This window comes from Phallusia mammillata, chromosome 7, assembly GCF_965637545.1.
Source record: "Phallusia mammillata chromosome 7, kaPhaMamm4.hap1.1, whole genome shotgun sequence".
Lineage (NCBI taxonomy): Eukaryota > Metazoa > Chordata > Ascidiacea > Phlebobranchia > Ascidiidae > Phallusia > Phallusia mammillata.
The window spans coordinates 15,369,219-15,596,503 of record NC_137258.1 but is presented as its reverse complement, the minus strand read 5'-3'; the positions used below and the strand labels follow the sequence as shown (position 1 = coordinate 15,596,503).

The 227,285-nt window shown below is 36.7% G+C and overlaps 16 protein-coding genes, 7 long non-coding RNA genes and 1 pseudogene across 36 annotated transcripts; 12 read left to right on the top strand and 12 right to left on the bottom strand.

Annotated features, from left to right (window-relative positions):
• Positions 1 to 3,015: 3,015 nt before the first annotated feature.
• Positions 3,016 to 4,797, top strand: LOC145239036 (uncharacterized). The gene is made up of 2 exons (XM_080102326.1): positions 3,016 to 3,022; positions 3,685 to 4,797. Exons 1-2 carry the CDS (start codon positions 3,016 to 3,018, stop codon positions 4,410 to 4,412), a joined length of 735 nt encoding a protein of 244 aa, XP_079958452.1. The 3' UTR covers positions 4,413 to 4,797.
• A 1,889-nt stretch (positions 4,798 to 6,686) lies between these two features.
• On the top strand, positions 6,687 to 7,966 carry LOC145237073 (uncharacterized). Its single transcript, XR_013861942.1, has 3 exons — positions 6,687 to 7,082; positions 7,144 to 7,253; positions 7,801 to 7,966. It is a non-coding gene; the product is annotated as an uncharacterized LOC145237073 (long non-coding RNA).
• A 1,015-nt stretch (positions 7,967 to 8,981) lies between these two features.
• Positions 8,982 to 17,213, top strand: LOC145237069 (mitochondrial import inner membrane translocase subunit TIM50-like). Of its 2 annotated transcripts, XM_080099789.1 has the most exons (10): positions 8,983 to 9,627; positions 10,017 to 10,048; positions 10,408 to 10,429; positions 10,497 to 10,555; positions 15,919 to 16,038; positions 16,111 to 16,218; positions 16,290 to 16,436; positions 16,559 to 16,715; positions 16,783 to 16,886; positions 16,987 to 17,213. In XM_080099789.1, the coding sequence occupies exons 1-10, from the start codon at positions 9,090 to 9,092 to the stop codon at positions 17,074 to 17,076; spliced, it is 1,377 nt and encodes a 458-aa protein (XP_079955915.1). In that variant the 5' UTR covers positions 8,983 to 9,089; the 3' UTR covers positions 17,077 to 17,213. The 2 variants fall into 2 exon arrangements, with proteins under 2 accessions (XP_079955914.1, XP_079955915.1); XM_080099788.1 differs by lacking the exon at positions 16,987 to 17,213 and having other exon boundaries at positions 8,982 to 9,627; positions 16,783 to 16,985.
• On the bottom strand, positions 16,951 to 18,863 carry LOC145237070 (mitochondrial chaperone BCS1-like). The gene has a single exon (XM_080099790.1). It carries the CDS (start codon positions 18,485 to 18,487, stop codon positions 17,234 to 17,236), a length of 1,254 nt encoding a protein of 417 aa, XP_079955916.1. The 5' UTR covers positions 18,488 to 18,863; the 3' UTR covers positions 16,951 to 17,233.
• A 1,189-nt stretch (positions 18,864 to 20,052) lies between these two features.
• Positions 20,053 to 27,791, top strand: LOC145237071 (uncharacterized). 4 transcript variants are annotated; one of them, XM_080099792.1, is made up of 10 exons: positions 20,053 to 20,201; positions 21,158 to 21,216; positions 21,437 to 21,567; positions 21,661 to 21,825; positions 22,057 to 22,200; positions 22,273 to 22,401; positions 22,484 to 22,672; positions 22,742 to 22,830; positions 22,910 to 23,029; positions 27,330 to 27,791. In XM_080099792.1, the coding sequence occupies exons 2-10, from the start codon at positions 21,190 to 21,192 to the stop codon at positions 27,404 to 27,406; spliced, it is 1,071 nt and encodes a 356-aa protein (XP_079955918.1). In that variant the 5' UTR covers positions 20,053 to 20,201; positions 21,158 to 21,189; the 3' UTR covers positions 27,407 to 27,791. The 4 variants fall into 4 exon arrangements, with proteins under 4 accessions (XP_079955918.1, XP_079955920.1, XP_079955917.1 ...); XM_080099791.1 differs by lacking the exon at positions 20,053 to 20,201 and adding an exon at positions 20,268 to 20,539; XM_080099794.1 differs by lacking the exon at positions 21,158 to 21,216 and having other exon boundaries at positions 20,055 to 20,201.
• Positions 27,792 to 40,980: 13,189 nt separating this feature from the next.
• Positions 40,981 to 43,684, bottom strand: LOC145239035 (sialate:O-sulfotransferase 1-like). Its single transcript, XM_080102325.1, has 4 exons — positions 43,510 to 43,684; positions 43,192 to 43,445; positions 42,737 to 42,937; positions 40,981 to 41,616 (listed from the first exon to the last, which is right to left on the bottom strand). The coding sequence occupies exons 2-4, from the start codon at positions 43,439 to 43,441 to the stop codon at positions 41,261 to 41,263; spliced, it is 807 nt and encodes a 268-aa protein (XP_079958451.1). The 5' UTR covers positions 43,442 to 43,445; positions 43,510 to 43,684; the 3' UTR covers positions 40,981 to 41,260.
• A 2,163-nt stretch (positions 43,685 to 45,847) lies between these two features.
• Positions 45,848 to 47,917, bottom strand: LOC145239545 (general transcription factor II-I repeat domain-containing protein 2-like; annotated as a pseudogene).
• An 89-nt stretch (positions 47,918 to 48,006) lies between these two features.
• LOC145239546 (uncharacterized) lies at positions 48,007 to 49,780 on the bottom strand. Of its 2 annotated transcripts, none has more exons than XM_080102892.1 (4): positions 49,634 to 49,780; positions 49,131 to 49,248; positions 48,971 to 49,061; positions 48,007 to 48,312 (listed from the first exon to the last, which is right to left on the bottom strand). In XM_080102892.1, the coding sequence occupies exons 1-4, from the start codon at positions 49,733 to 49,735 to the stop codon at positions 48,075 to 48,077; spliced, it is 549 nt and encodes a 182-aa protein (XP_079959018.1). In that variant the 5' UTR covers positions 49,736 to 49,780; the 3' UTR covers positions 48,007 to 48,074. The 2 variants fall into 2 exon arrangements, with proteins under 2 accessions (XP_079959018.1, XP_079959019.1); XM_080102893.1 differs by lacking the exon at positions 48,007 to 48,312 and adding an exon at positions 48,331 to 48,476.
• A 9,920-nt stretch (positions 49,781 to 59,700) lies between these two features.
• LOC145238292 (putative ATP-dependent RNA helicase DDX6) lies at positions 59,701 to 71,610 on the top strand. Its single transcript, XM_080101420.1, has 12 exons — positions 59,701 to 60,010; positions 60,548 to 60,611; positions 61,751 to 61,883; positions 67,086 to 67,187; positions 67,249 to 67,395; positions 67,460 to 67,554; positions 68,337 to 68,459; positions 68,517 to 68,645; positions 68,709 to 68,825; positions 68,905 to 69,070; positions 70,806 to 70,915; positions 70,976 to 71,610. The coding sequence occupies exons 1-12, from the start codon at positions 59,856 to 59,858 to the stop codon at positions 71,033 to 71,035; spliced, it is 1,401 nt and encodes a 466-aa protein (XP_079957546.1). The 5' UTR covers positions 59,701 to 59,855; the 3' UTR covers positions 71,036 to 71,610.
• An 8,869-nt stretch (positions 71,611 to 80,479) lies between these two features.
• LOC145237370 (TALPID3 protein-like) lies at positions 80,480 to 105,515 on the top strand. Of its 2 annotated transcripts, none has more exons than XM_080100205.1 (26): positions 80,480 to 80,591; positions 80,789 to 80,855; positions 81,856 to 81,943; positions 82,134 to 82,325; positions 82,445 to 82,502; positions 82,727 to 82,775; positions 82,858 to 82,919; positions 85,242 to 85,362; positions 90,913 to 90,973; positions 91,181 to 91,258; positions 91,611 to 91,816; positions 92,422 to 92,524; positions 92,598 to 92,751; positions 92,967 to 93,119; positions 93,375 to 93,532; positions 93,804 to 93,888; positions 93,955 to 94,037; positions 97,660 to 97,802; positions 98,016 to 98,104; positions 98,188 to 98,388; positions 99,650 to 99,825; positions 100,342 to 100,517; positions 100,716 to 100,900; positions 100,973 to 101,049; positions 105,001 to 105,212; positions 105,283 to 105,515. In XM_080100205.1, exons 1-26 carry the CDS (start codon positions 80,531 to 80,533, stop codon positions 105,413 to 105,415), a joined length of 3,171 nt encoding a protein of 1,056 aa, XP_079956331.1. In that variant the 5' UTR covers positions 80,480 to 80,530; the 3' UTR covers positions 105,416 to 105,515. The 2 variants fall into 2 exon arrangements, with proteins under 2 accessions (XP_079956331.1, XP_079956330.1); XM_080100204.1 differs by having other exon boundaries at positions 93,937 to 94,037.
• LOC145237371 (interferon regulatory factor 2-binding protein-like B) lies at positions 86,418 to 90,255 on the top strand. The gene has a single exon (XM_080100206.1). It carries the CDS (start codon positions 87,594 to 87,596, stop codon positions 89,808 to 89,810), a length of 2,217 nt encoding a protein of 738 aa, XP_079956332.1. The 5' UTR covers positions 86,418 to 87,593; the 3' UTR covers positions 89,811 to 90,255.
• A 3,332-nt stretch (positions 105,516 to 108,847) lies between the features above and the next one.
• On the top strand, positions 108,848 to 110,033 carry LOC145239626 (uncharacterized). The gene is made up of 3 exons (XM_080102994.1): positions 108,848 to 109,029; positions 109,098 to 109,233; positions 109,335 to 110,033. Exons 1-3 carry the CDS (start codon positions 108,973 to 108,975, stop codon positions 109,796 to 109,798), a joined length of 657 nt encoding a protein of 218 aa, XP_079959120.1. The 5' UTR covers positions 108,848 to 108,972; the 3' UTR covers positions 109,799 to 110,033.
• Positions 110,034 to 114,678: 4,645 nt separating this feature from the next.
• LOC145239034 (uncharacterized) lies at positions 114,679 to 117,318 on the bottom strand. Its single transcript, XM_080102324.1, has 9 exons — positions 117,309 to 117,318; positions 116,702 to 116,818; positions 116,502 to 116,624; positions 116,244 to 116,421; positions 115,507 to 115,609; positions 115,309 to 115,433; positions 115,038 to 115,136; positions 114,881 to 114,980; positions 114,679 to 114,824 (listed from the first exon to the last, which is right to left on the bottom strand). The coding sequence occupies exons 1-9, from the start codon at positions 117,316 to 117,318 to the stop codon at positions 114,696 to 114,698; spliced, it is 984 nt and encodes a 327-aa protein (XP_079958450.1). The 3' UTR covers positions 114,679 to 114,695.
• A 4,405-nt stretch (positions 117,319 to 121,723) lies between these two features.
• On the top strand, positions 121,724 to 122,710 carry LOC145239553 (uncharacterized). The gene is made up of 2 exons (XR_013862333.1): positions 121,724 to 121,992; positions 122,104 to 122,710. It is a non-coding gene; the product is annotated as an uncharacterized LOC145239553 (long non-coding RNA).
• A 2,541-nt stretch (positions 122,711 to 125,251) lies between these two features.
• Positions 125,252 to 125,720, bottom strand: LOC145238655 (uncharacterized). The gene is made up of 3 exons (XR_013862159.1): positions 125,633 to 125,720; positions 125,452 to 125,567; positions 125,252 to 125,379 (listed from the first exon to the last, which is right to left on the bottom strand). It is a non-coding gene; the product is annotated as an uncharacterized LOC145238655 (long non-coding RNA).
• Positions 125,721 to 126,329: 609 nt separating this feature from the next.
• On the bottom strand, positions 126,330 to 128,282 carry LOC145239552 (uncharacterized). 2 transcript variants are annotated; one of them, XR_013862332.1, is made up of 3 exons: positions 128,266 to 128,282; positions 128,117 to 128,202; positions 126,330 to 128,014 (listed from the first exon to the last, which is right to left on the bottom strand). It is a non-coding gene; the product is annotated as an uncharacterized LOC145239552 (long non-coding RNA). The 2 variants fall into 2 exon arrangements; XR_013862331.1 differs by lacking the exon at positions 128,266 to 128,282 and having other exon boundaries at positions 128,117 to 128,253.
• An 8,009-nt stretch (positions 128,283 to 136,291) lies between these two features.
• LOC145238358 (UPF0728 protein-like) lies at positions 136,292 to 137,066 on the top strand. Its single transcript, XM_080101500.1, has 2 exons — positions 136,292 to 136,535; positions 136,645 to 137,066. Exons 1-2 carry the CDS (start codon positions 136,442 to 136,444, stop codon positions 136,827 to 136,829), a joined length of 279 nt encoding a protein of 92 aa, XP_079957626.1. The 5' UTR covers positions 136,292 to 136,441; the 3' UTR covers positions 136,830 to 137,066.
• A 37-nt stretch (positions 137,067 to 137,103) lies between these two features.
• Positions 137,104 to 147,196, bottom strand: LOC145238357 (small ribosomal subunit protein eS10-like). Its single transcript, XM_080101499.1, has 5 exons — positions 147,111 to 147,196; positions 146,818 to 146,962; positions 145,781 to 145,958; positions 137,674 to 137,786; positions 137,104 to 137,171 (listed from the first exon to the last, which is right to left on the bottom strand). Exons 2-5 carry the CDS (start codon positions 146,959 to 146,961, stop codon positions 137,130 to 137,132), a joined length of 477 nt encoding a protein of 158 aa, XP_079957625.1. The 5' UTR covers position 146,962; positions 147,111 to 147,196; the 3' UTR covers positions 137,104 to 137,129.
• A 7,507-nt stretch (positions 147,197 to 154,703) lies between these two features.
• Positions 154,704 to 155,228, bottom strand: LOC145239371 (uncharacterized). Its single transcript, XR_013862293.1, has 2 exons — positions 155,044 to 155,228; positions 154,704 to 154,848 (listed from the first exon to the last, which is right to left on the bottom strand). It is a non-coding gene; the product is annotated as an uncharacterized LOC145239371 (long non-coding RNA).
• A 9,268-nt stretch (positions 155,229 to 164,496) lies between these two features.
• LOC145239608 (uncharacterized) lies at positions 164,497 to 166,828 on the bottom strand. Its single transcript, XR_013862344.1, has 2 exons — positions 165,535 to 166,828; positions 164,497 to 165,311 (listed from the first exon to the last, which is right to left on the bottom strand). It is a non-coding gene; the product is annotated as an uncharacterized LOC145239608 (long non-coding RNA).
• Positions 166,829 to 171,524: 4,696 nt separating this feature from the next.
• Positions 171,525 to 175,698, bottom strand: LOC145239127 (uncharacterized). Its single transcript, XR_013862231.1, has 2 exons — positions 171,951 to 175,698; positions 171,525 to 171,788 (listed from the first exon to the last, which is right to left on the bottom strand). It is a non-coding gene; the product is annotated as an uncharacterized LOC145239127 (long non-coding RNA).
• Positions 171,782 to 187,472, top strand: LOC145239123 (ubiquitin recognition factor in ER-associated degradation protein 1-like). 3 transcript variants are annotated; one of them, XM_080102409.1, is made up of 10 exons: positions 171,782 to 171,887; positions 177,960 to 178,089; positions 178,153 to 178,185; positions 178,259 to 178,383; positions 178,512 to 178,642; positions 178,753 to 178,827; positions 181,558 to 181,684; positions 183,151 to 183,219; positions 183,455 to 183,616; positions 185,285 to 187,472. In XM_080102409.1, exons 1-10 carry the CDS (start codon positions 171,828 to 171,830, stop codon positions 185,354 to 185,356), a joined length of 984 nt encoding a protein of 327 aa, XP_079958535.1. In that variant the 5' UTR covers positions 171,782 to 171,827; the 3' UTR covers positions 185,357 to 187,472. The 3 variants fall into 3 exon arrangements, with proteins under 3 accessions (XP_079958535.1, XP_079958536.1, XP_079958537.1); XM_080102410.1 differs by lacking the exon at positions 171,782 to 171,887 and adding an exon at positions 177,037 to 177,230; XM_080102411.1 differs by lacking the exon at positions 171,782 to 171,887 and adding an exon at positions 177,337 to 177,458.
• A 598-nt stretch (positions 187,473 to 188,070) lies between these two features.
• Positions 188,071 to 192,589, bottom strand: LOC145239121 (uncharacterized). 4 transcript variants are annotated; one of them, XM_080102406.1, is made up of 5 exons: positions 191,226 to 192,589; positions 190,794 to 190,954; positions 190,107 to 190,471; positions 189,300 to 189,957; positions 188,071 to 189,046 (listed from the first exon to the last, which is right to left on the bottom strand). In XM_080102406.1, exons 1-2 carry the CDS (start codon positions 192,170 to 192,172, stop codon positions 190,837 to 190,839), a joined length of 1,065 nt encoding a protein of 354 aa, XP_079958532.1. In that variant the 5' UTR covers positions 192,173 to 192,589; the 3' UTR covers positions 188,071 to 189,046; positions 189,300 to 189,957; positions 190,107 to 190,471; positions 190,794 to 190,836. The 4 variants fall into 4 exon arrangements, with proteins under 4 accessions (XP_079958532.1, XP_079958530.1, XP_079958531.1 ...); XM_080102404.1 differs by having other exon boundaries at positions 190,107 to 190,954; XM_080102405.1 differs by having other exon boundaries at positions 189,300 to 189,501; positions 190,107 to 190,954.
• A 12,911-nt stretch (positions 192,590 to 205,500) lies between these two features.
• Positions 205,501 to 214,710, top strand: LOC145237589 (trafficking protein particle complex subunit 11-like). 2 transcript variants are annotated; one of them, XM_080100518.1, is made up of 10 exons: positions 205,501 to 205,909; positions 206,153 to 206,409; positions 208,563 to 208,734; positions 208,825 to 209,011; positions 211,066 to 212,166; positions 212,229 to 212,426; positions 212,493 to 213,375; positions 213,433 to 213,532; positions 213,705 to 213,939; positions 214,163 to 214,710. In XM_080100518.1, the coding sequence occupies exons 1-10, from the start codon at positions 205,782 to 205,784 to the stop codon at positions 214,304 to 214,306; spliced, it is 3,405 nt and encodes a 1,134-aa protein (XP_079956644.1). In that variant the 5' UTR covers positions 205,501 to 205,781; the 3' UTR covers positions 214,307 to 214,710. The 2 variants fall into 2 exon arrangements, with proteins under 2 accessions (XP_079956644.1, XP_079956643.1); XM_080100517.1 differs by having other exon boundaries at positions 205,518 to 205,909; positions 208,551 to 208,734.
• Positions 214,711 to 227,285: the final 12,575 nt, after the last annotated feature.

Here is a 227,285-nt window from a genome sequence, read left to right as displayed (position 1 = left end):
TTTGCTATTTGTACAGCCTTGTCGCTATTGACGGCCGCATCACAGATAAATGTTTCAACTATGCATACAGTGTTATTTTTCTTGGACATTTTACTGACGTAAGAACTCAAAATTCTCAAATCACAAAAATTTTGCTGATTCCCGATAGAGGGCGTAAACAGCACATTTATTTAATTTAACAGTGAGACTAGGATATAGAGTTAGGAACTATAAATTTAACGTTAGGAACGAAGTTTATAAGTTCGTTTTATTGTTATTGTTACTACAAAACCTCACTCCAACCGTAATAGCCGTCAGCAGTTTCACACAATTTGCATTTAATTTTTCGCAAATGCTAAACTTTATGTGATGTGATTTTCTTACGTTAGTAAAATTTCCAAGAAAAACAGCACTGCAAGCATTGATCTGCTCAAATAAATGAAATCGCTCGCTAACACTGCAATAAAGTAGGTCAGAGGGTCACATTTTATTTTAAATTCAAAGGTACATTTTTTTATTGGGTGCTTTGGCAATTTTTTCGCGGCTTTAGCTAAATGTATATTTCTAAATCTAAAGGTTTATTTAAACTTTAGACCTATTATATTTTCATCACCAAACAGGATGACATAAAAAATCAAAAGAATTAAAATCAAACCTTAGTTTGACTTATTCATATACTGGCCATTTCAGCAATCAACAAATTTCGTTTATGGTGCTGTTACAGCAATTTGGGTTTATGGTAAGAATAATTGCCGAGTCAGCACCACAAACGCCTATGCTCCGTTGCGCCACCTACCAGAAGTTCTCAGACCGGCCCAAAGCCTATGCTCAGTGTTAGTAGCTCTACCGGTTTCGAGATAGGGCATCTGCAATTGGGATGTTTTGTTTCTTCTAAAAGGGCTTCGGTAAATAAAAACGATGGTCCAACTTGTTTTAAATTTAAGGGTCTTTCCTAGTGTGTGCATTCATATAAATTGACAAGAAAAAACAATAAATGATGTCGTATGGAGTTTCTCAAATGTATTCAATTTGACGTCACAATAACTGCTGTGACGAAGTTTACGTCGTCTTACACTACGTAACAATAAATACGTCACAATGTTAATCACCTCAACTTTGGATGAAAAAATACGACAAAAAAGTGTTTCAAAAGTTATGAAAGTTTTGCAGAAGACCGAGATTTGGTCACAGGTCATTTCTTACTTAGTTGTGAGTTTGACCATAGATACTATACTTTATAATATCTATGGTTTGACCAAACTTAAGCGGGAGGAATCGTTATCGGGGCGGATTATTTTCTAGGCCGATTTAAATAGTGGCATATTATATTTTGTCTCTTAGAATAGTTTTATCCGAAGAATCATGCAGCACATAATTATTTTAGGTTTTGCACTAGACGAGTTATTTAACTTACGCAGCTTCCCACCAAGGATGGCAGTACGGTACGTATTGCATTGACCGTACCACGTCCCTCGTTACATAGAGCGTACCGTACCATCGTACCGTACCAAATGTCAAAAATCAAAACGATACCGTACCACCGTACCGTACTTGAGGTACGGTACGAAAATTTGCGTACCGTACCTTCAAATAAACCAATCGGGATTAGATTAGATACATTTTATGACATGCACTTTAAGGAGAGGTGTCTAAACTCTAAACAGGTTGCCATCGACTTGAAACCAAAAATAAGGACAATCGAAAAATCCAATTTTCATACGAAACGAACGTTTTTGAACAAATCTTTGCATTTATATGAACCACGACATATCACATGTCATATTTTTTTGCCCTGGAACAATCTGTTCCAGCAACTCCTTGTTCGTAGAAAATACTTCGTGCATCTCACAACGGCTCAGGTCTAGGTTTACTTTTGCTTGTAGCAGGGATTTAGTATTTGTTAAAAAGTAATTGTTAAAAATGAGACAAAATGAGGACTCGAGTCAAAAATAAGGACATTTCCTAGAAATAAGGACAATGAACTTTTTTAAGACATTGCCCTTTAAAATAAGGACAAATCTTAGAAATAAGGACGGTATGGCAACCTTGAATCAAGCTGCCCCACTACAACCAGCTTATTCGAAATATAGGTTGATGTGTTTTCTACGATAGCTCGTGCAGCGACAATGCATAATTTTTAACAGCATGTTTCTTAAAATCATTGCTGCGAAAGAAACAACAATACTAGCTAGCTTTTTTAACTAACTTGTCAATTTACAGTGCCGAGTTAATCTCTGTTCTTGTCATGTGCCCGTTTTAATAATAGACCTACAGTGCGTGTAACCCCCCTATTGCATAACGGTCGGCCCGTAAGCACAAAATATTTAGCAGTGACGTCATAAACTTTTTTGAGCACTATTTTGGTACAGGGAGATTGTGGTAAAATCATATAATAAACAACTTAAATTCCAGTTTTGAACAATTTTGATATTTTCTGCCAATGGTAACGATGCAAAAATGACCGTTTGATCAACATTTACTATGCGTACCAGCATAGGCGTCGATTTAGGGGTGACCGGGGTGACATGTCTCCCCTTCCAAAAAAACAAGGGTGACAATGTATGTATCGTCTCCCCTGTGTCAAAAAGACCACATACACGCCTATGCCGTAAACTAGTTAAACCGGCTGTTGTAAGATTGGAGGTCACAATCAATGACAAACGCAAGTGTCTCGTGGTTTGTTAGGCAACGTAACAGTGTTTGCAGTAAAAATCGGCATGTTATATGATTGTTACTTGTCAAACAAACACACAGGCATTTATTCCGCCAAAAACCAAGCGTGTCAAAGAAGGCGTTTTTGTTGAAAGTCAAGTTATTTAAAAATCGTCTCACACAATGTAAATCAACATTTTAAACAACATATACTTGAATCCTCCCGCAACTTCCCGACCTGACTGTTTGGAAGTTTGCTATGTCTGCACGCTTTGTTACGTTTATCCGAATAAGGGTCATAACTTAGATCGTGTGGTTGTGTTCTCAGTTGAGGGGCTCTTACATGAAAAACTGTCTTTTCGCACAAACATCTTGTTTGACAACATGTTCAGTAGGTAACAGCTGAAGCATTGCCGCCGAGTAGGCGTTTGAGGGGTGGCGCCTCCACCTTGGGTTTGTAAAGCACGGTGGCGATATTTTGGTTTGTTTGTAGCGTTATCGTACGAAATATCGTCAAATCTAAAAAAATTAGAAACATTTTTGCTTTTAAACAAGCGTACTGGCGAAATACCCACAAAACGTGGCTTAAAACTGCAACACGCTTAAGCTAGTGCTTTGTTTATGACGCCAAACACTAAATTGTTTGTCTGTGAATGTTTAGCCATTATTGTGTACAATGCGAATGTGTTGTAATAATTGGTTATCTCAGGATATAATGCAGCAACAACTTGACGAAGCATTTTTTAAACCTTGCTAAACCAATGACAAACGTTACAGCAACGTGTTGCAATTGCCAACTAAATGTTGTTTCAAACATATCGTTTTCTTCTGAAATATGACGAACCTTGCATTCTGTGGGAAGTTTGTTGAGCTTTGAGTCTTTGTGGTTGTACGCATTAGTGACGTCACACAAAGTGACGTCATATTTTACGTTCGCCACCTTGCATTTTTGTAAAAATCGGCGCATATGAGCTGAATGATGTTTCTAAAACCCGGAAAGGTCTCCCCAAAAATTTTGCAAATAACTAAAAAATCGACGCCCATGCGTACCAGTACGGTGGTACGGTACAAACCTAACCGAGCAACAAACCAATCAATTTCAAACCGCAGTAACGCAATCGTCTGACTCAACAACTCCTTATACGACATTAAAACAACTCATGATTGAGCAAATTAATAGCACCAAAAGTTCTTGGATAACAGCACTCAATGACGTCACATTCTCGCCTAACGAATCAGCGTTTCAACTCCTACAAAAGCTTTTATCCATGTGCCCAAGAAAGGCAGAAGCCGACCCCACTATGCGAGAGGTAGTAGAAAACAAATTTCTTTCCTTGCTACCCTATACTGTTCGCCCACTTATACGAGCCACGCAATTTAAAACTTTAGAGGAAATGGCAAAATTTTATGACCGCTACGCAAAAGATGTAACACAAGCGCCCTCACAAACAGGAAAATCCTTAGAAATTGCACAACTTCAGGCAAAAATGGACGAACTTCTTATGTTTATGTCACGTCAGAAACAACCATCCTACCCGAATAACCCAAACAATCAACAACGCGGTTTTTCTTATGGTCAATCACAGCGTTATAACTATCCACAACGCAACTCTTACCAACGGCAACCACAGAATTATAGACCCCCTTACAAGCCAAATAATCAACAATTCGCATATAACAAACAACGATGTGACAATCCCAGACAGAATAATGAATCCGACAGCGTTCCCACTGATACAAGGCCAGTATATGAACGCAACCCCCAATTTATAGAACAATAATAATCAAACCAACAACATACGAATCCCACCATCCGCCCTTACCATCGAAGATTTAAAGACAACGCCTTGACGTGTTTTGGGCCTCCATGCCCCCGCTATACATCAAATTTACAAGTTGCCCGCCCAAATTTCAGCAGTGCTTACAACTAAGCTTCTTTCCCGCTGAACCTGTATATATCATTACATGTCTTATTTCCTGCACCCTGTAGTTGCAGCACCAAGTTTTTTCCACAATATGAATTCTATGTCTACGTGTATACCGTGTTTTACTGCAACCTAGGCAGCCAAGAGCGCCCCTACGCGCAATTTTTTTTTGCAACACCACCAACTAATTAACTTCCTGATCTCGCAACACCACGTCATGCATCCTATGGCATGTTTTCTGCATAATATATAAACACTTTGAGCAAATAGCTCTACAAACGATATTCCGAGCAACGAGCTCCATTCACAAATCTACCCAAAATATTTCGAGCAACAAGCTACACACGTTACTACAATATCTACTATCAAAATATATCGAGCAATGAGCTCAGCAAACGATACTCCTTTTTTTTAGCATGCTAAACAATGCAATTTGCGAATTCCAATGAATCGTAATCCAATCACTGTCTGAATGTAAGACTTCAACCTATTAGACGCATTCGAATATTACTATTGACGTCACTTCTATTTACTCATTTTTAACAACATTGTCGACACTTTTAATGACGAACTACGTCATCAACTATCTAACTTATTATTTCTCGAATACAAACATCCATAAGCCATGATTTTGCTCTTGCGTGCCAACAAGGAATTGACGCCGAGCTTAACACTAACATACGCATTAGGAAAACAGAGATCAGCAGTTACTCCAGGCAATGTCCTCATAGAAACAGCTTGCACCACTACACAAATGTGCTGAAAAAGATCTCTGGCCATGAAGAATACTAACCCTTAAGCGACACGTCCTCTATTTGTCAAATGTAACGCTGGCCAGGTTACCGACATAGAAGCGTATCAACTTTATGGCCAACATAATGTTTTCAATACTATCTATTATTCTATTATTACTATCTATTTATCAACTATACTTCGACACCATTGTGCAACATTTCGCACCAATTTTACTACTTTTGCAAATCTTTAGCCTATGTTCTTTTTGCAGTGCCACTCAGCACATTTTGCCGGACACGTCATCCCACAAGTGACGGTAGTGAGGCAGATGCATTGACGAAGATTAACAGGAAGCAATCCGCCGACAATCAGCTAGCCTTTCATACGGCTTTTACGCAGTTAGTCGGTGCTTTATTTAGAAAAGAAATAACGCCTACATATACCTTGCTCCCATACGTACTAATACTTAACATAGTCATACACCACCCCTATTAAGTTTAGCTTCCAAATTATTTAGGAAGAAACAATATATCATTAATGCATGTTACTAACCTTTCTGCATAAAAATTGCAAGAATTTTTGTTTTTGTTTGAATGTACTGTAATGAATTTCTGCCCTTGCCATGCCAAGCGTTTAATCTAAACATGCCTACAAAACAAAATCAAAGATATTAATCCAGAATTCGGAATATTGAGGCATTAGTACATTTAACATTTGTATATGTTTTTTTTTGCCCATTGTAAAGTTTATTGCATGTAACCATCAAACATAACACGTACCATTTCGTCATTCTGTTCACAGATGTCGTGTTCCCTGCTCGTCAATGTACATCATTACCGCCAACACTATCTTCATCCTATAATCCAGAACCGCAGAGCTGATACACTAATTCGGAAAGAATTACTCATCTTTATCTGCGCAATTATCGCCATTCGTCTCTCGCTTTACCGCGTGACCCTTTTACCGCCTAACCGTGCATTCTATCATTTATATTTTACGCGTAATTATTAATCAACTACAGATGTGTTTTTCATCCAAACACATCAAAGTCCCTTCCGGTCGGGGGTATCTGTAGCAGACCAATTACATAAAATGCTATATTTCACACGAATTGCACGTTATACTTTTGCACGCTGCATTAGAGCAGTGTTTGCAGCCATTATAAAGAACAAACGCAAATAGTCCACAAAACGCACATTTCACACGGTTTTCATGTATACGTTTTGCTTGTATCGGTGAGGTCATATTCTATTTTTGGAACATTTTGTCCTATATTTCGCAGTTATACATGTCCGGTCCCACTGACGTTTATGTGCCTGTTTTCGAGAAGATTCTGGCAACTAAACTAAAAAAGGCTGATTTGAACCTTGCCCAGTTAAAAGTAACATTAACAAACGGAATAATGTGCGAGAGAAAAAGTGTACTGTTGCATTGTGGGAGTATAAAAGCGCTGTTTTCCGCCTTGAAATCAGAAAGGTTTTGGAATTGTGAAACGATAAATATTGTGTAACTACTTAGAATATAATTGGGAAGAGATAATCTTGCATTATGTTTCAGCTGATTTAAATATAGGATTTCTCAAATTAATGTTGCTGCAGTTCGAGTCAAGAAGGATCCATCAATAACCGAGGCAATAACATTGTTGTTTCTTGTAGCGTTTGGAGTAAATATAGACGCCATCGAGGTAAACGCTACAATGGGAAGACAGCTAGCACTTGCTTCGTTATTTAAAAAACGCAATTAATACCTTAGCAGACGTTTCTTATAGCCTTTGCTCGGAAATAACTGCAGGTGATTTATAATGATAAAAATTCGTTACCACATAAATTTTGCAAAATCTGTGTTTATTTAGGTTTGCACTTTAAATGGCGAATAAAAAAACAACAATACGCTTTCTAGAGGAAGTCAAGAGGACACTGACAAAAAGCACAGATTTGTAGAAATACATTGCAAATGAGTCAGGTAAAACAATTTTAAATGTTCATTGCAATAGACTTTTAAAATGCCAAAAATGCATTGAATGGCATATGACAGGCATCCCCACTGCTACAAGATAATCTTTAATGTACTGTTATAGACTATGGGAGTCTAGCATGACAACTACCATCTATTTAAGTAACACAACAATACCAGGTTTTCAAGTACAACTTGATAATGCTAAAAAATGATAAGTAGAAATTTTTGGTCATCTGCCTAAAGGGAATACATATTGATTTCACTCCTTACAGTCATTTTTTTGTATTTTCCATCCCAGGTTTGGTCATATGTATTGTTAATGTTCTGTCAAGTGATATAAAATAATCACCACTTGAAGATGTGGTTATGGTGGTGTACCATCAGTGGTTACCCCTGAATACCTTATAATATGTGAATTTATGAAACCATGTATTAACTAGAAAAAATGTCATTCTGAATGTCAGCTTGGTCTTCATAGGTACTTGTTATGTGTTCACAACTTCAGTAGCATTTCATTACACATATGTCACTCCTTTAAAAAATATATTTACAGGTTGGATCTGACACATGCTTTTGGGGGTACTATACAAATTGCAAGGGGGTCTCAACTGCAATTTTGTCACAATATATTGTGTCTTTTTCATGACTGCATTCAAGTGCTACATTTTGTGTGTTTACTTTCATTTTCTTTACTTTCAAATAAACTCAAATCAAGTGCAGATTTTTTTTAAATAGGTTAATAAGAGGTAGTTTAAAAAGCAATATAACTAGTGTCAATATCACAGAGAGCAACAAGAGGCCAAATAATCAATATCAAGGTATTAAAACATGTTTTCCTCCTGTGATTGATGTTTCATGGTCTTTAGGCTCAAACAAATTTATTGTTTATTATATTATTATATTAACACATCTGCAATACAAAGATAAACATAAAGTTCTTATAGTAACAAGAAAATTTATGTATATTTTAAATTATCAGCAGGCTCCAATATCCAGTTCTGTTGTAAACCTGTTCAAATAGTCAAGTTTTGTGGCAAACACCATTAGTTTTTGTGGAAAATACTATTACAAACAGTTAAATCTGATTATTCAGACAGACAAGTCGCAGATTAAAGGTTGTACATTTCAATGTGTTAATTTAAAATATTTGCAAAGTCGTTTCATGCTTCCCCTGAAACTAATACCGATTTTACACAAACTACAGTTCTTTTTGGCAGAGGCAAATACCTAAAAATGCCAGAAAAGTTTATGTTCAATTTAAAAATGTTCCGCAGACAACCTATGCGCAAATGTGGCACAATTATCGGATTTAAAACATTACGGGATGTGTTTTCTCTTCACTTAGCCTACAGTTAAGTTGTCTAAACTCCACATTTAAACCCGCGCCAAACTGGCAACAACCCTCTTGTGACGTAACAATCACAGGCTGTGGTTACCGTTGTTAATGCCCTACTGACTGTAAAAAAGTGCTTACCTGCCATTCCATGTTGTATCTCTATGGTTCAACGTGCGTTTTCTGCGAAGTCAGGATTTTTTCGATTGTTTGTATTTTAAGTTTATGGAACGATATGTGGTTGAATATTAAATCACTGGAGAACAGAAGGTTCAAAAAACATTCGAGAACCCAGTTTGCAGTTTGCTGTTACTGAACTTTACTTCTGATTTGTGCGACAGCATATTTAAAACTAAAGGAGTTGCAGAATTGGATGTAACCTAATCAATTATCATTGAAACTAACATCCAATTTGGTGTTCAGAATTATTTGCTTATTTTTCCTGAAAACTGTAAGTTATACTGATTAGTGGTTAACATTTAATGCTATCAAGCAGGGTATAGCGTAAAATGGCTACTCGATTATGGACCAAAGGGGTTTTGTGGAAAAACTGTTTAAAGACGAACCTCGGAAGAGAATGTTCGCAAAAAGACAATCATTGTTCCAGTTTTTCATCAACACCAGTTCAAAAAAGTACTGTGTCTTTTACAAAACAAACATGCAGAAAAGGACGTACAGAACAATTTGAATTCAGCACATTGCTCGATCAGATAAAACCATGGTTTGGTTCATCAGCTCTTACTTTCATGCCTACAAGAAATTTATTGAGTGGCATAAGCTCAGAGAATAGACTTATTTTTGACAATACTATCAGAAGTTATTCTACGGAAAACACTAGGGAGGAGGAAAAACCTACCATTCTGAAAGAAATGTTTGATGCCAACAAGGAACAGTCTGAAGAAGCCAGGATACCTACTTCAGAAAATGCAGAAAAAGCTGATGAAAAAAAGGAAGAGGAATCAGCTTTTCTTAAAAATCAGCGTTATGCAAAATGGTTTCTTCTTGGAAGTGTAGTGATTGTTACACCATTTTTTGTTCTGCGAAATGGTGAGTTTATAGTTTATTTTTATAATTAAAGTAAAACATTTACTCTTTTTTTTATTAGGCCTGTTGGTTGTGCTGGTGATTTTTTTATAAAGCTTTTAACAATATAAATAAACACACAATTATAATGTCAAAAGTATAGTGTTCGTGACCAGAAAGATATTTTCACATTTGCACCAGTCATCAAAAGATCAGGTTTGGCAATTAAATTCAGTGAATAAATTGGTAATTAAATAGTTACATACAACTAATATTAATGAATAAAGGCCTAAACGTTTTTCAAACTAAAAGTTGGACAATTCTAACTCATACAGTTATTTTCATATTTATAATTAGTGATTATTACCAATCTTGCTGAGCTTTATAGTTACCTAACTGTTTTTGTATTTAAGGGCAACCAAAACATGATGAACTTGGAATTGAGGTTGGTATTTTACAATGTAATTTCCAAATTTTCCATTGGCCAAATGGTTACTTTACAGCCCCTAATATGTGTTTAAGTGCTTCTGCAGCCCTACATACACACATTGCATCTGTGCCAATTTGTCAGTGCTTCAATACTATCAGGATTTCATGATTGAATTAACAAATTATTTTGTATTTTTTTTTCTGAGTTTAGAAATAATCGCATTATATTACTGAGTTGAGAATATATTTCGCTTTCAAAACCTGGTATCGTCCCATCACTATGATAGAGTAAATTTTAAATGGGACATAGAATACATATAAATTAGCATTATATAGGAAAGCCATCTTTCTACTTTTATTTTGTTTTTATTGCAGATTAAGGATGAGTATTCCTCAAGTAAGTATAAGCAATCTATTCTTGGTTTAAGCATATGGAATCAGAATTATATTTTATTTTTGAACAGTGCCGGTGGTACTTGCATACTTAAGACGGGCCTGGAGTGAAATGAAGATGGTTAAAAAAGTGAGTTAATTTTTTGTAGTTCTGGTGAAGACGTGTGTATACAAGTGAATAATAATTATGGGTCCAATTCCCTGAAGGGGACACATATTGTTTTTGTCTATATTTTTTTTTCTTTCTAACGCGGATTTGTTCCCATGTTTTGGTCAAAAAAGAATGGTTCAAACTTTTTCAAATTTACACACATTATAGATATTGGTCTAAAGATGGTCCATGTGAATTTTGACCCCGTTTGATCCCTCGGTTCACCCACAGCCCCCCAAAACGTGAAATTTTTAAAACAGCTGTACTGACCAAAGTACTTAATGTAGAAGTTTCATGCTTTGTTGTTTGGTACAATGTAAGGTATTTTCAATAATTTTGTGTCTTAAAAAATAATTTACCCATTTTGACCCCTAAACCCCACAATATTCGTTTCTGTCTTATGCTGGTTTATTAAACGTGCTTGGTCCAGAAAGAGTGCTTTAATTTTTTTCAAATTTCACAAGCCCCCAAAGTGTAAAACGTATTTGTATGTTACTGGGCACCACAAACGAAAGATTTCTGTTGCTCAATAGTGTTACAAGGGCAAGCAGTTGTATGTTACTCGTTTGTGACTTTGTGGATTGCTTGGTGAACATTTTTGTGCCATGGCAGTTAGGGGGTTGTTATGAACAGCCCTATGACATAAGAAACATTAACGGTTGTTGCTCAAAACACCGCTAGTGGTCGAAATTTTAAACATTGGCGGATTGGGCTGAAATTGTGCAATACTATTGATTGAGTCATTGAGGTTTCTTTTTTTTTTTGTCTGCCGGACCCCATTAGTTACCCTACTAGCCCCCTAAAATGGGTCAGTTTTTTAAACAGTGTCAGGATTAGATAAAATTTGGGTAGTATGTGGACTATGCTATTTGTAGGTTTCAATTGATGTGTTTTACCTTGTAGCCCCAACATTTATATACTTAACTAGGCCTAAAAAATAAATGAACTTTTGAAAAACGTCGTAATTATATGAAATTTGCAAAGGTTATTAAACATACTAAGTCCTCAAATGTTATGTTTTGCCCTGTAGCACCACAACTTAACCAACTAATCTCTAAAATGTGTAACCCTCTTCACAATGTTCAAATTGAATGAAAATTGGACAGCTTGTAGAATTTGCTATTCATTTTTTGTTTTACCCCATTATGCCACTCCTTCGTTTCTTTGAAAAAGAACGTTAAATAGGACATACTTCAAACAATACCGGGGGTGAATCTAAATTTATATAGTTGGTTCTCTACATAGTATTAATATTTAAGCCCAGTCCCGATCACTGTGTTTGACGTTACAATGCCAAACTTTCTCATTGTTATCTCTTGAAATGCATTATTTACAACTTTGCATGTGTGGGGACCCATGAGTTTCTGCTTACAGAAACAACTAAGGTTATAAAAGATGGTGGATGATATGGGACCCAATATAAAATAAGTGTCGGATGTAAATACTGTTAAGAAATAGTTCACAGTGTATGTGCAATGACAATATGTGCTAAGCCACCCTTCTAGTTATTGATCCAAATTTGACCCTCCTAAAGTTTGGCCCCCGGCGACCCAGTGGTTCACCCACAGGCCCCCAAAACGAGTTTTTTAAAACGACTGTACTGACTATAACACATAATCTGAGAGTTTCATGCTTTGTTGGTTGGTGCAATGTAAGGTATTTTAAAGAATTTTGTAACTTTTTGTTGGATTCACCCATTTTTTCACCCTTTAAATCCCGAAATATTCGGTTTTAGTTTAAGGCCAGAAATGCAAGCCCTCTGGTGCTGAAATTTTCGAAAATTTTAACAATTGTTTGAGCAGGGTATTCGTTTAGTCTTTAAAGTGTTGCCAGTTACCTTTACAGCCCATAATATGTGTACACTATCAGTCAGATATAAGTCCCAAGGGAGGAATTCACGGGTTTACGATTAAGGCGGCAGAGCGGGAGTGGTCAGCTTGACGTCCGGACAGACGTTTTACGCGACCGTCATATGGGCGATTTAAAATCAGCTGTTTTTTGTGCAGCAGTGAGGTGTCGTTTTATTAAGTTATCGTGCGCATTTTCAGCTTTGTTGAAGGTTTCACACCTGCGATGTAAATTCGATAAACTTGTTTCAGATTCGTATATGTCAAGCAACATAAAGGTGTAAACTTAACTTTTTCGAAAGCCGCGATATATGGTCTTTAAATTCTCGTTGTCAGCTTGGCCGCCGCATAACCACGGGTCACTAAAGGTCAACTTGTGGGCATTACAACATAGAATTTTTCGTCATAACGTAGCTTCTTTATTTTTGACAAATCAATGCAAGAATTAATACTTAAGTCAGGTACAAATTAGGCAAAGCGGTTTTGTTGAACACTAAGGACTGCATGGTGTTAAAAACGGTGCCAAAAGGTGATTAAACGATTGTTTTTGCGAAACAAAGGTAAGTGAAAAACAAGTTGTTATGTATACCTTCGTAGCAAACGACTTTTTAATTTATAGTGTCTAAAACAGTGGTTCTCAAACTGTGGTACGCGTACCACTAGTGGTACGTCAGAACTTTTCAGGTGGTACGAGAGTAGATTTCTGTGATATACCGATTACAGAATTAAAACCTAATACCTAATTTAAGTCCGATATAAAATTGCAACTCAACTGACTAAACTGATCAGCCCTGGTTTGGGCGAAACTCGTGTCTTGGACATTCTTTTGAAATTGCTAAATATGCTAACCAGGTTAAGAAAATGGGCCTATTTCTTGGTTTATCCATTCAAACAGGGTTTAGGTGGTACACAACAATAGAAAAAGTTGTCAGGTGGTACGCGATTCCTAAAAGATTGAGAACCACTGGTCTAAAACAACAGTTAAGGCTTTCTAGGAAAATTTGTGTTTAATTGTTTGTTTGTTCACATGTTAATGAGGTCAGAAATACAAGACTTAACCTGCTGAAATTTTAAACAGCTGTGGATAGAGTGCTCCTTTTTGGCTGTTAAAAATTTCAGTGCAATCGGCTCAGTAATTACTCTTACAGCCCGAAATATGTTTTTACATGCTGTCTTTTGTCAAATTTGTGCTCGCTCAGTGCACAATGGAAGTGATTGACGATAGTGACGCATGGAAATGGAAAAATGCCTCTGCTTCACGCATGACTTGACCATTTTCTCGTTGGTTGAAATTAAGATGTTACCATGTTAGTTATATTGCGCTCTAAACGTTACTGTAGGTCAGTAGTTCTCAAACTGTGCGTCGCGACGCCCTGGTGCGTCGTTTCAGTTTTCCAAGGGCGTCGCAGAATAGTTGCGTTTCGTGGCTTTTTGTTGTTGTATCAATAAACATAACTTTAATAATAAGTTTCCTCATTAACTTTTATTTGCTGGTGCGTCGCAAGTCCAGAAAACTTTTCCAGGGGCGTCACAACAAAAAAAGTTTAAGAACCACTGCTGTAGGTCAACTTATTCGCGTTTCGAAACGCAGAGCGACAACGCAGCACGATTTGTTACACCTGTGTAACGTGACTTCTCAAACTGAAAGCATTAATAAAACTGTGTCAGAACAGGTTTTGGACATAAAATGCGCAGCTAAGCAATCGTGTTGTTGGTATGTAGAAACTTACCGGTGCCAGGGAACGCCATGTGCGGATTAAAAATCATAATTTAACAAAGGGCTATTAAGAAAAAAAAATGTTGAAACTTTGTTAAAAGTTTAAATAGTTGGATCCATTTTTCACCTCGTAAAAACAACGCGCAACTCCATGTCGAAAAAAGCCCAATTGGGCGCGGAAAGCACAAACCTGCACTGAAAAGCGAATATCTCGGCCTCGCGCATAACTGGACGTGCTATCAGGCAGTCTTTTTGCACTGTACAATTAAGATATGTTTGTAGATCATTTAAAAACGTTAGTTATGCAATTGTTGTATCACGGTTAACGACAGGCTAACATTCGCACGATGAAAACCGTGAAAAATCGACTCTAACCTCTGTTGTCTGGAGCTTTGCATTGACCCCAGCAACGAAAAAAAATGTTGCCCCTATAAAACATTTGGTGAAATTAGTTGTCGTTGATTTATAAAAATCTCCTACACAACTTTTTTAATACAACAAATGTCCTCTATGCAATTCAAATTCTTACCTAGCATGTGCACGCGCCATTCATCCTGTTCGAATTCAAATTATATGTGTGTGTGGGGACCCATTGGTTTTTGCTTGCAAAAACAATTATGTTATAACAGGCCACAAAAATATTGGTACCATACTGAATGTATCGATCAAATATGTATCCCTTACAATTATAATGAATGGTTCGTAAATATGGCACAGTTTCTGTGAAATGGAATATATAGGAAAACCACTATTCCAGTTTGACAATGATTGTGCCCTATTTTAACTGTTCCAAATCGCACATGCACATGTGTGGGGACCCATTAGATTAGATTATGCTTGCAGAAACAATTATGTTATAAAGCAGGGGTGCTCAACCTTTTTTGACTCAAGATCGACTTTTGAGGTATTCAAACTCTCGGGATCTACCGTTTCAATAAAAAATTGCAAAATAAAACAAGACTATGTATTGATTAGCAAGGATAATTACCGGTAACTGGCATTTTTCCCAACCCAGTTTTGCGCTTTATCATAGTTTGGGTATGATTTGCTTTCCAGTGCAATGAGAGCTATTTATAAACTTGATCTAATACTTACCTTTAAAATACAATATTGAGAAAAAAGTTTAGACCAAAACACCCATTTTGAAATAAGCGGAAACTACCAGTACAAAGTAACAATTACTGTTGCAACTAATACTTTTGTGACATAACAATGAGCCTTCTGAGTATTTGTAGTGTGAACAAATAACATAATCTGATGAATAATTCTAATAATAAGGTCATCCATGTACAGGGACACTCCTCAATAGCGTGTTACAAAACAACTATATATTTTATATGATTTTCTGCATCCCTCGCGATCGACTTGAAATCAGTTCGAGATCGACCAGTCGATCGTGATCGACGGGTTGGGCACCCCTGTTATAAAGTTTTAGGAAAAAGATAGGGACCCAATGAAATGTAGGTGCCAAATATGTATCCATTATAAATATAGTAAATGGTATATGTGATACATCGTTAAATATAATGTAGTATATATAAACTGGCAGTATATAGGAAAACCACTATTCTAGTTTAAAAACTATTAACATTAAGCATTATATTATATAAAAACTACATTGGTGGCGAAATCATTGTCTTATTGTGCAATTTATTTTTACTTTTAAAAGCGTGGCGAATAAACTATAAAATTGAAATACCAGAGGTGCATACATTGTAAGTTTTGGTGTACAGATTATTATAAAATGCTGTCACTGAAACTATTTTATACCATTTCAGGACATTGTTGAACCATCTTCGAAAAAGTTACTCCCAGACCCACTGGCCGAACCCTATTACCAACCACCTTACACGTTAGTTGTGGAACTGATGGATGTATTTTTGCGGCCAGTTTATGATGTAAGGCTTTTTCTTATCATAAATCTATAGTTGATCCAATTACCCAATTATTGTTACTTTTTGCATTTTTAGTCGGTTACTGGATGGAGGTTCAAGAAAAGGCCTGGAATAGATTACTTTTTAAGTCAAGTTGGCATGCCAATGTTTGAAATTGTTATATTTACAAGGGAAACTGGAATGGTACATTGCATTTTCTTCTTCATTGTTAATCATAGCATTGTTTATTAAAACAATCCTTGACAATTGTGCAGACTGCTTATCCTCTTATTGATGCTATGGATTCCAAAGGGTACATCATGTATCGGTTATTTCGAGATGCTGCTAGATACAAGTCAGGATTTTCTGTTGGAAACATACTTCAGGGTGAAATCCCCAAACTGGATCCATATTATCAAAAGGTATATAAAAAAAGGATAAGCAACAAAGTTGAATAGTTATTTATGGAGTACCTCACTTCCACTGAAAATAAATCTGAAGATTTGCAAGTTTTTTGTGTAAATTTTTATTGTTTGTTTGGCAGGATCTTAGATACTTAAATCGAGATTTAAGTAAGGTGATTATTGTTGACTGTGACAAGCGTGCATTTGAGAAACAACCAGAAAATGGTCTGTGTCTGGAAAAGTGGGATGGATCAACAAATGACAGCACCTTGTTTGATCTTGCTTCATTTCTAACAAGTATACAATTATTTTAAACTATTTTTGCTTTTTGGGACTTTCTTGCCAAAAATTCCTGTTTTGTCAGCAATTGCAACAAATGAGGTTGATGATGTAAGACCTGTTTTAAAACACTACTCAACCTTCAGTCGCCCACTAGAGGCCTTTAAACAGGCCCAAGTTCGAATGCAGGTAAAAAAGTTTTCATCACATTTTTGCAGTATCTCATATATATGCAACCATTTTACATGCACAATAGATCTCAAGACTTGTATATTTAATTATTTTTAAGGAGGATTTGCGACTAAATGAAACAAGTAAGAAAGCACAAGTTTTTGCTGGGACAGGAAGTGCAATCTCATCATTTTTTCGAAAAAGGTGAAGAGTTTACCTCTACTGTGTCGCAAACTACATTGTCAGAAAACAATATGCTTCATGGGCAAATGCTAGTCGAAATAATGTTATTACTTTTGTGTATCAGTGTGAATTTTATGTTACGCCAATAAAGGCATTACAGTATTTGTCAGCACTTTATTTGTTCAGCTTATGTGTGTAGCATTTTTCACTGCACTTTCTGGATCAAATCTGTACAGCATTAGGTGTGCTTGGATCTGAGCCATTGATATTTCACTATTGGACAATTTAATATTTTCTGCAAAGTTTTGAGCGTACTCTTCACTGGTTTCTGGGTAGAAGTGCTTGAAGGCTTCGTATGCCTGGCATGAGCTTGCATATGTTATGTACTCCTTTACATCAACCCTGCCAGGCCGTAATAAAGCTTTGTCCAATCTTTCAATATAGTTGGTAGTCATAAAAACGATTCTTCCATCTGATGATACCACACCATCCAATGCATTCAAAAGGCCACTAAAAGATACAGTGCTCATACCTTGGAATCGACTGTCATTTTTCATGCTACTTCGGTCAACAAAAGCAGCATCGATGTCTTCAAGCAAAATAATACTTTGTGGAGGAGCAGATACTATGAGATGAAGCAGTCTGTCATCGGATAATGTCCAGTCACCAACATTTAGTACAGATATACTATATTCCAGTTCACCAGCCAAAGCTGTTATAAAACTAGTTTTGCCACATCCTGGTGGACCATACAACAAATAACCACGCCTGTGAGGAATCCCTCGGTCAATATACCACTTTGCAGAGACTAGAAATTCTTGAACATCTTTTAGGATCCGTTCACTTTGCCCAGAACCTAAGAGAACAGAATTTATAGGTCGTCGTCTTTGAGGATTTCCAAATTGGCGCCATTCTGCACCAACTGGCTTTAGAATGAGTGTCATGTTTTCCTGGGATTTTAACGCATTCTCTCTGGCCTCCAATAGAATTTTTTCAAAGACATGTTTATTTCTTCCCAGCGTAGTTAGAGTTACAGTTTCATAAGGAACATGGCGGGTTTGATCTATCATCTGTTTTTCTCTCACTCTTTCAACTTTAATTGGTAATTTACCAAACCAAAGGAAATGTGCTCCAGGGCTTGGTGAAAAATTAAAGCCAGTGGCAATTTTGCCACTGTGCAGTTTTTGAAACTGTGTTTGCACACTTAAATGACAACTCATGTCAGGTCGCCTTGCCACCCATTGTAGTACCCATTGGTAACTGTGGTCAGAAACAGGAATTTCTAATGTTGTCATCATGTACCGTCGCAACACTTGGCTAGATACAGCTGTCCCTTTTTTTAATGCAGCTGCCGCAAACCCCAGAGTAAACAATCCAAAACCTGCCCCAAAGTATGGATTATCACCAAGATTTGCCAAAATATCTGGCAAATGCATTCCAGTTTTTACTTCGTTTAAATATGGTGTGTGATTAAAATTCTGAGCAAAGATTCATGTTCATTTAGTTTCCAATTCAATTGTTTTACATTCCAATAGTTAATACATAAGCTAAGAATTCATACTGCATTGTCAAACAATGGCAACAAATTGAACCGGTAATTCAGTAACATTTCATAACAAGACAACGTTGCAATTGCAGCAACAGTCAACACCAATGTCATTCTATCAGAATACTTTCCCCCAAAACAAAATCTGTGTCACAATATACAAGGTACCAGAACAAATGACAAACAAATATATTTCGGTGCTTATGGACAAACAATTCAAACCAATGTGTATACCGCGCTTAACGAGAGACTACTAGCATAGAATACTAAACTAGTCTCTGGTTTCACTGAACAATACCGCTACAAAAAAGAGGTGAAAACAAAATAAGTTTTCGTTTCCGTCATTGGTATGTATGGTTTGACTATTATAAGGCAACTTTCAACATGTTCAAATTAAACCTCAAGGTAACTTCATAAATCTTTTATTTCATAGTATATAAGTAGGCCACTGTAATTGATGTGTCTTTATGTAATGTGTGTGTTTTAAATTTATAGCCTATCACCCGTTTAGAACCCGCCACAATCGACATTTTACTTTATTTGCTCGCGATGTTTCGCAGTGCAGTGTTGCAGACATAGGATAATTGTAATTCCATAAAGAATGTTCAGTTTATGAACACAAAACATAATTACACGATTTTGTATCTGGTATTTTTTCTGAAACTTTCAAGGCTACAGTCTACCCTGGTTATCGGTGTAGTTTCGAGCATGCCTGTGAAAACCTTGTTTAGCCCTATTTTCTGACTTCAAACAGTGCGGTGGTGGGCTGGTGGCTTCGATCTATATTCTATAAAGATCGTGTCTCTCTCATTATTTTTGATTGGCTGACAGAAACAAACTGAAACGTTGTGCCCTGGCACTGGACGTAATTTTGATTGGCCGGTGAAACCCGTTTTGCTTTATTTTAAATCAGTGGTTCCCAACCTTTTTTGTTACATTCCTCCCTTTGCTCATTTTCGAACTATTCATTCTTCCCCATAAGACGAAAAACGAATATACCATAAAATTATAGCAATTTGAAATAGACCTTATAATTGGGGATGTCCATTTTAGAATCCTTTACAACCAGTTCCAAATGTGAACCGGCCCAAATTATAATGGACATAATAATGTATATATAAAAATATTCTGTAACATTTCCAATAAAAATTTCATTTTACAGTTTTTATGAAATTCCTCCCCGGTTGGGAACCACTGTTTTAAATTGTTTTTGGATGATAAAGCACAGTTGGTTCTTTTGTGTTTGTGTGTTATTTATTACAATATTGTTTTTTTTTACTGTTAGTTAATGGCACTAATGAAGATTTTACTTTAGTGGTTCGTGACGGTTTTCAAATTTTTGTCTGTTTAGAAGTTACAAATATATTTTATCATTTGTTGTGTTACCTTGACTATTATGGTCAGATTTTATTCATATCTCACATGTTCCGGGTAACTTTAATCCGTTGCGCCAGAGTTATCTGAACCGTAAGAAAATTATTCTTGAAAGCAAAAAAGCAAAAACTCTTTTTTAACCGAATTTGCAATCTATTTTTGCCATATGCCCATATCTTTAAAAGATTGGCATTGGAAGCACTCATTCATCATAAGTCATACACCATAAAGTAAGTTTTGAATGAAAATGATCGGTTTTATTCAATACGTAATTACTAAACAGTTTTATCCATTGATCTGAAAACAATAATTACAGTTTTCTAACATTATTGCAATAAACATTGCACTTTGCCGTACTTGCGGAGTTGCGGTTGATTAATTGTACGTACGATATTTTTTTTGTTTCCGTGTATCAATGACTACTTTGCTTGGTACATGATTGTATGGTAATTTTACCCTATCACAGTGACTCAGCAGTTCTAAATTTAACCCTTGGGTTGAACCAGAGACTGCTTACTGCTTAGTAGTCTCTGATTCAACCATCTTAGATCTTACGTAAGCCAAACAGGTAAGCGATTCGAAAACAGAGTAGCATCCAAGTTGTGTGGCAACTCTATGTAAGTTTTTGTTAGGATTCATGAGAGACCCATAATAGTTGATTTTTGTGCATAGATTGTTAAAATGCTTTTTTTGTTTTCTTACTTGAACAATGTGTATCTATATCTACAGTTTAATATATACACTAACACTATAGTGTGGTTTTTTCCATGGTTTATTTATAACAGGGGTGGCAACCTGCGGCCCACAGGCCAAATGCGGCCCTTGATTAAAGGTTGTGCGGCCCGCAGAGACGCTTGGATTTCAAATATACTGACAAACGAGTCCAAATATTATATATTTTTGAGAAGATTAATGCGTCCGATGCAATTTATCTGCGACCAGGCAACACATGACAAGAATCAAAAGCGAATTTTACTTGTAGTTAAGCATATTTGGTAAGCAACAAAGTAAAATTACCTTGTGTTATACACAGGTGCGGCCCATGATCGGATTTTGGCTATCGTATTTGGCCCCACAGTAACAATTGTTGCCCACCCCTGATTTATAAGAATGGTTCATTTTAATGCCACTGCTTTCAATGTTTTAGAGAAAACAAACTTTTTTGTGTGTGTAATATAATCCACAGATAATATATTGACATTTTTAAGTGAGAACAAAATGAAATTTTTGGATTTAACATGGAAGGTAAGTGCTAAAACAAAGATTTTTAGCAACAAATATTTTAAACCTACACAAACATAGGATTTATAGTACACAGAAAAAATTTACAAAAATGTTTTGTTGAAAAAATATATGGTTAGGGTTGTTAGTTGAACTGCAAGAAACAGGTAATTTTAGCACCTCAGCTAAAATCTAAGTCTTAGTTTAAGAAACTGTTTTGTATGGATTGCTTTATTGCTTGTAGGGTTTGAATGAACTAAATGATGAACATCAAAGCTTACCAACAAAAAATTCCATGGCATATCGAGATAAAAGTGATGCTGAAACTACTGCTGTTGCTGTGGAAGAAATTGATGCCTCTCATAATCTTATTAGGTATAGGAATGTTACATATATTTAGCTTGTGTTTTATTTCTGATATGCTGTCTAAATTAGAAAAAAATTGCATTATTTTGTTTGCTTTTACAGTAAATTTCATCCAAAGTTCATCTGCTCATTCAAGCATTTGATAAAACTTAAAGTTTGTAGCAACTGCTTAAGTGAAATACCTGCTCAATTGTCCAACCTGACAATGCTGAAGGAGCTTTATGTAACAAACAACCGCCTAACATTTCTTCCTCCAGAATTATGCAGGTACAGTATTCCATTGATTTAAATTTTTGTGGAATTGGTAAGAATGCCAATAAATCAAACAAAGTGTTGTGTTATGCCCCGTCTTAGTGAGCTTGGTTGTTGTAATTTTGTAGACTTCCGGTAGGGTTCAACAAACATTTATTAAATGTGTTTTATTTTTGTATTATAATGTTGTTAATTTTAATGTTTTATATTCCACAGTTTATCCATGCTTATTATTTTGTAATTCAGATTGCAGTTGGAGGTATTGAATTTAAGTGGAAATATGTTCAAAGTTTTTCCACCAGTTCTGTGCCAAATGGTTCGGTTGAAAACGTTGCTAATGGGAGGAAATGGTTTAAGAGAAATTCCAAAACACATCACAAATTTGATACAGTATGGTTGCAAAGTTACAGTACAAAAATGTCTTGTGTGAAAACAAAGTTGAGGTTCTCATATTTTTGTTAGATTGGAGGTTTTATATCTTGGTGGAAATGCAATCCGCTTTATCCCCAATGAAATTGGTGACATGTTAAGTTTAAATGCACTCTCTTTGTGTGACAATCAACTGACAGCTATACCAACCTCATTTTCCAAGTATGTTATTAAATTTAACTGGTGCCCAATGACTGTTGGTTTCTTACTTCTTATTTTTGCTGACAAATGTCTTTTTTTTCAGACTAACAAATTTGAAGTCATTAAGCTTGCATAATAATGTTTTGCATTATTTGCCAAGAGAAGTCTTGTCATTGGTTTCTCTTGCTGAGTTAAGTTTGAGAGGAAATCCACTAGTAGCTAGATTTGCACATGATTTAGCATATGACCCACCAACTCTATTTGAAATTGCAAGTCGTAGTATAGCATTAAGGTTTGTAATTTATACTTATTCCTTTGGCATTGTTTTCTGAATTGTAAATGAATTAACAATTTTTGGCAGTGGTACCAATTACACAACAAGTTGCCTGCCACCCCAGCTGATTCAGCATTTAAATTCTGCAAGCAAATGTCCAAATCCCAAATGTGCAGGTTGGTATTTATAACATACTTATCATTGTGCCAGTTTTGCAAAAAAAACTTACTTTAATAACAGTTTATGTTTGTGTAGGTGTTTACTTTGAACACAAGTACAAGCAAATCAAATTTGTTGATTTTTGTGGTAAATATCGACTGCCATTAATGCAATATCTGTGCTCACCAGAATGTATTTCATCTGGAACTTCTTCAGGTAATTTTTGTGCAACATATTGTTTTCTGACATTTTTTTCTGTTCAGACTAGTGGTTACTCATACAGCCCCAAATATGTGTTTAAACATTAACTAAAATTCACTATTATCCCAACTACATGCCACTATAATTTAATCATAAACATTATTGCCAAGGTACTGGTGTATATAGAATACATGAGAGATTATCAAAATGTCTGAACGATGTATTCTATATACACCAGTACCTTGGCAGTAATGTTTATGATTAAATTACTTTTCAAGTCTGTGTAAAGTGTTCCTATGTCACTATAATTATGGGTCCCCTTCCCTGAAGGGGACATATATTGATTTTACTCAAATTGTTTTGTTTTTCTTTTTTTTCTTCTTTTTTTTCTTCTCAAAGTTTGTCCGACTCGTTTTTTCATCAAATGTTTGATGGATTTGGCTAAAATTTACACAGATGGTAGATATAGTTATGTAGATGTGCATGGTACGCGATCCGCATAAGTTTGAGAACCACTGCTGTAGGCAGAAGTCCCAAGAGAGTAACTCATTGGTTTACGATAGCAGGAGGGCTCAGCTTGACGTCGGACAGACGTTTTACGAGACATCGTTTTGGTGATCAGAAATCAGCTGTTTTGCACAGCAATGCTATTTCGTTTTATTAGGTTATCACTCATATTTTCAGTTTTGGCAAAGGTTTCACACCTATGACATGATTTAAACCTAATAAGCGTGCTTCAGTTTCGTATATGTCAAGCAAAACTTGTTAATCAAAATAAAGATGAACAAAAAAACTTGACATTTTTGCAAGATAAATGTTTTTTTAAATGCTCGTTGTCAGGTCGGCCGCCGCGTGACCACGGGTTACTTAAGATCAACTAGTAGGTATTACTAACACAGTTCAGAACTTTCTTTCGTCATAACGTAGCGTTTTTTTGCAATCAATTTAGGAATCAATACTCAAGGCATGTATAAATTAGGTTAAACGGTGTTGTTGAACAGTAAGGGCGGCGTGCTATTGAAAACGGTGTCAATAGGTCAAACAGTCGTTTGGCGTGTGCACCCTGAGAGGTTACTACAGGTCAATGGTTTTGCGAAACAAAGTTAAATGAAAAACAATTTGTTATGTGTACACTTGTAGCAAAAAAAAAATTGTGTTTAAAACCCGTCCTTGGCCGACAGTATCTGGGTCAAAGCAAGAGATTAAATTAAAGTATTTGTTTCGTTCTTTTTTAATGTTTTTGTAATTATATGATAATAATAGTGCAATAAGAATACGAACAATTTTTTTTATTGTTGGGTTAATGCTTTCTAATAATGTGTCCTTAAGAATCTAAAAATCACCGCAACATTTGTTTACCGTAAATCCGCACAAACACGTGTGGGGACCCATTAGTTTTTGTTTACAAAAACAATGCATCCCACTTTGTTTTTGTTGATAACCCTAGTATTTACCCCGCTAGCCCCCTAAAATGGGTTATTATGGGTCCCCTTCCCTGAAGGGGACACATATTGATTTTACTCAAATTGTTTGTTTTATTTTATTTTTTTTTATTTTTTCTTCTCCCCAAAGTTTGTCCGACTCGTTTTTCCATCAAATGTTTGATGGATTTGCATGAAATTTACACAGATGGTAGATGTAGTTATGTAGATGTGCATCCCACTTTGTTTTTTTTTGATAACCCCAGTATTTACCCTGCTAGCCCCCTAAAATGGGTATTTTTTCCCCAAAGTTTGTCCGACTCGTTTTTCCATCAAATGTTTGATGGATTTGGCTGAAATTTACACAGATGGTAGATATAGTTATGTAGATGTGCATCCCACTTTGTTTTTGTTGATAACCCCAGTATTTACCCCGCTAGCCCCCTAAAATGGGTATTTTCCCCCGAAGTTTGTCAGACTCGTTTTTCTATCAAATCCTTGATGGATTTGGATGAAATTTACACAGATGGTAGATGTGCTTCCCACTTCGTTTTTGTTGATAACCCCAGTATTTACCCCGCTAGCCCCCTAAAATGGGTGAGTTTTTAAACAGTGTCAGAATTGGCTGAAATTTGGATAGCTTGTAGAGTATGCCATTTATAGTTGTCGATTGGTGTGTTCAACCATGTAGCCCCATCATTTACCCCACAAGCCCCTAAAGTCTAAAACGTATTTGTATGTTACTGGGCACCACAAACGAAAGATTTCTGTTGCTCAATAGTGTTACAAGGGCAAGCAGTTGTATGTTACTCTTTTATGACTTTGTGGATTGCTTGGTGAACGTTAGTTAGGGGGTTGTTAACAGCCCTATGACATCTGAAACATTAACGGTTGTTGCTCAAAACACCTCTAGTGGTCGAATTTTAAACATTGGCGGATTGGGCTGAAATTTTGCAGTACTATTGATTGAGTCATTGAGATTTCATATTTTTTTAGTTTGAGTTTCTGACCCCATTAGTTACCCCACTAGTCCCCTACAATGGGTCAGTTTTTTAAACAGTGTCGGGATTGGATAAAATTTGGGGTAGTATGTGGACTATGCTATTTGTAGGTTTCAGTTGATGTGTTTTACCTTTAGCCCCAACATTTACTCAACTAGCCCCCTAAAATAAATGAACTTTTAAAAAACATTCTAATTATATGAAATTTTGCAAAGTTTATTAAACATACTCAAATGTTATGTTTTTACATAGTATTATTATTTAAGCCCAGTGCCGATCACTGCGTTTACCTTACAACACCAAACTTTCACATAGTTATCTCTTGAAATGCATTATCTACAACTTTGCATGTGTGGGGACCCATGAGCTTCTGCTTGCAGAAACAACTAAGGTTATAAAAGATAGTGGATGGTATGGGACCCAATATAAAATAAGCATAGGAAATATATCAATGTTTTAAAATAGGTTATAGTGTATATGCAAGGGCAATATGTGCTAAGCCACCCTTCTAGTTTTCTTCCCAAAGTTTGTCCGACTCGTTTTTCCATCAAATGTTTGATGGATTTGGGTGAAAATTACACAGATGGTAGATATAGTTATGTAGATGTGCATCCCACTTTGTTTTTGTTGATAACCCAAGTATTTACCCCGCTAGCCCCCTAAAATGGGTATTTTTCTTCCCAAAGTTTGTCCGACTCGTTTTTCTATCAAAATGTTTGATGGATGTGGCTGAAACTTATACAGATGGTAGATAAAGTTATGTAAATGTGCATCCCACTTTGTTTGTCCAAATAACCCTAGTATTTACCCCGCTAGCCCCCTAAAATGGGTGAGTTTGTAAACAGTGTCAGAATTGGCTGAAATTTGGATAGCTTGTAGAGTAGGCCATTTATAGTTGTCGATTGTTGTGTTCAACCCTGTAGCCCTAACATTTACCCCACAAGCCCCTGGATTGAGTCATTGAGGTTTCCTATTTTTTTAGTTTATGTGTCAGACCCCATTAGTTACCCTGCTAGCCCCATAAAATGGGTCAGTTTTTTAAACAGTGTCGAGATTGGATAAAATTTGGGTAGTATGTGGACTATGCTATTTTTAGGTTTCAATAGATGTGTTTTACCTTGTAGCCCCAACATTTACTCAACTAGCCCACTAAAATAAATGAACTTTTGAAAAACGTCCTAATTATATGAAATTTTGCAAAGTTTTTTAAACATACTAAGTCCTCAAATGTTATGTTTTGCCCTGTAGCACCACAACTTAACCAACTAATTCCTAAAATGGGTGACCCTTTTCACAATGTTCGAATTGAATGAAAACCGGACAGCTTGTAGAATTTGCTATTTATTTTTTGTTTTACCCCGTTATGCCACTACTTACTCCTTCGTTTCTTTGAAAAGGAATGTAAAATAGGACATACTTCAAACAATATCTGGGGTGAATCTAAATTTATATAGTTTGTACTCTACATAGTATTATTATTTAACCCCAGTGCCACTGTGTTTTACCTTACAACACTAAACGTTCACATGGTTATCTCTTAAAATGCATTATCTACAACTTTGCATGTGTGGGGACCCATGAGTTTCTGCTTGCAGAAACAACTAAGGTTATAAAAGACAGTAGATGGTATGGGACCCAATATAAAATAAGCATAGGAAATATATCAATGTATTAAAATAGGTTATAGTGTATATGCAAGGGCAATATGTGCTAAGCCACCCTTCTAGTTTTTTGAAGTTTTGAAATGATATTTATAAATTGCCAAAAATTTTTGCCTGACATTCAAATGTCATCAGTTCGGTGATTAAAAAAGTCATTCATTTGTACAAAACTCAACACTAAGTTTTGTTTCCTTCAGAACAATCGTAAATTGTTTTTGTTTGTGTCTTACAGCTGCCAGTTCAGAATACGAAACTGAAGATGAAGAGGAAAGATCCAATGACATCATACGAAGAGTTTTGCTCGGATAATATGGCTCACATTCTTCCAAAACATAGCACTGTGATTTGGGGCCACCTACCCTTAACAATTTGGTTATAACTGCATTAGTTCATTGAAACTTGTTGCATGATGCAGATTTGTGTTTTTGGGTGCTCTGTTCCTTTTGATATATATTAGGTAAAGGTAACTAGGGTGTTTTGTTTGTAAACTACGAACTCTTGTTAGCTTTTCCCCAACCCAAATGTTGCTACCTTTACATCGTTACATTAATCATTTCAACCTCACAGATATCTTCCGCCACAAAAACCCAATGCTGAAAAAGTTCTCGAGGGTTCAGAAAAATCCCCCAGCGGCATCTCGAATTGATTTTTATTTACTTGGCAATGATCTAATACAAAATGTAAAACACGTCGACATTGTTCCTGGGACCATGTCCGACCACTAAGTTATATGCTCGCCCTAGAGGTCGCCGTTAATCCCTTACCACGTGGAAAGGGTTACTGGAAACTAAACGCGAGTTTCCTGACCGATTTGAAATATATAGAAAAGATTAAATCCCTCATTGACATGTATAAAACGGACAATCAAGATTCCGCCATCAATCCGCATGTCATGTGGGACGCTTTAAAAGCTGTGATCCGAGGGGAAACAATCCGGTATGCATCCGAAAAAAAACGGAATAACAGCGCCAAACTAACGAAAATAGAAAAGGATATCGTCACAATTCAAAATGCTGTTTGTAACACGACGGGTACGGAACGTGACCAACTACACGACAATTTATGTGCCCTTCAAAATGAACTAGATAAACTTCTAAAGCGCCAAACAATCAGCGCCATTACCCGTAGTCGGACTCGCTGGGCTGAAGACGGAGAAAAAAATACGAAATACTTTTTAAACCTGGAAAAACGACGGCGAAAAGAAAAGTATAAATCGCCTAATTTCTGGATCGGAAATCCTTACAGATCAAGAAAATTCTGAAAAGCTTAGCGAAATTTTATGAACAATTGTATAGAAGGGATGACAAAGTCCAACATAAAAACATCAATGCATCTCAGAGTTGCAAGTCGGGCCGGGCTTTTCGGGTTCGGGTTCGGGCCGGGTTCGGGCCGGGTTCGGGCTTAGGTATTTGTGAGGAAACGGGCTTAAAACGGGCCTGACTTTGCGTTCCGTGTCCGCCATTTTTTAAATAAAATCACTCAGCTAAGTAACAAGTCTCTGGCTTAGACTTAATGCCCACCCTACTCTAAAACACATTGTTTACGCCATTTTCTACTATTGTTCATTGTGTTTGTTGTCTTTCTCTTTTTTATTTCTCATCCTTTGTTGCAAGGCTTTCGTGGATAGGCCTGTCAATCAAAATTTCGGGCCTAAACGGGCTTCTCAAAAACGTTTCGGGTTCGGGCCGGGCTTCGGGCTTATACTTTCGGGTTCGGGCCGGGTTCGGGCTCAGATTTTGGGCCCGCTTGCAACTCTGATGCATCTAAACTAGCATCGTTGGGACTTCCCCAAATTCCGCTAGAAGCCATGGAAAAAATAGAAACTGAAATTCTGGAGACCGAGTTTTTAAACGCACTAAAAGACATGGGCAAAAATAAGTCACCGGGACTCGATGGCTTCCCCACCGAGTTCTACCTAACATTTTGGGAAAACCTAAAAGGTCTTTTTACGGCGGCGTGGAGTTATTCGAAAAAAAATGGAAATTTGACCCCTTCGCAGTCCACAGCTGTTATAACTCTTCTTCCCAAAATGGATAAGGACCCGCTTCACCCAGGTAGTTATAGGGCAATTACGCTACTAAATGCTGATTATAAAATTGCCTCTAAAGCAGTTAACAACAGATTACGGTCAGTTTTGAACCATGTAATCTCTCCTGACCAAAATGGTTTCATACCAAATCGATACATTGGTACTAACATTCGACTTCTATTTGATATTATAGACAGTGCCGACCACCAAAATATTCCAGGGGCAATTTTGTCATTGGACATATTCAAAGCTTTTGATACGTTAAGTTGGGATTTTATGTTTTCTGCATTAGAAGCTTTTGGTTTTGCCCCAACAATTATTAGATATGTTAAATGTTTTTACCAAAACCCGACTTCGGCAATAATTAATAACAGTTTTGTATCTGCGCCATTTAAAGTCGATCCTCTGTCTCCTACGCTTTTTGTTTTAAGTATTGAATGTATCGGAATAATGTTAAGACAGGGGAACTTTTTGGGTATAAAAGTACATGACAAAGAATTTAAAGTTTCCATGTTTGCGGATGACACCGTTTTGTTTCTCTCCGGCAGCGATAATGATTTTCGCGAAGCATTAAGTATAATCACAGAGTTTGGTGATATGTCGGGATGCAAAATAAATATGAACAAATCAAACGCATTTTTTGTTGGTTCCAAACGATCTTGTTGCCACAAACCGATGCAACAAGCCGGGCTCTTGTGGCCTTCTGAAAAAACTAGGTATTTGGGGGTTGTAATTCCGACCACGACGTGCAGCGATGAAAAATTGCTAGAATACAATTTTTTACCTATACTGCAAAAGATCAAAGTTATTGCAAACCTATGGTCGACAAGGGGTCTTTCCTTACTGGGGAAAGTAACAATAATTAAAAGCCTACTGGTGCCAATGTTGACGTTCAAACTTTGCGTTGTGCCCGTAACAGTTTCAGCAAAATATTTGAAACAACTAATCCGTATACTTTTCCGTTTTTTATGGGGATCAAAATGGGAAAGGGTCAAACGAACAACACTGTGCGCAAGTATCGAAGAGGGAGGGGCGGGAATGATTAATGTAGAAAATTATATTCTGGCACTAAACCTTAAATGGTTTCAAAAACTTTTTGATGAAAGCGTAGTTGCGGATTGGAAACAAATCGAGGCACCGTACTTAAGGGGACAAAGAGTTAACGCTTTTCTAAATGCAACTATATCGCTCAATCGAGCCGAGGTTAAACGTGTTTTACCCTTGAGAACCCTGCGCCACACCCTTGTCAGTTGCATACACACTTTAAATCTGCTAAAACCAAAATCGACAGAAAGGACACTTTGGCTGAACAAAAAAATTAAGTACCAATCTAAAACTTTCTGTATGAAACCCCTGATCGACTCTGGCGTAATGTTACATGAACACCTATTGACTAATGAAGGAGAGTATGAAACTTACGACAACTTGGCGTTAAAATTTAATTTTCAGGCTAATAACGCAGAGTTCATTCAATTTATAAAACTTGTTTCAAGTCTGCCTGAGCAATGGGACTCAGAAAACTATATCGACCCACAAATAACTCAGTCAGAACATATATTGAATCTTATTAAAGACACAAACAGCGTCAAAACAATTTACACAAAGCTACAAGACAGCGTGGCTCGCGTGCCAGTTAAGTCCCAAGAATTTTGGAAAAACAAGCTTTTCATAAATTTTGAGATACCGTGGCGAGAAGTATATATTAACAACTTTAATTCCACTATTGAAAATAGGTTGAGAAGTTTTCAAATTAAATTAAATCTGAATGCCATCGTGTGCAACCAAATATTGCACTCCTTTGGGAAAATTGACTCCGACTTGTGCACATTCTGTAAAAATGCTACAGAAAACGTTTACCATGTTTTTTATTCTTGTCATGTAACTAGACTGTATTGGGAAAACGTTTGTGCATGGATTAGTGCTAGAACCCGAGTCCCACTGACGTTACCTCCCGTGAACTTACTTTTTGGTGTCCACAATGGTGGATCCGGCGATAAATTGGTGAACTGTATGTTGTTATGTGCCAGATATGTCATTTACCAATGCAAATGTAGTGAAAATAAACCGACGGTATCTAGATTTGTACGCTTCCTTAATTTAGTGCGTGTATCAGAATGTCATGTATCAAAAAAACGTGGAAACTTTCTTGCTTACCGCAAAAAGTGGTGTCGCCTGTTATGTACTGAAGTGTGATGTAATTTGTTACCGTTTTTCGCTCTTTATTATTATTTATCATTAAAAAAAAAAAAAAAAAAATCAATCAAGTAGAGTAGTAGTACCAGGTGCTTAGACCACTAGGCCAACATGCTCCACGTCTCTGAGATGTTCAACTAGGCTATTTAACTATGAGAGTGACCTGTAGCGGCTTTATGACCTCAAAGTTAGTGCCTTTGTCAGCTAAAAAAATTATTCAAATGTTCGAAGTGCGCCAAATAATTTTTGTTTTTTCTAAAATGCGCCTTAAAAGAAAAAAATTTTGGGAACCACTGGGTTAAACCGCTGTTAGTTGAGCCGAGAAAATTTTTGTCTACTTTTTGTCTACTAGTTTTGGTTGTTCCATTGTTTTAACACCATGATCACATTCATGCTCGTGCAATTTTACAATTCCTAACGAAGTGGTGAGGCTATTCGTGGGGGACCGCCAGATAAAATGTATTCTATATGACGTTGTACCAATATATGCACGAGCTATATTCTGGGGGGGCACAATCGCTAAAAGCCAATTGATTTTTTAATGCACATAATTAACTGTGTGCTGCAAATACCTCTATTCCGTAATTTAATTGACTATTTCCCACACTATTTGTCTATATTGAGTTTTTTTTACGATTACGGATTCTTGTTTACTCTCTTCGATCTGTTTAAAGCAGAAGTTAGTACCGAATTCCAACACGGGTTGTCGTTTTAATTTTCTAAGGGGGGCACAGGCCTCACAAGGTTACTTTTAGGGGGGCACGGTCCACAAAAGGTTGAGAACCACTTGACTAAACCCATGTCGGTCCCGTCAAAACTGCCTTACGAGCTCCGATTTGAGAAAGGCTGCGATAGGCTTGCAACCTTTGCGGCCTCGCGCATGATTGTTAAAATTATCCTCCCGCTGTGAAAAAAGTTTGGTGAACCTTGGCTTAACACGTTGACTGCCAAGGGATATTCCTATGTTGTGCTTAAATTTGCCAAATATGTTTCAGTGTCTTTCTGAAAAAAGCCAGTCGAAATATTTTGTGCCATGCTACGAGTTAACTCGTAGGTAACATGCTGGTGTGAGGGTGTCTCGGTGTTGCCACAACGCATCCACGACGTTAGTTCGAGACGCCAGCTCGTTAATAAGTCTACTACGAGTATACTCGTATCTGGCAAGCCTGGCTAGATCGGCAACTACGAGATAACTCGTAGTTGGCAGTCAACGTGTTAAACAATCGATTTTACGATAGCTATGATATTTATCTGGTGTTTTGCTGTATTTCGAACAGACAAAATGGTCCACGTAAAAATTCTAATGAACAAAAGCGAAATTGCGGCACAAATGTAAAAGAATTTTCCCCAACGTTTCTTGCACAAATCGAAACTGGTTTTAACTAGTGATGCACCGAAGTTTCGATGGGCCGAAACATTTCGGCCGAACCCGTTGTTTTCCAATGTTTCGGTTTCGACCCAAACTTTTTTGAAAATTCGGCCGAAACCGAACTTTTTTATTGCATGGAATTAAGGCCTTAAATTTCCTTTTCGCCCATATAAAACATCAAAAATGAACTATTTGTTGTATCTATAAAATACGAGCCAGTACATAGTCTGCAAAAAATATATGTTTAGTAAAGCTTACACATTGTGAAAGTGATTTTAGTTTGTCAAAATTGAGTTCACTCGCATCAACAACACAAGGTTCAATTGAAAACATCCATAAGAAAGGGAATTTGAGGTTCGGCCTGATTCGGCCGAAATAATTCGGCCCCATGGCCGAATATTCGGTTTCGGCCCGAACCTTTTTACGCGGGTTCGGTGCATCACTAGTTTTAACAGCCTTCTAAAAGCCACCCGTTGTTTAACCTGTATTTGCGTATTTGTGACGTCATCAGAAAATACTTTTGCAAACCCAGACGATTTGAATTTGACATGTTGAGTCGTGTTTGTGATAGAACAAACTGTTAACATTATTTCTATACATTTAAGGTGTGAATTGTCTAGACTCTATAGGAAGACTTTCGCTAGGAGTATATTAATTTGTTAACGTAATTACGGTTTAGTTTTTAAAAAAGTACAAATTTTTAGTAAACTTTTCTACTGTGAGTTTTATGTTATCAGCTCTACTAAAAAATAACATCAGTCAAACAACGTAAATTGCAAACATAAAACTATCATAAAACGTTATCAGTCTGCGAAAAACAATATAAAATTGTTTATGTACTATTGTTTGTGCGTTGGGGATAAGCCGTCGCAATTTGCCTTTGTTACGGAGTCAGGAAGCTTGTGTTTCCAGCCGTGTGCCTGCAAAAGTGATTTAGTGTTCCCTGCTGAATTTTGTTCTGCGTGTTTTACGCTATATAAGGTTTTGCGATTCGTTTAATAAAACACTTTACGCACTGGAGTAAACTCTACTCTAGGCTCCGGAGTCAGGACTGGGAACACACTGGACCGGGGGTTGGGAACCTTTTGATTCATAAAGGTCACCCAACGTTTTGTCGACACTCTTGTAGGCCGCATTGTCTATTTCTCAGGTTTAAAACAGTGGTTTCCAAACAGTTTTGTTTACATAATGGTCTTTTGTATTTTTTTCCAAATAGCACGGTCAAAGCTGAATGCAATGTTAAACCTAAATAAATTTCCCTCTACAACATTCAGGATTTATTTTACCTGCAGATTCTTTTTTATGCCTATCTATGATCTAGTCCAGGGGTTCTTAACCAGGGGTACATGTACCCCTTGGGGGTACGAAGCACCAAAGCAGGGGGTACGACAGTCGGTGTGAAATTATACATTATTTAGGCATATTTGTGAAGAATGCGTAACAAGTTACTTTGTTACGTGTAGTTGATTTTAATTGACTGATTGTTGGTGTTCTGTAAATTTTGTTGAACTTACAAGACTGTTTTAATGCATGCATTCAACACGTAAGTTATAAATACACTGAGATTAATTCGCATTATTGTTTGCTTCTGTCGGCCATTGTAGAGAGGGGGTACGAGAAAATATCAAGAAAGCTCAAGGGGTACAAGCGCTAAAAAGGTTAAGAAACACTGATCTAGTCTAAGAGACGTTTGTTACATCACAGACCAATCCAAAACATTGCATCATGCGAAAGCAATTGGTTAATTGTCACATAAATAAGATAGTTGCGCAATAAGCTCTTAGTGGTCTCATGAAAAAAACTAGTGCGGAAACATCTGGTCTGGAACCAATTAAATAGTAATCTAAGAAAGGAAATAAAGGTGAATAAAAATAGTATTTTCACATATTTCTTTTTTTCGATGTAGCGTGCAATGTCAAGGTCTTTAAAGAGAATTTGACATCGAAGGCCGCACTTACTACCCCAAAAGGCCGCATGCGGGGTTACCAACTCCTGCACTGGACAGTGGGAACACACTGACCTTCAGTCCACAATAGCGACGGGCCATGTGTGCAAGTGCAGCAAACCAACGGCCGCCCCCACACTCTTAACTACAATTTTATTTTTAGCAATCAGTCGTTTCAAACTGAAGCTGTAAAAATGTAGCATTAATAACGGCGTTAATTTTTCTTTTGTACGTTTTACTTGCCAGTTGTTACGCAAAATTGGGGCCTAAAATTCAAACTACTTTGAGGGCCAAACAAATCTAAAAAGTAAGTCGAGGGTCAGGCTATTGAAAACCGTAATTTAAAAATACCAACAGATATAGTGTGGCAAAGTGAAAGAACAGGCTGTGCCGTACGTTGGAAAACAACGACATACAATGTCACAACTATGAAATAATATGACATAACAATTACAATTGCGAATTCTTAAGGTTATAGGCCACTACGACTAAAGAAACTTTTAAAGTTCTAACAATTTGGCCAATCAAATTTGAGTTAACTCTCCAGTTTGTAAAATTCACACAATAATATCAGACAAAAATTTGCTGAATACAAATGAGTTGCACAAAGAGCACTGAGGGTTATTGAAACAATATTTCTGTAAAAATGCTGATGCTATTTAGGTTGGCCAAGATTAGTAATAAAAATACCATTTGTTACAGAGAGAATTCGCATGTATGTGCTTTCTTTCTCTGTTTCTAGTTCACGCCAGTGATCTGACTTCATTGAACAAAGCACCTACCTTGATTGGTTAGTAATCTCCAAACGTAACAATGCGTATGATGTCATTAGTGGTGCGATCTTGACCTGACCACGTTTTACAGTTTCTTTCTGTGCCGTGAACAGACTTTTTAGTAGTCGCAGTTAGTGGTTGATCTAATTTAGTTTTTTGTAGGTATCATTTCTAACATTACCGTGTATTCATGCAGCTAAGGCAGGGGTGAACAACCTGCGGCCGCAGAGACGAGTTTGTGCGGCCGTGAACATGTTCATTAAAATACATGTAACTAAACGTAAGCCGTGACGTAACTAAAACTATTTTGCCAAATACTTTGATTTTCAAACTGCTCTAAACAGATTTCGTGAGACTGGAAAAAAGATTACCAGCCTGTAGTAACCATATGCGCCAGGGTTTTACCCGCTTATTGTGTGCAAACAATGCGAAAAAATAGGCACCACAATCGTCACAATACACATTATGACGTCATAAACAGTTAGCTCCGTTCAGATAACCTATGCAGAAAGTTAGAAATTATTAATCTGAGCATTTCAGGCGGCTTTAAATGGTATATATATGATATAAACCTAATTTTTTAAACCAGTCATTTTCACACAATCAAGCAAGCAATTGGCGGCCGTTGGTGAAATAAGGACCTGCGAAGCGGCCGTCATAGAAAAAAGGTTGTGCACCCCTGAGCTAAGTGATAACAACTTTCTTAGCGTGACATATTTCTTGCTTAAGTTTTTCGGCCATTTGTCTGTGTATGCCGATTGCGACACCTTTTCTGTTCGCTTTAACAGAGAACCAATGCTGTTCGGGGAAACGGCTGAAAAAGCAGTTCGGGGAACGGCTGCGTATAGTGCGGAGAGCTAGGCTCTGTGACAATTGTTTTGCTAAGCTAAAGGTCACATCGCAAGGCATTGTACATTGCAGAGTTCTTGTTCAGTAGAAGGATGTCGGTGTCGACATCATATGCTATTACCTTATGATTTACCTGAAACCGAGTCGGTCAATCTTTTACAGCGAAGAGAGCAAAGGCCAGATCCAGAAAATAATGGAAGTGCCTCAAAGACTTGACCAAAACGTGTATATGAATATCGTCCCAGTAAGACTCAGTGGTAAAAACGGAAAGGAGGTTGAGAATTGCGCTTTTCTGGATTTGGGTTCAAACACGACGATGTGTTCGAGACGGCTGCTATAGAATTACTTAACCTAACAGGTGACAAGATTGAATTTACGCTTTCAACGATTAATGGGAAAACCCAGAACAACAAAGGTTCTGTCGTTAGTCTATCTGCGAGGCCGCTAGATGGCGCAGGAGTTGTTGACCTGCCACATGTGATTACGGTAGACAATTTACCCGTTGTTCCAAATAGATGCGAGAAAAAAATGGTCACATCTCCGTGACATAAAATTCACAACGCCATTAAACGATGTTGTTGCTCATCGGACTGGATGTGCCTGAAGCATTTTGGATCGAAGATGAGAGAAGAGGACGACGCGGAGAGCCGAGGGCGGTCAAGACAATTCTCGGTTGGTCTCTATTCGGTACTGCTTCATCTCGTGTTGGCAGATGCAGTGTACAAGGTGAATCACGTTAACTTGTCTAATGAGTTGTTGCATCAACAAGTTAAGAAGATGTGGGAAACTGAGTTTAAAGATTCCAGTCTAGGTTCCAGTGTCGGAATGTCAAAGGAAGACAAATACGTGATGAAGCTAATGAACGACTCTGTGAAATTAAAAGATAACAATTACTGCTTGCGATTGCCGTGGCGTGCAGGATAGCCCAATCTGCCAAACAACCGCACACATGCTGTGCAAAAGCTGAGCTACCTAAAGCGTCGTTTGAATAACGACAGTCACTTGCGCCAGAAGTACTAGGAGAAGATTGACGGCTACCTGAAGAATGGATACGCGCAGCGTCTTAAATCAGATAATCAACAGGAAGAGAATAGGTCAATTTAGTATTTGCCACATCACCCGGTCCTACACCCACAGAAGCCAGGGAAGGTCAGAGTAGTGTTTGACTAGACCTGAAGATTGAAAAATCACATTTCTGGACAGATTGTACGTCTGTGCTGCGATGCATCAACAACACGGCCAAGAGCTTTCCTGTTTTTGTGGCAAATCTCCATAGATGAAGGGTCTGATGCTTCGCAGTGAAACGACGTCCTATACGGCGCTCAATCCGACTGACGACGCGTCACGGGGTTTGAGAGTTGCTGCATTGGTAAAATGCGAGAGAGAGGTTTGCTGGACCATCGTTTTTGTGCAAGTCAGAGGATCAATGGCCTACGGGTCCTTTGATTCCAGACGTTCTACCCGAGGAGTTTGTGCTGAAAGAGCGAAAGGAAGTCGCAGTTAATCTTGTTTCTCCGACATTGGACTGCATCAATCAGTTGATCAATCGATACTCGTCCTGGAAAAGACTGAAGAAGGCTGTGGCATGGTTGCTACGGTTTGTTGAATTCATCCGAACGAAAAGGAAGCTACAAGTTGCCGATCCGTTAAGCGTTGCGGAACTGCAAAAGGCAAAGCTTGCAGTGATTAAATACGTTCAGCAGCAGTAGTTTGCTGAAGAGATTCGTGCACTTTCATAACACGATCCTACGTATGCTGTGAACAAGCGTGTTACAAGTTCGGCAAAAATGGACAGCTGGTGCATGATGATTTTGTTCTTCTCGCGGACAACTCCGTCACGCGAGGCAGACGGCTGACGGGAAGAGTCGTGGATAACTACCCAAGATGGATCGGTGCGCGCCGTACTGGTTAAAACCAAAAACGGGACTTTGAAAAAGCCGATTGCTAAATTGTGCATGATTCGCAAAGCAGGCGAAAACTAGCGTCGCGTTGTTTACGATTGTACATAGTGTATGTGTTTTTAGTGCAGGGGTGGGCAAACTTTTCAGTGCAAGGGCCGCATTCAAAAGTTCTTAAATTTATTGGGCCGTTTAGTATATTTAACCCAAAAAGTATTAACATAGTATGTTTCCATCTAAATACGAATACGTTTGTTGTCACTTCATTGGTCGCACAAACGTTGGTTGAAACGCAATTGTTTCAAAATAAACAGCATTTGTTGCAACATAGGCAACAGTGCAAAGTAGGCTGTATTTGAAAACGTGAATCGCTTTTACTTTTATTCCCCGCCGTAACAAATTACCCCAAAACTAAACGGTAATTAAAATCGCTGATTCAAAAATCGTAATTCAGTACGTAAACGCGTTCTTAAAGACCTACAGCAAACGTCCCAAAGCGAACAAAGAAATTGTGTCAAGGGACTATTTGCAAAATAACGTGGAAGGAACAACAGGCTAAAGCACGTGAAAAGTATTTGTGTTTAGTCCCAAAATTGGTACGAGTACAAATACTGCGTATGGTATAGGTATCGGCAATCTTAAAACGACTATATGCTCTTAATACTATTAAGCGTTGCCTGGTAACTTTATCTTTCAAATTTACCAACATTTGGCGGGCCGGATCAACTCCTTTGCCGGGCCGCATGCGGCCCGCTGGCCGTAGTTTGCCCACCCTGAGTTAGGGGTTTATAAACTTTCTCAATGTGACATATTTGTTGCTTAAGTTTATCGCCCATTTGTGTGTATATGTTACTAGCCGATTGCGACACCTTTTCTGTTCGCTTTAACTGAGAACCAATGCTGTTGTGCAACCGCAAGAAGAAATTTGTGCCATTAGGCAGGCAGGGTTGCATTTGAAACAAATTAGGAAACTCCTAGTGGGGTGGTCGGTGCAGATCCAGGCCGCACAGATTTTTAAATAAATTCCGGCCGCTACACCATTCTAAGTAACTTTAGTTCTAATCCTAAATTCAGTCCCGAATACCTTATCCCTGTCGAACTGCAAATTTATTGCCTATCGCACGGTGTAACAAGCTCTACCAAAACAAATTTGTCTCCTTAAGGCTTAAGGCAGTGGTTCTCAAACTTACACGGACAGAGTACCACCGGACAACTTTTTCTACCGCTGCGTACCACCTAAACCAGTGGTTCCCAACCTATATCTGGTCACGGACCCCTTTTATAGATTCAAAGTCTGTGGACCCCCAACTTAATTTACCGCAGGTCTTTTTATGTTTCATGTATTTTTGCATTATACGTTATTACGCTTTTAAAGCATGTTAATTCACCTTTACAGTCCTTTCATTTCAATGAAGTTTCTGTATTGTAGCGGTCAACACAATAAATCGATACATTGTCTGGCTGTGTGTAGGCCTACATTGACACAACGCTTGTCTTATAAAGTCTTGGTCCAATTAAGGTGTGATGCACTTTTTTGCAGGATTAAAACAACGGTTGAGAAACTCGAAAATATTTTTTGTTGGGTAATGATGCTAAACCTTTTTTGCCTCCATGTACCCGCTGAAACTATCTTCGGGGCCGCTTGGGGTCCGCGAACCCCAGGTTGGGAAGCGCTGACCTAAACCCTGTTGGAATGGATAGAGCAAGAAATAGGCCTATTTTCTTGACCTGGCTAGCATATTTAGCAATTTGAAAAGAATGTCCAACACAAGAGTTTCGTCCGAACCGGGGCTGATCACTTGGGTCAGTTGAGGTGCAATTTCAAATCGGACTTAAATTAGGTATCACAGAAAGCTACTCGCGTACCACCTAAAAAGTTCCGGCGTACCACTAGTGGTACGCGTACCACAGTTTGAGAACCAATGCCTTAAGGAGACTGCTGTCATCAATTCTCGTTATTTGTCATTGTTTAGTTTGTGATTGTTGATAAAAATACGATCAAGTTGCTGGTGTTTTTTTGTTGCGACTTTTGAACCAGAATCAGTTTCGAGGAGAACTGAACATATTGACATATTTTTTTGAGTTTTTTATTTTATTATTATTTATTTATTACGGTAACAACTGGAACAATGGAGAATACAAAAAAGACAAGAGATACACTAAGTCAAGTAAGCAACAATCAAATGCCACGTAACTAACATATATATATATATACTAACGTAAGAACTCACAACAGACAAGTTTGCTAAATACCGATGGATGGCGCAAAGAGCATTCAAAAATATTCAAATTTAAAATTGCGTGAAATTGCTGGCGCAGAGTTGCAAGTCGGGCCGGGCTTTTCGGGCCGGGTTCGGGTTCGGGTCGGGTTCGGGCCGGGTTCGGGCTTAGGTATTTGTGAGAAAACGGGCTTAAAACGGGCCTGACTTTACGTTCCGTGTCCGCCATTTAAAAAAACAAAATAAAATCACTCGGCTAAGAAACTCTGGCTTTGACCTAATGCCCACTCTACTCTAAAACGTATTGTTTACCCCATGGTCTACTATTGATCATTGTATTTGTTGTCTATCTCTTTTTTCTTTCTCATCCTGTCAATCAAAATTTCGGGCCTAAACGGGCTTCGCAAAAACGTTTCGGGTTCGGGCCGGGCTTCGGGCTCATACTTTCGGGTTCGGGCCGGGTTCGGGCTCAGATTTCGGGCCCGCTTGCAACTCTGTGCTGGCGGTTAAGGCTATTAGGGTTTGGGTGTTGTTTTATATTAACTTAATAATAAACAATAAAACCAGCTTATAAACTTGGTTCCTTAACCTAAATTTTGTTCCTATAACGACATCTCAGCCCTCTGTTAGTTGAAAATAACTGCGCTCTTAAGGCATTTATCGGTATTTAGCAAACGTTGTCGGTTTTGTGAGTTCTTATGTTAGTAGCACGGCCGTTACTGTGCTAAAAATGATTGCTTAAATTGCCTGGTATGGTGTTGTAAATTTTACTGGCAAAGTTAGGCTTTTATGCTTGAAACAAATAACGCCGACTAGGTTTTGTCACCCACAACAAACTGCAACTCAAAACGTAATTGTTTTTTTGATAAAATAAAAACACTTATTGCGTCAACTGTTTCGTTCGTACGGTAGTAAATTGTCAAAACGTCGTTGTTCCATAACGTATCTTACTTGTTTAATGTGACGATTAACCAAAGCAGTCAGTGTTTTGTCGTAGGGTTTCAATTTAAGTGGACGTTTCTTTCGCCTAAATGGTCCGGAAATTTTGTTTAGGGTACAAGGGAGTCGTTGATCCAAATCCGCCACTGTAATGTTGATCCATGTCAACATTCTTTGTATTTCGAATCTCGGCGATTTAGCCAAATTTTCGTAGTACACGATTAAAAGTGGAACACTTTGTTCAGTGTATGTGATGTAGGTTGTTGACCACTTCACAATTTTATAATGGACAAACAGTTTCCATTCTGCAAACAAACACGTTTTCAAATGTTTTTTTTGCTTTTGTTTTCCAAGATGAACGCCTTTTTAAACCTTAAATCAAACATAAAACGACTTTTTATTTTAAAACGTGAAATCGAACATAAAACGCAGGATTTGCCCCTCTAGATCAGGTCCGCACAACTCAAAACATATCAGGGACCAGAACAGCAAAAATGATATGTTGCAATCCTTTAATAAGAGGTATCGTCAAGACCAGGGGTCACCAAACTTTTTCACTGTGGTAACAATGATCAATTCGCGCGGGCCGCATGGTTTACATGCCGCGCCGTCTTTCCAAACTTTTTTATTTGGGCGACAAGATATGGTCTTTCTACAATTCAATTTAAAATCTGGTGATGTGACTCTTAAAACTATATAGTTAGTCTCATCTTATACGAGCAATGCTTGTATATTACGTCACAAGTAACAAACGAAGGCATTTGTTTGCGCACAATTAACACTTGTAGTATTGTTTGTGACGTAACAAACCAATTTTAGATCAATCCTGGGCGTTGTAAACTAGGCAATATAAATTCAACATATCGCGAAAGGAAACCTTTTATAAAGAGTAGATCAATTTTTGAATGTTCCAAAGTTATCAATACGATTTGGCAAACCCCAAAATGTGGGGTCGTAGTTTGGTGACCCCTGGTCAAGACAGTAAAAAAACTGCTGTAAGACACTTCCGTCAGAGGAGCAAATTCTCCTAATATTCGAAACTCTAGTAGCATTACACTTTCATAGCCCGAAAGTTTAAAAAGTTTTTGTTCGGAGCGGAGATTGGCACTTAAACTCTTTGCTTTATAAGGCTCTTTTCATTCGCATCTAATTGATCAAGATTTGGACGATCAGTTTCAAAATGCCGTCTCAAATTATATATTTTCGGAACTGCTCTGGATGCTCTCTAAGAACTTATACCATGTTACCCCATTCATATTCCAATAAAATCTAAGAAATTTGAAATGCCTTTCCTTCCGAATGTGGACCATGATTAGCTGATGTTGCAGTAAAATTCGAATTATACTAGAATTAAAAAAAAAACTGATCTAACTTTTGATCTAAAATGTAAAATATAACCGTCAAGAAAACTACAAAATTACTCACCCTTTTCAGTAAATTTCTTTTCATTGGCGAAACCTGTTTGACCTCCGTAAAGTCTATTAAATTCTGCTAATATAGCATCAAACGGATTTCGGACCAACAATATAATTTTTGCATATTGATCATCCGTCTCGATGTTTGGTTTGTGTGATTTGATCACAATTGTTTTTCCTGAGTTCCAAGGCAGATATTCTCCTAGAAAGCCTAAAAAATAAAAGAAAATATAAACTTATTCCCCGCAAAATGTTACGTAAAGTTGCTGAAAGGCAAAAAAACTATCGTTGTCTAGTCCTTATTCTTTATAAAAGCTTGATTGTGTTTTAACCAGTAGTTTCAAACAAAACAATCGCACTTTTCCTTCGCCGAAGTTTTGAAAAAATTATGGATCAATTAAAAAAAACGTTTCCTATTGTGTTTAAGACCATACATACAGAATCGACTATCGACCGTCAAGATACCTTTTCTGTATATTTCTTTGTTGTTGTAAATGCTGCCAGTGTAAATGCCAGTTGCTAGTTCGATAAGATGTCGAGACCAACTGTTACCAGAACCAGGAAAACTTATCAACCCTATTGGAGGAATCATATTGGCAGGCAAGAACTTCTTTTTTGAACATCTTAAATCTTCGACCGAAGTATCCACCAACAAAATCTTCTCTTTATAGTGTCGACAGCATGGTGGTTTTACTTCAGTACTGACAAGTTCCATATTCCTATTCAAAGCATTTTACGTAAACGTTGATTCTTCTACAAAACGTGTATTTGCAAAAACCTCACCGCAGTGATGGAAAGGTGCAAACGCATTTATTTTTGGCGTAGACGCCTGCCAGCACGAAATTTAATTTCTGGCATATTGGACGACATGTTGACTCCACATTTCCAAATAATGTGATTTTTATAGTAGGCACATCAAAAAACGAGACGCAGGCTTTAATGTCCTTTTCCTCCACAGACTCACCTGAATGAAATCATAAGGGTTCATTTGCCTTCAAGACTCCTAGAGGTTTTCTTGCCGGCAATTTTTTGGGGCAAAATATTTTTTCTTAAAGGGGGTACTCCAATGCATTTGTCCTCTCCCGAATATTTTTAATACGCTTGTTTGTTTTTAAAAAAATGGTTGTTTCATTTTTGGTTTGTTTTATTTTCGTGGCCTGCGAAAATGTCGCCCTTTTTACACAATAACAGATGCAATTCCTGTAGTTTACAGATTAATGTCGTCACAATAGGTTGAGCTTACTTTAACATCCGCCACTGTGTATTTTGTAGAACTCAGAACCCATATATGTCGTGTATACCAGTCATTTCTACCGAGCAAAGCTCTTGTATTTAATCACAGGTTACTAACAGGGTAGAGCTCTTAGGCCAGCGGTGGCCAAACTACGGCCCGCGGGCCGCATCCGCCCCCCAGTCCTGTTTCATCCGGCCCGCCAAACACCTTGCCTGGTTTTTCTCCAAGCAGCATATTTACCACAGTGAACAAGCAGTGCAACAGCGCTGGCTGCTACTAGCAGTAGCTTGTGGCAAGCGTTGTTATTTTTAGAATATATGCCCTTGCAGCGTTATTTTTGGAACAGTCTGCCAACCATGACGTAAGTAGCTAACATCAAAGTCTATATAAAACACAAGTTGTCCAACCTATTGTTACGCAATAAAGCCTATGGAGCCATTTTGTGTCCAAAATGATAGTGTGGGTAGCCTAAACCTTTTATTAAATACAAGCGTAAACAAGATGGTGTTATTTATTGTTATTCTACTACAATAATATATATTTTAATAAAGATGGCAACCAATTACGACAAATTTTACGTAAACCTCATTTAATCCGGCCCTCCAGTGGCAAGACAGTTGCAAATTTGGTCCTCTGGTAAAAAAGTTTGGCCACCCCTGTCTTAGGCGAAGGAGACAAAATCAGTGAATGTCTGAACCCGTAATCACCAAACTACGGCCTGTTGGTCGGATCCGGCCCTCGGAGTCATTTTTGTCCGGCCCCGCGAAGGTATTATTGGTTTCACAAAACATATGGAACTAAAGATTTGTGATACGTTAAAGATTGCTTAAACCTGAAGAATAGATTTTAGTAACATTTTTACCTGGTCTTGGTAGAGACACTTACATTCTTTATAATTTTACAACTTAACAGCGGCATCATCTAAGTACAAATTAGAATGTGAAACGACTAAACCCTTGTCCAGTGGTTCTCAACCATGGCCCATGGCCCCCTAGGGGGGGGCACGTGCTGTGTTCTGGGGGGGGGGGGGGGGGCACATTTTTAAACGGGCCACAGGTCCTATAGGGTTACTGGAAGGGGGTCACGAGGTCCAAAAGTTACTTTATATAAAGTATATATAAGGGGGCCACGGTCCACGAAAGGTTGAGAACCACTGCTTAAACAATCGATTTTACGATAGCTGTGATATTTATCTGGTGTTTTGCTGTTTCGAATAGACAAAATGGACCACGTAAAAATTGTAATGAACGAAAGCGAAATTGCGACACAAATGTAAAAGAATTTTCCCCAACGTTTCTTGCACAAATCGAAACTGATTTTAACAGCCTTTTGAAAGCCACCCGTTGTTTATCCTGTAACGTCCAGGGTTTTTTTAAGGTTTGGTTTGGGTGACCGCAAGTGTTTCATTTAAATACCAAAAAATAGCCATATTTGCTTAAACGAATTATTTATTAGGCTACTGGCAAATTTTGGGAAACCGCCGGAGAAATTTGACACCTTAAAAAACACCTTAAAAAAACACTGGTTACGTCAGGCCTGCACAACTCAAAATAACGCAAGGGCCACAACGGAACATATAAATGTTTCGCGGGCCGCATGCTAACGTATTTTAAATGTTTGTAAAGTAAAATCGGCGAGCACTTGGCCGGAAACCGTACGTCTCTGTATAAGTCTTTGATAACTCTATTGGAGTGTACCACAATACTGTTTTAAAAGCTTATCGGTCATGCTGAATATAACTGTTATAACCAAGGCAAAATTTGAAATTTGTTCTGTCTATCTCTTATAGTTATAACTTTCTTTCGTCGCTGACAAACAATATCACATGAACGAATAAATTTTCTTAAGCATCAACAACAACCCAAAGAACACAATTGGTAACTAAAATTCAATGAGAGATGTTGCATCTTTTGTTGGCAACAAGCGCGTCGTAATCAGGCACGAGGCTGGAACTTGAAATTTTTAAGATATCCTCCAAATGTCCATCAGCAAGTGAAGATCGCTGTTTGTTTTTATTAAAGTTTAATACAGAGAAAGTTTGTTCACATATGTAAGTGCTGCCGAATAAACTGAACATTTGTTTTGCGAGAGTTACCAAATTTTTAAACTTTTCTTGGTGCAAACACTTGTAAAAGTCTTGCAAATTGCTTTCTTCGTGTTTTCTTTTAAGTAAAGATGAAGCCTGCAAATCAATAACCTCCATTTGCAAATGTGAAGGTGCCTCTTCCGGATCTATGGAAGACGGGTTTTCGACGATTTTAAGCTGCAGTTTTTCTTCACAGGAAAGAGAAAGCCGGTCGTTGAATTCTTTAATAAGGAGTTCGATTTGTTGGGCGTATTTAGTTCCTGTGGCCAAATGCCTTATCTTGCGAAATATGCTGCGAACAGGTCGGAAAATGTACCAATATTCCTTGCAAAAGTTGACTTTTGAAAAGTCTCAACTTATCTTTGAATCCATTTATTGCGACAAGAAATTCGAAAATAAGTGCTCCTTTTCCTTGAAGCCTAATGTTGAGCTCATTCAAATGTGCAGCAATGTCGCAAAGAAAACACAAATCTTCGTTCCAAGAAGAATCATTGAGCTCGGAAAATCGCTTTTGCGGATCTGTTTTAAGAAAACTTGTTATTTCCTCTTTCAAACCTACGAACCTTTTCAACACTTTTGCTCGGCTTAGCCACCTCACATCTGTATGGTACACCACGTCACCATATTCTGCACCAGCTTCTTCAAGAAACGATTTAAATAGTCGATGCTTCAGTTTCCTGGTTCGGATGTAATTTACAATGGAAACAACAACAGACATCACATGGTCAAATTGCAATACCTTGCTACATAGCACCTGTTGGTGTATGATGCAGTGGTGACAAATTATTTTTCTACCGATAAATGATTCCAGACAAGCCATTGCTCCATTTTTACACCCACACATAGCAGGAGCACTGTCAGTGCACATTCCAACCAAATTTTTAAAATCACTGGATAATTTGGTAGTAATGCAATCAACGATTTCGTTGCAGATTTCTTTTCCAGTCGTCCGACCTTGCATAGACTGCATACCAGCAAGCTCCTCAGATATGTTGAAATTGTCATCAATACCTCTTATAAACACCAAAAGCTGTGTTGTATCAGTACAATCTGTGCTTTCATCCACAGCCAACGAATAGAATGCGAATCCTTTAATTTTTTCATGCAACTGGTCGGTCCAGTTTTGTGCAATATCTTCAACTCTTCTTTGTACAGTTGATCGAGATAGGCTAATTTTTCGAAATTTTCAAGATTTTTTGGGCAAATCGATGAAACAGCACTCAACATGCATTTTTTAACAAACTCGCCCTCTGTGAAACTTTTTCCTGCTGCAGCAATTTCCCTGGCTATCTCAAAACTCACTTTGGTAACAGATACACTTTCATTGCCCGGAAGCTTGAACAAGTTTTGTTCTGAGCAAAGTTTCTTACGTAAACTCTCTGCTTTAAGACTCTTTTTACTGGCATCTAATTTTGTGAGGTCCGGGTGATTACCTTCGAAATGGCGTCTGAGGTTATACTCTTTCGGAACGGAAATTACATTTCGACAGACAAGACACATTATTTTTGTCTTCACCACCGCAAATAAGTATTTGCTTGTCCATTCCGGATTAAACACTCTGCCCTCACTTTCAATCTTTCTTTTCTTGTTTTCAGCCATTTTGGACAATCCCAAAATAGCCTACTTGCCCGCGCACATAAGATTAGACCAGGCTCTTCTATAGATACTAAACGCTATAACCAAGCTTTGTGTGTGAAACAAATATGGGATTGTTTCGTAATTAATAAAACAATGAATAGAAGTAAGATTACTCATTTAGAAGTCAAATAAGGGAAAATGTTATTATTATACAACATCGAATGCATGGCGGCATAACGTTTTTTAGGTTCAATGTCAAGTATTTTAAAATCTTCTTGCGGGCCGCACTAAAAGCCTTCGCGGGCCGTATGTTGTGCAGGTCTGGGTTACGTCATCAATAGAAAAAAAAAATTGCAAGTTAAAAAACGCCGCAATATTTGCAATAGACTTGCGACCCTGCTCAGACGTCGCAAGTGCCATTAACGAATGATGAAAGTAATCTCGGTCTCACTACCATTTCACCACACGTGGTACCGACAATAACATCAAATAAGTATAAGTCGTTATAAAAAATAACTTACCTATTTTGTGCAAACTTTGTTGAATAAAAACTGAATACGCTTCAATCTTTGCGCACTTTTCTTCGTCGGCATCAGGTAGCAACTTATTTTTTAAAATGTATTGCTTTTCTATTTCTGAGCCACAAATGAATGAGTTTCTTTCCAGAGAAACAAAATACTGCAAGTCTCTAAAAATAACCACAAAGTTTTGTAAACCAATGTTTTATGTCTATAGGACAAACTGAATAGGGTCCGCAAATTAAGCGATTTCGGCGGGACAAGATTATTTCCACAAACAGATGATGTCAGGGGCTGGTGCAGTAGTTCTCAAACTGTGCGTCGCGACGTCGTGCTGGTGTATGTAGAAAAGTAAACATGTAAAATACACATTTTTTAGCAATCCTTGTTGATTATAGTTGTTGCGATATGGATTTCAAATGAAGTTAAAATTAACTATCGATTTTTAACTGAAGCTTTGTTGCGCTGAGATACACATTCACCATTAGGAATTTATTTGGCTTTGAAAGCAAGTACCTTTTGATTCGCCAGGGGACTGTCATAAAACCGTAAGATTGAAAAGTTGGGAAAGCACTGATCTATAGAACGTGGTAGAGCTACTAACACAGAAACTCACCCAATATGTTTGCTAATTCCAGGTAGGCGGCGTAACGGAGCATAGGCCTTTGAGATGGCAATAATAGGCAATTGGTGACTCAGCAAAATTGTCAATGTAAACGCCAATGCTCTGTTGCGCCACTTCCTAGAAATTAGCAAACCTATGGTGTGAGTTCCTGTATTAGTAGCTCTTTTAAATATTTATCCAGATGTAGGGACTTAACGACTTACCCACGTAAGCATTTCTTCACGTCAGTCGTTTTCCAAACGTTTTTCAAAACTTGAGTTTTGTTGAGGGGCAGAAAACAACCAACGTACGCTCCTAGAAAAAAGAAATGCAATAAACGTTTTGTTTCGATTTGACGGTTGCAACAAATAACTGAAAACGTACCTTTAAACTGATTTGTCGTGTCTTTTAAACGTGTGAGATATGAATTGATTTTGATCTTCATATCTTTTATTTCATCTGTTGTTAGACCATAACCCTCGATATGTATGCTTTCTACGTTCTTCAACAAAAACAAAACAGAAATCTCAATTTTCTTCGAACTGAATCAGAGGTGGTCGCATAACCTGTTAAAGTTTTGTGGGAAGCATTCTGCATTCGAAATGCTCCTTAATATATTAAAATACCTTCCAGAGACCACGGCGAAATAGCTGGTCTGACACTTCTTTGTTTGTTGTTGTGACAACGTGCTATTAAGCGGCGCATAAAAACATTACACTGTAACATAGGCCAGGGGTCCGCGTAAATACTTTTCGATGCGATGACCCGAGAAATTTAAATCAAACGATTCGATCGCGACGCAAACCACTCTACACAAATTTTATGCAACTTAAAGTGCAGTCTTTGACACACTATTTGCGCAGTCCAGTCATAAACAACTGCGTTACCTTGACGTGGAAAATCATTTTCTGAGTTTGTGCAACATAACTCCACACTAACCCGACTGCAATGAAAACCAGCAGCCCGATACACTTTTTGATCAACAACATACTAACTGAAACGACACCTGGTTAGAGCTACTAAAATATTTTGTATCGTTTGAAACACCAGACTTAAATTTTAACGTTGTGTCCGAACATCAACATTATTACAGCACTTAAGCAATGCCAAAATTAGCCCTAAGGCTACACATTAGTAAGAATTTAATTATGCCTTTATGTTTGTAGTTTTGGTCAACTTCCCACTTTAGCTTTGCGGCCTGGTCAGAAATTATTTTGAGGCCACATTAGTAGTGATGGAACGATACCAGATTTTGAAGCAAGTACCGATACCGAGTACGAGTACCACGTGTATATACCTTCGATACCGGTTACCGAGTACTTAAATATACTGTGGTACTTAGTTGGATATCATTAGCTAATTTATCCGCCATGGGTACATACGCAGACACACATACACACAAACATGCAGAAGCATGTAGAAAAATGTGATATCCACACGTTAGCGAAAAAAACATAGCCTACATAACCTGGTAGAACTTTTTCCCGATTTGTGCTGTCCGAAGCATATATTGGCAAAAAGTTGCCTGTATTCTTATAGTGTAACCGGCCTTTGGCATCGAACGTTGGTATCGAAAAATGAGGCGATACCGAGTAGGCCTACGAGTATCAACACCACTGAAATCATTCGATACCATAGATACCGAGTACCGGGTACTAGTCCCATCACTACACATTAGGTATGTTTTTTATGGGTCCCCTTCCCTGAAGAACACGCATCTTGATTTCACTCTGTTTCGTTTTTTTGTGTTTTTTTCCGGTGAAGTTTGTCCATGCACTTTTGCCCTGAAATCTTTGGTGGATTTGGATGAAATTTTCACAGATGGTAATGGTAAATATGGTTATGTAGATGTGCCATTTGTTTTGCTTGACTCGATTGCCCAAGTATTTACCCCGTTAATCCCCTAAAGTGGGTAGATTTGAAACAATGTCAGAATTGGATGAAAGTTGGACAGTTTGTTCATTTTTTCATAGTAAGCTGTGGATAGTTGTGTTTCACCCTGTAGCCCCAATATTTACCCCACTAGCCCCCTAAAATGGGTGAATTTTTTAAACAATATCGGAATTGGACGAAATTTAGACTGTGTGTTCATTTTGCCATAATTAGCTGTTGATGGTTGTGTTTCGCCCTGTAGCCCCAATATTTACCCCGCTAGCCCCCTAAAATGGGTAAATTTTTAAAACAATGTCGGAATTGGACGAAATTTGGACAGTTTGTTTATTTTGCCATAATAAGCTGTCTAGGTCTAGGCTATAGTTGTGTTTTACCCTGTAGATCCAATATTTATCCCACTGACCTCTAAGATGGGTCAGTTTTTCAAACAATACCCGAATTTGATTAAATTAAGACAGTTTGTTCATTTTGCCATTTATACGTGTTGATTATTGTGTTTCACCCTCTAGCCCCTGTATTTACCCCACTATATAGCCCCCTAAAATGGGTGATTTTTTTAAACAATGTCGGAATTGGATGAATCTTGTAAGTGTGTTCATTTTGCCATAATTAGCTGCTGATAGTTGTGTTTCGCCCTGTAGCCCCAATATTTACCTCGCTAGCCCCCTAAAATTAGTCAACTTTTAATACAATGTCGGAATTGGACGAAATTTGCACAGTTTGTTCATTTTGCCATAATAAGCTGTCTATAGTTGTGTTTCATCCTGTAGCTCCAATATTTACCCCACTAGCCCCCTAAAATGGGTGAAATTTTGAAACAATGCCCGACTTGGATGAAATTGGGACAGTTCGTTCATTTTGCCATTTACAGATGTTGATTGTTCTGTTTCACCCTGTAGCCCCAATATTTACGCCACTGACCCCTAAGATGGGTCAGTTTTTCAAAAAATGCCCGAATTTGACTATATCGAGACAGTTTGTTCATTTTGCCAATTATGTGTGCTGATTATGTGTTTCACCCTCTAGCCCCAATATTTACCCCACTATACCCCCGTAGACAGATTGTAGAATACATCATCCATTGATATGTTTATTATGTTTTACTTTGTAAGCGCCACCTTTACCCCATTAACCCCTAAAACTGGTGTAATTTCTAAACATTGGCCGAGTTGGTTAAAATTTTGACAGTTTGTGCAATAAGTCATTTTTAGGTGTCAATTGTCATGCATTTTGATTAGGCCACAGACCAATCAATAGGAAAGCTTTTTTAAGAATTTACTTTTATTTGTGTCACTACACTCAATTTAACAAGAATAATGGCTTGGGGGGGGAATTGAGAAGGAATGTAAATTAATTTGAATTAATCTATTTACGGTATAAAGTTACTTTGAGTTTCTGCAACCCCGTTGTTTATGATGTAATAAACTACTTTGTGATTACAATAAAGCCAGATAATAGCAGCATATCCATTGTCCAATTACTCGGTCATAACTGAAAGTGCTTGATTAAAGAAGGAAAAGTGTTTAAAATATGTTCTGCAGTTTTTTTTGGTTTGAACTTATTTTATAGTTGTTTTCTTTCTTTCATAAAAAATTACTGGTGTTACGGAATTATTTCGGCAGCTTTGGGAATACGGCTAAAAGACCTTTCAAGTGGCGATGTTAATCCCAATCGATCTGTTTATGTCTAATTCTGTACACCTTAAACCAAAACTGCCTCCCTAATTCGGAAACTGCCCGAACCCTGCAATAACGGCTCACCACTAAGCCAAAGAGAGACCACAAACTGGTTTCACTAATGGGCGCCTTGTTTAAATAAAACAATAAAAAGCATTCGCATAAAACGACTCCGAATTCGACAAGTTCCACTACAAGTCAACGCCAGCCAATACACGACACAAAACAACACGGTGTTACTCGCACGGCGCCCAAAGGAAGACTGACCATGATTTCTTCTCAAACACGTTTTACCACACCAATCACGTTGATTAACAAATCACGTGATTCCAAGAGGCACATCCGGGTATCGCAGAACCAACAAGTGTGAACACGCATACGGCACATATGAGGCGAACGTATAAAACACAGAAAAAGCATCATGTGTAACGAGAAACATTTAGTGAAGATACTGTGTGGTGAGAATAATGCGCAAAACAATTAAGTGAAGAAATGAGTGACGAAACATGACAACGAATAAACAAAACAATTAGGTGAAGAAATGAGTGGCGAAACATAACAACGATTAAACAAAACAATTAAGTGAATAAATGAGTGGCGAAACATAACAACGATTATACAGACTAAACAATAGTGAAACACAGGATAATAAACTGTAAAGAATGTTATGTGCATGAAGGTGTGTAATAATCCGAACAAATATAACAAAGTAACGTGAAAGAATAAGTGAAAATACGTGTGTGAAGGTAAAATAATCAAAAGATGCGTTATAAACAGAACGTGATTAAAATTCGCCACACTGGGCCACAGAATTTTTGTGCAATGAAGGTTGGCCACGAAAGAAAAAAGGTTGAGAACCACTGATGTAGCCCCACTAACCCCCAAAATAGGTAAATTTTGTAAACAATTGCCGAATTGCAACTTGTGTAGTTTGTGCCTCATACAGCATGATTATTTCTGCAGACTTGTTTGGACCTGTTTAAACTCATAGCACCAACATTTATTGTAGTTATTTCATGAAACGCATTTTAGTTATTTCATGAAACGCAACTTTGCATGTGTGGGGGAAACAACTAAGGATATAAAATACAGTGGCTAATTTGGGACCCATTACGAAATAAGTGAAGGAGGAAAAAATTATTTGATTATTTAAAATTGTGTAAAAAATTATTTGATAATTTTTCAAACAATTAAAAATTTCAAATAATCAAATAATTATTTGTTTGATAACAGCCCTACATATAATGTACATGGCATAGGTATCGGTAAGTCGCACTCTGGTATTTTTAATACTCTACGAGTCCACGCCTATGCTCATAATATTATTTAGCGTTGTTCGGTTTTCTCTTTTAAATTTACTAGCACTTGGCGGACCGCATGAACTTCTTTGTCGGGTCGCATGCGGCCCGCGGGCCGTAGTTTGCCCACCCCTGCTATAGACGTAAGTGTTACCTAGGCTTGTCATACGTCCCGGTTTAGCCGGGACAGTCTCGGATTTAAGGTTTTGTCCCGGTGTCCCGCCCGGTTATCGAAAATGTCCCAGATTTTGGTTAGCCACCCATACACAGTCTATTTTATTGACGCACAACTATCACATTGACGTGTTCGTTTCAGTTTGTTGTTTAGTTTACCAGTTTTAATATAAGCTGTATGGTTACGTCACAATACAATTGTAAGTTATAAAAATTATTGCTCTTAGCGGTGAAAGAGGTTGTAGTTGTAGTCTTTACGGGTATACAGGGCCAAAGCCAAAAAGTTGTGAGTGTATCTCCAAGTTAAGTTGCAAAACTTTTTAGTCTCAAATTTCCCTTTGGAAAACCAAATTTTAATTGATGCCTGTTAATCGTTCTGTGCCGATGTTACATGGAGAATTAGGCTAATTTGGTAACGTAATAAAGTGATGTAGATGCTTTCCCTGTTTGTGCAGTAGTTCGACTGTTGTTGTTAAATTTGGTAGGATGTTAGCAATTCTTGGTACGGTACGTATTGCGTTTAGGTTACTTCATTGCAACAAATGTACGCACACCGAATTTTACATTTCGCACTTTCAAATATTCTAAATCAGATTGGGATACGCACGTTTGTGAGTGGTATCTGAACAGCCTGCCCTACAAATTTTTTTAAAATTTTATTGTCATAACGGTCCCTAAACTTTTTTTGTCATAACGTGCAATTTTTTTGAGTACTCGCGGTCCAAGCTAAATATATATTTATGAAACTGAATATGCCTTTGCTAAACAAAACCTGGTTTTATCTACTAACAGTTTAGTTATTAGTTCCAAAACTTTTCCCTCGTCAACATGCACGATGAATTGTGTTTAGTTTCGTCAGATTATACCTCTCTTGGGATTGACTCAAGGATAATTTATTACTTCACAAACAAGACGAAAACAAGACGTGTGCGCAAACAATCGTCTTCTTTGTTACTTGGAAATGTGATCACTTTTGTCATAGAATACTCATTTATCTGTCAAATTTTTGCTCATAATCTCAAATTACATACGATTGTAGAAATATATTTTGCATCTCTAAAATTGCTTGGCGAACCCCTGTTGCCTAAGGCAGTGGTTCCCAACCTTTTTTTGTCGCGACCCAAATACTTACCAAAATTTTGTTTTGTGGCTTCTCGCGACCCATGGATATGCATTCTTACTATTTGGGATGTATTTTTGTTTGCAAATCAGGAAAGTTTTTCGAAAATTACTACGCTAGTTTGAAAAATAAAAACATCAAACAAAAATGATTCGTTTTTCCGCCAACTTTAGAGCTGGTTCAAAGCATTATGAGCCACACAACGCTTAATAGTGATCTCACACAACCATTATGACGTCACAAACAGAATAATTCACTATCACGCCAAATAGTCATGAAATTGTTATTGGGAAACAATTAATATCCTTGGGAAATAACAAAATAACGCTACGAAACGTAGATGCTCTAATTGTCACAAAAACTGGCGACCCAACAGAATTTACAGGCGACCCAACTTTGGGTCGCGACCCATAGGTTGGGAAACACTGGCCTAAGGGACCGCGGACCCCAGTTTGAAAACCGCTGAAATAGGCCAACATAAAGTTATAATTTATTTGGCGGTATCAAAACGTGGGACATTGTCTGTTTAGCGCTTATTGCAAGTTGTGACCGATTTACTCGTTTATCTCTTGACAGATTTTGATGGTCAAATTCAACACAGTTTATGTTCAGAATAATTAGGCATAACATGACGGATGACTAACTTATATTGGTCCGATTATCGGCATGCCAGATGTTTTTTTAGGGGTGTGTCTGACATTCCCGGCATAACCGTGTCCTTTTTTAACAAATTTGTCATTCAACCGGTGTGATGCTAAACAAAATAGGGGAGACCGGGGATACTTCGGACGCGGGGATAGTTCGGACCAGGTACATGACGTCACAGTAGAGCATTGTGATATCATTTTTAACAAATCGTCATGCTTCCATTACAAAGCAGCATACTGTTTGGGAGCATGCGTAGTTCAACCGAGTAGTAAAAATAAAAAAAGTGAGTTTAACAGAAATATCCAATTTTTAAATTTTTGGTTGTAAGGGTATAATTTGGTTGCTGGTAGCCGAAAGTAATTCTTTTGTGGTGGAAGTCGTAGTTTAGAAGCAACACTTCAATAAGCAAACGTTGATTTTGAGCAGGAAGTAAACAGGCGGCCAGGTTTTTGTTTTGTTTTTATGTCGCCAAGTGTCTGGGAATACGTCGGACATGTTGTCCGACGTATCCCCGGTTGAAGTAAGTGTATTATATTGTATGCTCACAAAGGTAAGAACGTTTAAAAGAAAGACGACAGGAGAGTATGCTTCAAGCGACCAAATAAAAAAAGCTGATTTCGTCCAGTGCACAAGATGCTGACTGGAAAAGAAGGTGTTGCTCATGATGAATAATCATGAATCACACTTAAGTGTCGAAGGCGTTAAATACGTCAAAGATAATGGGATTGTAGGCTACTCCTGACGCTGCCTCCACACACCTCTAACAAGCTGCAACCACTTGATAAAACGTTTTTGGTCCGTTTAAAACCTTTGTCAGCCAAGGTATTGATGATTGAATGATTGCCCACCTAGGTCAAGTCATTTCCATATATGATCTTCCGAGAATCTGATTACAATCGTGATACAGAGCCGCGACCACAGTAAATATTAAGTCTGGATTTCTGTCCACCGGCATTTGTCCTTTCGACCAGAATATTTTTACGCATGACGATTTCTTCAGCTCGTTTGTTTCCGATCGTCCTGATCCGGAAAGTTGAGCTGAAGCGGCAGAGAGTGGTTAAACTTCCCTTCCACATACAGAATCGTCTACTTCACGTTATAAACCAGACGAAGAGAGTAGCGATGGAAACACTGTGCCCGGGTCATCCAACATCCCGTGTGCAGTCCATGTCTCGCCAGAATGTGTCAGATAATATCCCAAAGCTCAACCAGGAATGAAAAGGTCAGAAAAAGAAAGAAAAAGAGGTCGATCATTTAAGATCTCGACATAAAATTTTACAGAAAGAACCCCAAAGCAGTGAATTGATTCATTGAGCCGCTAGTAGAAGACATCCACGCCGTGGAAAGTAACCGGGTTGCCATGGTTCTGCCAAATCCCGTATCAGTCGGGGGATCCAAATAGCAAATGGGTGCGCCCTAAGATTTCCCATCAACCTTTCCTGTTTTAATATGCGCTTAGCCGCTTAAGTATCGGCCTAGTCGACTTTTATATTAGATGATTCGGTATTATTTCGTTTGTCGTTTTTACCAAATGTGTCGAATAAAAAAAACAAAACGTATACTGCCCGAGGTGACCCCGGCCATGTCCGATGTTGCCCCGGTACCGGGGTACCGGGGACACTTGAGAGCCTTAGGAATTTGACCTTTTACATGCATTTCTAGTTTGCTTTGGCAAGCGACACTCCTACCCTTTTTCGGCGAAGGATTACCCTTTTCAACAAACTAACATTTAAATTCATGTGACGCATATAAAAAGAGTATTAGCAATTTTCAAAAAAACGTCCGAACCATCCCCGATCTCCCCTACTAGTTGTTTGCAAGAACTTGTATTTTTTTCTAACGTTCCGCCCACAACCAGTATTTTGTTTAGCATCACCAGCTGAATGACAAATTTGTTAAATATAGCCTATGCAACCTGGTGGACAAAACGCTTGTTCAATATTTTCTTTTGTTCGGCGCTTATATGCTATACAGTTGTAGATTTGTGTGGTTTCGACAAATCTTAAAAGGGGCGTGGTGGGCTGCATCAGGCCCAAGGGCTGCAAGTTGGAGAACCTATTACCCCGGAAAATGTGATTTCGTAGTGTTACTTCAGGCTATATAGGCTACGTTTTTGACACATACGTAGCCTACATGGATGGACTACGACACATCATGTAATTATTACACATATGCCTAAATTACATGTAGGCTAGATCTAGCTTACACTAGAATTGCGTTGCTTAAAACCTGAATCACTCTACGTAAAAAACACGCTTTCGCGTGTACCATTGTGTCAGTTCAAAACACTGAAAAACGGCTGATGAAAAAAATAGATCATGAAAACAACATCAGATATGTATAAGATCGGTCGTTAAACTCCTTTGTTTAGACCAGTGATCAGTAACCGCTTGGTGCTGGTCCGCGAGGAGTTCGTTACCGGGACAAAGGTTTTCGCGTTAAATGCTTTTAAAACATTTTGCCCATGTAGCCTATCCCGGGAATGATAATCTAAATTAAACGTTTTCATTGCTAAATATTTGTTGCATTTTCAAGGCGGGTCCGCGATAAAATTTTAGTTTCAAAAACGGTCCGCAGTAAAAAAAAGGTTGCCGACCCCTGATTTAGACATTTAATGACTTTCCCTACTTCATTCGTCGAGTTTGATATATACTTTTTTTATTTAAGGTTTCCACAAAATATGTGAAATTTGAGGTACATTGAAATTTCAAGATGGGGCAAGTAGGTAGTTAATTATCTTCTAGAGCTCCAAAGACTGACCCTATAGCCAGGGTTGCCACACCGTCCTTATTTCTAAGATTTGTCCTTATTTTGAAGGTTAGTGTCTTAGAAAAATTTATTGTCCTTTATTTCTAAGAAATGTCCTTGTTTTTGACTTACGTCCTTATTTTGTCTTATTTTCAACAATTACAAGTGAAAAACCTGCTACAAGTAAAAGTAAACCTAGACCTGAGCTATCGTGAGTTGCACTAAACATTTTCTACCAACAAGGAGTTGCTGAAACAAATTGTTTCTGGCCAAAAAAAGGCCATGTGATATGTCATGCCTCGTATAAATGCAAAGATTTATTCGAAAACGTTTGTTTAGGTTTGAATGCAAACTTAATTTTTCGGTTGTCCTTATTTTTGGATCCGTGTCGATGGCAACACTGCCTATAGCCCAGGGGTGGGGAACCTGCGGCCCGCTTGCCTTTTTAATGTGGCCCCTGTCACAATTTTATTAAAGTCTACAACAAAGCATCACAAAAAGAAACAAACAATAAAATATTTATGTACAAATATTTCCTTGAAATGACTTCTACATTATCGGCAATCTTTTTTCCAATATCTCCCCATTTCACATTATGCTTTAAATTTCCATAAAAATTGCTACACATTCGGCCACTTGCTATATTTGTGACGTAACAGTCACTCGATTGCCTCTTGCACGCTATATCGCGAAAGAATATATTCTGTGTTGAGTTCCTGTTAAATTAAACGCTTCAGGTGTAGCTGTAGCGGGTTCAGTTATGATGCACCAATCGTTTTGATACAAAATGTGTCCCTATATGTCGAGCAAAACGTAACTTAACTCAACAATCGTCTTCAGTCTTCACATTTAGACTTCACACAACTGTAACTTAAAGTAAATTCAACGAAAAGTACAAAATGTCATTGGGTTGTTTACCATTTCAGTGCACGCGAAAATACTTTTTAACAATAATTTCCATGTTGACGCAATTTTGTCCCACAAATATTTTTATGTTTTGGTGCTTATCCGCGGCGTTTAAATAAAGAATATGTGTTTTTGTGTTTAACCCACGTATAAATGTGATGTTAAAAACATTGCAAAAATTTACTTGTAAGTTGCATTGTTTTGTTTGAAAGTTGCCGGTTGACTGGCCGGGGATATGAGCATGGAGAGCTCAGACACGTATGTAAAGTCTGAGAAAAGTAGTTGGTCGTATCAAACTTAATCGGTTTTTGCTTAAAGTCAGAATAATTTGAGAAAAAGCCGTACTATTTTAATGGTTGAGATTGTACTTTTCATTCATCAATGACAACGAAAACAAGTCCACAAAAAGGTTTATGTGACCAATGTTCAGATGGCATAAATCGCGTTCTATTTTTGACTTGCATTGGAGTTAGCCTCCCAAAACTGTAACGTTCTATATTTGTTTCTTCTACCTCAAGCAAATTATAAATCCTGATATTTCAATGAGACACAAGCTACTTATATAGTGTGTGTATTATATGAAAGTTGAGTTCTTGTTTGACTTCTTGCCTGCTGCTTCAAAGTTGTTAACCAGAGTAACTGTCCTATGGCAAATGTTGTTACATCATCCATACAAAATCAACCAGTTCCACCACAGCATACATACAAGCAGTTAAATAACTCACAAGCATCACTGAAATCAAGTTCTGTAATGAGCAATTCGAGTGTGAAGGGAAATGCAAATTCTGTTGGTCAAGTTGGGTAAGCTCCAAGTTTCAAATTAACATGTATTTATTGTAATAAATTATATTCTGTCATACTATTTTAAGTTATTGTTGTTTGGAGCAAACAATTTGTATAATCCCTGAAAAATCTATGAAAAAGTATATTTATTCGAAAAAAAAAGTTTTTGCTTGATAAGGGGCTTTCAGTACAAAGTTACAAACAGTTTGCCTTTAAATATCGCATCACCTATTTTTCTAATACACTGCTCCTTTTTGCTTGCAACAGCAAGTTGTTATAGCAATTACTCAAATCAATTTAATTGACCAGTTTTAATGTATTAAGCATTTGTGCATAATTTGTACCCAGCCATAGCATTTATTTAATTAGTTTATTGTGTAAGTCTGGGTGTATTTTATTTGCACACCATAAATATCTATATTGAAGTAAATAACCTAAAAAAAATTGTAGGTTGGTACAAGGTGTTGTCCAAACTATAAAATTTCCTAAAACTTTCAGTATATTATGTATAAGTTAGTGACACCAACTTAGTGGTTGTTTGTTGTTTGTTTTCAGGGAAGGGGAAGATTGGAAAGCAAATCTCAACAGGCCCCCAGTGGACAAGCGAGTAAAAACAACAGTAAGTGTTTGTCCCCTTTATTATGAACCCCTTTTCCCTGATTTTTTTGAACTCTTTTAAAACAGACTTTTGACCCAAATCAGCTGATTAAAGCAAAATTTTAAATTATCCATCGGGTGTTCCCTGTTTATTATTTACAATTTTAGTCTGATCGGTCATCAAGAGTATTCATTTTGCGTAACAAAGTTAAGTGAAATCGATTTGTTATTTATACCTTTAAGTAAGTCAAATGCTGTGTATAGTAAATTGGTAAATATCATGTATATAGTACGTGGGTGTCAAACTCAAACAATTTTAAGGCCAAAAACAAACCTTGAAGTAAGTCGAGGGCCGCACTATCGAAACATGACTAAAAAGTAAATGCACTTTAATGCCATTAACTGCATCAAAAACCAATAGTGTAATAAATAAAAAAACAGATTTACTGTGTAGCAGAGTGAAGCAACTGTGCTTTGTTGCTTTGTGTGAAAACAATGGCGTACAATGATGGAACATTTGCAATTCCTGATTCTAAAGATGGGTTTTTTATCATCATTTAAAACGTTGCATATACCACGAATAAAGAATGATTATATCATGTGAACTTACTGGTCTGACACGGTATTCCGCCTGAGTAAAACACAACTTTTAAAAGTCCTCTGAGCAAATGCACTTTGATGTAAGTATGGCAAATGGTGTGTACAAGCACCAAACAAAATGTAGTATGGTTGTTTTTAAGCTTACTAAATATAAACATATCATTTCTTGAGAAAGAAATGGAATGATGGGGTAGGCGCTATACAAGGGAATGCCCAGCATGCCCAGGCCAAAAACAGGTGCACAGGGTCCTTTTTTCTGATGTGTTCAGGTGGTCTTAACTGCACACAAACGTTTGTTCATTTGCAATATTAGCAAAAGAGCTGTGTGGTAGAATCGTGTGGCATGAAGCTCATAAACTGCAAGCTTTAACGCAGTCTCACTCTATCTAGTGGCAAGAAAGATAATTTTATGTCTCCATTTTGTGCCTTCATGTTTATTATGTGGCACATCTAATAACATTCAGGTGAATAATGGTAAAAAATACCTTTCTAGTTATTTGTTTTAGCTTGTTCTTTTCTTGTGAATTTCAAAAATAAACTAAAAAACTTGTGCACATGTAGGATGTTACAGCTACGAAAGGTGTAGAATTTGAAGATTTTTGTCTGAAGCGTGAACTGTTGATGGGTATTTTTGAAAAAGGTTGGGAGAAACCTTCCCCAATTCAGGAAGAAAGTATACCGATAGCGCTTTCAGGTAGGTTGTATAATCTAGAACTGGGTTCACCAAACTTTTTTCACAGCGGGTCGGATAGTAAACGTACCAAACGACCAAGAAACGTAGTAAACTATTATGATAATGGCTTATTTAGACACATGTGCGCCTTGTTGCATAAAAATAAAGCATGCTTTGTAATAGTTGTTGCAGGGAAAGAAAAAAAGTGTATTATTGTTGGGTTGGCATCAGCTGCTGATGTATATATATATATCAGTACAGAAACACACGGCAAAGGGTGTAACTTGCGACATTAGGTGACGTCCGGGCTGGAAATATTTCTTTACAGAGTTATAAAATTCTGCCTCCCCACCGATTTACCCATTTTCACCCTTTAAACCCAAAAATATTCATTTCTGTGTAACGCTGGTTTGTTAAATGCGTTTGGTCATGAAAGAGTGCATCAAATGTATTCAAATTTACAAAGATGTTAGCTATTGTTACAAATTTGATCCTTCTGAAGTTTGACCCCAAATGACCCAGCGCTTTACCCACAGGCCCTCAAAGCGTAAATTTTTTAAAACGGCGTTTCATGCTTTGTTGGTTGGTGCAGTATAAGGTATTCTAAAGAATTTTGTTAATTATGGGTCCCCTTATTTCTATATCTACCATCTGTGTAAATTTCATCCAAATCCATCAAAGACACATATTGATTTTACTCAAATTGTTTGTTTGTTTTCTTTTTTTTCTTCCCAAAGTTTGTCCGACTCGTTTTTCCATCAAATGTTTGATGGATTTGGATGAAATTTACACAGATGGTAGATATAGTTATGTAGATGTGCACCCCACTTTGTTTTTCTTGATAACCCCAGTATTTACCCCGCTAGACCCCTAAAATGGGTGAGTTTTTAAACAGTGTCATAATTGGCTGAAATTTGGATTTCTTGTATAGTATGCTATTTATAGGTATCGATTGTTGTGTGCAACCCTGTAGTCCTAACATTTACCCCTAAAGTGTAAAACGTATTTGTATGTTACTGGGCACCACAAACGAAAGATTTCTGTTGCTCAATAGTGTTACAAGGGCAACCACTTGTATGTTGCTCGTTGGTGGGTTGCTTGGTAGACGTTTTTGCGCCATGGCAGTTAGGGGCTTGTTAACAGCCCTATGACGTAAAAAACATTAACGGTTGTTGCTTAAAACACCTCTAGTGGTCGAAATTTTAAACATTGGCGGTTTGGGCTAAAATTTTGCAGTACTATTGATTGAGTCATTGTGGTTTTTATATATTTTTTAGATTGTGTGTCGAACCCAATTAGTTACCCCACTAGCCCCCTAAAATGGGTCAGTTTTTTAAAACGTTAAATAGGATGTACTTCAAACAATATCTGGGGTGAATCTAATTTATAGTTTGTACTCTACATAGTATTATTATTTAAGCCCAGTGCCGATCACTGTGTTTTACCTTACAACACCCGACTTTCTCATGGTTATCTCTTGAATTGCATTATTTATAACTTTGCATGTGTGGGGACCCATGAGTTTTTGCCTGCAGAAACGACTAAGGTTATAAAAGACGATAGCTAATATGGGACCCAATACAAAATAAGCATAGGAAATATATTAATGTTTTAAAATAGGTTATAGTGTAAATGCAACAACAAAATGTGCTAAGCCACCCTTCTAGTTTTTGATTGGATTCACCCATTTTTACCCCTTAAACCCCAAAATAATAAGTTTTAGTTTCAGGCCAGAAATACAAGCCCTAATGTGCTGAAATGTTAAAGAATTGTTTGCAGTAGGTTATTTGTTAGTATTTATGGGTCCCCTTCCCTGAAGGGGACACATCTTGATTTTACTCGATTTCTTTTTTTTTTTTTTCTTCCCTGAAGTTTGTCCACCCCACTTTGCCAAGAAATGTTTGATGGATTTGGATGAAATTTTCACAGATGGTAGATATGGTTATGTAGATGTGCCATTTGTTTTGTTTGACTCGATAGCCCCAGTGTTTACCCCACTAGCCCCCTAAAATGGGTAAATTTTGAACAATGTCCGAATTGGATGAAATTTGGACAGTTTGTTCATTGTGCCTTTTTAGGGCATCGTTTGTTGTGTTTTACCCTGTAGCCCCAATATTTACCCCACTAGCCCCCTAACATGGGTGATTTTTTAAACAATGTCCGAATTGGATGAAATTTGGACAGTTTGTTTATTGTGCCGATTTAGGGCATCGTTTGTTGTGTTTTACCCTATAGCCCCAATATTTACCCCACTAGCCCCCCAAAATGGGTGATTTTTTAAACAATGTCCGAATTGGATGAAATTTGGACAGTTTGTTCATTGTGCCATTTTAGGGCATCGTTTGTTGTGTTTTACCCTGTAGCCCCAATATTTACCCCACTAGCCCCCTAACATGGGTGATTTTTTAAACAATGTCCGAATTGGATGAAATTTGGACAGTTTGTTTATTGTGCCGATTTAGGGCATCGTTTGTTGTGTTTTACCCTGTAGCCCCAATATTTACCCCACTAGCCCCCTAAAATGGGTGATTTTTTAAACAATGTCCGAATTGGATGAAATATGGACAGTTTGTTCATTGTGCCATTTTAGGGCATCGTTTGTTGTGTTTTACCCTGTAGCCCCAATATTTACCCCACTAGCCCCCTAAAATGGGTGATTTTTTAAACAATGTCTGATTTGGATGAAATTTGAACAGTTTGTTCATTGTGCCATTTTAGGGCATCGTTTGTTGTGTTTTACCCTGTAACCCCAATATTTACCCCACTAGACTCCAAAAATGGGTGATTTTTTAAACAATCTCCGATTTGGATGAAATTTGGACAGTTTGTTCATTGTTCCATTTTAGGGTGTCGATTATTGTGTTTCACCATATAGCCCAATATTTAGTGCTTAAGCCACCTATTGTTTATAAAACGTCCGATTTGGATGAATTTTTGATAGTTTTTTGAATTTGGCATTTGTAGCTGTCGAATATTGTGTTTCACCCTGCAGCCCTAATATTTACCCTACCAACCCCCCAAAATGGGTGAATTAATCAACAATACATTTTGACAGTTTGTATAATATGCCATTTTAAATTGTCAGTGTTTTATGCTATTTAGGCACACAAACTTATAACAATGTCTCAACTGCATGCGATTTGGACAGTTTGTACTTTACAACTTCTTTTTTTAAGTAACACTACCAATCACTGTGTTTGACTTTGTAGCAACGTTTCTTATGGTTGTCTGTTTACAACTTTGCGGTTTTGGGGACCCATGAGTTTCTGCCTGCAGAAACAAATCAAGATTATAAAAAATGTTGGCTAATATGGGACCCAATATAAATAAATATAGAGAATATATTACAGTTTGCAGAATAGGTTGCAGTGTATATGCTATAGTAAAATGTGTTAAGCCACCCTTCTAGTTAAAATTTTGCCTTAATCGGCCAAATAGTTACTTTTACAGCCCATAATATGTGTACACTGTCAGTCTGATAGAAGTCTCAACTCTCAAGGGAGTAATTCACTGGTTTACAATTAAGGCGGATCCAGACAGACGTTTTACGAGACAGTCGTTTCGGTGATTAGAAATCAGCTGTTTTTGTGCAGCTATGCTATGTCGTTTTATTAAGTTATCACGCACATTTTCAAAATTGTGTTTAAAAACTCACCTTGAATGACAATATCAAGGTCAAAGCATGGGATTAAATTGAAATTATTTTTCCCGTTCATATTTACTGTTTTTTTGTAATTATATGACAATAATTATGCAAAAAGAATATGGACAAACTCAAACCCCAATAAACTTTCAATTGAATGCAATGTTCATCAAATTCTTTAAAAAAAATTGAAATAATATTCATTTGAAACACTTTGCTTTAACGTTATTATTGGTTTAGCAATGTTTAGCAAATGTTTCGTCAAGTTGTTGCTCTTGGATCACCTAACACAGCGGTTCTCAAACTTTGAGTTTTATGAACACCTCATGACCCAAACCTCAAAAAAAAATTTTTTTCTGATATGCATGAAATAGAAATAGACACAGACAACCATTTGTAGTACACAGTTCTATGAAACAATGATTGATTACAAACAAACGGTTTATTTATTTAATGTTATTGATGAAACTGAAATTTTTCCTTCATAATATCTTCAATACACCGCTCTTTTTCATTCCGGAGACCACTTGATACTTTATATTCAGTAAAAGGTCTGTGATTCGACTTTTAACTGTGCTGTTCGATAATGAGACAGACTGCAATTTCAAGGCCAGGTCGTCGCGCATTAGGATTCTGGCCATGTAAAAATGGCTGCAGGCTGAACGAGCTCTTCAAGCGAGCTTGATTCATTCGACAACACTGCATAACACAGCACACATTGCGGCTTTTCAGCACCATGATCATTGATAGAACTGAATCCCAAATCTAAAAATTTGTTGTGCGAATGTACTCATCCTTAAACCCTAACTGATACATTTCCACGTTCAGTTTCACATGATTAACTTGTCCTATTATTTCCCGTTTGTTTGCAGCACGTTTGTTTAAAAGCGAAATTGTTCCCAATTTTCGTACGATATTGCTACATACAAATCAAAATATCCATGGTGCTTTACAAACCCAAGGTGCAACGCCCCCTCGGTGCCTATGGTTGATACACTCCACAACCTTTTTATTTGAAAACCATTTTTATGTCCAATTAGTATTAACACATGTGTGTGGCTCCACTCATTTTTTCTTGCTAAAACATTAGATCAAATAGTGTGTATAGTAAATCAATAAATAGGGTACACACTATATAAAATGGTAATATATATAGGAAAGCCACTATTCTAGGTTTTATTCAGATGATGCTGCTACTGCTGCTGTTTAATTGTAAATTTATGAAGAATGTATAATTGTCTTATCTACCAACTAATGACTTTTTTCTATCACAAGTAACAAAAAAATTGCCTCATAAGTAACTAAAGAAGGCAATTTTTTGCGTACAATTACTATACTTTTCTCTCGTCTATGATGCAACAAACCGCTTTTGGATTATACCTATGTATGAAATCTATTTTCTTAAATGTATTACATTACAAAATGTTCCATGCATTTTGTTACACCAAAATTACCTTTGTGACTGGATAAAACGACGACGAGGGCTGGACCCAGCCCCTGGGCTGTAGTTTGGTGACCCCTGACCAAAATGCAGAATTTATATAGCTGTTGTGCATCACACAAAATGATTTCTTGTTTAGGACGGGATGTTCTTGCCCGCGCAAAAAATGGAACAGGTAAATCTGGCGCTTACCTTATTCCAATGATTGGAAGATGTGATCTAAACAAGGACCATGTACAAGGTATAGATAAAATTAACCAAAAACTTGTTCCATTAATAAATGTAAATGTTCTAATTTTTAGCCCTGGTACTGGTTCCAACTCGTGAATTAGCATTGCAAACATCACAAATTGCAATTGAATTGAGTCGACATATGGGAGCACTTAATGTGATGGTCACCACTGGTGGAACAAACCTTCGAGATGACATAATGCGACTTGAGCAAAGTGGTAAGTTGTAAAAAAACACATTATTGTAGTTCTGATTTTGTAAACTTTACAATGCATTTTACAGTACATGTTATTGTTGCTACCCCTGGAAGAATTTTGGATCTAATCAACAAAGGAATTGCTAAAGTTGATCATTGCAATATGATTGTACTTGATGAGGTAATCAATATGTGCAAAATGGTTGTACAGTGTATCAAACTTTTTTGAACACAATATTCAAAACTATCCAACAGTCAGCAACCGTCCAAAACTTAGTAGCGATCCTTGTAAAAAAAACTCATACATTTTTGCTCACATATGACTATTGAGTCAACAACAACAAAATGCAACAAAAAAAATTTGTAGCCACTCATGGTTAAAGTTAGTTACTTACTTACAGATCAAAATGTAATATAAAAGTTACAGAAAAGTCACCGTTTTTACTTTTCTTTTGTGTGCCAAAAACATACAGCTTCGTTTTTTGTACTACAACCTGTGACGAAATGTTATTAATGTGTGTGATGTGGCTTTAAATGTGAGATCAGGTAATAGACATTTGGAAGGTAATATATAGTGATAGGATACTGAGTACTTAAATATATTGTTGTACTTAGTTGTATATCACTAGCTAACTTATATGCCATGGTGGGCATATGCACACACACATGCAGAAGCATGTAGAAAAGTTTCCCCATGATAGCGAAAAAATATACGTAATCTACATAATGTTTATCCGATTTGTGCTGTCTGAAGCTAATAATGTATTGGCAAAAAGTTGCCCGTATTCTTATCTTGTAAACCGGCCTTTGGTGTCGAACGTTGTTATCGAAAACTGAGGCAAAATATTTTGAAACGGAGTATGAGTATTGATGCCACTGAAATCGTTTGATACCGAATACCGGGTACTCATCCTATCACTAGTAATAAACATTTGGAAGGTAATAAACATTTGTTTTTAACAGGCAGACAAGCTTCTTTCCCAGGACTTCAAACAGATGATGGACAGTCTTGTTCAGTCTTTGCCTGTTAGCAGACAAATTCTTCTTTTCTCTGCCACCTTTCCAGTAACAGTGAAGGATTTCATGGTGAAACAAAACTGAAAATTTGCATGTAATTTTTTTTACCTAAACTTCACTGTTCAGGCCAGACACATGAAAAAGCCATATGAAATCAATCTGATGGATGAACTAACTCTGAAAGGCGTAACTCAGTATTATGCCTATGTTGAGGAAAAAAAGAAAGTTCATTGCCTCAACACATTGTTTTCCAAGGTTTGGTGATATTTTTGCACATTTTTGTGATGGGAGTTTAATTGAAATTTAACAAATGTGTAGTTGCAAATCAACCAATCAATCATCTTCTGTAACTCAACTCACAGAGTTGAACTGCTTGCAAAGAAAATTACAGAGCTTGGATATTCCTGTTTTTACATCCACGCTAAAATGAAGCAGGTATCTTAAAATTTAAAGAATATGTAAATTTAGGTTACTGTTCGAAATAAACGTTTAGGTAACATATCATTTGTTTTAGGAATATCGCAACAGAGTGTTCCATGATTTTCGACAAGGTATGTGCCGCAACCTTGTATGCAGTGACCTGTTTACTCGAGGAATTGACATTCAAGCTGTAAATGTTGTCATTAATTTTGACTTCCCTAAGATGCCCGAAACATACCTCCATCGCATTGGACGATCAGGTAAATAATTTTAGAGTGCATCAAATTTTAAACCAAGCCAACTTTGAAATCACACTGATGAACATGTGTTTATTAGATTTTTTAGGTTGCCTTCATTAAAGGCAACAAATATTGTTTTTGTATGCTTACTTTTTACTGCCTTAATGGAAGTCCATGAATGTTGGTCTCGGTTGACAAACAGTTTCCCACCAGAACCCATAACATAAAAATTTGAAACCTACCTACTTGTAACATACATGACCATAGTTTCATACATTGTGGATTGCTGCACTGCAAAGTTTTTTAGATCTTGATTGACTTTTACTTCAATGCACCTATTTTTTATAACATTCAATTTGAGAATTACCCTAATGACACTCTATGATGTCATTTATCTCGCTTCGGGAAATTTCTCTTGTAAATTTGCTTGGCTGCACCTGTTGTAATTAACATGTCAAACAACCAGTAGTTGTTATGTTGTTCATTTTTGATTAGGGGGGTTTGTCCAGAATTGTAAGCAGGCCCAAGCCTTAAAGTACAAGCCTCAAACTTACTTTCTACAGCTTAAGATGGTTAAGGCAAGTGGCCTCAGCTTCTAGTTGTTAGCCATTATCCAATTGACAAAAAAAATAATTGTATCGTAAGCTTTAAAGTTTTCAGTTAACCTGCTACTATCTAGCTTATGATGGCAGAACTATAGTTACAAGATTAGCGTGACTATCATGTAATCAAAATAGGAATGCTTCTCCTATAGCTTTACCATTTACCCAATCTGTCCTTTAAAATGGATTGTATTTCAAAAATGCCTGAATTGAGTAAAAATTGGATGGCTTGTACTTCATATTTTAAAAATATAATTGGTCCCCATTAATATTGGACGCATCTTGATTTCACTCAGTTTTTTTTTCACCTTATAGCAGTGGTTCTCAAGGGGTTAAAATGTCCAAATGCTTTTGATTTGTCGCCTATAAAGAATGTTTTCAAACAAGTTTCATGCTATTTTAAAATGCTGAAACATTTTTAAATGGCCCTTGAGCGTTAGGAAGTTGTCGTGGACCCCCTAAAAACGTTCTGCGGACCCCCGGTTGAGAACCACTGCCTTATAGCTTTAGCATGTTTTTAAAACTTTTTTATTGTTGATTGTTGTGTTTCACTGTATTTTACCACTATTTATCCCTTCTTTGCGATAAATAGACTACTAAATAGGGCAAACTTGAATTGAATCACATTTGCAAAGTTTGTACTTTTAATAGCATGATTATTTAAGCCAAGAACTGACCACAGTGTTTTCTTAAAACACCAAACTTACTGATGGTTATCACTTGAAATGCATTGTTTTGCATGTGTGGTGGACCCATGCGTTTCTGCCTGCAGAAACAACTAAGGTTATAGACCGTGGGTGATATGGGACCCAATAAAGAATAGGTGTAGGGAATATATTAACGTTTCAAAATAGGTCATAGTGTATGTGCAATGGCAATATGTGCCGAGCCTCCTTTCTAGAGTATTGATTTCTGTGTGTAAATTTACAACACCGAACTTTTATGTGGTTATCTTTTGAATAGCATTATTTATATCTGTGGGGACCCATGAGTTTTTGCCTGCAGAAACAAACAAAGGTTCTGAAAACTGTTCAATAATGTGGGACCCAATATAAAATAAGTAAAGGGAACATGTATATGTCATAGTTTATGTACAATGACAATATGTGCAAACCACCCTTCTAGTTTTATCTGGACTCAATTTGTGGTTGCAGGTCGTTATGGTCATCTTGGGTTGGCAATCAACTTAATCACATATGAAGATCGTTTCAGTCTGGCTCAAATTGAAGAAGAGTTGAAGACTGAAATCAAACCTATTCCTCCAGTAAGGACTGTTTTACTGACTTGGAAAATACTCTGGTACTCATAATTGTTTTGGTTTTAGGTAATTGATAAATCTCTGTATGTTGCTGAACACTCACAAGAAGAAGAGAAACGAGAATGAATTAAAAACATTTAAATTCTGTCACTGATTACAGAAACTTTCAAGTCAGACTCGGTCAAATTGCAAAACTACATGTAGAATTTGCTACACTGTGTTGGGCAATATTGTACAGTTGTCATGGGCAAGTGGCGTCATTTTTTGTTTGTACAGGACAATAGCTGCCAAGACCTATGGTGGAACTATATCTTGTGTAGTTTTAAAAACTACACAGCAGCAACAAGTAGTCTACTTTCAAGCAATGTTCCATACTATTGAATTTTTTTGTTGCTGCCATTACAGAGTAGTCTAATAACTGCTCGAAAAAATACAAACTATAGAAGGGTTTAACTTTTATCCACAAGTGAAACAAAGTTTGCTTTGTATTTTCTCATCAACCTTGTGGTAAAACATTAGCATGGTCGCATTTCTGTTTTTGTGAAATCTTGCTGTTGTGCTGGCACATTACTTACATTTTTTGTGACATGGCAGATTAAATTTGGGTTACATTATCAAAATTTTACTTGAAAACAATGAGAATTTTTCAAATGTTTTGCAACACATCAGATAAATTAAGCAAATAAAATTTGGTTTAAAAATTTGTTGTGTTGGACAGATTTTTTTCTGAAAGACGATGATGAATGTGGGGCATTGGCGTTACCAGATAAAAAAGACTTGTTTAAAAAACAAACTGGTATTTTTACCGTTTTCGGGTACCGGAAATATTAACACTAACGGCTTACTGACGTTAAAGATATCGATAATGTTTAAGTTAGGAGTAATACCCAGCGTTCATAAAACAAATGCAGTGGTTAAAAAAGTGCAGTGGATAAAAGTAATTACAAGGCCACTATTTATGGAAGGGGACACATATTGTTCTTGTCCGTGTTAATTATTATTATTTTTTTCTGTCTAACGCTGGTTTGTGAGACGCGTTTGGTCAAGAAAAGAAAGAATGCTTTAAATGTATTCAAATTTACTGAGATGTTAGTTAATAATCCAAATTTAATCCTCCTGAAGATTGACCCAGCGGTTCACCCACAGGCCCCCAAAACGTAAATTTTTTAAAACCGCTGTACTGACTAAAGTACAGCATCTTGGAGTTTCATACTTTGTTGTTTGATACAATGTAAGATTTTTTTAAAGAATTTTGTATCTTTTTTTCGGATTCACCCTTCAAACCCCGAAATAATCGGTTTTAGTTTAGGCCAGAAATACAAGCCCTATGGTGCAGAAATATTTAAAAATTGTAACAATTGTTTAAGCAGGAAATTCGTTTAGTATTTAAAATTTTGCCAGTTACCTTTACAACCCATAATATGTGTACACTGTCAGATATAAGTCCCAAGGGAGGAATTCACTTGTTCTCGATTAAGGCGGAAGTGCTCAGCTTGACGTCCGGAGAGACGTTTTACGAGACAGTCGTTTGGGTGATTAGAAATCAGCTGTTTTTTTGTGTGCAGCAATGCTGCGTCGTTTTATTGACTTATCACGCGCATTTTCAGTTTTGGCGAAGGTTTAAACTCGGTAAGCGTACATCGGTTTCGTTTTTGTCAGGCAAAACGTCGTTGATCAACATAAATATGAAAAAATTAACTTAACTTTTTCTAACGCCGCGATAAATGGTCTTTAAATTCTCGTTGTCAGCTTGGCCGTCGCATAACAACGGGTCACTAAAGGTCAACTTGTAGGCATTACAACACAGTTAAGAATTTTTCGTCGTAACCAGTGGCGGCTTGTGCCTAAAATTTGTGGGGGTGCTGCCCCCACAAATTTTAGCCTTTACTGAACATAGGTATATAAAGTGACAATATATTGAAAAGCTGAAACAGTTTTGTTATTAAACGAATCTCCCGCAGACAATAAAATGTATAAAAGAAAGATTCTTGCTTCTGATCGGTATAGTATTGGACTGTTTCATAAAAGCATAAATCGTTTCTTTTAGTAACAGAAATATATATTTCGCCTTAATAAATAGGCATCGTCAGTTTCTTATTCAAATAGAATCCTATTACTAAAAGAAACGATTTATGCTTTTATCTGTTTTTATGAAACAGTCCAATACTATATTGAAAAGCTACATTTCTAGTTTTCTAGTCATTGTTTTGTGCAGAAAAACAAGTAATACAAATCTTAATTAGCAACTTCATTGTGACGTAATTTTTGTTACGCAATAATGTACACGAGTGTAAACAGTAGACGGCATCATTTGTGTATTTTGTTTACTTGCACAGCGACGGGCCAAACACAACAACATGCAGTAATAATGTGAAAAACAAAAACACACGTGGCACAGCTTCGAAACGAAGCCGTTGTAAATACGGTAAAACACAACAGGAATATAGAAAAAAAAGTAATAGAAAAATTATATATAAATGAGTCGAAAAAGGTCGAAGTATTTCAGTTCGACAACAAAAATTGTCATGTTTCATTTAACTAAATTTAGTCACAGTCAGCGTTTTCAACATATTCTATGACACTTCACAGATTATTGTCACACACAAAAACTAGCCATACAGCTTTTTATTGGTATCATAACTAACAAATTTAACAACCACATTACATTGGTTTCAGAACTTGTTCATTTAAACCAGGGAGTCGAACCGCTTGTCATACGGGTTCAGGTTCGGTTCGGGTTTACTTCGTTTTGTTTTTAAGGGTTCGGTTCAGGTTTTTTAAAATGTATATTTTCGGGTTCGGGTTTTGTTCCGGTTTGGGCAAATTATCCGGTCCTAACCGGTTCAAATTTTCATTCGTTTCAATTTAATTCTACCTATCATCTTCCTGGCTGGCCTTATCAAACCCCACAAGATTTTTGACCATGCACTGTTATTTTTGACACGCCCTATAAGTGTTATCTCGCTTATTCTTAAGTGCGCTGTTTTGAAAAAAAAAACACAATATAAACAGACCGCATTTTTTAACTGGTTCAGTTCCGGTTCGGGTCCAACGCCAAACAAAATACGAGGTTCAACTCCGGTTCGGGTTTTTAGAAAATCGTAATTAGCGGTTCGGGTTCGGTTCGGGTTTAATGAAATTAACCGCTCAAACCGGTTCGCGGGTTCGGGTTCAGTTCCGGTTCGACTCCCTGATTTAAACATCTTTTCTTGAAGAACTTGTTCATTTAAACATCTTTCTTGAATTTTTGTGTACAGACTATTAATTGTATTTTAGTTTCTTAACTGCTATAATTGCTGCTTGTTGGGAATTGCTTATAATTCCTTTTTAAGTGCAAAACGCTCTCACTTAAATTTAAACTATATTATTAAATCTTGTGCTTCCTTTTTACAACCAAAATGAATCATGAAGTTATAGTTTGGGCATGATAATTGATATGCTTCTTCCTTAACCCAAATGATAACTAAGAAACTGTTTTTCTATTTAGTACTAGCACTGCAAGTGCAAGTCTTTTGGAAATATTGGTGTTCCTCAGAAAAACTGTTTTTTTTCATTGTTAAAAAGAACTGTTTTGCCTTTGAAGGAATCATGGAAACAGCAAAAAGGATTTTTCATCCTAGTAATTTAACTTGTCAAAACATTAATTATTTTCAAAGTAATCATGAACATCAGATCTACAGAAACATATTCATTTGAGTAACTAGCTTTTCTTTGTCAACAATAGGATATGTGCCTGGTGGTCACTACTATCTTGTCTGTAGAATGTTCATTCTTAAGAAACATTTCCTGTGAAGCAATTTAGCAGCTACTGTTTAGACAAACAGTACATGTCCGTTATATCAACACACATGATTGCACTTGGTTGCAAATACTGTCCACATGGTGTGTTAAGAAATCCACACTATAAATTGTCTTCACTAAGGTATTTCAAAATTCCTGTTGCTTCTGCATTTGATATTGCCTGAATTTCAGTGAGGCACTGAGTATTTCTTGTTGTTGCTTATTCCTGCATGACATTGGAGTAGCAGATGTTTTGTCCCATACTTTCATAAAACTTTTTAATTCAGTTATTTATTATAAAGGTTAATTGTGACTTTTCAAGGTGTTAGATGACCTTTTTTGTTTTTCAAGGTGTTAAGGCCCGTTTACACTATGCTTAGCGGCGCCTAACCTAACCTTACCTTGCGACCCCTTCCGTTTACACTGCGATTATCGGTGCGTACCTAAGCTTACTAAATAATATACAAGACCTATTTTTTAGCTCACAGCAAATATAGATGACCATAAATCACCACATAAATTTATTGTTACCCATTTTAGATCGAAAAAGCTTTGTATCAATCTAAATTAAATCATATTTTGTTAGTAAATATGATTTTGCATCTTGGTAATCATACAGGATTGTTCTGGATGTTGTTGTATAGATTGGTGACATTTTATCTCACTTTCATGTTTCTATAACATGTAGTCCGCTGTGCTAGGGTAAATGTACATTTTTAATGCAATTAATTACAATATTTAAACACAATAAAACACAACATCGTAACGCATCTTTATTTTTGACAAATCAATTCAAGAATCAGTACTTAAGTTATGTATAAATTAGGCTAAACGGTATTGTTGAACACCAAGGACTGCATGCTGTTAAAAACAGTGTCAAAAGGTCAATAAACGGTCGTTTTTGCGAAACAAAGTTAAGTGAAAAACAAGCTGTTATGTACACCTTTGTGGCAAACGAATTTTTTATGTATAGTGTCGAATACAACAGTTAAGGCTTTCTAGGAAAATTTGTGTTTAAAAACTGAACTTGAACCACAATATCAAGGTCACAGCAAGAGATTAATTTGAAAGAATTTTCCCCGTTCTTTTTTTACAGATTTTTTGTAATTATATGACAATAATGATGCAAAAAAATACGGACAAAAATTTTTAAAGTTAAGTTAATGCTTTGTTAAAAATTTGTCCTTAAGAATTTAAAAATAACCACAACATAGGTTTACCGTTGTTTACCGTAAATCCGCATAAACACGCGTGTGGGGACCCATTCGTTTTTGCTTGCAAAAACAATCATATACATGGGCGCCGGCAGAAAATTTTGCAAGAGGGGGCAAATTTTGGCTGATACTTTACCGCATCAAAGAATTTGTTATATATGAAGCCATAAATCGTGTACTTCACAATTGAGTTGCCTAAAAGTTAAAGCATTTATAACGATGTAACAAATCCCCGCGCTGCCACTTTAATTAGGTTTGCTGCTAAATATGTTAAATTGAGGTACACTGAAATTCCAAGGGGGGGGGGGGGGAAGTGCCCCCTCTTGCCCCTACGTGGCGGCGCCCATGATCATATATGTAGATAAAATTGTGTATAGTATAGTAAATTGGTAAATATCGTATAGAATATATAATATGGAAGTATATCAGAAAGCCACTTTTCTAGTTGTACTTATGCTTTTAATGAATGTGTTGGCGGCGGCAGTTTGTTTGAGCATGGTCCGTTGTGGACTGAGGCCAGTGTGTTCCCAGTCCAAACTCCGGAGTGTAGAGCAGGGGTGGGGAACCTGCGCCCGCTTCCCTTTTTAATGTGGCCCGCGTCACAATTTTGTTAAATACAAAATAAGATCTAAAGAATAAAATTTTGATGTACAGATATTTCCTTGAATGACTTCGACATTATCGGTGATTTATATTCAATATCTCCCCTTTCAACATTATGACGTCAAACTTTCATAAAATTGCCGTACATTCAACCACTTGCTATTATTTGTAACGTAACAGCCGCTCGATTGTCTCTCGTTACAGCAGTGGTTCTCAAACTCGGTTTTCGGGGCCGCATGCGGCTCCTAACTACTTATTTTGCGGCTCGCACCAGACCTCAGAAAACCACCAAACATTGCTATTTTAAGCTGCAGACAGTGCACACTGTTTCGACCTATAAGGTCTCATCAGTGCAGCTGGTGACGAGAGATCGGCCGTATTGGCTAGTGTAGCCATCAAACGGCACTCCAGTTTATGGTGAGCAACAGGGTAGAACCCCATGCATCACCTAGTCTGTGCGATGCCACAACTGGGCATACAGCACAAATGAAACTGGCTCACAATGGCCAAGCAACTGCTTGGGAACCACAGTGAAGTCGGCTCAGTGTCACAGTATCAATGTAAAAGCATCGAGCCAATAAATGATAAGCTGCCGATCTCTCGTCACCAGCTGCACTGATGAGACCTTATAGGTCGAAACAGTGTGCCCTGTCTGCAGCTTATCATTTATTGGCTCGATGCTTTTACATTGCTATTTTAGCTTTCAAAGTAATAATCTTTGGTGATTTTCTCAAGGTTTCGTTGTTTTGCGGCTCCCTACACACTTAAAAAATACCATTTGGCCCCGACAATAAAAAAGTTTGAGAACCACTGCCTTACAGTAACAGTTCATTGGCCATGTGGCGTTAGTTTGAAATTGATTTTAGAGCTATTTTTTTTTGTATTTTTCGACAATCAGGCGGCAGTCCGAGAACTGAAATTTGCCCTTTGTCGTTCATGGGGTTCGAACCCAGGATACTTCCGGGGACGAATCCCGATCAGGTGTATGTGGGTCAGGCGCGCCAGGCCATTCGGCCACGTTCCCGCCCTAATTTTAGAGCTATTAGCTTGCAAATCGTTGGATCCTTATATTGTAATTTAAAATTTAATCTTGGGAAAAAAGAAAGATCGGTGGTGAAGCTAGTGTGTTCCAGAAAGAATGACAAACTCATTTTTTTATAGAAATGAGGGATAAACCTGTATGCCTTGTTTGTTGCAGATGTAGCAGCAAATACAAATAAAATCAGGAGCGTTGAAATATAAAACCACTTGAGTGCTCTGGGTATTTGATACGGAATTTTAAAAAATTGGCCCACCGCAAATGTTGTGCAATTCATGCGGCCCGCAGTACTTTTTATTGCAAGAATAGTAGAACCGACGTATATTAAAGATCTTTTCTGGTTTCCCAGAAAAATAGAACTAACCGCGTGTAAAAAACTAATATCTTCAAAAGGTGGCCTTAATTTTCCCGATATTGAAACTAAAATACAAGCCCTATATTTAGAAAACATACGAGATTTAATTTACGTTGATTTCGGAAATCTGGCAACGTTGGGCCATTTACAACTTAGGAACAAAAATATAACAAATCAAACCGTCACTTTTCGATAATGCGAAACCAAATGCTTGGAAACCAAACCGAATCGGAAAATTTTTTTACGAAACTTACCAAAATTTAATAGCGAATTCAATTGGCAAAAATCCAAATTAAGAAACTTTTACTACGAACTGATCAAAAAGAAAGAAATAGATAGCACCCCAAACTCCCTCGCCGACTTCATTCGGAAAAGGGCCTTATCTTATTCCTCCAAACGGGAATGAGGCCACTTTTCAATAACAGTGAGCGTCAAATTTCTTTATCTAACAACACACAAATCCTTTAAATGGGGCGATTTTTACCGATCCAAAAATTCATTTCATTAAAAAAAGGATGTAAGAATTACTCGTTGTAAATTGCGTAAAAACAAAAAAGATAACATAGAACGTCTGCTTTTGAACTGTCCGGTAAACGACCAAATCGCAAATAATCTTGACCAAATTCTATTTAATAATCTCCAAATTCGACTTCCAAGCAACCCGAACCACATGCTATACAACTACTATACGACCTAGAAACACCAATCTGGTTAATAAAAATATACTCAATCTGGCGAGTCAAAAAATTAAGAAAAATAAAATTTCGACCTCCTTAACGAATACGTTATAAATTCGGTATCTTTTGCAAGGCGAATCTTTACAAAAATCTATGCTAGGTTTAAATCACAACTTGAAGTGATAGCTCAAAAATTTGGAAGCGACTACATTGACATGAAACTTGACCTGGATATGGACAAATTCGGAATAAACACTGCCACGTAAAGCTCAACATATTCGTGTAATGAATTATTAGCGTGTCCGTATATGTATTACGCACAGTCTCTTTATCGTATTAGCCTATATATATCGTACTATTATAACTTACGTTGACAACGCCATTCAGTTAACTCGCAACCCTCTTTTATATTTATAACTATGTTCTTGCGTAGAGCAACATGTCCTATTATTACCAAACGAGAAGAATCTAAGTTAACATTATATCTTTCTGTCATCTCTACGTCTTTGTTAAACTAAATTAACCATCGTAACATAAATAACACTTTACTGCCGCCAACGCGCCTTTTCTTTTTTTTTAATCACGCCACTTTTTTGTTAGTCAATTTTTACTTCAATTTTACCAAAAAAAAGCTGCTATGTTCTATAAATATGCATTCATTGCCATTTTGACCGAGGCCAAATGGTAAATAGACATGCGGCGTAAAAAGGTTCCACAACTACATCGTTTTTGATAAGGAAATTGGAAATCAGAGCTCAGACGTAAAGTATGATGCAACTGCTTGTTCGTCTTCATAAAGGAACTAATGATGCACCGAAGTTTCGGTTGGCCGAAACATTTCGACCGAATATGCTGTTTTTCGATGTTTCGGTTTCGACCCGAACTTTTTTGAAAATTTGGCAGAAACCGAACTGCATGGAATTAAGGCCTTGAATTTCATTTTCGTCCATACAAAACATCATAAATTAACAATTTGTTGTACCTATGTATAAAATACGAGCCACGTCGTCTGCAAAATAACACAAGTTTGGTGAAGCTTACGCATTGTAGGCTACAAGTGATTTGGGTTTGTCATAATTGTGTTCACTCACATCAAAAACACAAGGTTCAATTAAAAACATTCATAAAAAAGAGGGATTTTGGGTTCGGCCTGATTCGGCCGAATATTTGGTTTCGGCCCGAACCTTTTTAGGCGGGTTCGGTCCACATATCCCCAATTGGCCCCGTCCCTGGAACCGTTAACAACAGTAAGGTTGAGGGGTGATAGCAAAAAAATACAGCTGCAGTGCCTGCGTGTTAAAAGAAGAAATGTAAACAACGCATTGATCACTTTTGAACAACCTTGCTCTCGTTAGGCCTACAAATTTAGCTAAATTATTACTCCGTGTAATGTTTGAAAAAAATTTTTTTTGCCGCCGCGGTTTACTTTTTTTAAATAAACGCTTAGTAACCTTTGTTTTCGGTAAGCTTAGGTACGTTCCGAAAAACAATCAAACAAATTGAAACAATACTTCATCCATAGATACTACATGCTTCATCGCGCTAGCAATTTTGTAAATTTTCCGACTACAACCGCTGGAAAGAAGGAAAACCAGCGATTTAACTTTTGCCTCTTTTGTTTTCTTTTTGTCCAGTCTTGCTATTTGGTCTTTGCATTGAAAGTCTTCCTTGTTTGATTAACTGTGCAAAAAATAAATGCATAAAAATGCAGCTTGTGCATTTCAATATTAAAACTTTTGATTGGTTTGGTAAATAAACAATCAAGCTTTTGCAATAAGGTAAAAATGTGCGTATACGATACTCATTGACTTGCATTTTTTTTTCAGGTTACTTTTGTTTGCTTTTGCTACACGCTACAGCCTACAGGCTGAGCAGTTTTTAAAAGAACCGGTTTTAAAACTTTCATTGCTTGTTTATGTAGATGTTTTACTTTAAAGTTGTAAATAACTAAATATGTCTAAACCATGCATTCCACAAGGAATAGAGAAGGATGTTGCGGAAAACTTTTGCAAAGGTAAATGATAGTAATAAACAAAGAAAGTTAAGATTGTAATTGGAATTGTTTTTTGGTTTTAGAAATTTAGTTTCTTCTAACCAATTTGGTGATTGTAAACTCAAGATGTGCATTCTACGTTGTTAGAGATTCACCTATAGTTTGTTCATAAATTTACTTTTGAAACATCTTTTTAAAGCTTGTTATTATGTTTTCAGAAGTTAACATCCAAAAATATGATGAAACTTCTGTTCGGAAATGTCTTTCAAAGGTTACAACATCAAAGTAAGAATGCATTGTTTTACTTATTGTTGATATCAGCTTGGATTAAAGTGATAAAGAGTGCTTAGCTTATGACTTTGTGGTAATGAGCACAAAGATGTTTCTATTATTGAAAAATAACAATCTCAACCTGACTAGAATATTTACCAAGATTTGACCATCCTCTAAACCAGTGGTTCCCGAGGAATTTTAAAACTTGAAGGGAGTAATTTACTTTCATTTTTACTTGTGGTTTGTAAAAAGAAACTTCGGCTCTGGGAGTATGAACTGTAAAGTTGATACATGATCTGATTTTAAATGATTTTGTATGGTTTAGCATCTACTATGTGGTATATTAGGGAGAAATTGAAATTCGAGATAGGCAATTTAGAATGGAAAATTGAATGATTCAATTCCTAAACAATCCCAAAAGTAAATTTAAAGTTGATGAAGGTGTCAGCTTGCACCATGTACCCAAACTTTGTCACTGCACTGGTTTATATAATTTCTATTTGTAAAAAAATGGTCAAACACTTGTCAAAGATTGTGCAATTAGAACACAGACATTCTTTCTTATCGAACTTGGTGGGTAGAATCATTATATTTTGCTACCTGTTCTGTGCTTATGCAGCACTTCACCAGACAACTTGGGGTATGATCGTCTAAATGTGAATCAGAAAAGATGTAAAACACAGATTTTAAAACACCAATATAAACAATTCGTTTCATCTTGTCAGTGTTTATGATTTGTTGTACCTTTTCAGTGTTTGTGATCGTTTTGGACTGTAAAAAAGTTAACAGTGTTTTGTTCAATTATAGTACACCAGGCCCATTGAAGGCGCCATGTGTTTTGTTATTTTATTTTGTAGAAAATTAAAAGTGCCCAATAGCTTCACATCAAATTATCAATTTTCTATAATAGTATTCTAAATTGTCCATCCCAACAAAACTCCAGACATTTCCAACCGCAACCGCAAAAATTGTTAGTCATTAATTACCAAATTATACACATTGTGTTGTACAGAATGAATAAGTCGAAGGAATGCATTGTACATCCTGAAACAGCAAGTAGAGGTATCAAACATCACTACAAGTGGTCACAGGATGAAAAGGTATCTTGCCAATATATATATTGTATTGTACAAACGAGATCGATTGATTGGAAACTACAATTTTGTGTGGTACATTGAAATTAAAGTAAAAGACAGTGCACTTGAAATAAAGGTTGTCTATTGTTAATGTGATGTGGACCATATCAATACACACTTGGTTTTGCACTAAAATTAAATGATATGATTTCAGATCACCAGTGATTTGAAAGAACATGTTGGACAGCTGACCGAAAAACTTGAGCTGCTTGCTAAACATCCAGGGCTGCTTGATAAACATGATTTGCAGAAGCATGTCTATGGCTTAGAGACCCAGCTGACTGATATAACCAACCAACGTCTCCAACATCTTGAAGTTTTACAGCAGCATCAGACTCAATGGCAGGTATAACACCTTACATAGACACAAATGTTTGCAAACAGTGTTTGTTTGGTTGACCAAAAATTGTTTTGTGTTTGATGTCTTTAAAGCTTCTATTAATCATGTTTTGTGTAAAAATACAGTCGCAGTTTCTGAAAGCCTTGGAAAAAATACACTATGACAAAGTATCACAATCAACTGGTGAGGAAATGGCGCAATTTGTTATTTTTTGTTCTGTTGTTTGTTGAAAACATGTACACTTTACAAGTAGGTTAGGTAATAGAAAAAATATGCTGTAACCTTGTCAGCCAAGTCAAAAAAAAGTTTTGTGTGTTTAATTGGTTCACTTTTGTGTGTTTTCATTTTATAGCCAAACTAAAAAGGCTTGAAACCTTTGCAACTGTTAATAAATATACATTTTTCAGGTGGGGTTCTGGAGCCACCACATAAAAGATTGGATCTCACCACACCTGTGTAAGAATAAAACAATTTTTTGTTGTTGGTGGATATAAACATTGCTTTTTATCAATCTGTTACTTTTTTCATGGATATACAGATCTTCCCTGACACCTTTACCAAGAAACACTGTCCCTCAACCTTCCCAAAATGTTGACCAAGGTAGGAGTTTATTTTACTGTTTATGACTTGTCGCATCCGTTGGTGTCAATTTTCTTTTTTCTCGTTTTAGTACAAATTATTTTGCATGAAAGCAATTTGATGTTTGGATTACCTTTGTACATTGAACACTATACCTATGTTAATTTTTGGCACTTAAACCTATTGTAAGCAAATTAGTCACATCAACAGCAAAAAGTTACTGGTAATGTTGACAGAGGGCATGCTATTTTAAAGCAATGCTTTCCAACCTAAGGTAAAGTTATTTCTAGTGGTCCGCAAATCATTTTAATTGCTAGCAGATCAGTTGACCAGTCAAATACAGTCAGTTGGCCACACTCTATTTGATGGGTCAAATACTGTTTTATCCATGAGAATCAAATTTTCTCAATTATCTTGGGCTTGTTATGTGGTTGTTGTAGGGGGTAAAACATTTTTAGTAGACCCCAAGTAGAAAAGTATTGGGCATACTTAGTATCAAATAGTGTTTGACAAGGCAACATGGATGTATTTTGTTTATCTGAAATAAATGCCCATTTTTGTAGAGTAAAATATATATATTACATACCAAATAAATGCATGTGCAAATTTCGTAGATACATCTTGGTCAAAGTTAGACACCAACTTTTACCTGAACATACATTTCACTAGCTTGCAAAGTACTTGCCCGATATTTGATTTATTTCACCGCTCAATTGACTAGATTGTATTTGCCTGGTCAATTATTTCTAATGAGTTATTGTACAATCAGTGCAGTTAGAAAAGCCAGAGTTTGTTTGATTATATGTAAAAAGTTTATTGCTATATCTGTTTTGTTTGTTGTCATTTTTATCTTGCTCAATGTAATTGTGATCTGTCTAATTAAAAAAATAATAATTAAAAAGTCATGAGCTGTGAATTGGAAAGCACTGCATTGAAGGATGGCAACCAATGTTGCAATATTTCATATTAAGTACACAGTAATGGATACAAACTAGAGAAATTATGAGCAAAAAGAAACAAAACAACTGTACTATTTCATCCTGTTCGAAGTAAAAAGGCAAAACTTCAGTTTGTGCAAAAACACAATGCTAAAATCATCTATTGCAAAAACTGATTATCACACTCTCCAGTTTGAAAAAAATTGTGACGTTCAGAAGAAATGCTGCCTTTATCTTTTTAGAGTATCTTCCCAGAAGGCCACTTATTGTTATGTCTCAATACATAAAATTTAAAAAATCTACACATACTAAAGTATAGGACCAAAGAGGTTCATTGGTCCATTGCGAAGAATTAGGCACAGTGAACCTTTTTTGTAATTTCAAATTTAGCCTGATCAACAGAGAGATTGCCCGTGTACCCCCACATATGTGTTCAAATGTACATTGTTATCCCAGCTGTAGGCACCATACCACCAGTGTTGCCAGGTCAAATTGTCAAAAAGCGCAACCAGACTTGCCAAAAGGAGCTCAATTTTACAAATTACCTGTAATAGAAATGATTTTGGCCACTTCCACCTATTTATTCCTATAATCTACTACTGACACCTTTTTAATGCTTAGTGAACACAGTAATGAACTAAGCTTATCGTGACGAATGATTTTCCCTGAATAATCCGCTGTATTGAGTCAATACATACTACTGACATTGAAATGGCAAGCAAAATGTACAGCAAGTTGCAACTCCACACTTTTTTATCTTGTAATCTCTTCACTAAAACAAAAATTTTCCGCATTAATAACAAAGTAAGATGACCTTTGAAACAATGCTTTTTGCCTAGAGACAATTCCCATTCCTTGGTAACAAAGAGGCTGTTTATTAAATTTCTTTGTTTGGAAAATAAATGTTACATTGCTACAATTAAAGCATTATTTTGCTCTGCTGGATCTTGGATCTCCAGCGCTCTGGGCCGTTTAGTTAGTTGTTTTGTCAAAATTGTACTTACTGGGTATGTTTGATGACATAAGACTGCAATCCCAATCAATACTCCTCATAGGGTAAAAATGCCATTAAAATCCTGCCTTAAAAGGCACAACCTGCAAGTCATGTAAAAAGCCCACAACTTGATGTCAAAAGTAGCCCAATTCGTCGACAACGGCACAACTTTGCAACACTGCATACCACCCAACTCCAATGCTCCTGGTGGGCTTTTTTTACTGATTGTGGTGGCTCAATGATTTATGGTTGGTTATAAAAGACCTTTAATTCAGGCAATAATACACATTCCTGCAGTTTTGGGGCAATTAGAATTAAGCTGTATTTGTTCAGCAGTCATCTGGATTAAGCCATTACCTGGACTTTCTCAACAGTTCCAAGATGATAACAATAACGTTTATCCATTCTTAGGCAATGGACACTTTTTAGAAGAAATTCTTCGTGTTGGAAATCGTAGCAACAAATCACTTGATGTGAGTTGCTGTGACCAAATTGAATTGACACCAGTTCGAGATACCACAGTTTCAAAAAAGTAAGTTATAATAGAATTTTTGCTAACAATACATGGAACTATTGATGCAAGCATGTAAGGAAATAAATGATAACTTAACTGTAATTTGAAATAGGCTATTGCTGCCAGGCATAATGTATAACCAAGTATTGCTCATCCAGCAGTTTTATTGTAAACAATTGACGTTTCGACGTCCTTATTATTAACTATAATTTCTTTGCCCTATAAAATTCATTCATTTTTCTTCATAATGCTGCCTTTTCAATGATTCTATTTTGTGTTTTGTTGGAGAGAGAAAAAACGTCATACAGAATTTGATGTCAAGCTATACAATTTTTTGTGTTATTGCACGGCATGAATCACAGTTACAAAGGTGTAAAAAAAACTTTTCTTTCTTTTTATTTTATCACATTTTTACAAAAAATGGTGTGGTTATATCATTACAACTGAAGGCAACAATACATAATGCAATTGTTATAGTTAACTAAATGCAATAAATGACCTCATTTTTGACCCTATTTAATCATATTCTCATACACACAAACCGCCACATAAAATTATAAACGTTGATTAAATAAGCTGCAATTTTAAATCACAGATAAAAAATACAATTTAGTCATTTGTGAATTTGTATTTAGAAAACCTAAAACGATTCTAGTAGGTGATGCACATGACTTGCACGCACCACCTAGGTTGTTTTTGTGATTTGGCGGTTATGCGCACACAACTGAAGAGAAACTGGTCGCTCCTGCTGAGTATTTTCTCCCGACAGCTCTTCGTACGTCAGCAGTGGCTTGGTGTGGTCTGCGCGGAATGTTCGCCTGCACTGATAAGCGCAAACGTGCCCGGCAGCAAAATGTGAATCTGAACTTGTCCTTCCTCTGTTTTCTTAGCAATTTCGGCGTTGTTATTATCGCGAACACCACGCAAAGGCCTGTATAACTGGGTGCACTCTAAATCTGTTTCACGCTTGAAAACAAGGTTTAAATACAGTTGAAGGTTGTCAATTTGTTTAGGGTATGTTATACGCCTAGATTTGCATTTAACGACATCATTTTTTAGGCAGCAACCTTGAATATATAACACAACAAATCCAACAGCAATACTTGCATGGCATTTAGAACGTCAGCAGGTTACAGCTACATCACGTGAATTGTTAACGTAAAAACAGCAGGCAGTACCAGTAAAAAGCTTGCAAGTACTTTTCATCATTTTTATTTAGTTGTCGTGCCCTCATGTTTCATGCAGTCATTGTTGGCGCGCGATGATTCACTGACCACAAATCCCACGTGACCTTTAATATCCTCGTTTTATGGCGATTCGCCTACGCACACACAGCAGCGTCTGAACGGAGAGACGGAGAAAAAAGGCTTGAGTCGCCCACGATGAGTCATCGGCAAAAAATTTGCGTGTGTTCCCGAGGCACTTCCGCAGCGTTTATTTTAGGACCACGACCATTGAAAAAAAACCATTTTTGTCTAGTTTTTCGTGACTTGTGCCACAAAACAGCATGATCCACTTGTTGGGAAAATCCAGGTATATTCAGTACTTGTATTCAAATATTTTGTACTTTCGCAAAGCGTCGAGTGGTATCTTGCTTCTTTTGTTGTTTATATTGTAGTTTGTACAAAAAGAGAAATCGGTTAAAAAAGGAGAAAGACAGCTAAAGTGACTCGGGGGTCGCCATGTGAATTAGTTTTGGAACGTACAAGTGTACGTGACGCTGGTTGTATTGACGATTGACGTCATACGACTGTTGTTGTCATAGGAGCAGTTTTTAGACTTGTCGTGGCGCGTGAATCACTTTCTTTGCTCTCGCGTGTCGATTACTGAGTTGCCAGCCAAACAAACTGAGGTGGCGGTAGTTTTTTTCATTGGTGCATGATCTGAACCTCGCTGACAAACCGACCATATGACGTATTGATTCAGTTCTGAGTGTTCGTGCGTGCGGAAATCGTGACGTGAGTGGGCGGTTAGGGCGCGTGCCCAGTGTGTGTGTATTTTTCTTCTCGGCCGACGGTTACGTAGTACCAGATGTGAAGTAAGCCTCAATAGTGTCTGGCCGCCGTAGCCTACGTTGTACCGTTCCGTGTACATCAGGGGATATTTGGATCTGCGCATAGATTGAAAAGATTATTAAAACATAAGACGTAGGTTTAGTTTTACCAGCTACTTGTTCTAACCTTACTTTGTGACACGCAGAAAAGTAGTGCTAATGTAACTGCAAAACTGCCAGTAAAATATTACTCGCCATGTCGAGCAATCACATGAGCAGACCTACGCGTCAGCATTGCTATCTTTGTGACTTTCCGCGCATGCCGTGGGCAATGGTCTTTGATTTTACGGAACCAGTTTGTCGAGGCTGTGTTAACTACGAGGGCCCCGATCGGATTGAGATAGTGTTGGAAAATGCGCGCCAATTGAAGCGCGCCCATCGTGCACACAGACCACAAAGCGTCAGCAGCGGTGAAGGTAGTTCCTCTGGACATGCTGGTGGAAGTTACTCACAAACCAAGTCTGCAAGAAGAAATTCACCACCCAAGAACTCAGTGTTTTTTGACCAAACTGACAGCAGATTATCTGACAGATATTATTCTGTTTCTGCTGATGGCAAAGTTACTGCTGGTCATTCACTCTATGGCCACCACCAAAATAATTCCAATTCAGCTAACCCTGTTCACAAGACATTAAGCAATTCATCATCAAATTACCAAAAAGATGATGAGTCATCACCTATGAGGCGCTCTGTGTTACCCAGTGTTTCCTCAACACAGGCCTTTGTAAATGGGTCAATCATTGGAAACACATCACTATCTGTCCTACAGTCTTTGTCTGGAAGCCGGATGTATGGCCAAACATCAAGGTCAGGTGTCTTGTCCAAAGAACCAAGTGTGTCATCTATCAGTAAAATTCCAGAACGACACTATTCCACTGCATCATATGTTGCTCGGCACAACTCCACATCACAGATTTATGATGACAAACACAGTACCAGCAACAACATTGTTTTGGATACACTTTCAAGATTAAATCATTGTGTTCCCTTTGATGTCAGGTTTAAAAAGGATCACAGCCTAAAAGGACGGGTTGTCCATTTTGATGCCCCATACAAACCAGGAATGGAATATGAATTGAAAACATACATAGAATACCCTGTGGGTTCAAGCAATGTGTATACTACTGCTTCAGCTGTTGCCAAGCAAATGTTTTCGGATACAACCAAGGACATGGGTAAAGGTGCTTTGAGTTCTGGATACAAGTACATTGAATATGAAATGAAGCATGGATCTGGGCAGTGGAGGTTGCTCGGTGACTTGCTACCAGACAGTGCTCGTACATTTAAAGATGTAATACCGACCGAACTTCTACCATCTGCATATGTTGATCCATTATATTCCCAATTGCCTACATCAGCAATACCAAGTCCCCACCATTACATGTTAAAGGCAGTGAGTGCACAATTGCCAACTCGGAAGCGCAAGGGATCACCCGACCATCCTGGACATAGCACTTCTCCATGCAAATTATTATCCAGTGATTCTAAACCATCAACATCCATTGGTATTGGAAGTGGTTTAGTGGATGATACCATCATAAAATTGTCATCCAACTTTGCACTGATGCAACAACAAGCTGCACTATCAGGTGTTGTGCCATTACCAAATATAGTAAAACCTTCATCCCATGACCAAGACCAAGAGCAGTCTCATGGGTCTGTTGTTAGCTCACCAAACCAAGAACAGAGTGTTGAACGATTTTCATCATCTCCCAAAGAGAAAAGTCCTGTCACTGCACTGTCTGTCCCAACTGGAAACTCTAAAGCACATCGCACAAGTAGTGGAAGTAGCAACAACAGTGGTTCATCATATCCTAGTGGAAGCAATGTTGAATCTAAACCACATAAATCTGGAAGCGACTCACCTCTTACATCCATTCCACGCTCACCAGTCCCTGAAATAAATGGCGAATCAGGATGGCGTCACATGCGCACAAGCAGTGGAAACAGCAGTTCAGGCAGTGCCCGGAGCAGTCAAAGTTTACTTCATAGTACATCTGTCAAACCATCTGGTGGACTTACTCCACCTTCCACTCCCAATCCTTCAATTGGTTCTACTCCAAACACTCCTGCTCCAACTTCCAATGGTACTGGCCCTCTCTCAACAAGTTTTCCTAATCCAAACACTCCAATCAATGGACCAAATCCACCCCTAAAGTGCGTGTTGTGCCATGGCAGGCTGGAAGATACACACTTCGTTCAATGTCCTTCTCAAGCAGCACACAAATTCTGTTTTAGCTGTTCTCGTGACAATATTAAAGCTCAGGGAGCACGAGGTGGAGAGGTATACTGTCCAAGTGGAGCAAAGTGTCCATTGGTTGGATCAACTGTACCATGGGCATTTATGCAAGAAGAGATAACAACAATATTAAACGGAGAAAATGATGTGAAAAAGGAGAAAGTGGAAAACTAAAAATGACATTGGTTAATCAATTTCTTTACTTTGTGAATATAACTGTTTTTTGAGTTGTGCCAACTACTGCCTATTGTGTCAAATATATTGACAACCTGTTTGTAAGAAAGGTCTGTACATTTTCTTTATGTGAGAAACATTGGTGCAAGGTTTACAAAAGTTCCTGTTTGCATTGCAAACTCCAATTGAGCACTTTTTATTTCACATTTTTTGGTTAACTGCACTATGTTTGTTGGTAGTCTTTGTCTGGACAGTTTTCAAGGGTTTTTTCTTCAATGGTGTTATGTGTTTATAAATGGAGTGTACTGTGTTCGGAATGTATGATCATGTTTTTTGAATTGTTGTGTTGTGCAACATTTATTGCCATACTCGTAAATGGTGCGAATCAATACCTGAGATTCAGGTTGTTTTTGTTTTTATGACAGAAAAATGTTGAAAGACTTTATTGTTAGGTTCAAAATTTAAGTCTGCAGCTTTAAACTTTTTGATTAAAGTTATTGTTTTTAACAGTGAAACATCAGAAATTGTTGATCTTAGAGCAGGAAGCACCAAACAGTGTTCATAATTTGTAGGAAGTTTGAGTGACTTTGAACTCTAGTTACTAACCATACTTGGCAATTGCTTGTTGAGTGACTTAACTTAGTTTGTTTCTTAATATAAATCACTGACATCGTGGTACACTTGAAGTCTCTACAAAAGCTTTAAAAATTAGTTGTCCGGAATCATCCAGATGTTAGCTAAGTAGGTGCGTGACATCTTTTCTGCTTGCAATATTTTTTTTTCATTAATTCATAAACCTAGATAAAGTATATCATGTGAATGATGACATATATGATAAATGCAAGTATCATCTTTAAAACCCTTTGGTATCCAAACTAGTTCAATAAAAATTTCAAAATCAAAATGTTTGATAAGTTGACTAATAAATATTCATCATATACAATACTATGAGTTTTACAGTATCAAAAAAACTTAAAAAAAATAACGCAGAGCCGAAAATGTTTGTTTTGTGCATATATTTTTTATCTTTTTAAAAAAAAGAAACTTGGCTAATATAAAAAAACTCTTGGCCGACCTGTAAGTTTTGTAATTTTACTTTTAGAAACAGTAGTTCAGATAAAACAATGGTAGAAGACTTGATATCTGCAAACCACAAAATCAGGGTGAGTTATATAGCATATTGCAGTAAGAAATTTTGTATGTATATATATATGTTTAGACAATATTGGTTACTCATTTTCACACAATTATCTTTAAAACACAATAATAATGTTAATGCCCAATGTGTATTGCAGACCAGAAAATTACCTCCACCTAGCAACACCTTGACTATTTTAAAGTTGCTAAGTGCTAACTAACAACAACTTTAGGTCAAGGAGTTGGAGAAGCAGTTACAGAAAGAGGAAATTTCAAAGCAATTTCCATCATCAATCTCAGAATATTTACTGGTTGAGTTTAATAACATTTTATTGTTGTCAATACATATTTTTAAAAAGGGTTTAAACCAATGGTTCACCTTATACCTTACTCTTTTTGATTTTTGCTGCTAATCAGACCCTAAAGGTTTTTGTATTTTAGATTGATGCCCAGGTGCTGTGATTGACATTTTTTCTTACCTATCAAGAATGCATTATTTGCATTATTTCATGCCTATTGTGAAGCGCAGCAACATTGTTCGAAAATCATCATATTTTAATCTTGTAGTGCTCAAATTAAGAAGTTGATGTGCCCCCCTTGAAACTGTATTTGTAGATTTTAAGTATGTGTTTAAATGTAAAAAATGCTGCTTTCATACTACAGAAAAGCCCACCACCTGTTGAGGACACTGATGTGTTGGGAAGAATTCAAATCATTCCAACAATTGCCACAGATTGCAAAACACTGTTGAAGAAAATCACACAAGCACGCTGCACACTAGATGACAACATAAAACATGTGCAACATTCCATAGCAGCAGATTTGAAGCCATGTACTGTTGGAAACAATCATTTGGATAATGGGAAATTGTACATAAACAGTATATACATATCTTTTGTAAATATTAAAAAAATACTTTGTCAAAGGTGATATTTACTCACATGTTGTGTTAACTTAGTATCAAACTGCACAGATTGAGCACTATGTTCAGTTAAGTGTCAACAGCCTTACACTTCCAAAGTTGTGTCTCATCATTTCTTAATTGAATCCAAGCTAAATGGCAACATTGACCCACTAGTTCTAAATTTAGTCCAATTGATAGTGTTTAAGAACTGGCAAAAATGTTTGACAAGTGTAAAATTCAGTCAGGAGGAGTTGATCCAGTGGTTCTATAGAACCGTCTCATGAAATTTTATGAGATCAGCGAACTGGTTAGCATTACTGGTTACTGTCAATGGACTTTTTGTAACAGAACCAGCTTAAAAATGTTACTTTGTGATAGAAGCAACTGACAAAAATTGAATCTCACCACTGAGTTTATCTCATTATAAGTACTGCAATCTTCCAATCAAATCATTTTTTTATTAACATTTCTGTTTGAATGTTTTTTAATGATAAATGCAGAAACAAAAATATATGTTGGGATTTAAAACAGAAACAGGTGGAAGATTTTATTAAATACCTTTGTGTTTAGATGCATGGACAACAAATGGCATATTAAACAACTGGTAGATGACAAAATTGCGGCATTGTCTGAAGAAAAAACATTAAACCAAGAACTTAAAACACACCAAAAGGTAAATAAGGAACTAATGTTTATAACCTGCTTTGGCATGTCTGTTTATCTCCAAACAAATTCATTTTTAACAGAATCAAGTCAAAACCAAAAATCCTCTAAAAACAAAACAGCAGACAAAAAGACTGAATCCAGAATCAAACAACAAGCTTGGCCCATCTCAATCTGCAAATAATCCAAGCCTTGGCAGAACCAAACCATTTAAGGCAGTCTCAAAGAAACAAGCAGGTACACAAGTTATAGATTTGGAAAACAACCCAAGGCCTCTACAAATGAATTTAGTAGAAAAAGTTGATTGTATTTTTTTATGTTTTTTACAAGTTTAAAATCTGGTGCTTTAATTTAACTGGTTTTAATTTTCTTAAAATTTCAATTTATATAGGCAGTAACAATTCAGATGCAATATTTTTTAAACATCAAAGAAAACTAGTCAATTAATTTAGATGTAAAAGTGGATGAAGATGCTGCTACTCACATGTTTGGTCGAGCAGCCTATCATGTGAGAAGAACGACAGTACAAAAACCATTCATGCATGTCACTACTCCTCACAGCAAGCCTAAATTTAGAACAAAGCGTGCCATAGAAAATATTTCAGGTAAAGTAGAAGCATTTAGGAGTATCACCATTGATCAAGTTTGCTTTATATAAACAAAAACTGAACATAATAAGTTAAAATAGTTTAGTTTTTATTGTTTCAGAAGGTTGTGTTAGAATAATTAAACAAAACTTATTGTTGTGTAAATCATGTTTTACATTGTACATACTTAAGACAATCAGAAACAATATTTTAAATTAGTTTTTCTGTAAAGTCTTGAATATTTTCCTGAATAAATATTTTCTTACATTGTAGCTACTTACAAGAGATCAGAAAAATCACAAGCATCTTTGTTAAGCAACAAACAACCAATGTACTATTTTGATCCAACAAGTTGTCATCTTGAACAAAATCAAGTTGCATCTGGAAACTTAATTCCTGTTGCTGTATCACTAAGACCTCCTAAAATATTTGTAACTATTTGTTCATTTTTAATTTAATTATTATACCTTAAAAATAATAATAAGATTTGAAAAAGTTTATATTTGTAAGGTAAAGTTTATTTTGCCATAAGTAACAAAAAATATAATTTTGCCGACAAATGTGCTCACTTAGAATAAAACATAGAACTAGGATTTAAACAAAATCTTAATTTAGGTAACAACATCAATCAAAAAATTTTTACATAGATATTTTAATTGCAATTTGTGTTCTATAACACCAAATGCTGTTTTCGTTTTTAAGGACACAAATGTTGTTCCAGTTATTATTCCAAAACCTAAAGCAAAATCATATGTTTCAATTCCAACTGCAACACCACAGCTTGAAGGTTTTTACAATTGAACTATGCTTACAAAATCTTAATAATGTAAAGCAGCTTTAAAAAAATCTACAGATGCACAGGAAGAAGCATCACCAGTCATTTGTGTGTCCCAAGGAAATGAAAAAAGGGATCTTACCTCTTCTGAATCTGAGGAGGTAGTTAAGTTATTCACTTTATTACCCACCAACTTTAGTTTATTTTCTGGATTATGGGTCTCTTTTGTTCAAGGAGACACATGTTTTCTTCATCCCAATATCGTACCTGGACACTTAGAGGCTCCATAATTTACTGGTTTACAAATGTGACTGAAGTTAAATTAAGATTCTAAGATTATTATGGGTCCCCTTCCCTGAAGGGGACTCATATTGATTTTACTCAAATTGTTTTCTTTTTTTTTCTTCTCCCCAAAGTTTGTCCGACTCGTTTTTCCATCAAATGTTTGATGGATTTGGCTGAAATGTACACAGATGGTAGATATATTTATGTAGATGTGCATCCCACTTTGTTTTTGTTGATAACCCCAGTATTTACCCCGCTAGCCCCCTAAAATGGGTTATTTTCTTCCCAAAGTTTGTCCGACTCGTTTTGCCATCAAATTTTAGATGGATTTGGATGAAATTTACACAGATGGTAGATATAGTTATGTAGATGTGCATCCCACTTTGTTTGTCCAAATAACCCTAGTATTTACCCCGCTACCCCCTAAAATGGGTGAGTTTGTAAACAGTGTCAGAATTGGCTGAAATTTGGATAGCTTATAGAGTATGCCATTTATATGTCGATTGGTGTGTTCAACCCTGTAGCCCCAATATTTACCCCACAAGCCCCAAAAGTGTAAAACGTATTTGTATGTTACTGGGCACCACAAACGAAAGATTTCTGTTGCTCAATAGTGTTACAAGGGCAAGCAGTTGTATGTTACTCGTTTGTGACTTTGTGGATTGCTTGGTGAACATTTTTGTGCCATGACAGTTCGGGGGTTGTTAACAGCCCTATGACGTAAGAAACATTAACGGTTGTTGCTCAAAACACCTCTGGTGGTCGAAATTTTAAACATTGGCGGATTGGGCTAAAATTTTGCAGTACTATTGATTGAGTCATTGAGGTTTCATATTTTTTTAGTTTGTGTGCCCCATTAGTTACCCTTCTAGCCCCCTAAAAGGGGTCAGACCCCCTAAAATGGGTGAGATAAAATTTGGGTAGTATGATAGTATGTTTTACCTTGCAAAGTTTATTAAACATACTAAGTCCTCAAATGTTATGTTTTGCCCTGTAGCACCACAACTTAACCAACTAATCTCTAAAATGTGTAACCCTTTTCACAATGTTCGAATTGAATGAAAATTGGACAGCTTGTAGAATTTGCTATTCATTTTTTGTTTTATCCCATTATGCCACTTCTTACTCCTTCGTTTCTTTGAAAAAGAACGTTAAATAGGACATATAGTCAAGTGGGGTAAAAAAAAACAATTTTTTAAAACTTTGTTGCCAAACTTTTATTTTAGGCAACAAAAGGTCAGTTTTTCTTCCCAACAAAGCTGATAGGACTACTTTTATAGTTATGTGACAAGTTTTTGATTTTACTAAAAAACAAAAAAAATATTTGACAAAAACTGTTGTTCTTTTTTAACCCGAAAAAGGTACAAAAAAAAACAATGTCAGGGTAAAAAAAAACAAGTGGACATTAGGACCATTTAAAAAAAAATTAAGTGGCAGTTGGAACTTCAATTCAATTATATGAACTTAATAAACCATCTTAAAGTCAAAGATAAAACAGAAATTTCATTAATAACTCTGTTACAATAAATAAGCCAAAAAAACACGAGCCACATAAAATTCTTTGTTTTCGAAATTTTGCAAACCAAACTTACAGCAGTTAGTAAACTGTTTGTAAATTAATAAAACACTTTCAAATTGTTGCTAAGACTTTCCATGGCTTTGTACCTTTATTGCACTGCATTTATTGCCTTTGATTTGGTCTTTTTTGTCATTTACCAGTCTTTTGTTGGTATGCAACTAGGTTCACATAGAGCTCGCCCACTTGCTGACCGGTCATGTAACCTAAAACCTTATTGAAATAAAGTTTAATTTTCTACCCCAAACTGCTTGAATTACCACATAATGATTTGATAACCTCTTTTTCTTAATTTGTAGCATTTTTCTTTAGGCCTGGATCCCAATTTGTACTTTTCGCCATGCAGGTATACTTTTTGGTAAAAATTCCTCCAAAACTGGGCCCCCAAAGCAATTTATACAACTTTGGTTTAAGTACATGTTTTATAGGCTTTCTTTTTTCTTTTCTAAACTTCCAGGTGACAAAGAAAAATGTTTGGGCCAAAAAAATTTTTGGGGTGCCAAAAATACATAGTTTTTTATTACCCCATTCCTATAGAACCGTTTGGGGTAAAAACGAACAACAAGATATCTGAAAAAATTAAGAAGCTAGCCAAGTGGAGTCTTTTTTGTTTAATAGGTCATAGTTATGACACAACACAGAACAAAGATCATTGACACCAAACTTGTAATAAAAAATCTGCAGGAAAGTTTCTAAAGGTTGTTGAAGACTTTTTAACATACGAATTTTACTACTGTTGTTTCAACCTGCAGAACATTGCCTAGAAACAAAATCTGAGAATGGTTTATGGCTTATTTTTTAGGCAGAGAATAAATACATCCTATGAAAAAGAAAGCATTTAAAAAAAAATTTTGGTTTAGCTGTGAGGGTATTGTTTTTTTTTACCCCAACTTCAGCAAAATTTTTTTTTACCCCATTTGACTATACTTCAAAGAATACCTGGGGTGAATCTAAATTTATATAGTTTGTACTCTACATAGTATTAATATTTAAGCCCAGTCCCGATCACTGCGTTTTACCTTACAACACTAAACTTTCACATGGTTATCTCTTGAAATGCACTATCTACAACTTTGCATGTGTGGAGACCCATGAGTTTCTGCTTGCAGAAACAACTAAGGTTATAAAAGACAGTGGATGGTATGGGACCCAATATAAAATAAGCATAGGAAATATATCAATGTTTTAAAATAGGTTATAGTGTATATGCAAGGGCAATATGTGCTAAGCCACCCTTCTAGTTTTTTACAGGCAGTGGTTTATTACTGTTTTTTTTTTCACCCCACTGGTTGACTGAAATAAGTCCAACTGTTTAAAGGTGTTGGAATTGGAAAAAAATTTACTGATTTTTGGTTGTGAGTAGTGCTAAGATAAATTCAACGTTTTTTGGTATACAGATGCGACTGGATAGTCAGGATCAGGAATTTAATTATTGTCCAGATTAAGCAAATTGCATTTGACCTATTTTTTCTCATGATAGGCAACAGTTTGGGATTTTAGAAAACATCCCAATTAACCAGATTGTGATTACCAACCTTATGTATTTATATCTTTTAATGCAAGTAATTCAACCGATTCCAAAACATTAGCTACTTCTAACTTCAAATCTAAAATTAATAAAATGATGTCATTATGTAAACCTCAAGCTGTGTATTGAGATTGTTTTCATCATGGTTTCTATAGACATTCCCAATTTCACCAAGCTGTTTAGTATGTTAAAACATAGTCACTCACCAAGAGAGTCATCTACCCCAAAATGTCACATTGTAGTTGCAAAACAAAGCTTGGTTACAAGAATAAACCCTAAAGTACCTTATTTTACAGGCCACAGTGTGCAATGTGCATGGGACCCAATTGCATATTATTGAGTTCTTGCATTTTTATATGTCATTTACTTTTATGTTATTTTTTTCGTTTGAAAGGTTGAACACAATCATGAAGTGAAACTGGATGGTCAGGCAAAGGAGAAAATTCCATGTAGTAATAACGTTTCCTATTTCACTCCAATTGTGGAGAAACCTGAGCCTAAAAAGATTCAACTTAAGGCAAATCTTTTTGAAGAAGAGTAAGTGGCTTTGAGTATTTTTGGTCTTACAGATCTGGTCGAGATTGAGGTAAAAAAGTTAGGTGTGGGTAAAAGCTTTGGATTGTTACAAAACATATCAAGCATAATTTGACTTGAGTCTGATGGCTAAAACAGAAATCTTGTTTGTTAAATTTGAATAACACACATGATGCATAATTTTAAACTTTTATTAAATATGATTTTTTGGATTAGAACCAAGGATTGGATGGAAAAGGAAATTCTGTCCAGGATATTAAGCCAGTTGTATGGCAATGCAAGTCAGGAACCACCCACATCATGTGGTCAGTATAAATACTTTCGACTTTCTGTCACTTTCGCAAAGTGAAAAGGTTTTAAATATGTTGCAATGTGGTTTGTTTTACAGACCCCCCATTACTGATTGATAGTGGCAATGAATATGATGAGGAAACCATGAATAAACTCATAGAATCAGAAATTGAAGATATCATTAGAAACATGATGGGAAAGAAGGATGTTGCCCCGAAGAAACCAAAAACAATTACTTTTTTACCAGATGTTCCAATTTCAATATTTCAACCTGCCACACCAGTTCCTACACCTATTGGTAAAAGTTTCTGATGTAATGTAAATCTATATAGGACAGAAATCACACGGTTTAATGTAGAGGAGGAGGCCGTTTTACCAGGCAGTTTTCTTTTGGGTGGTAAGATATTTGGTGAGCTGTTTTGCGCAGCAATGCTATATGATTACATTAAGTTGCAATGCACATTTTCAGATTTAATGAAGGTTTTATACCTTACGTTTGATATAAACTTTATAAATGATACTTCAGTTTTGTATATGTCAGGTAAAATATTGTTAACATAAAGGACTGCATGCTACTGTAAACCCTATCAAAAGGTCATTAAAAGGCCGTTCGTCGACTAGTCGAGAGGCTATTGCAGGTCAACGGTTTAGGTCAGTGGTTCTCAACCTTTTTTTACTATGCGACCCCCTTTAGAGATTTTCTAAAACCACGCGACCCCTTTACACGCGCACACAAGAAGTTTAACTATCAGAATGTGTTGATTGTGTTCATCACACATTTTCAATCTAACGTAACTGCAATAGTTCGGCGTTTTGCTGTACTTCAGAAAACCCTTAAAATTGTGTTTGTGGCTCATTTTCACTAACCATTTCACTATTTCGTGTTTTTTATGTTAAGCAAAGCCAAAAACGGCAATTATACAAGTATACAATCGCAAAAAAATTTGTTGCGCCCGTTCTAAATCAAACGGTCGTGTGAGTTACTATGCTAAACAGAAGTCACAGGGAAAGTTTCTTTGATACGGATAAAATCATTCCGAATTGGGTTGCGTCTTCGCGACCCCCTCAAAAGTGCTTGGCGACCCCTTTGGGGGGTAGCGACCCCCAGGTTGAGAAACACTGGTTTAGGTTTTGCAAAACAAAGTTATATACCTTTGCAGAAAAATGGCTTCTTGTTTGTCAGTGTCTGTAATACTGTCTAGGTTTTTTTGAAACTGTTTTACAACTGGCCTTGGACATTAATTTTAAGGCAAGGCAGGAGAAAACTTTCTCAGAGAATTGGCAATATTTTTTCCTGTTCTTTTTTGCTACTTTTATAAATATATGTCAATATAATGATGTAAAAGTAATATGGATAAAAACTTTTTAAGTATGAGTTAATGTTGTCTACTAATTTGTCCTTAAGAATCTTAAAATAATTGCACCATTTTTATTAAGTAATCAATATGCATGTTTAATAGTTGTGGTGCTTGCAAAACATTCATGTTAGTAAGTGGTGTGTATGTTAAATCAGTAAATAGGACATAGAATATATAAAGTGGAAGATGCATGTTGTTTAGGCACTCCAACTTCAAGAAGTGATGATGATTTCAGAGTTGATGTACCAAGGTGCAAAACCCCAGAGTTGTCAGTGAGTGAAATATCATTTCCTTCTTCCCATTCAGAGCCAGAAGTTTGGGAAGAGGAGCAACAACTTGTGCAAAGTGACAGTATAAGATCAGTGGCAACACCAGAGGTAACATAAAAAAAATGTTTTTGCTTTGGCAAGAATAAATTAAAAAAGTCCTTTAGACCAGTGGTTCCCAACTGTTTTGTCTCTACAGACCCCTCAGTAATTTGACCTGAAGCTTATTATAAACTTTTTCTTTAATTGAAATGGTGTTGCACAACAAAGAGAAAATGTCTTAAACCAACTTCACTTTGGTTCCCAAGCAGTTGTTTGGACATTGTGAGTCGGTTTACTCTGTGGTTTAGCCCAGTTGTAGCATAAAATAGGTGAGGTATGACTTTTTACCCTGTTGCTCCGAACAGCTAATAAGGCCTATCTCTTGTCACTAGCTGCAATGACGAGACGATATAGGTCAAAACAGTGTGCACTGTTTGCAGCTTATCATCTATGGGCTTGATGCTTTACATAAATGGAGTTGGGTTTTTAAGTTACAAACCGCATCTGAAGTATTTCTCAATGTTTGTTATTGTTTATATTTCAGGCAAATACAATTGCCAAAAAAACATGTATTTTGTTGTGCAGATAACACCTCCAATAAGCCTAAAAGATCCAATTGAAAGTGTCCATTCTGAGAAGTCTTTCCATCGATCAGCATCTCCTCAGTCTGAAGAAACTTCTTTAGAATCTATACCTGATCCATGGGATGGAGAAACTCCACAGGAGAGCAACATTCATCACACTATGAAGAGACCATGCATGTAAATCAAAATGTCTCTTTTTTGCGTGGAAAAATTTTTATTGCACCACTTTGAAATTAATGTAATAATATATTACTGACTTGAAACTGCCTGCTGACTTTGTTTTAGGTGGGATTAGTTTCAACTGATTTTTTTCGTTTTCACTGATTTTGTTAAAATTCCGTCTAGAGTGGAGGTAATGTTTTTAATTTTGCTTAGATTATACCCTCCTGTGTTGGAAGAAGAAATTCATGAAATTGTTGAAAGAATACCACAAGTCGTTGCATCACCAACCACATACAGTGACTCATCTTTATCTGAATCCACAAGCAAAGGTATCGATGCAACCATTTCGGATGGACAACTTGTAATTAGTCATGGAGAACTAAAACCAAAAGTTCCAGGTACAGTAATATGAGTGTTTTTTGTTTGTGTGAACAAGAGGATTCAAGATTTTTGACTGCCATTATCTTTAGCTGTTATGAAGTTGAAAGAAATTGATGATCTTGGTACGCTCAGAGGGATGGTGGATTTACAAGATGAAAATGATCAGGTAAGTTGAAGCTTGTGTGTAAAATGTGTGAGTCATGTTTAGATTCAGTTTAAATTGCTTGCAAAAACGTTTTAATTATGGGTCCCCTTCCCTGAAGGGGACACATGTTGATTTTACTCAAATTGTTTTTGTTTTTTTCTTTTGTTTTCTTCCTTTTTTTTCTCCCCAAAGTTTGTCCGACTCGTTTTTCCATCAAATGTTTGATGGATTTGGCTGAAATTTACACAGATGGTAGATATAGTTATGTAGATGTGCATCCCACTTTGTTTTTGTTGATAACCCCAGTATTTACCCCGCTCGCCCCCTAAAATGGGTGTTTTTACCCAAAGTTTGTCCGACTCGTTTTTCCATCAATTGTTTGATGGATTTGGCTGAAATTTACATAGATGGTAGATATAGTTATGTAGATGTGCATCCCACTTTGTTTTTGTTGATAACCCCAGTATTTACCCCGCTCGCCCCCTAAAATGGGTGTTTTTACCCAAAGTTTGTCCGACTCGTTTTTCCATCAATTGTTTGATGGATTTGGCTGAAATTTACATAGATGGTAGATATATTCATGTAGATGTGCATCCCACTTTGTTTTTGTTGATAACCCCAGTATTTACCCCGCTAGCCCCCTAAAATGGGTGAGTTTTTAAACAGTGTCAGAATTGGCTGAAATTTGGATTTCTTGTATAGTATGCCATTTATAGGTGTCAATTGTTGTGTTCAACCCTGTAGTCCTAACATTTACCCCACAAGCCCCTAAAGTGTAAAACGTATTTGTATGGTACTGGGCACCACAAACGAAAGATTTCTTTGAAGCAATAGTGTTACAAGCATAGGCGCCGACTTTAAATTTTTCCCGGGTATGCCACATATATGACGTCATGAAATACCAAATTCATTTCCTGTCGCTACATATGATGAGACTACGTTAAAGCGTGCAGTACCCACCTTAGTTCTACTGCCAGGCCCTTCTGCTAGTGTTGCAATTCAACACATGTTTGTGCGCCGTAACATCACAAAAAATAGGACCCATTGCCGAAGTTACGGGGAGGCGGAACAATAAAGATAAAAAAAGATTTAAGTCGGACGTCACCTTACGTCGCAAATTACTATAGTGTTTGACATTTATTTTCTCTGTAATAACTATTACAAAAATGCTTAGTTTTTACACTTCTGGCCTAGCCATTACAAAAATCGTTTTATACGTCCCAAAGTCGTTTGTTTCATTTACAACGTGAAGCCTATTTAACGCAGTGAATCATATGTGACGCATTATTAATTTTAAAGTTTAGTGTACTTCAAACGACGTCCTAAATTGCCAGAAACTTTCGATAAGCTAACACGTTAATTTTCATAAGTACCAACCTTTGTGACGTAACAATAATCGTTGTTGTCTTTTTCGGTTCAAACTAGACAGTCGTTATTCTTGCGTTAAAGGCAGTTAGAACAAAGAATGGATCGTATTCTCAAAATTTAGTTTACAAACGCTGAACTTTTTTATCACGTGGTTGTTGACGTATAACCCGGAGCGCAGCAGCGTTCCCCCTCCTCCCGTAAGCGAGCGCCAACACCTTCGTTTTATTTTTTTACCACCCTTCAATTTTTAAATTCCAATGCATTTTCAAGACGTTACAATTGTCACGATTGTAATGAATGCGAATAATTCATGGGTTATCAATTGTGTACGGTACTTATTGGTCCGTATCAGAATCATTTCCACAAAGCATGACTAACGTTGGTCCAAATCTCGGGTATGCGGCATACCCGAGGTTTTCGCCCGGGTATGCCTGGCATACCCGGCATACCCGTGTTAGGCGCCTATGGTTACAAGGGCAACCAGTTGTTTGTTGCTCGTTGGTGGGTTTCTTGGTGGTCGTTTTTGCGCCATGGCAGTTAGGGGCTTGTTAACAGCCCTATGACGTCAGAAACATTATCGGTTGTTGCTCAAAACACCTCTAGTGGTCAAAATTTTAAACATTGGCGGATTGGGCTGAAATTTTGCAGTACTATTGATTGAGTCATTGTGTTTTTATATATTTTTTAGTTTGTGTGTCGAACCCAATTAGTTACCCTACTAGCCCCCTTAAATGGGTCAGTTTTTTTAAAACGTTAAATAGGACATACTTCAACCAATATCTGGGGTGAATCTAATTTTATAGTTTGTATTCTACATAGTATTATTATTTAAGCCCCGTGCCGATCACTGTGTTTTACCTTACAACATCCGACTTTTGCATGGTTATCTCTTGAAATGCATTATCTACAACTTTGCATGTGTGGGGACCAGACATGGGGCAATTCGTATTCGTCATTCGTATTCGAATGCATTCGAATACAGGTTTTGCTACCTTCGTGCTGTATTCGAATGATTTTGGCTTTCGTTCGATGGTACATGAATACAATTCGAATAGTTGATGTTATCTTTTGAACCAACAATTCACGAATACAATAGCTTGGGTAAATTTATTCGAATACAATTCGAATTGTTGTAGGTTTTTGCCAACCTAAGAATTTGCGAATTCGAATACACGATATTTTTTACGAATACAATTCGAGTTGTTGTCGGCCTTTGACAAGGTAACAATTCGTAAAATCGAATACATGACTACATTTGTACGAATACAATTCGAATTGTTGTCAGCCAGTGGTTACGTAACAATTTTCAAAATCGAATACATGACTACATTTTTACGAATACAATTCGAATTGTTGTCAGCCTTTGGCACCGTAAGATACATAAATTCGAATACATGACTACATTTTTACGAATACAATTCGAATTGTCAAATACCTCCAGACTAGGAGTAGTCGAGAATATTTTGCTACACATTTTTGCCAAATAGATTCGACTACAATTCAAATTGGTAGTGAAGGTGACCTGTTTTGACAAGTTTTCGTTCATGTTACGAAACAATGACACATAGAAGTTTAATTGTGACGTTACATAAATGGAATTGTGTTACAAAGCTTGCAACATTGGGTTGTTCTCAGCACATGACAGGTGTAGCGTGTTCATGAAGCAAACATCTCATGTAAATTGGGTGAAATTTATATAACGGAGACTTAAATCAGTCAAGCTAATGTGGCAAAAAAAGCTCGTTGGTTTACATTTTTACCAATAAATTTGCAATTCATAAACCCATGTTACTTTTTGATCGAATACCTTTTAAGTTTCGGGGCGCCTTTTTCTTTTATTTTCCGCAACTACAAATATCCGAATTGGTGCATTCGAATGCTATTCGAATTGTTTGCTTCTCACAACAACTGAACAATTCGTGAATACAAATAACTAGAACTACTAATTCGAATACAATTCGAATTGCTACATCTCACAAAGGACGAAGTATTCATGAATACGAATACACGCTTGGGGTTTATTCGAATAGTATTCGAATTACACGTTGTTGTTTTTTGGTCAACTATTCATGAATACTAATACTTGACACGTTTTATTCGAATACAATTCGAATTGCTGCCACCTTAACATTACGAAACAATTCGTGAATACGAATATTTGACTCGCATTATTCGAATACAATTCGAATTGCCGAACTTCAAAAAGTGCTCAGAATTCATGAATACGAATACATGCCTTGGTTTAATCGAATAGTATTCGAATTACTTGTCATTGTAGTTTGGTCAACAATTCATGAATACAAATACTTGACTCGTTTTATTCGAATACCATTCGAATTGCTGTCACTCAAAAATTACCAAAGTATTCACGAATTCGAATACTGTCATGCAGGTATTCGTAAAGTATTCGAACCCCATGTCTGGTGGGGACCCATGAGTTTTTGCCTGCAGAAACGACTAAAGTTATAAAAGACGGTGACTAATATGGGACCCAATGCAAAATAAGCATAGGAAATATATTTATGTTTTAAAATAGGTTATAGTGTATATGCAAGGGCAATATGTGCTAAGCCACCCTTCTAGTTTCTCTGTCCTTTTTTGTAGGAACCTTCAAGTGAAGGTGAAATACGCACCAAAGGGCTTCCTAGATCTCAGTTTCATCGCAATGATCCACAACATGAAGACCCAAATGGAATATATGAAAGGCCCCGAAAGCATCGGCAAAATTTGCCGTCAGATGATGAAGATTTGAGTGTCGGTGAACTTGCTCCAAGGCATGCACGACAGGAAAGATTCAACAAGTGGAAAAAAAGAAGGTAAAAATAGAATTGAAGTTATCTGGGTTTGTTTTTGTTGCACAGTTGTTTAATCAAACACTCCTCTTAGGTCTCCAGTAGTATCTGCACTAGAACAAGATTCCTCACTACAAGATGAAAGTACAATTGATGGAGATTCTTCAATTTCATCGCTTGTTAATCCACAAGTTATCGTCGTTACTCCTGTTAATAAGTCCGCTTAGTTTTGTCGAAAAATGAGATTTTTTGTGTTAATATCGTGCGATTTTTTGTGTTAATATTTTGATTCAAAGATAATAGAAATTAATAATTATTTTTTTAAAACTTGTGTATCATTTCACGGCATGATGAATATGCCGTGGTGCTGAAAAAACTGCTAAAGGGTCCGAAACAAAGATACATTTGGTGGCATTCATCCCACAAACATGTTGTTTGTGTAGGACAGTGTTTTTCGAGCCACATTTATACATTAAAATAATCTTGCGGAACAACAACGCAATTACAATCTCATTATTACACAACGAGTCTAAATATTACACATCAACAAATGATGCAAATCGCAAAGGAATATTGAAACTAGTGATAGTAAAAAAATACGTTCATAAAGAAAAGCTATTTACGCCCAATATGGAAAATCAGTGATTTTTGACCGGTGTTTCATGGAACGCTAGTCATACTAACTAACACATTTCTTGCGGAACACCTGACGATCTGTCACGGAACACCGGTTGAAAATCACTGGTTTAGGATATCTCTTTTTTATCGTCATAATGACGTTATTACTTCGTCGATGACAGCATGTCTTTGTTACTGGCCTGCTTAAAATGGGCCAGGGTAACGGCAAGATGCATTTTTTAAAGTTATTTACATATAGGCCATTGCCTGTTCCGTGCTTATTGCATTGGTTGAAAACAGACTAAAATTTACCATATTTTTAGTCAAGGCCCTAATTCGCAAACCTAACAAAATTTTGATAGTTTTCATTTTTTTAGACTCCAAAGCATGTTTTACTCCCGGTTAAGAAACATTGACTTTGTTGAAAATAAAACCCGAATCCTATCAAAAAGCCAAAATGACTGCAAATATGTGGTTGTATCTTTATTGTAGTATTGGCTCTAATCACAAGATCGATAACGATATGGTGGCTGAATGTTCTAATTCTTGAGTCTAAAGACATTAGATTTTAAGTGGCATTTCTGACAGAACAACGTGCCCAAAATTTGGTAAAGGAGCAATATAGGCGATGAAAGAATAGCGTAAGCTTCCACAAAGTTTTTGTTGCGCTGGCAATATTTTGGTAATTTCACATTTAAGGTTTGTATGGCTTCGACAAAACACTTTCTAGATCAGGGGTGCACAACCTGCGGCCGAATAGAGGATTTTGTGCGGCCGTGCACATGTTTATTAAAATATATGCACTGGCGGCCGTGACGTAAAAAAACTCTTTTGCTAAATATTTTGACTTTCAAACTGCTTCCAATAGATTTTGTAAGACTGTAAAGAATATTACCAGCCTAGTAGTAACCCTGTGCATCACACTTTATATACGCCTATTGTGTGCAAACAATGCAAATAATCAGTCACCTCTTGCGTCACAATATAGATTATGACGTCATAAATAGCTCAGACTGGTCGTCAGACTGTTTAGCTTAATCTGTGGATCAAGTTTTAAATTATCCGGGCTTTTTGGACGCCATTAGATGGTTTATGTATGTGGTACAAGCCCTATTTTCACATAATAAATTTAAAAACAAAAACAAGCAGGTAATTGGCGGCCGTTGATGAAATAAGGATCTGCGATGCGGCCGTCTTAGCAAAAAGGTTGTGCACCCTGTTCTAGATCAACGGTTCTTAAACTGGGGTCCGTGTGGCAATTTTGGGGGGACCGCGAAAAGGTTGAAGTACTTATTTATAATTATTTGCCGTCAGTTTGTGCCACTGAATCAGTTCAAATCAGAGTAAAGTTGAGAACCGACTGTCTCCATTGCAAACAATAGCATTTATTGCATGACAACTAACAAAAAGGCAATTGTTCTCACACAATTGTAATGTTTTCTTCTTATTGTATGTGATGTCATAACCAGTCTTTGGATCATTGTTATGCGAATTTTTACGTAACTAACTAAAATCCTGCAATCAACTTTCGTTTTTCTGAATTCAGGCTTAAGGACCGCGAGCCCTCGAAATAATCGCAAAGGGACCGTTTTAAAAAATATATGAAAAAGTTTGAGAACCACTGTTCTAGATTGACGTATAAAATCAGAGGACAGCTCAGGAACCTGAATAATAGACTTGGTGGGCTGCTTTCGGGCCGCGGACCCCACTTTGGAGAACCCACTACTACTACACAGAGACATTATTCGGTCGCCCTTGAAATTAGGTTGCTGTTGTGGTGGCGATTACTTAAAACAGAGGCGTGCAACATACGGCCAGTGTCCGGCCCGCGGCACCTACTTTCGTGGCCCGCGCAGACTTCAAAGTACTCCATCAATTATGAATAGGCTGCATAGTTGGCTCGATGCTTTTACAATTATGAATACTTTTTACTGTTAGGGCATGGAATGTTGCTATATGTACATCATCACTGGTATTTTCGACTTTGTACAACGTCACACCTTGATAAGGTTTTATCTACTGTGACGACATATTCCCGTTGTTGCATCATAGTGTGCATTATGACAGACTGCCTTTGTAGCAATAATTCAGTAACATGATTTATATGTAGGTGCCGTAAACATCTTGACATTTATTCTACGAAAAGGTTAGCACAGTGGTTCCCAACCAGGGCCCATTGGCCCCCAGGGGGGCCACGGGTGTAGATTCACCAGAAACACCTACTAAAAGCCGTTTTGTTTTTTGATAACTTTAACTTTATTTCTAATTTAATCGACTATTTTACATACTATTTGTCTATATTGAGGTTTTTCATGATTATGGATTCTTGTTTACTTTATTCGACCTGTTTAAAGCCGAAATTAGTATCGAATTCCTACACGAGTTTGCCATTTACATTTGTTAAGGGGGCCACAGCGTACAAAAGGTTGGGAACCACTGGGTTAGAAGATATTCCATTTATTGAAAAGTACTCAAAGAGTAACTTGATTGTGTGCGCTTTGCTATTATATAAGCTGTTTAAAAATGTATGTGTTGCTTTATTGTTTGGCCCCCAGCTTTATTTTAACTGTAAGTTGTGGCCCACTGCGATAAACAGTTGCACGCCCCTGACTTAAAACAATGCAAGTTGCATATTTACTAAAACGTAAGGTTCAACTTTTTTTATGAAAGTGTAAGCCTATTTTACGGCTCGGATTTAATAAAATAACTCGCTCAACCCCGTTTGAGGGAGCTGATAGAAACCACAGCCACGTTGTCTGCAAAATAATCAGTGTTTTGGAGGCCTGGTAACCCAGTGCCGGAATAAGGGTCTGCTGGCCTGTAGGCACATTTTATAAGTGGCCCGAAAATCAGGGTTGCCAACTAAAAAAATAGAATTATGATAATTATCAGTGTTGCCAAATCACTGTCACAAAGATCGTTGTTGCAACTATAACACAGGGTACCGTGCAAAAACTTGGTCATACGCCTAACTAAATAACCACTTTGCGCGTTTTAACGCGTTAACTAGTTTTTGGAGGTCAATCTTACCATAGATACTATAAAACATAGATGAGAAACAAACGCGCGCAAAAAAGGCAAATATATAGAACAAACAAAGAAACACTTTTCTTGCGCTTCACGCATCATTGGTTCTAATAGGGTGAAGTTTGAAGCATACAACAAAATGGAGTTTTGCTGTGAAATAATGTTTGGTGACGAAGTTGGGAGTGACCTAGACGAAGTTAGTGCTTGGAAAAAAGACAGCGTTTTAATAACAATAGTTTAATGTCTGCTTTCTGTAAATTGTAGGTCTTGACTCTTCCTTTGGAATCGGCTGTCGAAATTATCAACCGAGGATGTGAAATGGCGGTACAGGTACATTTGGTAAAGGAAAGGTCAAAACCATCGGAAGATGCATTGGCGATAATAGCTGAAATATTTTCAGGTACAACGTTATTTTTACTAAAACTACAAGTACAGATTGGACATTGTTCTTCATGTACTACGATGCAGAAATTGTAGATTAAGTCTAGTTTTTAAATTTAGATTACTGCAGAAAACCTGATGGCAACCAGTTAATGAAGCGATTTTCCTGCAATGCTGTTGACCTTGGCAACAGATGCAATTTGTCCACTGGTGAAATCCTTAAATGTTTTGATGCAATACGTTTGGTACACAAAGAGCTGGAAAAAGGAGAAGAATCGTGTACATCTATAGAGGAACCAACCAAGAATGATATTGATATGGCTGCCCATATTGCTGGATACATTTTGTTCAAGTTAAAGTCAAAAACGTCATGCAAAGAAGAAATTAATGTGATTAACTCGTGTTGTGTAATACCTGATGGAAAATTTTTGTTATCAGTAACAGAGCCAATCAAAAAAATAATATTATTTTGTGAAAAGAAATTTAGAACTTGGCGTACAAATTATGGCATAGATTTAAAACTCATTGAAGAGTGCATGAACTCTACTGTTGTAAAAAAACTCTGTGCAGTGTACATGTTGTGACCCTAAGAAATTTGACATGTGCCTTAACATTGTTCGAAAAATAATTACTTACTACATAAAAATCCGAGGACATCGATTTACAGCCAAACTGAAAGAAGGCTTGCTTTTAAATGGTTCCAGCAAGTGCCTTAGAAAATCGCTTAATACAAAAAAATGATGTATGCATGTTGTGATATTTTCACTTTTTTATTGACAATACTAAACCAATAAATAAGTTACATGTTTCCTGTCGGAATTTTGATGTTTCTGGCCACAATACCTTACAGTTAGAAAGGTACCTATATTTCAGGCACAACAGTTACACTTCTTTAGTAAAAAACAAGTTCCATGATGTGACAACACCACATAATATTGTGACATATTTATAATTTACAACATTTTCTGCGTTTGCTGATGTTGCCACTGTTATATTTTAAGTTACGCTTGGTAATGATGTTATTTCTGTATCCAAACTCTTTAATGTCAGGGTTATCACATCGTCGGCCAATTGATCGTTGATGGCTAAAATATGCCTCCAAAACATCTTGTGAAATTCGCTTGCTTGCAACAAAATTCAAACCATTAGCAAGCAAATATCTAACAAGACACACAATTCCCTTTGAAGCCATACACAGACCAACATATGTCTGGTTTGATAGAAAAGACTTCTCAGCAGCAGATTCCCCAAACTTTTTGACATTGTCTTCTCTCCATTGGCACAAATAGGAAACAAATGTAGTTTCCAACCAATGGAGTCTCTCATCATTAGTACTCCTTTAAATAGGACTTTTTGTAAAACTGAGAGTTATAACTTTGCAACAAACACGTGATAAACAACAGGAGTATTTACCGAATAATTTCAGGATGAAAACGTCTTGCATTTTTGTGTCTACACTGCAGCTTTAATTGCTCAGCATAAAACTGTTGACAAAATTTACTCTTTCCCTTTTCCATGATGGCATGAATGTCATCAGCCAGTTTTGGGTCCAAGTCAACTAATTCATTTCCATGATGAATCTTTTTTTGCAAGATTTGAATTCTATGCAGAAAATGTATGGTTAAGTTTATGCTAAAACTATAACTGTTGATTTTTCTGCATACTTATTTTTAAACTTTTTTGCAGATGCTAGAAGCCTACATTTTCTTGCTTTTGCTGTAATTATTTGCACTTCTTTATTTGCTGTTTGTCTTCTGTAGGTTTCTCTTTGTTTCTGCAATCTATGCTGTTTTTTAAATTGAATCTTGCAATTGTTACATTGACTTTTACTGTCACTTATTATAGAGCAGTTGGTTGCTCTGTTCAAAAATGTATATTGTAATTTCCTGCCTTCTTTGTATGGTACAATATGCTTTGCTGTTTGATCTGATTCAAGTTCAACACCTAAATATTCAAACATGCCTAACTATTGGTTTACTTGCTCTATAAAACCACTACTGTAATGTTATTCAATAAGAGTCTGACCTGGACACACAGTAAAATGTGTAATTGTCGACAAAATAGATTCCAAGCGTGTGTGTTTAAAATCTAAATTAAGTTTGCAAAATTCGACAGGAACAGACCAACCACAATAAGACAACTCCATGTCATCTAATCCATTTATAACTAACTCCCTCTGTGGCACAACATTTGTTTTGTATCTGCAAATTACCTTTAAAAAAATTGTTATTACTGCTAGGTTGCTGGTTGGGATAATTAAAGAAACAATAAAGTTACATGCTACTGTCTAACCTGACGATCTTTAATGTAAAATGACCATAAATGTAGTCCTCTGTTCATCAAGTTTCTCCCTGATTGTACCAACTTAGATAAAGATGAGTACATCACTTTTTTACCTACAGCATGTTTAACTAGAGGTTTTCTAGCTTTAGTATGTGGAACGGAAACCGATTTTGATGGTATGTTTGCTGTGGGAATGGCACCATACTTTAGTTGTCGTTTTTCTTGCTTGTCTGTATAAACCATTTAAATAGCATATTTATCATATCAAAGCGAAATATCCAAGTATAAAACTCAACTAAAGTAGGCTATTCTGTTACTTATCTTACAAATATCTACTACCTTCAAAAAAGTCGGTGGGGTTAAAATGAAGGTCGCATATTCCACATTGGTTTCTGTGTAGTTGTGAAAGGATGTTATCTTGTTTTGATTGGGGGTCTCTAAATTGCAAGATAAATCGCCGTAAATTTTCGTGGTGCTGGTACTTCGAGGTGTTCGGTTTTAAAAACCTAATGTTGGCGACAACACATATTTGCCGCTTTTCTTCCTGCTTCTGTCGGTTTTTGGAATAAGAAGATGAACAACCCGGAACGGCACAAAACGACGGCGCCATTGGATAACAATGGTGTTTAAACTAGCTTACAACAAATAACCGCGTTGAAAAATTAACCACCTATTAGAAGCAGTCAACCGTGACTGTACGAAACGATTTGACGTGTTTCCAATCTATACTTTATAACATCTATGATCTTACGGAGTAGATCGCTTTCAATACACAAAATAATTATTTTGAAAACATGAATAAATTTCTACTGATTTCAAAGTGGCCTGCATTTTTGACTGGCCTGTAGGCACGTGCCTACTTTGCCTAATGGCTAATCCAGCACACTGATCTCTATAAACCCTGGATTGCGCTACTGGCCGTCACGGTTGAAGCAAATTGAAGCGTAATGGCGGCTGCTCAAGGAAACCCCAAAAATGCATTGCGGAAGAGAGTGGAAAAATGTCGATAAATCTTGTTGTAAGCATTTGTATAGCGATTTTTGCAGATATGATTTGTAGCTTAATAGGACCCATCTATTCTAGTGCGTAAACCTATAAATATGCGTAGATTGACTGTGATGTGTATTAGTGTAGTAGGTGTAGGCTACTGGGAATACGTTATTAAGTTAGTGTTGAAATAAATCATTAGGCTACTGGGTGGTAATAAATGTTTTATTGTGCAATATAAGTAGTTTTTGTGCTTTTTTAAGTATTTTATACATGAATCCAACAAGATGGCTATTTTCTTCACACAAGATTATATAATAGGCTACTTTGTGTGACATTACCTTGTGCTAATCCAAACTGCTGTTTTGGGAGCGGGCTAAGCTGGCTGTATTGCGAGCGAAACGGGGGTACAGTTTAGGCGTCACCGGGAGGAAGAAGGCTCAATAAAGCCATATGCACCAATGGTTTCTAAAGAACTACTTACAAATAGGGCGCAAATAAAAGCGATTTTTTTTTAATTTGAATTTTCGGGACTTGAATTAAATATATGTATCGGTTTACCTACTTCACTTTGACAATATGAAACAAAATAGCAAAATACTTCACTTTGGCATTATAAAGCAAAATAGTTCGATGTGACGGACAATTTAATTTTTTTTGAGAAGTTAACACAAGGGGTAGTTGAAGTATTGGACCTTTAATTTAAACTACACAATAAGCTTTAATGTAAAACAACACAACATTTTGATGCAAGCTTTAATGTAAAACAACACAACATTTTACATGTCCTACAGTGCAGCTAAGACAAACAACTCCAGCGTTTTGGTCTTTGGCACGCTGTACAGAGAGTAGGCTACAGACAGAATGTAAATGTGGACAAGTGCAAAAAAACGGTTCATCTTAACTTTAAATCCACAACATACTTGTTATTATAATTTTTACTAACTATAGAAAGTACTGAATTGTTTAGTGGCCAAGGTTTACAACCAATTGCCTGTGTAATGTCATAGATTACTTACCATCTATGGTAATGTACAGGTTTGTCCACTGATCTCTATAAACCAGTGGTGCTCAAAGTATGGGTCGCGACCCAAACATGGGTCGCGCAGGGTCAAAAAATGGGTCGCGCTTTGGTGATTCAATTCTGAACGAACTATTACTGGATTAAGTAAACACAAACAAATTTGCCTAATGAAGAAGTAAAGTCACCTCACTCGACCACGTTGTACAGTAAAATGATCCCATCATTACCACATACAGACGACAATAGGCTTTCAACTTTACTGTTAGGCAAATGGCGATTGTAACATCGTAGCACGGGAAATAATAGGACAAGTTAATCATGCGAAACCGAACTTGGAGATGTAACAGTTGGCGTTCAAGGATGAGTAAATATTCGTACAAGGAAAAAAAATATATTTTTATTTTGAGGCTTGGGTCGTGGGATGCTCATAAAGCTCAGATTTGGGTCGCGCTCAAAAAAGTTTGAGAACCACTGGTTTATAGGAAGGAAATTTGAAAACATTTTACTCAAAGAGACTTTTACCGTCTTGGACTTATAGTCAGATTAATTTCAGGGCTTAATAAGCGTTTAAGGCTTTGATAAAGCATTATAAGTGAAAAATACAGAGTTGTAATTGAATCCGGGGTTTTTCGACAAAAGGTGTGCACTTACGCAAAACTATTGCGTACGTTTGGAATCCTGCTACAAAGCGAGAAATGATGTGAATAGATTTGACTACAAATTTTAAATTTGTGTAATTTTCCTGAAGGGTGTAATTTTCCTGACCAACTTTTAAAGTCTATCACAGTTTTAAGAATATTTTTTTATGACAAGTCTATTTAGGCGATAACACAGGACATGATCCTGTTTCGTGAAAAACGTTTCGGCACGTAACTTTTACCATTAATCAATCTTATATTAACTTTAAAAAAGTGATCGAACCCGTGTATAGTTTTCCCAAATTTTCTGCTTTTGCTCGACTTAACTATCCCAAAGTAATTTTTGAAAACATTTCTGTCACTGGAGGTCGAACTTAAAGTCATGGTACTGAGCTGAAATTATTACTACTTTAGTGATATTCTTGGGATGTAAAGGTTTCACATCAGTAACTTGAGCCATGAACGCTTGACCTGGTTAAGTGTTTTCCGGTGTGAGATTCAAATAGACTTTACTACAGGAATGTGTTTTTATTATGTTGTAGAGGTCGCCTACATTCCACTGTAGGTCATGACAACAATTTTTTTCATCGTGTACGAGGGAATAAACACATCGGTGTAACCGTCGCCATCGACGTCTTGCACGCCGATTGCTCCAATCGTACCGGTTCCCTTGTAGATCTACAGAAGAGAGAAAAAGGTCTACGAAGTGTTTTTTATGGTATTTGATATTTTACAGTAGTTTGGGTGTAGACCCAGTTGTCAGCAGATTCCGAATCAGGAGTAAGAACATAAGCATGTCCATCATCGTCTCCAGAAATCATGATATAAGGTTTCCTAGCAAAAACATAGACATCATATACATCAATTTGTGCACAAAGCACCTTTACTTACATAGTTGAGACATCTGATGTGGGCCTAAAACATTGTGCAGTTCCTGGTGAACCGGACCCTGAGATGACAAATGATTTGTATCCGTCTTGCAACACGTGTCTGGCAAGTCGATAAAACAACTAATGTCAAACAAAATCCCACCGTTTCATAAGTTTCGGGCTGTTTTATATCACGTTTTTTTAAATAAATATATAGACATAGTACGCAGTCGATAACACTGCTGTTGCAAATTAAATTAATTCAAAAAGCAAACTGTTTCCGATTGATGTACCTTGTCCAGGGTTGTGTCATCCAATCAGTCGGAATCTCATAGGCAAGTACGGCTCCTGGCTTTCCCTGTTGGCTCCACGTACTGGTCAACACGTCCAATCGACCGTCCATATTTATGTCAACAATCTTCAAGATATGTGCATTAACACATTTTACTTGACGATTTCCAAATACAGGTCAAAATCATTAAACATTGTACCTCTATGTCAAAATACCACCCATATGTATCGACCGTCAAACTTTTAATGGATAAAAGATCCGTCCAGTCGTTGGTATCACTCCAAACCACGGTAAGTTCGTTGCTAAGAAAACAGAAAAGAAAACAATTTGATTCAGTTGTAACTAGTGATGTACCGAATCGGCTAAATTTCGATTCGGCCGAAACCGAATATTCGGCGGTTTTGCCGAATAAATTCGGCCGAATCAACCGAATCATTTATGACGTCACGCGAAGTCGTACGCTACGGGTTTGACATGAAAAAATGTTTATCTACCAGGCAATTAGTGCAGAATAGTTGTGTTTCGTCCTCATTTAAGTTCTGTGAGGTTCACAATTGCCTCAAGAATGATTGGCAACCTGCCAATGAATTACTAATTTTTTTGACTACAGTGGGAAAAACGACAATGTGTTGAAAAAGGTAAAAATCGACGCGATTTTCGTTATGTTTGGGCTTGTGAAAGATTGCGTGGAGCTTAATAAGCAGCAAAGACACGTTTTACGCTTCAAATTTGTGTTCGTAAAAGATTCGGTTTCGGCCGGATCGCAACAAATTATTCGGCCGAAACCGAATCTTTGCACAAATGAGCGATTCGGCCGAATAAATTCGGCAAACCGAATATTCGGTACATCTCTAGTAGTAACCCCCTGATTTTGTACCAAGTGTAAAGTCTAGATGACCCCAAAACTGTACTCATAATGTTGCAAATTAAACGCACCTGTAAAATCCACTACTTAGGATTGCCATCGTGGTACCACCGTTGGGAAGAGGCATTGCATGAAGTCGGAACATCACATCTTCCGCGTTTTCTTTTAACACATGAGTTTCCCAATTTGGTGTAAGTTGGAAACTGCCGGGATTTTCCAGCCAAATAAGTTGAGTAGCGTTTGCGGACGCTTCAAGCAATAGTTTCAGTGTTAAAGGAACGACCAGTGGTAAATGGATAAAACATAAAAACATGTGTAGTTCTACTTACGACCTCCCCCATTAGCTCTTTCAGTAACTGCATCTACAAATCCATCATTATTCATATCCATCCATTCCACACGATGATAATACCAGAGAATTCCATCAGGATTCGTGGTGATTTTTACTGGTTCTAGATAGTTTTAACCAATTATCAAAATCTCTCTAATAAACAACATACAATCACTAATCATGACTTGGTAAACTTGCCTGCTGTTTCATAATCAAGATTGACCATACTCATAAGGGCAATCTCTCCATCGTCTTTTCCAGTCATAAAAAATCCCGAAGAGGCAGACCAAACCAAAGGCAACGAAAATATACCATCTACAGAATAAAAAAGTTTTACGTATTTTCCAGTTTCAGAGCCCTATATACATTCACATTTTCTTCCTACATCTCACCTGGGACAGCGGCTACTTCATGAATAAGCCTTCGTACAAGGAAACATTTTTAGATTTGGGATTCACTTCTATCAACGATCATGGTGCTGCAAAGCCACGATGTGTGTTATGCAGTGTTGTCGAACGAATCGACCTCGTTAAGCCTGCAGCCATTCTGACATGGGCAGACTCCTATGCGGCGACGCATGGCCTCAAAATTTTCGTTATCGAACAGCACAGTTAAAAGTCGAATCACAGACCTTTTACTGAATATAAAATATCAAGTGGAACTCTCTTGAATGAAAAATTCCGTGCATTGAAAAGAGCCGTGTATTGAACATTTATGAAGGAAAAAAATCAATTTGATCAAACATGTGAAATAAATCATTACTGGGTGGTAATAAATGTTTTATTATGCAATATAAATAGTTTACGTGCGTTCATCTATATTTAAGACATAAATCTAACAAGAATGGCTCTTTCCTTCACACAAGACGATGATACTTTATTTAGCATCACCTTGTGCTGATCCAAACTGCTGTTTTTGATTGACACCAAAGTCTTGGGGCTAAAATGTGAATCTTTTAAAGTTTTTTGTAGTCGGTTCAACATTATTTAATCTACCCTTTTCAGTTTGCAACCACAATGTGTGGAATACATTTTTGTTATAATGTTGTGAATTCTCAAACTACAAACTCTTAACAAAATTCCAATATCTCAAAGAGATACATGTGCATATAAATGCATTTAGGACACCATAGCATTTAGGGTGGACAAGTATAACTACCCAAATGAGTTGCCTGTTTATGTAGGCTACTATTTCAGTCAGAATGGTGAGATATTGTTTTTATTTATGAGCAATTTTCTGCAAAAAACACGCATACACAACACTTTTCACCAACACTTAAATTCTTGCTAAACAGGAATAAAGGCAACAAATACAATTGCACCAGCCAAGTTCAAACAGATATCCTGTAATATTTGTCAGATCTATTACCATTATTGGTGAGCTCATTATAACAGATGGTGCATTCACAAGATAAAAAAACAACAACCTCAAAGTTGTTTAAGTTTAAAATGTGCAGCATATCACAGGCTATGTGTCATAAATGATTACAAAACATATATGGTGCAAGTAGAACAGTATACACACACAAAATATTTAATGTGATTCCAATCCCTTCGTAGTGTATTTGTTGTGGAAAATGGCTGTATTGTAATCCTGCAGTATCTGAAAAATAAATGTCTGCCAAAAAGTTGTTGAATTGCACTTGTGGGCCACCGTAGAAACGTGTTTTTTTCTGCAAAATGACACATACCGTATTTACTCGATTGTAAGCCGCGGCTTATATTGTTTTTTAGCTGCCGTTTGTGCGGCTTATAATCGAGGGCGGCTTATATTTTAATTTTATACCGAAATTATTTCTACACTTCAGCATTTTAAATTATTTGGGGTTCAAAACATGTATGTATGTACAGATTATTTGTTGATGATTGAAAAACAAGTTCTTCTGCAAGATACATATTATTATGTACCAGCAGGTTCCTTGAATTGTTTCATTCAATTAGGAATCAATGGTCTACTTTGTATTTTACCTCTTACTTTCATCTCATCTACAATAACCATAACTTGACGTGAATGGTCACTTATGTTGCATTGAGTAAACAAACTTTTTAAAAGGTTATCATCAATTCCAGTATCTGGCCGTAAAGCGTTTCTAAGTAACATATTATATGTTAAAAAAATGTGCCACTTCGTGAAAAAAATGTGATAAAATGGGACATTTTACCGATATCGCCTAAGAGTTCGCTGAGAAGGCAAAACAAGCAAGCCAGTATCCTGTAACATTTTGTAAGCTTTTGGGCCCTTTCCATACAGCATTAATGAGTACCTATACATGATGAATATACATTACCGCTATACTCAATATATATATTTTTCAAACCTGGTACTAACTTGATTAAATCTGGATGAAAGCGGTGGGATTTTTTTCAGATAGATTCAATTTTGTTTGTTGAGACTTGAGACCAAAAGAGATCATGAAATTTGTCAATTGTAGGCTACCATTTTCCTTCTCTAAAATACAGATATATGAATTTATTTTTTCAAACTTTAGCTAAACAGAATAATTCTCTTTTGAAAAATACTGGCCTGTCAGTAAACATTGTTGAATATCATCATATTCATCCTTTTCTAATGTTATTTGTTTTGCAGGGTTTTGTAACAGATCTTCAATTTGGGCTTGTGAATGACATATTCTGCAAATATACATTTCTATCATACTAGTCTTTATATATTTTCTCGATTAATGTAAACTTGTTACTGCTGTCAGTGCCCTCACTTAAATAAACATAAGTCTTACTTTTCCTGTTTATCTACTAATGTTTCCTTAACTCTGGAACCTAATGATCTGGATACTGAAACTTTTTGTAATGGTTGATGCAATACAACTTTTGTGTAACGGACACGTTCTTTATCCTTTTTTGAATTGTCCCTGTTTCATTTTTGCACTTTTCACATACGTCTTGGCCCTTCTCCACAAATCAAATGCAATCAGTATTTCTGAGGAAAAAACAATCTATAGTGAATAAACACACCTGTACTCAAGCAAATCAACTTGTAACTACTAAGACTCTAACCTGGTTGCATAATGTGTTATCATTGGTGGACTATTTTGAAATGGCTTGCATGGGCTCGTGAGTATTTGCTTGACTGCAAGCTTTGTTTCATTTTCCTGGTCACTGCATTGCATTCCCTTACAGATATTCAAATTTTCCACGAACATCAAAAGCTGATGAACTGTGTTTTCTTTAACTGCAAGAGTAACTTTTCCTGGCCATCCAAAATGATGAACATCAATTTGCATTTTTTCATTAACATAAACTGAATACTCTTCCTGGTCATATTGACTTGATTTAGATATGTGTATATTGGAATCTGACACGTTTTTAACCTTCCAGGAGTTTGATGTGGCAACGTACTGCTTTACTGCACTGACAAATGTTGCAAACATTTTTCTACAAAAACTCGGTGTTTTGGTGGTCTACGCTCAACTGCAGTACTGGAATGTAATTTTTTCGGCATGTGGAAGATTGGGATGGCCCCTGTCCTTAACACCTTTCGCTTCTTGGCTGTAAAAGATGTTAGGTCGGTCACCTGATTGTCCAAATTTAGTATGTAATACAGCTCTATAAACTCCTTGTACCTATATATTACTGACTTACCTTGCACAAAATCCTCTTCAGCAAAGTGTTAATCACATATTTTGACACTGTCTCGTAAAAACAAATCATGGATATCACGAGGGTGACACTAAAACGCTGAATGGGCGGAATGGAGGGCGGGACGTCGTGAAAACCGCTAAATATCGGGTTAAATTGCTGACGGTTGGAGCTATTAAGGTTGGGATAAGGTTTTATAATAGAAAATCATTAAAAAAAATTCCGCCGAACACTACATTCCGCGCCCGAAACGTCCCGCCATAGCATTTTTGCCTAATGTCAGGAAATAGTTGAATAAGTTTTAGGCAGGGACATTTTTTGATTCATATACTATTATAAAACCTCAGCCTAACCCTAATAGCACTAACCGTCAGCAATTTACCCGATATTGAGCGGTTTCCGCGACGTCCCGCCCATTCAGCGTTTTAGTGTCACCCTATCACGATCAGCTCGCAGTGACAAAATAATGCATTCCAACTTTTTAGCCCAGTCCTTTTTGTCAGATGGACAGAACCTTTTCGCTGGTACGCTACACAAAGGGTTCGGGCGTTTTCCAGCACACCCCGGAATGCAACAATGCTTTGACATTTTTAAATAACAGATAATCAAAGATCCCTAAAACGTTTAACCAAGTAAAATTTGCAAAAGAGCACGAAAATAGGAACACTTAACCAACAGACTGCATGTTGCGGAAGGAAACTACCCGTCCGTAACGTAATCTCAGTGGTGCGTGACACCATAGTATACTAACATGGGGTAAGCACTTAATGTAAAGCGGCAGGTCCTGAGTTACCGTTGTCAAGAAGAAATTAACGAATTTGGCGCGAAATACTAAAACTGGTGTTTTTTGAGCCCGGTTAAACTCCTAAATTAGTTATTGAGCGAAAGTTATCAGTTGTGTGTTTAAAGATGCCATCCTTTTTGTGCGTGACCCCTGTCGAGGTTATTCGCTGTAGCAAATTAGAGGTAAATGTATTGCAACGGCTGGTAAGTTATTTTTAAAAAGTCAGCAAATCCTTTTTGCTTGTGGTTTTCGAAATTTTATGCTTAAAACATCGCAGTCCATTTCTTTAAATGCTGTGATACGCCTAATTACAGCTTACAGTAGTCGATTCTACAATTTTAAATTGTAGCCTGCTAGTGGTAAGTTACAAGTAATATTTTTGTGATTACTGCATTATTTTCAAGTAAAAATGTTTGTTTTAAGACCTTTCTGTACATGCAGGAGTGCTGCTGTTAAACAAACCTGTTGTGTCCTGTCCAACTACGTCACTATATACTTGTGGTAAATCTGTGTATAGCCCTATTTCATGAAAGCTTATGCATGCCAGTCATATCCTAATTCCAATAATACATGTCACCACCTAACTTTGATTTAGCTCTATAAATGTGAGATTTACAGGGAGAACAGATACTTTCTATTTATCATGAATCTATTATCTCATATAGTTATGCCTACCATACGTCCTCTTTTTTAACAAAAACCAAGTTGTCCTCTGAGGACAAGAAAAAGAGCCCAAATGTCCTCCTGGAATTTCTGATTTACCAAATACAAATGTGACAATCATACCTTTGAAAACACCCAAATATACATCTTCAGCTGATTTTTTGAAGAACACAGGTTTTACGTTTTTTGAAAATGCAAGCTTATTTTAGTGTTGTGGCGTGATAATAGTTATAAACTTTATCCAAACTATTGTATACCGTCTAATTTCGGAAGCTTTTATTTTTGGGGAGCCTTAAAGTATTTTTTCATGTTCTTTTTAAAATTGTGTCCTTCTTTTGGGGGATGGGAATATGGTAGGCCTATCATATACCTGCTGGATGCCAACCAACTGTCATTGCCACAACTTATCAAATCTCCACAAGGAAAGCACTTTTGGCCAAATACCAAAAGTCAGTGATAAAGGACATCTAAATCGGTTTATTATACAGTTTTGAAATGCAAAATTGTTACATTTAAACAAACAATTCCCAATTTAAAAATGAAAAATTCTTGCAATTCAGATAAACCTCCAAATTGATCCAACCACAGGATCGGTGATACAAGTGTGACAAGTACAGTTCCAGTCAAACGTTGCAGTCTTTGGCATCAGTTCTACTTTGAAATGTTTCCTTTGTTTTTGTCATTGCCAGGATGCTTGCTGTTTGCATGTGACCCAAGAACTACAAATATGCTCTACCACTATTTTACCCAAACACAAAAACTCAAGCCAACCAAACTAGACATTTTATGATATGTATACTATGGTGAATTGAATTGATTTAAGTCTTTAAGAGAAAGCCTAAAAGTAAACAATCTACAAATTTTACTGCTATTATAAGATTGACATCATATTAATTAGGAAATTTGAAACCAACTTTGAAAGTTTCTGGATTATTTTCTTTATGTTTGGCCAACAGTAAATTGCAAAATAGTTTAACATTGCATGTGGTGGTACCAGCATTCATTCAACGAGAACAAATGTTCTTATTTGCAAAATGAAAGACATTAATTTATCTTTTACAAGTTTGATTCTGTTGTGTTCTATACTGTAATTTAATTTTGTGTAACATTTTTTAACAACTATGTACTGCATTTTAATTTGCTGCAAAATAAAAAAAATGCAACAGTGTTTTATGTAACATTGCTATTCAAGTTAAAAGTGACCAGTAAAAATCTCAAACAAGCCATAACAAATATTCACATCTTATGCAGTCAATATGCACAAAATGTTATGTGCAATTTTACTGAATTAAATCCACATTGGATAAAATTAGGAATTTTGATTTTAGCTAAAGAGCCCACATTGGTCACCATTAAGTACAGAAAAAAACCTTTGATCAATTAAATTATTGATATTTGCCACACATTCGAACGGAAATATATTGTTTAATAATTTTGTCTGATGTCAAACACTGAAAAGCCTAATTATTTACACTTTAATATCCGACAAGGACTATCTCGTTGGTTTATACTTGTTTTAATTATAAATACTAATATTTTACATAAAACAATCACTAAAAAATGTTCAAACATGTAGCAAAAATGATTTAAACCACATCATTTACCTTGTTGCAAATAGCTTAAACAAGTAATGCGGCAGGGTGGTTATGACGTCATAAGCGCGTTTCATTTTGATTGTTATTTTTGTGTATCAACGGTAACTCAGGACCTGCCGCTTTACATTAAGTGCTTACCCTAACATGGTAGTCCAGCTCCTCTTTTCCTCTCGTTTCTTTTATTATCCTGCGCATTTCGGTTACGCATGACTAACACTGCACGTCGCCTGAAGTTTTGTATGAGGTACGTGGTAAACAGCTAGTTTTTAAAAGCCGCTGGCGACAAATCCGTGTCTGTTTTGAAGTTTTTTAGTTATTGGGTTTATTGTTTAATGCATGTAGAGCTATTAAAACGATTTTAGCTTTCAATTGTATGAACTCTTTGAAGTGTATTTTTAAAAACTTATAGACAGGCATCTTCTTGTAGAAATTGCTTTAAAATTGAGGCAATGAACCGAATTGGCGAGTCAAGGTTTTTCAGCATGTTACTACACTAGCCAACATGGCCTGTGTCTTGTCATCAGGTGCACTGATGAGACCTTGTCAAAACAGTGAGCAGTATTTGCAGCTTACTTATCATCTATCTATTGGCTTATTAATCATATTGCCATCACTTTGGTTCCCCAGCAGTTGCTTAATTAGGGATTAAAAATCAGTTGTTTTCTGTGGTTTATACCCATTTGTGGTATTGAACAGATTTTGGTGAGGCATCATTTTTTGTAATTTGAAAAAAGAAGCACATTGTGCAGAAAGTACAGACACTTTTGACAGTTTTATTTTGATATATTTTTCAGAGCCCATTTTTTAATAATTTAAAATGCTTTTGCTTCACAGCACTCATTTGCTTAGTTTCTCATCTAATCAGTTCTTTTATGAAAAATCTGCCGCTTGTTGACAGTTTGAAATGAGTAACTTTGGAAAAAATATGGTCTTCGTTTAAGCTTGACTTTTCGTCTGTCCGAATCGAGTTCCTGGTCGGGTTCAAAGTTGTTAAATATGAGTTCATTAAAAATGCAGTCAGTTTGGCAAAGTTCAATTTTCACCAGACTTTAACTTAATCAGTAACAAGCTTTATGCACCCTTGAATATGTTAGGTAAACCACGCTAAAATCACTTCAACGCGTTTAAAGAAGGACTAAAAGGCAAAAAAACTCAGTAAATTCTCCCCAACAGCACAATTCCAACCAAACGTAATAATATTACAAATGGTAGATGCATAAAACCGACCACGCACGCTCAGTTTTGTCATTTTCCTGCTCTGAAAGCACCCAACTCAATGCAAGCATCCGACAAGCGTGCAGAGTTAATCAAGCGTGACGGTAACAATAGCTGGACTACCATGTTAGTATACTATGGTGACACCTGATTGGGGTAAGCACTTAATCATAGATAACTTAATTCACTAGATGCGCAACTCGTCTGCCGGTTAAATATTAAAAAAAATCTCTCGGGTGAATTACTACATAGAACAAGATGTCACTTTTAATGTGTAGTTATGTTTGGTTGATGTATTTTTTAAACATTTTTATTTTAACAAATCTAATTTAATTACCACGAACGCGAATATATTGGTTTTGCCTTCCTTCAGACGTTGCACGCTCGAATGAACAAGTACACATTTCGTGTGCATTGGTAAGAACATACACATATTTTGTCGTCTTGTCGATAGTTTTTTGAGCAGCGACGTTTAATTTGATAAAAATGTTTTAGTTTTTAGAATTTTCTTAATAATATCATAAAAAAATGGCTATTAACCTTATTTATGTAGCAAGTTTGGACTTTGAATTCGCTGAATTATAAAATGAGGCTTGCCACTCATTAGTGAGTGTTTTTGACTTTCAACCAAATCCTGCAGATGGGAAATGACACATTACTGTTCCAAAATTAAATGAGAAACATTTGAATCTGCATACCAAGATATCCTAATGAATTCGGTCATCCACTGTTACCAATTCTTCTTCACTAGTTGCACTGGATTTCATTTGCTGCACTCTGTTGCGTTCCATTTTTTGCCATACTTTGCCCACATTTTACACATTACCGGCCCTTTTTCTGTTACTGTGTTTGAATATTAGGTGATCTAGTTTTAAATGTGTTGTCATATCTACTGGCTACATTGCAGTGAGGTGAGCGCATTATGGTTGTGCCTGTCGGGGCGTTCCATGCTTGTATGACATGTTTGTTAATATTCTTGTTTTTTCCTGCTTACTCCCGTACAAAGTTCAAAGTTATCCAACTCCCCTGTAATGATGCACAAAAAACAATAAAAGCCTAATGGTAAAAACTATCTTGTTTTAAAAACAGGTGTTATACTTAAAAATGCATTTAAAGTTGATTTCCTCAATGGAGTAATACCCAAAGATAGTGGTTTAACTCACCATCCATAAAATGGAGCCCATTCAACCTCAACATTGCTTGAGATGCAAAGTCTGCCACAAAAAGCATAACATACAGAAACCCAGATTAATTCATAAGTTAATAAACATAACTGTACCTTATGTATGCTTTAACAATTTTATTTTTATATTGTTCTACCAAAAGGTATTTGCCTTTTCTATAAAATGACTTTTCTAAATGTTGTACAACTTGTTGTTTAAATTGAATTGTTAACTTAAGAAGTGTGTACTAACTTTCAGCTGAGGACCTAATTGTTTAAAAGCTTTCTCAACACTTTTAACGCTGTGGTGTTTAACTTATGAAAGAACCTTTCTGTCAAATGGTGCTTTTCTGCTTGTCTTGGCCACAACAAATGATTTTAGCTGTAATAAACATTTATATGTTCATGGGCAATGTTACCAATTTTGTCCTGTACTGCTGTTTAGGAATTTTTTTGGATGGCAAAGCACCAATTTTTAACTTTTTTCTGCAACCAATAATCAGCAGATCGTTTTTTTCAAATTGATCTTCACATATGAATGCTCTAAAAGAATTACTGTTTGATTTTGACAACAGAAGTGGGTTAAAAGGAAATTAATATTACGTTTCTTTATGAAGCATGTATTATGTCTCCCTAAGTTGGGTCAAGCAATGAGAGCACACATTTTTGTAAATTGCTGTAATGTTTCTTCATATCAGAGTTGCTTTGAAATCCAGGATTGCAAATTTTAAACAAAGATTTTTTGCCATTGGCTGGCACGATGTGGCTAACCTAGCTATTACACAGAAATACAACTAAATCACAAATACGAGAATTTAGTCTTGTCCATGGTATATTTAACATACAAAATCAATCAAACAAAAACGGTTAGTGATCCTTTCAAAAACACACAATAAACTTCTAAAAACGAATAAAATACACGAGATACATGACACTTACGTAACCTGCAAGTTTATTATCACTTCAATTCCAAAGTTATTTGACGTTTAATGCAATAAATTGCGATTTTTTGCCAATATCTTCACTCTTCACCCATTGCCCTCCATTGTAAATAAGCCAATGCGTACTGGTTCATTCGAGCGTGACCTGTCTGAGCGATTTCGCCGAGTTGCGCATCTAGTGAATTAAGTTATCTATGACTTAATGTAAAGCGGCAGGTCCTGAGTTACGGTTGATACACAAAAATAACAATCAAAATGAAAGGCGCTTATGACGTCATAACCACACTCCCGCATTACTTGTTTAAGCTATTTGCCAGTTGTTACACAGGGTAAATGATGCGGTATAAACCTTTTTTGCTATATGTTTCAATATTTTTATTGATTTTTTTAAATAAAAAGTTAGTATTTAGATGTAAAACAAGGATAAATGAAAAAGATGGTCGCTGTCAGACATTAAAGTTGCATAATTAGGTTTTTGAGTGTTTGACATCATACAAAATATTATTTTAATTAGGACCAATGTTGGTTCATTGCTACAATCCAAATTTCTATTCTTATACCCAATGTGGAGTTAATCCAGTAAAATTGCACACAGCATTTTTTGCATTTTGGCTGCATAAAATGTTAATGTTTGCTATCGCTTGTTTGAGCTTTTTCCTGGTCGCAGCAAAGTAAAATGCAGTACATAGTTGTTAAAAAAATCATACACAAATTTAAATTACAGTATAAAACACAGCAGAACGAAACTCGTAAAAGATAAAATAATGTCTTTCATTTTGCAAATGAGAACATTTGTTCTCCAGGGATGCTAAAGGGATACTACCACATGCAATATATTTTGCAATTTACTGTTGGCTAAACACAATTAAAGAACATAATTATGCAGAAAGTTTGAAAATTCATTTTCATTGTTGCTTTACTTTTGAAGTTGGTTTTAAATTTCTCAATTAATATGATGTTGTAGTCTTATAATAGTAGTAAAAATTTGTAGATTGTTTATACTTTTGTTAAGCTTTCTCTTTTTTTTCTACAATTCACCATAGTATGCCTGTCATAAAATGTTTAGTTGGGTTGGCTTGTACAGATATTTTTAGTTTGGGTAAAATAGTGGTAGAGCTAGAGCATATTTGCACCTCTTGGGTCACATGCAAACAGCAAGCATCCTGACAATGACAAAAAAGAAAGGAAACATTTCAAAGTAAAACTGATGTAAAATACTGCAAAGTTTGACTGGAACTGTACTTGTCACACTTTTATCCCCTAACTTGTGTATTTGGAGCAACTTGGAGGTTTATCTGAATTGCCGGAATTTTTCAATTTGGGAGTTTTTTGTTTAAAAGTAACAAGTTTGCTTTTCAAAACCATATAATAAAGCCGATTTTAGATGTCCTTTATCACTGACTTTGCTGGTGTTTGGCAAAAGTGCTTTTCCTTGTGAAGATTTGATAAGTTTTGGCTATGACAGTTCTGTTGGTTGGCATCCAGCAGGTATATGAGATAAAGGATTGATCATTAATAGAAAGTATCTGTTCTCCCAGTAAATCTCCTATTTATTTTTCTAAAACAAAAGTAAAAAATAGGTAGTGGCATGTATTATTAGGAATTAGGATATGAGAGACATGCATTAGCTTTTATGAAATTGGGCCATACACAAACTTACCACAAGTATGATGACATAGTTGGCGCAGAAGTCATAGGACACAACAGGTTTGTTTAACAGCAGCGCTCCTGTATGTACAGATAAGTCTTAAAATAAACATCTTTACTTAAAAATGATGCAATAATCACAAAACATTACTTGTTACTTACCACTAGCAGGCTACAACGGAAAATCGTAGAATCGACTACTGTACGGTGTAACTAGGCGTATCACAGCATTTAACAAAATGGACTGCGATGTTTTAAGCCTAAAAACCGAAAACCCCTAGCAAAAAGGATTTGCTGACTTTTTAAAAATAACTTACCGGCCATTGCAATACATTTACCTCTAATTTGCTACAGCGAATAACCTCGATAGGGGTCACGCACAAGAAGGACGGTGTCTTTTAACTCACCTAATTGACTATTTTCGCTCAACAACTAATTTAAGAGTTTAACTGGGTTAAAACTAGTGATGTACCGAATCGGCTAAATTTCGATTCGGCCGAAACCGAATATTCGGCGATTTTGCCGAACAAATTCGGCCGAATCAACCGAATCATTTATGACGTCACGCGAAGTCGTACCCTACGCGTTTGACATGAAAACATAAGTTTATCTACCAAGCAATCAGTGAAGAATGGTTGTGTTTCGTCCCTATTTTAGTTCTGCGGGGTTTAACATTGCCTAAAGCATGATTGCTAACCCGACAATGAATTACTGATTGTTTGTCTGCAGTGGGACAAGCGTCAATGTGTTAAAAATATAATGATTGACGCGATTTTCGTTGGTAATAAGCAGAAAAGACACTTTTTTAACGCTTTAAATGTGTGTTCGTAAAAGATTCGGTTTCGGCCGAATCGCAACAAATTATTCGGCCGAAACCGAATCTTTGCAAAAGTGGCCGATTCGGCCGAATAAATTCGGCAAACCGAATATTCGGTACATCTCTAGTTAAAACACCATTTTTAGTATTTCGCGCCAAATTCGCTAATTTCTTCTTGACAACGGTAACTCAGGACCTGCCGCTTTACATTAAGTGCTTACCATGCGCAACTCGGCGAAATCGCTCAGACAAGTCACGCTTGAATGAACCAGTACACATGGGCTTCTTTACAATGGCGGGCAATGGGTGAAGAGTGAAGATATTGGCAAAAAATCGCAATTTCTTGCATTAAACGTCAAATAACTTTGGAATTGAAGTGATAATAAACTTGCAGGTTACGTAAGTGTCATGTACACATTTTTAGCCACACCGTGCCAGCCAATGGCAAAAAATCTTTGTTTAAAATTTGCAATCCTGAATTTCAAAGCAACTCTGATATGAAGAAACATTACAGCAATTTACAAAAATGTGTGCTCTCATTGCGTGACCAACTTAGGGAGACATAATACATGCTTCATAAAAAAACGTAATATTAATTTCCTTTTAACCCACTTCTGTTGTCAAAATCACACAGTAAGTCTTTTAGAGCATTCATATGTGAAGATCACTTTGAAAAAAACGATCTGCTGATTATTGGTTGCAGAAAAAAGTTAAAAATTGGATGCTTTGCCAAGTTAGTACACACTTCTTAAGTTAACAATTCATTTTAAACAACAAGTTGTACAACATTTAGAAAAGTGGTCATTTTATAGAAAAGACAAATACCTTTTGGTAGAACAATATAAAAATAAAATTGTTAAAGCATACATAAGGTACAGTTATGTTTATTATGAATTGATCTGGGTTTCTGTATGTTAAACTTTTTGTGGTAGACTTTGCATCTCAAGCAATGTTGAGGTTGAATGGGCTCCATTTTATGGATGGTGAGTTAAACCATAGATAACTTACTATGGATGCCAAGGTAAGCACTTTTATGCAGTCTCTCCAGTCTGACTACCGTGAATGAAAAAATATGCATTATGACGTCACACACTGAAGTAAACAAACTGGCGCCAGTTTGTATTCCTGGTGTTAGGAAGGTAAGTAATGGTTTATGCGCTCTTAGAAAGAGTTTGTGGGACGTTTGAACTTTAAATGCGTAATGCGCTGTTTGTTTATCTTTTGTGCGTTTCTCATCTTTCATTGCGTGTTCACAGACAGTTTAGTCAGTTAGGCTTTCAGTTGAGGAATGATCGTGTTTGTGAAGGAACTATTAGCTTTTTTTCTAATTTTAATCCCTTTTATTGCTCTCTGTATAGACACTGAAGATGCTTTTTTGGGAAATTTTGTATAATAATAATAATAATAAACTTAATAATAATAAAAAAAAATATAGAAATTTTTTTTAAAGCTATCTGGAAACTGCAATCTAAATTACAGTCACAAAACAACATGCACAGTATGCAGTAATAGTAACAACTGACTTAATTTCTTGTTGTTGCTGTCATCAACAGTTCCATATTTCCTGTGCAAACATTACCCATTTGCAAGAAGCATCTTTCGTTTGTTCATGAGAAAAGCTGAGCTTGGAGAGGTCATTCAGAATCAATACTGTTAAGATCCAGAACTTATATAAAAGATTCAGAACTTATATATGATAAGTTTCTAAACAACATAGTTTTTATTATTTTTGGTAAGTATTTTGTTTGCTTTTTAAAACAATTGGTTTTGGTTAACTTTTTTTTTTAAATGAAATCCCTTCCAAAAAACAGGTAGTTTTAATAAACAATGTCTGTTGTTTGGCCACCTTATATCTATCTCACATACTCATTGCTGAATTTACATTTATCGCCCTATATTTAATTCACAACTTGTTTAAACAGATTTCATTTGAAAATCAGATAAAGCTTTGCATCCTGTCCCTCACTCCAGGTACAATATGGCTGTTGGCGAAGGTCCTGGACAAAAAAAAACGTAACGACCACTACGGATTGCCTCCAGGGAGTGGTTGGAAAATCCAAAGAATAATATGTAACTTTTTCTACACTTCTTTTAACAAAATTAAAACCAATGCATTGATGGCAACACGAACTTCACCACACTTTTCATAGTAGTATGCTCGCTAAAGTTTTAAACTAGGTTGCAGACGACGTTCGCGCAGCCGTAATCACAACTTTGAGTTATCAATTGTGTCATTAAATTAAAAAAAAATACTCAGTAATGGTCACATGTTTTCGCTTTATCACAGGCCACGCATCCTGGTTTCACCACGCGCCAAACTGAAATCATCCATCCATGACGGTAACAATCAACTGACAATGGTTACCGTAGTCAGACTGGAAAGACTGCATAAAAGTGCTTACCGATGCCAAACTGCCATTGTCTCCATTGTTACGTTTTGATTGGACGCTTCTAGTTTTTTTTGCTCAAAACAAACCGCGGTAGATGGTAGTTTGAATACTTTAAACAAGTTTGCGATAAAGCGATGACATTTTGCAACATTTTTGTCCCGGGATGCTTGTCGTAATACCAAACAGCAAAGTCTAACGGCCAAAGAACCACCCTTTTAATGTAAGAAAGTCCGAATTAGGCAAGACCCATACGAAACAACATCGTTCAAAATTGACGTGTTTTGTTGTCATTGAGGGATGTAGCAGCTGGTAATACAGCAAATGTTGCGCAAAGAAACACAAGAATCTACAACTTACAATCTTACATTATCACGCACTACAAATTTTCAGCCGCGGTTACTTACACACACTGGAGCTCCATAATGTGGTTACTGTCTACACTATAGTCTATACGGCCTTACATGCAGAAACACTGATAAGACCTTACAGGTCGACAACAGTGTGGCCTGTTTACTGCTCACCTAAAAAGAATCGCACAAAACTGGATTTTGACATTTTAGGACAGAAACTGCACCAGGTTTTCTTGCTTCCATTGTCTGGCATTGAGGGTACAAACACCAAGTATACCAAATATTTGACGTAACCAAAAAGATAGTATTTTATATTGCTATTTTTTACACTTATAATAATATGGGAATTTTTGTGTAATTTACACTTTCCTGCATCTATTGCTATTTTGAAAAGTTAAAATAGCGTCCGTCTTTTTGTCACTTGTTAAATAACACAATCATTGGCAAAATTGTATTCCACCAACAGGCACTTACATCTCGAACTTGTAGGTCAAACCACCATACATTAAGAATGACAAACAAGCATAGTAAAAGTTAAAGGACAAAAAACAACGAACAACTTGTAGTGTTTGAAAAATGGTCCAGGAAAGAAAACAAAAGGTACAGCTGCATGAAAACTGATGGACATGTGAAAATATTTTCCAGGCTGATTTTGGACCTTCAGAAAATGAAACAAAAAAATATATGTTAACCCTTTTTTCAATCACCATTCACCACGCGAGCCACTTTAATTGCTTGCTTACTTTTTGAAAAAGTTTTTGAAAAACTTCTTTCCAAATATATATGACAAAACTTTGACCAATCAATTTTTAAAAAACAAATGATAATGGTAAGTTGTTTTACAAACTCATCACTCAAAAAACTATTCTTAATGTGAATAAAATCAACTTAATGTGGGCAAAATATTTTTCATACACTGCACAACTAACTTTATATTTAGGAATATGTATGGCTGACCACATCTATATACCTTTTGGAAGAAAATTTCAATGCACCTGCTTTTTTTTAAACAAATTAGATCAATGTGTTTGTCACATAGGCTACTAAGCTTTGTGTCAAATACAACACTTTTTATTGCCTTGTCCACGTGTATCCACCAATATATATTCTAATACAATGCTCGGCGTGCTTTTACCAAACACGTGACTTGCCAAACTGTGGTTCGACTGAATAGCCAAACGCTTTATTGATTTATTCCATGTCTGCATAAATAAAAAAAGCATGGATTCGCCTTACAACTTGGTGACAAAAGTCATTTTTGGTAATAAATATATTCCTTTGATAGTTGAGAGACGAAACCACAATGATGAGGGACGAAACTACACTAAATTAAAGCTTATCAATTTACAACTTTGAAAATTTGGGAGGGGCCATGGCCCCTTTGGCCCCTCCCTGGCTACGCCGCTGCTTGGTTGCATTCATTTAAACACGCATCCAGTGTCAAGTATTTGCTATAACTTCCAAAAAATACCGGGAGGCAAAACTTGGAGTGACAGAAGATGAAAAAAAACATTTTCAAGCAAACATCAATAAACCAAGAATTTTTCTTCTTCTTCACCATCATAAGCATAAACAGCCGTTATCCAATTGGACACATGTTCCAAGCCACTTTCAGAAAACCTAGCATCTAGGTTGATTGTTTTAAGAAAGTCTTTTGGGTAAGAAACTATCAACTTTCCTTCATGTTGCTAACCCAAGTTTCAAAATTTCGTTCAACTTCATTCTCTGGTAATAACACAAGTTGTTCGGGATTCTCGAAGTCATTGGTTGCACTGATACTAGCCATTTCTGTTTTTTTTTATTTTGGTACAAAGCTTCAAGTCCGGTGTTCCCAAAAATAATAAGGCGAGCATTACTAGGCGAAGCCGAAATACGTAAAGCGTTTTACAACATGAAAAGTACGTAGCCTGCTAGCAATAACAGTGCACATTTCTCAAGAAACAACCAGAAGCACTCATCCATGACCGTAACAATGGGTTTGTTATCCATGGTAAGTAATCTATGGTTAAACCACTATCCTTGGGTAATCAACTTTAAATGCATTTTTAAGTATAACACCTGCTTTTAAAACAAGATAGTTTTTACCATTAGGTTTTTATTGTTTTTTTTTGCATCATTACAGGGGAGTTGGATAACTTTAAACTTTGTATGGAAGTAAGCAGGAAAAACAAGAATATTAACAAACATGTCATACAAGCATGGAACGCCCTGACAGGCACAACCATAATTCTCTCACCTCAGAAAACTAGATTACCTAATCTTCAAACACAGTAACAGAAAAAGGGCCGGTAATGTGTAAAATGTGTGCAAAGTATGGCAAAAAATGGAACGCAACAGAGTGCAGCAAATGAAATCCAGTGCAACTAGTGAAGAAGAATTGGTAACAGTGGATGACCGAATTCATTAGGATATCTTGGTATGCAGATTCAAATGTTTCTCATTTAATTTTGGAACAGTAATGTGTCATTTCCCATCTGCAGGATTTGGTTGAAAGTCAAAAACACTCACTAATGAGTGGCAAGCCTCATTTTTTAAAAATGCAATGTAAAAATGCTTCAAAGACCATTAATCGGAGACAGTACCACCCTGATGTGGTTCATTGGGTAATTGAGTTGTTTGCTAGAGCTTCAGCAGCATATAATCATCTCAGAACCAGTGGTGTTCTTATATTGCCATCATCACGTACTTTACAGTAGTACAGGTATAAGTTGCAATTGTACACATAATTTTTTGAACTGGCATATAATCACACAATCCTGTAGATTGTTAAAAATATTCGCTCTGGTGCATGCGGTATCAACCAATTGGCAGTCAATGCTCTGTGGATGAAAAGTTTGTTAACAGCAGCAATTTATGCACTTTTTCATGTTTTTTTTAATTTATTATTTTCATGTAGTCAAGAAAATTGGTATTCTAGGAAGGCCACTTAGTTGGATTTATTGACTACGGGGCCAGAAATGCAGACACCATAATGGCAACCCATATATGTAGGAATGTAGCAAGGTGGTACACATAATGCGAATTCAAAGTCCAAACTTGCTACATAAATAAGGTTAATTGCCATTTTTTTATGATATTATTAAGAAAATTCCAAAAACTAAAACATTTTTATCAAACTAAACGTCGCAGCTCAAAAAACTATCGACAAGACGACAAAATATATGTTATGTTCTTACCAATGCACACAAAATGGGTAGATACTTTAACACCAAAAACTAGCGGCACTGGAGTCCGGTTCACTTTAGGTCAAAAAGGTAACGTCAGGTCAAATGTTTGAAAATGCTGGCTTTTAACGTTATTTATGATTTTAAACCTTCACCTGACCCTAATAGCCCTAACCGCAGGCATTTCTACAAGTCTGCAAAAAATAGAAAAAAAAAAAAAAATTTAAACGGGATTTGAACCCAAAATTTGTGCGGATGAAGCATTGTTTTTTCCACTACACTACAGCAACGGTTCCATTCTAGTGGTTTAAACAACACTTATAAAGTATCATATACTATTTGTCATTTGACCTAAAGTGAACCGGACTCCAGTGCCGCTAGTTTTTGGTGTTAAAGTATCTACCCACAAAATGTGTACTTGTTCATTCAAGCGTGCAACGTCTGAAGGAAGGCAAAACCAATATATTCGCGTTCATGGTAATTAAATTAGATTTGTTAAAATAAAAATGTTTAAAAAATACATCAACATAACATAACTACACATTAAAAGTTACATCTTGTTCTATGTAGTAATTCACCCGAGAGATTTTTTTTAATATTTAGTCGGCAGACGAGTTGCGCATCTAGTGAATTAAGTTATCTATGGTATCATTGGTGTTAGTAGCTCTACCAACCGTGACGGCCAGTAGCGCAATCCAGTGTTTTTAGAATGTAGAGATCAGTGGGTTCAATGATTTTAATGTGTTTGTCACATACTAAGCAAAATCATTGGTGGGTTTATCACGTTTCCACAATTTTACAAATTTTGACACACCCTATAATAATGGAACACCAAAAAAATCTTGCTAAAAAAATTTGCACTGAAAAATAAATGTTTGCATCGAAAAATAAATGTTTGCATCGATAAATAAATGTTTGCACTGAAAAATAAATGTCTGCCAAAAAGTTGTTGAATTGCACTTGTGGGCCACCGTAGAAACGTGTTTTTTCTGCAAAATGACACATACCGTATTTACTCGATTGTAAGCCGCGGCTTATATTGTTTTTTAGCTGCCGTTTGTGCGGCTTATAATCGAGGGCGGCTTATATTTTAATTTTATACCGAAATTATTTCTACACTTCAGCATTTTAAATTATTTGGGGTTCAAAACATGTATGTATGTACAGATTAGCCTATACGTCGATATACGTTCTGTTGGGTACAGTTATTAACGTAACTAACAGATATGGGCAAATAGTCATACCACATAACAACAGAAAGATGTATTAAGAAACAATCGTATCTAAAATTCCAGCGTGCGGCTTACATTATTTTTTTAACACCTCAACATGCGGCTTACAATCGAGTAAATAGGGTAAACTTGAAACTTACAACTTTTGCTACCATCAAACTGTTTTTACAGATGAAAGGTTAAGTGTGTTGAAACGTTTATTCAATAACAATCGCCACGTGTAAGCCTAAATGAAACGCTATAAATTAGGTTATTTATTAAGTTTGCATGCTGTGGTTCAAGCTAGCGCTCTCTGGCGCCACTGTTGCCAATGACAACACACCTAAATTCAAGTAATGGTTGAATTGTAGCGTATACTGTGGTTATTGAATTTACAGCAGAAAATATGCCGGGAGCTGCCTTGGTTTACGTAGAATACGGACCATATGATGCATGTGGAATTGTTGAACACAGAGAATCTAGGTTACATGGTTTGCAAGGTGAGCCATTATTACTCCAAACAAATCAAGTAAAACCTCAAACAATGCTCAAGTGGGCGTTTGTTCACCTCACCGGTTCATCCGCATTTATACCTTTTAATTTCTGCAGCTACGCTAACGAGAAACGGACATTCTGTGCAACTTGTTCAAGTAAAAGATTGGAACGCTGTTCGTCTTGTTGTCAATGGGGAATGTGTTTTCAAGTGTGACATTGCAGCATTAGATTATGGAGGTGATGGAAAACTTGATGAACTTTGTGCTCAAGCGGCTGAATGTGTAAGCAAAGCATACTAGTGTTTGTTGTTAACTTCCTTTTCTCTTGGCACGGATGCTACAGTGTTAATGAAGAAAAAAATACTTTGCAGTATTTACGTTTTTGATTGTGAATCTTGTAAATGTATCTCTATTTCATGTGTGTCTACACATACTACTTTCAATTGTTCTGCAGACATCTTTGGTATTCTCTAACTGCCCTGCAACAAAATACCTGATCAAAATTGTTTTCCATCCTAGGACAATCTCATTTTTTTTCTCAAACCCACTTAAGTCATACAAAACAAACCACGCATTTCTTGTAAGTTTTATTTGGTATAATTATGACGGTGGTGCACCCCGACCTCTGCCAAATCCTCCTCTCTACATTAAAAACAAATAAAACAAAAATTTTAATAGTTTGCATTTTTGTTTCCTGCTTGATTGTAGGAAAAGCAAACCTGGGGAGTAGGGTAAAGTGCAGTAAAAAAAGCCTACGCTTGTGGAAACGACAACATGTATATTCCAAAAAACATTGTTAAGCTTAATAAACAAACTGTGCTTATGCACACTTAAAATACTACAAAACAACTTCAGTTGAAGACTTTGCCAAGACATGAATGGGATTAAGTCCTAAGTTGTTTGTTTACTAATACTTGAACAAGCATGTTTGAATACAAAAATGGTTTAGTTTTGTCCTATGTTCTGAGCTGCAGCTGTACAGAGGTAAAAACAAACTTATCCCGTTGCATGAATGCATTTTGAAATCATTTGGCACATCCTGACTAAACCTGATGCAAGGTAATATGCAAAACTACCATGCAAAATTGTATTGGCTGAAACAAAAAGTTTTTTTTTTCAAAATGTAAATGAACATAACACTTACAAACTCAAGAGTTCCTGCACCAGGTCCAACATCTGCCTTTTTGTCTGGACCACCAGGTCCTCCTTGTCTGTAGGAATCACGGTCACTCTGGTAAGCCCGGCGAGGTTCATCCACTATAATACAGGACAACTTATGAGATGTCTTTCAGTGTCATACAAGTGACAAAAAATGTTACAGATTTATTTCGAAGAAAGCATTGCCTGATGGTTAGTGTCGTCATGCGTAAAGCTTGTCCCTGATCAATACATAACTATTAACCCTGATGAGAATTGTCTGGAAAGGGCACAAAGGCGCTTTAAAGGTAACTACCACTGAGTCATCTGGGGCCAAACTTTGGATAACTAGCTAAAGTGTAAAAAAGAAAAGTGGCTTTCTGTTATACTTCCATTTCATATATTCTATACGATATTTATCAATTTACTATACTATACACAATTGTATCTACATATACGATTGTTTTTGCAAGCAAAAACGAATGGGTCCCCACACGCGTGTTTGTGCGGATTTACGGTAAACCTATGTTGCGATTATTTTTAGATTCTTAAGGACAAATTTTTCACAAAGCATTAACTTAACTTTAAATGTTTTTGTCCGTATTCTTTTTGCGTCATTATTGTCATATAATTCAAAAAAATCAATGAAAAAAGAACGGGAAAAATACTTTCAATTTAATCTTGCTTTGACCTTGATATTGTCGTTCAAGTTCAGTTTTTAAACACAAGTTTTACTAGAAAGCCCTAACTGTTACATTAGGCACTATATAAAAAAAGTCGTTTGCTACAAAGGTATACAGAACAACTTGTTTTTCACTAAACTTTGTTTAGCAAAAACGACCATTTAATGACCTTTTGACACTTTTTTAACACCATGCAGTCCTTAGTGTTCAACAACACCGTTTAGCCTAATTTATACATGACGTTAGTACTAATTCTTGAATTGATTTGTCAAAAATAAAGAAGATACGTTATGACGAAAATTCTTAACTGTGTTGTAATGCGTACAAGTTGACCTTTAGACAGAAAAAAAAAAAAGAAAAAAAAAAAATACAGACAAAAACAATATGTGTCCCCTTCAGGGAAGGGGACCCATAACAAGGAGCACCCTATCCACAGCTGTTTAAAATTTTAGCAGGTTAAGTCTTGTATTTCTGACCTCATAACATGTAAACAAACAAACAAATATTTGGGGGTGAAGGGGTGAATATGGATATATACAACTTCAAGTTACAAAATACAGTACTTTAAAATACGCTGTAATGTACCAATCAAAAAAGTATGAAACTCCAGAATTATCTGTTTTAGCAAGTATATATAGTCATTTTAAAAATTTCACGTTTTGGGGGCTGTGGGTGAACTGAGGGATCAAATGGGGTCCAAATTCACATGAACCATCACGGGCTGATCTAGAAAAGAATTAAGGCGGGTGTCCAACAATTATTTGCGAAATTCCCTGATGCGTTACTGACGTTATATAATATGATTTGGGTATTCCCCCTAACGGAAACGTCACAACGTTGACGTCACTCAGGCACCAAAAAAGCTGCAGTCACAAGGTATCACTTTTGTAATTAACGCAGTACTTAATCAATACCAAAGATTCGGGTTGGTAAAAACTGTTTTACTATCATGGACGCTGAAAGCTTGTGATGTTGCATTGTTTATAAATTCAAAACATAACCTATAGTTCCCGCCCTGTTCATTTGCGTTTCTTTAAGTAAGAAGTTTAAACGACATTGCTCTAATACAACACAAAATATTTACTGATAATTTTTTAGTGGGCTGCACTCAAACCTGAATTTGCTGTTTAATCGTCTCCACGTATTAAAACCTAAATAATATTACCTCAATGCACCTTTGAAGTCCCTCTGTTCTGATGTTCGCTTCAAAAAAATCAACCTGTTCTTAATTACAATACGCCTCACGCGAAATACTAAATTTACATGTCAAATGGCAAGTAGTACTGGCATCTGTTATTGCCCGTATCCAATAGACAAAAAAAGAAAAGAAAAACAACTATTGATTTTAGCGAAATAGTTAAAATTTCCCATTACGGTTCTACCATCTAGCTTACTCATCAAAACTGCAGTTGCAAGATAAACGTAACAGTCAGGTAATCAAAATACAATAGTTGCTTTTAAAAAAACTTTTAAAGTACTGAACGTTTTCAAACGATAGTTACCCTTTTAAGTTGTGCAACGTTAAGAATACAATAAAGTTGGTTACTGTGCAAGGCATAAAAAATGCCAAGCATTGGAAAGTTACCAATTACGTGTTTCTTAACAACATAGTTCTATTTACATCCATCGAATATTTGTGACAAACTACGTGTTTGGTAGGTCATCACAAAATATAGCATTAAACGTTTTAAACCAGTTTAGTAGGATTTAACATTGTTCAATTGCAAAAACAGTTTAATACATTACATTTAGTGCAGTCAGCACTTTTGACTTCAACGTCCTTGGCGGATAACCACTTTTTTATTGTAGCGCAATAAACTCTTCATTTCACCCCTTGTTATGTCACTATCAGATAAGCCAATACAAAACGATAAAGGCACACTGTATTGAGATGACGACTCCCTGTAATCATGCAGCAATAAACGGAACGTTTGGCCTATTTAATTTACGCACAACTTATTCAAAATGGGAGTCCGGCAAATTTCACCAATTTTCTGAGGGGGGTGTCAAAACACCCCCGTTTAGATCCGCCCATGTGAACCATCTTTAGACCAATATCTATAATGTGTGTAAATTTGAAAAAGTTTGAACCATTCTTTCTTGATCAAAACGTGGGAACAAATCTGCATCAGATGAAAAAAGAAAAAAATACATAGACAAAAACAATATATATGTGTTCCCTTCAGAAGGGGACTCATAATTCTTGAGGGCTCCACACTATTTTATTTTGCGCACTCTTTTGCCGTAAAGGGTTATTTACAGTTTTGTGTTAGTTAATTACATACCAAAGTTCCAACTAACGAACAGGTTAGTACATTTGAACAAGTTAAATGCACTCTTTCTTGACCAAACAGTTGAAACAAATCAGTGTTACACAAAGAAAATACATGAACAAAAGCAATTATGTGGAAAAGGAACCCTAATGTTATAATTTTACCAACACATCAAATCTCATACCCACTGCAAATATTAGACCAATACGGCACAGAAACTTTTTGTTTGTCGTGACTAGCAACATGCATAACATTTCACTCTGTGAGGGCTGGTAGGGTTACCAGTGGAGCTTAAGAGTCAAACGATGTAGATGGCACATGTACATACCAATATCTATCAGCTGAGAATGTTTTATCCAAATTCAACAAAGATTTCATGCCAAAAGTGCATGGACAAACTCCAGAGAAGATAAAAGTGAAATCAATATGTCCCCTTCAGGCTAAGGGACCCACGAAAAACGGTCCCGCACAACCAATAAAATAATTCATTTTAAATGGTGATCACTTTAGAATGAAGTAGATATTCAAGAATATTTCTATCTATCACAGGTAAAAAATTGAAGCACTCTTTCTTGACTAAAGCTTGCATACAAATCCACAATTGAAAAAGTGGTGGTACCAAATAACGCATGATACTGCATGTTACCACGTGATACCACTTAGTTATTACATGGTAAGCAGTTTCAATGGACACAAATACATATTTTGACATGAATATTAGATAATTTTAATTTTGAGGACTATTGAAAGCGCTGACGGTTAGGGGAATTCTGGTTGGATTGAGGGTTTGTAATTGAAATACCACTAAAATTTACCCTTGTTTGAAATTCACCCTTGTATTTTCACATTCCACACACCATGCGGTATCATGCTGTATTTAGTACCACCCAAAAAAGGTGTATAAAAGAAAATGGACAACAAGAAGGGTGGCTTAGCACATTTTGTCGTTGCATTTACACTATAACCTATTTCAAAACATAAATATATTTCCTATGCTTATTTTGTATTGGGTCCCATATCAGCCATCGTCTTTTATAACCTTAGTTGTTTCTGCAGGCAGAAACTCATGGGTCCCCACAAATGTAAAGTCAAAAATAGTGCATTTCAAGAGATAACCATAGTCCACATGTTACCCAAATTTTAGCCAATTCCGACACTGTTTTATAAACTTACCCATTTTATGGGGCTAGTAGGGTAACTAATGGGGTTTTACACTGAACTAAACAAATATGAAACCTCAATGGCTCTATCAATAGTACTGCAAAATTTCAGCCCAATCTGCCTATGTTCAAAATTTCAACCACTAGAGGTGTTTTGAGCAATACCCGTTAATGCTTCTGACGTCATAGGGCTGTTAACAACCCCCTAACTGCCATGGCGCAAAAAGGTTAAACAAGCAAACCACAAAGTCACGAACGAGTTACACACAACTGCTTGCCCTTGTAACACTATTACGCCACAGAAATCTTTCGTTTGTGGTGCCCAGTAACATACAAATACGTTTTGGGGGCTTGTGGGGTAAATGTTCGGGCAACAGGGCTGAACACAACAATCAACACCTATAAATGGCATACTCTACAACAGGGGTGTCCAACCCGTGGCCCGCCGGAAGGTTTTGAGTGGCCCGCGTGGTATTTTTTGAAATGACTTATTGGCAACTTAATCGCCTACGTAATTTATAGCGAACTTTCGCTATAATTAATTAATTAAGTAATTTATAGCGATTCCGAAAAAATGACATTTATTGTTTGCTTTATTTCTTTGTTAATAGAGTAGTAATACACAACTGTTCAAGTTACTTTTGTTGCATCACAATGCGCATTGTTACGCATCACAATTTCTACATTGTTACGTCACAATCTGACTCGTGCTTGAAGAGTCAGTCAGTAATGTTTCTTGGTTCATTGAGATACATCTGGTATCAGAGACTCGCGCAAAACGCATTTAGCAGTAAAACATCTTCCGCACTCTGTAGTGATATAGATTATGCCAAACAGGAAACAAAAAGCAAGTAACGCTAACAGAACTTTCCAAGAAAGGTTGACATGTGACTTTAAATCCCCTGTAAGATCATTAATTTCTGACAGCCATATGAAAAAATCGTTGCGCATTGCTCCATCTCACCGAATATTGAGTTGAGTTGAGTTGAGTTTATTTCGCCGGGCAAAATCGTAGCAGCACAGTTGCGCTAAAATATTCACCAGGCCGGAAATATTGCCAAACTTGTTAGAGAAAAACAGGGCCAAACTTCACATTGAAATGTCGACGTGTGGGAAAAACTTTGTTGACTTACCTATATCTTGGTGTGTTTATTGTTCTTATAACTGTAAACGAGGATAATACACATTTCTAAGATTAGAATTTTAGTGTGAGGATTTTAATTAGAAATTATAAGACAGCTATTTCGAAGATCCTAAATTAGCAGTAACACTCAAGTGGCCCGCGCAATCATTCGTAAACCGCATGTGGCCCTTTGGTCGAAAAGGTTGGACACCCCTGCTCTACAAGCTATCCAAATTTCAACCAATTCTGACACTGTTTACAAACTCACCCATTTTAGGGGGCTAGCAGGATAAATACAGGGGTTATTAACAAAAACAAAGTGGTATGCATATCTACATACCTATATCTTCCATCCGTGTAAGTTTCAGCCAAATTAATCAAACATTTGATGGCAAAACAAGTCGGACAAACTTTGGGAAGAAAAATACCTATTTTAGGGGGCTAGCGGGGTAAATACTAGTGATGGGACGATACCAGGTTTTGAAGCGAGTACCGATACCGAGTAGGATTACAGAGTACTTAAGTGTAGTGTTGTACTTAGTTGTATATCACTGGCTAATTTATCTGCCATGGCCGAGGTACAGGCGTGCACACACACATGCCGAAAAATTTAATCTCCACGCGATAGCGAAAAAGATATATGTAAACTGGTGGAACTTTTTTCCAATTTTGTGCTGTCCAAAGCAAATATTGGCATAAAGTTGTCCGTATTCTTATGGTGTAAATCGGCCTTCGGTACTCGCACGTTGGTATCGAAAACTGAGGCAAAATATTTCGATACCGAGTATGAGTATCGATACCACTGAAATCGTTCGATACCATCGATACCAAGTGCCAGGTACTCGTCCCATCACTAGTAAATCCTGGGGTAATCAACAAAAATGAAGTGGTATGCACATCTACATAACTATATCTACCATCAGTGTAAATTTCATCCAAATCCATTAAACATTTGGTGGAAAAATGAGTCGGACAAACTTTGGCAAGAAAATAACCCATTTTAGGGGGCTAGCAGGGTAAATACTGGGATTATCAACAAAAACAAAGTGGGATGCACATCTACATAACTATATCTACCATCTGTGTAAATTTCATCCAAATCCATCAAACATTTGATGGAAAAAGAGTCGGACAAACTTTGGAAAGAAAAAAGAAAAGAAAAAACAAATTCCCATAATAACTAGAAGGGTGGCTTTCTGATATACTTCCATTTTATATATTCTATACGATATTTATCAATTTACTATACACATCATTTGATCTACATATATGATTGTTTTTTTAAACAAAAACTAATGGGTCCCCATGCGCGTGTTTGTGCAGATTTACGGTAAACAAATGTTGGGGTAATTTTTAGATTCTTAAGGACGAATTTTTAAAAAGCATTAACCTAACAATAAAATAAATTTGTTCGTATTCTTTTTGCACTATTATTGTCATAGAATTACAAAAACATTAAAAAAGAACGAAACAAATACTTTAATTTAATCTCTTGCTTTGACCTAGATATTGTCGTCCAAGGTCGGGTTTTAAACACATTTTTTTCTAGAAAGCTGTAACAGTTGTGTTACAGACACTTTAAATTAAAAAGCAATTTGCTACAAGTGTACACATAACAAATTGTTTACCTCTCAGGGTGCACATGCCAATTGAGTGTTTGACCTATTGACACCGTTTTCAATAGCACGCCGTCCTTACTGTTCAACAACACTGTTTAACCTAATTTATACATGCCTTGATTATTGATTCCTAAATTGATTGCAAAAAAACGCTACGTTATGACGAAAGAAAGTTCCGAACTGTGTTAGTAATACCTACTAGTTGACCTTAAGTAACCCGTGGTCATGCGGCGGCCGACCTGACAACGAGCATTTAGAAAAACACTTATCTTGCAAAAATGTCAAGTTTATTTTTTCATCTTTATTTTGATTAACAAGTTTTGCTTGACATATACGAAACCGAAGCACGCTTATTAGGTTTAAATCACGTCATAGGTGTGAAACCTTTGCCAAAACTGAAAATGTGAGTGATAACTTAATAAAACGAAATAGCATTGCTGTGCAAAACAGCTGATTTCTGATCACCGAAACGGCGTCTTGTAAAACGTCTGTCCGACGTCAAGCTGAGCCCTCCTGCTATCGTAAACCATTGAGCTACTCTCTTGGGACTTCTGCCTACAGTGCCTTTCTTGACCAAACGAGTGTTAGACACATTTACGTTTCGGGGGCCTGTGGGTGAACTGCTGGGTAATTCGGGGTCAAACTTCAGGTGGACCAAGTTTGGATTAATATCTAACATATGTCCAAATTTCAATAAATTTAAAGCACTCTTTCTTTACCAAACCAGCGTTACAAACCAGCGTTAAAAATGTTACGTTTCGGGGGCCTGTGGGTGAACCGCTGGGTAATTTGGGGTCAAACTTGAGGTGGACCAAGTTTGGATTAATATCTAACATATGTCCAAATTTGAATAAATTTAAAGCACTCTTTCTTAACCAAACGAGCGTTACAAACCAGCGTTAGACAGAAAAAGAAAAAAAAATACGGACAAAAACAATATGTGTCCCCTTCAGGGAAGGGGACCCATAATGATGTGCACCATTTACTTTCAAAATATAACACATTTTCTGAGATTATAATAAACGTAAGTACATGTTTTCAATCAAAAACGTAAACATGTTTTATTGGAAAAATGCGTTACCCAGTGATACCAAAAAATTTAAGATACTGTTTTGAGTTTGATAATACGGAATTGCAAATGTGATGTGATTCAATAACATCGTGCTAATTCAGATGTTTGTAGAAGATACAAATTAACTTTTGCTTGTCGCACTGACAAAATTAAAAAAGAAAAAGGTTGAATTGTTTTGTCAAACCTTTTGGCCTTGATTGTCTAGCTTCAGATGGCCTGGCTTGTCGCTTCAGGGTTGCTGGTACAATCTCTGGTGGAAGGTGAAGACAATCACGAAGATACTGAATTCCTTCATTTGTTAAAATCCAGTAATAATGACGCCATGTGAAATTCTCTCGAACATATCCACGAGATTTCAATGACTAAGGAGCAAACACAGACATTTATAATCATGTAAAAAAATCTGTTAAAAGATATTTGACTTATATTTAAACAGCATACATTAGGTTTAAATACTATTTAGATGGTGTGATGACGCTTAGGACATGTAAGTATCAGTTGTAAGATCATGGTACATTGTGCAAATGCAGGTCAACTGTAAATTTATTGCAATAGCTATTGCAATAATTTTTTTTTTGCTTACTATAGTATGCAAATCCTCATTCCATCTGTTGCACACCCAAACACAACTGCTGTTTGGACAGATTTAGATCAATTCCATTTCACGAATGCAAACTTATTGGACTCCAGTCGGCAGAACATGGCAGTTCCCGACGAGATCTCGCGCGTGCAGGACCTACATATCCCGCGTGTGCGCGTGCACGACCCGTAAGTTCGCGTGCAAGACAAATTTCAGCAGGCGCAAAGCAAGTAAAAGAGGTCGAGACAGGCCAATTAAATGCCTTTGGTGCAAAATTTTCGTATCCAAACCCCAAAACTTGGCGTGCAAATTTTTTTTAAAAAATTGCGCGTGCAGCTGCCATACTCTGCAGACTGGGTTGAACTTTAACTATATTGACTGACAGTATATAAAATTACTCACCTTTCAACAATCATTTTCATATTTTTGAAACCACTAACATTTTATCTTTGCTGTAAAATTTACGCACTTTAGAACTGTTGCTGTAGTTAAATATAGACTATCTTAGAAGGAATTGAACCAAGTAAAATGTTTTAACTAATGAATAAATCTACCTAAATTCTATTCCTTATAACTACTGCATGTGTTAAATATAACGAATGAATATTATATAATGCTACCACAACCGTTGGTGTATTTACCTGACAAGCTTTCATAACATGAAGGTTGGGTACTGATTCAATATCTGGGTGCTGAGCCAGGTAGGGGTCTTTCTTGGCCACAATAACACCTTCCTTGAAAAGATGCTCATAGATCAAAGTGCGATTCTTCTTGGGCATCAACATTCTGAAATAGATTTCTACAAAGTAAGTCACAAAATCAAATTTTTCTGAGGGATAACACAGTAAAAAATAATTACATAATACATATTTTTTAAACATTTGCAAAGAATTTACGAAATGGGAGGGATTAATCGGGATATTAACAAACTCACATGACAGTCTCTCAGGCACCACTCACAGAAAAGGCCTCATCCATTTTCTCGATCCACAACTTACAAATTGTTCATGGAAATCATATACCAATGAAAGTGTAAAAAATCAGCACTCTTCCTACTTTTGAGTTTTTATTTGGTTGTTAAGCACTTGCAACACAATTTTAATCAACAAACACCAAATCAGAAACAATCGCGTGTACCTTGGGGTTCATCGTGCAACCGGGTTGAAGAACGTTGAGATCCAGCGGTTAACAACCTTCAGCTAAACCAGTGGTTTCCAACCGGGGAGGAATTTCAAAATAACTGTAAAAAAAATTTGCATTACAGGTGTTTCAGAATGTTTTTGTGTATACATTGATGTCCATTATAATTTGTATGCAGTTCACATTTGGAACCGGTTGTAAAGTTCAGGCGCTTAAATTAATCGATTATTGTCGTAACAAAGTCCATTGTTTTAACATTTTGTTTCTTTTTAAATTTAAAAGTAATGATAAGAAACTGCACCAAAAAATCCATTGTTACGTCATTCTCCTGTAGAAATGGCTTCGGACACGGTCACGCTTCGATGCATGACAGGAAAGGTCGTCTGCTTGTATTCACTCCGTCAGGTATACAGGTGGAAAATACGAGTTTGGAGCTGTGAGCATCTTTTAGCTCAGTGGTTCTCAAAGTATGGGTCGCGACCCAAACATGGGTCGCGCAGGGTCACAAAATGGGTCGCGTTGTGGTGATTCAATTCTGCCCAAACGAACTTTTTTCATTTCAATTTTCAAGTATTTTTAATTCTCAATCATGACTGAATTATTGTATCATAGGCATTTTATGTGGCTTTATCTTAGTAACCTTGGAGTATTGCAGCATAGTAAGTGGTTTTCTGAGAGTTTTGATAGCACCGTAGCCAAATATAGCCTCACTCGACAACGCTATACAGCAAAATGAACCGATCATTATAACGTAGAGACAATAGCCTTCCAATTTTCTATTACGCACACGGCGATTGTAACCACTGATCTCTATAAACACTGGATTGCGCTACTCCGTTGAACGGTTGGGTGATTTTTGAAACAAATTGAAGCGTAAAGGCCACTGATCTCTATAAACCCTGTATTGCGCTACTGGCCGTCACGGTTGAAGCAAATTGAAGCGTAATGGCGGCTGAAAAGGAAGCCCCAAAAATGCATTGCGGGCAATGGGGAGAGAGTGGAAAAATGACGATATTTTTTGTTTTAGGCATTTGTATAGCGATTTTTGCAGATATGATTTGTAGATTAATAGGACGCATGTATTCGAGTGTGTAATAACCTATAAATATGCGTAGATTGACTGTGATGTGTATTGGTGTAGGTGTACTGGATATACGTTATTAAGTTAGTGTTGAAAAAAAAACATTACTAAGTGGAAATAAATGTTTTATTATGCAATATAAGTGGTTTGCGTGCTTTTTTAAGTATTTTAGACATGAATCCAACAAGATGGCTACTTCCTTCACACAAGATGATGTAATTCTTTGTGTGACATTACCTTGTGCTTATCCAAACTGCTGTTTTTGACTGTTATCAAACTTCAGGAAATTCTGACCAACATGTGGAATAATGTTTAAATTAAAATCACAAAAACTAAAATAATATTTCATTTATTTTAACACTATTTGACTTTTTTTCTCGATTGAGTGCATTTGGTTTGGGTCCTTATTATCTTGCCATGGTGATATTATGAAATTTTGCAATTCCATTTTACATTTATGATAAATTTGTTTTCAAACATTTCAGACATAATAGGGTTTATATTTCTCCAATAAGCAACCTTTATTGTCTCTGGTAAAATTCCACTGGAATGTTTCAGTCTCCTCCCAAACCCTCAAGCTTTATGACACTGCAAGATTACAATACAACCTTTTTCGACAACGAACGCACTACAGAGGGATTGGAATCAGATTAAATATTTTTTGTGTGTATACTGTTCTACTTCCACTGTGTATGTTTTGTAATCATTTCTGACACTGCCTGTAACATGATATGCTGCACATTTTAAACTTAAACAACTTTGAGGTTGTTGTTTTTTTATTTTGTGAATGCACCATCTGTTATAATGGTGATCATCTAACAAAAAATACAGGATATCTGTATGAACTTGGCTGGTGTATTTGTTGCCTTCAGTCCTATTTAGCAAGAATTTAAGTGTTGGTGATAACTGGTGTGCAGGTGTGTTTTTGCAGAAAATTGCTTATTAAGTAGAATAAAAACAATATTTCATGATTCTGACTGAAATAGTACATAAATAGGCAACTCATTTGGGTAGTTAAACTTGTCCACCCTAACTGCTCTGATGTCTTAAATGTATTTATATACACATGTATCTCTTTGAGATATTAGAATTTTGTTAACAGTTTGTAGTTTGAGAATTCACAACATTAGAAAAAAATTATTCAACGCATGTTGGTTGCAAACTGAAAAGGGTAGATTAAATGAGCTAATTGTGAGCTTACTAGATTTATGGTTTGTAACATAGAAGCAAAATAATGTTGAACCTACTACAAAAAAACTTTTAAATAGCCATATTTTAGCTCCAAGACTTTGCTGACAATCAAAAACAGCAGTTTGGATCAGCACAAGGTGATGCTAAAAAAAGTATCACATCGTCTTGTGTGAAGAAAATAGCCATTCTTGTTGGATTTGTGTCTTAAATATTAATAAATGCATGTAAACTACTTATATTGCACAATAAAACATTTATTACCACTTAATAATGATTTATTTCAACATTAACTGAATAATGTATTCCCAGTACACATCACAGTCAATCTACGCATATTTATTGGTTATTACACACTCGAATACATGCGTCCTATTAATCTACAAATCATATCTGCAAAAATCGCTATACAAATGCCTAAAATAAAAATTATCGTCATTTTTCCACTCTCTCCCCATTGCCCGCAATGCATTTTTGGGGCTTCCTTTTCAGCCGACATTACGCTTCAATTTGCTTCAAAAATCACCCAACCGTTCAACGGAGTAGCGCAATCCAGTGTGTATAGAGATCAGTGGTAAAGGCTGGTTTACACGGACAATGTTCGCGCGTGCGAAAAGAGACGTGTATGACGCGTACGAAGCGAAGTGCGTATACACTATGTTAAGTCAAGCGTGACTGTAGTAACTTTGGCGTGTCACATTATATTTCCACATATGATCTTGTATGGTATTTTTGAGGTGTTAATGTGTATGAATGAATGAAAACAAAAACATGAATGCACAAGTTTTAATAAACAGATGGTATGTGCGACGTAAAAAAGTTTTGAGTTGTTGCTACTTGTTGGCCAAGCGACGGCAGAGGCGGTTTTGGGTGCATCCCATTTTGCAACGCCGCCACCAGAAAGGTAACTTAACGCAATAAACAGGTGCATAGCAAATGTGTGTTTATAACTGTTTTTACTGTTTAAAAGGGGAGTTTCATACACTGGTACAGGAACTTCGGAATGAGAGACCGGAAGAATTTCAGAAATATTTTAGAATGTCTCCGTCTTTATTTGATAAACTTTTGGCAATGATTGAAACAAGTATAACCATAGTCTTTACATACCCTAGTCTGAAAGCGCACATACATTAAAAGGGTAGAGCTACTAACACTGAGCTTCACCTTTGGCTCGACCTGGGAACTTCTGGTAGGTGGCCAAAAGAGCATAGGCGTTTATGGTTTTGTTACAGCAATTTGGGTTTCCGGTAAGAATAATTGCTGAGTCAGCACCATAAACGCCGATGCTCTTTTGCGCCACCTACCAGAAGTTCCCAGGTCGGGCCAAAGGTGAAGCTCAGTGTTAGTAGCTCTACCCATTAAAAGTGGGAAGCTACGCCATCTTGCGGTGGTGTGGCACTTTTGCAGGCTACAATGGAATCGGTATTAAGAAAAGACGCTATCGATGCGTTTTATTCGCGTTTTTTTTACTTCGTCGGCCTTTAACTCATAAAAAAACGAAGCAAATTTTTTCATGTTTCATTTTAAACTTTATGCCATAAATTGTGTGTTTCAAACCGCATATGTCGCATAAAACTTAAATATTTTACTAGGCAAGTATATCGACCAGGCCCACCTAAGTTTTTTTCGACCTTTCTGAAGGTTCCAACAATAATTGCAACGGAAACGTTATTTAAATTGTACTCCAATATTAAAAGTTTCTTGCAGTGCACAATGCAAGTTGGTTTGCTGTTAACCAACCTAAAAAATATTATCCATTATGAAACAATCAGATTGTCTTTATTATCTATAACAATGAACCACATAAACATTTCAAAGCATTTACTTAACAAACAATAATAAAAATCATCAGATTGTAAAAAAACGACTGGAAATCAAAATGAGTAAAATTTTACAACTGGAATTCAAAATGAGTAAAAATAGAGGCAAGTACTGCTCAATATCAGGCTGTTGCAAGTCATCACAAACAAAAAATGTGAACAAAGCATTTATGTGTAATTTACATTTTAATAAATATGACATACAATTAACAACAAAACGAAAATGGATTAAGTTTAGTAGACTACCATCCCAAAACTCACCACAGAAATGCTTCACTAAATCAATTTCTTCCAGAAGAATAATTAAAAAACATGAGTTTCCCCCAAAAAAGTCAACTATGAATCACTTGAGAATTTAGAGCAGTGGTTCTCAACCTTTTTTCCTTCGTGGCCCACTTTCATTGCACGAAAATTCTGTGGCCCAGTAAATTTTTATGAATGAAAGAAAACAACTACAAAATAGGTTCAGCATAAAAAAACTGCAGAACATATTTCAAACAGATTATAAGTTCAAAATAACTTAATTAAAAAAATCATAAAACAGCACTTTCCCTACTTTAATCGAGCACGTTCAGTTATGACGGAGTAATTGGACAATGAATATGCTGCTGGCTTTATTGTAATCACAAAGTAGTTTATTACCACATAAACATACAGGGTTGCAGAAACTGAAAGTAACTTTATACCGAAAATTGATTAATTTAAATTCATCTACATTCCTTTTCAATTCCTCCCGAAGCCATTACTCTTTTAAAATTGAGTGTAGTGACACAAATGAAAGTAAATTCTTAAAAAAAGCTTTCTATTTAATTGGTCTGTGGCCCAATCAAAATGCTTCCATGGCCCACCAGTGTTTCTTTGCTTTATTGAAGGCATTCCTCTTCCAAACAACCATGATTTTTATTTAAATACACTTACAGGTCCAAATGTCATCAATATTCAAAGTCTTTTAAAATCCCTTGAAACATTTGCTTGTGTCCCGGATATAAAAAAGTTTCTAAACCTTCAGTGTGGGTTTCAGTTATCAAGTACAAACAAATGTTTGGTCAATTTCCAGAACCTTATAACAGATAAAGTCATCTACAAAACAAAATATTTTTACCATTTCCTTCTGTCATAAACAAATATTTAAACATTTAACTAATATTCTGACATAGGTTCATGGCACACAACTGAAATATTGCTGTGAAAAACAAAAGATGTTTAAATTGTTTAAACCTTGAGCTCAATGAGGCAAAGCCATGAAAAGAATGAAAACATTTAAAAAATCAGTTCAGTCATTAAAAGGAATGCATCGATGTAGTGCAGAAAGACTGAAGAATTCACTTATTAAAATACATAGATATAAAAAAATTGTTGAATCTGTAAAGGCTAATGCGATTTTTTCTTATGAAAATGAAAAATTGGCAAGTATTGCAATATAGATATGTACAAATGAGAGCATATTTCAACTCTCTCAGATGTATCAGAGAATATCGGAGCAAACAAAAAAGCAGAATAAAAGTAAAAGGCCATTCGAAAAAACTTAAAAAAAAACTAAGGATTTCAAAAAGTCTTGAAAACAAAAACACATGGTAGAACAGTGTTTTAATGTTGTTTCTTATCTCTGTGTATAAGCCTTGCTTTACAATGTGTGTTAGTACATAATTTATTATTAAAACATTTAAAATACTTACTGCAAAAAACTAGTCATTCTTGTGGAGTTATGAACAAAATGCATCAAATACCCCCATAGTGCACAGTTGAAAAACAACAAGTTACATAACTTTTTGACAGTTCACAGAAGCAAACTATGTAGTTTCAAATGTGTCTAATATAACTTACTTTAATACAATACTAACCTTTTTTAATGAATGGTCCATTTTTTAAAACGTTTATCTCTCACAGATAAGTTACTTTATTCAAAAAGTAAACGGTAAAATAAAAAAATTACCAAATATCACGCTTAAAAACACGCTAACCACGCGTTTTCTCAATACCGATACCATTGTAGCCTGCAAAAGTGCCACACCACCGCTAGATGGCGTAGCTTCCCACTTTTAATGCTGTTTTTGCCATTGCGCTTTCAGACTAGGGTATGTAAAGACTATGGTATAACCATAGTATACTAACATATACTATGGTATAACCAAGCAAAGTATACTATGGTATAACCAAGCAAACCACTAATATGAGGAGGCCTATTTCAGCAGCAGAACGACTGGGTATTACGTTAAGGTAAATTGGCACCTATACTAGTAGGCCTATACTTCTCCAATTGGCATTGATTTTAATATTAAATGATTTTTTAGATTTTTGGCTACAGGGGATTCTTACCAGAGCATTGGCTATTCATTTCGTGTTCATAAATCGACCATCTCTCAAATCGTGCCGCATACCTGCCAAATGTTGTGGAATACGTTGCAGCCAATCTATATGCCGACTCCCGACATGAAAATGTGGAAAAAAGTGGCAAACAGTTTTGAACGAATCTGGCAGTTTCCACATTGTGTTGGTAGTATAGACGGAAAACACGTCCATTTACAAGCCCCAGCTAACAGTGGATCGTTGTACTTTAATTATAAAAAATGTCATAGTATTGTTTTGCTCGCTGTGGCAGATGCCGATTACAACTTTATTGTCGTTGATGTTGGTGCGTACGGCCGTCAGAGCGACGGCAGTGTTTTGCGCTATTCTACTTTTGGACGTAAGCTGATCGACGAGGAATTGGATCTTCCCCGTGAAGAATTGTTGCCTGGACTAAAAAATGCAATGCCTTTTGTATTTGTCGCCGATGAGGCGTTTCCTTTGCGGTACAACATTATGCGTCCTTTTCCTGGCCCCGGCCTCAGTTGTGATAAGAGAGTTTTTAACTATAGACTTTCGCGGGCAAGGCGAATCGTTGAAAATGCGTTCGGTATTCTAGCGTCGCGTTTTCGTGTTTTTCGTCGGCCATTATCGATCATTCCCCGTCGGGCAGACAGCGTTGTCAAAGCCTGCACTGTTTTACACAATTTTTTGAGGCAGGAAACCTCTAATGATTCCACAGTACTCGAGAACAGTGACCATGATACCCAACCACAGTCAGCATGGCGGCCATTGAATCGTACTGGACGTCGACATTCAAACAGAGCTGAAGAAGTTAGGCATAACCTAATGCAATATTTTAATAGTGATTTTGGTTCATTGCCATGGCAAAACGAAATGATTTACAGACAAATATTTGCTTTTGATGCTGCTTAATTTTCCCCAAGCTCTAAACTTGTGTATTGTGTATTATGTGTAACATATAAACATACACCATTTGTTTGAACATAAGTTGAGTTTATGAGTTTTTTATTCACTTAGAGCAGACAGCAGTTTTAAGACTTCAATTTTAAAGTTATTTTTTTGATTTTTGGGAAGTAACTTTAGTTGTGGCACACAGCTCAACATAAAAAGTTGATCTTCATCATTGTTGACATCTACAAAAGTATAAGACCATATTTTACACTTGCACTACATTTAAAAATGCAAAAATATGTATTTGATGGTTCTGACTGCATATTCATATAGTGCCACAAAAAACCCGAATAGTTAGAGATTTAAAACATGATCAATTATAACAGTATGTTGAAAGAGTACATTTAAGGTGAAAACCAAAACACTTTGTTACTTACTTGGAGGCGGTTCTTTGAGACATTCAAGCAGCTTTGCTTCAAACTCATTGGGTGGTTTGTTTTTCTTTTTCTTTTTTGGTGCAGGTGCATACTCAACAAAATCTGCAACATATGTTTGTTAACACAAATTCAATAATCATCTGGTATATGCTTTTTACAGTGCTTTCATTTCAAACCTGTTTCACTAGTTGTTGACAAACCAAAACAAAAATTATCGTCATTTTTTCAGTCTCTCCCCATTGCCCGCAATGCAGTTTTGGGGCAGATCAGTTCATACAAAAATAAAAAATACATTTTTGTTGTTTGAGGCTTGGGTCGCAAGATGTTTATAAAGCTCAGATTTGGGTCGCGGTCAAAAAAGTTTGAGAACCAAAATTTAGCTTGTCTGGTTCTGTTTATATGTGTGACATAATTCTTGTCACGTACTCAACTGACGTAAAATAGCGTCTTATTCATTGTTGCGCACAGGTTTTAAAGACGAAACTTGGGTTTTGCAAAACGAAATGTACAGTAAAAATACAAATGCTTCTTTAATATAATGTATTAGCCTCAAATTAATGATGTATTAATTGTTGTCAAATTAGTCGTGAAGAGTTCTTTTTATCTGATTAGCCTGATTTGTTATTGAGTGACCTATATAGAATTAAGAAAAATGGCAAGAATGTGCTGCATGCCATTTTGCGACAAAAGGGCACCCGATGTCAGCCTTTTTCGTGTGAAATCAAAATCGATCTGCAGCAAAAATCATCAAAACTGGGCAGAACAAATGTAAAAAAAATATTCTAGGTTGTCGCATGGACAATCATATCAAATGACTGTACAAAAGAGATTTGGTGAAAATTTGTGAATTACATTTTACGCCTGCAGATATTATCATGAGTAAGTTGAGTTGTAATGGTAATTTCTAAGATTTTCTGTAGAACAAAAAACATAGGAAAGGCAAATTACTAACATTGTGAATGACAAATATTACTTTACAAAATGTCTATGCAATGCTGACTGCAAGTTTTCACAAAGTAAATTTACTAATGGTATGGTAATTTTGCCAAAGATTTCAAGGTTTCTCATTTATTTGAACATTTTTATTATTAATGCAGAAGGAAGTCGTAAACGTAAAGAATTAAGACCAGGTGCACTTCCAACCCCCAATCTTCCCAAAAAGTTGCCAATACAAGCTGTCCGTTCATCAACATTTACCAACCATTAACAAAAGTTTTTTAAGTTATTAAGTATGAAAACATCATTGTTACCAAAAAAGTATTAAGGTTCTCAAAGGTTCAAATGTAAAACACAAAATTAATTGGAAAAGTGGTCCAGTGTCTCATGATAGACTCCCAAAACGTTTAAAAACAACTAAATTTTAAGCGTTGTGTCTTTTTTGTGATTTGTTTTCCTTACTGTGTAAATTTTAAACCACTCTCTTCTATTTTTAGTACGTGTTATTAGGGATGTTCAAAGTAGAATAACGAATCCTTTGGATTCGAATCCAGTTAGATTCGAATCCATTTTTGCCGTTTATATCGGGTAATTGGAACCGATATAAATGTGTGCTCTCGTCGTTGGCAAAAATGTAAACACATGTGCTACGCTTTTACGTCGACGCCCGGTCACTGTACCATTTGCAAAGACGTCAAGTGCATCGTCGCCGTCAAATCAGTGAGCGCTTTACAAGTTATAACGCCAAGTCACGAGTCGCTATAACAACACCATAACGACGGTTGTGCGTTGGAGGCATAATTAACGATTACGCATCTGATCACGTGCTTATGCTTATGCCATTAAATGACATACCGGCGACTTTTTGCAACGTCTTACCAGCATCTAATTGTTTCCTTTTTTTCCGACACAACAAAAATTTAACGGTCATGGCGTTAGGCAGCGATTGGAAGCATGGGATTGTCTGTTAATATTGCAAAAACAGTAATGGAATCCCATAACATATGACGTTTGCATCATTTTTTAACCCCATACAAACATAAGAATGCAGTTAGTACACGCCGCAAAGTTCACATTTTGTGTTGCAAAATCGCTGGTATTTTAACTGGAATTTAAAATCACCCAATGTTTTAACTTTGCTAGGGTGCCTGTTTTTGCAGTTGTTTTAGGTTAACAAACGTTATATATTAGTACACTAGGGAGTCTATGTCAGTCCTCTACCATCAACAAATCAAATTACCACAGCATGCTTACAATATAGTTACTTCTACTGAAGGCTCAATATCGCTCAATGATTCTACTGAAAGGTTCAATATCACTCAATGATTCAAAGATAGATCTCGCATAAATATCAATCTTTGAATCATTGAAAAAAATGAATGAAGTGAAATACACAAATCATTTCACTATTTACTCGACGAGAATTATTTTTCATTCAAACTTCACACAATTTTTTTTAGAGTGTACGTAAACAAGTATCGGTTAAAGTCATTTCGTTGGCAAATACTGTTTGAGACCAGAAATGTGACTCTACGAGGTGAAACTTCTTGCTCAAACGTACATCTGTGCCAATTTATAGAAATATATTAGACTCGGAATGTCTTTTTATTTCTTTCGTAACATTGACTTAGCGATGTATGGATTTGTGTATGTGCGACCTACGTAAAGAAGTATCGGTTAAAGTCATTTCGTTGGCAAATACTGTTTGAGACCAGAAATGTGACTCTACGAGGTGAAACTTCTTGCTCTAACGTACATCTGTGCCAATTTATAGAAAAATATTAGGCTCGGAATGTCTTTTTATTTGTTTCGTAACATTGGCTTAGCGATGTATGCATTTGTATATGTGCGACCAACGTAAACAAGTATCGGTTAAGTAATTTCGTTGGCAAATGCTGTTTGAGACCAGAAATGTGACTCTACGAGGTGAAACTTCTTGCTCTAACGTACATCTGTGCCAATTTATAGAAAAATATTAGGCTCGGAATGTCTTTTTATTTCTTTCGTAACATTGGCTTAGCGATGTATGCATTTGTATATGTGCGACCTACGTAAAGAAGTATCGGTTAAAGTCATTTCGTTGGCAAATACTGTTTGAGACCAGAAATGTGACTCTACGAGGTGAAACTTCTTGCTCTAACGTACATCTGTGCCGATTTATAGAACAATATTAGGCTCGGAATGTCTTTTTATTTGTTTCGTAACAGTGGACTATATACTGTGTATGCATTTGTATATGGGCGACTTATGTAAACAAGTATCGGTTAAAGTCATTTCATTGGCAAATACTGTTTGAAACAAGAAATGTGACTTTACAAGCTGAAACGTTTTCTCTCATACCTCAAAATGTCGATTTGTACGTACCTTGACCACTCTCTATGGTTTAAAAAAAAAAAAAAATTGGAAACTGTACGCAGTGGTGCGTAACGCTTATTAACATTTTCGCACTTAGCATTTCGGCGAAATGATGATGGTACAAAAACAACAGCTGACCAACGCCATTGTTAGAAGTTGGTACGAGGTGACGTAACAATCGCTGCTGCATTTTATACCAAGGTGTTGCTCGAGAGCTCATTGTTTGATTGAATATCTCGAAAACGACAAATCATAGGACAAAAAAATTAGTGATTCGGAATCCCTGTAGCTCCGAAATCCGCAAATCTCTAAGCGTCGATCCTCTACTTCTCAAAATCGAACGATCCCAGCTGAAATGGTTTGGCCATGTTCACAGAATGCCTCAGAAAAGGCTTCCCAAACAATCTCTGTTGGCAAAACCAAAAGGGAAGCGGCCCACTGGACGACCTCGAACTCGATGGTTAGATCAAGTTAAAAGCCTGGCCTGGAATCGCTTGGGAATTTATCCGGATGAACTGAAGGAAGTGGTGACTGACCGTGAAGTGTGGAGGCTCAATCTCGAGCTGCTGCCCCCGCGACCCTCAAAAGGATTAAGCGGGAAAGAAAAATGATGATGATGAATCCCTGAAGTATGGCAATTCTAAATGGCTAAAATGTAGAAAAAGTCACATCGCCGCTGCCGGGGCCCTTTAAGAATGGACATTCTACAGAGGAGATAGTAGTGACCAGCAAGCATATCCTATTGATAAAATAGTTACTGAAACTTAAAAAAAGAAAAGCCAGTTAGCCAGCAATTTCTATGAGTCCCTCAAAGGCAAAACGATTCTTTTCAACACTGAAAAGGATGCAAACTTTTCTAGGGAACACCATTATTTCCAAAAATACTTGCACTTGCAGTGCTAGCACTAAATAGAAAAAAGTTTCTTAATTGTCATTTGGAAATCAAGGAAGAAGCTATCAATTATTTTGCCCAAACAATAACTTTATGATTCATTTTGGTTGTAAAAAGGAAGCACAATGTTTAATGATATGTTTTAAGTGAGAGTGTTGTAAATTTCAAAGCTTGCAGAGTTTTGCACTTCAAAAAAAGGAATTATAAGCTATTTACCACCAAGTAATGCAGCAAGTATAGCAATTAAGAAAGTTAAAAACAATTAATGGTTTGTACACAAAAATTAAGAAAAGATGTTTAAATAAACAAGTTCTGACCAAAGAGTATTAAAAACATGAGTGGAACCTCTGACGTAACAATGGACTTTTAGGACTTTTCCTGCGTCACGGTTCAGTGCATAGAAGTTTTTTCAGCATTTTGTTGTAGTTCGCTTGTGTTCTATGAGTTATTTTTGCTTAAAAATGTAAACGGTTAAGCGTATAGCGCGCAAAACGATACGAAATTGTCATCGCATGTTTCCATCTCTGTTGCAAAAGAAACAAACTATAAAAGATTGTTCACAGTGGTACTGAAACAGGTTTTGTGCAACAAGGAAGAGAAATTTTTTGTGAATAAAAAGCAAATTTGGCCAGAGCCTATTTGTCAGGTTCATAAAGTTTTCACCGATGAATTTTAGAATTCCGACCAAAAACAAGAAGCATTTTTTATTTTCAATGGAACCCAAACTATGGTTTTTAATAGCTACAAATCACTGAAAGCAGCAAAGGTAAGTGTATTTTTGACCATTTCATTTGAACTTTCATTGCCTGCCAGGCAATCTGATGAGCTCTAACAGAGCGAAAAAGTTCTACAACTTTATATTTTTAGGTAATAATTTATTCATAAAATATGTCTAAGTTTTGCTGTCTGCCACAATGCCACAACCGGACACCACAATTCACATTATTTCATGTTCCAAACAAAAAATATACAAATTCATCACAGTTCCAATGGGCTGATAGCCTTGAAAAAATTATTCTTGGGTATAGAAGCGATCAACACATCAAGGAGCTGTACAAAAAAGACAGCGCCAGAATTTGTCAAATCCACTTTTCAAAAGAGTTTTTTTACAAAAAATGGTTGCTTTATTTAATAGAAGCCAGCCGCAACCAGCTGAAGATTGGAAGCCTTTCAACACAAAATATGCCCCAGAAAAGTTTTAAATATGAAAAAAGTGTCAGGCAACCACCATCAGAAAGAAAAGTGACTCCTCAGTTGTATTATAAAAACTTTTCAGCTTTCAAAAGAGCAAAAATCCCAAATGGTTGGGAAAAAAAGTTTTTGAAGACAAACTTTGTTTAGTCTTCAAAGATGACCATGATCAACCCAAATATTTAGTTGCTGTTAATTCAAAATTTTCAGTAAATGCCGGTTATTATGGATGGGGAGGTAAAGCCAGTCACATTGAAAAGTAGTGTGTCAGGAGTGTAACCATGAGCCAACTTCTTGAAAGTATAACAGCATCAAATATTTGTCAAGGAAGCACAGGAGTAGGTTCTCTCCCACATAACACCACCAAACAGGGAGACCCACTAAGTACAAGCTTGATTCCCTGTGTAAAAATTATAGCAAATCGGTGAGGTTTAATATTCTCTTTTGTGTAGAACGTTAAAACTTGCCTTGTTTAAAATACATTTTCCTGCAGTTCATCAGCTTGCTCCATTTTTGTTACTGGTTCAACGCAGTGTTCCAACTGTTCATCCTTAGATATGAACGATAACCATAACAGAAGACAGAAGTATCTGAAAAACACGTAAACATTACAAAAAGCGCAATTAGGACATTGTTTGAAAGAAAGAGTGCAGAGCACATTAAGAGTAAAAACCAAGAGGTAACACTTTTTTGAAAACAAGTTGATAGTTTACCACAAGTAATTAACTATGTTATAGAATTTCTGAACTAGAAGAAGAGGTAAAGGCTTTTTTACAACAAGACAAGGATTGTGTTGGTGTAGACCAGTGGTTCTTAATCGGTGGGAAATTTCCCACTAGTGGGAAATTTAATGTTTTCGGAGGGAAATTATGTAAGCTTGAAAAGAGCAAACTCGCGCTCGAGGGTCGAATCCGGCTTTGAATTAACCATTCAAAGTTACTTTACTAAATATTTTCTGCAACAACATGTAAGAATTTCACTAAGGTTTACAAGACACATACAAATCCAAAGGCCGTTTGTTACATTACAGCCAAGACTAAAACCATCAATGACTTTGCTATTGTGCGCGAATAAAAGCCTTTCCTTTGTTGATTGTGATGCAATAAATGAATAATGCAAGCAGAGCAGACTCTTCAGTATTCCAAAAAGTTTAATCTCTCACAGAATCACTATTTAAACTAAATGAGATTGTATACCTTTAGGGTCCAGACCAAATCGCTTCACAAAATTATTTCATTTAAAAAATATTTTTTGTTAACGTAGGGCACAAAACATGATTTTAAAATTAACTTCAAAGGGGAAAATCGAAGTTGGTGATTGACGTTAGTGGGAAACCACATCAAAAAGGTTAAGAACCACTGGTGTAGACAATGACATGTCTAACGATTTTCAAATGATAGTAGAAAGTGATATGACATTTTTTATGATGTCACAGCTGACCAAACATTTTAGGCATTTTATACACATTTTGTAGCAACTAAAGCAGGTGAGGTTGATGATTTCCACAAAATATTTTGGGAGGAACAAATCAAACTGAACAAGAAAAATGCAAGTGGAGAAAGATATCACCCAGAAATTATAAAGTGAGAATATTTGTAACATATGGGAAATGTTTTTATTTATTTATTACCACTTAACAAAGCTTTGTAATCAGGTTTTGTTTGAGTTTGGCAAGTAAAAGCAAAGCTGCAAACAATGAACTTCCCAGCAGTGTTATTCTTCGCATGCCAAGTGCCAGGACTTAAATGACTACAGGTTAATAGGCAACATCACATAAGCATATAGAAAATATAATTTACTATCCAATATTGCTACAGACATGTTTATCGAACTTCACCAGGAATACAACAACATGTTGTTAATGATCTTAAAGAAAAAAGTCAGTTACTTCAACCACACCAACGCTTTTTAACAGTTTCTGTGGATGAAATGAAAGGTATTTATTCTGAAATCTCGAAATTTTTTGAAACTATTGTTTATCTTTGTATTTTAGTGAAAGAATGAATTGTGTATGATGCAAATTCAGATTCTATGATTGGATTTGTAGATTTAGGTTCTTGTCGCAATCAAAACCAAGTTGCTGCAACCCATGCATTGCAGTTTTATGCCCGATCAATCCTATATTCAATTTTTCCAGGCCTGTTGCTTTTTTGCCACAAACAAACTTCAGGCATGGCAGCTTACCAGTATTGTTTGGGAAGTAATTGAATGTTTAGTTAGCTGTGGATTTAGTACTTGCGTTGATTGCTGATGGTGCATCATGCAACAGAAAAATGTTTGCAAACTTAAACAATCTATTGTTTTCGTCAAGGTTAAGCAGTTGCAAAACAAACTTACTGATAACTTTTTTGTTCTTTGTCTTCTTCGTCTAATAAAATTTCGACCCCTGTTTCAGCCATTTCATAGCGATATTTTTCTAGTTTTTACTGATTTTCGGTAAAACAAGAAAAGCATGTCAACGCATTGTGTTTAAAAACTATATCTAGCCCGAGAAGATCAATTATCGCGCTTATTATTAACTTGTAGTCTGCTATCTTACTAATACAAAATCAGCGAAAAACGTGCAAAACTTCTATGCACTGAAGCGGAACGTCGTACGAAACTAAATTCAGCTTAACAATGCAAATAGTCACGTGACTCGCCCGAGTTTCATCTCATGGTTTATAATCTCTTTGTTCTGACTTCTGACACAAATGTAATGTGGTTGTTAAATTTGCCAGTTATGATACCAATAAAAAGCTTTATGGCTCGTTTTTTTGTGTGTCAATAATATGTCATAGAATATGTTAAAAACGCTGACTGTGACAATAAGTTACCAAAATGAAACATGGCCATATTAATGACTGAATAGCAAGTGTGTTTGTTAGTGATCATTGTTACAACAAGTTTTTCTTAAATGTTGTCAACGGAAATACTTCGACCTATTTCGACTCATTTATTACAAACTTGTTTCTATGTATTGTTGTTGTGTTTTATCGTATTTACACCCGCTTCGTTTCGAGCAGTGGTTCTTAACCTTTTTGGTGTGGTTTCCCACTAAAGTCAATCACCAACTTCGAATTTCCCCCTCTGTTATTTTTATAAACATGTTTTGTGCCCGAATATTCGGCGGTTTTGCCGAATAAATTCGGCCGAATCAACCGAATCATTTATGACGTCAGGCGAAGTCGTACCCTACGCGTTTGACATGAAAACATAAGTTGATCTACTAGGCAATCAGTGCAGAATGGTTGTGTTTTGTCCTTTTTTAGTTCAGAGGGGTATAACATTGATTGCCAACCCGACAATGAATTACTGATTTGAGTCTGCAGTGGGAAAAGCGACAATGTGTTAAAAAGTATAATGATTGACGCGATTTTCGTTGGTACTTAAAGCAGAAAAAAACACTTTTAACGCTTTAAATGAGTGTTCGTAAACGATTCGGTTTCGGCCGAATCGTAACAAATTATTCGGCCGAAACCGAATCTTTGCAAAAGTGTCCGATTCGGCCGAATAAATTCGGTACATCTCTAGTTCTAACATTTCTGGTACATCTCTAGTTCTAACATTTCAACGCATTATTAAAAGCTAAATTGCTGTTTTTCATGTAAAACATCGTTTAAATGTGATAATAACTTTAAACCGTTTAAAATCTGGAGCCTGTACATGCTATATGGGTAGACCGCGCAAAAATCATTATTAAAGCGGTCACGCCCTGCATTCGCTTATGATGCACGCCTCTCATTTACGAGGTTATGATCAGATTTAAACGACATTTTGTATGCCTTTACTGGATGTATTTTAGAGTTGACCTGTGAAAACCGTTTGTGTTTATCTTAAACCGTTTGTCATCTGGAGCTTCTATAGACTACATAATTCGACAGCTCAAAAATCATTTTTAAAGCGGTCATGCCCTGCGTTCGCTTATGATGCACGTCTCTCATTTACGAGGTTATGATCAGATTTTAACGATATTTTGCAAGCGTTTACTGAATGTTGTTTGGAGTTGGCGTGTAAAAACCGTTTACATATACCTCAAGCCGTTAGTGGTCTCAAACACGTTAAAGCCTGTACTAATGAAAATGATGAAACACCAAATGCACAGTGAGGACAACACTTTATTGATGGAAAAAGCACCTTATGAACCCAATCTCCACAATTCAACATTTTCAAGTTGAGTCCCATAGTTATATGAAAGCAGAAATAAATGGGAAGAGAATAAATCATTACATTCACAGCAATTGTTTGATTGGTCAGTTAAAACCTGAATTTACAAGTACATAGTACATACTAAACAAGGATCTTTAAGTAAACAGACTAAAATAAAACAAAAAGGTGAAACAATATTGTACAGCTGAAAATGTAATGATTTGCTGAATTATCAAGAAAATTAAACCGGATATCATGTGAAAAATGAGGTTGAACCACCCAATTGTTACAACATGCTATCATGCAGACTACTGGTCAAAACTAGAGGTTCTCGATTTATGTCTAATGAATCACTTCACTGTCCGATTCTACATCAGAGTGCAAAACATTCTCAGAATTTACATGAGACCATAATCACCATGGAGGTAAAATAATATCAACGCCTACAAATGTTTGAATACAAATTCTTAATTTGGGTATAAGAACTAATAAATAAACTTGCAGGCAGGTAGAACAGTGGAAAAGAAATAACACATATTCCGATTTGATTCATGTAAAACTAAAGTATGTGGTGCATATCTCGACATACAATTTTCTCCTGTGAGGCAAGTAACAGGTTGTATACATCAATGATTTTGCTGACACTTTAAGAGAGAGCTGTTTTTGTCGACAAAATTCTTCCGCAATGAAAGACTTTCTTCAATTTTTTTGATATGGAATGTTTCTGTTGATTTTTCAAGCTTTAAGCATTTTTCCAGATGGTGAACTGCAATAAAAAAATAAAGATAAAGTGTATGCTCATTTGACTTGACAATTATGGGTTAAACAAAAGAGGCTTGAGTTTAGTCACCAATAAGCAGTCTAAGTGTTATAAAACAGAGTTAATATTCAATATTGGGGGTTTTAACTGTGCTAAAATTCAAAATAACATCAGCCAGAAATACAGAAAGAGTTGAGTTTAGAAAGGCAGTAACAAGGCAGCCACTTACTGTGAATCATTTCAATTCAAATCCAATCTACAAGCCCTCATATGACAGTGTGCTGGTCCTCACTTTGCTTCATATAAAGGTAAGAACTTGAAATTCTTCTCACTGAAAGGTCTCTTTGCATTGCTTCATTGCCAGAACCTTGATGCCAATCAGGTACTTCAATCTTGATTCTTGGCTCATTTTAGTGTTTAACATATTCATTTTACAGCTTAGAATGCATTTGGTTTTGTCTTGCTGTTTTACAATTAACTGCCATTTTGATATAAAACCCAATTTACCTGCGATTATTATCACAGCAAAAATAATATTTGCCAATAAAAAACAAATTTAATGCTCCACTGCCATTACCGATAAAACCGTCCGCAATCGGGCTGTGTTATAACACAGGTTCTGAAGATTCTGATCCCGCCCGATAAGAAACGCATTATTCTGCGTAACACAGCCGATTTTAATCGGGGACTTCCAGACGGATCGGGTGGAGAAAAGTATCGTTTAACAAAAATGTCGTTCAACTGGTGTTAATGTTAAACAAAAATACAAGTTGTTTCTATCCATAACTTGTATTTTCGCTGACGTTTCGTCCACCAGAACGGTAGGACTTCTTCAGAGCAATGAATGACGAATGCAAGCAACAAGCGAAAGGTGCAAGAACAGCGTGATGCCATGAAAAATAATTATATTATAACAAAGGCCATCCGAAAAGAGTAGCGTCCGTTGCCAAACGATGAAGCGGCACTAATGTCCGAAATTTGATGGATTGGTCGGGCGTCTTGGGTGGATTCCTTTTCAAACCGTTGGTACATCGAGCTGTCTCCTAGGAGCGATTGAGCCTAAGTTCGTAATGTAGTCTATCCAAATCTGATGTGGCCATATTCTCTTTTTTGATGGTACCGATATCGACTGCCTTGACATACCTTCTGACCTTCTGAAACGTATCGTGTTAGTAGCTCTACCCGCATTTCTTACGTTGTAAAACGCTTTACGTATTTCGACTTCGCCTAGTAATGCTCGCGTTGTTATTTTTGGGAACACCGGACTTGAAGCTTTGTTCCAATATATAAAAAAAAAAACAGAAATGGACAGTATCAGTGCAACCAATGACTTCGAGAATCCCGAAGAACTTGTGTTATTACTAGAGAATGAATTTGAACAAAATTTTGAAACTTGAGTTAGCAACATGAAGGAAGGTGATAGTTTCCTACCCATAAGACTTTCTTAAAACAATCAACCCAGATGCTAGGTTTTCTGAAAGTGGCTTGTGAAGAAGAAAAAAATTCTTGGTTTATTGATGTTTGTTCAAAAATGTTTTTTTTTCCATTTTCTGTCACTCCAAGTTTTGCCTCCCGGTATTTTTTGGAAGTTATAGCAAATACTTGGATGCGTGTTTAAATGAATGCAACCAAGCAGATCAGATGTCACACTACAAAACAAGAAAAATGACACCTTGTAATATATATATATATATATATATTGGTGGATACACGTGGACAAGGCAATAAAAAGTGTTGTATTTGACACAAAGCTTAGTATGTGACAAACACATTGATCTAATTTGTTTAAACTAAAAAAGCAGGTGCGTTAAAATTTTCTTCCAAAAGGTATATAGATGTGGTCAGCCATGCATATTTCTAAATATAAGTTATGTACGCAGAGTGTATGAAAAATATTGTGCCCACATTAAGTTGATTTTATTCACATTAAGAATAGTTTTTGAGTGATGAGTTTGTAAAACAACTTACCATTATCATTTGTTTTTTAAAAATTGATTGGTCAAAGTTTTGTCATAATTATTTGGAAAGAACTTTTTCAAAAAGTAAGCAAGCAATTAAAGTGGCTTATGTGGTGAATGGTGATTGAAAAAAGGGTTAACATATATTTTTTTGTTTCATTTTCTGAAGGTCCAAAATCAGCCTGGAAAATATTTTCACATGTCCATCAGTTTTCATGTAGCTGTACCTTTTGTTTTCTTTCCTGGACCATTTTTCAAACACTATAAGGTGTTCGTTGTTTTTTTTCCTTTAACTTTTACTATGCTTGTTTGTCATTCTTAATGTATGGTGGTTTGACCTACAAGTTCGAGATGTAAGTGCCTGTTGGTGGAATACAATTTTGCCAATGATAACAAGTGACAAAAAGACGGGCGCTATTTTAACTTTTCAAAATAGCAATAGATGCAGGAAAGTGTAAATTACACACAAAAATTCCCATATTATTATAAGTGTAAAAAATAGCAATATAAAATACTATCTTTTTGGTTACGTCAAATATTTGGTATACTTGGTGTTTGTACCCTCAATGCCAGACAATGGAAGCAAGAAAACCTGGTGCAGTTTCTGTCCTAAAATGTCAAAATCCAATTTTGTGCCATTCTTTTTAGGTGAGCAGTAAACAGGCCACACTGTTGTCTCATCAGTGTTTCTGCATGTAAGGCCGTATAGACTATAGTGTAGCCAGTAACCACATTATGGAGCTCCAGTGTGTGTAAGCAACCGCGGCTGAAAATTTTTTGTGCGTGATAATGTAAGATTGTAAGTTGTAGATTCTTGTGTTTCTTTGCGCAACATTTGCTGTATTACCAGCTGCTACATCCCTCATTGACAACAAAAAACGTCAATTTTGAACGATGTTGTTTCGTATGGGTCTTGCCTAATTCGGACTTTCTTACATTAAAAGGGTGGTTCTTTGGCCGTTAGACTTTGCTGTTTGGTATTACGACAAGCATCCCGGGACAAAAATGTTGCAAAATGTCATCGCTTTATCGCAAACTGTGAGTAAACTTGTTTAAAGTATTCAAACTACCATCTACCGCGGTTTGTTTTGAGTAAACAAACTAGAAGCGTTCATGCGTGTCCAATCAAAACGTAACAATGGAGACAATGGCAGTTTGGCATCCATAGTAAGTTATCTATGGTTTTACATATACTTTGGTTCCACCCATTTGGTCAAGAAGGCATGCTTCAAACTTGCAGTAACTGGCAACATTAACGTTAGTAATGTTTGTTAGCTTCAACAGAGATCGGAACTAGAAATCCTATAATGTAAAATAGAAGTTAACACAAATAGTCACAGTTACCTAAAAATTACAACCGAGGAAAGCACCAAAAAAACAACTAACGCAAAAATGTAAATAACCCTTTCACGAGTGGAACCCTCTAACGCAGCGGTTCTTAAACATTTTTTGTCCACGTCCCCCTAAGATGTTTGTCGGGCACTTCACGCCCCCTCTGAAACAGGCAAAAAACGGCTGTTTTTTTCGAACACTTGCAACAATAGAACTACCACAAGTTTCCCTTGCCTATATTGTAAACCAGGGGTCACCTAATTATGGCCCGGGGGCGTTAAAGATTGTGCAAACATGCATAATACAATTTAGTAATAAATTTACCTGGTCTAACAGGATTACAAGGCATAAGTATGACCCAAAAGCAGTTAATTACGTCACAGACAAAAGCAAAAATTGGTAATTCCGTGCAAAAAATGCCTTTTTTGTTCTTTGTGGTGGAATAAAGGTGCATTAGTTGGTAGATGATACACTTTTATATTTTTCATAATTTTACAATTAAACAGCAGCACAATCTGAATACAAATAAGATCGAGGGAAGAAATGAACCCTTTGCGGCCTTGTCAAAACGCCTCGCGAGTGCCAGTTTGGGAAAGGCTGCGTCCATGCGGCTCTCGCGCGTGATTATTAAAATTATCCGACTCGCTGTGAAAAGTTTGGTGACCTCTGTTCTAAACTGATAAACTAAAAATCTTGCAACGTATGTCATTAATCAAAATTTGTGTTACGTCATAAGGTATTGCATCATAATATTCGTTTCTTTTTAACCTTTTGCAAACAAGCAAACAGCAAACAATGCTCTACACTTGCAAAATTTTCGGGGGAGGTGAGTCCAAAGAAATCAATTTGTTGATTTAACTTTGGACTCACGCCCAAAAAATTAAACAAACTATTTTACAGGCCACCAAGAAACTGGGTTCCACTAAACACCTGTTCATGCATTTCATGCAATAAATACATTCCTAATTTGGATTTTTATTACGATAATGCTACACACTGGAAGATATCTTGGTATGAGGAAAGAGATGGTTTGCGTCATGCCAAGTCCTCCTTGAGACGATATATCTCCGGCCAACGATTGTTTCATCATGTTTTATACCAGTTTCATACGGAACGAAATAAAATAACATCATATGTGATGTGCAATTTATCTATTTTGGTACCGATATTTTTATTTCGTTCCGGTCTGATCAAAATAAATATAAAACAGTATTTTTCGGTATTTCAATCTGAACAAAAGAATGTTTGTCAACTCCTAACCGAACAACTAGTAAAAATGGCAACAAACAACAATTATTGTTGTGTGGTTATTACGTCACATAACGTTTATCATTGAAAATAAACAGATGACTTCGGGACAATATTGCAATATCATTGGAGCTTTCATTCACTATTACGGCGCAATAACGTGCGTGAAATTTATAGCAACGAAAACCCTGAATAAAAGGTATTTTCATTTTTTATTTTTTGTTCTGGTAACGTATTTGGTCTCCTTTGTTTCGTTTCGATATAACGCACGTTATGAACCACTAGGTTTAATGGGGAAGAGAGCTCAGATGACACTTTTATGATAGGCCTACCATATTTTCATCCAAAACACGGAGGACAGAACACACACAAAAAATTAAGGGTGCCCCAAAAATAAAACCCTCAAAAATTAGACGGCATAGAATAGTTTTGATAAAGCTGAACGTTTATCACAACATTAAAATAAGCTTGTGTTTTCAAAAATGTAAAATCCACCTGTATTGTTTGAAAAATAAACTAAAGATTTGGCTGTTTTCAAAGGCATAATTGTCACATATGTATTGGGTAAATCAGCAATTCGTTAAAAAGGAGGAGATTTGGGCATTTTTTCTTGTCCTCGGAGGACAACTTGGTTTTTATTAAAAAGGAGGACATGTCCTCCAAAAAGAGGACATATGGTAGGCTTATTTTATAACCAGATAGACAAACTAAAAGGTCACACAAAATTGCTTCAAAATACTGCCATGTTGGTTTTGCTATTTTGTTAGATATATGCGCAGTATTCTGCCCAAAGCTTTGATCAGCAATTCCTTTCTTCACCAAAAAGTTTTAAAATCACGAACTTGCAGTACGCATGGTTCCTTAATATGAGAACACACATTAATTTAAATTAATTTCTACAGTTGTTTGTCAAGATCCCTTAGTTTGTAAATCCTATTTTTTAAAATATTTATATATACCATAAATATTTTGTTAACAATACCACAAGGCACAAACAGTTAAGTTGTAAACATCACCACCGTTCAGGCAGCCACCTTAAAATTCTTTATTGTCAGAACCTCTGAAAACGTGCATTTAAACATTTTAAATGCAAAGTTGAAAAAGATAAACAATACAGATTAAGACAAGCATGTTTACAGTTCAATTTAATATGCATGACTAATGATGTTACCTTAGCATACAATCGAACAAAGTATATGAGCATGATGAAAGTATATGTGCTTGATAAATATTGTCAAGTTAACTAGTGCTTTCTTTTCTTCATCTTCGGCTTAATGATTGGAGTGGAGGCTGCTTGATATTGGGTTGCTGAAATTTTGTTCATATAATACAAAATTATACACGAGAAAGCAAAGCATGTTGTCACACTAACTCTGTGCACCAGTCCACAAGCAGCTAGGGACATAAGTAAAGAGAGCAGCACTTCAGGAAACAGCTTTGCTTGAAAATAGTCATCGAAAAAAACTGATTCCATATTGTTGATAGCAGTGAGTAGGAACAAGAACAACAAGGATCCCAGGAAACCACCTAAAATTGTCAGGCCCTCGCTTGATGCCAATTGGGCCTTGAACAGTTGCATGCCAGAAAACACCAGCAATGATAAAATAAGGGAAACAACAGCAGATGACTTGACATTTGTTGCCATTTTTACGTTTTTTGGGCTTTAAAAGGTACCTGTTGCCTTCGAAAAAAACATAAATACATTCATGAAATTACAACTTTAAATTAACATGCTTTAATAAAAAGATTCTACTTTGGCTAACAAGATCCATACTTTGCCTACAAGTTTTTTACATTACAACAGTATACAAATCCAACGCAATGCAGCAAAAACCTTGACAAAAACGGCTTGTTCAATAAATGCATCATTATATCAGCAACAACATCGCTTCAGGCACCCCTCGCTGCCACATCAGCAACATTTAGAACACCATACCAGCAGAACCTGCAACAATACCGGTATTTTCCACGTCACTCAAACTACATGAGAGAAATGTTAATCTCGATTCGCTTCTTTTTACGGTTCTATGACAAAAAGTTACGGGTAAGTTTTAAATCGATTTGGTGACTTCGAATTATTTTTACTAAAATTATTAGATATTTTTACCTTCGCCTATTTTTTCTTAAAACATGAATGTTTTTTTAACAGTAAACTTTGTGGTGTTGCAATTTAGGTACTGTTGCGAATAAGTTATATCGCTGTGTAATTATTTTAGCAACTTAGAAGTTAAGGAAAGAAAATACGCGATCTGACTACACAAATAAAGAACTCTGAAGACTCCTGACTAATACGACTAGAGCGTTAAACAAGGTTTATTAAACAACATATATATAAAACTACAACGAACGTAAAGTATAACGTTGGCGATAACTTCGTTTAAAGTGAGTAAGTAAGTGAATCTATATCTACTGTCTTCTTGGGTTAGCAAACACGAATATATAGTAAGCGACAACGTGGTGTTGTAACTCGGGGCAAAGTGAGTGTCGCACCGAAACAATAGAAATAATTACTGCACAACGAAGGCGGCTACAAGACACGATTTTACGATTACGTAAGTGCTAGGGCGTGTGGTTTTAGGAAACGCAATCAAAGGCCGCTAGACTTCAAAGTAAATACAAAATTGCCTTGACGTGTCAGATGTGCCGCTAAAATAAAAATACACAAAAATATAAAATACAAATTGCTACAGAAGCCCCCCTCGCTTAAAATGGTTTCCGGATTGTTTGATATAAGTCCTCCTGTTCCATATCTTCTTCTTGTTTCTTTCCATTTGAAATTTCAACCATCAAAACACGTTGTCTATAGTTCATGATGCGCAGGTTGCTATGTACCGTCCATTCGTGAATGTTCACAGAAGCGAGTCTGCCAGCATCTGTCGTCCATTCGTCAATGACGACTTTGTAGCAGTCTTGAAAAGAAAAAAAACTTGCTCGTTGGCATAGTGACTGCTTTGGAATTTGCCGTATGGTCATCTGGCATAAGCTGCGCATCAAGGAAGTTGGATGTTATTCCGCTTTGTATTTCTTGCATCCTGGAGGTCTGTTGAAACTTAAAGAGGGCTTAGGTAACAGTGAAAACAAACAATATCACACTAAATACATAATAAAAAAGCAAGTAACATTTAACTTTGCGGCGCTAACTTTTTAGTAGAATCAAACTGTCATGTCAAATATTGGTAATGGCCAAACAAGAATATATGCGCGATGCTATGCTTGATAACGGTCTGCAAAGCAATCTACACCCTAGGACAAAACTCAGCTCGTCAAACTGCAGTAACGAGGAGCTGTCATACCCTAAAATTCAAGGACTTTAAATAAGACTGTGGAGCGGCTACAAGACACGATTTTACGATTACGTAAGTGCTAGGGCGTGTGGTTTTAGGAAACGCAATCAAAGGCCGCTAGACTTCAAAGTAAATATTGCCTTGACGTGTCAGATGTGCCGCTAAAATAAAAATACACAAAAATATAAAATACAAATTGCTACAGTGACATGAATTGAATGTCAAGCAAAATTTCATTAAATTTCTGGTGCATATAAAATACACAGAATCGCTTGGTGCATCTATATATTGTTTGGAAAATGTGATACCAAGCGATATAAAAGTGCACCAAGCGGCATAAAACTGCCCTAAGTGATATAAAAGTGCACCAAGTGACAAGTAATGGTGTATCAAGCGGTCTAAAAGGTGCACCAAGCGATACAAAAGCGCACCAAGTAATATCAAGAAGCACCAAGCGAATTAACTTTGAATGCACCCTTAAATTTCAAGGGTATCTGAAGTTTTGAAACTTAAAAAAAAACGCACGCAAACAATGTGCATTGATGCGTTCCCTATACATTTTCCTCGCTAGTGCTGACTGAGTCATTAAATGTCCAGCAAGGCAGCAACATTATAAACAGCAATAAGGCATTTGTGTTTGTGACTTGCGTGTGTGATTTGTGGTTTGTTTTTCACTGTAGAAAGTGAAGTTGTGTTGGCACATTGCATCCAAAGTCTGTATAAAACACAAGTTGTCCAACCTATTGTTACGCAGATATTATCTGGTTTTCGATAGGGGCCAGAAGAACAGAGACAATACGTTTGGCGCTTACAGACGCTTTCCAAAAGGCTGGACTACAGCTAACTTTCCGTGAGCTCAGCCCGAATGACCGTGCAGGCCAGGTTGAGTTCTTAGACGTTCTTCATGTCCATTTCAATGTGGCACCTTTAGGGTTTGGTACGAAAGACCACACCAAGGAAACCGCGGTAGATAGATGCTTTCTGCATGGCGCCTCACACCATCCACCGCACATCTTTCGTGCTATTGTGTTGGGAGAGGCATCGCGCCTTCGTCGTCTCAACGAAAACCATGAAGAATACCTGAAAAGTCTATCGCGCCTTCAAAGGAAATGTTTAACATCATCGTTTCCCAAAAAGATCACAGCAACATGAATCTGTACCGCAAAGGGATGGAAAAATAGATTAAAACTGCTGCCACTGCTGTAAATAATGTTGACATTATCCCGTGGGCAACTGCGTTCCCGCATTTTCTTAGACTCTCCACAAAAGAAAAATACTTAAAACCGCAAGCCAAAATTGTCTTTAAGAAACCAATAACGCTTGGCAATATTCTCACAAACTACAAACTGATCGCATTTGACGATGGAACGCACAGCGGCTTATCAGCCCCCTGCGCAAAGTGTGCCCTATGTGGACACTACGGAAAACACAAACCCATGGTTCCCTTAACAGAACAGATCAAGACCGAGCAGGGAAAAATCATAAAGCAATCATTAGCCTGCAAATGCCATGGTATATACGTCGCCACCTGTTTGCTATGTAAGTGCCAGTACGTTGGGCAAACAAAAAACAAATTTTGTACGCGTTGGTCGGGTCACCGCACCATCTGGAACACTTTTCAAACGAACAACTTTAGCCAACACAGCGACCACGCATCGTTGTGTCAACATTTTGCTATAAGGCATTCCGCCATTTATGAAAACAAACCCGACCTTGCAAAATGCTTCGAGGTGACCTTTGTTGAAAGTCCTGACGTGGATCTTTTAGATCAGGCCGAAGCAAAATGGCTTAAGTTAACCGGTGCTTCCATAAACATCCAAAAAATGTTATTGCCCCAAATCCGCTAGTGTGCGCCCTGTTGCATATGTATGCTGCACCAACAAATGCTCGATTTCGGGCTCCTCTAAAATACGCAATCTACGCAATCTACGCAATCTACGCAATCTGTACGCAATCTGCTTATAAAACGTATGCAACCTTTAAAAAATGTTGACGGTTAGGGCTTTTAGGGTCTGGGTGAGGGTTTATAATAAAATTAACACTATAATTTAGTTTTAGATGTCCAGTTTGCGCTTAATATTCTCATATGTGTTGAGAGTGGTACTAAACACTGTATGGTACCGCATGTTAACACTTGTAGAGAAAATTAGACCTGAAACGCATCTGAAATTAAATTATAAAGTTAATTGTATCACAAACCGTCACCCTGACCCTAATAGCACTAACCGTCAACATCTTAGTTAGTTTTTGTTAGTAGATTGCGTATAGCTTGCGTAGATTGCGTAGATTGCGTATTTTAGAGTGGCCCCTCGATTTCTATTCTCCTGCTGTTGCCTATTTTACATTGCCAGGTGTTTCTATTTTATCTGCGCCTTTGTGCCCAAAGTTTTTCCGTGCGCGCCTGACAAAGATAAGACGTGGCTCGCTGTTGGGTCAGCAGTCTAACGTTGCTTGACAAACCAATTCGAAAGCGGCAGTGTCAGCTATGTCTGTGGTGTTCTGTTTTCAGTTTAGTGTTTTCGTCGCACTTTGTTTTGTTGTGTTTTTACTTTCTTTTCCCTTTTATTGATGTATTATATTGTGGTTTTTATAGGAACTGAAGATGCCATTAGGCGAAATATATATATTCCAAGATTTTATCGACTGATTTCGTTACATGGAAAATGCTTTTCCATTCTTAGTTATTGTTACGCAACAAAGCCTATGGAGCCATTTTGTGTCCAAAATGATACAGCGGGTATAGGAAAATAACACATAAATTGTCTGATATTTACAAACTGGAGATCTTAAACGCGAATTTCATTCGCCAAATTGAATGAAGATTTCGGATTCTAACATTTCACCGTAATATTAAAAGCTAAAATGCTTTTTTTCATGTAAATTTTGCCGCTTATTTTTCATGTAAGCTTAAAATATTTGCATTCAGCGTGCGTTATCACGATCAAATGTTAGAACCCAAAAAATGTATTCAATTTTGCCTATCAATTTCGCGTTAAAGAAGCCCGGTTTACACCAAGCGCGAACGCGAACGGCTCTTTTTTTCTTCACGCGAACGACGCGAAAATCGAGGTTTACACCAGGCGCGAACGTTGCGAACAAAGCTGTTTCGTCCGCTCACCCGGCAGTGATGCAATGCCAATATATGATAAGAATTGCAATTAATTTCATGGAATTGTGTTTAGTTGTTGCATGTGAAGGGTTAATCGAACAGTAGTACACAATACAAAGCCTATGACCCTTAAAAAATAGGGTTTTGCAACTGATAATAGTAAAATTGTTCCTAAACCAAAGTTGTTGTTTATGCAATGCAAAACTACTCTACTTTGTGCAGCTAATTTAAGAAATTGTCCTCTTAAGTATTCGTGTGTCTTTTTCATCTTGATTGTTTGCACTCTTAAACTTAAACATGTACCATTTTTGGGGGATAAAATACAACTAAGATAATACCTATTTAAGTTTCCAAAAACTATTTCCTATTTAATCTAACTGGTGGGTCTGAACATTGGAAAACTTGGTTCCAGGCATATTAATTTTGATACCACTGCACCTATTCTATCACCATTTGAAAATAGTATATCGATAATGTGCTTTTTGATATAGCAGCGCGATTTATGACTGTCAAGCACTTTTATGAGTGATATATTTTTACAATTTGCATCAATTGACATTGTGTAATAAAGTTGCAGCGCCTAAACCTTCATATGACTACAAAGTAACCGACATAAATGACCAAGACTGATCATTCCTACATATTCTGGGCCAAATTCTTGCGCGAAGCGCCGTTTCTGTTGCTCACGGAGCAACCCAGACGCGAAGCGCGCAAACGAGAGAAGCGCGAAATGGGATTTCCCCACGCGTTGCTTAAACAAAGAAAGAAATTTCGCGTTGCTCGCTTCGCACGCGCTTGCTATTATTTTTGGTATTTCAGTGAAAAAATATTTTTTTAATGAAGGTCGGTGGTGGAGTAAATAAGTTGAAAAGCCCTGGTTTAAATGGTTGAAAAGGAGTCAAATTAATCAGCTATTGGCAGACATTTTAGATTCCCTTTTTCTGTTAATTTTCAGAAACTAGTCTAGCATACATTCCTTGAACAATAGGATATGGTGAGTTTTAGCGTGAAATAAAAATACATACATTTATGTACAGGCTACCAAAACAGTACATGTTAATTATGGGTCCCTTTTCCTAAAATAGGCACATATTGTCTTGTCCATATTTTTTTTCCTGTAAGAATTTCTTGAGTTTGTATAAATTAGGCAAACTTTATTGTTGGATGCAAAGGACTGGGTGCTACTAAATATAGTGTCAAAAGGCCATTCAGTTGCCGCATGGTGAGATGACTACTAGGTTAATGGTATATGGTAAAATAGGGTTAAAAAAGTTTGCTGAAGTTGGGGTAAAAAAAACAATGCCTTCACAGCTAAATCTAATTTGTTTAACTGTTTTTTGTGCGACAAAATTATTCTGTGCCTAAACAATAAACCATAAACCACAGATTTCATTTCTAGGCAATGTTCTGCTGGTTAAAACAAACAGTAATTCATATCTTAAAAGTATTAGACAGCGTTCAGAAACTTTCCTGCAGATTTTGTACTACAAGCTTGGTATATTTGATCATTGTTGTGTGTTGTGTCATAACTTCAGCCCATTGAATGCTCGACTACACTTTGCTAGCTTTTATATTTTTTGCTTACATTGCCAGGACCAAGGACAATTTGAAAATAATACTTGGTGCTATATTTGTCTTTTAGATCGACTCCAGTGAATATAATGTGTGTTTAAAAGTAGTAATGACATAATATTACATTTAACATTACTTATTGTTTTTGCAGTTTGGAATGTTAGATGAGTTTCGTATTGGTCCAAGAGGAAATGTATTCAAAAACAAATATCGATGTTACTCCAGCAGCTTTGGTGCTTTATCTGAAACTAAAAGTAATGATATTCAAAAGGGAGGAAAAGGTACAGTTTAATGTTTTTGGTGGGTAGGATTCAACAAGTAGCTTATCATACCTGTTTTTTTAGTGATATTGCCTCCATCTGCTTTGGACCAACTAAGTAAGTGTATACACATTGAGCTTTTCCCATGTAACTATTTTGTTTTGAAGATACTGTATTTTTTGTTCTACAGGCAGGTTAAACATATCATATCCTATGCTATTTAAGTTGACAAACAGTAATAAGACAAATCGTTCAACGCATTGTGGTGTATTGGAATTTGTAGCAGAAGAAGGGATAATGTTTCTGCCATACTGGGTAAGTTTTTTCATAAATCTCATAAACAGCATTTATTTTTCTGGAATGAATGATTGACAATCTGTCTGTTGATTACTAACAAGCTTAGGCAGTGTTTGTTCCAGACCTAAAGCTGATTTGTAAAACAGATGATGCAGAATTTGCTACTTGCGGAGGGTGATCTTGTTCTGATTGAAAACTGCACTTTACCAGTGGCAACATATGCAAAGTTTAAACCCCAGTCTACAGAGTTTTTGGATATTTCTGATCCCAAAGCAGTGTATCCTTATAAAATTTAATTTTGAATTAACCTAGCTTTTGTATAGATCTCTTTTTAGAGTATATATTTGAATTTATTGTTTAGTTATTTTTTTAACTTGTTTAACTTAGTCTTGAAAATGCACTAAGGAACTTTGCATGCCTAACAAAAGGAGATGTGATTGCTATTCAGTACAACAATAGACAGTAAGTAATATATTAACACAATGTGTTTTCTGACTCAACACGATTCATTAAAAAGTTATGATTAACTAGTGTAATTTTTAGGGATGGGTAAAAACTACATATGTTCTGTTTGGCCAGCATGAAGCATGTGTGGCGAGGTCTGCATTATTTTTTTGTCTAATGCTTGGCTGAGCGCTGAGCATTAAAAATTGCGATGCTCAGAACTGAGTACCCAGGTTCTGGTTCAGTTTGACCCATCCCTAATAGTTTTGTAATGACCCATATGTGAAAAATGAAGTGTTTATGCAACTGGACCTTTTGAATTGAAGTATACAGACATAAGCTGCACTGTATATTAAAGTATATTTATGGGTCCCCCCCGACACATATTGATTTTTTTTATGGGTCCCCCCCGACACATATTGATTTTACTCAAATTGTTTGGGTTTTTTTCTTTCATTTTTCTTCTCCCCAAAGTTTGTCCGACTCGTTTTTCCATCAAATGTTTGATGGATTTGGCTGAAATTTACACAGATGGTAGATATAGTTATGTAGATGTGCATCCCACTTTGTTTTTGTTGATAACCCCAGTATTTACCCCGCTAGCCCCCTAAAATGGGTTATTTTCTTCCCAAAGTTTGTCCGACTCGTTTTTCCATCAAATGTTAGATGGATTTGGATGAAATTTACACAGATGGTAGATATAGTTATGTAGATGTGCATCCCACTTTGTTTTTGTTGATAACCCCAGTATTTACCCCGCTAGCCCCCTAAAATGGGTTATTTTCTTCCCAAAGTTTGTCCGACTCGTTTTTCCATCAAATGTTTGATGGATGTGGCTAAAACTTATACAGATGGTAAATAAAGTTATGTAGATGTGCATCCCACTTTGTTTGTCCAAATAGCCCTAGTATTTACCCCGCTACCCCCTAAAATGGGTGAGTTTGTAAACATTGTCAGAATTGGCTGAAATTTGGATAGCTTATAGAGCAGTGGTTCTCAAAGTATGGGTCGCGACCTAAACATGGGTCGCGCAGGGTCACAAAATGGGTCGCGCTGTGGTGATTCAGTTCTGCCCAAACGAATTTTTTACATTTCAATTTTCAAGTATGTTAAATTCTCAGTCATGACTGAATTATTGTATCATAGGCATTTTATGTGGCTTTATCTCAGTAACCTTGTAGTATTGCAGCATAAGTAAGTGGTTTTCTGAGAGTTTTGATAGCACCGTAGCCAAATACAGCCTCACTCGACAATGCTATACAGCAAAATGAACCAATCATTATAACATACAGACAATAGCCTTCTAACTTTCTATTGCGCACACGGCGATTGTAACACGTTAGCACGGGGAATGATAGGAGGTTAATCATACGAAACTGAACTTGGAAAGTAACAGCTAGCGTTTAAGGATGATAACTATTCATACAAAAATAAAAAATACATTTTTGTTGTTTGAGGCTTGGGTCGCTAGATGTTCATAAAGCTCAGATTTGGGTCGCGGTCAAAAAAGTTTGAGAACCACTGTTATAGAGTATGCCATTTATAGATGTCGATTGGTGTGTTCAACCCTGTAGCCCCAATATTTACCCCACAAGCCCCAAAAGTGTAAAACGTATTTGTATGTTACTGGGCATCACAAACGAAAGATTTCTGTTGCTCAATAGTGTTACAAGGGCAAGCAGTTGTATGTTACTCGTTTGTGACTTAGTGGATTGCTTGGTGAACATTTTTGTGCCATGACAGTTCGGGGGTTGTTAACAGCCCTATGACGTAAGAAACATTAACGGTTGTTGCTCAAAACACCTCTAGTGGTCGAATTTTAAACATTGGCGGATTGGGCTGAAATTTTGCAGTACTATTGATTGAGTCATTGAGGTTTCATATTTTTTTAGTTTGTGTGTTGGACCCCATTAGTTACCCTACTAGCCCCCTAAAATGGGTCAGTTTTTTAAACAGTGTCGGGATTGGATAAAATTTGGGTAGTATGTGGACTATGCTATTTGTAGGTTTCAATTGATGTGTTTTACCTTGTAGCCCCAACATTTACTTAACTAGCCCCCTAAAATAAATGAACTTTTAAAAAACGTCCTAATTATATGAAATTTGCAAAGTTTATTAAACATACTAAGTCCTCAAATGTTATGTTTTGCCCTGTAGCACCACAACTTAACCAACTAATCTCTAAAATGTGTAACCCTTTTCACAATGTTCGAATTGAATGAAAATTGGACAGTTTGTAGAATTTGCTATTCATTTTTTGTTTTACCCCATTATGCCACTACTTACTCCTTCGTTTCTTTGAAAAAGAATGTTAAATAGGAAATACTTCAAACAGTACCTGGGGTGAGTCTAAATTTATATAGTTTGTACTCTACATAGTATTAATATTTAAGCCCAGTCCCGATCACTGCGTTTATTTACAACACTAAACTTTCACATGGTTATCTCTTGAAATGCATTATCTACAACTTTGCATGTGTGAGGACCCATGAGTTTCTGCTTGCAGAAACAACTAAGGTTATAAAAGACAGTGGATGGTATGGGACCCAATATAAAATAAGCATAGGAAATATATCAATGTTTTAAAATAGGTTATAGTGTATATGCAAGGGCAATATGTGCTAAGCCACCCTTCTAGTTTAATAAAGATCCTGTTACTGGTGTTTTTTTTAACTTTCCTCCTATTCACAAGAAATGATGGATTACAGGTAAATGCTAATAAATGATCTATATACAATTTTTGCAAAGGTATGAACTATATGTTCTTGAAGTGCGCCCACAAGATGCAGTATGTATTATTGAATGTGACATTAGTTTGGAATTTGATGCTCCAGTGGGTTATCAAAAACAGGAAGTAGACAGTGCACCTGAACAGGTAGGTAATAGTTATTATGGGTGCCCATCCTTTTTTATTTTAGATTTTAACTTGCAAATAAACAATTCCAAACTTGTCTTTATTGTTCTCTGTAATGCTGTTTTTTGGTCAAGAAAGAGTGCTTTAAACATGTTCAAATTTACACACAGTTAGTTATTAGAGGTTGATCCCTTCAAAGGTTGACCGCTTATGACCCAGCGGTTCACCCACAGGCCCCCAAAACGTAAAAGTACATGATCAAGAAGTTTCATACTTTGTTGGTTAGTGCAGTGGTTCTCAAACTTTTTTTGTTGCAACGCCTCTGAAAAAGTTTTCTGGACTTGAGACGCACCAGCAAATAAAAGTTAATGAGGAAACTTATTATTAAAGTTGTGTTTATTGATACAACAACAAAAAGCCATGAAACAGAACTATTCTGCGATGCCCTTGGAAAATTGAAACGACGCACCAGGGCATCGTGACGCACAGTTTGAGAACTACTAGTTTAGTGCATTGTAAAGTATTTCAAAATGTTATTTAATTTTAGTTGGATTCATCTATTTTTCACCACTTAACCCCGAAATATTTGTTCTTATACTTTGGAGTTAAGGGGTTAACCAGTCCTTTTTTTAGAATTGCAACCACTAATGTGCTGAGATTGTTTAACAGTTGTTTGTAGGGTGTTCTTGTTTGTTATTTGAAATTTGAGCCTGATTGCCCCAGTGGTTACCTTCACGACCCCAAGTATGAGTTAAAATGTTCACTGGATAAACCTTCAGGCACTATAGCATAGCACAGAAGTCCCAAGGGAGTGATTCACTGTTTTACAATTGTGACAGTTTAATGCACAGTAGGATTCTCTGATCATGCATGAATATGCGATTTAATAGGAAGAATTTTTGGTGATTAGAAATCAGCTGTTTTGTGCAACAATGGGACGTGGTTTCATTAAGTTAGCATGCAAATTCAGCAAAAGTTATACAGCTTTGACATAATTTAGACTCAAAAACGATACTTCAGTTTCTAATATGTCAGGCTAACGTTGTTTATTGACATAGAGGTAATAAATTAACTTGATGTCTTTGCCACAGTAAATGGCCAATAAACAGTCATTGTCAGCTTGGTCGTTGCCCAACGATGAGTCACTGAAGGTCAACTTGTGGGTATCGCAAAACTCAGTTACTAACGATTTTTTGTCACAACCTCGCTTTTTTAGGTTTAAATAATTAACTTGCTAAACTATTCATAAAAATATATAAAATGGAAAAATATATTAAAGCCACCTTTCTAGTTGGTGCTTAACCTCTTCTGCAATTAAAAATACAGTCAGCATTAAAATAAAATGAAGTCAACGGCCAAATCTGGCCCACCGGTCATGGTAAGGTGACACCCTTGCAATCCAGGGACTCATTTGCATGTGTTCACCTCTGGTAAAAATTTGGTATAGGGAGTAAACAAATTTCAGCAATGCCATTTCTACTTTAAAGACTACATTTGGGACTCCAGATGTCAAAAAAGCCATAGAAGACTACATGAAAGAAAATGCTGAATTTTCGGTGAGTGTGTTGGTAACAATGTGTTTAAAAGTTTGTAACTCATTGTTCTCAAAAATATGCTGATGCTTTACTACATATGAATCCCGCAAAAAATGAACTTACTAATTAGGTGTAAACAGAGACTGTTTAAGTGCAAGCTCAAACTAATTTACAATATTTAACCGGAGTTGTCCAAATTAATCACTGTCTGGATTCTTATTTGCACTACTTAAAGTGACAAACTTCAAAATCTTAGGCCTTTGAAGGAACTGGTTTTCGCCTTGATGGAAGGAAAAAAAATACCAAGTCTAAGAAAAATGAGTTTGACCCAAGTCAAGTTAAACGAGGTATTCCCAATTACAAGTGGAAGGTTGGGTCTATCACTTACAATAGGAATAACACCAAGCCTAAAGTTGAGGTAAGCAGTAATTATGGGTCCCCTTCCCTGAAGGGGACACATATTGATTTTACTCAAAATGTTTTTGTTTTTTTTCTTGTTTTTTCTTCCTTTTTTTTTCTTCCCAAAGTTTGTCCGACTCGTTTTTCCATCAAATGTTTGATGGATTTGGCTGAAATTTACACAGATGGTAGATATAGTTATGTAGATGTGCATCCCACTTTGTTTTTGTTGATAACCCCAGTATTTACCCCGCTAGCCCCCTAAAATGGGTATTTTTCCCCCGAAGTTTGTCCGACTCGTTTTCCCATCAAATGTTTGATGGATTTGGCTGAAATTTACACAGATGGTAGATATAGTTATGTAGATGTGCATCCCACTTTGTTTTTGTTGATAACCCCAGTATTTACCCCGCTAGGCCCCTAAAATGGGTGTTTTTACCCAAAGTTTGTCCGACTCGTTTTTCCTTCAAATGTTTGATGGATTTGGCTAAAATTTACGCAGATGGTAGATATAGTTATGTAGATGTGCATCCCATTTTGTTTTTTGTTGATAACCCCAGTATTTACCCCGCTAGCCTCCTAAAATGGGTCAGTTTTTAAACAGTGTCAGAATTGGCTGAAATTTGGATTTCTTGTATAGTATGCCATTTATAGGTGTCGATTGTTGTGTTCAACCCTGTAGTCCTAACATTTACCCCACAAGCCCTTAAAGTGTAAAACGTATTTGTATGTTACTGGGCACCACAAACGAAAGATTTTCTTGGAGCAATAGTGTTACAAGGGCAACCAGTTGTATGTTGCTCGTTGGTGGGTTGCTTGGTGGTCGTTTTTGCGCCATGGCAGTTAGGGGCTTGTTAACAGCCCTATGACGTCAGAAACATTAACGGTTGTTGCTTAAAATACCTCTAGTGGTCAAAATTTTAAACACTCTTGGATTGGGCTGAAATTTTGCAGTACTATTGATTGAGTCATTGTGGTTTTTATATATTTTTTAGTTTGTGTGTCGAACGCAATTAGTTGCCCTACTAGCCCCCTAAAATGGGTCAGTTTTTTAAAACGTTAACTAGGACATATTTCAAACAATATCTGGGGTGAATCTAATTTTATAGTTTCTATTCTACATAGTATTATTATTTAAGCCCAGTGCCGATCGCTGTGTTTTACCTTACAACACCCGACTTTCTCATGGTTATCTCTTGAATTGCATTATTTTCAACTTTGCATGTGTGGGGACCCATGAGTTTTTGCCTGCAGAAACGACTAAAGTTATAAATGATGATGGCTAATATGGGACCCAATACAAAATAAGCAAAGGAGATATATTTATGTTTTAAAATAGGTTATAGTGTATATGCAAGGGCAATATGTGCTAAGCCACCCTTCTAGTTTAGAAAACACTCTCTGATAATATGGTGTACTTTTTATTACTAAAATGTAAATCTTTTTGAAACCAACAAAATGGCTACAGCATAAAATATGGTGCATTTATGAGTTGCTATTTCAAAATCACAAGTTTCTTCTAAAAGGTCAAAGAATACTTGGTATTTTTTAAGTTACAGTAAACTTAAATTTTCTGTTTCAAAATTCTGTTTCCTCTCCAGTCTCCATACTTTTGATGTTTTTTTTAACTCTGCTATGGAAATATTCCAAACCCAAAACTTCAAACATATTTGTAAATGTTTTGCAGGAGGACGATCTATCCAACAATTTTTCAGCATTTAAAGGAAAAGGCCAGGCGCTAAGAAAAAAGAGAACTTAGATTCAGAAGTTTAAAAAACTTGGGCAGCCTGTACTACCAACTGATGGCACTGTGAATAAGGCATCTTATTTCTACAACATGAATGTGCAGGAAATAATAGTAGAATAAAGTTACTTTTTACAGTATTATATTCTTCTGAACAGCTTTGAAGTGCTATTATTCCTGCAATGTATGTTTACAAGCTACCCTAGTTGTTCTATCCAGAACTGGTCAGTTAATGGACTTAAAAAAAATAAAAAACATTGGGTTTTCTGAAATAGGGAATGTAACTTGGCATTTTCTGGTCCGTTTCTGGCAACTGTTTGTCAAGTACTGCAATAAATGTTGAGATATTTAAATACTTTGATTTAGAACAACGTTACTTGCGAGGTGACAAAGTCATGTGCTCTAAAATGGTAGAAAGTTTTGGATGTGACATTGTTTTACAGACATTAAACACGTATTTGTTTACAAGTGAATCATGGGCCATTGTTATACAACAGTAAGTCTGTAATATTTATAGCTGTGATGCACTGAAGTTTAAGGTTGGACAAAATATATATCGGCCGAATATGCTGTTTGGTGAATGTTTCGGTTTCGTCCCGAACTTTTTTGAATATCCGGCCGAAACCAAACTTTTTTAGTGTATCAAATTATTGCCTAAACTTTGAATATCGCCAATTTAAAACGTCCTAAATTAACTAATTTATGTGTGTAGAAAACACGAGCCATGTTGTCTGCAAAATATTAGATGTTTGTCGGGCTTTTGCATTGTAAAATTCGTTTTGGGTTGTCAGAAATAGGTTCACATGCATCAATAACGCAAGGTTCAATTGAAAACATCCATCAAAAAAGGTATTCTAGGTTCGGCCTTTTGATGCGGTTCGTAGCATCACCAGTTATAGGTACGCAATTCTCCTGTATGTGCTGCCCACATCTACACAATTTAATGAGGTAACAACATAGAGGCGACGTTCAGCTTAACCTCTTAACGCGAGCATATACATCGTTCGTGAAAATAAATTGTGTCAGTGTGCTTTACTTTTCCGCTCAGAAAAAAACAAACAATTTTTTATAAAACTTTGGGGTGTGGTTGCCCTCTGTCCCGAATTAGGGACATTCGTCCACTATAGGGTAAAAAATCCCCTCATTTTGGTTTCAAATTTATCAAACAATCGGTTTTGTTCAGTGACCTCATAGGTTGGCTCCAAAATAATCCTTTTTGCATTTGTGACGTCATAACCACATTTATAAAATTTCGTATTTTTCGGCTTTTCGTTTAGTACACTGGTTCCCAACCTTTGTGTCCTGTGTACCCTTTTAGTCGATATTCAAATATATTTCCCCCCTACAATTTTAGTTTGCTCATATATGGCAAATGCAGCAATAACACATAGTACGTACAACCAGTGTTTTTTTAAGGTGTTATGAAAAATTTTCTCCAGCGGTTTCCCAAAATGGCTATTTAAGCAAATATGGCTATTTTTGGTATTTAAATGAAACACTTGCGGTCTCTTAAAACTACTTAGCGGTCACCCAAACCAAACCTTAAAAAAAACCTGCGTACAACCAGTGAGAGATTAATATTGTGACACAAATCCCCCCCCCCCCCCCTAGTGGGGAATTCCCCACCACTGGTTTAGTACACGGCTTCAGAACTCACTCTTCAACATAAACTGCAATTAAAAAACAAAAATCCATTTTTAGGATTTTAGGACGGGAAAAAATTGGTGCAACAAATACTGTGTTTGTTTATGCACAGATTATTGTTGCATTTTTTGCAAAACATCACAGTTTAGCTATTACAATTTAACATCTTGCACCTCTGCCGCTTTTCTCCGACCTCGGGCCAATGCCCGACGCCACCAAACCGTGTTTCATTATGCGGTCGTTTCGCCGGGTTGGAATATCTGTGTGCCCATGAATGAACACGTTCGTTTGACGGTCGACTTTTTTGGGTTTGATATCATTTCCTTCTTTGTGTGAAGAATCTGCAATGCCAATTTTAAACTGAAGAAGTACTTTTCTTTTATTGTGCGGTATGTCGAACCAATCACAATCTCTTCTATACAGAATGCATCCGTTTACGACCCCAAGGTCGACAAAATGAATCTGTAATAAAATTTCTTCGACTTGAGGTGGATTCTGTAATAGTATTTGAGGGCCTCCAACGCTTCTCCCATATTCCGGTTATAATGGTTCACAATAGCCGGACAGGGAACAGAGATTGAAGTCTTTGAACATCTATCCCAGGGGTCGGCAACCTTTTAGACGACGCGTGCCAATTTACTTGCTATTTCCAAGCGTTAATGACCTCGCGTGCCAACGTTTTCCCAAATAATAGTGGTTTGTGCCAGCAGATATCAATGATAAAGAGAAAGCAGAGTGTTTTGTACACGTGAGGCTGATTTTTAAGACAATGCCATGATAAAAACTATTTATACATAAACAAGCAGTGTAGCCTAGGGTTGCCATTCGTCAGGATTTTCCCTGACATGTCAGGGAATTTAGTGTTTAAATCTGCGTCAGGGAGAAATGTTAAAATGTACTTAAAAGTCAGGAAATTAAGAAAAACTACATATTTATACTATGAAATTAATGTACTGTTACCGAATTATTTCGGCAGGCCTGACAAATCGATCTTATGCACCAAGCCTGCTTACTTAATTCGTAACCGGTCCAGAACCCTGCAATATCGGCTCACCACTAAAGCCAATTATACTCCCTCACACTGGTTTAGCTTATGGGCGCGACTTATATTTAAAACAAGGTAAAAACAAAGTTACACCGGGCACGTGGCAACCCACCACCAACACCAATATCACCACGTTTCACGGCACCCAGAGAAAAGCCATCTCTTCGACTAGTGACGCCGTATTTAAAGCATGCGGAACAGGAAGGCACATTCCGGCGCAATCAACGCTTTCACAACTAATCACTCCTAAGGGGAAGCAGCGAGGGTGCCATAACACAAAAACGTAATTAAGGTGCCACAACGAAAAAGAACGAAAACAAAAAGTGACGGTGACAAAAAATAACAAGCAAATAAAATTTCGCTACATTCCCCCCAACCTGAATTCGTCCTACTCCCGTAGGACTACGCAAACTTCAGTTAGCAGCTCTGAAAGTACACACAGAGCACTTCGGCGCCATCAACACTCAAAACATCATATCGGCCTGGAATACAAACGTTTGGCCATAACCGGGTTGTTGCACAACAACATACGCTCGCAAACACAACGTTTCCGACTCTTGCGTCTCTTATTAATGGGCGCAAGAGGTGTGCCCCAAAAACACACAGTCACAAAAATACCAAATGCACTTTGCGAAAACGCAGAAAAAGAGCATCCGGCTCGTCGAATAGATTTTTCGAATTGATGTGCCTCATTTTCTGACCGCTTGCATCTATCAGGAGAAGCGATTCGTCTGCATTTTCCGTCACGCGCCATAGACCCCATCAAGTCTGCCGGCAATCGCAATGGTCGTCCGGTTAAGAGAGTATGCGGAGCTTCTCCCGTTGCATCGTGGGCACTCGCATTGTAGGCGGCCACCACCCCTGGTAATGCTTCGTCCCACCGCCGGTTATCTCGCTGTATATAATTCCGGATCATAGTGATAATGGTCTTGGCCAATTTGTATGGACATTCCTCGCAATCTTCTATGTCATCAAGGCGTGACAGAGCGTCTGCATTCTTATGTTTGTTTCCTGACCTGTGATGAATTTCAAAGTCATACGCGGAAAGGTGCTCTACCCAGCGGGCGCACTGCCCGTATAACTCCCTAGACTTCCAAAGCCATCTTAAAGAAGAATGGTCAGTCCGTAAGTTAAATTTTTGACCCAGTAAGTAACACCGGTACAGCTTTGTGGCGAATATAACAGCTAGAAGCTCTTTTCTCGTGGTGGAATAGTTACGTTCCGACCTGCTCAAAGTGCGACTACCATAGCCGACCACGCATTCCTTACCGTCGATTTCCTGAGAAAGGACACAGCCAATGGCAGCGTCAGACGCATCCGTATCCAGTATAAACGGCATGTTAAAGTCGGGGTATCGAAGAATTGGTGCAGTCGTCAAGTGTCGTTTTAATTGAGAGAAGACATCCTGACATAGGTCATCCCACTGGAATCGTCTTCCCTTTTCCGTCAACCGGTGAAGAGGACCCGCGATCTGTGCGTAACCGCAAATAAATTTACGATAGTAGGAAGTAAGGCCTAGAAACTGCCGGATTTCTTTTACGTTGCGGGGAGTCGGCCATTTAGCAACTGCCTTTATTTTGTCAGGGTCGCATCGTATGCCCTCTTTCGACAATACGTGTCCCAAAAAGTCTACTTCGTGCTTAAATAGAGTGCACTTGCTAGGTTTCAAAGTCAGACCAGCCGATTTAATTCTTGCCAGCACGTCCGACAGTCGCTTTAAATGCTCTTCGAAAGTTTTCGAGTATACAATGATATCATCCAAGTACGCTAGAGCCCCCTGCCACTCGATTCCGTTCAAGACAATACGCATCAGGCGCTGAAAAGTCGCTGCAGAATTGCACAGGCCCATGGGCATTACATTAAATTCAAAAAGCCCGACGTGGATAGTGAAAGCCGTTTTCTCCCGGGAGGAGGCGTCCATTGCAACCTGCCAATACCCGGATTTTAGATCCAAAGTAGAAAAATAGGCGGCGCTGGACATTTGATCTAAACTGTCATCTATCCGGGGAATCGGGTAACTATTTTTTTTAGGTAACTCATTCAACTTGCGGTAATCAACGCAAAAACGAGTCTCACCGGATTTCTTTCGGACCAACACAATCGGGCTGCTCCATGGTGATTTCGAAGGTCGGATTAGGCCTTGTCTGTCCATTTCAGCTAAGATCTCCTCTACCTTTGCTTTGTTGTGATGAGGCATGCGACGCGGTGGCTGTCGTACAGGGCCGTTGTCACCCGTGTCGATAACATGACGTATACTATGTCGGTTCGTTCCAAGACAACGTTGGAAGTCGAAAACGCTTCTTGATTGGATCGCAGCAAATCGAACAATTCACCTCGTTGACCTGCCGTTAATTGTTCACCGATGGTGACTTGGTCTGTAATTTCCTGGAACGGATCTTGGTTAGATATGTTCTCAGCCGATACGGAACAAATCTGTGTGTCTGTAACAAAACACTCAGGATGTTTACATCCAGGGACACCTCCCTCTACCACTACACAAGAACCCGGGATTTTGCAATCGAGGTTACCAAAAGCATACACAGGTGTAACCGTAGCGAATCTTGTCCCACTTGGTATTGTTACATCTTCATCCCCCAAATTTGCCACAAACACCTTCACCCCGCGGCTTTGTGCCATCGTTACACTTGTCGCAGTCAATAAGCCAAATCTCTCTACGAACCCAGCTATTTGCTCCGTTAGAACCGGAGTGGCCCACTCTTGTGAATTAAGAGATTCTTGACATAGACTGCCTGTTACACATACCTCTGCGAACGCTGGGATAAGGACGTCATCAGCAACACATACGTCACAGGGTTGGGACAAGGCTGTCGGAGAACTGAAGAGGGGAAGTCTGGCGTCTCCTGCTGTTAACGTATTTTCCCTGTAGCAGATTCTGCACGCATTTGCCTGAAGAAAATCCAATCCTAGAATAAAATCATGGTTGAGGTTCTGCACGATATAAACGGTCGCATGATTCGTTATGCCACCAACTCTAAGGGGAAGGCTAATACTGCCCTTCACCGCCAATTGCAGCCCATCGGCACCTACCAAGTGCTTGGAAGGGGACCTATTAATAGGTGTAGGTTTTGTTCTGCGCCGAATGAGTCCCATTTTATCGCACTCATCAGACATACACCCGAGCCGGTGTCTAACAAAGCACACATGGTTGTCTGCCCAACCAAAATGGAAACAAACCGTGCCAGCGCTGGCGGTGATTCGATTCTCTCCTTAGGCATAGTTTCCGGCCCTGGTCTGTTTGCTCTGCCTGGTGCGGTTGGTTGTTGACTTGGGGATTCTTTTACGTCCACTGGGTGTTTGGACGGTCTGCGAAAAGAAGTTGGTAGTGACCTAGCCTCGCGACTTACCCTAATCATTTTGGGGCGCATACCCAGGTGTGGACAGTCGCGTCGAAAATGACCTGACTGCCCGCAACCGTAGCACTTTCGGTTTTGCTCGTGGTGGCCATAAAAATGTCCTGTCCTTTTAAGGGAATCAACTTCAGCTTGTAGGGTCTTCAAAGTGTCTTCGAATTTAGCACTCCGTTCCGTCGTGCGTCGTTCCATGTCTTCAAGCTTTTTCAAAATCATATCAATTTCCGATGTTTTTGCGTTAACTGTGGCAACCTGAACAAAGCTCGGTACTTGAGCATCGACCACGACCTGGGCGGCGGCTCTGAACGTCCTTGTGTACTTGGTTGCCGCAGGGATATTTTCAGCAAGGCGCCTGTCTTGCAAGCCTTGTAGCAAGGTAATGTACAGCACTTCGTTTTTAAGGACAGCTTCTGAAGAGTTGCTGTAAGCGTTATCCCCCAGTGTTTGCAGGGCATAAACAAAATCTCGCGCGGACTCGCCAGGTAACTGCACGCGCCTTATCAGCTCGCCGCGTTGGCGTTCCGCGTGTTGGCCGCTAGACTTATGACGCAGTGCGCGTTCCTTCAAGTTAAACGGAATTGTAAAGAGATTGGAGTCCTTCTCTTGTATTGCCCATTTCAGATCGTTGCCAATGCTTGCTAAAAACAGATGTCGTTTCATTTCTTCTGAAGCATCAACGCTCGTACAATAAGATTCGAGCATATTAAAATATTGACCTAGTTCCTCCCCAGGCCGTAAAGGCGGAGGTTGCATTAAAACGTTAAAAGACATTATAAAATCAACCTAAAATACAATACTTAAAAACACAAAACGGGGAGTCTTCCTAGTAAAACCAGCGGGTAGTGGTGACAGGGTCCTGGCGTGCTCGCCAATTTGTTACCGAATTATTTCGGCAGGCCTGACAAATCGATCTTATGCAAGCCTGCTTACTTAATTCGTAACCGGTCCAGAACCCTGCAATAACGGCTCACCACTAAAGCCAATTATACTCCCTCACACTGGTTTAGCTTATGGGCGCGACTTATATTTAAAACAAGGTAAAAACAAAGTTACACCGGGCACGTGGCAACCCACCACCAACACCAATATCACCACGTTTCACGGCACCCAGAGAAAAGCCATCTCTTCGACTAGTGACGCCCTATTTAAAGCATGCGGAACAGGAAGGCACAATCCGGCGCAAACGCTTTTACAACTAATCACTCCTAAGGGGAAGCAGCGAGGGTGCCATAACACAAAAACGTAATTAAGGTGCCACAACGAAAAAGAACTTAAACAATAAGTGACGGTGACAAAAAATAACAAGCAAATAAAATTTCGCTACAGTACCAACGGAGAAAGTTTCTAGTAGTTAGCTAGAACCGCGTCTATACCATGAAACGTAAAGAGGTAAACTGGCGGCGCGCAGGTTAACGTACAGGTTACTGTTTGGTGTGTGTGCGCGCGTAACAATACCTGTTTGTTGCTAGATGTTTAACAATATGCGTTAAATACACAAATAAAAATCCGCGTCTCAAGAAAACACAGCATTCGATGCTACACGAGAACGTGGGAAATTTCATTTCCTTAACTGTGTACCTAATATGCAGGGAACTAACTAACAACTAAAAGTCGAATGCGTGAGACATAAAAACATTTTTAAAGTGGCATCTTTCTTCAAATTTAAAAAGGTCCTTGTGACTCCCATTTACTAGACAGAAGCCTACGCAGAAAGTAATTGACAAGGATCAGGTGATCCTATGTAACGTTTTCTCGTGTCGCCGTCCGTGTGACTTGAATAGAAGTGTTTGGATCGCAAAAATGGTTAACGCAGCGGTTCTCAAACTGGGGTCCGCGGTCCTTTTAGGACATTTTGCGGGGATCTCGAAAAAGTGAAAGAAATTCTATATTCTTATGTGCTGTCAGTTTGTGCAACTGGATAAGTTGTAATCAAAGTGAAAGTGAGAATCGACCTTCTCCATTGCTCAACAATAGACTTTATTGCACGACAACTAACAAAAATACAATTGTTCACGCACAATTGTAATGTTTTTTGTCTTGTCTGTGATGTCAGATTTGGATCATTGTTATGCGCTTTTTTTGCGTAACTAGCTAAAATCCAGCAATCAACTTTCATTTTCTGAAATGCACATTCAGGCGTAAGTACCGCGAGCCCTCGAAATAATGGCAAAGGGACCGTTTAGAGAAAATAACGAAAAAGTTTGAGAACCACTGGGTTAACGCAACTGAGATAAGTTTTGTCAGGGAATTGTGTAAACTTTTTCAGTATTCAACTTATGTGACTACAGCAGACATGGGGTCGAATACACGCGTCCTGTATTCGAATACTTTACGAATACCTGCATGACTGTATTCGAATTCATGAATACTTTGGTAATTTTTGAGTGACAGCAATTCGAATGGTATTCGAATAAAACGAGTCAAGTATTTGTATTCATGAATTGTTGACCAAACTACAACGACAAGTAATTCGAATACTATTCGAATAAACCAAGGCATGTATTCGTATTCATGACACCTACGCACTTTTTAAACTTCGACAATTCGAATTGTATTCGAATAATGCGAGTCAAGTATTCGTATTCACGAGTTGTTTCGTAATGTTAAGGTGGCAGCAATTCGAATTGTATTCGAATAAAACGTGTCAAGTATTAGTATTCATGAATAGTTGACCAAAAAACAACAACGTGTAATTCGAATACTATTCGAATAAACCCCAAGCGTGTATTCGTATTCATGAATACTTCGTACTTTTTGAGAAGTAGTAATTCAAATTGTTTTCGAATTAATAGTTCTAGTTATTTGTATTCACGAATTGTTCAGTTGTAGTAAGAAGCAAACATTTCGAATAGCATTTGAATGCACCGAATCGGATATTTGCAGTTGCGGAAAATAAAAGAAATAAAAGAGCCCCGGTATTCGATCAAAAAGTAACATGGGTTTATGAATTGCAAATTTGTTGGTAAAAATGTAAACCAACGAGCTTTGTTTGCCACCTCAGCTTAACTGATTTAAGTCTCCGTTATATAAATTTCACCAAATTTACATGAGATGTTTGCTTTATGAACACGCTACACCTGTCATGTGCTGAGAACAACCCAATGTAGCAAGCTTTGTAACACCATTCCATTTATGTAACGTCACAATTTAACTTCTATGTGTCATTGTTTTGTAATATAAACAAAAACTTGTCAAATCAGGTCACATTCACTGCCAATTTGAATTGTATTCGAATCTATTTGGCAACAATATATAGCAAAATATTCTCGACTACTCCTAGTCTGGAGGTAATCGACAATTCGAATTGTATTCGTAAAAATGTAGTCATGTATTAGATTTTACGTATCTTACGTTGCCAAAGGCTGAAAACAATTCGAATCGTATTCGTAAAAATGTAGTCATGTATTCGATTTTGCGAATTGTTACGTAGAAACAGGCTGACAACAATTCGAATTGCATGTATTCGTACAAATGTAGTCATGTATTCGATTTTATGAATTGTTACCTTGCCAAAGGCCGACAACGATTCGAATTGTATTCGTAAAAAATATCGTGTATTCGAATTTGCAAATTCTTAGGTTGGCAAAAACCTAGAACAATTCGAATTGTATTCGAGCAAATTTACTCAAGCTTTTGTATTCATGAATTGTTGGTTCAAAAGATAACATCAACTATTCGAATTGTATTCATGCACTATCGAACGAAAGCCAAAATCATTCGAATACAGCACGAAGGTGGCAAAACCTGCATTCGAATGCATTCGAATACGAATGACGAATACGAATTACCCCATGTCTGGACTACAGTGGGTCAATGTATGCGTTTTGACGCGTGACGTTAAATGAACAGTTTAGTTTTACCTGGGTTTACAAGACGCATAAACATAAACAGCACTTTTTCCATGTTTGGAGCAAAAACTGACCTAAAGGACGAATGTACCTAATTCGGTACACGACATCAACCTATCACCGTTGCAACCCCTCTTATCTGTTGAAAATGAAACCGACCATTTTACGTTGAAAACATACTAAAGATAGACACTGATTTTTACTGAAGCGTCCATCTAACTCTGCTTACTGCAGTATAAGCTCAAACAAACGAAGAATGAACGTCGGTGACAACAAGGGCATTGCAATATTTATAATTTTTTGATCGATCCACAGTACATTTATAATCTTTGATCGATCACGCTATATGTCCATAAAGTGTGTGTATACATCAAGGCGTGACGAAGTCGGCACAGCGGACTTCCGTTAAAGGGGTTAATTTATGAGTAAAAGTAACAAACATTTAAACTTTCAAGCACCGGTGGGTGGGATAATATAATCCAGCGGTTCTTAAACTTTTTGGCTTTTTTCATAGCAGTTTCTTCAAAATTTTCTCGAGCACTCGTGGTCCAAGCTAAATATTCTTATGAAACTTTGCAAAACGAAACGTGGAACTAAGAACCAGTGGCGGCTCGTGCCTAAAATTTCTGGGGGTGCTGCTCCAAATTTTAGCCTTCATTAAACACATATTGGCAATACATAGAAAAGCCACATTTCTAGTTTTCTAGCCATTGTTTTGTGTAGAAACAAGTAATACAAATGTTAATTAGCAACTCCATTGTGACGTAATTTTTGTTACGCAATAATGTAAACAGCAGACGGCATCATTAGGGAATTTTGTTTACTTGCACAGCGACGGACCGAACTCAATAACATGCAGTAATAATGTGGCACAAAAACACACGTGACACAGACTCGAAACCAGTGGTTCTTAATCGGTGGGAAATTTCCCACTGGTGGGAAATTTAATGTTTTCGGAGGGAAATTATGTAAGCTTGAAAAGAGCAAACTCGGGCTCGATGGTCGAAACCGGCTTTGAATTAACCGTTGAAAGCTACATTACTAAAATTATTCTGCAACAACATGTAAGATTGATTAACCAAGGTTTACAAGACACATACAAATCCAAAGGCCGTTTGATACACAAACAAGACTGAAACCATCAATGACTTTGCTGTTGTGCGCGAATAAAAGCCTTTCCTTTGTTGATTGCGATGCAATGAATGACTAATGCAAGCAGAGCAGACTCTTCAGTATTCCAAAAAGTTTAATCTCTCACAGAAACACTATTTAAACTAAACAAGATTGCAGTGTACCTTTAGGGTCCAGACCAAAGCGCTCCACAAAATTATTTCATTTAAAGAATATTTTTTTTGTTAACGTAGGTTTCGGCCGAATCGAAATTTCTCCGATTCGGTACATCACTAGTTAGAACCCGAAATTTTCATTCAATTTGGCGAATCAAATTCGCGTCTATGCTCTCCAGATTCGCGTCTATGCTCTTCAACCAGGGGCCAGACTAATTCCTCTGTTAGTAGCTCTACCGTTTATAGTAATGCCAGTGTAAGCGTACTATGCGTGTAGTTTTAATAGTAATGGTAATCAAATTAAAAAAACTGAACTTTAGTTGTTGTGTAGGCAAAACCATAGACCTTTAAAGTTTAAAGTTGCAGCTAAAACTCAAAAAATAGAAGCACAACATTTCGTAGAAGCACTTGCTGGATTGGTAGTAACAAAAGAAAGAACCGAAATGTTTTTTGGAGGAAAAAACTTCAGCAGAAGAATAGTCAAATTGGCTTGGATAGAGTGGACAGTCTTTCTGCAGATGTGAAATCTCTGATACAAGCTGGAATTCCAAGTTGTCTTTGTACCAGCAAAAATTTATCCAAATTTGACCTTGAATTTTTGTCAAAAAACTGGTTTGGTCAACCAATCTGATGACTGGGGGTTGGTCCAAATTTTGACCGTGTATCAAGGCCAAATTGGGGACACCTATGTCAATGAAATTAATTATTTGAGCCCTAATTTATACCGATTTAGTTTCCAATAAATGTGTATCAAACATTTTCTAGTCCTAAAAAATTCCAACATAAAACCAGTGCAATTAAATTCAACACTCTATGCCTTGTATCTGTAAATGTTTAAGTCAAACTTAACACCGAGGCAACTTAACAAATGCAATCAAATAGGACCAAGTTGCTTGTAGCAGATAAAGAAGTGCAGTTGCCAACAACCACTCTTATCCAAAGCACACTATTTCAGGATTGAGTGCTGTATCATTGTAGGACATTTATTGTTGCCGCATGGAAGTATGCTTAAGCCTCAGCATTTTCGACGATGTTTGTGTCGTACAGGCGTTTTCGTCCACCAGGTTGCATATTTAACAAAAATGTCGTTCAACTGGTGTTAATGTTAAACAAAAATACTAGTTGTTTCTATCCATAACTTGTATTTTCGCTGACGTTTCGTCCACCAGAACGGTAGGATTTCTTCAGAGCAATGAATGACGAATGCAAGCAACAAGCGAAAGGCGCAAGAACAGCGTGACACCATGAAAAATAATTAAATTATAACAAAGGCCATCCGAAAAGAGTAGCGTCCGTTGCCAAACGATGAAGCGGCACTAATGTCCGAAATTTGATGGATTGGTCGGGCGTCTTGGGTGGATTCCTTTTCAAACCGTTGGTACATCGAGCTGTCCCCTAGGAGCGATTGAGCCTAAGTTCGTAATGTAGTCTATCCAAATCTGATGTGGCCATATTCTTTTTTGATGGTACCGATATCGACTGCCTTGACATACCTTCTGACCGCTGGTAGACTCGCTTCATTATAATCTCTTCTGATAATAGAAAATGCTGTACAGGCGTTTTCGTCCACCAGGTTGCATATTTAACAAAAAAAAAAAAAAAAAAAATAGCACCCACAAACACTTGGTTACAAGAAAATAACACAGCATTTGAACTGGGTATTTGTATAATCCAAAGGTTGTTAACAACAAAAGATGTCAACTCATTACAGAATTGATAGTACACTGCAAAAAATAATGGCTCACTATTGAGCCATAAGGACCAACCTTTAACTGTACTGACTCATTTTTCCCTTATTTTTTTGACTGGAAATGAGCCGAAACCATTTTTAATTTTCAGCCAACAAACTTTCAGTGTGAAAGTAGAAACATGGCTCATTACAAGCCGATACTGGATTGATATAAGCCATGTTTAAAAAGATTTTTAAAATGGGCCATTCCAAACCATTTTTGGCTTGAAGCCTTTTTTATTTTTTGGCTTCATAGCTAGCTAATTTTTTTTGCAGTGTAAGATTATACTGCTGATTACTGTAAACATTTTGGAAGTTTAAGCAGTATGTTGATTTCAGATATTTATGTCATTTAAAATATGGTAAGTGATGGTGATTATAGGTCTCTTTAGCCATACAGCCTTTTAAAAGTAGCTTTAAATATAAAAGACCAGCCCTCATTGTTGCCATTACATGCAAGCATTGCATTTTAGTAAACATGAACACTTCTATCTTGCTGCTTGCTTTATCCGCGCTGTTGTTTTCACGATGCGATGGTATCTAAAACAAAATTACATATATTTCTCTGAAAGTAGCCTGTGTGCTGCTGTGCATAATATCAGTAATTTTACAAAGAGAAAAGTATAATCAGTCTAGTTCAGGGGTTCTTAACCAGGGGTGCACGCACCCCAAAGGGGTGCGAGAACTGTTCCTAGGGGGTGCGGGGATGCTGAATCATTAAGGTTGGTTAGGTCTATTCTATTTAAGCAATTACAGAAGGGGGAGCGAAAGATGGTTGGTGATTTGAAAGGGGGTGCGAAAATTGTTTGGTGAGTTGAAAGGGGTGCAGCAAGGAAAAAAGGTTAAGAACCACTGGTCTAGTTTATTGCAATACATTATATACTGGTCATTACCTGCACTTTTGTACTGAATGCTTCCATTTTCGCCATATTTTTAAAATAAAATATTATTTTGACTTGAAAAAGCAGTGACGACCAGGGCTGCCAATGAGAATTTCAACAAAACCCAAGACTCACAGCAAAATAACCCAAGAATTTAAATGAAAACCCAAGAATGCAAAATGTGGTTAGAAATGCAATTAATTAGGAAATTTACTCGTTTCATTGACAAATATTTGACAATTTACTGTCCGGAAATGCAACTTTACAAACTGGTAGGAAATGGTCAATGCAAGCAAAGGGAATATTATGTTCAATAAAATATGCAGCAATCGCCAGTTCACTCTTGGCTGTTTGATGATCATCATCTGTTTTCTTTTTCATAAAATTAGTAATGTCTACAGCAGTGGTCTTCAACCTTTTTTTAAAGCGACCCCAATTTAAAAGAAAATTCAATCAGCATTTACATGCGACCCCATATTTTTCCGATGGGGACAAAAATGTTTCGAGTAATGCCGAAACTGAAACTATTTTCATGTAAATATGTCCCCATAATTTTCAAGTGAACTTTAAACATTAGCATTCAGCGTGCATTATTGCTCTAAATGTTAGATCCCAAAAGTTTTATTTAATTTGGCCAAGCTAGTTCGCATTAATGCCAACCAGTTTGCAGAAATCAGTAAATTTATGGACTTTTCCCTGTACCCGCTGTATTATTTTGGACACAATATGTCATTCATGGGGCTCTATTGCGTTACAATGGGTTAGAAAACTTGTGTTTGTATAGATTATTGCATCACAATGATTAGATTGTAACACGAAGTACCAAGCTATACTGCGAAACATGAGCAAAGGCCGGGAACTAGAACAAAAACGTACCGTTTTTTGGTAATAAATTTAAACGCCAATAAATTGAATTTATAGCGACCCAAAAAAAAGTTTAGGCGACCCCACTTGGGGTCGCGACCCACAGGTTGCAGACCACTGGTCTACAGTATATTTAAAAGCTTTAAAACTTCTTTGATGGTTCGCAGTTTTTATGTTTAACGAACATTGATCTATTTGCATTTTTAAGTGTAACGATTGCTTTCACTGTATACTTATCTAGAAAGAATTAAGGTCTAGAATAGAGAGAAAATAAAAGAGATGATAAAAGGGCCCAAACAGTGCAGCTACCCGAAAAACTTTTATCGTTAAAATAGTTCTTACATATATCTATTTCATCAATAAGACTCAAAACCCAAGAATTGCTATAATTCAAAATAAAACCCAAGAACCCAAGACTTCAAGTAAAAACCCAAGATCTTGGGGCAAAACCCAAGCTTTGGCAGCCCTGGTGACGACCTTACAACATCGAAAATACGCAAAGTAAACCACTACGCAACGGCCTACGTGACGTAACGAAAGTCCGCAAAAATCCGTCCCTCTGATTGGTTAAAAAAGCCCCATATGCGAAATAGATTACATTTTGGAAATATGCATACCGGATACCACGCGCACAGAACTGCGGGTTTGTGGATTCATTGTGATTGTTGCGTTAAGTAAGTGTCCACAAAAAAGAGCTCCCAATTGCTTAGACCAGCGGTTCCCAAACTGGGGTCCGCGGTCCTTTAGGGGTCCGTGAGGCAATTTTGGGGGGCCCGCGAAGCGGGTAAAGTAATTCTATAATCTTATTTAGCGTCAGTTTGTGCTACTGAATAAGTTTAAATCAAGAGAATTGAGAAATCGACTGTCTCCATTGCTAAACAATAGCCTTTATTGAAAGACAACTATCAAAAATGCAATTGTTCGCGCACAATCGTACTGCTTTTTTGTCTTGTCTGTAATGTCACAAGCTGTCTTTTATACAGTTAAGATCATTATTATGCGCAATTTTGCATAACTAGCGAAAATCCTGCAATCATCTTTCGTTTTCCTGAAATGCACATTCCAGCTTAAGGACCGCGAGCCCTCGAAATAATGGCAAAGAGACCGTTTTGACAAAATAATGAAAAAGTTTGGGAACCCTTGGCTTAGACAGAAAAAGAAAAACATACAGACAAAAACAATGTATCCCATTCAGGAAAGGAGACCCGTAATTAACATGTGTTAAAAATGGAGACCCGGCGACAGTCCAAAGACTGAAAGTTGCTCTTTTCGTGTCATTAATAATGACATGGGGTCGAATACATGCGTCCTGTATTCGAATACTTTACGAATATCTGCATGACCTTATTCGAATGTATGAATACTTTAGTAATTTTTGAGTGAGAGCAATTTGGTATTCGAATAAAACAAGTCAAGTGTTTGTATTCATGAAGCATTTGGGTTTATGCATTGCAAACTTATCGGTAAAAATGTAAACCAACGAGCTCTGTTTTGCCACATTAGCTTGACTGATTTAAATCTCCGTTATATAAATTTCCCCAAATTACATGAGTTGTTTGCTTCCGAAACACGCTTCATCTGTCACGTGCTGAGAACAACCTAATGTTGCAAACTTTGTAACACAATTGCATTTATGTAACGTCACAATCAAAGTTCTATGTGTCATTGTTTCGTAACATCAAAGTTCTATGTGTCATTGTTTCGTAACACAAAAACTTGTCAAATCAGGTCACATTCACTGCAAAATCGAATTGTATTCGAATGTATTTGGCCAAAATATGTGGCAGTGGCAACATATTCTCGGCTATTCCTAGTCTGGAGGTAATCGACAATTCGAATTGTATTCGTAAAAATGTAGTCATGTTTTCAAATTTAACTAATCTTACGTTGCCAAAGGCTGACAACAATTCGAATTGTATTCGTAAAAAAATACCGTGTATTCGAATTTGCAAGTTCTTTGGTTGACAAAGACCCACAACAATTCGAATTGTATTCGTATAAATATAGTCATGTATTCGATTTTACGAATTGTTACGTAGCCAAAGGCCGACAGCAATTCGAATTGTATATTCGTAAAAAAATTATCGTGTATTCGAATTTGCGAATTCTTGGGTTGGCAAAGACCCGCAACAATGCGAATTGAATTCGAATGAATTTGCTCAAGCTTTTGTATTCATGAATTGTGGATTTTGTCTCCCATTACTATTTGATAAGTTCTAGGGCAGCGGTGTTCACTTTATGTGGGACTACCAAGAGCTCATAGCTCTACAGTCTACAATCTTACTTGCGTAACAAAGAAAACAATTGTTTGCGCATAATCTAATTTCTAAGCCTTTTCTGTGATGTCACAAGCTGCCCTTAGATCATTGATATGTGTAAACAAGCGCATCTACTCGTGAAATAAATCCTGAATGTTGTAGTGAAGGTGGAAATGTAGTGGGAAGTTTATTTATCTTTATTCAGCTTGGAGCGTAATTCCCACGACTTTGCAAGAGAAAATGACACAACGACCATTCCGTAAATCAAAGAGTTTGAACACCACTGTCCTAGGCCTAGGAAATAGTCTATGCGGCCTACACAAGTGTCGATAAAACGTTGAGTGGCCTTTATGAACAAAAAGGTTCCCTACCCCTGACATAAACTATTCGAATATTCATGCACTATCAAACGAAAGCCAAAATCATTTGAATACAGCACGAAGATGGTAAAACCTATTCGAATGCATTCCATTCGAATACGAATTGCCCACTGTCTGGTCATTATGCAACAATACGAAACGCATTAGTGGAAAACGGGGTCATAAGTAACTGAACGAAATAGTGGCAAAAAGCAAACAGAAGCAGTAAGGAAAACAATGTGGTGCACAAATCAAAAACCTTTACAAGCAGACAGGTAAACTTGAGCAGCATTGAAAATTAACAAAGGTTAGCTTTGCTTATAAACTAAGATGTCACAACAATATGTAACGAAGGATAATATTAGGAGCAACATTGTGAAAAGAGGAGACACTATAAAGCTCAGTGTCTGTGGGCTGTGACCAAGTCTTAGCATACAATCAACTACGTCATTGCGATGAATTTGGTTTGAGATCCATGTGGGTTCAATGTATTAGTTCTTGGTGTAAAGAAATGTCTTTTACGTTATTTAAAATGCTGAAAATTACTTCAATCAGCGAATTTCTTGTGGAAGCTCATTCCACAAGCGAGTGGACTTGCAAATAAACGAGTTATTTTTATTATTGTTATGACAATGAATGAAGTTAAGTTTAAGTGGATGACGAAGGTCGTATGCAACCAAGTTACCCGGTGCATTGTGGGACATCTCCATACATTTAGACATAAAAAATTTTTAGGAGCTTTTATTAGCAAGGAAGAAAAACCTACACAATGGGAAGGGTAAACGAGCGATAAAATAAATAACACTTATAGATAAGTAGCGACGAAAAAATTAAAGACCTGCCCATTTTCCTTAATACATCGGGAGGTTCTTGCCATTTAAAGCCGCAATGTATTCAGATTTCTTGACTGATTTCACAGTGCTGTGATGGAGAGTCTCTAGGAAGTATTTTCGCGTACTTACAACTGTAAATTACAAAGCGTGTACACCTAAACAGTTCAATAATTTAGATTCGTTAAATATACCAAATAAAGCGTATACAGGATTAACTTTAAGGGGAATTAAAAATATGATTACACACAAAGAATATATGGCTCATCGTTTCAGTTTCACTTTCACAGAAAACACATTGGTCTGTATCTGTAACACCAAATGAATACAAAACATCTTTGGTCACAACGGCACGAAAATTCAGTTTTATTTGTAGGGAGCGCAATTTGGTTTCCATTGTCGAGTTGTAGTTGATTAATTGGTACAATTTTTCCCAATGGGTTAATTGTATTTTAAGCAATACCCAAATCCCGTTCCCAGCTGCGTTTTTGTTTTTCAGGAAGAATCGTCGTGTAGTTTTTAATTTTACTATAAACTGCTTTAGGAGAGTCAAATGTTTGAAAGAAATCGTTGCACAAATTTAAATTTTTTTTTTCGCCGGAGTTGTCATTTGTTCGATCCCAAATCGGTGGCAGAGCCGCTATCATTTTAATAAAGTTCATAAAGTCGTGATTGTTTGGGGTGCAATTGAATTGTATCGCCAGTTCATCATATGATAGATATTCTCCGGCATTATCTAATAAGTTTGAGTGAATTCCGGCGTTAATGAGCGATTTTACATAAAACGTTTGAGATTTGAGAGCAACAGCTTTGCTGGCCCACAGCGATCTAGTATATGGTTTGGTCGATTCCATTATTTGCATTAGCTTTCTGCAATCAGTAATGGTTTTCCTAACTGTTCGAAGAGGAATAATCTGCGAGCATTGTTACTGCTGTAGGCAGATCGACTCGAAACCAACATTTTAACTCCATTTTAGATATGACACTAGTTTCCAAGTGTTTCCAAGGGGCGCTATAATTTTCGTCGAAATATTTTGACGCCCATTTAAGGTTTAGGGCCATAATGTAAGTATCTACATCTAACATATTTGCCCCTCACTTAACTCGTTCCCATTTCGATCCCCACACAAACTGAAACAGTTTAGTTTTTAGTTTGCGTAGAAACGCGCTCGGTAGGTTAATTGGGAGCACACTAACTTTATAAATCAATATGGGGATTATTAGAGTTCTTAAAATATAGATGCGGCCCAAGAGGGTCAAACCACGTGAGGACCAAATATTTAAAATTGTGCTAATCTTGGCGATTACTTTCCCAAAGTCCCAAAGAACATGAATTTCCCACAATGCACCGGGCAACTTACGAGTTGCGACGCAAGCGGCAACTTATAGCGTTGCAAGTACAAGCCGACTTGCCGCAACGAAAGATAGCTAACTTGCGGCAACTTAGCGGTGCAAGTTAACTTGCGGCAACTTAGCGGTGCTTCCCCCGAAAAATCGCTAAGCAGACCAAAGGAGCAGAGGATTCCTCCGCTCAATATTTTGAAATTTCCCTCGTAATCCGCGCAAATTTGGGCTTTTGACGTGTAATCCACGCAATAAAATCTTGTCCGCGCAACTTAGCACAGCTTGCATATAACTTCAATAAATTTTCGGTAAAATAGTATATTTATGTTGCACAATGAAGTTCTATGTCGTCACAAGCCTTATTTCGCGAACAATCCACGTAAATCAGTCAAGCGCATCGTAACTGACCGATCGTCACGCTTGCAATTACATTTCTAAATCGCTAACGTCGTCGTTAAAAGTACATTTTATCAGTGTTCATACGTTTTAGGACGTAGTTATGACATTAAAGTGACTGCCGGCTAGACAAGTTACAGAAAGTAATGTTTTCTGTTTGACAAATATTTAAGAGCAGTTTGGCATCCTGATTACTTCAAAAGAAAAGAATGTAACAGCAAAAATTGTTTGAATCGTTATGAAAATGAAATTAGCAGAGCAGCTGCGGCGCAATAGAACAAAACTGAAGATTCGTGGTGTTTATATTTTTTTGTTGTTCTTTTTGTGTTGCAGGCGTTACATACAAGTTGCGTTAATGGTTAAATCCACCTGTCAATCAAATTGTTTGAATCCGCGCAGAAAAATGTAATACCGCGCAATTATTTTGACGAAAAAAATATCCTCCGCGCATATATTATAAAAAAACTTTCTAATCTGGGATATGGTCTGCGGTGCGCCATTTAAATAGCACTGCTGTAGACTCTTGACAGTTTTCTTCCAAAAAAGACGTTTGTTTTAGGCTTTACATGTCATAATTTGTTACCCATGGCTAACTCTATTACTTTACCGAATGAACTTCAATGTTGTCCAAAACCATTTGTTGTTTTAACGGGGCTGGATATTACATACAATGCTGTTCATAAAACTATTTGGGATGCCTTCAGTAACAACAGGTGAAGCAAAACTTAATAATACTTTACCACAAAAATAAACAGTTCCCTTGTAGATCGGATCCATGCATATGTTTTCTTTTAGTATTTAATTAGTCTCTCAAGTAGATTTGTTTTAATGTTTTATTGAAAAAAAGTAATCTTTAATTAAATGTATGCTGGTAGGTGTGTGAAATTATTCACTAAAGATCCCAGTAAAGTGGTTATACCCAGCATTAAATTAAAAATAAACCCCTGTTTTTCTAGGCGACCAGATCGATTGCAAGTGAAATTTGCATGTTTGCCTGGTGATCATGCTTTTCCAAGATGTAAGACGAAGCGTTCTTCTTATGACTGGTATATCCCTAAAGGCTTGTTGAAAACAAAATGGATGACCAAACACCTAAATGAAATTCCAGCATTAGTTGTTGTGTTTTTTGAGCTGGATTGGGATGAGCTTGCCTGGAGAGAACGCCACTTGGCATGTGCTTCAAGGGTTCAAGTTGTAAGGACAAGTCTACAAGGTAATGACAAGTTTAACTGCTTTTATAAAAATAAACCGGATGCGTGAATATTATGTTTCAAAATGACGATATGAAACAAATTACTGTGTCTATTTATCACCAACTCACAATGAACCTACTATAGGCATCCCCCTAATTGCAAGTCAGTTAAATAATTATGGGTCCCCTTCCCAGTCTATATTTTTTTTCTTTTTTCCGTCTAACACAGATTTTTTCCCACGTTTTGGTCAAGAAAGAATGGTTCAAACTTTTTCAAATTTACACACATTATAGACATTGGTCTAAAGATGGTCGATGTGAATTTTGACCCCATTTGATCCCTCGGTTCACCCACAGCCCCCCAAAACGTGAAATTTGTAAAAGGGCTGTACTTGCTAAATGATTTTGGATTCTGGAGTTTCATACTTTTTTGATTGGTACATTGCCGCGTATTTTAAAGTATTTTGTAACTTGAAATTGTATATATCCATTTTCACCCCTTTACCCCCAAATATTTGTTTGTTTGTTCACATTTTAATGAGGTCAGAAATACAAGACTTAACCTGCTGAAATTTTAAACAGCTGTGGATAGGGTGCTCCTTGTTGACTGTTAATAATTTCAGTGCAATCGGCTCAGTAATTACTCTTACAGCCCCAAATATGTTTTACATGCTGTCTTTTGTCAAATTTGTGCTCGCTCAGTGCACAGCTGACGCAATGGGAGTGATTGACGATAGTGGCGCATGCAAAAAAATGCCTGTGCTTCAAGCATGATCGCAGTCGTCACTTGACCATTTTCTCACTGGTTGGAATTAAGATATCACGATGTTAGTTATATTGTGCTGTAAACGTTAATGTAGGTCAACTTATTCGTGTTTCGAAGCGCAGAGCGACAACACAGCACTATTTGTTACACCTGTGTAATGTGACTTCTCAAACTGGAAGCGTTAATAAAACTTTTTCAGAACAGGTTTTGGACATAAAAAGCCCAGCTAAGCAAATGTATTGTTGGCATGTAGAAACTTAATGGTGCCAGGGAATGCTATGTGCGGATTAAAAATCATAATTCAACAAACAAAGGGCTATTAAGGAAAAAAATGTTGAAACTTTGTTAAAAGTTTAAATAGTTGGACTCATCCATTTTCCACCTGGTAAAAACAACGCACAACTCCATGTCGAAAACCCCCCCAATTGGATGCAAAAAGCGCAAACCTGCCCACTGAAAAGCGAATATCTCGGCCTTGCGCATAACTGGACATGCTATCAGTCAGTCTTTTCGCAATTAAGATATGTTTGTAAATCATTTAAAAACATTAGTTATGCAATTGTTGTATCACGCAGTTTTGCGTATATCCCTTACAATTGTAATGAATGGTGCATAAATATGGCACAGTTTCTGTAAAATGGAATATATAGGAAAACCACTATTCCAGTTTAACAATGATTGTGCCCTGTTTTTACTGTTACCAAATCGCATATGCACATGTTTGGGGACCCATTAGATTAAGCTTGCAGAAACAATTATATATATATGTTATAAAGTGCCAGGAAAAAGATAGGGACCCAATGAAATGTTGGTGCCAAATATATATCCATTATAAATATAGTAAATGGTATATGTCAGGGGCACCTGGCACGCGTGCCGAAAGTGGCACGCAGAGCATTTGAAAATTGCACACAAGCTTTTGCACATTTGGATGAGATAAACATTAGGATTTGTTACGCAATTACATTTGTTTCTATTGATTCTTCTTGGCCTTTATTCTAACTTCAGTCAAGGTTATCAGTAGTTTAATAAATGGGTTGAACACAACCCATTAATTAATTTCTTTATTTTTGGATAAAACTTAAACCCTGTTGCAAACTATTTTGTATCTTGAGTATCATGAACAAGTTTACTCGCATTTGACGACATTTTTTTTCCAACTATTTTAATAGGTATTGGTCAAATATTCGGAGCCCGTACCATTAAGACGTTAAAGACATAGTTTGAAAAAAGTACCAAACGTTGGCACGCGAGTATATTTTGAAACCAAATATGGCACGGCGGTGTGTTTGAGTTGGACACCCCTGGTATATGTGATACATCGTTAAATATGATGTAGTATATATAAACTGGCAATATATAGGAAAACCACTATTTTAGTTTTTTATTTGAATAGTCTTTGTATTAGGTCGAACCACCAAGGTAGCAGTTGTATTAATTCAAAAAAGCACACCACTGCCACCAGGAGAAGACATGGTAGCTGCAGAGAGAGCTGCGGCTTTATGCAGTGCTTGTGACTTATCATCAAAATCCCTCTTTGTCCTGCCACACAGTGATCACTTACTTGGCTACATCGTGAGGTAAATGGAACCCTGATGAGTGCCAACGTATATGTCAGATTTATTATCATTTCATCGTTGGGTTTGTGTATATATAAGTTTTTTTTGTAGGTTGGAATCTGCATTTGTTGAACTGGCACAAACCTATTATCATTCAGAATTGCGCCGAGTGAAAGCTCACAAAGAATTTCTCAACAAAACAACACACCAATTGCTGTTTCCCAGACACCAATTTAAAATTGCATTTTTTAGTGAGTTTATGCAAGATGCCTCCACTGCCTTGAAACATTATAGACAGGTGAATATTATTTCAAAATCTTAACATGTTGGATACTTTTGGAGGTGTTTAACACTAGCCCCAATGCCAAACTACTGCCCGTGGGCCGGATCCGGCCCTTGCTGTCATTTTATCCACCCCACGAAGGTATTTTTGGTTTAATAAAACGTAAGAAACATTTTGCAATGTAATACATTAAGATTGCACAAACCTGCAGAATGCATTCTAGTAATAATTTTACTGGTCAAACAGGATTACAGCCACTGGCGTAGAGTACGGGGGTGCGGGGGTGCCGCACACCCCCGGCCTTAACCTTTGTATAACGTCAAAATCGCATCTTTGTTCAGGTTACGTCGGTTTAATTAAAACGTGTTTCCAGCTAAACAAATGCGCTTGCATTCACGCCATTGATCGAACAGACATTGGCTGAAACGTAACAATTGTAATTGTTTCGCAATAAATGGGCATTTTAATGCAACATAAACATGACTTATGGACTAACGTTTTAGTATTATTTGTCGCAATAACTCTCTGCAATAAAAAATAAATTTAAAAATAGTTAACATATTAATTCCTAAGCCGAGTTTAATGTCCGTTTGCAAAGCTCTGCAACGGCCTAAACTTGTTCCAGGGTGACCTAAGTTAAAGCGTCAACAATACATAGTCGGCTATATTTAAAACGTGAATTGCTTTACTTTTATTTCCCGCCGTAACACGTTTTTAAACTTAATCGTTGTTAAAATGGCTGATTCGGCAAATCGTCCTTTCGTTTTATTAAAGCACAGCAAACTTTTCAATCGAACACAGAGATATTGCGCCAAGTGACTATTTACAAATTAATTTTATAGAAACTACAGGCTAAAGCATGTAAAAGATGTCGTTATTTGGTCTTATACTGGTACAGATACTGTACTAGTATAGGCATCATTTTTGGAAGATCAAACGGCGCACCCCCGGTATTTTTTAAAACTCTACGCCTATGATTACAGCGCATAGGTATGTTCGAAAAGTGATTTATTACGCCACAGACTGGAACAAAGAATAGTAATTGTGTGTCAACAATTGCCTTTTTTTGTTGCTTGTGATAGTATAAAGCAGGGGTCCGCAAATACTTTTTGGCGCGACCCTAAAAAAATTGCTCTAAATTCTCGCGACCCAAGCATCAAGTCTGTGGAAAATACTAATCAACTAAATATCAATATTAAGACTGCTATTATGCTATTGTAAGTTGCTATTTTCACATAAAACAGTAGGTAAACGAACGTATTTATTCTAACAAATGAGAACTGTGGGCTCTGTGTTGAGAACACAGCTAATCAGAAAACGCATGCTTGCATAGGTGCGCTTAACTTTTTGCATTGTTACATAGACTGTATGTCACAGTTACGTAGTCATACGTAACAATGCAATAATAATTAAAAGGTTGAAAAAAGCTGAAATTCAATAATACTGTAGATGCGATGCTTATATTCCTGGGAAATTTAAAATATTTCGCGACCCAGACTGGAAGGTCTCGCGACCCAAGTCCACTATTTGCGGACCCCTGGTATAAAGGAGCATTAGTTGGTAGATGAGATGAGACACATACATTCTTACGATTTAGCGGCAACATCTGAATACCAATTAGATCGTTTAAAGACATAAGCCCTTGGCCGTCTTGTCAAAAACATCTTGCGAGTTCCTGTTTAAAAAATGCTGCGTCAGGGCTTATAAGCCATGGGGCCCTCAGGTGTGTTTATTCAAATGATCCGGCCCGCTGGGAAGAAGTTTGGTGACCCCTGGTTTAGATCACAGACAATTTACATTGCTTGAAAATTTTCACACTTCGGTTAGAATGCATTCATTGTTTTCCTTATTTGTGCTTTTCCAATTAAACATAAGTAGAAGTTTGAAAGCTTGGGGTGAATCTCTCAAATGCAATTCTTGTTCCTAACCTATTTGTTTTTCCAAACATAAAACTGATCACAATTTTGACACCTTCTATGACCGAAAAATAACTGTTATTTATGTAACATCCAAATATTCCTTTAGTCTGCAAGTCCTAAAAAGTAACTCTTGTTGTTTTATCATTGTAGTCATATACCCACATTCATGAACTGAGGTCACATGCAACAAACAACTTAGAAGTAAAGGTTGTAGGAGGATTTGTCAACTACAAAATCTGTAGTCTTTGTTTTTTAAAACTAAATGCACCTCTTGATGCCATCAACCAGTTTCAGCGTCATGTTGAGCAGTTTAAATACCAGTTTGGAAATCCTGATCTTATGTTTGAACATTGTGCTTGGCTTAGTCAACAATATCTTTTGTTTGCTGATTTGTTCAGCAACGCCATTGAACAGGGTCTTTCTGCGATTCAAACACAACATCCAGGATTTTATTACCAGCAGGCAGCCCACTATGCAACTTTGAGGCGGCAACATGCACTTTCTTTGTGTGTATCTATTGAGAGTCTCAACTATCCATCTCCTGACCCTTTGGCTGCAGAGTCAATGGATTTTTTTGGCCAAAGGCCATGGCGGCAGGGCCACCAAAGAATAGATCCACCAGATGTTGCAATGGAGAATGATGGCATACTGGCTTTGCAAAAGCAAGAGTTACAGTTAGATCATTCATGGATTATTATTCCACTAATCAGCTCGGCAGTGACTCAGTTTAAAAAGTTTCATTGTCCAAGGCTGAAACGACATCTTACTATTAAAATGGCGATTGAATATTACCATGCTGAAGACTACAGTAAGGTGATAGTGTTGCTATGTAGGGCAACGCCAGCATATCGCGAGAGTCGTTGGTGTTCAATTCTCACCCAGCTGGTTTCTATCATTTTTCAATGTTCATACATGCTTGCTGATGTCCAGAACTATTTGACTTCTTCTTTTGAACTTTTAAGTTCACTTTCCCAATTGCCAAGTGCAAAAAAGAAGTTGATCCAAGAAAACATGTTTCTGATTTTGTGTGGAAAACTGCCAAAGTATGTTACACTACCATCTGAAATTGTCAGTCAAAATAATAAGGTTTGTGATAACGTGGTTGTGCCACCTGCATGGGAAGATCTAACAGCAAGTTTAGAAAATCCAAGGACTTTACATGTGGAAATGACCAGCCTGGTACCATTTGTTGAATGTAAAGCGAGATTCAGCCAGCCTGAATTTTCAATTGACACCTGCATTTGCATGGAGGTAATGCAAATTTTGTTACAGAATTTTGTTGAAACATAAATATTATCTATTTTCTGATACAGGTTTTCATCCGTATAACATGCCCTGAGCCCATACAGTTTATAGAGTTGTCTGTAGGTCTAAATAATTTTGACTACGATTCAGCTTGTATAATTTCTGACACACCAGGACATGGTGCTCTGTACTACAAAAGCCAGGAAATTCGAAAACATGTATTTGAGTTTCCAGTGGATTTACAGGACTTATATAAGTCAATACAGGTAGGTCACAAGCTTTTGTAAAAAGTTATAAACATCCAGTTTAGGTGAAAAATATACCTATTTTAGGTGAAAAATGTCACTTTAAAGCTGGGTTCTGAAACTGGAAGATACATTTTGCAACTTAATTGGCTGAAAACCGATAATGAGATTGATCATGAGGAATCCGATATAATTAATGAAATCCACAGCAATCAAGGAACAGTGGATTGGGAGTCTATAAAGGAAAGAAAATCAACGAATGTTGTTGAAAGAAAATCAAGACTTGATGTGCAAGTCCACCATTCCTCACCTGCACTGACAAATGAAGCCTTTCCTTTAACATTTGTCATCACTTCTGAAGAAGATTTGGCTGAAAACATCAATATTTTGATAACATTAAAACCAGATGATCATGATGATAGTTTCCTTCAGGCTGCACATTTGTCAGTTGACTGTGACAGTTTGGTACGACCATCCAAAACCTTGGAAATGGAGCTTGGTTGTTTAAAACGCAAAGAAAAGTTAAAAAGAACTGTATACATTCGATCATCTGTGCCTGGCGCAGCTACTGTTACTGTACAAACACAATATAATGTGTCAAATCTGTCAGTGCAGTCGGTGCTTGTTGCTGGTAAACAACTAAAAATGATTTCGTGTCCAAGCAAATCATCCTTCAACATATGTTTTGATGTTGTGGAACCATTTAGTTTCACGGCCCACCTTATGTCAATGAATATGGAATCTATTTCATCAGTTTATCTTGGCCAGTCGTTCTTGATGCTGGCATCCCTTACTACACATAGTGTTTGGCCAATTGAGGTCCAATCAAGTCAACATAATCCACCAGTTGAAGGTGTATTTTCTGCCATGTCATATTCTCAAAATGATGAAGTTTCTGTTCTTGCCAGTGAAGGGGAGAGTTTAGTTAAATGTTTGGCTTTAGTTGTTCCTGATTCAATGGAAAAGACAGGTAGCAACAACACAGTTTTAATGTTTTGTGTTTACTGACTATTATTGATATTATCAGATACTGCTGAGCTTGGATTGTATACTGTTAGGTGGAAAAGATATGGAAGTAAAAACTGTACCACCGAAACGTCTTTGAAATTGCCAACCCTAACAATAAGGTGAGGAATTCACTAAACAATAAATAGCAGTCCAACATAGGCGACTCTGACTTTAATTGGTGTAAGGGCAATATATATAACTTAAATATTATCAAGGTATTTAAATTGTTGATGGAAATGGAAATTTGCAACTACTTAAATTTGTAAAAAGCTGTTTTTTTTCTTTTTTTAGGTCCTTCCCTATTTCAATTGATGCCAATTTTCCAGCATATGGTGTCTTGCGAAAGTCTATAAAAGTGACGTATAACATCACCAACAAAAGTAAAGACTTTAAAATTATTGAGGCCGGTTTTGAATCAGTTGAGGCTTTCATGTTTTCTGGACCGAAGCAGACTAAAATCTTTCTCTCCCCATTTGATTCACATTCAATTAAATGCATCTTCATTCCTTTGGCATTGGGTTACCAGGTTGGTTTTTTTTATTACAGACACAATGCGTATAATTTGGTACAGTTTTTCAGAGAAATTAATACACAATGTTAAATGTAAAAACCTAATAATGTAAGTTAAACCAAATAGACGAACAATTAAAAACTATGTGACTATGCACTCCCTAATGAAAATGCAGATTGAAAAAAAGAGCACTGGTTTGGTTTATTGAAATACAGACCTAGTAAAAATGTTTTTGTAGGCTTTACCAAAAATGCAAATTCGTGGCATTTATCAGCAGCACAAAGGTTCAACAGAGTTAGTTCAGAAGGAAAACATTGACAATTTTTGTTTGCATTGTTTGATTCCCACCCATCTCTACATAAAACCAATGCTGCCAGGGTAATATACTTGCAATTTGTAATAGACTGCAATTTTAAACTTGCAATTTGTAGTGCAATATTAATAATTTTATGTTGTTACTGTGTGAAGTTGTGTGCTTATTGGCTTACTGTCAAAGATTTAGGTTATAACTGCTGTCTACATATGCTATATAATGTGCTATCACAATTGTACGGAGGTTTCCAAATTCAACTTAAAAATGCATAATTTTGGACAAACACAACTTCACCACTGCAAGTTGGAGTAGATGAGTGTGTCAATTTTGGTTGTTTTTAATTCAATCACTTAGTTGTTGAGGCTTTGCTTGTCTCTTTTATGTTATTTTTTCACACTTGGAACCAGGGTTGCCATCGACATGGAGCCCAAAATATGGACAAGCGAAAAATTAAATTTTCATACAAAATGAAACATTTTTTTTGCATTTATATGAGCCATGACATATCACATGCCTTATTTTCTTTATAATGTCACAAAATCTCAGCGCAAAAACATGTTTTGGTATGTTACATGCCAGAGGAAAAAGATAGATGTTTTGTAATTGTTGAAAATAAGACAAAATAAGGACCCAAGTCAAAACAAGGACATTTCTTCAAAATAAGGACAAATCTTAGAAATAAGGACGGTTTGGCAACCCTGCTTGTAACAGAGGTACGTTTGTTAACTGCTCATTTTAAATGTATTTCTTTACATGCATTGAGGGACTCAATTATCTATGCAGGCATAAACAAATGGTTCCCTACACTAGTGTACGCTCAAATTGGTAACAGTGTCAGCATGGTTTAATCTTTATGTTTGGAAAGACTAATTACCAAAAGGAGGGAATGCATTTAATAAACTCAAACCAAGCTTTAATACTCGTCCAATTTGCATTTTTAAATGGTTCGAAAGAAACAAAAATTTAAAATGCGCCTAGTTTCGTTGCAAAAACTAAGCTATAAAAACTAGCTAAGAAGCTACATAATGAAACGAAATGAATAGCTAAAAAAATGGATTTTTTTACAGTAAAACAAAATATGTTGAGTAAACTTTGGCTGTGCGTTATCCATGCCGAAACAGACCGTTTCACGCCGTCCATAGGTGCCACGCAACAACAAAAGACGTTTTGGAAACCCAAGTATGATTTGATGATTTTATTTTAGGCAAAAATAATTAAAACAAGTCTACAGCTTTTATTTATTACAGTCCAAATCTGACTTTGCTTTAGCCGCAGTAACCCCTCTTTCCGTGACCAATAAATGACATTTTACGCGCTTTAATTGAAACGCAGTTCAACAACGACGTTTAGTTATGTATTTCACAAATGTTGACCTTAACGCGGTTTCATACATTCATCGTATTGCTTGCAACAACATATTGCCGGTCGTATTCGGCATCTAAATATTGTTTAATGTTTTTATTCACTTCTCCAACCTTCTCGTGTAGTTGACCATCAGGAAAAAATATCAATACATAACATTTAGTTTCAATACATTTTTGCCTGTTCATCGTGTCCCAACGAAAACATTAGAGAACGTATTATGTTTATGCGCGGAGCCGCTGTTTCGTATCACGTCGATTATCTGGCTGCTCCTTCCACCTCGCCTGGCCCTGGCAATAGGCAACTGTCCAGTTCTACTCTCCGCGTTTTTACGCACATCTGGTTACGTTTGAGGATCCTGTGGGCAAGGATAAATGTAGAAATTTTTGACTATTTGTTTGCTGCACTCAAATTTTATTTGTCGCAAAATCAACATACGTGCAACTTCAATGATCCACCCAGACATTAACTTCGGGTTCGTCGAGTATCGGACCAACGTTAGTAATGCGCTATAGCCTAGGCCAGGGGTTCCCAAACTTTTTTGGTCTCTGGCCTAAATGTGTAACTAATAGCGATTCGTGGCTCACCACGTGCTGTAAATTTGGGCACAAACAATTTCTCTGAAAATTTAACTCAAAAACAGGCGATATGGTTTCTAGCATTTTTTTAATGAGGTACATGCTACTGAAATTTGGCTACAAGATTCAGAAAGTTTAATAAATGGCTATAGTTGCCGCTACTCGCATGTTGACTACTAAACCACTTTGAACTGCTATCTCCCACACAGCAGCTAAAACGCATTGTTAGGAGACAATGACCTTTCTTGCAAATAATTATTGTTTTTCAAAATAAAAAGGCATAATATCTACAGTATAACAAAGCAGTAGAATCTGATCAAATAGCTCTGTGGCCAATTGAACATGTCTCGGTGGCCTAGTACTGGGCCATGGGCCACAGTTTGGGAACCACTGGCCTAGGCTATGCTTTTCAGAAATTCTTCTGAACTTTAAACCAATACGAAACGTTTGCATTCATACAGTGTTGTTGCGAATGGAGGGATAGGTAGAACGCACAATGCCAAGTTACTGCTGCAAACTTTGAAGTAGTCTCACCCTAACTAGCGGCCTACGCCTCAGTGTACAACCGTTTGTATTTGCATATTTCTACCAAGTCGGAATGTGGAGTATACTGGGAAATTCCAACAAACCCGACCCTCAAAGCTTTAAAAATACTGAAATGTTTTGGAGACGCCGTTGAGGCTAATCCACAAATTCTTTCCTCGTCCATTTTGTTTAGGCCTTTTTGGTTCTGTCAGAAATGTCCCATAAACTTCCAACATAACGTCCAATATACCTGGAGTAAATTTAACATGCTTTGGGGGCAATAACCAATAATACATTTTGCCAGGTTTGCGAAATAGGGTGTTATTGAAATGGTGTTAAATGTTACCATTTTATTCGCCCCCTTCGGATTCGCCACTGCCTGGGTTAGGCTATATTACGATAACTTTAGGCAACTTTACCAACCGTGTAAATTTGAAAAAGAAGCACCCTTTCTTGACCAAGCTAGCGTTAGGCAGAAAAAATACTATCGCAAACAAAATCTAGGGAAGACGGAAAAGGACTCGGAAAAAGTTAAGTGCATCATTTCTACTCTGTCGAAGACCGTTATTTCATCAATATATAACTTACATTAGGGTTACCATATTTGATAATAGGCCTACACAATCCCTGACAATATCTCAGTTGCGTTAACCTTTTTGCGATCAAAACACTACGGAATAAATCTAGAACAAGGCTACTCAATTAGTTTTTGTCAAAGATCCAGTCCGGACACATCTGTCAGAAATGCAAATGCAACTTGTCTTAGCCAATTTTGGTCATAGCTCATGGGCAGAATTGCGGTCCAAGATGAAAGCTTGAATGAGGCACTAAACGTGATTTTACTCCTTGCGAGAGTATATTGGCCTAACGTCATACAGAATACATTTTATCTGGTTTTGCAGGACTGGTCCGTAAATTGTTACATCACAGATACAATTGTGCGCAAACATTCGCCGCTTTGTTAATTGTGAAGTGGAATAATCGACCATTTTTTCGTAACAGTTAGACCAGAGACTACTAAGCAGAGACTGCACACTGCCCATTCAGCGACGACATAAATGGGGCGATATCTTTGCCAATACGCAACGGATCGAACTAAAATTTTGTTTATAAGTTTGAATTAATTATTCAGATTTTTAGGAATTTTAATCTGATACTTATAAAACTTCATTTGTGTTTTAAAAATAAAAATGTTCTCTGCAAGTATTAAGATCGGTTCCGCTTGAACGCGACCACTAAGATTTCAGCGTTTACAATGGAAAAGGATAGGAAAAAGTGGTGTTGTCGTCTGTTTTTTCGTGTTTTTGTGAAGCGTAGGCTTTTAAATCGGATATTAATGGTTGTTAAACAAACTAGAATACTTTTTAAAAGATATAAAGGTAAAACACCCATCCAGCCCATGGAAATACAGGCCCAAGGTAGTGATAGAAAGCGAGATTTCTGATATGACCACATGTGCCAGATTGGAAAAATGGCCTCCGTAGCAAAACAGGTTTGAATCGTTATGAAAATTTGTAGAGTTTAGCAAAGCAGCTGCGTGCGCAATAGAGCAAAACTGAAGATTCGTAGTGTTTATTTGTTGTTCTTTTTGTCAGATAGTGTTGCAGGCGTACAAACAAGTGCGTTAATCGTTAAATTCACCTGTCAATCAAAAATCTATCAATCCGCGCAGAAAATTTTAAGTCCGCGCAAGTATTTTGACGAAAAAAATATCCTCCGCGCAAGAAAAAAAATTTCCAATCTGGCACATGTGTTCAGTCAAAATTGGCTATAGGTTAGTTTAAAGTTGTGCTGCAGGTTTTTGTCGACAGCTCTCTCCTATACTAAGAATAAGAATGTATTGACTGAAATACACTACTCCCAAACGATTTATTTGTCTTAATATTGTTGAACTGAACTTTAAAGGGCTGTGGTAAAACTTTTCTTTTGAAACTAATGTTGTGGTGATTTTTTTCTATAATACAGTGACTTTAGAATGAAAATAAGTTGTTGATAGGCTCTGACTTAAGAAGATGGAGTTGTGTCACCACAGCAACATGCTTAAACTCATCAAATGTGAAACCAAAACACAAGTTTATTGTTACTATTAAATCAGCAGTTTCTGTTATGTTTTGTAACAGACTAGATTTGTATGCACATTGCTATCTCAAAGTTCAGATATAGACAATTCCAAAGTGTGTCTTTTATACTTTTTTTATTTTTGCTGCTAAACAATACATTTGTTTACTAAGTGGTATTTGTGTGAAGGCTTAACAGAGGAAGATTTTAGCTGGTAGAGAAAATAAAATGACATGCAGATGCAGTGGTTGCTTAAAAAAATGACATTGACTCATGCAAATGAAAATGTCACAACTCAAAGATAAACAATAGATGAAATATATGACTCAACAATGTACAAAAATTCAAAAAAGTTTGCTTTAATGATTGAATAAATAAAAAACACATAAAAAAGTAGGCAGTTGATTTGAAAACAGTCCAGCCTTAATTGTATTTTAAATGCAATACCATAAAGCTTGTCAAATGCCTCAAATATTATAAATTAAAATTAATGGCAATATCGATTAAATACTGCATGATACTATTTCCAGTTTCATCCTGATCATCAAACTAAAATATCAGGGATCAACACCTATGAGATTGGATAGTTTAAGCTGCAAAAACAACATCTAAAACCACTTTTTGTAAAAATGTTAAATTGATAAAACAACACAACTACCAGAACAAAAGCGAAATGACAAAATTGATTGCATTTTATATGTGTAAGGCCTGACATGGTCTTTATTTGATGATAACCGATTTTAAAATTTTGTGCCATTCCTTTGAGAACATATGCTGTTTCCAGTTTCATCCTGATAATCATCAAAATAATATATCTGGAATTAACACCTATGAGGTTGGTTAGTTTGAGCTGCTTGAATTGATATTTAAAAAAAACAAGTACCAGAACAAAAGGCAATGTGATAAAATTTATTGCAGTTTAAATGTGTTGGGCATAGCATGGTCTTTAATTATACATGACAGATTTTAAAATTTAGTTACATTCTTTTGAGAACATTTGTAACTCCCAGCAATTCGTATTACATCTCTTTTCACAAATATAATCTATAGATGTTGGCAATAGTTGATTTTTGTCATACATGCACATCCGAAAATTTGGTAGCAAATTTCGTACATTCAATCGCCACCTGTGTCGTTTTTTTTTCCGCCTTCGGAAAGTTTCTTTGTTCAATATGTTTTCAGAAGTAGTCAAGTTGATGTAGCAATCAATAAAACTTATTTCAAAAGCCTACGCTTCATGTAAACACGAAAAAACAGACGACAACACAACTTTTTCCTATCCTTTTCCATTGTAAACGCCGCAATCTTACTGGTCGCGTTCAAGCGGAACGGATCTTAATAAAAATCGCAGTGTGCAGTCTCTGCTTAGTAGTCTCTGGTTAGACAATCTGAACTCACATAAGATTTTGGCAGGACTTTATGCCCCTTACAGATCAATCGCTATGCGGACCCCAGTTTAAAAACTGCCTCTACATAGAAATGTTTAGGTAATTAACACACAAATGATAGTCTATATCAGGGGTGGCCAGACCTGCTTCATGCTCGAGCCGCATATCACAAAACTTAGTTTTAAAAGAGCCGCAACACAAAAACTCAAAAACGAATTTATTCATTCAGAATGAAGTGTACGCTATCAAATAATGATTCTGTGAGTTTCCACCTGGACTGCAAGGTGTTTGAAATTAGGCTGATATGATGGGAAAGTTTTTGTGTTTAGCTTCGTAATGACGTTTAAAGTTGCTATTTAATGATTGAGCTAAGCTTGACAGATAAGACACACAGGTTTAAACTTTGCAGTTATTGCTCGTGTAGCCCACAATGCAATTGTAAAATGCTTCTAATGTCAGCCTTGACTTACAGCTTAAATCTGACAATATATTTGACTATAATGCACAACAACTTGGCAAGATGGATGTGCAACATTTAAAGAGCCGGTGCAGGAGCCGCAGTTTGGCCACCCCTGGTTAAAATGTTGCCGTAATCAAAGCCTGTCGAGGTCCACATCTTACGCCTCAAAGGTCCGGATATGGACCGCGGTCCGCCATTTGAGTAGTATTTTGAGTATTCGAAATTACATTGTTAAACATTAACGTTTATGAAAACGAAAAGTATCACAGAACTACTACAAAATATGTTCCAAGCATGGGCGCCGGCAACATATAGCAAGGGGCAAGAGGGCAGTTGCCCCCTTCAGGAAATTCAATGTATCCTAAAATTAACATATTCTGCCGAAAAAACTAACGATTGAAAAAGTGTTGTTAGAATAAAATAAATAAAAGATAGTCAGTAAATGTCTAAACAAGCGATTTTAACGATGTCTGTCTTAATTTCGTTAATGCCGTGTTTGGTTAACGTTTTACAAAATGGTACATGTGATAGATGTGTGATGGACATGTGGATTTTGTTACATTGTAGGCTAGACTGTTTCTGGCTTCAGGGAACGCAATTCTGCTGTATATAATTTGTACCTATATGCATAGGCGCCAAGTAGGCGTGGCGTCGGTCACCGTTGTTACTTTGGTTAGTTTGCAGCGTAATCGTACGAAATATCTGAAAAAAATTGGGAACAATTTTGATTGTAAACAAACGTGCTGGCGATAAAGCCACAAAAGCGTGGCTTAAAACTGCAACCTGTTTTGGTTATAGTGCCTTGTTTGTGACGTAACGTCAAACATACTATTGTTTGGCAGCAGGTGCGGCTCGTGCTAGGGTGCTGCGGAGCTGCAGCACCCCCTAGATATTTTTACTTAATGGTCCTACCACAATAATACAGATAACTTTCATTATACTTATTTTTTATTCTTAGGTATAATTTTTATAAGTATAATTTCCGCCTTGATCAGCATTTTTTTCATTTTTTTGAAAAAAAATGTGCCATTAATATGTTATCTATGGTGGAACTGCAGCTCCAGTTTCATGACGAATCGTGACGTTTCATGACGTTTTGCACTTGTGCGCATGCGCACTTGGAAAAGCTACATGCTGGGCGAAATAGGCGACAGGGTGCTGCGGCTCGCGCAGCTCCACCAATCAGGTAGCGTGTGAACCGGCCTGTAGTTGTGTAGTCTGTTCCGGGTTTACTGTGCTCCGAAGCCAAATCCGTGTGGCGTGTACTGTATTTTTAAGTTCGACAGTGAGTACAGTTACATGATTATTTTTGACGGTTAGTCGTGACTTTTTAAGATGACTGTAAGTGGGCTTCAGTTTTTGCAGTTATCATTGACTTAGAAAGTGTATCTCACACCTTGAAAAAGAAAAAAAAGGTCATCTAACACCTTGAAAAGTCATGATTAACCGTTATAATAAAAACCTGAATAAAAAGCTTAAGAAAAAATGGGATAAAACATCTGCTATTCCAAATATGTCATGCAGAAATAAGCAACAACAAGAAATACTCAGTTTTAGTTTTGAATGCTAACAAAGATAAAACAGCTTTTGTGACTGTGGAGTTAAATGCCTCACTGAAATTCAGGCAATATTAAATGCAGAACAAACAATTGCAGAAGCAACATAAATTTTGAAACACCTTAGTGACGACAATTTCAAGTTTTGGTTTCTTAAAACACCAGCTTTTGCCACCTAGTGCAATCTTGTGTATTGATATAATGGACATGAACATTTAAATGGACATTTTAAAGCTTGCAGAGTTTTGCACTTCAAAAAAGGAATTATAAGCTATTTACCACCAAGTATAGCAATTAAGAAAGTTAAAAACAATTAATGGTCTGTACACAAAAATTAAGAAAAGATGTTTAAATAAACAAGTTCTGACACAAATGTAATGTGGTTGTTAAATTTACCAGTTATGATACCAATAAAAAGCTTTATGGCTCGTTTTTTTGTGTGGCAATAACCTGTGAAGTGATATAGAATATGTTAAAAACGCTGATTGTGACAATAAGTTACTAAAATGAAACATGGCCATATTAATGACTAAATAGCAAGTGTGTTAGTTAGTGATCATTGTTACAACCAGTTTTTCTTAGATGTTGTCCAACTGAAATACTTCGACCTTTTTCGATTCATTTATTACTAACTTGTTTCTACGTATTGTTGTATTTTACCGTATTTACACCACTGATCTCTATAAACCCTGGATTGCGCTACTGGCCGTCACGGTTGAAGCAAATTGAAGCGTAATGACGGCTGAAAAGGAAGCCCCAAAAATGCATTGCGGGCAATGGGGAGAGAGTGGAAAAATGACGATAATTTTTGTTTTAGGCATTTGTATAGCGATTTTTGCAGATATGATTTGTAGATTAATAGGACGCATGTATTCCAGTGTGTAATAACCTATAAATATGCGTAGATTGACTGTGATGTGTATTAGTGTAGGTGTGGTGGATATACGTTATTAAGTTAGTGTTGAAATAAATCATTACTAAGTGGAAATAAATGTTTTATTATGCAATATAAGTGGTTTGCGTGCTTTTTAAGGTATTTTAGACATGAATCCAACAAGATGGCTACTTCCTTCACACAAGATGATGTAATTCTTTGTGTGACATTACCTTGTGCTATTCCAAACTGTTGTTTTTGACTGTTATCAAACTTCAGGAAATTGTGACCAACATGTGGAATAACGTTTTAATTAAAATCACAAAAAGTAAAATAATATTTCAACTATTTTAACACTTTTTGACTTTTTTTCTCGATTGAGTGCATTTGGTTTTGGTCTTTATTATCTTGCCATGGTGATATTATGAAATTTTGCAATTCCATTTTACATTTATGATAAATTTGTTTCCAAACATTTCAGACATAATAGGGTTTATATTTCTCCAATAAGCAACCTTTATTGTCTCTGGTAAAATTCCACTGGAATGTTTCAGTCTCCTCCCAAACCCTCAAGCTTTATGACACTGCCAGATTACAATCCAGCCTTTTTCGACAACAAATACACTACAGAGGGATTGGAATCAGATTAAATATTTTGTGTGTGTATACTGTTCTACTTCCACTGTGTATGTTTTGTAATCATTTCTGACACTGCCTGTAACATGATATGCTGCACATTTTAAACTTAAACAACTTTGAGGTTGTTGTTTTTTTATTTTGTGAATGCACCATCTGTTATAATGGTGATCATCTGACAAAAAATACAGGATATCTGTATAAACTTGGGTGGTGTATTTGTTGCCTTCAGTCCTGTTTCGCAAGAATTTAAGTGATAACTGGTGTACAGGTGTGTTTTTGCAGAAAATTGCTTATTAAGTAGAATAAAAACAATATTTCATGATTCTGACTGAAATAGTACATAAATAGGCAACTCATTTGGGTAGTTAAACTCATCCACCCTAACTGCTATGATGTCTTAAATGCATTTATATGCACATGTATCTCTTTGAGATATGAGATTTTTATTAAGAGTTTTAGTTTGAGAATTCACAACATTAGAAAAAAATTATTCAACACATGTTGGTTGCAAACAGAAAAAGGGTAGATTAAATGAGCTAATTGTGAGCTTACTAGATTTATGGTTTGTAACATAGAAGGAAAATAATGTTGAACCTACTACAAAAAACTTTTAAACAGCCATATTTTAGCTCCAAGACTTTGCTGACAATCAAAAACAGCAGTTTGGATCAGGACAAGATGATGCTAAATAAAGTATCACATCGTCTTGTGTGAAGAAAATAGCCATTCTTGTTGGATTTGTGTCTTAAATATTAATAAATGCATGTAAACTACTTATATTGCACAATAAAACATTTAGTACCACTTAATAATGATTTATTTCAACATTAACTGAATAATGTATTCCCAGCACACCTACACTAATACACATCACAATCAATCTACGCATATTTATTGGTTATTACACACTGGAATACATGCGTCCTATTAATCTACAAATCATATCTGCAAAAATCGCTACACAAATGCCTAAAATAAAAATTATCGTCATTTTTCCACTCTCTCCCCATTGCCCGCAATGCATTTTTGGGGCTTCCTTTTCAGCCGCCATTACGCTTCAATTTGCTTCAAAAATCACCCAACCGTTCAACGGAGTAGCGCAATCCAGTGTTTATAGAGATCAGTGATTTACACCCGCTTCGTTTCGAGTCTGTGTCACGTGTGTTTTTGTGCCACATTATTACTGCATGTTATTGAGTTCGGTCCGTCGCTGTGCTAGTAAACAAAATTCCCTAATGATGCCGTCTGCTGTTTGCACTCGTGTACATTATTGCGTAACAAAAATTACGTCACAATGGAGTTGCTAATTAACATTTGTATTACTTGTTTCTACACAAAACAATGCCTAGAAAACTAGAAATGTGGCTTTTCTATGTATTGCCAATATTTGTTTAATGAAGGCTAAAATTTGGAGCGGCACCCCCTGAAATTTTAGGCACGAGCCGCCACTGTTTGGCAGTGAATGTTGTGCATTGTTGTGTACAGTGGAAATGTGTTGTAATAAATGGATAAACTTGACGAAACATTTTTTAGCGTTGCTAAGCCAATGATAAACGTTACAGCAACGTGGTGCAATTTGCGAACTAAACATTATTTCAAAGTCAAACATATCTTTTTTGTGATTTTGACGAACGTTGCATTCTATGGAAAGTTTGTTTGGCTTTGAATTGTGGTTCTTGTGGTTGCACGCATATTTATGTCCGCGAAAGCATTAGATTTAATCTTATGAACTTTTATAATTGCCCAAAGCCATATACCATTTAAACGCACAGCGTATTTTTGTGTGTCCTAAATTTCGTGTTTGTGCGTTGGGGATTAGGCCGTCGCAATTTCCCTTTGTTACGGAGTCAGGAAGCTTGTGTTTCCAGCCGTGCGCCTGCAAATGTGATTTAGTGTTCCCTGCTGAATTTCGTACCACGTGTTTTGTGCTATATACAATGTTTTGCGTTTCGTTTAATAAAACACTCTACACTACGGAGTCTGCACTTCATACTCTACGCTTTGGAGTCTACGCCCCCCACACCACCTTGAATTTTTGTGAAACTCGGCGCCCATGCCTATATGCACAAATTATTTAATATTGTAATCCATGCATATGTAAGTAAGATAGTCAAAATTTGACCTCCCTTAATTTTTTTTAATAATTTTTCACGCGGACGGCGACACGAGAAAACGTTAGATACGATATTCTGATCCTTGCCAATAAACTTTCGGGCTTCTATTTAGTTGAAGATATTAGCTAAGCTCACTACTCTCACTATCCTTGAAACAATAAGCAAGTCACAAGGACCTTTTCAAATTTGAAATAAAACGCCACTGTAAAAACACCATCATTATTTCGCCGAAATCCAAAATGAAAAAATAAAACAAAATTTTACGCATGACTGCGTGCTGCTTCAGAAACATATTTTTACTTCATACATATTTTTTTCAATTTTGAACGACTCGCTATTACTGACTTTCACCTGATATATTGGTCCCAAATATAGTTGTGACGTCATTAACGTGATTGTAGCACATAATGGCTGGAGGGCAATCAATGCAAGCTTGCTGCAATGTTCAAAATTTCGAATCAAATAAAAAAACATTCCGCGCATAATATTTTTCTATAAATTGGCACAGAGGTACCTTAGAGCAAGTAGTTTAAAGGAGTAGCGCGATTTTTTTGGTTTCCATCACTATTTCCCAACGAAATGACTTTAACCGACACCAGTTTACAAACATTAATGCGTATATGTACAGGATTGTGCGATGTTCAGATTCGATTAAAAATACATTCCGCGCATAATATTTTTCTATAAATTGGCACAGAGGTACCTCAGAGCAAGTAGTTTAAAGGCATAGCGAGATCTTTTTGGTTTCAATCACTATTTTCCAACAAAATGACTTTAACCGACACTAGTTTACACAGACCCCTTAAACATTAATGCGTATATGTACAGAATTGTGCGATGTTCAGATTCGATTAAAAATACATTTCGCGCATGATATTTTTCTATAAATTGCCAGAGAGGTACCTTAGAGCAAGTAGTTTAAAGGTGTAGCGCGATTTTTTTGGTTTCAATTAGTGATGTACCGAATCGGCGAAATTTCGATTCGGCCAAAACCGAATATTCGGCGGTTTTGCCGAATAAATTCGGCCGAATCAACCGAATCATTTATGACGTCAAGTCGTACGGTACGCGTTTGACATGAACACATAAGTTTATCTACCAGGCAATTAGTGCAGAATGTTCTGTGGGGTTTAACATTGCCTTAAGCATAATTTCCAACCCGGCAATGAATTACTATTTAGTTGTCTGCAGTGGGGAAAACGTTAATCTGGTAAAAAATATAATAACTGACAGGATTTTTGTTGGTACTAAGCAGGAAAGACACGCTCAACGCTTTAAATGTGTGTTCAAAAAAGATTCGGTTTCGGCCGAATCGCAACAAATTATTCGGCCGAAACAGAATCTTTAAAAAAGTGGCCGATTCGGCCGAATAAATTCGGCAAACCGAATATTCGGTACGTCTCTAGTTTCAATCACTATTTCCCAACGAAATGACTTTAACCGACACCAGTTTACAAACGGCAACCCAAACATTAATGCGTATATGTACATGAT

Excerpts from the sequence above, each read along its gene's own strand:
- LOC145237069 (XM_080099788.1), top strand. The coding sequence starts at position 9,090 with ATGGCTACTCGATTATGGACCAAAGGGGTTTTGTGGAAAAACTGTTTA. Across the intron at positions 16,039-16,110 it reads TTTTGCGGCCAGTTTATGAT|TCGGTTACTGGATGGAGGTT; the intron begins GTAAGGCTTTTT and ends TTGCATTTTTAG. Across the intron at positions 16,219-16,289 it reads TTACAAGGGAAACTGGAATG|ACTGCTTATCCTCTTATTGA; the intron begins GTACATTGCATT and ends ACAATTGTGCAG.
- LOC145237070 (XM_080099790.1), bottom strand. The coding sequence starts at position 18,487 with ATGCATTTGCCAGATATTTTGGCAAATCTTGGTGATAATCCATACTTT.
- LOC145237071 (XM_080099792.1), top strand. The coding sequence starts at position 21,190 with ATGAAATTTTTGGATTTAACATGGAAG. Across the intron at positions 21,568-21,660 it reads GCCTCTCATAATCTTATTAG|TAAATTTCATCCAAAGTTCA; the intron begins GTATAGGAATGT and ends TTGCTTTTACAG. Across the intron at positions 22,402-22,483 it reads ATACCAACCTCATTTTCCAA|ACTAACAAATTTGAAGTCAT; the intron begins GTATGTTATTAA and ends CTTTTTTTTCAG.
- LOC145239035 (XM_080102325.1), bottom strand. The coding sequence starts at position 43,441 with ATGGAACTTGTCAGTACTGAAGTAAAACCACCATGCTGTCGACACTAT. Across the intron at positions 42,938-43,191 it reads CAAAGAAATATACAGAAAAG|GCTTTCTAGGAGAATATCTG; the intron begins GTATCTTGACGG and ends TTTATTTTTTAG. Across the intron at positions 41,617-42,736 it reads AAAGAAATTTACTGAAAAGG|AATGGAAACTGTTTGTCCAT; the intron begins GTGAGTAATTTT and ends GTTTGTTTGCAG.
- LOC145239546 (XM_080102892.1), bottom strand. The coding sequence starts at position 49,735 with ATGTTGTTGATCAAAAAGTGTATCGGGCTGCTGGTTTTCATTGCAGTC. Across the intron at positions 49,249-49,633 it reads AAATGATTTTCCACGTCAAG|AACGTAGAAAGCATACATAT; the intron begins GTAACGCAGTTG and ends TTTTTGTTGAAG. Across the intron at positions 49,062-49,130 it reads CACGACAAATCAGTTTAAAG|GAGCGTACGTTGGTTGTTTT; the intron begins GTACGTTTTCAG and ends TCTTTTTTCTAG.
- LOC145238292 (XM_080101420.1), top strand. The coding sequence starts at position 59,856 with ATGGCAAATGTTGTTACATCATCCATACAAAATCAACCAGTTCCACCA. Across the intron at positions 68,460-68,516 it reads TAACAGTGAAGGATTTCATG|GCCAGACACATGAAAAAGCC; the intron begins GTGAAACAAAAC and ends TTCACTGTTCAG. Across the intron at positions 68,646-68,708 it reads TCAACACATTGTTTTCCAAG|TTGCAAATCAACCAATCAAT; the intron begins GTTTGGTGATAT and ends ACAAATGTGTAG.
- LOC145237370 (XM_080100204.1), top strand. The coding sequence starts at position 80,531 with ATGTCTAAACCATGCATTCCACAAGGAATAGAGAAGGATGTTGCGGAA. Across the intron at positions 80,856-81,855 it reads TCAAAGGTTACAACATCAAA|AATGAATAAGTCGAAGGAAT; the intron begins GTAAGAATGCAT and ends TGTGTTGTACAG. Across the intron at positions 91,259-91,610 it reads CAATCTCAGAATATTTACTG|AAAAGCCCACCACCTGTTGA; the intron begins GTTGAGTTTAAT and ends TTCATACTACAG.
- LOC145237371 (XM_080100206.1), top strand. The coding sequence starts at position 87,594 with ATGTCGAGCAATCACATGAGCAGACCTACGCGTCAGCATTGCTATCTT.
- LOC145239626 (XM_080102994.1), top strand. The coding sequence starts at position 108,973 with ATGGAGTTTTGCTGTGAAATAATGTTTGGTGACGAAGTTGGGAGTGAC. Across the intron at positions 109,030-109,097 it reads TTGGGAGTGACCTAGACGAA|GTCTTGACTCTTCCTTTGGA; the intron begins GTTAGTGCTTGG and ends TGTAAATTGTAG. Across the intron at positions 109,234-109,334 it reads AATAGCTGAAATATTTTCAG|ATTACTGCAGAAAACCTGAT; the intron begins GTACAACGTTAT and ends TTTTAAATTTAG.
- LOC145239034 (XM_080102324.1), bottom strand. Across the intron at positions 116,625-116,701 it reads TCTTGATTATGAAACAGCAG|AACCAGTAAAAATCACCACG; the intron begins GCAAGTTTACCA and ends AAAACTATCTAG. Across the intron at positions 114,825-114,880 it reads GGGTCTACACCCAAACTACT|ATCTACAAGGGAACCGGTAC; the intron begins GTAAAATATCAA and ends TCTCTTCTGTAG.
- LOC145238358 (XM_080101500.1), top strand. The coding sequence starts at position 136,442 with ATGCCGGGAGCTGCCTTGGTTTACGTAGAATACGGACCATATGATGCA. Across the intron at positions 136,536-136,644 it reads TAGGTTACATGGTTTGCAAG|CTACGCTAACGAGAAACGGA; the intron begins GTGAGCCATTAT and ends TAATTTCTGCAG.
- LOC145238357 (XM_080101499.1), bottom strand. The coding sequence starts at position 146,961 with ATGTTGATGCCCAAGAAGAATCGCACTTTGATCTATGAGCATCTTTTC. Across the intron at positions 145,959-146,817 it reads ATGTTATGAAAGCTTGTCAG|TCATTGAAATCTCGTGGATA; the intron begins GTAAATACACCA and ends TTTGCTCCTTAG. Across the intron at positions 137,172-137,673 it reads GTGCAGGAACTCTTGAGTTT|AGAGGAGGATTTGGCAGAGG; the intron begins GTAAGTGTTATG and ends TTTTTAATGTAG.
- LOC145239123 (XM_080102409.1), top strand. The coding sequence starts at position 171,828 with ATGAGAGAAATGTTAATCTCGATTCGCTTCTTTTTACGGTTCTATGAC. Across the intron at positions 178,384-178,511 it reads TAATGTTTCTGCCATACTGG|ATGATGCAGAATTTGCTACT; the intron begins GTAAGTTTTTTC and ends TTTGTAAAACAG. Across the intron at positions 183,220-183,454 it reads AAGAAAATGCTGAATTTTCG|GCCTTTGAAGGAACTGGTTT; the intron begins GTGAGTGTGTTG and ends TCAAAATCTTAG.
- LOC145239121 (XM_080102404.1), bottom strand. The coding sequence starts at position 192,172 with ATGTCTTTTAACGTTTTAATGCAACCTCCGCCTTTACGGCCTGGGGAG. Across the intron at positions 190,955-191,225 it reads TCACCGCCAGCGCTGGCACG|GATTGGATTTTCTTCAGGCA; the intron begins GTTTGTTTCCAT and ends ATTTTATTCTAG.
- LOC145237589 (XM_080100517.1), top strand. The coding sequence starts at position 205,782 with ATGGCTAACTCTATTACTTTACCGAATGAACTTCAATGTTGTCCAAAA. Across the intron at positions 209,012-211,065 it reads CCTTGAAACATTATAGACAG|TCATATACCCACATTCATGA; the intron begins GTGAATATTATT and ends TTATCATTGTAG. Across the intron at positions 212,427-212,492 it reads ACTTATATAAGTCAATACAG|GTGAAAAATGTCACTTTAAA; the intron begins GTAGGTCACAAG and ends TACCTATTTTAG.